This window comes from Oryx dammah, unplaced genomic scaffold (assembly GCF_014754425.2).
Source record: "Oryx dammah isolate SB20612 unplaced genomic scaffold, SCBI_Odam_1.1 HiC_scaffold_3, whole genome shotgun sequence".
Lineage (NCBI taxonomy): Eukaryota > Metazoa > Chordata > Mammalia > Artiodactyla > Bovidae > Oryx > Oryx dammah.
The window spans coordinates 67,650,285-67,938,642 of record NW_024070187.1 but is presented as its reverse complement, the minus strand read 5'-3'; the positions used below and the strand labels follow the sequence as shown (position 1 = coordinate 67,938,642).

Genomic DNA, 288,358 nt, shown 5'->3' with positions numbered 1-288,358 from the left:
GGAGGCAGAAGCCCAAAGCCACTCAGGCCCCTAACTCCACCAGGAGCCCTACAGAAGCTATCTCCACATCCCGGGAGAGGGCGAGTGCTCCACCCAACGAGTGCCCCTCAGACAGCCTCTGTGCTGTAGGGAAATGAGACTTCCATCCCAGATGCTCCAGAGTGGCTCACAGCATTCAGTCTCATTGATGTACGTGTCTGCAGATGGTGGAAGTTAGGGGATACGTCCATGTGTCCAAGATTCTCTGCATCAAACAAATCCTCTGTGAGAGGGAAGTCAAGGCGGCTGGGTTCTGCCCTTAGTACAGTCAGAACCTCATGTGCTAAGATCAGACTGCAACTTGTTAAAGTCACTTTCCTTCCATTGCTTTAGCACGCTTTCCTGTATAAATCAGACTCTCCAGACAAGTTTCTCATCCCCACCTGTCCTGGTTATCAATGGGTGCATCAGAAGCCGTGTTGAAACACTGGCTTTAAATATCACTGATCATTTATTTTGTTCATGAATGTGCTGTCTGGGCAGAGCTCAGCAGAGAAGAATTCGCCTCCAGGGTTATGCTGACCATCAACTGGTAGCTCAGCCTGACCTGTGAGCTGAAGGCCTCAGTTCCTCTCCACACAGGCTTCTCTATGTGGCCTGAGCTTCCTCACAGCAAGGCAGCCGCATTCCAAGGACAAGCATCCTGAGTGAGAGCACCAGGTGGGAACCTCAGAAGCCGCAAAGCATCACTCCGACAGTGGTCTGTCGGTCGAGGCAGTCACAAATGCCTTCCTGGGTTCAAGGGGAAGAACCTGCTCTCTTCCTGTTAAAAACGGAACCAGAGCATGAGGAGCAGAAAATATCATTGAGGCCACTTTGGAAAAATACCATCCGCCCTCCACCTAAGTGTAGGATTGGCTGTCCAGCCCAGCAAGAGCGGTGTTTGAATTCTAGAAGTTTTCCCTTCAATCTAGAGGACAGAAAATTCACTCATGCTTCTGATCTGGTTTCAAAATAAATGAGCCTGGAAAGGCTCTGATAGCAAAAGTCATGCTTGCTATTTGCCTAAAATCATTTTAAATAATATAGTCTTTTTAAAAAATTAACAAAAAATAATAAAAGCCTTCCTGAGGGATGAGACACTGAGCTGTAGAACTTTGCTCTTCCAAGTTCTCCCCATCAGGCCCTGTCAAGGAAAGAGACAGGCCGGGGAGTAGAGCTGGGCACCCTCGAGGTCATTCTGCCTGAGGTTCTGAGAAAGTGTTTGGAGTCAACTCAGTGTACTCCTCCACCGGAGGCTAGACTTGTGGTTAGCCGCACAGAACTGTCAGCTTCAAAGGGCAGTGCCCTGGGTGGAGGGGAGTATCAAAGTCCAGAGAAACCTCTTTGGCAGAACCTGACTTTTTTTAAACAGTCAAGTAAGTCTTCTCTCCCAATGCCTGTGTGTGAAGCACCTTGATCTCTGTAGAAAAAAACTTGATAGCGATCTAATAAATAAGTTGAACCATGCCTTCCCACTCTCACAACAGCATTAATTTAATTTAAAATGAGCATGTCTAATAGGCAGCACTTTGAAAATGCGTTTCTGGAATTTGTGGTTTGGATTTCAGTCTCCTGAAAATAATCTATTTTATATCTACTCCATGTGTTTGGACTCCAACTTGTTTTGACTAAAGGACATGATTTGTCAAGATGTTTTCTCTGCTGGAATTGGCATGAGGAGGGCGGGTTGTATCTGACGAAACTGCACAAGGCCCTTTTACCTCCTTTTACGAGTGTTGTTAAACTGCGTGTTGTTGTTCCCTTTCGTATATGGCCGTGCTTAACTGGAAAAAAAAATAAAAGATTTATGAAAAACACTCACAGAAGACTCAGTGCTTGCCTCTGGGCCCTCAGTAGGAGTTCCTGTGAGAGCTCCATGGCCTGGGCCCACAGGATAGAGGGGGCAGCTGCTCAGGCCCACCCGGAAAAGCTGGAGCTGAGATACGTTGTTGGCAATTAACCAAGTGGCACTAACTTCATCAAGGAAAGCCCTCATCGGGAGGACCAAGTGTCTCCGAGAATGCAAGGGCAGCCATGCAGTGAGCCTCAGGAAAGATTGGGCCCAAGAACTGGAAAGCCATCAGGAAACCAGACAGTTCTTGAAGACGGGCTGCAGCCTGCAGAGATGCCAAGAACCATCCCAGCTCAGTGTCCACGCTCAGTGAACAAGAGTCAAGTGAACGGCTGGGAGCTGTGCCACAGGTGCTGGGGCTTCTTAGGAGCCTTGACTGGGCCCCATCTGTCTTAGGTCGAGTCTCCATTCCCAGGGGAGGGTCTCACATTGGGCCTGGGTCAGGGGCCCATTCCTGCACCATTCAGTCGAGGTCGGAGGAAGGCAGGACCACATTGTAACTACACGGCTGCCAGGAGCCCACCCTGTGGCCGTGCAGATGGAAGGGACTGTTCATGTGTGAGCTGGACAGACATCTGCAGATGCAACTACGATGGGGTGAAGGAGGCTGTAAGGACAAAGGGCAAAAATGATGAGCTTCAGGTGCAATTTGATGTGAGATCCCTGCTGAGGATGGCCATCAAGTCCAGCTCCTCATCGTTTACATAAGAAAAACATAACTCAGAGATGAACTGTTGGCTTAGGCCCATTATACTTAATAGCATTTCTGATGAGAGGAAAACATCTCAGCATTTGGTGTCTGTTGATTAAATCAGCACAAGTCTTGGAATTTGTTTGCAATACTATTTATAACTATTGTTTATATTTTCTCCTTCTCAATTATGCTCCATACTGTGGTTTGATTTTTGTGTAACATTTGCTAAATAAGATCCATAAGTTCTAGTGAGTTAGATCTTGGAAGGAATCATTAAACACAAACTTGGTTTTGGCCGGCTACAAACTTTGCCTGCCTGTGAACAATTACCGAGAGCCTCTTACATGCTAGTCACTGCTGTGGGTAAGGAGGATGCAGACAGGCTAGCTGTCCTACCTGCCACAGCACAGCTCACATTGGAGAGCTTACAGTTGGTTAGGGAGAAGGACAGGAACCTTGAGAGTTGTGGGGACAAGAGAGAAGTGGTGTCTGGGCGGGCTGTGAGAGTACAGAGAAGGAGGAGCTTAATCAGGGAGTCAGAGGAACAGAATGTGTCTGACCAGTGAGAGTGAGATACAAAGTGATGGAAGTTCTGGGCTAAGTCGAAGGAATTCCAGGTAACTCCAAACGGCTGGAGCTCAGAGCAGCCTGTGAGGAGTGGAAGAAGATAAGACAGAGAGAGAAGCAGAAGGCAGGTCACGAAGGGCTGGAGGCTTGACATTTGACCAGAAACGATGAGGTTTTATGCCATGTTTTTTAGGAATATAGAACCAGGGTATTGGAGAAGGGAATGGCAGCCTGCTCCAGTATTCTTGCCTGGGAAATCCCATGGACAGAGGAGCCTGGCAGGCTACAGTCCGTGGGGTCATGAGGGTTGGACACAACTTAGCAAGCAGATCACCAAAACAACCAGTGTATATTTTATAAAGATCACCTGGCAGCAGGGAACGAGGCCAGACTGGCATCAGATTAGGGAGAGAAGGTAAGAAGAGTCGGGGTCAGGTAGGGGCTGAAGGGATGAAGGCAAGGATGCAGCCCTGGTGGGTCCCACTGGACTGGGCATTGATGGGATGTGGGAGTAAATGAGGGCATTGTCCAGGGCCCCTCATCCAGTCGGGGATGATCGGGTGGCAGGTGTTTACATTCCCTCTGACTCAGAAGCAGAAATGGAGAAGAAAATAACTAGTGTTTTAGAGTTTAGGTGCCTGTGAGACAGCTTTGCAGCTCAGCAGAGCCTGGGCCTGCGGTAGCAACCTGGGGACACAAGCCCTCTGAGGCCTGGACCGTGGACAGGGCAGGGCCACCCAAGGAGGGTGTTTGGGAGAAGAGGCCCCAGCAGTCAGGAACACAGTGTGTGATTGGACAGGTCAAGCAAGAGGAGAGCCCAGGAGGCAGGAAAGACACTGAGAGGGCTTTGAAAACAGAGAGGGGTTGGGGTGGGGGTGGGGAGTCTCCAGAATGGGGACGCCATCCACGGCAGCAAATGCAACAGGGAGGTCGAGCTAATGACAGAGTGACTTTGGCAGCAGGGCAGCCTTTGCACTGAGATGAAATAAGTCCCACAAGGAAACTGGTAATTGGCTGACATGGCCAAAGAACTAAAAGTACAGAGTTTTAAGAGATGAAAGCTAGTAAAAATGCTTTCGGTTTGAAGAATCTGTTTATAAATGAGGGCGTGTGGAATGTATCCCACTCTTCTCTGAGGCAGACCTGGGTTTCTGTCTCAGCCCTATAGCTTACGAATTGGAAAACTTGGGACAAGTCACTTCACCTCTGTAAGCCTCACTGTCTCTGTCTGTAAAATGGAGCTTCTACCTACTTCATAGATCCTAAGATTGTGCAAAGTAACCCTTGCCCTGTGCATGCGTGTGCAGTCGCTTCAGTTGTGTCCGACTCCATGCAGCCCTATGGATTATAGCCCACTAGGTTCCTCTGGCCGTGGGTTTCTCCAGGCGAGAATGCTGGAGTGGGTTGCCTGTTCCCTTCTCCAGGGGAATCTTCCCTACTCAGGGATCAAACCCATGCCTCTCACTTCTCCTGTGTTGGCAGGTGGGTTCTTTCCTGCTGGTACCACGTGGGAACCCCAACCCTGCTTTATTTCCTCCGTGGCACTTACTGCTTTCCTCACTTATCAATTTACTTCTGTATTTTGTCATTTTCCCCAACGAAAATATAAATTCTTTGATGGCAGAGATTCTTCTTGGTTCACTCACTGCTGAGTTCCCAGTGCCTACAGCAGTGCCTGGCCCATAGTACTTGCTCACCAGGTGTTTGTGGAATGGATGAATACATGAATGAACAGCGGAGCTGGACGTCAAGTGTTCAGTGGCAACAGCAGTGCTGTTACTGACTCCTTTTGGGACAAGAGCCATTACGAGGCCACCTTCAAAGTCAGCACAGCTGCTCTCAGGGCCCAGGGACCTTTGGGCCAACGCTCCCATTATGCTGTCTGTCTCCTGCGAGGCCTGCCCACTGTTGGAGAATGGAGGACCTGACCGTTGCCTGTGCTGGGGACAAATGAGTCAGTCATGAAGAGAAACAGAGTGGAGGAGAATGAGCAAGCTGGGTTCCCGGAATGCCCAGAGAACTCCAGGGAACCAGGAGCAGAGGAAACACTTCCCATAGAAACCAGTCAGGAGATCAAAGAGTGCTCTTGGGGCCACAGCTGCAGAGAAGGTGTCGGCAGCCTTGGCTTCAAAGGCTGGCTAAATGGTGGGGAGAAATGGTCTTCTCTGACCAGAACTGATGTCTTAAAATCACAGCCAATGAAGGGTTAGAAATGTCTTAAAGTCACAGCCAGTGAAGGTTTAGAAAATGAAAGAAAGGGCAGTGAGCCCGACTTGCTTTATTAATCTGCGTGTTTATGATGGCAGTAATGACGTTTACATCTTGCAACTTCAAAGTGCCCTACACCGTGAACTCACATACAAATGAGACTCAGCCGAGTGTGGCTGATTATAAGGAATGTGTTATTCTGATGGAAAAGACTGGAAAGACTCCACTTCCCAATAGTCTGCCAACTTGATGTGTTCTACAAAGGAAGCTGGTATCAAAACATAAATCTAAACAGAAACCAAAATAGCAAACAGCAACATGCATTAATGGCACCCATTAATTTGTACCAAAATCAACATTCTCTCAACTCCTTGGCCCAGGGGTATTGATCCTTGTTGCTGTTTCTTTTTTCCTTTTCATCTTTCAGTGCATCCTTCCAAGATTCTTGCAGTGTATTTCAGAGTCCGGACTCACTTATGGAAAGCATATGTCTTTGAGAACATGCTGTACCAATGTGAAGTTCTGAAGCCAGTTGTATTTCTGTCCCAGGAATAAGTGAGAAACAATTGTTTGTAGGGTTGGAAGGAACTTCACATTGTTACTCAGCCAGGAAAAGCATGCATAGAACAGAGTGTCTAAAAGATCTTTCTCTTAGAGAGAGAGCTAAGGAAAGAAAGACATCTCCAGTTAACCTGTGGAGCTCATCCATTCATTCATTCTTTTTATTCACTCAACACTTGTTGAAAGTTTACCATGAGCTAGCGCTATGCTCAGAGCCCAAAATACCAAGATAAATACGATCAGTCCCTACCCTCCAGTAGCTTACAGTCTAGGAGAGGAGATAGGCAGGCCTATCAAGGTTGCAGCCAGTGTGATAAGGCCAGGGCAGAGGTGTCTATCAGATTCGGGTCATGGGGCAGGAGTTGAGAGGTGGTTAGAGAGAGATTTTTAGAGGCAAGGATGGCTTTTAAAGAGAGAAGGAAAGAGGTAAAGAAGAGCAGACAAATAGGCAACAAGCAGCAAAGGTTTACTGTATAGCACAGGGAACTACAGTCAATATCTTATAATAACCTATAATGGAAAATAATTTCAAAAATAATGTATGTGTATTTGTATGACTGAATCACCTTGCTATGTATCTGAAATGTAAGTCAACTGTACTTCAGTAAAACGTATATTTTAAGATAAAAAGAAGGAGAGGCAAGGGCACCTTACACAGAGGAAGCTGTCCATGCCACGTAACATAAAACGATGCAGGTGGTGCTCAGAGTGTTTAATAACTGGAATGTGACGGGCGCAGACAGAGGCCACCAGTGTGGCTAGGTCAAACCCACTGGTGTGGTCCCAGCCAATTCCTGTGGGCCCCAGATCTTTCCCACTAATATAGAAAAACCCTCAGGGTATATCATTGAGCAAGAAAAGCAAAGTCCAGTACTGAGCGCTTAGAAGTCAAGATGGCAGTTGCCCCTTGGCGAGGTAGTGACGTGAAGGGGGCATGAAGGGATCCAGAATGCCAGCTTTCTCTGTTTCTGATCTAAGTACTGTTCACAAGGGTTTGTTTGGTTTATGAAAATAAATTGAACACTTGTGATAAATGCTCTTTTCAGGGCAAGTGTCAGTAAAATGTTGCATGTTTAGCAAAATGTGTTTTTTTAATACCATGCATTCATGGATGGTTCAGATCTTTGAGTGACTCCAGGAAACAGTGTATATGGAGGAGATGAAGATGGAGACAAAAAGCAAAGCCATGTGAAAAAACCTTCTATACTGAATTGAGGAGTCTGAACTTGATCCTTCCTGGCTCTGAGCATGCGGTGGAGGTGACGGGTGTTTAAGAGTGCAACCTCTGCAGTTTGGCCCCTGCCTCCACCATTTAGTCACTATGTGTAAACTGCAGTCTCTTCATCTGCATCATATACCAATGATTGTATTTGCCTCCTAAGGATTTTTGAGAATCAGATAAGATAATGCACAAAGATTCAATAATAAATATTTGCACTTTAGAAAGTTCACTTAAGCAGGAATGAGAAGAATGGATGGGGGTGGCCAGATGAGGGACAGGAAGACAAGTTAGAAGACCCTAGCAATAATCTCAGAGAAGGCAATGGCACCCCACTCCAGTACTCTTGCCTGGAAAATCGCATGGACGGAGGAGCCTGGTGGGCTGCAGTCCATGGGGTCGCTGAGTCAGACACGGCTGAGCGACTTCACTTTCACTTTTCACTTTCATGCATTGGAGAAGGCAATGGGAACCCACTCCAGTGTTCTTGCCTGGAGGATCCCAGGGACGGGGGAGCCTGGTAGGCTACCATCTATGGGGTCGCACAGAGTCGGACACGACTGAAGCGACTTAGCAGCAGCAGCAGCAGCAATAATCTAGTAAAGAAGAAATGAGGGACTTCCCTGGTGGTCCAGTGACTAAGACTCCAAGCTCCCATTGCAGGGAGCCAGGGTTCAATCCCTGGTCAGGGAGCTAGATCCCACATGCCACAACAAAGAGTTTGCATGCTGTGACTAAGACCTAGCGCAGCCAAAATAAATAATAAATATAAATATTAAAAAGAAGAAGAAATGAAAGCCGACCAGAACAGGGATAGTGGGAATCAAAAAGAGATCAGTAAATTGGAGGGGGCAGAATTAATAGGACTTACCTGCTGCTAAGTCACTTCAATTGTGTCCAACTCTGTGCCACCCCATAGATGGCAGCCCACCAGGCTCCCCCATCCTTGGGATTCTCCAGACAAGAACACTGGAGTGGGCTGCCATTTCTAGGATATCAAAAAGATAGCAAATCCAAGATGACTTCTAGGTATCTGGCTCAGGGGACTGTGAAGGTGGTGATGCTTATAAAAAGTTAAGAGAAAGAATAGACTTGGCAGGGGGTGGGGAATGGTTAAAATCATGCATCAAATTTGAAATGTCTTGAGTTTAGGATTGCCAGGAGGCATCCAGGTGGAGATGGCCACTGGAAATAAATAGAGACGCTAAAGACATAGATTTGGGAAGAATTAAAAGATTATTGGAGGCATATAAGTAGATGAGGTCCTCAAGTGAGAGTACCACAGTTCAGTTCAGTTCAGTTCAGTTCAGTTCAGTCACTCAGTCATGTCCGACTCTTTGTGACACCATGGACTGCAGCCCACCAGGCTCCTCTGTGCAGCACGCCAGGCCTCCCTGTCCATCACCAACTCCCAGAGTTCACTCAGACTCATGTCCATTGAGTCAGTGATGCCATCCAACCATCCCATCCTCTGTCATCCCCTTCTCCTCCCTCCTTCAGTCTTTCCTAGCATCAGGGTCTTTTCCAATGAGTCATTTTTTTGCATCAGGTGGCGAAAGTATTGGAGCTTCAGCTTCAGCATCAGTCCTTCCAATGAATAGTCAGAACTGATTTCCTTTAGAATGGACTGTTTGGATCTCCTTGCAGTCCAAGGGACGCTCAAGAGTATTCTCCAACACCCCAGTTCAAAAGCATCAATTCTTCAATGCTCAGCTTTCTTACATCCATACATGACTACTGGAAAAACCATAGCTTTGACTACATGGACCTTTGTTGGCAAAGTAATGTCTCTGCTTTTTAATATGCTGTCTAGGTTGGTCATAACTTTTCTTCCAAGGAGTAAGTGTCTTTTAATTTTATGGCTGCAGTCACTATCTGCAGTGACATTGGAGCTCAAAAAAAAGTCTGACACTGTTTCCACTATTTCCCCATCTATTTGCCATGAAGTGATGGGACCAGATGCCATGATCTTAGTTTTCTGAATGTTGTGTTTTAAGCCAACTTTTTCACTCTCCTCTTTTACTTTTAGGCTCTTTAGTTCTTCACTTTCTGCTGTAAGGGTGATGTCATCTGCATATCTGAGGTTATTGATTTTTCTTCCGGCAATCTTGATTCCAGCTTGTGCTTCTACCAGCCCAATGTTTCTCCTGATGTACTCTGCATATAAGTTAAATAAGTAGGGTGACAATATACAGCCTTGACATAGTCCTTTCCCAATTTGGAACCAGTCTGTTGTTCCATGTCCAGTTCTAACTGTTGCTTCCTGACCTGCATACAGATTTCTCAAGAGGCAAGTCAGGTGAACTGGTATTCCCATCTCTTGAAGAATTTTCCATAGTTTGTTGTGATCCACCCAGTCAAAGGCTTTAGCATAGTCAATACAGCAGAAATAGACATTTTTCTGGAACTCTCTTGCTTTTTTGATGATCTAACAGATGTTGGCAATTTGATCTCTGGTTCTTCTGCCTTTTCTAAATCCAGCTTGAATATCTGGAAGTTCACGGTTCACATATTGCTGAAGCCTAGCTTGGAGAATTTTGAGCATTACTTTACTAGCGTGTGAGATGAGTGCAATTGTGCGGTAGTTTGAGCATTCTTTGGCATTGCCTTTCTTTGGGATTAGAATGAAAACTGACCTTTTCCAGTCCTGTGGCCACTGCTGAGTTTTCCAAATTTGCTGGCATATTGAATGCAGCACTTTTACAACATCATCTTTCAGGATTTGAAATAGCTCAACTGGAATTCCATCACCTCCACTAGCTTTGTTTGTAATGATGCTTCCTAAGGCCCACTTGACTTCACATTCCAGGATGTCCGGCTGTAGGTGAGTGATCACACCATCGTGATTATCTGGGTCGTGAAGATCTTTTTTGTACAGTTCTTCTGTGTATTCATGCCACCTCTTCTTAATATCTTCTGCTTCTGTTAGGTCCATACCATTTCTGTCCTCTATCGAGCCCATCTTTGCATGAAATGTTCCCTTGGTATCTCTAATTTTCTTGAAGAGATCTCTAGTCTTTCCCATTCTATTGTTTTCCTCTATTTCTTTGCACCGATCACTGAGGAAGGCTTTCCTTGCTAGTCTCTGAAACTCTGCATTCAGATGCTTATATCTTTCCTTTTCTCCTCTGCTTTTCACTTCTCTTCTTTTCACAACTATTTGTAAGGCCTCCTCAGATGGTCATTTTGCTTTTTTGCATTTCTTTTTCTTAGCGATGGTCTTGATCCCCGTCTCCTGTACAATGTCACAAACCTCCATCCATAGTTCTTCAGGCACTCTGTCTATCAGATCTAGTCCCTTAAATCTATTTCTCACTTCCACTGTATAATAATTAGGGATATCATTTAGGTCATACCTGAATGGTCTAGTGGTTTTCCCTACTTTCTTCAATTTAAGTCTGAATTTGGCAATAAGGAGCTCATGATCTGAGCCACAGTCAGCTCCCGGTCTTGTTTTTGTTGACTGTATAGAGCTTCTCCATCTTTGGCTGCAAAGAATATAATCAGTCTGATGTCGGTGTTGGCCATCTGGTGATGTTCATGTGTAGAGTCTTCTCTTGTGTTGTTGAAAAAGGGTATTTGCTATGACCAGTGTGTTCCCTTGGCAAAACTCTATTTGCCTTTGCCCTGCTTCATTCTGTACTTCAAGGCCAAATTTGCCTGTTACTCCAGGTGTTTCTTGACTTCCTACTTTTGCATTCCAGTCCGCTATGATGAAAAGGGTATCTTTTTAGGGTGTTAGTCATAGAAGGTTTTCATAGAACTGTTCCACTTCAGCTTCTTCAGCATTACTGCTCGGGGCATAGACTTGGATTACTGTGATTTTAAATGGTTTGCCTTGGAAACGAACAGAGAACATTCTGTCATTTTTGAGATTGCATCCAAGTACTGCATTTCAGACTCTTTTGTTGACTATGATGGCTACTCCATTTCTTCTAAGGGATTCTTGCCCACAGTAGTAGGTATAATAGTCATCTGAGTTAAGTTCACCCATCCAGTCCATTTTAGTTCACTGATTCCTAGCACAGGGTCAAAGATAAAGCCCAAGGAGTATCGACAATTGAGCAGACCAAGAAAAGGAACCTATGAAGAAATGTGAGAAGAAGCCATGGGAAAGGTAGCAGGAAGACCCCAGAGAGAGTGCTATTGTGGTAGCCAAGAAGGATGTCATCAGCTGGGACACATGCCACAGAAATGTCCAGATAAATGAAGACAGATGTCTGTCGACCCCTATCTATGACAGCCGTTGGTGACTATAGAGAGAGCTATTACAGGGGGACAGCTGGACAGAGGCAGCACCGCTGTGGGTGTGTGGTACCTGGACTGGAAGACAGCCATCAGCAAATGCAGTGAAGGGAAGGAACCACAGGGCAGAAAGTTGAGGAGTGGGGCAGGGAGTCTAGTCTTTTTCTAAAAATCCAAGAGTTCTGTAACTTTGTCCAGTATTCCACACTGCCCATTTGGAAGAAGTTTAGACCCACTTTTCTTTCTTTCTTCCTGCCTTTTGTTTTTCCCCTCCCTCCCCTGATTTCTCCCCATCCTTCCCTCCCTCCCTGTTCACTCTGAGTTTCCTCTCCAGAAGCCAAGGAATAACTTATGTAACTGGAAGCACTTAATGTATTACCTTCCTAAGTGTTTTAAAATAAGATACTGAAAAGTTATATTTAGGCAAGGGAATCAGAAGAACCAAGTTGAAAAAAGAGTGAGAGCCAGGCTAAGAGAAGGGCTGGGTCTCTTCCTCTCAACCTGCTGCCCACCCTGCCACTCATGGGGACCATCCTTTGGCCCAAAGATGGCTTGTGTGTTAGTGAGTGTGGTGAGCACAGACACTTACCTGCTTTGCCTACACTCTTCTGGCTGGAGCCCAGCCTGCTTCTCCCGCCTCTGGCTGCACTGGCATGCAGGCAGCTGGCAGCATCCTTCCCATAATGACTCCATGTGGCTGTCCAGCTCACTGCCCCCAGCTGGTGACCTCTTGCCTGCAGAACTTGGCTCATACCACTAGCACCCACTCCTCACCGAACCATCCTGAACTTGCAGGTAGGACTCAAACACACTGTCTTCAGGAACCCCCTCTTGTCCCCTTCAGTTAGTCACCAGGTCTACATGCTGGCATTGTGCATTTCCTGAGAGGGTACTGGGAGATGCTCTCATTTTAGTTGTTTATACTGTGCCTCATTGGTGAGACCTTAAGGCCCCGGCAGGGATTCTTTGTGATGTTCAGTGCAGCATTGCATGCAGGTGCAATCCTCAGCTGAGGTTGGTTTGCAGAAGGTAAGGGCATGAAGTGCCCTCAAGGGTGGGCATGGGGCTCTTGCATCTTTGTCCACCCTTCACCTCCTCCTCCCTAGGGATGTGACCATCTTTCAATGCCACAGGCATTTATTGAGCACCTATTCTGAAATGGCACTAAGCACTCTGGGACTTCAGCAGTGAACGAGGCAGATAAGATCACTGCCTCCTCAGTTTATGTTCCATTAAAGAAGACAGCCATCAAAGAAACGTGTGTAAGCAGAGACGATGACTCCAGGCTGTGGCTGTCACTTGGAAGGAACTGCACAGACTCTGTAAGGCAGGAGCACGTTTGTGTTGAGACCTGTAGACTGAAAAGGAAGGGAAAGTTGCCCTCAGTCTTCCCTGTTATTTAATATTTCCTGCTCCTTTAACTGGAGAAGGCAATGGCAATCCACTCCAGTACTCTTGCCTGGAAAATCCCAGGGACAGAGGAGTGTGGTAGGCTGTGGTCCATGGGGTCGCGAAGAGTCTGACACGACTGAGCAACTTCGCTTTCACTTTTCACTTTCACGCATTGGAGAAGGAAAAGGCAACCCACTCCAATGTTCTTGCCTGGAGAATCCCAGGGACGGGGGAGCCTGGTGGGCTGCCGTCTATGGGGTCGCACAAAGTTGGACATGACTGAAGCGACTTAGCAGCAGCAGCAGCTCCTTTAACTTCTCTTTCAATAAAATATTTATGTAAAGGGCTGTAGGAAGGCGACATGCTGGGCATGTTCCTGGTCAATGGGCTAACACCCCCTAACACATTGTACCCCTAACGAATTATAATCTCTTGAATGGCTGCTCACCGCCCCTGAAGACGCCTCTAACGCTAGGTTTTGTTTTGCAGGTGAGCCGACCTCATCCCAGCGACCACCCTCTCCTCCTCCTCTTCGTGGTGGGCGGAGTCACAGTCTCTGAAGCCAAAATGATCAAAGACCTAGTGCCGTCGCTGAAGCCGGGAACCCAGGTACTGAGTCCTCGGTGACGCTTGGTGACATGATCTGAATGGGAAGCCTGGACAGGGGGAAGGGTGGGCCTCCGTTAGGCTTCCCAGCCGTCTGCGTCACCATCCCCCAGCGTCCTCGCCCCTGCTCCTTCTGCCTGCCCCAGGCCTGAGACCTCTCCTACCCCTGGGCTACAGTGCTTATCCCCCGATTCCTGAAAGGCATGTCTTCTCTGATGTCCAAGCAGTGCTTACTTACTCAAGCAGTTTCACCTCTTACCAGGCTCTAGATAACTGAGGGCGGCTCCCAGGGACCCTCTCCACCCCATGGAGAGGACAGAAAGGCACCTCGTCTGGACAGTGACAAGTGCAGCGTCTTTCTTCTCTGCCTCCTGCCAGGCTCCGTCTCCCTCCCCAGAAAATGCCCCCGGTGGTTAAGGCACAGCCCTCCTCTATCTGCCCTTTACTAGCCAGGTGAGAAAAGCCTTCGGTTTTCTCACTGAAGCGACAGGGTGGGGTGACTATGAATCTTAACCCAGAGATGGGAGAGAATATGCTTCTTAGTGCAGTGCGCAGCACACAGCCCTCGATACAGGTGGCCAAGGTCATTATCAAAAACCACTTCTGAGCAGTTGCCACCCTACCCTGCAGCAGGAGCTCAGGGAGAGGGACTTGAGGAACAAACAAGGACTTCCCTGTCTCTGGAGGCTCTCAGCTGGCTGGGGCAGCAGAGCCTGTAACTCAGCAGGACTGACAACTCTTTGCCTTAGTAGGTTCCCAAAGCAGCCTGAAACAGGAGGCCACAAGCAGTCTTTACATGGGAGGGGATCCCAAGAAGCAGAAGGGAGGGGACTGGAAGAGAGAGAGTGGAGGGAGAAAAGCCAGTATAGAGAGCGTGGCCAGGCTGCTTGCTGCTGTGGGCACCCCAGGCTCTGTCCTCCCAGGGCCAAGGACTGTCCTCGGAACTGGAGCACCTGGGACTTCACCCTGAGGGGGAGGCTTGTCTCCTGGGGCCTGTCGTCAGCTTTGTGCTGGGTCTGTACGCTGCCAGCAGCCTTCTGTGGTTTGGAGACAGCAGAACAGAGATACCAGTGCAGTGCTTCGGGTAGGATACCGGCTCAGAAGAGAACTGTCCACCACAACCACACAGAATCCTGGTGGTATTCCAGCCATGCCTGGTTCCCCCCGCCCCTGCTTCCCAGGGGAGAGGTACAGATGCCCATGTCTCCCACTTCCACCCACTCAGCCAGCCAAGGCGCCCCTATCCCCGCTGGCATCCCAGGCAGCTCGCTGATGGCTCTGCATTGCTGACCTAGCCTCCTGAAGCAAGCGTGCATTCCTTGAGGACAAAGACTGGGCCCTCCCAGGCCTGTGCACAGGACAGGAGCTCTGTCACCTTGAAGTCTGGTGGTGTGATGTTGTTGAGGTGGCCAGCCCACCTGGTGGTGTAGAAAAGGCCAGATCTCTGTGGGTCTCCAAACACCCAACTTAGGAAAGGGACCCAGGTGTCCCGGGAGCCATGATATGTTTTTGGGCAAAGGAGTGACCTGTCATTGGCTATGGCCACTTCTGCTGTTACTAACACCTGTCTTGGTCATAGCTGGTGGGATTTCTGATAAAGTGGTAAAGTCAGCCTCATCTCACACCCACTCTGTCAGCAGTGTTCAGGGTCTGTTTAGTGAGCAATTGCTTTTTTGAGCAAGACCTTTTTTTTATCAGCAAGCATGCTTCTCACTGCCCCTAACATGGTGAAGCGAATTCTTAGCTGCTGCATTGTTAACTGGCTGACAGACGTGTTAATCTCCCCTCTAAAAGGATGAAATGCACAGTTTTTCAAAGCCGTGTGACCTGAGTTTGACAACAGAGACCCGGAATCTGCAGTGGCTCAGTGGCTGGGCTGCAACTGACCGACCTTGTGCTCAATCATCTGCAGAGAGAGTGGCTCAAAGAATTGGGGGCTTAAGGGGCAGGCGTGCCTGCTGCTTGTCCTTTGTGCAGAAAGCTCCCCCTGAAGAGTTAACAGGGCCTAGGAAGATTCCAGAGAGGAGTTATTTACCATCATGGCCTTCATTCCAAGTCCTGAAAGGAGGTGGATTACCTGCCTGTTTGCTGGAGCGACACCTGCGGAGGCAGGTCTCCCGGTATTAGACCTCCACAGACTGGCAGCTAAGTCAGCCCAGATCTGAGATGTAACCAGCTCCGGCTTCGGAGGTGCATTCAGAGGGATGAGGGCTGGATGCCCTGGCTGTACACGGAAAGGCCTGCTGATCTGTCGCCTGCTTAGACCTCTGTCGGGTCGCACGTGGGAAAAACTGAAGTGGGGCAGGTCTGGCAACCAAGAGAGTGACTCTAACCTGACCGATGATTTAAACATACGTATCTAATACTGCTGTCTGATACATATCTAATCCGGCCTACATGTAAAGGTCCCTGGGGATGAGGATTTGCCCCTTGCCCATAACCTACCCGAGTCCTGGAGGCCTTGGCCCTTAGGACCATGTGCTCTGCCGAGTCCACCCCCATGCCTTCTGAAGTCTCACTCTGCAGTTGCTGCCCGTACCTCCCGGGCCCCACAGAATCTCCAAACAGATCAGGCTCACCCCTCCTCCACAGGTCCCCTTCCAGGCTGCTCGTCTCCAAACTGGATGTCTTCAGTCCCTCCAGCCACCTCACCACAGCCCGTGCCGTGAACCTGGGCATCCCAGTTCCCAGGCAGCTCTGCTCGGACCCTGGTCTCTCTTTTCAGGCTTACTTACACCTGAGTGCCTCCCTTGCCAGGGGCTGAGCAGTGCAGAGGCGCTGGGGCCACCTCCTCCTCCCACCACAGCCCCTACCTGCCTCTGGGCCTTCTTTTCCTACCCCTTTCTGCTGGCCTCTCTCCCTAGCCTCAGGACTTTGCACTTATTTAAATTCCAGCACCTCAGAAAGGATCTGGCACTGGGTGTCATGATTACTCATTGAATACTGAACACTAGAGGGCTTCCCAGGTGGCTCAGTCGGTGAAGAACCCCCTGGAGAATGAAATGGTATCCAGTAGTCTTGCTTGGGAAATCCCATGGACAGAGGAGCCTGGGGGACTACAGCTCATGGGTTTGCTAGAATTGGACATGACTTAGTGACTAAACCAACACCACTGACCACTAGAAACTCTACTTGCATTATTGAAGAACTGTAAGATAAAAGCAGTTTTTTCTGGAGACTACACCAGCCTGTTATTGATTCTGAGATTATGGACAACTAAGACCACCATCTTTTGCATCAGTTGCTGTAATTCATATCTATTCCGTACCACATAGATGCTTTTTGGACCCAGGAATAGGAACTTAACAGCCTCTTAAATTGGATTAGTTGATTATTCACTAAACATTTACTGAGCATCTCCTCTGTGCCAAGCACTATTCTTTGTGCTGAGGACAGAGCAGTGACCAAGCCAGGCTTCTACCTGCTTTCACAGAACTTACACTCTAATAGTGAGTGAGTGACTGACATCAAACACAGAAGCTCCAGGCAGACATGAGTGTTCTGGAACATAGGCAGGTGCTCTGATGGGAATACCTGCAGGAAAGGGGTGGAGGCGGGAGGGTCCTTCAGATGGCATCAGCTTCTCCTGAAGGAAACGGTTGATGAGCTGAGATGTACAAGGCATTCAGGGACCCACTCATCAAAGGAAACTGCCGATAGAAGCCACGTAAGGCCCACATTTCTTGGAGAGAGAAAAGCTTCGTCTAAATTATTTCATCTGATTGATGACTGTCATTTATAACTTTATTGCTACTTCTGTCTTAGGTATTCCTTTGGAAAAGGTGTATGGATTCATTACATATTCTAATGTGTTGTCTATAGATTATAAGATAAAGTCAAGCATGTATCTGTGATACTTTTTAAGTTGACCTGTCTTTATACTTAGAGTGTGTTGTGTGTTAGTCACTCAGTCGTGCCCGACTCTGCAACCCCATCGACTGCAGCCCACCAGGCTCCTCTGTCCATGAGATTTTCCAGGCAAGGTTACTGGAGTGGGTTGCCATTTCCTTTTCTGGGGGATCTTCCCAGCCCAGGGATCGAACCCATGTCTCCTGCACTGCAGGCAGGTTCTTTACCGACTGGGCTAGAAATGTCTCTTAATTGTAGGCTTCCCTGGTGGCTCAGACAGTAAAGGCTTGCCTGCAATGCAGCATCCCTGGGTTGGGAAGATCCCCTGGAGAAGGGAATGGCAACCCACTCCAGTATCCTTGCCTGGAGAATTCCATGGACAGAGGAGCCTGGCCGGCTACAGTCCATGGGGTTGCAAAGAGTCAGGCATGACTGAGCAACTATCACTCACTCAAGGCACATCCAGAAATAAATTCCCTTTTACAGAAGGTGATAAGGATCTCATGAAACAGTGGCATTCAGAAACCACGTTAGCACCTGCTAGTCCCAGAGGATGTCTGTCCTACGCTACAGTGGGCGTGTTTTCTCTGCTCTCCTCCCCTGGTTGTTGCTAAACATGCTGATGAGAGAAAGTGGGCAGCTAGAGAAAGCCCCTCTTCCCTGACTACAAAAAAAGGGATCAAACAGGCAGCCTCTCAACCCCACCCCAAACAGCCGCAGCCACAAGCAGCTGACTTTGCAGGCTTGCCCTGGCTCTGGAACGCGTGTGCCCAGCACTGGCCTCTTCTTACTGCAGACAGCTCTGCAGGCTGAACCCTGGAGCTGGGAGGTGGCCAAGATGCCAGCCAAAGTCTGGGATTGTGGGAGGAAAATAACAGGGAGGGACCGTCCCAGAAAGTACAGGGAAAGGCCAGCTCAGGAAACAGAGAGAGACAAAGTGGGCCTGACCTACCACCATAGCTCTTCATGGTACACGTTGCCCAACCACGCTTTCATGTGCATCTGCGTTTCTGGAACCAAACATTCAGTGAGACTGTAATAGAAAAAAAAAAAAAGTAGACCCAGAAATATGCTCATACACTTACAATTTTGTGCCACTGTATACGTTCGAGGATAACTAAATCCTGACTCTAAACCCTGGCTCCAGGTTATTCTAAAATTTAATGCAAGCCCTCAAGGAGAGAAGTCAGGCGACTTCTTTTTTTTTCTTCTGGTCTGCATTTAATTTGTTATGAAGTTTCCTATTCCAAGGAAAATGTCAGTGAGATTTACAATTTTTCTTCTTTACCTTATAATTTGAAATGCTAGACAGCATCATATATGTTCATATTATTCATATTAATATTGCCCTTTATTCCTATATACTTTGTGTATCTTTGATATTTGATGCAATCCTCTTAGCAATGTTGAAGTCATTTGCAACAGAAGTTTCTTATTGTTTTCCCTCAAGTAATTTGTTTTTAAACAACCATCGGAAGGGACAAAAATGGAGACATCTGAAATCTCAGGGGATTCTTTAGAAGAGCCTAAGCACAACATACTCACCCCACCAGCAACACAAAGGTAATGAGTTTTCCAGAAAGCTTGATCATGTCTGTTTTAATCCACTATCCCAGTGGTTTAACAAGACACACCTTTTATGTTTAACACATGTGACACCTGTACAAATGAGGGCAAATAGTGCCCTGAATATGATATGTGCTCAAGAGCCAGTTCATCAGCTGGATGACTATGCATGCTGGTGCCTGTACATGTGAGTTGCTTGTACTGGAAAGCATCTCCCAAGTTTAAGAGAAAAATGGAGAAAAAACATTTTTGTCCCCTGCTCCTTTCAATTCACAGTGTTGGAAATCAAGGGATATGAGTCTAAATCCTGGGCTGCCCTGCTTCCTCTCTTTCAGCAGAAATAGAACAGGAAGATGCTGGCACCTCCAAATTATAGCAATGGCCCAAAAAAGCAAAAAGTGGAGAGAAAGCAGGTGGACTGGGCCACTCCTGCAAGAACTAGGGCAGCCTGAGCACAGAGACAAGCAGTTCTTCTTTCAGCTGGAGGAGAACCTGCACGGAGCCCCAAAGGCTGCTTTTTAGGGGCTTGGTTCCGAGGTGCCCTTGGGCCCTCTGGCCCTGCCTCACAGATGGAGATTTTCATCCTTGCCCTCGGTTGCTTGAGAAAAAGCCAGTCCTCTGAAAGGAAGTCTCTAGTGCTTAATTTGCCTCATATCACATGTTTGATGACTATGTTTATAAAATTTAAATTTCATATCCAGCAGGCTGATTTAGGATTGCTTTAAGCATTTTCTTTTTCATTTTAGAGTGCCTTTCTGCTCCCCCTCCCGCCATTTAGCTAAGATTTTTATAATTTTAAGGACTATTTTAGTCAAATAATGCAGAAATACCTTCACTTGAATAGGCTAGAAAACTGAAAATGAACAAAAGACACCTGAGATGTGAAAATACTTAAAGACCATCAGCTATTATACTGTAAAGGAAATGTTAGCCACGTGATCCTGCTTGTTCTTCAAAATAGGAATTTTAGACAAATGGGTTTTCAGTTAAACCAATTTGAAACAAATTTACACAAAGCCATTATATTTGAGCTACCAGGGCCTCTAGGTGTGAAAAACTCACTGCTGAACGTGGCTAAACCCACTCCCTCCTTCCTAGTCTTGTTTTTGTTTATTCAATTAATCAATCATTGGCTAACTTATTGTATCAGGGATCTGCTAGGTATCAGGCACTGTGCTAGCAAACAACAAAGAAACTCAAGGAAACAAGGAATACAGTGTAAGAGCAACAGCCATGGGAACATCCTCAGTCTTCAGGGAGAGGTGGTCTGGGAAGGCTTCCTGGAGGTGGTGATACCTGAGCAGATCGTTGAAGGATGACTAAAAGGTCTTCAGGCAAAAAGTTGGTAACTCTCATTCTAGATGAAGAAACACCCCCAAAGTTCCATTTGTGAAACTGCAAATACTTTAGAGTGTCTAGAATGTGGAACTGGTGATAAGGGGGATGCTGTGGCCAGGGGCTGGGGTGTGGAGTACTGAGCAGCCATCAGACTCCAAAGTCTTGCGATGCTCTCTTAAGAGGGTCAGGCTTATAGATTTTTGGTTTGTGGTTACCATAAGTTTTTGATATAGCAGTTTGTCTACATACAAGACTGGTCTCTTAATTTCAAATGCATGTCCAATAGCCTGCATTTGTACTCTCTTCTCACGGTTGCTGGTTTTGAATTCGTATTTGTGTGGGGGTGATTTCCTACCTTTACTGTACATTTGCCTTTACCAGTGAGCTTTCCCATTCATAATTTTCTTATTTCTAGTTGTGGCCTCTTCTTTTCCATCTAGAAAAGTTCCTTTAATATTTGTTGTACAGCTAGTTTGGTGGTGCTGAGTGCTCTTAGCTTGTGCTTATCTAGAAAGCTTTTGATTTCCCTATTGGGTCTGAACAAGCCTTTGGGTAAAGTATTCTTGATTGTAGGTTTTTCCCTTTCATCACTTTAAATATATTGTGCCTCTCCTTCCAGCCTGCAGTTTCTGCTGAAAAATCAGCTGATAACCTTATGGGGATTCTCTTGTATGTTATTTGATGCTGTTCCCTTGTTGCTTTTAATATTTTTCTCTTTGTCTTTAAGTTTTGCCAGTTTGATTAATATGTGTCTTGGTATGTTCTTCCTTCAGTTTATCCTATATGGGACTCTCTGTGGTTCTTGGACTTGAGTGACTATTTCCTTTCCCATATTAGGGCAGTTTTTGGCTATGATCTTTTCAGATATTTTCTCAGGCCCTCTCTCTCTCTCTCTTCTCCTTCTGGGACCCCTATAATGTGAATGTTGATGCCTTTAATGTTGTCCCAGAGGTCCATTAGACTGTCCTAAGTTCTTTCATTCTTCTCTGTTTATTCTGTTCTGCATCAGTGGGTCAAGCTTGGAAAGGGTGGAGGAAGGCAGTCAGGATTTGCAGCCTGTGAGTAAATGCTATCAGACTTACACGTGAGGAAGACGTCTCTGGCACATCCGCCTCCCGTGGATCAGCCCAGTGACTGCTCTGTGCTGAATAGAGGGAATGCAGCAGAGGATGAGACTAGAGAAGGTGGTGCTGCTAATGAGGATAATAGCAGGCACCATTTTAAGCCCCTCCAGAGCCTGTCATTGTGCTGAATATTTTATATCTATGTTCACATTTGATCCTTATGATAGTCATGTAAGGTGGATGTCATTATTTCCACTTCACAGACGAAGAACTTGAGGCTCAAAGTGATCCAGCAAATTCTCTAGGGTCCGTCGTCTGGCAGGTGGCCTATTGGACACTCCTAAGGCCACTGTACCATCTGGCGGGGTCCTTGGTCCCAACACCCTTCCCTCCTAATGACACTGACGCCTCTCAGTTACGTCACAGACCGCCTTTGTTTTCCATTTGTTTCTTCCCAGCCCTCCAGAATACACACCCAAGACGTCCTCTGGTTCAACCCTCATGCCAAATACCCACTTGTCTAGCTGTGTCAGGGTCCTGGTCCTCAGTGCCGGCTCAGTGCAGGTGACTGGGCAACAGTCCATCAGCCACGGCTGAAAGCCCAGCCTCCACCCTGAGAGTGATGCATCTTTGGGCTTAGTTGTCACTGCCCTGGAAGTCTGCACATCACCCGAGTCTACAGCCTTTCCCTCCCAGCTCCTCCACCATGTTCATGAGACATACGCATCCTCAGAGACTCACTCTAGCCCTTATACTTGCCCTCACCTGAGCCAGAGAGGAATCTGCAGTCTTGGCTTTGGAACTAAGGACCCCAGGGGTTAGCATGGTCTAACCATGGTGGTTAGCCCCATCTAACCCAGGTGGTGGGGTCTGGCAAGCACAGGGCAAGGGAGGGGCCTGTGGCCTAGCTACCTGTCCTCCTGTACTTCACGAGAGTCTGCTCTCGTGCAAAGGATTCTTGTCTTTATGTGTGCTCTTTTTAAAATATCTTAATAAGAGTCTTTTAACTTGTTATCTGGGCTTCCCTGGTGGCTCAGATGGCAAAGAATCCGCCTGCAATGTGGGATACCTGGGTTCAGTCCCTGGGTTGGGAAGATCCCCTGGAGGATGGCGTGGCTCCCCATTCCAGTATTCTTGCCTGAAGAATCCCCATGGACAGAGGAGCCTGGCGGGCTCTAGTCCATGGGGTCACAAAGATTCAGACATGGCTGAGCGTCTAAGCACAGCACAACCTGTGGTCCACGAATCCTAGTTAGCCACAAACCTCACCTGAAACTGTATTCAAAATCTTGTATAGATGAACATACATGTATTTTTCTAGAGAGTTCTTAGCTTTCATAATATTTGAAAGGAGGCTTGGGCTTCCCTGGTGGCTCAATAGGTAAAGAATCTGCCTGCAATGCAGGAGACCCAGGTTCAATCCTTGGGTCAAGATGATTCCCTGGAGAAGGCAATGGCTCCCCACTCCAGTATTCTTGCCTAAAGAATCGCATGGACAGAGGAGCCTGATGGGCTACAGTCCATGGCGTCTCAAGAGCTGGAGACGACTTAGTGACTAAACCACCATGACCCAGTCGCAAAATCACAATCAAACAGCAGCTCAGAATTGCTGAGCAGCTTGTGTGCTTTAGAGTGTTCACCTTGGGTAATCCTTGCCATAATTCTACAAGCTTTTATTTTTCTCCTGGGATGGATAAAGTGAGGCCACAAGCGGAATGACCTTCCCCAGGGTACGTAGCCAATCAGCCACGGTGCCAGGCTCTGCTAAGCATCTGATGAGCCTGCTGGTCTGGGTACCACCATTCTCAACTATCTGTTGGACTTGGTCTCGAAGACCCTGAGGGGTGAGTAGAGGCCCTCTCCAGAGCCGCATATTCCAATGGTGTCTACGCCATGTGATAAGAGGATGCCAGCGTTCACTCTCTGCCCTCAAACTCTCATCACATGGCTTTCAAGGAAAAACGTGAGCACAGACTGCTGTGTACTTCTGCCAAAAATATGACTTGACCGATATTAACCATATATTTTCAAGGATAATTCTCTTTCAAAATAAAAAGTAATCACTGCTTTCAAAGGTTAATTTTTGTTTTAAACAGAAAACTTTTTAATTCTGAGAACAAGAGAATTCTAAAATGCTTTCTTCTGTCCTCCCTTCCCTCTACTTGTCCTCCACGTAAGAGAGTAGGCTCTGTTTTTGGCCAGTGAATTGCTGACTTATTGGTTTCGTTCTACCTAGCACAATATGGGGTGCAGAGGGGAAGAGAATGAGTAAGTCTCTTGCTCCCCACCAAGAGACCCAGCCAGGTGGTGTGACCCCTTAAAGACCAGGCTTTCTGGCCACCTGGGACCCCTGCACTCAGGGGCTGAGCTCCAGAATCTGACTCCAGTGCCTCCTTCCTCACTTCCCTCCATCATCTGGGTGTAAAACCCCTACCTGGGAAAAGCTCACCAGATTGACAGAGCACCTCACTGCCCCAGCCCAGCACTGGAAATGAGCTGTCCCAGTGCTGCAGAGGAACTCTGCCCCCTAGGAATAGCTGAGTCTTAGGGAAGCAGAAGGGGATATGATGACAACAGGCCAGAGAGGTCCAAGTGTCCATGTGAACTCAGGGAGTAAGCAGTCTTCCCAGAGCCCTTGATAATGGAGAAGTAACCTGACAGGCACTTGGACACTGGAGCCAGCCTGCCTGGGTTGGAATCCTGATTCAGCTTCTTCCTGTGTGTCCTTGGTCAAGTTACTTAATCTCTGTTTTTCATTTTCCGTATCTGCAGATAGAGTTCTTACAAAGATTAAATGGATATTAAATGAGAGCATCCTCTGTGCCTGGCACATCCTAAGAACTAATAAATATTAGCGAATATCATTATGATCATCATTGTCATGGGTGGAAATGCGTCCCCTCCCAAAAGATGTTAAAGTCCGAACCCCTTGTACCTGTGAATGTGGCCTTATTTGGAAATAGGTTTTTGCAGATGATCAGTTTAGATGAAGGCTTCCCAGGTGGTGCTAGTGGTAAAGAACCCACCTGCCAGTGCAGGACATGTGGGAGGCGCAGGCTTCAATCCCTGGGTCAGGAAGATTCCCCTGGAGTAGGAAACTTGCTCCAGTATTCTTGCCTGGAAAATTCTATGGACAGAGGAGCCTGGCCAACTGAGCAACTGAGCACAATGAAGATGAGGTCATTAACCAGTCCAAGTTCAATGCATGAAACGGGGCACTCAAAGCCGGTCACTGGGACCCAGAGAGATGGGATGGGGGAGAGGTGGGAGGGGCGTTCAGGCCAGGGGGACACATGTACACCCATGGCTGATTTAATGTATGGCAAAAACCACCACAATATTGTAAACTAATTAGCCTCCAATTAAAATAATTAATTTTAAAAAAAGATGAGGTCATTAGGGTAAGCTCTCAACCTATACAACTGTGTCCTTATCAAAGGGGAAAGAGAGACCCAGAGACAGACACGCAGAGGGAGGACAGGGTGAAGACATGAGGAAGCTTGAGAGGGAAGGTTCTCCCTCGCAACCCGTAGATGGAACCAACCTGCCAACACCTTCATCTTGGACTTCTGACCTCCTGAGCTGTGAGATGATGACTTTCTGTCATGGAAACTGGGTACTAGGAGATAGATACAGTCATCATCGTCATCATCACCCACAGCGACCTGCTGCTCTTGAGTATGCCTTCTCTCTTTCCCCGAAGGAGCAAAGCCTCCCTGGAGGACAGAGGGACCTCTGTGTGGAGTTCAGATTACCAGATCACAAAGCAAAGGTCTGATTTAGTACAACTGAGCAGCGAGGTGGTGGCTAGGCTTGGCCCTGCCCAGTGCTCACCGGTTAAAGGCTCAGCAGACGCAGCCCCACTGTCCCTGCAAGCCACCCTTCCCAGCCTGCATTCTCCTTCTTCCACCTGGGACTCGAGAACTCACTGGCATTCTAGCAGCTGCCTTCTGCCCTCTCCCTGACAGCATCCACTCGATGCCTTCCCCTCAAAGAAGTGTGTTGCATTTTATTTCTTGTTATCGAATAAGCTGGGCTTGGCTCTCCTAATAGTCTGCAATGTGTTTGCCCCTCCCATTGTTAGGTAATCGTGCTGTCCACGCGACTCCTGAAGCCACTTAACATCCCTGAGCTGTTGTTTGCGACTGACCGGCTGCATCCAGACCTTGGCTTCTAAGCATCTCCTAAGAAGATGATCCCTACCTGAGCTGGAAATCCCAATACTGTTATCTGTTAAAATCCAATGCCTCCCAAATCAGTGTCCCTGTTGCTAATCATGGTTATGACTGAATGTTGTCCAAAGAATCTTCATAACCACACAGTGTGAAGTATTGCTGAGATTTTTTAAAAATCATTTTTCTAAAGGCATCAAACTGCCTTTCAGCTGGCCTAATTCATGATAATGCCCATTTATCCTTACCCCTCTCTCTGTGATCTTTCTGACTCCACCTGCAAGTTCATTCATTCCAAACAAGTGCCTGTCGGTGAGTGTTGGTAGATTACAAGCCGTTTGATCTGCAGTTGCTCCAGGAGAAGTTAGACATGCTTTAGAATCATGGGTGTCAAGAAAGTTTGGTTTTCAAGATAATGTAGCTGAGGAGGGAACATTGCGAATGGGATCTGAGGCTTTGTTGCTCTCTTGATCTGAGACATTTCTGAACAGGGGAGGAAAAGAGGGGGCCGGCTAGGGCAGTGCCGATCATCTGCCTCTGTAAATCTCCTGCCTTTACAAAGAGCTGCGTTGTTCCTGTCTGCTCGCTGGGCAGGGCTGCCAGCCTGCCTGGAACAGGAGTGGGAGAGAGGTTGATTGGAGCACTGCGACAGCCCATGAAAGGTTTCCTCTCCTCCCAAAGGAAGGCCCCAGTAAAGATATCTGGTCCAGGAGGGCTAGGTTGGAACCCTACCCCTTATGACTTATGATTACACATTTCGACTTCTTTCTTTTCTGTGAATCTTAGTCTTCCTTCTAGCCATAAGAGAAAAACCTAGACCCACAGAGTGGAATTATATAAGAGCTCCAGCAGAAAGGGACCTCTTGGAACCCATGCATTTGTAGGTGTACAGTTGATGGAAATTTCTAGCATCTCTAAAAGATGTTTATAATAAAGAAGGAAAGCTGAAAAACAATGACTGGTGTGAATTAAACAGGTAGAAGAAATGTAAACCAAAATGTGTCTCTACTTTTAGTTCTGTGCAAAACACTACCATTTTATGAGAAAACTGTGAAGTTGGAAATCATTTTGAGATGTCATCAAGGCAGGTTTTCTTGACCCCAACATTCTTTATTTTGTCCAAGTATGTTTTCCACCTAACACTGGTTCTTTCATGGTGCTGAAATAGTGGAGACCCCAGATGCTTTCATTCATTCTACTCAGAAGTTTGAATTTGAGTAAGGGAGAAAATGGCAGATAGCCCCGAAGAAATGATCATTAAAGCAAAGATCACTCTTTTTAAAAATGAATAAATAACCTCTTGAGTCCCCTGGCGGTCCAGTGGTTACAACTTAACATTTTCCCTGCAGTTCCCTTAGTTTCCTGACCAGGGAACTAGGCATGACCAATAAATTAATTAATTCATTAATAAAGTAAATAAGTAACCTGTTGTGGGTCTCCAATCTGTATTCGTTTGATCACTCATCCATTCCCAACTCCCCAGTGGCACGTGCCAGGCAGTCCCCAACTTTCCAGGACACAGTGGGGAATGAGGCTCATCCTGGACTCCATGTCTCTCACAGAATGAACATCTGGTGCTTTTCCTGATGCTTGGGCCCTGTGAGAGGATCTGCTCAAGGTTAAGTTTCAAACCACATGTCTATATGCAAAGGAAACTTTCAGAAAATACAAAACTCAAACTGCTAACAAGGGGTTCCCTCTGGGAAGGAGTCTATTATAGGAGGACTAAGAAAATGTGACGCCTCACTCTCAGTATATTTGTGTCATTTGAATATTTTCACAGTAGATGTATTGATATATTACTCTTGGGCCTTTAATGTATTTTTACAAGTTTATTTCCTCTTGTATAAAAAGAATATTCCAAAGCTTCTAATCTGAAGTGGTAAACAAAGGAAGTTTCTGATTGTAAATGTTACGTATCATCAGTTACTGTGTTCCCCAAATGCTCACAATACTAGATTAAATATAGCCAAAGGCAGTCTCTGAGTGGTGGGGGAAACATCAAAAGTTTAGTTTATAATCATCTTTTTCCATCTCTGTGGTCACAGATTGTAGAAACTGACCTAGGCAGACAATCAGATAGCAGAAAGCTTTGGAGGAGAGGTGAGCTGAAAGAAGATCATGGTGACCAGAGTTTGCTTTGAATAAAAAGGTCGGAGGCACAGGACAGGGTGCTGCTCCTTGAATGAAAAGCAGGAGCAAAATGAAGACTTGGTGTAAATCCTGCAAAGGGCCTTCAGCAGATAAGGAAAAAGCAAGGACTCCAGAAGTAGCACATCTGCCCCTGGGTGGAGGATGGGGTGGGGGGGCTCAGGGAACAGTTGTGCTCTTGGCATCTTGTGACGCAGCAGTGGTTAGAACAGAGGTCCACAGTCTTGTCTGGGTTTGAGTCTCAGCTCGCCACTGCCAGCAGTGTGGAGGTCTCCAGGCCTCAGCGCCTCCATCTATAAACCAGGGAATAATAATGAGCGGTCCCCACCTTGTGAGAGGGCTGCTGTAGAAGGATCCCATCCCTAACACAGCTAGCCTGTGGCACTGAGCAAGGTGGGTTTTCACTCCTGGTTTATTATAACAGATAAAGCTCTGTAATTCCTAGTGGCCTTTTCCAAGCACCATCTCGACTTACCAACAGAGACTCAGCGGGGCAGCCCCACACCACCACCCTACACCAGAGTTACCCAAGGGCTCATTCCTAAGGGATTTCACCACAAGCTTGAGCAACAGCTTTATCTTCCACAGGGTATAAAGTGAATGTTGAAATCTCATTTTTCACCAGCACGAGGGGCTCACCACAAGCAGGCCCACAGCTTTGGAACCTGGGATTCGGGCAGGGTGGTGGCCGGGTGCTGACAGGGAGCCCCAGGCCAGGAGCATTCAGCCACCTCAGCCCACGACTCAGTGCCAGGCCGGCTGTAGAGTGTTTGGATGGTTTTGATTTGCAGCAGGGAGGAAACTTGAAAGCCAGACATCTCTACAGATGAGGATCTGGGGCTGAGGCAGACAGGCTGTGGGCCGTGCTGGCCCCTGCTCCAGCTTGGACGTCTTTATTACTGAACTGGGACTGGAGGCCAGTGAGCAGCTGGCTGATGGCAAGAGCAGATGCGGCCTTGGCAGCCAAGCAGGCCTGGGCCAGGGAGGAGCCACGAGCCCGGGGTAGCAACAAGGAGGCTAAGGGAAGCCTGATGAAGAACACAGGGCCAAGACAGGGAGGACCCGCATCTGCAAGCCAGAGGAACAGAGAAGCGATGGTGGCTTGCTTAGAGGAGCCTGGGCTGCAAAGTCGTGAGCTGGCTGCCTGGCGTCTGGGCATCAGGCAGACCTGGGTGGAGTCTTGAATCTGAATCTGCCACTTAGGAGCTCATTTTTCTGAGCCTCCCTTCTCTGCGTCTGTAGAAGGGACTAAAAATGGATTGTGGGGTTGGTGTGGAGAATGAAAGTTATTTCAAATCCCCCCTCCAGTGCTGGGGACATAGGTTTTCAGTCAATAGAAACAATGACTGCCTGTGTGATCCCAGCTTTCATCTCTCCGACTCTCAGTTTTCTCATCTTTAAACTAGAAGTGCTATCATTACCTTCCTTGCAGGATTCTTCAAAAGATTAAAGGAGATGGATTATAGTCTGGCATTCTGTAAATGCTCAGTAATTCTGATTCCTTTCTTCACTCCCCTGAACACACACACACCTCTCCCTTCTTCTACCCAGGTGGCAAGGAGGCCATCCCCATCTACCTAGGTAGGAGGGGACCGTCCTTGATGCCATGTGATTGCAGATACTAAAAACAAACGAGGGAGTCAGAGATATAATGAAAGAGAAGAACAAAGGTAATGAAATAGGATGATAAATTCATGAGAAGAAAACATGATGTACTCTAGAACTGTAAATAGTCAAGTCAGCCTGAGACAGTGGACAGGAATGCAACTCAGGTGGTTTCCAGCCAGGGGTCAGTCTCTCTCTTCCAGAGTGGCCTCCAGCGAAGCATTATCCCCAGGATGGATGAGAACCCTGAGACTCTTTCAGCCCGAATTTCTGAAAGGAAGTTTAAGAGACCGAGTCCAGTGTGGTGGGGAAGTGAGAGGCAATGGACAAGTGCCAGGAGGTCAGGAAGGACTGCTCACGAGGGAGGAGGAGAGGTCTGCCTGAGCTCTGCAGATTCCTGGAGCAGGTGGAATGGAGAGGGAGACAGCCAGGCACCACTCATAAACAGAGGATGTCCAGCACTGCTCAGCACCACTGCAAGATAAAGCCCCGGGGAACACTCATCTTCTTTATTTCCAGAACATGGGTAGAAGACCATTGTTAAGTATATAAAGATGAACCACTCACTCACTGGACATTACTAATATAGCCATGTAGGATGAATAAAACCAAACGTGAGCAGAATCTAATCAGAGATCCTTGTCACTGCCTTTGAAAAAAGATATTTTTAGAATCTCCTGTGAGCACCATTCCCTCCCTGCACCCAATACCTTCTCAGAGGTTAGGTTAGGTTAGGCTTGAAGTGTAGAAAATTGCCCTCCACCTAAGGAAGGTGTAGGGCATAACCAGAAGCCCTGTCAAGAGCAGGCAGGACATTTACCCTGTGGGGAAACAGATTTGAAAGTCTGGCATTGTGCCATAGTAGACCCTCAACTCTTCACTATGGCTGCTTCCCTCAGTCCCAAGGCCCCATACATGCAGCAGTGGCCCGTATATGAAATGCTGTGAAGGAGGAAGAACATTGAATATAGTCCGAAGACACTGATTCATGCCCTGTGAACTCAAGGACATCACACTCCAAACTCAGAGCCTGTTTCTCTCACCCGTAGAAACAGTAGTATTTCCTCCTCTGCCCTCCCCACAGGGTTATCCTGAGGGTTACATGAGATCAGATATGTGAAAGCACTCTCAAGACAAATACAAGGTGTAATTATTTCCCCGTAAAGGTGGTGACTCACCTGGCTTGTATGGACGTTCTCCCTGGCCCAGACGGAAGCAGATGAGAGCTTTAGCACATCACCTGGGGCAGGGGCCACGTGGGAGGGGTTCCTGAACCACCCCGCATCAATGGCTATGAGCTTCTACAACATGAGAAAAACGTGCACTTTTGGAAAGTGGCATACCCAATGAAGGCTCGCCAAATAGGGCAAATAATAACCAGTGATCTTGTATAGGGGCATGCTCTTCCAGGGCTTAGCCAGGACATCTCTTATCAGCTTAAAATATAGACCCAGACATCTGTCTTAGGTTTCCCTGGAGGATCAGGAAGGAAATGAATAGATGTGTTACTCTTGACTAAAGAGCAGCAAACCAGAATTTACAAACTCAAAGACCGAGGCCTTTGACAAGTTATCTAACTTGTTTTCAAGTTTGTTTCCTCATCTGTAAAACAGGGATTAGAATAGAATGCACCTTGGTGGTTTGTTGGGAAACTCCAGGGCTCACCCCAGGAAGGCAGAATGCCCGCTCTCCAGGGCTCACCCCAGGAAGGCAGAATGCCCGCTCGACGTGCCTGAGAAACACTAGGTGCTGAGACATACAGTCTGAAGGACAAAAGGTGAACATTTCAATCAAGACCAAGTCAGATGTCTGCCCTTTTAAAATGAGCTTTATTGTACATAAAATAAATTACAGTTTAAGCCAAAGCATGAGTGGCTTTTTAAAGTGCATCTGTGTAGGGGATTCGGCAGTGGTCCCTGCATCTGTTCACTTGCTGTAAGATAGTGTTTCCACAGTTAAGCCACAACTCAGCCAGGTCTGGAAACAACCCAGCGTTATTGCTGTGTTTACACAAATCACACCAAAATCAGTTGGACACATTTTGTTTTTCTGTACCTGATGCAATGATCTGGGAAAAAAAAAAAAAAACAAAAACAACTTATACAGCCTCACAATTATTCAAAAGTCTGGGGGTGAAGAGTCTGTGCTCTCAACCAGCCAACATGTTCCCAACTCAGCATCCTCATACTGTGTCTGAGCCCAGAAGCTTACACAAGTCTGCATATATAACATTCGGCCCATAAACTCCACTCTTTCTAGTAGGGTGGAGGTAGCATTTTCTTCTTTTTCTTCAAAAAAAAAAAAAAAAAGGAAAGAAATCTGAGTATCCTTCAGGTTTGAAAGTCATTCTATAAGGAAGAGTATTCCAGAGACACATACTTGTATAAGAAAATCAATTCTTTCTCTTGGGGGGAGAAAAAGAAAGAAGGGAAAAAAAAAGAAAAGTCTGTGAATGCTTAATCTGTTCTTTCATTCCCACTGTAAATCACATCAATATATTGGATGAATCTACAACTGACTGTCATTTACAAGGTAGTTAACAAAATCCCAAGCCATCACCCAACCCCTCCCCACTCCAGAGGGAAAGTCGTAGAGGCTGTTTGGCATCATCAGAGGTGGCTCGTTCATACCACATCAGTTCTGTCCCCCTGCTCAGAACAACACTTCTTCTCCTGAAGCGGTTCAACAGGCCCTCCTGGCCTCTCTGCTCCAGCCCTTCCTGGAACCACAAGTAACCGCCAGCATCCAACGTTCCTGCATCACCCCGGACCCCTTCCCAGGAAGACCAAACCCCCTCAAGTACCCCTGCTTCAGACGGAGGTGACAGTCCTGACTTTGGCCGAGAGGGCTTGCTTGAACCTCCTCTTCAGGTCCTGCATGTTGGGGGATTTGGGCCGAGGGATGAGGGAGGTCCGTCGCTTCTCTGGCGTGCCACTGGGCTGCTGTTTGTGACTCACTTCTTTGCACAGCACGTGGAAAGCGTTGTAGACATCATTGTCATTCTCGCTGACGGACACCTCGTAGAAGGAGCAGCCCAGCATGCTGGCCAGCTGCAGTCCGAGCTGTGGGTCCACCTGCTTGATGTGTAGCAGGTCGGCCTTGTTGGCCACGACCACCACGGGCAGCCGCGTGCCCAGGTGCAGCTGCTGCACGTGCTGGTAAAGCTGGCTGGTGAGCTCATAGCTCTTGTAGTCAGTGATGGAGAAGACGATCACCACGGCGTCTGCCCAGCGGATGCACCTGTTCAGCTGCTCGGTGCAGCTCAGGCCATTCTCGTGGACCTGAAAGAGAAGGGGTGACAGAAAGGTGAAGGGCAAGGGCCGGAGAGAGCCCTGGCTCAGCTACAGAGAGAATTCAAAAGAGCCCTGAGCAAGAACACCAGGTTGCAGGCCATCAACAAGTTCTATCCCCCTACACTTTAGCTTTCTCGACAATATGTTGATCCAGCTGCATGGAGCTGGAATAAATAACAGAGCAGCTCACCACACTCAAGTGGAAAATTGACCTGCAGAGAAGTCCATGCAGAGAGACTTTGTAGTTGCACAAAATGGGAAATTAACTGGCTAGACAGTAAGTCTGGGGAAGTAAAGATAGGAGCTGGAAGCATTTAAACCTGGATAACTGCCCAGTTCAAGAGGGAAAACACACACACACACATGCTAGCATGGCTCTTTGTCTATAGAGTAACTTTCCACAGTGTAAGAGTCATTCTGAGGATTTGGAGACGATACTTAGATGTTTGATTTTTAATGCCAAAAACACAAATGTAAAAACTGACCTTTTAAACCCTCATATGGGCATTCTGCCAAATCCAAGTGTGTTTGGTTTGGTCTTTCCTGCTGAGTAAAATCGTCCTAAAAGATTTCTGCCCCTTTAGCCAAGTCTTCCCTCTAGGCTAAGACTGATCAACAGCCAGATACAACTGAAGTGTCAAACAATATATAAAAGCCTAGACTTGACTCCCCAGGTTTCTTTCCTTCTTCGGCACAAGGTACTTTGAAAACATGAGAACAACTCTGTGGCCAAGCAGACTCCCTTTAGACTTAGTCACATATCTCAGACACTCACCTGAATACCTGGAGTGTCTTGAACCTGAATAGCCAGGGTTTCACCTTCTATTTGGACTTGTCTGGTATAGAGATTACCTATAAAGAGGGGAAAAAAAAGATTATGTCCTTCCTTCTTGTACAACTTTTAAAACATTGTAGGGAGAAAAAAAACATCGTAGGATAATTCTTACTTAGAAATTATAACCTGAACCAATGCACAAAATAAGCTATAGTCTATTCTATTTAATGGACTTATTTCAGATGTTTTTTTTAAAACAACTGCAGTTTCAACCCTGCATAGGCAGGTTTATTAAAACTAGGACAAATTTTGTTACATTTTTGGAAACTTAATTGTCTAATTTTAAACAAAACTTACATGTTTAGAGAATTTCCTTGAAAAAAAATGTTCTTGTTCTATTTTCATACTTATCGCTCTTTGGCACCAATTTATTTTTTAGCCATTAGATATAATGGCTTAGTGGGCAGATATTGTTAGTAAATTCACAGCCAACATCATCAATTGGAATAAAATTGTAACATAGCTGACTCTACATCAAAGCAGAAGGCTGCCATGCCTTATCAGGGGATGGTTTATATAATACATTTGAAGTAATCCCCTGTAGATACTTCATATGGTCTAAGGAATTAAGCAATTTGCTAACAGTGCATAGGTAGAAAGCCCTTAAGCCTCCCCAGTGGATATCCTTAATCACAGGAATTGAAAGGGTGTCCAATCATTTATTCAGGAACTCTCCTCCTAAAATTTTACCATGTAGTTATTTTTCTTTGTTAAAAAAAGGAGAACTTTAGGTTTACAACTGCGCTCCTTTGGCCTCTGCTTTAAAAGGTCACCTCTGAAAGGCAGCCAACAGAGAAGGCGAGGGGAGGGGGTAGGCGCTGGCCATCTTTTTTTTTTTTTTATGACTTTTGCAGGAGTGTTTTGAAGGGAGAGGCTCTTGAGTACAAAGAGTGCTTCCAACTGAGGTCCCTATAGTTAAAACATACCAAGGAGAATACTTTCAGGCACTTGATAAAATGATGAATGGGCTTGGAATGGAATGAGGCCAGATGGCAGTTATGGGAAGGGGGGGCACACAGGAGGAGGCTAGGAAAGTTGGAAGTGGCAGGATCCCGGTGCTCTAGCTGTCACTCTGAAGGAACCTGCCTGGTAGACACTTATAAAATGGGAACAGCAGTACTAGTGCAGGCTGACAGCACTTTCTTCAAATACATTTCCTCACCTGCATTTCTTTCATAGTCGCCGATGAATCGTTTGGTGAGGAACCGGACCACGAGAGCTGCAGGTCAGAAAAGAGAAAGGAAAGGGGGTTAGCCTTGGCACAAGAAGTTAGACTGGTCTCCTCCCTTCAACCCTCACCTTAAAAAACAACTCTCAGGAAAAGCCAGCCACCAAATGAAATTCCTACCCTGCAGCTCCCTGACCCTACTTCCAGACACAACGGCGAGGGGCCTAGGAGGCATTGTGAATTATGGCTCTGTCCAGCTGGAAGGGTCATTTGGCCCACCCCCATTCTCCGAGCCCGGCCGAGCCACACCTAAGCCTGCCCGCAGACAAACGTCTTTCCTAACTTTAAAGAGCTCTAGGAAGGGTTACGTTCACTGACTCCCCTTTCTGTGCCAGATACTGCCAGGGGCTTAAGAACCCAAAACTTCGAATCCCAGTTGTATCGGTTGTGCAGAGGGCCGTCAAGCCATTTAGGATCAGTTTGTTCCCCTCATCTGATGAAGGAAGGGAGAATGGAAACGAAGCTGTCTAAGGTCCTTCCCCAGGGACCGCGGATCAATAGGAGAGGGTAGGCGGTCCGGTTGCAGCTCCAACCTCTACTCCAAGCCGGGTTTAGTTGAAACTGCCAGCGGGGGCCGCCGAACTCCAGAGCGAGAGTTAAACAGGTTCTCGCCGGAGCGCGAGGACTCACCAGTCTTGCCCACGCCACTGGCGCCCACTACCGCGATCTTGACCAGGCGGCGGCCTGCGGCCCCCAGGCAACAATCCGCTGCGGCTGCGCTGCCCGGGGCGGGGTACTCGGCTATGGTGCACATGTTCTGAATGAGGCGCATCGCCGCTTCGGCCGAGGCTTCACCGCGGGGGACGGGACCTGCTGAGCAGGAAGAGGATCGCGCTGCGCGACAGCGGCGGGAGGACCAAGCAGAGGACTCCGCGGTTGAAAAGAAGAAAAGAAAAAGAAAGGGGAAAAAAAAAAAAGCACCGAAGAGGACACGGAGGCTAACTAGGGCAGGCTCAGGCTCCGGGCTGAGACTGCAGCCGGGTTGCGCGCGCGCTGTTTTCTCCGCGACCGGCCCCACCCCTTGCTTCCCGCGGCCAATCCCGGGGCGTCCTGCGCGAGGCCCCGCCCACGGCGCCGCTCCGAGCGCGCCGCGCCCCTGGGGTCTCTCGGAGCCAGTGCGGGGCCCCGTGAGGCGTGGGGGAAATGGGACAGGCAGCCTGGAAGGGGGCAACGGGGGGGCCGGAGGCGACCGCGCAGCCAATGGCGGGCGCCGGGGACAACAGCGCCGGGCGCGGGCCTAGGTCCTGCTGCGCTGGCACGGGGCAGATGCTGTGGCTGTGGGGTTGGGGAAGCGGGGCTGGGTCTGGGGTCGGCGGTGGGAGATGTCTGCACCCTGGCTGCCTGCCAGCCCACAAGAGCGCCGCCCCGGTCCCTCATGAGCTTTCCTAGGCATCTTCACCGTCCCGGATGACCAGCCCGCCCGCCTACTCCCTGCAGCCTGCGGACCTCTGGGCCCAGCCCCGCCCCGCCCCAACTCAGGGAACCTGCGCCCAGGAGGCCGGGACCTCTAGGGTGTGAGCCCTCGGGATCTCTCGTCTGGCTGTCCAGCTGCGTGCTTGTCTCCTAAATTTGGGAGACATTGACTCGGGTGCATCCGTGGTGGCATATCCCGGATCACAGATTTGACTACAATGGCAATCTGTTAAAAGACCCGGTACCCACTCCCACTTTGACGTTGACTTTGGCGGGTTGAGGGTGGGGGTATTGGGAAATAAAGTCACCCTTCTTGTTCTACCTCTTGTTGGCCGAGTGACAAGCTCACGTGAACACACATATGGTCGGGTGCGTGTACAGCACACTCAGAGGCAAATCTAGAAGTAATTATAGAACAAGCTTTCTAGCGCCTCATACACATCACACCTCCTCCAGGAGCTGTGAAAAGGAAAGAAACGGTTGCCCCAGCTGTCTCGGGGACCAGATTGGGAGGCAAAAAGCATCTGAACTTAGTCTCTGGTTATGAGGAATGGCGAGGTCAGTTAAGTGACTTGATGCCAGTTTGAGTTCATAAAATCCCAAGCTCCAACCCCTCACATCCTCACCAAGGAAAAGCATCTGAATTCCCCATGCAAGCAACGTTCTGTAGCTGGAACTGCTGCACAATGTCACCAGACACTCAGGCTGACCGCTTACCCATCCCCCCATCTCACCCCTCTCCTCACCACCTCCCTAACCTTGCCAGCCCCCAAATCTTCCAGAGGCTTTTATCCTAGAGATATATGAGAGCAAACACTGTGGCACTGTGTCCACACCCACATTAAAGGATAAAATGTAAAAGTAAAGTAAACCAATTCCCTTACCTACACATCAGGCATCTAGTTCAGCTCCCCCTTCCAACCTTGACTTCACTGACCAGGTATGTGACAGAATTTATGATGCTGACCTAGTTCAGATGCTGAGATGAACTTTCTAGCCTGTCACGGTTTAGTGTTTGCAGGAACTCAAGGACAAAATAGGAGAGTAATCTCAAGTTGCTTGGCAGCAAGTCTGCTAGAAACGGCAACATAATTAGCAAGACACACAACCATAGCCATAAACACAAGGAAAGACTGGCTTCTAGGGAGGTCTCAAGAATGACAGAAATTCAGCCATTTGAGTCCAAAGGGAAAAGATATATCCAAATGCACTATGTTTTTCTGTATAGTTTAACTCAAACTTGAATTTTGCTGTTCATAAACACTCCAAAGAAATGTGCTGTGGTTTTTTTGCCATAAAATCAAACTTAGGAAGACTATAATTACAGGTAACCATGTACTTTTCAACCCACCCACCCCCCTCCAAAAAAGGCGGTGATTCTATGATGCTTACATGGTAAAATAATTGTGTACTCTATAAAGTTTTTGTTTAGCTGTTTTTTATACACACACACACAGAGACATACAAAAGTTGTCAAGGGGAAATTTGCTTTGAATCATTTTAGCTTCTGGAGCTTGATTTTTCAGTACCATGAGCCTGTACCAAGCCTATGATTTTTCTGTCTGAAACACAAAGGCTGAATTTGGTATTCTTATTTTAGGTCTAAACCATCTAACTGTGCTTTAAAGAACACAGGAAGGAAAGAAAGAAGAAAAAGATGGGAGAAAGCTCTTCAGATTCCAAATATCAAGCAAAGAACCTACCTACCTCCACCCCACCCTGCCTCAGACCATGACACTGAGAGTTACCCCTTCTCAGAAATACATAGAATTAATATAAAGGAAGAGGAAGGAGCAGGAGAATTGATGTACATTGAAAGCTTATTTTATTCCAGGCTGCAGATTAGGGATTTAACAAGCAAAACTCTCCTTTTTCCTTTGTGACAGTCCTAAAAGGTAGATGCCATCATTACTTCCCATTGCACCTTTCTGCTGCTGCTCAGTAAACCACCCCCAGCCTTTGCCTCTCACAGCTCTGTGGGTTGACTGTGCTCAGCTGGGTGGTTCTCCCTTGGGGTCTCCCGTGTTGTTCCAGTCAGACACCAGCTGGGTTGGAGTTATCTGAAGCCTCATCTGGGCTCGATATCTGAGATGGCTTCTTCACTGACATCTCTGCATCTCAGCTGGAATGGCTGAAACAGCTGGGGACTGGCCAGTATCTCTCTCTCTCTCTCTCTCTTGCCTCTCAATGTGGTTAGCTCAGGCTCCCTCCCAGCATGCCGAGGGGCTTCCTTTAGAAGGAGTATTCTAAGAAAGGAAACAGAAGCCGTCAATCTCTTAAGGCCTGTGCACAGCAGCTGGCACAGCATCACTTCAGCTATGTTGGTCAGTCCCAGAACCCACCCAGATTAAGGGACAAGGGGAATAGATCTTCCTTCCTGAAAAGCAGACATTGGCATCCTCACCAGCTTTCCAAACACCTGATCCATTGCTCCTAAGCCTTCCATGGTATTTGGAAAGGACTAAAGGACTGAATAAAAGAAAAGGAAAGGTACTTGCCTAAAGGAACAAGAAAAACCACCAGAGGCGAGTCTCCTGCATCTTCACTGAGGATGACTTGTAATAGCGTTTCAATCCTTCTATTTTAACAATTAAGAAGAACCATGGCTCAGAAGCAGCATCTGGATGAAAGAGGGGAAAGAATTCATTTTGAGCTTTTCATTTTCTACGTGCTTTCTGAGTGTGGAAATAGCACCAGATGGAAGTAAGTGTAACAGAGGGTTTGCACCCAATGGTTCTGTGCACTGTGTGTTGAATGTCTTGCAGTTCTGTGCATTCCACTGCAGGGAGTCACGCCTGGTACACAGTGGGGGCACAATGATTTTTTTAAATTGTCAGCCTTCTCTTTTGCAGAGGCTGGACTGAAAGAATAACTAAGCTCAAGAGACAAAGGAGGGAAGGCAGATTGGAAATCAAATAAAAAGGATACATGCACACACATACACATACCTCTTGCCATTAGAAAGATTACCTATTGACCAGAACAATTTAACTCTGAAAAAAGTTAAGATCTTTAAGTTCCTCAAATGGGCCTTCCCTCCCCTCTACATACCTTGGTTGGTTTCTATGGTAGCGAATGACCCACACTCCCCACCCCCCCCTTTCCACACTCAGGGAGAAAGAAGAACTAGTGTTCTACAATTATAATCCCTTGTTGCTCTACCAGATTTTATCTTTCTTATTCTGGAAGGTTTCCTCCACTCTCTTTCTCTACTTCAATGTAGTACATAAAGTGAAGGTAAAAGAGAAAATGGAGATAATCCTCCTTGTCCTTTAGGGCAAAACTGGAGATTTTCTTCTCCTCTCAATGATTTATATCTTAAAGCCTAAGTTGTTTTTCTCTGGCAACATAGAAGACCTATTTGATAAGTAATCTGATGACTGTGAGGCTTCCCAGGTGGCACTAGGGGTAAGGAACCCGCCTGCCAATGCAGGAGACATAAGAGATGTGGGTTCAATCCCTGGATCAGGAAGATCCCCTGGAGAAGGGACTGGCAACCCACTTCAATATTCTTGCCTGGAGAATCCCATGAACAGAGGAGCCTTGCCGGCTACAGTCCATAGGGTTGCAAAGAGCCAAACATGACTGAAGCAACTTAGCACACACACACTGATGACAATACTCAGAATATATTCAAGTTTTAAACATTACTTGGAGCAGCTAGTGAATTTCCACTGTGTTTTCATGGAAAGTAAGAAAACTCACAGAGTGCATTTTCCCAAAGCCTTTTAAAACATTGAGTATTAGGAACTGAATTCATTAGTTCCTAATTATTATTAGGACTGCATATTATTAGTTCCAGGACTGCATTATTAATAAAGCCATGATTCGGGTTCCCTTAGTTAAATAAAAAATCTTACAGTATTAGCACTGCTGCTGCTGCTGCTGCTAAGTCACTTCAGTTGTGTCCGACTCTGTGCGACCCCATAGACGGCAGCCCACCAGGCTCCCCCGTCCCTGGGATTCTCCAGGCAAGAACACTGGAGTGGGTTGCCATTTCCTTCTCCAATGCATGAAAGTGAAAAGTGAAAGGGAAGTGGCTCAGTCATGTCCGACTCTTCATGACCCCATGGACCGCAGACTACCAGGCTCCTCTGTCCATGGGATTTTCCAGGCAAGAGTACTGGAGTGGGGTGCCATCGCCTTCTCTGAATATTAGCACTAGACAGTGTTAATTTTCTCTGAGATCATTTTGATCTTCTTTTCTCCAGTGCAAAGAATCCTGCAAGCATACAAGGATCCTGCCCCTTCTCTCTCCAACCCATCATTTGCCCAGAAGACTAAGGAGCCAAGAGGAATCAGAACTGGTCCTGCAAGAGTGATGCTCTTGGGATATTGACAGGATTCTGGGATCAGGTGATAAACATAAGAAGAAACAGTTCAGAAAGAATCAGAGAATTGAGCCAATTGTTTAGTAGAATCATTGGTTCCAAGTTCTTAAGCAGATTGGACACACCTATTATTTGCCCTCTAACTTTTCTTAGGGTGCTTAAAAGGTCACCTCAGAACACTTCAGTCATCTTTATTTGTCTTTGCAGAGAAAGCAAAGCCTCTCCCTACAGCCTCAGCTTCTAAGCATAAGGTGAGAAGCTAAAAGGAAATTAAAACTTCATAAATATCCAGCCATGTTATGAGAGAACAAACTTCTACTACTTCCCTTCATTCCAAGATCACCTAGATGGCGGAATTAACAGGACTGAAGTCTTGTTTGGGGCCAAAGCTACTGATTCTTATTGCTTTAATTAGCTCTCAAAATCACAGGAACCATCAAATACTTTCTAAGCCCTAATTAGCATCTCTGGCTCAGGCCATTCAGGAGTGTCTAAAATATCACAGGTCATACAGTGAATTATAGAAATGGAGCCCCAGGTTAGCCGAGATAGGCAAGTTACTTGGTTCATGAAATATAAATCGTGATGTGATCATTTCTTAAACAAGCATGAAATTCAGTCACTGGCAAAAAATAAGAAAACATTTTCATTCCAACAGAACTCTATGAGAGTTTAGGATTTGCACCAAGATATTTGCATTGTAATGCATCTCCCTTCTGATTAAAAAAGAAAATGGATAGCAGATGAGAAAAGTGATGCCATCGCTTTTAGGAAATGCACAAATGACTCATGTACTCCCTTGATTTGACAAGGGTGCTGGTTTCTATATAAAGAAACAACCTAGTCCCAAAATAGAGCTTCACACAGCAGAATGTAGCTCATAGAGGAATTACACATTCCAAGCCTGAGGAACATGAAGCTTGGTATGCTGGGCCATCTCTGCCGGGAATGTTGTGTGAAGTCCATTATTAATTCATGTGGAATGTAAAGCTAGCCGCTCCATGACCTTAGCATTTGTCAAGCTAGGAAAACTCCAGTGTAGCTTGAGATAGTTCTTACCTTGCTCTAAAAGCAAACAACAATGACTTAATTTTTTTTTCTTTTGCAGAGAATACGTGGTGGTGGTTCAGTCACTAAGTTGTGTTTGACACTTTGCAACCCTATGAACCATAGCCCACAAGGCTCCTCTGTCCACAGGACTCTCCAGACAAGGATACTGGAGTGAGTGGGTGCCATGCCCTCCTCCAGGGGTTCTTTCAGGGCCAGGAATTGAACCTGGATCTCTTGCAATACAGGCAGATGCTTTACCAACTGAGCCACCAGGGAAGCACCTAAAGAATGTGTACTCCCATATGAACTAAAAAATATGTTTAGCTCAATAGCAAATACATTATAACAGTTTCTGTGCCATATATATGTTGAATATCCATTAAGATTAGGCATATGAAAGTGCTCTGTAAATTATCAAGGTTTAATACTTTTATATCTTCATTATGAGACTGAAGCAGAGTAATTTTCCAGCCTGGATCATCCCATAATCAGTTGTTGGGAAATATTCCATTGACAACAGGCATTCCAGGTAGTGCTAGTGGTAAAGAATCCACCTGCAAATAAAGGAGACATAAGAGATGCAGTCTCGATCCCTGGGTCAGGAAGACATCTGGGAGGAGGGCATGGCAACCCACTCCAGTATTCTTGGCTGGAGAATCCCATGGACAGAGGAACCTGGCGGGCTATAGTCCATAGGGTCACAGAAAGTCAGACAGGACTGAAGTGACTTAGCACACACAAGTCTATTTACATTTCAGTCAAATCCTCCCTCAAATCCCTCTTTCCCTGGGCCTAAATGTGGAGATAGGCTGCAAAGAGCAAGGCTGAATAAAGCCTTTCTTGTGTTTATTTGTCAAAACATCCAACCAAGGCATTCCTCTCTCCCTATCTGCAGGCAAGAGGTGGAATCATGTCTTTTGGACCAGCCAGTGTACCGCTTATCAAGCAGATCCACTCTGATTCGAGGGCAGAATGTAGCCGGCTCCCTGAGGTCATGGCACGCACCCAGCCCAAGAACATGTGGAGAACAATTTCCAGGCAGTTGTGCTGTACAGCAGCCGGCTCAGGGAATTCCTCAGATTGGCCAAGCAGCATCTTAAAGGAGCCCTAAGCAGCTTCTCCCTCATTATAATGAACAGCCTTGACCTACAGGAGGCCCTTCTGTGGCATGACCTGTCTTGTTCCTCCATCCTTCCTTCCCAGTTCACCCGCCAGGCCCAGGGCCACTGGAATATGCTGCAGCATGTTATATCCTTTACCCTTCTTGCCACACTATTTGCTTGTTTATTGTCTAACTCTCCACACTGGAGTGTAAGCTCCACGCAGTAGAGATGCACTGTTCTTCGTTGCTGCGTCTCCAGAACTCAGAAGCATACACATAGCACATACTCCCATCTGCTCATGTGCGTGCTCAGCTGCTCAGTCGTGTCTGCCTCTTTCCAACCCCATGGACTGTGGCCCGCCAGGCTCCTCTGTCCAGGGGGTTCTCCAGGCAAGAACACTGGAGTGAGTTGCTATGCCCTCCTCCAGGGGATCTTACCAGCCCAGGGATTGAACCTGGGTCTCCTGCATTGCAGGTGGATTCTTTACCATCTGAAGCACCCAGGGAAGCCCACTAATACTTATAGGTATTGTGAAAAGTGAACAGATGAAAGAATCTGTGCATTTTCTAGGGATTGAGAGAGAAGGTGGTGAAGACAGCCTAGGAAGCTAGAACTGTGGATGGGAATGTAGGGGAGTCAAGACCAGAGTGGGCACAGGGAGGAAAGTAGGGAGGAGAACACAGACGGAGAAGGGCTTCAGAGGTGAGGCAGGCTCCCAGGCGGCTCCAGGCTCTGACTCAGCCTTGGCTCACTGTTTCCACTGATGCCAGGACAGGGACTAAGAGGGTGGCTTTGGACTAAGAGGATGGCTTTGCGGTCAAAGGTTACTGTCAGGTGGAGAAGATGGAGAGGGTGCTACGGCTGGCTGACTGGGGGCCTGGGAAGCAGAATTGAGGCCAATGGCCCAGACTCGGGGAGAGGACGAGGAAATGACAGGGTGGTGGTGAGGATAGCTCAAGAAGAACCTAACAGGCAAGTCAAATCCACTGAAACGCTTCAGAAACCAAAGGACCGGCGGAAAAGAGAACAGGAATATGGGGGCTGTGGCTCAAGCAACAACATTCCACGTGGGTAAGGAGAAGCAGAGAAAGGGGTATGGCATCTCAGGGAACTGAGGGGGTGGTTTATCTGGGATTTGGATGGGCAAGTGACTCTTGAATCTACATGGGCAGGTTGTCTGTGAGGAGGGAGAGAGTAATGGTGAGTGACTCTCGGGCCTTCCCAGCAGCCAGTCCCTGTGCTCCACAGCCAGCCTCCAGTCTGTGCAGAGACAGGCAGGCTGGACCATGAGCTCACAGGGGGCCAGGACTGTATTCTCTGTGCCCGGCAAGTGTCAGGCACATACTGGTGGTGGTTTAGTCGCTAAGTCGTGTCTGACTCTTTTGTGACCCCTGGACTGTAAACCACCAGTCTCCTCTCTCCAAAAATACTGGAGTGGGTTGCCATTTCTTTCTCCAGGGGGTCTTCCCAACCCAGCAATCAAACCTGGGTCTCTTGCATTGCAGGCGAGTTTTTATCAACTGAGCCTCTGGGGAAGCAGGTCTTGGTAGATAGCTGTTGATTAAAATTAATGGCTAGAGGAGGTTTTGTGCAGGAACAGGTCCAGTGTGGCTTTCTATCATTTATTGTCTCGTGTGGGTCTTAGCTGGGTCCTGAGGGGAATCATGTGCCCTCCCTGACAATGATAATTAATACTGATTAGGCATAGGCACATCACAGGCACTGTTCCAAGTGTTCCATATATATTGAGTCAGTTAATTGTCGCCACAAACCCATAAGACAAGGCTAATACTGTTGTCTCCTTGTTTAACGACAGGTCCAGAAAAGCTCAGCACTTTGCTCAAGATGATATAGGTAAAAAGCGGGAAAGGCAACGTCTGAACCCAGACAGTCTGGCTCCAGAGCTCCGCCACCCACAACCTATTGCCCACCTCTCAGTACGGTCCCACCTCCCGGGAGCCAAGTCCCCTCCATCCTCAGCCATCATCTTGCTTGTTGATCTTCTGTGCAACTTGCAGGTGGAGAGGCTTTGTATTTGGAAAGGAATATGTGAAATGCAAGGATGAAGAGGGCAGCTGACTGGGGAAAGACTGGAGTCCCAAGTTCTGTGCGTGTGTGTTTGGTGTGTGGTATAGCAGGAGCTGCAGCTGTTAAAAATGACTTCTCATATGTATTTGAAAGTGGCTTCTCACATAACCCACCAGGGTAAGAGCATTTCCCAGCCACAACTACAGGGCTGGGATGTGACCAGGGTGTTACTGTGTCAATTTAGGATCAGAGCTCAGAAAGTGGAAGATTGTTTCATCAGAAAAGCAGTGACAACACAAAGACTTTCAGCTTATTCCCAGGGTGGGAAGAGGAAAGATTACCACTTCTTGAATTTAACTTAAGCATTCAGTTCAACTACCTCTTCATTTTGCCCAGAAGTCTCGAGGTCTGAAAAAGAGACTCTAGTCAGCCCTCCACAGCTATGGGTTCAAAACCCACAGAAACGGAGGGAAGACTGAGCATCTGTGGATCTGGGCCACCGAGGGGCCTGCTGGAACAATGCCGCACCAGTACTGGGGGACTGGGTACTTAGAAATGGGTCTATGGAGTGAAATTCCATTTAACTCCAACTGCAAGCCTGGTACTCTGCAAGGTACTTTTAAAAAGGAAAAGTGGCATTCGTCTATTTCTTTTTCCACCTCCTGTCCTTCTATTATATAACATCAGCCCTATTCAGAGCAGAGATAATGCCTCACAATAGGCCCGGTGCTCAGTGACCAGAAGCACATTTGCTGAACACTGGTGGCTGTTGACAAATGCCGCAGCCCCACTTGAGCGTTTAGTCATTCATAGACCCTCTGATTGCTTCGTATGTTCTTCCCATGTGACCATTATGTACAGGTAACAGGCTTCAGCAGGGGTTCAGAGGAAAGTATTCTAGTTTGTTCTGCATCCCTGGCAAACATATGTTCAATTGTCCTCATCAACGTGATGCTGAAAGTTTGAAAAAACTGGTGCTTTTTCAAATGTTAACAGAAGAAGATACATCAGACATACTAGTATTTAAATATGAAGTAGAATCTGTTTACTTGTTTAAACTGTCATGTGTGGGGGGCCATGTGAAGGTCACTGAAATAATTTGGCATGATGCCTGCTCCCAGAGAATGTGTAGTCTGGTTAGGAAGGCAAGATTTACAGAGGAAAGAATGGGTGATATATGGTGATACATACAAAGAGTGTCAAGTTGTACTTAAGGAGAAAGAGGAAGATCAACAGGGCTGGAGTGACCAAGGGAGGCTTCTTAAAAGAACCGAAAGTGGAGCTGGACGTTGAGGGTTGAGTGAGCTTTGGATAAGAGAGTGCATTTAAAGGAAGAATGAATGTGGCTTCGTAGAGAGGGGCAGAAGAGGCTGCCCTGATGAAGGATTTGTGCCAGGATGGAGTGCGAACTTACTTGGCTTGGGTGAGTAAGATGTAGCTAGAAGATGGAAGCATTTGGAAGTTGGCAGGCAGGGCATTTACACTGGTTCTGGTGCCCAAACCCAACAGGGAACCCCAAGGTCCCAAAAGGCACAAGGTGCTAGCACAGCAGGGTTTAAGAAAGCAAAGGAAATGGGAGAAGAAACATCGAGACCATAGTTAATGTCAAAAATGGACCACAGCAATGAAAACCTACTGTATAGCACAGGGTCTCCACTCAGCGCTCTGTGGTGACCTAAATGGGAAGGAAATACAAAAAAAGAGGAGCTGTATGTACACATACAACAGATTCACTTTGCTGTACACCTGAAACTAACACAGCACTGCAAAAAACTATACTCCAATAAACATTAATAAAACAAAAATGAGTATCACCTTACAAAAAATAAAGGACATTAGCAGAAAAAAACTGACCAAGGTTTAGTGGCTAACTTGAATTATGGTCCATTTCTGACATTCATTTTTCCATAAGAAATAAAGAAGCTAAAACCACTGATACTGGTGTCTTGACAGTCCAGGAGCAAAAATCCACATGCAGGATCAAGCGGGAATAAAAGAGAGATGGGAAGAGGGGTACAGGCCACGAACCCTGAAGAGTTCGCTGCTAGAGTGGAACTTGTCCAGAAGTTAAAACAAGCAATCACATTTCTTAAATGGAAAGCAGCTAGGCGCAGGAACAGGATTAATCTAGAGGCTGATGCCATCCAGTCAATATTTAAAGGAGAACCGTGGGTATTAAAGGAGAGAAGCCAAAGCACAACCAACCAAGATTTCTTTCAATCATTCATTTGTCTAGTCATCAGCAAAATATATTGAATGCTGTCGCTGAGTTGCCTGATTCCAGGTAGCCCATACACATTGTTTTCCATATAAATGGCACCACTGGAGCACCATGTAGAATAAATATAAATTGGGCCTTTGGAGCTGTGCATCAAGGTAGCCTGGATTGCATGGCTACTATGTGTCAGGCACTGACGTAGGTGCAGAAGAGTTAGGTTCTGGGTCAAATCTAAGGATATCTTGTTTTGTTTATTTTTTTCTTTTTGGCTCCATCACACAGCATGTGGGATCTTAGTTCCCCAACCAGGGATCAAACCCATGTCTCTTGCATTGGAAGCTCAGAGTCTTTACCGCTGGACTGTTAGGAAAGTCTCCTGTGGTCAAATATAAGAATAGAAACAGCCAAGGCTGAGGGTTGAAAGGGCATAGAAAAGAGAATAAGACATACATGTGTGTGTTGCGCTTAGTCGCTAGTCATGTCTGACTTTTTTGCGACTGTAGCCCGCCAGGCTCCTGTGTCCGTGGGATTCTCCAGGCAAGAATACTGAAGTGGGTTGCCATTCCCTTCTCCAGGGGATCTTCCTGACCCAGGGATCAAACCCAGGTCTCCTGCACTGCAGGCAGCTTCTTTACTGTCTGAGCCACCAGGGAAGCCCTGTGGATAAGCATGTTCACACCCCCAAAGCAAATCCTGCCAGACCCCAGGGGTCAGGTCTTGTTTGCGCTCAGTCATTCCTGTCTGCCCATTAGAACAGATGTGAGGGAAACTGCAGGCAGAGAGGTGCTGAAGAGGGAGAGGTGAGGATTAAAGCACATTTATAGACAAATGCTAGATTAAAAAGTTGCCTCCGCTACGCCCCCAGGGGGTTGCCTTCCTTCGGTGACGAAAGGTCAGTATGAGCACAAACAGATCCAGCCCCTCTGGAGACAGACCAGACACCTGAAATGACTTGATTCTCTAGTCTGTGCTGTGGAACAAATGGCTTTACTCCCTCTGGAAAGCCTCTGACAAAGAATAACAACAAACCTGTTATGATACCTTTCTCTCTACCTCATTAAACACTTACTTGAGTGAGAAAATTGAAGTCAGTAAAAATTTGTGGACTTCTCTGCCCTCATTTCTGCAAAACTTCAACTTTTCTTTCTCATCAGCTACATGAGTTCTTGAACATGAGCTAGCAGTCACAAGCCGGGTACCAGGGGAGGGCACAGGATGCTTTGAGGAAGTGGATAGTAGTGCCCCACTGATGGTTTATATAGTAGAAAACTGGCTTAATGTCACAGCGGATGTCTGATTGCTTACAATGACGAAGAGTGATTTCCATAGAAAGCTTGAGTCAGCAAAGCAATGGAAAAGCTGAATCTTTTCCATGGAAAGCCTCTGCTCACAGCTGTCTCCCACTCAAACCGAAATCCCTTAGTCCTGAGGTCATTGTTGGAGATGGGGTCATCACGGTGTCAGTCTGTGATGCTGAAGAATAATCCATGATGTTTAGCTGAGAGAGCAGGGCTGGTCTCAGCTACAGAGCAAAGGAGCAAGGCTAGTGGAACGGTTTTCATCTTATCTAGAGACTATAGGAGGAGAAGTTTTCTTTTCAAAGTAGTCAGGATACTTTCTACAGGAAAAAAAAAATGACAGAAAACTCCATTTAAACTGGCTTAAGGATCAATATCTTGCCTGGAAAATCCCATGGATGGAGGAGCCTGGTAGGCTGCAGTCCATGGGGTCACTAAGAGTCAGACATGACTAAGCGACTTCCCTTTCGCTTTTCACTTTCATGCATTGGAGAAGGAAATGGCAACCCACTCCAGTGTTCTTGCCTGGAGAATCCCAGGGACGGGGGAGCCTGGTAGGCTGCCGTCTCTGGGGTCGCACAGAGTTGGACACGACTGAAGTGACTTAGCAGCAGCAGCAAGGATCAATATGAAATTTCTAAGCTTGTGTAACTGCTCAGAAAATCCAAAGGTAGACTTGGGAGGAGTTCAAGTATGGCTGAACATATGGGTTCATAGGCTCCAACGGTGTTCATAAGTCCACAGGTCCCAGGCGGGCTTCTCCTCTCTTGCCTGATTTCTTTCCCAGGCAGGCTCTAGCCGGGTGACTTTCCTTGGCAGCTCCAGGCAGGTTGAGCTCAGCCACACAGCGTGCAACTCTCAGCTCAAAGAGACAACCTCTCTCCCAGTATCTCCAGCAAAAGTTCCAAGATTGAGTCTCATTGGCTTAGCTTGGGTCATATTCTCAACCCAAAGGCGATCACCTCCACCAAGAGGATAGAAAATGATGATTGATCAGGTGTAGATCACATGCCCAGCCCTGGAGCAGAGCAGGTGAGGTCTGGATTCCCCACTGGATCGCTGGGACCAGGAGTGAAAACAGGTTGCTTATAATTAGGAAATGAATGCCAGGCAGGTCAAAGAGCAGATCTCCAGCTCATGCTCCCCCTATATGTAAATGAACAATCTCTTCTGGAGTCTTATTTGACTCATATGGGTCCTGGATTGTGACACTGAAATAGAACAGGTACACTGCCTTAGACTCTTTGAGAGCTTTGTACTTCTCTTGTTTCCTTTTAGTGTGTCTCTCTGGAAGACAGAAAAATGGGATTTAGATGGCATTTCTGAAAGAGCCTTTATCTCCAGTGACTGGCCCATGTGCACTGGACAATCAGAACATCATGGGGAGGGTTGAGGGGAGGGCAGAGATGTTTGTATCTCCAGGTCTAAGTTCCAGCTGTACCACCTGCTTCCCATGTGCTCTTGGACAGGTTAATCAAAGGAATTACTCCCTACCTCAAAGACTGGTGAGGATGTGAATACTTGAAATTATGAGAAAGTACTTGATAGTAGTTACAGTAATAGCTCTGTGTCCGTACATACATTATCTTTCTTGCTTTTAAAATTTTCATGTATTTATTTATTTGGTCATGCTTTTAATACATAAATTATAAATATATAATAATGTTATTTATTTATATAATGAATATATAAATATGTGTTTATTGGGGTCTTTGTTGCTGCATGGGCTTTTCGCTAGTTAAGGCAAGCAGGGGCTACTCTCTGCAGTGCATGGGCTTCTCATCGTGATGGCTTCTCTGGTTGCAGAGCGCAGCCTCAATAGTTGCGGCACTGGGCTCAGTTGCTTCAGGGCCTGTGGATCTTCCCAGGCCAGGGATTGAACCCATGTCTCCTGCATGGCAGGCAGATTCTTTACCACTGAGCCACCAGGCAACGCCTATTTCTTGCATTTTAAAGTAAAGAGAAATGAGTCCTAGAGAGGCTAAGGAACTTAGTCACAGTTACCCAGTTGGTAAACAGTAGAGCTAAGGTTTGAATCCCAGCCTTTTTAACCCCAAAGCCTACATTTCCTCCACCATGCAGATAATGGCAGACACCCCAGGTTGCCTCTAGAAACTATCTCTTTCCCTCATCATTCTTTCTTCCTCACCAACAAGACCCTATTTTGCTGTGGGTAGAAACGGGCCTAGCTCTTCATCATGCCTCATGATTAGTCTAAGCTAACCCTAACTCTCCCACGTCCCTCTACGGGATATTTACTTCCCCAGGCTCCTTTGCCACAAGAAGTGACCAGTGAGATATAAAGGGGAGTCTTCTGAGGGAGGTTTTGGGAATCACCTTCCACCTAGTTAAAAAGAAACATAGTTTCTTCCTTCCCCATTCTCTTCTGCTTAGATCACTTGTCTGAAGACATATGCCTGGAGCTGTTGCAACCATCTTGTGATCATGAGGTAGCAAGCACAAGGGTAAAAAGCCAACCTGATGGCAATGCAGAAGCCTAGCTCTTTGTGGATACCTTTGAGTCAGTGAAAAAAATGAAATCACCTCCCTCCAAACTTTCTATAAGTAAATAGTAATAAACGTTCTTTCATTGTAAGTGATCACTGCCAAATGAGATTTAAACTGGTACAGTCTCTAGTTTTAGTTTGAACAGAAGAGTAAGGTAATTCTCTCTGCACTTCATTTTTCCCTTCTGTAAAATAAGGTTGTTGGAGTAGAACACATCTAAGGTCTCTTCTTTACTTTAGTGGAGAAGGAAATGGCAACCCACTCCAGTAATCTTGCCTGGATTTTATCCATGGACAGAGGAGCCTGGCAGGCTACAGTCCATGTCGGACACAACTGAGCACACAAGTACTCATGACTCTAAGATTCCCTCATTCTGTGACTACCTCTGAACCAGGGCTGTTAGGGGACCCTATAAGCCATTCAGTCCAACTAAAGAAAAGGACCCCAGAGGAGCAGCATGTTGGGGTATTTTGGAGGCCTGGGCCTGAAAGGACATATTGTACAACTTGGCTTAGAGGGCCTAGTACTGCTTTGGCTGAATTCATAGACCTGCTTTATTGAGGAGCGACACTGGAAATACTTATCAATCTTATAGCACAAAATCTGACCTCAAAGGGACCCAGGCTGCCCCACAGTGCACGTGGGATGGCCATCAGCCCAGACTGAAGTGCACCTGCCCTTTCGCTTTCCTGCTTTTCACCCCTGCCAGGGCTTATCTCCCCACAGTGATTACTATCTGTGCCCCCTGGAGCTCCTACCACCGTCTGGAGCCTCCAGAGACACCTTGGTCTTGTGGTTTGCCAGAAGAGTGACTTCTGCCACCATTAGAGCCAGGGTTTCTGCCTCTGACATCTTGGTCCTTTCCTGAAACAAAATTTGAAGATTAATTGTAATTGACCGAGGAAGGGCATTGTGGGTTCTGCCAGCTCCCTCATTCCCACATTATTTGCCTTCTCCACCAGGACTGTCACCAAGACCACCATAACCACTGAAGTTTTTGCCCATCAATAAAGTGGATTCTATCACAATATCACTCAACCTTACTATTTACTTCCATACTATTCAACTAACCTCTTGAGAGGAGTTCTTCAGTGTCTAACTTACCCAGGTTGGCAGGCTTTCAAGAGCCTTCTCTTGAGAAAAGCTTGTTTGGCTTGCCTTGAAGTTTTCTCGTCCATCCACCTTCAGAGGCCTTGCATGCATGGCTGCTTCGACTTCTTCCACGAGGGTCTGCTGACAAATACAGTTTCTCTGGAATGATTGGTGCCTGCCTCTTCCAACACCTCGCAGCTGGTGAACATTCCCCATTGTTCACAAAGCTCCTCAGGCTCCCATAGTTCATCTCCAAGTTCAAGTCCCCAGTGAGGAGCCTCTGTAGCCATGGGACTTCAACATGGTAGTTGTTACAGCAGACACTGCCACCACCTTCCTCGGGGACATTCACAACAGAAAGAAGCTGATCCAGACCAGACCCTCTTGTTTTCTGAACTGAGTCAGGCTGGTGAGACACACTTTCACTCTTTCTCTTCAAAAGCAGAGATATAACTTTGCCAACAAAGATCCATCTAGTCAAAGCTATGGTTTTTCCAGTAGTCATGTATGGATGTGAGAGTTGGACCATAAAGAAAGCTGAGCACTGAAGAACTGATGCTTTTGAACTATGGTGTTGGAGAAGTCTCTTGAGAGTCCCTTGGACTGCAAGGAGATCCAACCAGTCCATCCTAAAGGAGATCAATCCTGAGTGTTCACTGGAAGGACTGATGCTGAAGCTGAAGCTCCAATACTTTGGCTACCTGATGTGAAGAACTGACTCATTGGGAAAGACCCTCATGCTGGGAAAGATTGAAGGCAGGAGGAGAAGGGGATGACAGAGGAGGAGATGGTTGGATGGCATCTCCGACTCGATGGACATGAGTTTGAGCAAGCTCCAGGAAATGGTGATGGAAAGGGAAGCCTGGCATGCTGCAGTCCATGAGGTCGCAAAGAGTAGGACATGACTGAGCGACTGAACTGAATTAACATACAGCACTGTATAATTTTAAGGTATACAGCATAATGACTTGACTTACATACGTCATGAAATGACCACAATAAGTTGAGTGACCATCCATCATTTCATACAGATACAATACTAAAAGGAAATTTTTTAAAGTTTTTCCTTGTGATGGGAACTCTTAGGATTTACCCTCTTAACAACTTTTCACACAGAACATACAGCAATTAAATATGTATCATGTTGTACACTATATTCTTAGTACCTAATTTACCTTATAGCTGGGAGTTTGTACATTTTGACTCTCTTCATCCACTTTTTTCTCCCCACCCCTGACACCCTTTTGCTCTTTAGTGGCTACCATACACTATTACATTGCCCAGGAAGCTCAGACCTGAGGTTTACCCTTAACTGGATGCATTTTCCTTATCCTGAACACCCTGGTATAACTATTCTGCACCTTCATCGATAAGCCTTCATTGTTTTAATTGGTTTAGAATTTCGTTGTATCTTTGCCCTTTTTTATAAAGCAGTCTCAATCCCCAACATAAATACATGGTTGAGAGAATACGAAAAAATACCTACCAATCACCAAGAAAGAAACATAAGCAGAACAGAACCTCCAGCTCGGTTTAAGTTGTAGGGACTGTGTCCCATAGATTGAATAAGGTAGTAGTTAGCATGTTGATTAAGGTCTAGAGGGAGATAGGAAGTCAAAAAGCCCAGAAGAGCTGTTCTCTTCCTTTTAGCTTGGCTGAGAAGCCTCCTCCTAGAACAGTGTTCATGAGCTCCCCTCCCACACCCACTTTGAAGAGGGAAGGACCCTCCAGAAGAACATCACATAACCCAGGAAACCTATTTGCTGCTGTGAGTGAGTCTCAGGGAGTGAGACTGTATTTGTGGCAGACGCTCCAATGCCAGTCACAACCCCCTGGCCCTTGCTGCTTTTGCTACAGAAGCAGAAGAGACAGCCTTTCCTTTCTCAGTCTCCTTTACAGCAAGGAGGATGAAGCATGGTTCCGGCCAATGAAACAGAGGAGGTGGAGGTTTGTTGAGTTGCAAGAAAACCTTTGGCTTTGATGCAGCTGGCCCTGGCCTCTCTCCTAACGGGCAGAGAGAGGTCAGTGTATAGGAGCAAGCAGGCTAGCTGGGGTGGAGGGGGCGAGGGGAGCGGGGCAGAGGGCACATGGGAGTCTCTTCCCATCATTCCCTTCTCACAGTGAAGCAGACAGCAAGACCGTCAACTTCAAGTGAGGACGAGTAAGGAGACGTGGAGACACATACTAGGATCAGTGGACAGGCCCAGGACTGACCTGAGGTTAGTGGTCGAGGATGTAGAGTAAGACCAGACAGCATGGGTGAATGTTTCCCTCCAATCTTGTTCATCGGCCTATGTGCAGCTGGGGACCAGGATTTAAGTAGAGTTCTTGTTTTATCAAAAAAAAAAAGTTCAGCGAAAAGAGAGAGGGAAAGGAGTTGAAGGTTCTTGCAAGGAAGTGACTATAGATGTGGACCATGGGCTCTAAACTGGGGCTGGAGGCAACTAAGGAAGGGAAGTGGGGGAGGTACACTGCCTGTAGGCTGTAGGGAGCCTTCTGCCCAATGAGGCTGAGAATGGTGCAAGACGAGCTGCAGGGAAAAGAAGCTGAAAACGTGGGAAGTGGTGTCAGAGAGATGCTTGAAACTGAGCTGAAGAAGATGGTGGAGTTGTTGGTCACAACCAACTGATGATAAAGATGCAGTGTCCAGAGTGGAAGACAAGGGCAGAAGAGATTATGCTCCGTCTTTCCTTGAAGTTAGATACCCAGACCCGAGGCCTGAAACCTCAGAAGTACCAGCCTTGCATTTCCATCAGACTGACCTGATAGAGCCAGTGACTGGAAGCTTTTCTCCAGTCGCAGAGCTTCATAAGCTCACTCCTTCCCTCCCTATACCTATTAGCAAACTCTCAGCTAGCGCCCAGTTCAGGGGACCCCCAACACCAAACAAGCAGCAGGATGGGTCAGGAGGATCCTAGGGGGCCAGGGTGGTCGTGGTGGAAATGGCAACTTCGTCTCAGAACAAGGCAGGGACTCAGGAATTAGAAGAGATTGTAAGAGCGGGTGGAGCCAGGCGCCCCTGAACTGAAGGGCTGTTCTCCAGGGCTGGGAAGACCTCTCTTTCCTTATCCAAGGGAAGCCTGAGGTAGAGGAGAAAGCAGAGGAGTGGGTAAAGCTCTACATGGGTTTTAAAGGTTAGAAAGTGAAGGGCTGCAAGGCAAGCTGGACATTGTGTTTGTAGTCAGGACTCCAGAATGGGAAGAGATCTTGGAGAGCATTAAAGTTAGATAAGCTGCATGTAACAGAAGTCTTAGGGTGGACCTTGGGGTCATCCACGGTGGATGGACATGATCACTGCACAACTGTCAGGGTCTTGGCTTCATTTTTTGGCCCACCACCCAACCAGCAGCTTCCATTTTAGTGATAATATTTGGGGAAAGTTGCCCTATTTTTCTAAGCCTCAGTTTCTTCAGCTGAAGAATGGGGCTAACTTTACTTTCTACCTCACGAGGTTAAGGAGCATGCTAGTTAAGATGGCATATGAAAAGCAATTTGCACCCATGCCGACACAATTGACCTATGTTCAGCACTAGTCCAGCACCGGGTATATAGGTGGGGCTCAATAAATATGGAGCTCGGGCTTCCCTCATGGTCCAGTGGTTAAGAATTCGCCTGCCAATTCAAAGGACACAGGTTCTATCCCTGATCTGGGAAGATTTCACATGACCCACGCAGAGCAACTAAGCACATGCTGCCAGACTTGGGAAGCCTACATGCTGCAACTACTGAAACCATTGTGCCTAGAGCTGTGCTCCCTAAACCCTGTGCTCCCTGGAGCCTGTGCTCCACAAGGGAAGCCACTGCAATGAGAAGCCTGTGCACAGCAACTAGAGAGCAACCCCAGCTCACGGCAGCTACAGAAAGCCTTGCACACAGCAATAGAGAACCAGCAAAGCCACGGGTAAATAAATAAATAAAAGTAAATAAATATGGAGCTCAGCATATATGGCTTGAATTGATGATAATTAGTAATATTACCATTAGTATTGCTGTGGCTTCACACAGCACTCGCAAGCTATATCCAGACCCGCTCCACCACCCTGCACAGGAAGGGCCTGATTTCCTTGGTCCATTTTTATTTCTGGATGACCAGTTGCTGGTACTGGAACTGACCAGAGGACCAACTGCCGAAGAGCAGCTGAGGGAGGGTGCAGCCCACGGATAGCCCGGCAGAGCCCAAGGCCCGCCTCCGCCAGACCAGACGCTGCTCACGGCTTTTGTTCGCTGCCAAATTCCCCAGGCCATTCTCCTCTGGGAAGAAAGAGCAGACGTGACTGAGTCGTTGCAAGGCCGACACAGGCTAGAGGCTGGGAGCCTGGGAAGGAGAGGGGCGGGTGGGAAGAGTCACTGCAGGGGGCCCTTCTGGGGGCTTCTGCACAGGCCTGAGAGGTGTTTTCCTTCCCTGTACCCTCAGCGAGTCTGTGTGCACAGACCTCACTTCGGATGGCCTCACTTCCTCTCTCCCAGAGTCGTGAAGGGATTGTGGCGAGAAAGCTCAAGAAAGTCAAAATAAGCCTGCTGATGTGAAAACCATATGGGGACCTGGTGGGCCCCCAGGTCAGCCTAATGGCCCTCCCAGCCATCCCCGCCACAGACACTGGCCTTGTGTGAGGTGGGGGCCCTGGCCCCCTCACTCAAATTCAACAGAAACGAAATTTAAAAGGAAAGGAAGATGAGAAGGCTGCTAGTCTCGTCATCTCTGTGCTTCCAAGGGCTGAGCAGTACAGTGACACCAGGCCCATAAAGTGAGGCACAGTTCCTGAGCACTCGCTCCCTGCTAGACTCATCCACAGGACCTCATTTCTCCTCTCACCCCCTCACTGATCTCATGGGTTATCTGATTCCTGTGTCAAAGCTCAGGTTTCCGAGGTTTATGGAGGGCAAGTCACCAAGGTGACTGGCTAATATGTGGTGGACAGCCCGGGGCTGGGGAGGAGGTTCAAATGCAGACCCATCTGGCTGGAAACCTTGATATCTGATCATCACAGAGCTGTCTCCCTGATGACCTTTGATTATTTAAAACAAATTTACCAACTTTCAAAATTGTACGAAGGCGTAGCTTTCAGATGTTCCCTGTCCTAGAAAGAAGTGGAGACATATTTTTTCTTCCAGTCATATTAGCTAATCTTCAGACAATACTCTAACATGCCAATTGTTATTTATGCCTGAAGTTATTGTGTTGGAAAGCCTGTCAGGATGGAAGGGAGACTACTTTCCAGAGTTATCATTATTGTGATGCTGAAATTAAATATTCTCTTAGAGCAATTGAAAAAAAAAAAGATTCAGAAAGTGAGATAAATGGCTGTGCACATATAATGGCTTGTTCCTAGGGTTCCCAAGGACCAGAAAAACAAGTTTGATGAACCAATATATAAATACATATGCAGACTTTCACTTGTCTGTGATCTGCAATTATGTATACATCCAACATCTATCTTCTTGGAACGGTTTCTTGAAAATCATTCAAATCCATTTTAAAACTGAACAAACTTTTGCAAGTCTGACCAGACCCAGGTGTTCTGAATTTTTTTAAATTGAAGTAGACTTGATTTAAGTGTCATGTCAGTTTTAGGTATACTGCATAGTGAGTCAGTTATATGTATATGTATGTATGTATGTATGTGTATATGTGTATATATTCTTTTTCAGATTCTTTTCCATAGGTTATTACTAGCTATTGAATATAGTTCTCTGTGCTATATATTAATAGTAGGTCCTTGTTGTTTATCTACTTTTATAGCAGCATGCATACGTTAACCCCAAACTCCTAACTTATCCCTCCCACCTCTTTTTCCCTTTGGTAACCATGTTTGTTTTCAAGGTCTGTGAATTTCTTTCTCATGGACTGTGGTCAACCACCTGGACATGGAGCTGCTTCCAGAGCTGCCTGGCTCACATCTGGAGTCATTATGAGGCCTGATTATTTCAGGAGAAGTGAGGGCCTGCTTCAGATTCCTCACGAAAAGACTCAGGTAGTGTTCTCCCACTTAACTGATGTGAGGGAAGGCAAAGAGCAGTGTATAGGAGCGAAAGCAATGCAGGCAAGTTCAGCTCAGTTCAGTTCACTCGCTCAGTTGTGTCCAACTCTTTGCGACCCCATGAATCGCAGCACGCTAGGCCTCCCTGTCCATCATCAACTCCCAGAGTTCACTCAGATTCATGTCCATTGAGTCCGTGATGCCATCCAGCCATCTCATCCTCGGTTGTCCCCTTCTCCTCCTGCCCCCAACCCCTCCCAGCATCAGAGTCTTTTCCAATGAGTCAACTCTTCGCATGAGGTGGCCTAAGTACTGGAGTTTCAGCTTTAGCATCATTCCTTCCAAAGAAATCCCAGGGTTGATCTCCTTCAGAATGAACTGGTTGGTTCTCCTTGCAGTCCAAGGGACTCTCAAGAGTCTTCTCCAACACCACACTTCAAAAGCATCAATTCTTCGGCGTTCAGCCTTCTTCACAGTCCAACTCTCACATCCATACATGACCACAGGAAAAACCATAGCCTTGACTAGATGTACCTTAGTCGGCAAAGTAATGTCTCTGCTTTTTAATATGCTATCTAGGTTGGTAATAACTTTTCTTCCAAGGAGTAAGCGTCTTTTAATTTCATGGCTTCAATCACCATCTGCAGTGATTTCGGAGCCCCCAAAAATAAAGTCTGACACTGTTTCCACTGTTTCCCCATCTATTTCCCATGAAGTGATAGGACCGGATGCCATGATCTTCGTTTTCTGAATGTTGAGCTTTAAGCCAACTTTTTCACTCTCCTCTTTCACTTTCATCAAGAGACTTTTTAGTTCCTCTTCGCTTTCTGCCATAAGGGTGATGTCATCTGCATATCTGAGGTTATTGATCTTTCTCCCAGCAATCTTGATTCCAGCTTATGTTTCTTCCAGTCCAGCGTTTCTCATGATGTACTCTGCATAGAAGTTAAATAAGCAGGGTGACAATATACAGCCTTGACGTACTCCTTTTCCTATTTGGAACCAGTCTGTTGTTCCATGTCCAGTTCTAACTGTTGCTTAAAACCCAAATGCCCAAAGGCTGGTTAAAGGGTCCCTGCACATCCAGACAGGGGTTCATGCAGCTGCTGAGGATGAGCTGGATCTGTAGGGATTAATAAGGAAAAATTTGTTTGCTTTCTGATTTACAACAAATATTTTTTTGCACTTAAAATTTAAAAGTACAGATCATTGTATAACTGTTTTATTTTATTTAAGTTGGGAGCTATCTGTATCTATAGCTTTCTCTCCATTATGTGTAGCGTAGTAGCGTGAGTGCTCAGCCGTGTCCCACTCTTTGCAACGCCATGGACTGTAACCCGCCATAGTCCTACGTCCATGGGATTTTCCAGGGAAGAATACTGAAGTAGGTTGCCACTTCCTACTCCAGGGGATCTTCCTGACCCAAGGATAGAACCCAAGTCTCTTTCATCTAGGCAAATTCTTTACCACTGTGCGATCTGAGAAGCCTCTCTGTTATGTGTATATCTGTATAAATAACTATATTTGTACACAAATATGCTTTAAATAGCTCTTGGCTGACAGCTGGTTAACTTGTAACAGTGGTTGTTTCTGGAGAGGAAAACTAAGAGCTTTCAGATCAAGCTCAAAGGAACATTTACTTTTCATTCCATACCTACCTATAATATTTGAATTTTAGAACTCTTTTAAAAGTATTGTTACCATCACGAACACTGATTCAGCACTTTGCTGTTGTTCATTGTTCCTCAGTCGCACCCGACTCTTTGTGACTCCGTGAATTGCTACACGCCAGGCTTCCCTGTTTTTCACTGTCTCCTGGAGTTTGCTCAGACTCATGTCCATTGAGTCAATGATGCCATCCAACTATCTCATCCTCTGTCGCCCCCTTCTCCTCTTGCCCTCAGTCTTTCCCAGCATCAGGGTTTTTTCCACTATTTGGCACTATCACATACCAAGTACTGTTCTTAAGCACTTAACATATTTAAATTCACTTAAAATTGTCACCATGCCCTAAGATGTAGGAACTCTTATTATGACCATTTTACAGATGAGAAAACTGCGGTACAGAGTGTGTATACCTCTAGTAAGTGGCAGAGCAGCCATTTGATTGCAGATAGAGAGGCTCCAAATACCGCATGCATGTACTGTTTTCAAAGAAAAACAAAGACACTGTTTTTTTCATGTCAAGGGGGTTTGTTGCAGCTGTCTCTGATCTTGAGAGTTACGCCATCCCTGTGCCCAGCTCTCAGAGTAAGGGGTGGGTTGAGTGGTGTCTAGAGGGAGGTGAGGGTGATAAGGACCATGAGCCCAGGGCCCAGGTTCTCCAGCTTCTCGAGTAAGAAGCTGAGGTTTACTTTCTAGCCAGCCTTCTGCTACTATTCTATTGCTAATTTTAGAATATATAAATAGATCCTGCTTTCAGCCTTCATTATGTTAGCATACCAAGGGAGAGGAATTAACTGAGAGCCTCTCCTGGTCTCCAGTAGATGGATGGAAATTGAAACCCCTCTCCCCACCGTTTTCCTCACCGCCTTAAAGGAACTCATTGTGTTGTCTGAACCGGTCAGGGCCGCGGTGAGAACGGTACCCTGTCCAGAGTCACCGTAACCCTGAACCAAGTTCAACCTGTGGGCCCTCTGGCCTTGAACCCTGCAATCCTCTAACTTACACTGAGAGTGCTAATTGCCTTGCTAACAGACCTGTCTCAAGAGAATGAAGCTTAAGCAGAGGAGTATCAGAGCATGACGTCCAGGGAAATGAGCAGATCCAGAAACTAACAGTCTTTCCAGCAGCCCAGTCGCAGAAGGCCCGCAGAGCAAATAAAAGAGCACTTTAATGGTATTGTCAGGGGGGATATGACTTGTCAAGGCAGATTTGCAAACCGGAAAGGGGGCAGGGGCCGTTCTTGTCTAGACATCTGATTAGGGGAAACCATAGGATTATGAGGAGTGTGGGTTTTTCTGGCTGCCTCTTCTGAGGAGGTCAGGCTTTTGCACACAGGGCTGGATGAGAGAAACATTTGTCCCCAGTGGAAATCACTGGCTGGTTCTCATCCTCCTTTGGGCTCCAGCAGCCAGTTCAGGACCAAGAAACTATACTGTGTGTGTATTCATGCACATTCAGTCATGTCCCACTCTTTGCGACCCCATGGACTGTAGCCCGCCAGGCTCCTCTGTCCGGGGGATTTCCCATGCAAGAATACTGGAGTGGGTTGCCATTTCCTCCTCAAGGGGATCTTCCTGACCCAGGGTGTTCCTTATGTCTCCTGTTTTGGCTGGTGGGTTCTTTACCACTAGCGCCACCTGGGCAGCCCAAGAGACTATATTAGTGGGTTTTAACCTGCTACTTCTCCAATCGATGGGCACTCACCTGGGAAAGTCTGGGCCTTGAAGACAATTGAATCACCGCCTAGCTTGTCACCTCTTCCTGCCCTTCCATCAGCAATCCTGGCTTCCTCCCTGATCACGCTGCGGGCTGATCCCCTGGACTTGAGACCTCTGTCCTGCTTAAAATGACAGCCCAGCTTTTGCCCCTTCACCTCAGGACATTATGGAAACAATAGCACTTTCAAGTGGGGATTGTGGGTTCTGGGCTCAGACAAAGTCTCGCTTGGATAGTAATGAAGTCAGGTGAACCTGAGGTGCATGTAGGAAGGATTGCAGGGTCATGAGTGGGACCCTAGAGGTGACAGGTGGGCTCCTCAAGGAAATGGGCTGGGAATCAGGAAATGTGAGATTCTAGAACAAGTTCCTCACCCCCCAAGTGAGGACATTATTTCTTAATATTGATTGATTGATTGATTTGGCTGCACTGGTCTTAGCTGTAATATTAATTAATATTGATTGATTGGTTGATTTGGCTGCACTGGTCTTAGCTGTAGTGCACAGGCTGTCCACTGCAGTGCTTGGGCTTCTCTCCAGCTGCGGTGCGTGAGCTCAGTAGTTGCTGTGTGTGGGCTTAGTTTCCCCCATGGCATGTGGTATCTTAATTCCCCAACCAGGGATCGAACCTGCATCCCCTGCATTGGAAGTAGATTCTTAACCACCAGGGAAGTCCCCCAAGGGTGGAAATTGTATCACAATCCCTGTCTCTGTCCCCCTGAGTGCTTGCTGCTCACTGCTGTCGGCCATCCCTGGGGCCGAAAAAGTCACAGCCCAGCTCCTCGTGGGCAGCAAGCACTAGAGCACATGTCATAGTCCGGGCTGAAGCTACAAAGAGTCATCCCATCAGTCTGAGTCCAACGAGGCTAAGAAAAATCACTGTGGATTTCAAACAAGGAATGCCTTCCAAGGACTTTGTTACAGGGGTGATGGGAGAGCTGAGAAGCCCAGTGAGGGATGGTGAGACAGTCCTGAAATTGACAACATCAGGAAGTAGCTACCTCCCAAAGGCTGGGGAGGTTGAGAGGAGATGGGAGAACCAGAGCTGAGGCAGAGCCATAACCAAAGCAGGCCTGTCTGGTGTGAGTTAGGATCTCCCAGGCAGGGAGGGAAAGGGGACAAAAATATCTTCGATTTTCTCCCTTCGCCCTGCCCTCCAGCCTCCTCCTGGCATGCAGCCTTCACGGGTCCGGCGCTTGTGGGAAAAGCAGAACAAGGCAGTGCAATCTGAAGCAGATGCACTGGGCCAGACAGTCTGTGCAGCAGTCTCCTCATCTCCTGTGCTCTTTCCTCTGCAACAACCGGAGTCAAATCACAGAATTAAATATTTGCACAATTATTGGTTTAATTTTTTTTTGCCTCCACCACATCCCAAGCACTGCAAACCCTGAGCTCCATGAAGGCAGGGTTGGAGTCAGCTCTATTTGCTGTTGTAACCAAGCACCCAGCACGGTCAGTAATTCCTAGCTGATTCTTTAGTGCATTTGTTAAGAATAATTGAATGAATTGATGTGTGCTGCACCAAGTCGGACACCACTGAAGCGACTTAGCAGCAGCAGCCCATCGTGTAAGAAACTAGCATTTTAAGTCAAAAAACAGTAGCACTTACGCTCACCAAGTGCTTGTGCGTGCTAAGTCGCTTCAGTCGTGTCCGACTCTTTACGACCCTATGGACCATCGCTTGCCTGTCTCCTCTGTCCATGGGATTCTCCAGGCAAGAATACTGGAATGGGTTGCCATTTCCTACTCCAGGGGATCTTCCCGACCAAGGAATCAAACCCACATCTCTCATGTCTCCTTCATTGGTAGGCAGGTTTTTTTGTTTTTTTTTTTTTACCACTAGTGCCTCCTAGGAAGCCCACACACTCCATAAAGTCTAGGAGATCACCCAGCCCCTAGGGTTGGTCTTCTGAGAACTCAACTTCACATGGTGGGATTTTAGAATTTAAACAGATTTTAGTGTGTTTCTAGGACAGGATTTTGCCCCACGATAAATATGAATTTATTTTGTGAACCACCAAATGATGCACTTCTCTCAGAGAGCATAGTAACGTGTACGGCATTTTGCACAAGTAAGCCCTGCTTCTGCATCTCCTGAGAGTGGCAGGGGAGGGGTTTAGGGTTCCTCCTTTCTATGACCTGTAAATATCTGGCACCGACAGAAATTCCAAGAGACAATTCAAAAGTTAGTCATAGGAAGAAAGGATAAAGGGGAAGATGTCACTGAGACTGACCCTGCCTCTTCCCTCCTGCACCCTCCCCACCTTGCCCACAACCAGCTCCCTCACCTCCTTCAGGTACTTTCTCAGTGAGCTCTCCCTGACCAGCCTATCTAGGGTTTACCTTCCACTGGTATTTTATTCCCCCTCCCTCAAGGTAGACGCTGTTGTCACCACACCCAGATTCTTTTCTGGGCCAGTGCACCCAACCCCGGCCACTGTGAGTGGGGTCGCCAATAGCTCTGAGACGCCCTGCTTTCCAGAGAACTGCCCACAGCCAACAGGCTCTGCCTTGGCTGGGACGTCATAGCCCCTTTCTCCCCTACCTCCGGGCTTGTGCAGCTCACAGCAAAGAAGTGCCCCCATGGAAAGCAGTGTTGAGCATTTGCTATTGTTGAAACCAAATAGCAGTGTGCCCAGAAGCCAAGCCCAGGGAGGAAACAGGTCACTAACAAGTCAACAGTGCAGAACCCTCAAGATCTGAGCCCCACCTGACTGTCTGATTCCATGTGTCCAGTCCCTTAGTCACTCCTGGCTGGCAGCCGTGCAGCCTTGCTGGAATGCAGCCTTAAATATGTGTGTGCCAAGTTGCCTCAGTCATGTGTGACTCTGTGCAACCCCATGGACTGTAGCCCACCAGGCTCCTCTCTGTCCATGGGATTCTCCAGGAGAGAATACTGGGGTGGGTTACCATGACCTCCTCCAAGGGATCCTTCCAACCAGGGGTCAAACCTGCATCTCTTAGGTCTCTTGCATTGGCAGTTAGGTTCTTTACTACTAGCGCCACCTGGGAAGCCTAGACAGGCCCATGAAATGTGTGGGAATTAACCTCTAGAATGAGTTAGGCAGTGGTCCTCAGCTGGCTTTGGCAGAGCGCCAACCCAGGAAAATAGAAGTCTTTCCCCTGCCCCTGGCCATTCCTGCCTGGGTCGCGTATTCTGATCGCTCGACCCGAGGAGGAATCACAGCCTTACCTGGATGCCTTCTACTGCGCATCTTTCCTTATCCACCTAGTTTTCAGATCACACTGGGGCAGATGAACAGATTTCTCTTGTTTACTTATCATCTGACTGAGACCTGAGTGAACCAGCCTGTGGGAGGCAGGGAGTCCCAAGAGAAGCTGACAGATGCTTTTGGACACACAAGCAAGTGAGCCGGGTTACTGGCAGATCATCCAAGACGGAGAGGAAAAGGCCCCTGGGGTCAGAAGCCAGCTTCCGTAGGCTGGAGGAAATAGATGAGAATGTGGCCTGAGGTTGTGGGCAACAGTGTTAAGAGTTTAAGACTCCTGGCTTGTTGACCAAGGTCAGGATTTGTGCAAGTCCTGGGGTGCATAGAGGTGTGGGGACTTAGTCATTCCTTCAACACCCATTTGCTGAGCACCTACTATATGCCAGGTGCTGTTTTAGCTACTGAGGATGCAGCAGGGGACAAAGGAGATAATGACTGCCTTAGGTGGCAATTTACTGAAAGATGGACAAAGTTAAATATGTCAATATGTTATGTTAAGTAACTGAACTGAAGAAAGAAAAAACAAAGGAAATGTCTTAGGTTGGATTCCCTAGAAGCAGAGTCTGAGACGGGGATTTTATGCAGGTGGGTTTGTTTTTATTAGTTTGTTTGGTTTTTGGTTTTGTTTTTGGAAAGAGTTCTTAGATGAAAGGGAGTGAAATAAGCAGGTAATGAATGGGAAAAAGTCATGTAAGAATGTGGGCTTAGGTCCGATCCATGAGAGACTCTAGAGTTTTCATATAACTCTTATAGAACTGTCTCCACCTTGAAGAATGGCAGCCAGCGTCTTGTGTCCCTTTACCCTTCAGTCACTGGCTGTGAGCTGCCCTTAGGTGGGTGAGGAAGGGCTGCAACATCCCAGCCAAGGCAGAGCCTCTTAACTGAGGGCAGTTCTCCAGAAAACAGGGCATCTCAGCGCCACTGGCAGCCACACTCATACGGCTAGGGGGTGGGTGCACTGGCCCAGAAAAGAATCTGGGTAGGATGACAGAAGTGTCTACCTTGGAGAGAAGGGGGAATAAAGTGCCAATGGAAGGTAAAATCTTCGATAGGCTGGGATGGGGAGTTCCAGAAGGAGGCAGGGTCAGCACCAGTGATCTGATGTGGTTGTGGTCCCAGCACTGAAGACAGAGGAATGAGGCTGGAGCAGAGCAGTGTCAGGGGTAGGAGCAGAAGAGGAGGTCTGCGATGGAATGGAGAGGGAGGGGGGCAAATCAAAGGGCAGGCGGGGGGTCTAGCAAGGACTGTGACTTCCTCCTGGGAGTTAAGAAGCCATTGGAAGTTTCCGAACGGAGGGTTGATGTGGTCTTTCATTTTTATCAGTTTGTCCTGGCTGCCGCGGGAGAGTAGATGGAAGAGGCCAAGAGTGGAAGCTGGAGAACTGATCAGGAGGCCACTGCAATAATCCAAGTGAGAGAATCGAGAGTGGCTTGGACCAGGAGGTAAGAGGGAGGGTGGTGAGAGTGGTCAGATTCTGGAAATATTTTGAAAGTAATATCAATGGAGTTTTCTGAGAATCTGAATGTCAGGTATGAAAGAGAAAGAAGGTCAAGGTTGGCTCCAAGGCTTTTGGCCTGAAATCTTGACAGATGGTTTCCATTAACTGACATGGGGGAGCTGTGGGTGAGGCATACTCCTTTTTGTGCTCAGAGGGAGCTCTGTTTGGACATATTGGTGTGTGATGTCTACTGGACATCCATGTGGAGATGTATATGAGTAGGTTGTTGGATATAATTGTGGGAATTGTGGGAATTTTGGGTGAAAAGATGTTCCTTAAGCTATGAGATCATACAGGGAGTGAGTCACGATGCAAAAGAGAAGGGGTCCAGGAAAGTTTGTCAAACAAAGCGTGCTGACCATGAGCCACCCCACTGGAAGTATGGGTGTCTCCCGAATAGCCTAGGCCAAACCCACATTTACATCTCCTGTCACAGGGAACGTCACTAATCCCCAGGAACCACCCCCTCTTGGAGACTGTGTTTCAGAATCATACATATAGAGATACTGAGATTTCAACAATCCTTATATCAAAAGCCTACATTTTTAAGAGAAATAAAATGGAGGGTGGGCAATAACTGGTAACAGGCCATGTGAATGGGTCCCCACAGACCTGCTGTCAGCCAAGTTTCACACACACAGCCTTTTTGGGCATTTCAAACAGAATTGTCTGTGAAAATAAGGCATCAGCTTTTTTATTGGCTCATCTGTTGTTCAAAGGGTCACTGGTCCCCAGGTGGAGATGCTCAAAGGTCATCAGCATATTCCGCCCTGTGGGAACATTACCTGCCAAGCTGCCCATCCAGGTCCTCTGTGCCCGAAGAGGACAGGGCAGAGCAGGCACAGAGGAGACAAAGCTTGCTGTCCCCCAGCACCTGCTATGAGTCCAGCCTGTAGGTGAAGTCCGTCGCTCCAGGTCACACGCAGATGGAGGCAGCCATCACAGAAAGACCCTAAAAGATTTTGCCTTTTCAAAAATGACTCTAGCTTAGAGGCCTTTTTTTAAGTGCTAGTGCTAGGGTGAAGATCCCCTGGAGTAGGAAATGACAATCCACTCCAGTATTCTTGCCTGGAAAATTGCGCGGCAGAGGATCCTAGCAGGCTACAGTCCATAGGGTCGCAAAATGTTGGCCACGACTAAGTGAGCACACACACTCACACGTGCTGGGGTAGAAGGAACTCTGGAGTGAGGGGCCCTCTGTCTGGGTTCTGCCATGAACCAGCGGGTTGGCTTTGGGAGCATGTTTTACCTATTTGTGCCTCAGTGTCCTCATCTGTGAAATGGGAATCTTAGTGCCCCATGAGGTCATTCTGAGGATTAAAGAAATTGAAATGGGTCAAGTGCACAGAAGAATGTCTGTCACCAATTAAGGTATTGTCATATTTTATGTTGCGTTAATAATAATATAGCTCTTGGTTGCTTTTATTATTGTTGTTGTTGTTGAATTGACTCTTCAAATGGTCTTGGTGATCGTGGGCAAGTAGGTTCACGTCTCAAGGCCCGCAGAGGTGCTCTCACAGGAATCCGTGAACAGCCCTCCCTCCCAGGCTGAGACTGAGGAAAACTCTACAATCGCATTCTAAAGGCCCGGGAACTGCCGAGGCCTTTACAGGAAGCAAAGCGGCACTGTCAGGAGGAGACGCTGACCATCTGGGAGGCGAGGGGGCCAGGAACTGGCCAGGCTGCCTTCGTTCCCTTCACTGTCTCCCTTTCCCACTGGAAAAAGGCTGTCTTCCCCAGTCCCCTGAGTTCTCCCTGGCACCCTGGTCCCGAGAGGAACACTACCGAGTGTTCTGAACAGCTTACCGTAGTGGTGTTCTTCGTCTACAATTTCAGGAGAAAAAAATCACGTCATCTGTTTATTCCAGGCAACAGGTTGCATAGTAAATGAAAAGCGCCAAACTTCTGAGAAAGCCTCTCTGTTTACAGTATTTGTAGAGTCTTGCTTATGTTTTTGTTTCCCCTGCTAATCACTGTTTTGGCCCTCCACCTGCTGCGCGCACGTGCACTACCTCAGCCTGGGTGCACCTTGCCAAGTTGGGGGGCGGCGGGGACTGCTTATAGGCGGCCTGCAAGAATCACTGGGTTCCTGGGCCTGTGAGGGAAGTGAAGAAGGAAAAAGGAAGAGGGCTCTGGGCTAAGAACCAGGAGCAGACCCGATGGAGGCATATAGCACCCCAGGCAACTTGACTCCTGACTCACTTAGAAATAGTGTTAATTGTGTTAGCGATCTAATTGTGGTACCTTCAAGAAGAGGTTTATTCCTCTCTTAAAGAAGTCTAGAGGACTTCTGTAGTAGCTCCTCAAACTCTTTAGCTTTCTGCTCCAATCCTGGATCATTGCTTTCCTCCTTCAAGCTTGCTTCATGATCCAGCGTGGCTGCCAGGAGCTCTAGCCATTACATCCATATTCCAGACAACAGGAAGGAGGAACCAAGGAAGGGTAAAAGGAGTATTCACACCCTTTGCCTTTTACAGAGCCTTCCCGGAAATCCCATATAGCAACTCTGCCTACATCTCAGTGGCCAGAGCTCAGCCACACACCTGTTCCTGACTGCAGAAGAGGCTATGTTACATATGAGACACTGAGAGTGGCTTGAGGGAAAGGGGAGAATGAAGCCTGTTAGCAGAAGCACAGCCTCCAGTTTTCTGTCCTGAGCAATTCTGCTCTGGCTCCAAATTTGCACACCCGCCTAGCAATAAAGTGGTTCCTAAAGCATCGTATTTACTTGTTACTCAAGTGTCCCCCTGGAGAATGTTAAGATTTCTCCCATCTGTCTATGCTATACCATACTCTCTTACAGAAGAATTCTAGTAAATAGAGTTTGTTCCACGTCAGAACATGACTAAGGATGGTTTAATTTAACAACAATATTTTAAACTCCCCTCAACTCTTGGTCTAAAAAGTTACCTGGCTCTGACAAGAGATCCTAGTCTTAGCAAAGGCACCATGAGTCTGGATTCTTTATTCATTCAACAAATATTTGACATCTGACCTGCCTAAGATATTGTGCTAAGTACTGTGGACCCAGGAACCCACACACGCAATGTCATTGGTTCTCATGTACTCACCTATAGGAAATTCATAGGCACTGGTAATGCATGGTGGGGAGGTGCTGGGGGCCAGGAGTGAGGCTCCCTGATGGTTCCTTGGCAGGTTTCATTTGATCCTGTCTGGGAAATCCCATGGACAGAGGAGCCTGGTGGGCTATAGTCCATGGGGTGGCAAAGAGTCAGACGTGACTTATTGACTAAACAACAACAGGACAGGTGGAAGGTCACAAGGGTGACCTCCAAGTTGAGAGCTGAAGGTCAAGCAGAGGTTTTTCAGATTGTAAATAACAAAGAAATCACAAGATCAAAGGATGAAAGATCCTGGTGGCCACAGTACAGAGGATGAATTGGAGAGGGGCTCGTGTGGAGGTGAGGAACCCAGCGATGAGGCTGTTGCTCTGTCCAGAGGAGCCGGAGGGTCAGAGGCAGCTTGGATGGTGAGAAGGGAAAGCATACGGAGTCACGCTGGTGGTGACATCAGAGAATGTGGTGAGGAGTATCTGATTTGGGACGGGAGAAGGAATTCAAACATGATGGCGGGTTTCCAGCTCAGGGTATCTAGCTTCAGACACTAGCTGGTGATGTGTCCTAGGACTGGATAAAGCAGGGGAACAGGCCAGGACTTGTGGCTGAGGCCTGCCCTGTACCTGCCTCCTGAGAAGTCAGGCAAGTGGACACACTGGCCATATAGCCCAGCTCCCCTGACACCCTTTCCCACAGAAATGGCCCCTCCTGAGGCAGAAAGCGTCATCTGGGGGGCTGACCTGGCCCAGAGGCCAGCACAGACTCTGGGAGAAGCTCGTTACTGTTTGGTTGGGGAATGCTGAGGCATGGGAACCTGAGATTGTTGAGGGGTTGGCATGGGCTCTGGGTGGCCATGTCCCTGTGGGAAGAGGCAGAGGCAAAAGTCAGCGGAAGGCAGGGGCCTCCAAGTGCCCTGAGGCAGAGGTCCCAGGACCCAGGTGTAAGGGCAGTGCTGCCAGGAGAAAGCGGGGTGCGAGGAGATGCTGACTTTAGTTCTGGGCAGCTTGTGTTTGAAGGGACTATGGAGATAACTGGGCTTCCCGGGTGGTGCCAGTGGTAAAGAACCTGCTTACCGATGCAGGAGATATAATAAGGGACCCGGGTTCAATCCCTGGGGCCACGAAGATCCCCTGAAGAAGGGCATGGCAACCCACTCCAGGACTCTTGCCTGGAGAAGCCCGTGGAGAGAGGAGCCCGGCAGGCTATAGTCCATAGCAATGTGTCCGACACAACTGAAGTGATTTAGCACACATGCATGTGGAGATAACCAGGAGGTAGTCAGAGCTGTCTTTCTGGGACACAGAAAGAAGATTTTGAAGTCGCACTTCTCACACTGGCTCCCCTCAGCATCATTTATAAGACAGGGCTCTGCAGGGCTGTGTGACTGGGTCCTCGAGGCTCCTTTCTCCTCTAGCATTCTCTGGACTGTAAACCAGCCTCCTCACCCCACTGCCCCGCCCCAGGGCTGCCTGGCCTCCGTGGAGGCAGAGACTGAGGAAGCCTTTCTGAGGGGCCCAACCTCACCCGATTCACCAAATTCTTGTAATCAGTTTAGTTACACGACAGAGTTCGGATCAGAGTGAGGATTAGCAGAGGAAGTTTGTGAACGGTGCTTTGAACTTCACAGATGAAAGCCCCCTCCCCTATTCTCACACAGAAAGTCCGGGGAATGAACGCATGGCCCCCACCCCCTCCAGCCTCACCACCTCCTGTTGCAACTGGCTGGTGAGCCCTTGGCATCCCAAATGGCCTTCCCCCACCATGGCATTCCACCCAGGTCTCCCAGAGCGGGGAAATGGATTCTGTCCTCAGCCCGCTGCTCCTGGAATTGCAGGCATTCGGTGAGCCAGTCCCCAGCCCTGCCTTCTCCAGGACTCCCGCGTGTAGCTGGGACATTTATGTCCCCACCAGCTCCCCCACCCCAATCGGAGCCCACATCCCACAGCGACACAGGGAGGGAGAGAAGAGGACAGTGCTGGGGAAAGAGCAGCCCTCCCCAAGGCTCAGCCTGCCGCTGGTGGGTTATTGTTCCCAGATGGAGACTGTCAAACCCTGTCAGCCTCAGATACACATTGGGCGCTACATCCGCATTCCTGGGATGTGTAACTGCCCGGCTTCACCTTTTGTGGCCCTCGATTCAATAACATGTCAAGTTCCTTCAGTCTCACCCGGGGCTAAAACCCTCTCACCCACTCCCAGCCTCTGCATTTGGAACACATATTTGCTGTGGCTGTCTAAATATTTAAGCTGGGCCAAGGGGAGGCCCATGAAGTTGGATTGATTACACTGAGTTGTCCAAGCTGCGGGGCGGGCGGGGGGGGGGGTCTCACCTGTTAGTGCTGGTTTCATAATGAGCTTTGGAAGCCAAGAGTCATGGGCTGTGCTCACTGGACTCTGGGGCTGATGATCCTGGATGCTGTCCCCAGTTAGCTGTCCTGGGTACCTGAGGGAGTGCTGGTGGTTTAGTCCCTCAGTCGTGTCCGACTCTTTGAGACCCTCATGGAGTGTAGCCCACCAGGCTTCTCTCTCCATAGGAATTCCCAGGCAAGAATACTGGAGTGGGTAACCATTTCCTTCTCCAGGGAATCTTCCCCCACCCAGGGACTGAACCTAGGTCTCCTGCATTGTAGGCAGATTCTTTATCCACAGAGATACCAGGGAAGCCTGGGGGAGGAGCATGGCAATTACGCTCATGACTTAAGTTGAGGGCCTGGCTGCAGGAAGGATCCTGTGTCCTTGATCCCCACTCGAGGTACCCAACCTGCCATGTTAGGAAGCGCATTTCACAGCCCCTCCATCCCTTCCTCTGAGGGTCTGCCTCTCAGAGTCATGATGCTGCTCCCACCCTGGCAGACTCTTTCCACAGTGAGTCCATTTTAAAAAACTAATTTGCAATAAATTAGGCTCTCGTTTGGATTTCCTGGGTGGCACTAGTGGTAAAGAACCCTCCTGCTGATACAGGAGATGTGAGAGACGCAGGTTCAGTCCCCGGGTCGGGAAGGTCCCCTGGAGGAGGGCATGGCAATCCCACTCCAGTATTCTTGCCTGGAGAATCTCATGGACAGAGGAACCTGGTGGACTACAGTCCACAGGTTCGTAGAGTTGGGCACAACTGAAGTGACTTAGTACACACGCAGGCTCTCACTCAAACTGCACTGTATCTGAGGGCCACAAGGGTAACTGTGCGGACGGATGAGGGCACCTGGGATTCAGAGATGGTAAATGACTTGCTCAGGATCACAGAGCAATTGGTAATGAAGCTGGATCTACTATCCTAGAACTTTGACTTTCTGTCATGGGTTGAATTGTATCCCCCATAAGATATGCTGTGGTCATAACTTCTGGTGCCTGTGAATGTGACCTTGTTTGGAAACAGAATCTTGGCAGATGGAATCAAGTCGAGGTGAGGTCACTGGGGGGACCCTGATCCAATATGGTGATTTCCTTTTCTTTTCTCTCTGCACCCAGACTTTATTTTATTTTTTATATAAATTTATTTATTTTAATTGGAAGCTAATTACTCTACAATATTGTAGTGGCTTTGCCATACATTGACATGAATCCACCATGGGTGTACATGTGTTCCCCATCCTGAAGCCCCCTTCCACCTCCCTCCTCATCCCCTCTCTCTGGGTCATTCCAGTGCACCAGCCCCAAGCACCCTATCTCATGCATCAAACCCAGACTGGTGATCCGTTTCACATGTGATAATTTACATGTTTCAATGCGATTCTCCCAAATCATCCCACCCTCGCCCACTCCCACAGAATTCAAAAGACTGTTCTATACATCTGTGTCTCTTTTGCTGTCTCGCATGTAGGGTTATCGTTGCCATCTTTCTACAATATGGTGGTTTCCTATCAGGAGAGGGGAGTGTAAGACAGAGGCCCCCTCATAGAGGAAAGTCAGTCTCATGAAGAGGAGGCAGGGATGAAAGTTATACAGCCACAGTCCAAGGAACAGTGGGATGAAACCACCAAAGCTGAAAGAGCACAGAAGTGTCCTCCTCTAGGGCTTGGAGGGAGCATGGCCCTGCCCTACACCTGGATTCCAAACTTTGGACTTCCAGAACAGTGATAGTACACTTCGGTTGTTCTAAGTAGTCCAGTCTGTGCACTTTGTACCGCAGCCCTGAGAAATTAATACATCATCCAAAAGTGTTTCTGATACAAGATGTAAGTGAATTCTGGATGAAAATGCAGCTCCTTAGAAGCGATGAGAGGTTATGGATCTGGAACCCTGGCTACCGACCAGATCACATTTACTGTGCAAGTCACCTCTGTGCTGCCTTCTATCCTGAGATGTGCCCTCCAGTGAGGCCCGTTGATATGGGCTCCTTCTCAGTTTATCAGCTTTAATTTATGAGTTGATGTCAAACCAGGAGACTTTTCCCCTGAATCCGTCTCAGGCTGCCCAACATAATTCTGATCATTTGCTCTTGAGTGGCCTTCCCCTCTAAGGGATTTCAAAGCACTTAAACCCAATTCTGTGACCCATGGGAGTGGCTGCAGGGGTTTAGGAATTCCTGGTTTACATCTACCCTCTGACCTCTCCCTGTCCCTATGACTTCATTAAACTGAGTCCTTTTGTTGAGCAGCCTTTAGGAAAGAGGTTAAGATCTGGTGTAGAAAATACCATGGCTCAGGCTTGGCCTGACAGTGGGCCAGGGGTTTGGGCAAATGGATGCTTTGCAATTAATCTTAATGTTTATCTTCAATCTCAAGATCTGACAGTTTTCCAGATTCCACTGGCCTGCTCCTGAGTCTGTGGGATTTCTTACAAGGCACTCAGTTGGTGGTTTACATCCAGGGGTGGCTGTGTTCATACCCTAAAACCCAGCAATTCTGGCCCACGAGAGCCCTAAGCCCACTGCCTTCTGTCAACCTCACACATTGGCCAAGGTTGGTTGACCAGATCCTAGATCTGGTTGCATAACTTTGGGAGTAACGGTTCTAAAAGATGTGTTCTATTTTCTTGCCTCACTGCTCTTCCCTGAAGCTTCTTGTTTACTGTGGAATTGCTAAGAATCTAAACACATCCAGGGACAATGCTCCCAGTCCCACAGGCATGAGTTGAACTAAATGGAACCATACCTTTGCTTTCCTCCCAAACCAACGGGTAGAACCAATGTAACACCTCAGGGTCATTCACTGTGTGTGCAGAGACTCCCCTGTGTGTTTTTATGTTCCTCCCGAAAAGGACGTGTGTTCTTGCCTGTGTTTTATCTACCAAAAACAGGCATTGCATTCCAAAGGCGACAGGTCTAAACAACTGGTCACTGCTAACACCAACTGTGGTACAGCCATACAATGCACCCCTGTGTAGCCACAGAATGTCATGCTTTGGAAGCAAATTTAATGACATGGGAAAATGTTTGTGGTCTGCTATTAAGTGAAAAAAGCTGCTTACAAAACAGAATGTACAGTATGAAAATAATTATGCAAAAATTAGGTAGATAGCCATTGAAAATCTGGAAGGCTATAATCCAAAATATAAACATTGATGAAATACTCTAGGTCACAAACACACAATGGAGAGTCTGTGTATTCCTCAAGGGCATCTATTTGAGAGAACAGAAGTGGCTGACACCTTGGCACAGGACAGACCCTGTTGGAAAGGGCCATCTTTTTCTGAACATACTTGGCACCATGGAGACTGGCGTTAGCTCTGGGATTGTGCTTGCTACTGCTATGCTGTGCTCAGTCATGTCTGACTCTTGATACCCCATGGACTGAAGCCTGCCAGGCTCCTCTGTCCATGGGATTCTCCAGGCAAGAATACTCGAGTGGGCTACCATTTCCTCCTCCAGGGGATCTTCCTGACCCAGGAGTCGAACCCACGTCTCCTGCATCTCCTGCATTGCAGGCATATTCTTTACCCCGGAAGCATCAGCAAAGCCCTCTAGGATTGTGGGTGGGCCAGACTTGTCCTCTGTGAGCTTTCCCATACTTCCCCAGAGTTGTTCTGTGATTACGTGCTACTTTTGTGTCAGCTAAAGATCATGATGTATAATATAATCAGTCTTAAAAATGAAAACAGGTGGAAATTTGAACACTGATAGAATATTCGATGATATTAAGGAAGTGTCTTTAAGTATACTAATGATATTGCGGTTATATTTTTTAATGACTCATTAGCTTTTAGAGATGAATACTGACATGTTTGTAGATGAAATGATATGTCTTCTGGAATTTGCTTCAAAAGAATATGGGAAGGGAATTCTCTGGCTGTCCAGTGGTTAGAATTTGGCCCTCTTACTGTCAGGGGCCCCAGGTTCAATCTATGGTCAGGGAACTAAGATCCTACAAGCCAAGCAGTGCAGCAAAAAAAAAAAAAAAAAAATTGAATGGAAATATAAAGTGTTGCCTGCAAAAAAAGAAAAAAATGCAAAGATGGATAACCATCAATTCCTTCACTCTATTGAGGCAAAATAAAAAGAAAAGGATTAATTTACAAGATTGAGAAATTCGACTTAGCCAGATGTAAAAAATAAATTAATTCAAGTATTGGAATGTTAAATACCACAGTATTATTGTATCAGCTAGGACTGCTTTCAGCTGCAAGTACCTAAAAAAAAATCGTGGACTTCCCTTGTGGTCCAGTGGTTAGACATCTGTTTGCCAATGCAGGGGACACAGGTTTGATCCCTGGTCTGGGAAGATTCCACATGCCATGGGGCAACTAGATCTGTGTGCCACAACTACTGAGCCTGAGCTCTAGAGCCTGCAAGCTGCAGCTACTAAAGCCACGTGCCCTGGAGCCTGTGCTCCTCAACAAGAGAAGCCACCACAATAACAAGCCCACGCACCACAACTAGAGAGTAGCTGCCTGCTGCAGCTAGAGAAAGCCTGCATGCACCAGTGAAGACCGAGTGCAAAAAAAGAAAAAGAACATCTTACAGTGATTTAAGCCCTAAGTATATCTGTCAGTTAGTTAATGTGGAGAAAACAGGTAAAAAATCCCAGGGTTATTCAGCAACGAAAGGTGACGTCAAGATACTGAGAAGTCAGGTGTTTTCCATCCTTCTGTTGTTGTTGTTTTAACTGTAGACTTACTGCTGCATAGTTATAAGATGGGTGCATGAGCTCCAGACTACCCAGTCTTAAGTAACCATATCCAAAGGCAGGAAGCAGAGGGAGAAGAGTGAGAGAAAATTCTCACGTGTAGCTCTTTTTCTCCTTCTCTTTTCCCAGGAAGGAAAACTCTTGCCCCAAACCCCTTTGGCAATCTTGCCTTTGTATCTTACTGGATGATACTTAGTTGCCTGGTCCAACTGCAAGGGAGACTAGGAAGATGAATGTCTAGCTGTTTAAGGCCCTACAAGAAGGAAGAAAAGGATTAGGAGTGGCTGCCGTAATTATAGAAGAGAGCTATGGCATATCCATCCTCATTTTTGAAGTAATTTTTGCTAATTCTAGGAAGATTGAAAAATGCAGGTAATTAGCTATTTCTTCATCCAAAGAAATCCATTAATAACATTTTGGTGTCAGAGGAGTAGATTTTAACAAAGTTAGATCTTCTTTATTGGGTACATGAAGACAAGGGGAGACAGAGCGGGTCAACCCAGGCCTTCCAGGTTTTTTTGCAGATTTGTGAGTCAGAGTAAAAGGCTCTATCTTGATTTCTAACACTCTTCAGGAATAGAAAAAGAGTATTTGGGTAGAGTTTATCAGTTGTGCACTGCTGTATAACAAACCACCAAAATTTAATGGTTTACAACAAAAAGTATTCATTATTTTTTAATAATTATTTATTATATCTTTTTTATTTACTTGCTTGGCCACGCTGGGTCTTAGTTGTGGCAAGTGGGAACTCTTGATCTTGGTTAATAGCATGTAGAATCTAGTTCCCTGAACAGGGGACGAACTCAGGTCCCCTGCATTGGGAGTACAGAGTCTTAGCCACTGGACCATGAGGAAAGTCCTCAACCATGTATTACTGTGCATGTCACTCTGGGTCAGGAATTTGGGCTGGGCTCAGTGTGAAGACTCTTTCATGTGGCACTGGCGCCTTCACTCCAGCAACAGCATTCAGCTGACCGATCAGCTGGGCTGGAAGATCCAAGATGGCTTCCCCCATCTGTCTGCAGCCTCTCTGGATTCATTCTGCCTGGTCCTCCAGTGCCTTTCTCTCCAGGTGTCCTCTCCCTTTAGCAGGATAGCCTCAAGTTCTCCCTATAGTGGCTGCTTTTGCCAAGTGAAGTGTGTTTGTCACTCAGTCGTGTCTGACTCTTTGCAGTCCCATAGACTGTAGCCCACCAGACATCTCTGTCCATAGAATTCTCCAGGCAAGAGTACTGGAGCAGGGTGCCATTTCCTTCTCCGAGGGATCTTCCTGACCCAGGGATCAGACCTGGGTCTCCTGCATTACAGGCAGGTGTTTTTTTTTTTTTTTTTTTTCCTTACCATCTGAGCCAAATGCAGAAGCTAAATTTTAAGGCATGCTTGAAGTTCCATAATATCATTTCCACCATCTTCTAACTAGTTGGAGCAAAAGGCACAAAGGGCAATCCAGATCCAAGGGAAGGAAAATAGATTCTCTTTCTTTTCCTTTGTAGTTCAGTTCAGTTCAGTCGCTCAGTCATGTCTGACTCTTTGCGACCCCATGAATCACAGCACGCCAGGCCTCCCTGTCCATCATCAACTCCCAGAGTTCACTCAAACTCATGTCCATTGAGTCCGTGATGCCATCTAGCCATCTCATCCTCGATCGTCCCCTTCTCCTCCTGCCCCCAATCCCTCCCAGCATCAGAGTCTTTTCCAATGAGTCAACTCTTTGCATGAGGTGGCCAAAGTACTGGAGTTTCAGCTTTAGCATCATTCCTTCCAAAGAACACCCAGCACTGATCTCCTTCAGAATGGACTGGTTGGATCTCCTTGCAGTCCAAGAGACTCTCAAGACTCTTCTCCAACACCACACTTCAAAAGCATCAATTCTTCGGCACTCAGCTTTCTTCACAGTCCAACTCTCATATCCATACATGACCACTGGAAAAACCATAGCCTTGACTAGATGGACCTTTGTTGGCAAAGTAATGTCTCTGCTTTTGAATATGCTATCTAGGTTGGTCATAACTTTTCTTCCAAGGAGCAAGCGTCTTTTAATTTCATGGCTGCAATCACCATCTGTAGTGATTTTGGAGCCCAGAAAAATAAAGTCAGCCACTGTTTGCACTGTTTCCCCATCTATTTGCCATGAAGTGATGGGACCAGATGCCATGATCTTAGTTTTCTTAATGTTGAACTTTAAGCCAACTTTTTCACTCTTTTTTAATGAAATATAATTGATTTACAGTGTTGTATTAGTTTCTGTTGTACAGCAAAGTGATTCAATTGTACATACAGATGTGTGTATATATATATGTATTACATATGTGCATAAATACATGTACATATATATATTTGTTTTCATATTCTGTTCCTTGAAGGAGAGGCAAAGGGTGTGCTGGATAGGAGGTATTGTTGTAATCATCTTGGAAACATTCTGCTCCATACGGCAACAGATCTGCTCAGGGTTAGAGAAGTTAAAACACACACACACATGCAAATGCTCTAAAATTCAAAACCCAAAACCCTTTTGCCTCTGGCATCTGTATGCCATGTGCGTATGTATGTATGGATACAGGTGTGTATACATCAACTGTGATATTCTATAATTCTTTTCAAATAAGATCTTTCAGGTTTGTTGAGGAATCTCTGTCAACTCTTGGTGAGGATGCAGTACTTAATAGCACTAACCTCAGAGCCAGAATGCCCGGATTCAAATCCAGGAGCACATCTTCAGAAGAGGTTAGCATTTGAATCAGCAAAATGAGTAAAGCAGATGACCCTTCCCAACAGGAGCCCGCATCACCCACTGAGCTGTCAAGAGCCCAAACGGAACAAAAAAGTGAAGGAAGGGCACCTTTGCTTTCTCTCTCCTGGAGCTAAGACATCCACCGTCTCCTGCCCTAGGACGCTGACGCTCCTGGTTTGGATCAGGTCTTAAGAACATCAGCTCCCTGATTCTTGGGCCTTCAGACTCAGACTGAATTATATCATCATCTTTCCTGGTTCTCCAGCTTGCAGACAGCAGATCATGGAACTTCTTAGCCTCCATAACTGTGTAAGCCTTTGATAACTGTGTAATTCCTGTAATAAATCTCTTCTAATCTACATCTATCTATCTCCATCTATATATCTATATCTATACTGTTGGTTCTATATCTCCCTAGAGAACCTAATACAAGACCCTTAGTTGAATTACATTGGCAAAAACCCTTTTCCCAAGTATGGTCACTTTCACAGGTTCCAGGGGTTAGCATCTTTTTGGGGGGGCCATTATTCAACCCCCTACACCACTCTATATAATAACTGCAAAATATAAACGTGTGCATGCATGCACACACACTTACACATGGATACACACACCAGGTCTTCCTGACCTTGTTACTTACCCTGCTACTATTTTCTTAGTTTTCCATAGTACTTGCCACCTTCTACTGTACTATGTCAATTGTATAAGGTTATTAAATCCTTTGTATAAGGTTTATAGTTATTCTCCCCTCCCACTGGAATGTCAACTCCCCAGATTTATATCTGTTTTGTTCATTGATGTAACACAAGAATCTAGACATACAGCAATGCTTGACACGGAACAGATGCTAACTTCTTACAGAATGGATGAATGAATAAATGCCACGTGTTACAGGGAACCAGTCACCCAAACAACTCCAGGCGTACAAGCCGGAGTCAATAAATGCCTGTTGAATAAGATGAGATGAAACAGTCTAGAGCCTGCCCTTAGGAGAATCCTGGGAGACCCTATTTCAAAGGCAAAGATACTCCTTTCCAAGCTAGTTTTTCTAGTTTTTTTTTTTTTTTTTTTCTCTCATCAGATTTGCAAATACTGAGCTGCCCACTTCAGGAGCAGTGATTCTCCATTGGTGATTCAGTGTTACCTGGTCCTGAAGCTGCCTGAGCTGAAAATTACTTCCCCTAAATTAGAAAAGGTTACATTTCCAGAGAATATATCTTGGTCTCTAAATAAGGCATAATTAATCACACCAGCAAGCATAATGACCAAAATAGTTTCCAAAGAGCAACTTAGAGCTGGATAATTGCAAATCAGAGAGTGTGATGAGTCCAGGATGCCACTGCACGAGGCCCTGATGGCCCAAGCTAAGCAAACCGAAAATGCCATGGAAAAATACAGACCAGGGCATGCTCTGTACCTGTTTCCCAGACCGCCCTCCCCCTTCACACCCCACTCTGATGTTCACTCTTGTTTGTCCTTCATAAGCTACACTCAGTTCAGTTCAGTCACCCAGTCATGTCCGACTCTTTGTGACCCCATGGACTGTAGCACACCAGGCTTCCCTGTCCATCACCAACTCCCATAGCTTACTCAAACTCATGTCCATCGAGTCGGTGATGCCATACAACCATCTCATCCTCTTTCGTCCCCTTCTCCTCCCACCTTCAGTCTTTCCCAGCATCAAGGTCTTTTCCAGTGAATCAGTTGTTTGCATCAGCTAGCCAAAGTAATGGAGTTTCAGCTTCAGCATCAGTTCTTCCAATGAATAGTCAGGACTGATTTCCTTTAGAATTAACAGGTTTCATCTCCTTGCAGTCCAAGAGACTCTCAAGAGTCTTTTCCAACACTACAGTTCAAAAACGTCAATTCTTCAGTGCTCAACTTTCTTTATAGTCCAACTCTCACATCCATACGTGACTAGTGGAAAAACCATAGCTTTGACTAGACATCTTTGCTGGCAAAGTAATGTCTCTGCTTTTTAATATGCTGCCTAGGTTGGTCATAGCTTTTCTTCCAAGGAGAAAGTATCTTTTAATTTCATGGCTACAGTCACCATCTGCAGTGATTTTGAAGCCCCCCAAAATTAAAGTCTGCCACTGTTTCCATTATTTCCCCATCTATTTGCCATGAAGTAATGGGACCAGATGCCATCATCTTCATTTTCTGAATGTTGAGTTTTAAGCCAACTTTTTCATTCTCCTCTTTCACTTTCATCAAGAGGCTCTTTAGTTTCTCTTCATTTTCTGCCATAAGGGTGGTGTCATCTGCATATCAGAGGCTATTGATACCTCTCCCAGAAATCTTGACTCCAGCTTATACTTCATCTGGCCTGGCCTTTCACATGTTGTACTCTGTATAGAAGTTAAACAAGCAGAGTGACAATATACAGCCTTGATGTACTCCTTTCCTGATTTGGAACCAGTCTGTTGTTCCATGTCCAGTTTTAACTGTTGCTTCTTGACCTGCATACAGCTTTCTCAGGAGGCAGGTCAGGTGGTCCAGTATTCCCATCTCTTTAAGAATTTTCCAGTTTGTTGTGATCTACACAGTCAAAGGCTTTGACGTAGTCAATAATGCAGAAATAGATGTTTTTCTGGAACTCTCTTGCTTTTTCTATGATCCAATGGATGTTGGCAACTTAATCTCTGGTTCCTCTGCCTTTTCTAATTCCAGCTTGAACATCTGGAAGTTCATGGTTCATGTATTGTTGAAGCCTGGCTTGGAGGATTTTGAGCATTACTTTGCTAGCATGTGAGATGAGTGCAACTGTGTGGTAGTTTGAACATTCTTTGACATTGGCTTTCTTTGGGATTGGAATGAAAACTGACCTTTTCCAGTCCTGTGGCCACTGCTGAGTTTTCCAAATTTGCTGGCATACTGAGTACAGTGCTTTCACAGCATCATCTTTTAGGATTTGAAATAGCTCAACTGGAATTCCGTCACCTCCACTAGCTTTGTTCATAGTGATGCTTCTTAAGGCCCACTTGACTTCACATTCCAGGATGTCTGGTTCTAGGTGAGTGATGACACTCTCATGGTTATCTGGGTCATAGGATATGTCTATTTCTTTATTTCCTCAAATAGTGGCCTTTAAAACTAAAAACAAAAATTGATTGGCTGCTGAGAATGAAGTTTTGGAGCCTGAGATTTGGTTGGTTGTTTTCTCCTTCTGCCAAGTTCAGGGCACAAAGTCTTTAAATACAAATGTATTTCTTATTTTTAGTAAAACAGTACGGCGTGTTTTGAAGGGTATTTAGGAGATGCAGATGAGCAAAAGGAAGAAAGTATTTGAAATGGCCTGTAAGCCCCCCTACCCAGAGACAGTTGTGGCCATTGTTCATGTTGACTCTCACTTTCACCTTTTTGCATCTCATGAACTTCCTCACTTCCCGCCCATCTCACTCCTTGCTTAGATGTTTTAGGGGTGTTTCTGGTGGTTTAAAGATGGCATTTGCTGCAGTAAGCAAGGGAGCCAGTGCCAGCCAGCAGAAACCCCAAGTCCTTTCTTCCACGTGTGTCCTCAACTCCTGGACCCACTCCTGCAGGGGAAGTCCATCTTCTCCTGGCATTAATCTTGCAAGGATTAAATCACAGGCCTACAGTAAGGTTCTGTGGCCCAGGGCCAGAGGTCCACCCTGGAGGACACACCAGTTCTAGGTCTGTCTCACATTACTGTGGCCCTATAGCTTCCAGCTATCAAAGAACAAAAAGACGAAATCTATCCATCATTCATTTGACCAGGGGCCTACTGTCTGTCCGGGGCTCACGTTATCTATTGCTGACTAACAAACCATCCAGAAATAAAATGGCTTTACACAACTATTTACTATTACTTCTTATGAATTTGTCCTTTGGCTGCGCTCAGCTCAGGGGTCCTAGCTTTAGGTCTCATGTGGTTGTCACCAGGTTGCAGCTGGGCCTGGAGTTACCCAAAGGGTCCTCTGGGCAGGATGACCAGGGTGGCTCCCTCACACAGCAGGTGTCCCATGGACTCTCCCTTCTCTCACATAGTGTTTCAGTCTCCAGGCCTTCTCCACTTGGTGTGAGCTTCACATAGCATGGTAGCTGCAAGGTACCTGCACGTCTTACATGGCAACTGGCTTCCAAGGGTGGAAAGCAGACTCTGCCGGCCCAATTAAGGGCCCCCCAGAACAGGTAGGGCCACTTTGGCCATAGTCTGTGAGTCAAAGCTGTCACAGGGTCTATCCAAATCGAAGGAGGTGGAAAAATAGATTCTACTGCTTGACGGGAGAGTGCAGTAGATACGTGGGGTAGGAAATATTGTTGTCAGGTCCAGCTGCAAGTGACAGAAACTCCAAATAACAATCTATTAAACAATTAAACTCTTCCCCACATGAAGTAAGCTTTGCATAATCCATCAGAGGCTACAGGAACTAGCACCTTCAGCCTTTCATCCACCATCCTCAGAACACAGTTTACCCCTACCTCATGGTTCAGAATGGCTGCCTGAGTGCCAGCTATCACATCCACATGGCAATCAGCAAGAAGGAGGATATGCTTTCTCCCTTTCGTGGTACACATCATTTCCACATCTGCCTGTGAGGGAGGCTGGGGAATAGAGTCTTTCTCCGATTACCCATGTGCCTAGTTAAGAATTGAATGTTGTACCACTAAGGAAGCAGGAGAGAAAATGGATAAACAGCAGTCTCTCCTGTAGTACTGGAAGACTTTAAGGAAGGGAATATTTCCAACATTGCCAAAACATCTTATAAAACAGGAAATTGGTTTCTTTGTCAAGAGTCCTGAACTCTACAGTGCCCTTCCCCCACCCCACTACTGTTCTCAAGGTGACCTTGTGAATTCCCATAACTTCTCTGGGACTTTGATTTCTCGTTCACAAAAGGGAGGCTAGCCTGCCCACAGCATAAGCATGTTTTGTGAGCTGGTAAGATCATAATAATTAAAAGGTTTAGCAGGGGGTGGGAGTGAGTAATCATGTTTAGGGAGGATGTTAATTTGGAGAAATTCCCAATCTGTGAAGTATTTAGAGATTTGGAGGCACTCAGGAAGCAAACAACACTCTGTCTTTCTGATGTTCCTCCTGTAACCCAGCAACCAGTAAGAAGTACTTATGTGTACTGAAGTGGGATAATGTCCACTGTCCTTAAGTGGACAGAATGAGGCTGATATCATCAGCTTCTTTGGAAATGCCAAAGTTAAACTTACTTGCTGCCTGAGCAGTCATGAGCCTTGGTCACAGAGCCCAGACTGTTGAGATAGGGACTAGCGTGTTGCTTCCAGGAAAGCTGAAGCTGTTCACACACCACACAGAGATAGATTTTGGATAAGCTGGTCTCTAAAACCTGTATTAAAGGCCAAGTAGGGACAGAACTAGGGTTCACTTGTTCTCATTCTGAAAGTTTCACTCACCTAACAATACAGCAAGATTAGCTGTTGTTTATGGACTGCCTCCTAAGCCAGAAAACTAAGATCATGGCATCTGATCCCATCACTTCATGGGAAATAGATGGGGAAACAGTGTAAACAGTGGCTGACTTTATTTTGGGGGGCTCCAAAATCACTGCAGATGGTGATTGCAGTCATGAAATTAAAAGACTCTTACTCCTTGGAAGGAAAACATTTTAAAAGCAGAGACATTACTTTGCCAACAAAGGTCTGTCTAGTCAAGGCTATGGTTTTTCCAGTGGTCATGTATGGATGTGAGAGTTGGACAATAAAGAAAGCTGAGTGCCAAAGAATTGATGCTTTTGAACTGTGGTGTTGGAGAAGACTCTTGAGAGTCCCTTGGACCACAAGAAGATCCAACCAGTCTATCCTAAAGGAGATCAGTCCTGGGTGTTCATTGGAAGAACTGATGTTAAAGCTGAAACTCCAATACTTTGGCCACCTCATGCGAAGAGTTGACTCACTGGAAAAGACCCTAATGCTGGGAAGGATTGGGGGCAGGAGGAGAAGGGGATGACAGAGGATGAGATGGTTGGGTGGCATCACCGACTCGATGGACATGGGTTTGGGTGAACTCCGGGAGTTGGTGATGGACAGGGAGGCCTGGAGTGCTGCAGTCTATGGGGTCACAAAGAGTCGGACACGACTGAGAGACTGAACTGAACTAAGCCAAGTGGCAGAGTCTGGGCTAAGCTCTTGAAATAATTACCTCATTCAATGCTCAATAGTCCAAAGAGGCAGGTGCCAATCATACCCCCAGGTGAAAAGGTGAGGAAATTGGGCTCCAAGAATCCACAGTTACTACAGGCTAATAGCATGGCTTGTTCCTAGAAGTCTGGCTCCAGAGCCATTCAGTGTGAACCACTGTGTCCAGCCCCTTAAAGTCCAAAGATGCCTCACTTCCAAGCACACAGGTCTTGAAGGCCTACTATATGCCAGGTCCTGGACTAGGTGTTAGTATCATAAAAACAAAAGCCAGGTCTGGGCCACAAGAAGTTCGCAGCTGGTGGAAAAGTACACTAGATAAATGTGCTGCTGGGTATTCTGAGTGGTTGCTTTGTACATGGGAGGAAGGCGTAACCCACCCTATAGATTGGGCTGGGAACAGTCTGGGAAGTCTTTCTGGAGGAGGCAATGCAAGAGTCAAATCTGACATTTCTGATTCAAACACACTTGAATGTGTCTGAAAGGCTTCACACACACAAGCACACAAATATTACTACTTTATACTATGCTTTTTTGACCCATCAGGCTGATCCTCCTAATTTACTTATAAACAGAGCTCTAGGAACCATTGATAAAGACAGCAGGGTAGGCTCTCCTGAAACTCAGCTCCCCCTGTTTTATTGGTCAGCCCATTTATTTTATCATGTCTCATCTTAGGTTCCAGCAGGTTTGGAGAAAAAGGTAGCCTTGCATACGCATCCAGAGGAGGACAGAGGTGGGCAGCAGTGGCCTCACCTCTAGAGAGCCTGGGCCCTGGGTGTGAACCAGGTCATTCTTTCTTCCACTCACACTTCTTCACCACAGGCTTGTTATGACCTTCATCCTTATCTTGTATTCCAATAATTGTTTCAGTGGAGAACATCTTCTCTCGGAAAACAGAAGGCTTGAAACCGAAAAAAATGAAAACGTGTGGACAATTTTCAGTTGCTTCCAGGTGGTCCTCACATGGAAGGGTTCATGTCCTGCACCCACGTATCTGAGCATTCTTTCTCTTTTTGTTCCACAGGGGTAAGAAAAATGAGAAACCTGGGATTTCAGCCCATTGCAAGAAAGATCCAGAAAGTGCACAGCAGGAATAGTGGGGTAGCCTGGATGATTGGCCTTGCTTCCTGAGAGTCACGTGTGTGTGTGTGCACAGTCATGTCTGACTCTTTGTGACATTGTAAACTGTAGCCTGCTGGTCTCTGTCCATGGGATTATCCCAGCAAGAATACTGGAGAGGGTTTGCCATTTCCTCCTCCAGGGGATCTTCCCGACCCAGGGATGAAACTCATACCTCCCGTGTCTCCTGTATTGGCAGGCAGATTTTTCACCTTTTATGCCCCCTGAGAGGCACAGTATCTCAGATACACTGACCGTCTGTCACAGGTGCACAGGAACATGGGCCTGCACAGAACTTCTACAAAGACAGGATTGTGGGGCCAGGCTGATAACGGGGGTTCGGGGAGGGGGCTGGCTCTGAGGCCGTACTACATATATGATGCAAAAAACATCCGTTGTTTCCGTATCAGAGATGGAAGGCTGGATATTGAGAGGTGGGGCTTAAAACTGCTCCTTCAGAACTTCAGATTAGAAAAAAGAAAAGATAAAGGGAGAGAGAAGACTGGATGGGGGAGAGGAGAATAATGAATGGACAGAAGTAAAGTGAAAGTTACTCAGTTGTGTCTGACTCTTTGCGACTACTTGGTATATACAGTCCGTGGAATTCTCCAGGCCAGAATACTGGAGCAGGTAGCCTTTCCCTTCTCCAGGGGATCTACCCAACCCAGGGATCAAATCGGGGTCTCCTGCTTTGTCGGTGGATTCTTTACCAGCTGAGCTACCAGGGAAGCCCCAGACAGAAGCCGAGAAAGGAGAAAATACTTAATCGGAATTTCTAAAACCAGATTCCAACAGAAATTCTTGCCACCATTTGTTAAAGATTTACCATTAGGGCTAGAACTCTGATTGGCATTATGGGGTGATTAAAAACATCTGAATTTTAGAGGAAAGCAGGACTGATTTTAAATCCTGATGCTGCTGCTTCTCAGCTAAGCGAGCAAGGAAAGCCCGCCTTTCCTCATGAGTAAAAAAGGCTGTGATAACACCTAGTGAAGAGTCCCCAGCAATGTCGGCTGCAGGTGGGGGCTCGGAGAGGACAGCGAGGGGACTTCCTCCACTTGTGGGACTAGGAGATCTGACAGCCTGGCCTGATGCTCCCTACTGCTCCCAGGGGAGAGGAGGATCGGAGGGGGCCTGAGGTGAGAAGGACCATCGCGGCCACCAGGCTCCAGCCCTGGCCAGGCATTTGCTGAAAACCACTGGACCACTAGGTTTTCATATATGAATTACTTTTCTTCTCTTGTTTCTGTTTATAGCCCTGCCCTGTGACACTCTGGCAGCTAGTCACCTCTTCATTTACTCACAGTCTCTATTCCAGACGTGGAATTCAGACCTGAAGCCACTGTCTTCTGTTTCAAGGTTGATGGCACGTCTTTTCTTTCATGGTCTCCATCTCCTTCTCTTGGGCTCCTTTGACTGTGCTGAACACACTCTTGGGAACAGGCATTTGGCTCATGTTCAGTTCTTAGAAGTGAGGACAGTTTGTGGTGGGTGCCATGTGAACAATGGGGTGTGTACCTGTGTGCACGTGTGTGTGCCCATCTGTGATGTGTGTTCTTCTCCAGTGTAACCCCTGCTGTCAACTATCAGCTCTTCCACTCTCTTCGCAGCCTCTCTTTAAACAAATTCATTCCAATCCTTTGAAACATTTCATCTTTAAACCCACAAGAATGTTCAGATTCTATCTGGGCTTCAGGAATTAGCTAGTTTCAAAGTCACTTCCAATTGCATGACCATTCATGTAGAAACATTAACCTTTTTGAATCTTTCAAGTTGTTCCATTAGCAGATCTAAATGTGTCCTTTTCCTTCTTCATTTAGTAAGCTAACCAGTCATTCTGTCATTGCCCTCATTTTTGATGTTAAGGAACCCCACAGTACCCCCTCGCACTGTATAGGTTTCTGACTGCTCTTAAAATGGCTCGTGATCAGGAAAAAAGCAAAAACCAAAAAACCCCGCAAGTGACGTTTTCCAAGACAGGCTTTAAACAAGATTATTCTGCAGGAGTAGAGTTAAAAGAGAAAAATTATATAAGTAATTGCTTAAGAATGTGCCTTAATACTATAATTTCTTAATATGATGACACAGTCTAAATGTGCTATCTGAGATGTTCTTGAAACAACTCGAGGTCCTTTGTGCTGTAGAATGAGATACTTTTCTCCAATTAAGAGATGCTAGTGCTCCAAAGAGAAACAGAATGTAGTGCCTGTTAGGAAGTGGGGTCGGGGTGGGGATTTCTTCAAAAGAAAGAGAAAGAAAAACTAAACTTTATTAAAACTTTGAAAATCTAGTGGGCGTAAATGAAATGATTACAGTTCAGCTAGATAAGGATGTTGTCATACAATTAAATTATTTTAATCAGCCAAATAAAACACAGTTGTAACAACCTAACCTCTTAGAATCCTTGGGTATTTCACAAGGATCTAGTCTTACCTTTCAGCTATTCAGGTATGCTGAATTTTTTTCATAACATTTATTAGGGTAGAATATAAATAGGAAAGCATATTTTAATATTGAGGCAGCAGTTCCTCTTAAAAATAATGTTTTATTATTATAAAAACTTACACAGAAATTTACAAAGAAAATAAAAATCACCCATAATCATACCATTAGGGAAAACCATTATTAATGTTTTGGTGTATTTCTTCTAAACATTTTGTGTATGTGTGTGTGTATGAAATAATTTTTCAAAATTGGGGAATCATGATGTGGATACAGTGTAATATTATAATGTATCATCTTTGTTGTTTATACTTAACATATGCTGGGGAGGTTTTTCCATGGCATTTTACATTCTTTTATACCATCATTAGTACTGGCTATATAGCTTTCCATTGTGTGAATGCACTATGATTTTTAAAAAAATCAGCTCCCTGCTATGCATCACTTGGGTTCTGGGGTTTTGTTTGCCATTACAAACAATGGCCTAGATAGGTCTCCATGTGTATCTTGATTAGTTCTCTGAAACAAAGGGTGGGAACATTCATAAAGCCATTCATACAAAGGCTGAATTACCCTCCAGAAGTGCAACACCAATTAATACTCACTCCAGGAATGAAGAAGGATAGTGAGGAAGTCGAACATGCAGGCTAGGCTTGAACCTCTGCCACCCTCCAATCATGCGATCTTGGGCAAATGATAGAAATACTCTGTGCTGCAGACTTTTTATATGAAAAATGTGGGAAATCAGTGCATTTATGTCACGTGGCTATTTTGAGGATTAAATGAGAGAAAGTGCTTGGACCTGAGATGCTGGTCCATCAGGAGAATCTTACAACCAGCTTCTTCCACCTATCGATTCAATTCACTAAACAAATCCTCAGTGAGTGCCCATCCACCATGTGCCAGGCTCTGTTCTTGGCACTTGCAGGGCATCCATGAGCAGAACAGTTGAAGATCCTGGCCTGAATGGGAGCTGCCATCCTAGTGGTCGGGAGGAGGAGACAGACAATAAATAATAGAGCTGAAGAAGCAAGTGTACGGTATCTTAGAAGGTAATGAGTGTGCTATGGAGAAAGACAAGGCAGAGCAGTGTAAGGATTTTCAGGAATTTGGGGTTTCGGTTTGGAATTTTAAGAAGGGTAATCAGAAGAGGCGCCAGTGAAAAAGTGACAGTTGAGCAAAGACTTGGAGAGGGTGGGAAAGCAGACAAGCAGATAACAGGAGAAAGGCTGGGAGCAGGAGTGTGCTGGAGCCTCAGAGGCAGGCAGGCGGCAGTGTGGTGGGAACAAAAGGCATGAGGGGGGTGGTAGGGGAAGGTGATGAGAGAGAGGTGGCGGGGCAGACCACATGGAGCCTTACAAGACCTCTTCCTCCTTGTGGAGGGAGGTGCTACTGCAGACTTCTGAGCAGGGGAGTAACAGGGTGGGGCTTCCATGTTGTAAAATCACTGCCTGCTATGTTGGAATAGACTGTAAGGGTCAAGGGTAGAAACAGGGAGTCTGTTAGGGTGACAATGACAGGTGACAGGTTATGATGACTCTGATCATGTGGAAAGAGTGAAAGTGGCCCAGCATAGGCAGAGTCTGGACCTGTAGTGAAGGTAGCACCAGTAGGATTTCCCATGGGTGGGAATTGGATATGGGGGCTGAGGAATAGGAGTCAAGGATTTACTCCATGACTTTTGACCTGAGCACCTAGAATAATGGAGCTGCCTTTCATTGAGCTAGAAGATGAGCCATGGAGTTTGGAAAATGCTAAGTTTGAGGAGTCAATCAGATATCCAAGTGGAGATATGGAGAAGGCAGTTAGGAAGATGAACATCTGGACAGGGCTCCCTGGTGATTCAGTGGTTAAGACTCTGAGCTACCAGTGCAGGGGGTGCAGGTTTGATCCCTGGTTGGGGAACTAAGATACCACATGCCTTGCAGTGTGACCAAATAATTAAAACTTGGGGCTTCCCTAGTGGGTCAGAAGGTAAAGAATCTACCTGCAATGTGGGAGACCCAGGTTCAACCCCCGAATCGGGAGGATTCCTCTGGAAAAGGGAATGGCTACCCACACTAGTATTTTTGCCTGGAGAATTCCATGGACAGAGGAGTCTAGCAGGCTACAGTCATGAGATCACAAAGAGTCATACACGACTGAGCAACTAACACAAGAGTCATAGGTATATGAGAGATAATTTTTAAACTATAAGATTAAATAAAATCTCCTAGAAAATGTATTTGCACAGAAAAGAGAAAAGGGGCAATGACTGAACTATGATGGTGCCCCAACTTTATAAGATTGGAGAAAGAGGAAAAAGCATTGCAGGGGAGTGAGAAGAGCCAGTATCAAGGTAGGAAGAAGTCTAGAGAGTCCGATGTCCCAGAACCCAGGTGAAGAGAAATGATCAAGGAAGAAGGAATGATCAAATGGTTCAAATGCTACAGAGAGATCAAGTTAATCTGAGGGTGGAGGACTGATGGGTTCTTGTGGATTCTGCAGCCCCACCAGATGAGAGCGGATTTGATGGAATGGGCAGAACAAAAAGCCTGATGAGAGTAGGCTGAGGAAAAACGAGAGAAGGCTTGGAGACAGTGAGTATAGACACATCTTTGAGGAATTTTACTCTAAAATAAAGGCGACAGGGGCTAGCTGAGGAAGTATAATCAAAAGAAGTTACAGTGTGTGCATTTGTGTATATATGCGTGCATGCTAAGTCACTTCAGTCATGTCCAATTTTTTGCAACCCTATAGACTGTAGCCCGCCAGGCTCCTCTGTCCATGGGACTCTCCAGGCAAGAATACTGGAGTGGGTTGCCATGCCTTCCTCCAGGGAATCTTCCCTATCCAGGGATAGAAACCGCATCTCTTATACCTCCAGCATTGACAGGCGGGTTCTTTTACCACTAGCGCCACCTGGGAAGTCCCATTTGCGTGTACGTGTGTTTAAATAATAGCAGGTGTATATGTTTGGGAAGAATCCTGAAGAGAGGACTTTCTGACTGTAGGAGAGATAACTGTTGGAATAATGTTGTGAGTAGGCAAGAGCAAATGGGCTCTAGTGCAAAGTGAAAGAACTGACTTTAGACGGCAGCATAGGAAATTCGTCTGTATTAAGATAAGGCCCCAGAAGCCACCAGTGGGTAGATGTGGTCAAAGGAGGCTGGAAACTTCGCTTCTGATTGCCACATTTTCTCATGTACTTACTGTCTCCTGCATGTCCAGCCCTTGGCTGTCCATCCAGTCTTTTTGCCAGGTTCCCCACATCTTTGACATGCCTTCACCTCTCTGAAATAACTCAGGACTGTTTCAAGGACTTATTAGGTTTCAAGTGACAGCAGTAGTGGTACCCAAAGAAGCCTGGAGGGATGAGCACCTTTCCAAATGCCTCCCTGAGTACCTGGGCTCTTCCTGGGGTCAAGAATTTGAAGCAGTTACTCTATCACCCATTACTAAACGTTGATAGAAACTCGGGCTAAAAATAGTTGTGCTAAAAATAAAAAGTCCCCGCACTTATCTGAATTTCGTCAACGAAACTGCCAACATCTACATATTTGGAAACATCTGTGCAAACACTTGGATGTTTGGAAACATCAGGAACCTTGGCATCACTTGGCATTTTTAAAGTTTTATACTCCTTACCCTGATATTTTGATTTAGTGTAGACATAGCCAGGTGGTGTGAGGATCCATTTAAATTTGAGTCCCTGCCCACAAAGGTCTGTTTTCTTCCTCATTCAGATACCAAAGGAGAGAACACAGTCATCGTGGAACTCTGAGGAACCAATGTCATTGCCATTTTACCTGATCTTGCCCAGGAAAATAAATATTCTCTTATATTTAGAGCTAAACTCTCTCACAATTCTATTCTAAACAGTCAAACTAATTTTGATGTCTTTTGTTACCTCAAGCAATTAGAAGCATTTCCTTCATCTCTTTTTTTTTAATGTTTGATGAAATCTTAAACCTATTAAAATCCTTCCAATGTGCACTCCTCATGGTTCTTATCAAGTCTCATGGGTAAGTCAGCTTTGTTTTTTATTGCCTTTGGATTATGTTACTGCAACCCATTATGAGTTATTGGATAAGATGCTGTAGCACAACTGGAAATTAATCCAAGGTACCCCCCAGCTTTTCAAAAGCTTGTGATTTCTTGCAGTTAATGAGGTATTAAATTCAGCTTCCTTTCTTTAATACAAGGTTTCATGATAAAGGGTAGGCAAATCTTTTTTTTTTTTTTTTTTGGTCACACAGCATGTGGGATCTTATGTTCTCTGACCAGGGATCCAACCCACATCCCCTGCAGTGGAAGCATGGAGTCTTAACAAATGAACCACCAGAGAACTTTCCGAAAATTTTTCATCCGTTCTTCCTTGTAACTGAAGAGCACTTTGCAAGCTGACATCCTTTGCTTATACAAACTTATTTTCCACTCAATGCAAGGAAAAGCAAAATTTACAGTATCTGTTTCCAGTATCTTTGACACTTTTTTGTCCCTTTGGAGTAGTAATAACTTTAGGATTTTTAGATGACTTTTTTTTCAAGATCAGATTCTATATTAAAAGAAAGGGACAGAAAGGATCATACTGCCAGCTTTTTACTCCTTCTTCTATGGATCTCTCCAATATCTTTTAGATGATGTGAAGTTTGATAATTAAAAACCAGTGAGGATGCTCATTGCTATAACTAGAGCTCTGAAACCCACAAATATTATTGTTATGTTTTTAATTACACATTATGAAAAGAAAATAAAGATTATAATTACTGATCAGTCAATATAACTTGTATTAGACAGGGTAGCACCATTACTTGTATTAGGTAGGATGCCATAACAAACTCCAAATTCCCATAACACAGCACAACAGAAGCTTGTTTATTGCTCACATAACTGTAAGTGTTCTTGCCTAGCCTGTGGCTGTTCCTCACCTCAGTTCAGTTCAGTTGCTCAGTCATGTCCGACTCTTTGCAACCCCATGGACTGCAGCACACCAGGCTTCCCTGTCCATCACCAACTCCCATGGCTTGCTCAAACTCATGTCCATTGAGTTGGTGATGCTATCCAACCATCTCATCCTTTGTTATCCCCTTCTCCTTCTGCCTTCAATCTTTCTCAGCATCAGGGTCTTTTCTAATGAGTCAGCCCTTCTCAACAGGTGGCCAAAGCATTGGAGCTTCAGCTTCAGCATCAGTCCTTTCAATGAATAATCAGGACTGATTTCCTTTAGGATTGACAGGTTGGATCTCCTTGCAGTCCAAGGGACTCTCAAGAGTCTTCTCCAACACCACAATTCAAAAGCATCAATTTTTTGGCACTCAGCTTTCTTTATGGTCCAACTCTCACATGCATACATGACTACTGGAAAAACCATAGCTTTGACTAGACAGACATTTGTTAGCAAGGTAATGTCTCTGCTTTTTAATATGCTGTCTAGGTTGGTCATAGCTTTTCTTCCAAGGAGCAAGCATCTTTTAATTTTGTGGCTGCAATCACCATCTGCAGTGATTATGAAGCCCCCCAAAATAAAGTCTCTTACTGTTTCTATTGTTTCCCCATCTATTTGCCATGAAGTAATGGGACCAGATGCCATCATCTTCATTTTTTGAATGTTGAGTTTTAAGCCAACTTTTTCACTCTCCTCTTTCATTTTTATCAAGAGGCTCTTTAGTTCCTCTTCGCTTTCTACCATAAGGGGGTGTCATTTGCATATCTGAGGTTATTGACATTTCTCCCTGCAATCTTGATTCCAGCTTGTGCTTCATCCAGTCTGGCATTTCGCATGATGTACTCTGCACAGAAGTTAAATAAGCAAGGTGAGAATATACAGCCTTGATGTACTCCTTTCCCAGTTTGGAACCAGTCTGTTGTTTCGTGTCTGGTTCTAACTGTTGCTTCTTGACCTGCATACAGATTTCTCAGGAGACAAGTCAGGTGGTCTAGTATTCCCATCTCTTGAAGAATTTTCTACAGTTTGTTGTAATCCACACAGTCAGACTTTAACATAGTCAATGAAGCAGAAGCAGATGCTTTTCTGGAATTCTTCTGCTTTTTCTGTGATCCAGAGGATGTTGGCAATTTGATCTCTGGTTCCTCTGCCTTTTCTAATTCCAGCTTGAACATCTAGACGTTCTTGGTTCATGTACTCTTGAAGCCTAGCTTGGAGAATTTTGAGCATTGCTTTACTAGTGTGTGAGATGTGTGCAATCTGCAGTAGTTAGAACATTCTTTGGCATTGCCTTTCTTTTGGGATTGGAATGAAAACTGACTTGGCAACTGCTCAGTTTTCCAATTTTGCTGGTATATTGAGTGCAAGACAGAGGAGAAAAGGAAAGATATATCCATCTGAATGCAGAGTTCCTGGAGTGGCTGTACCCACACATGGTCATTCAGGGACCTGGGCTCCTTCCACATGGTGGGTCCAATAGCCCCAGTTTCCTTGGAGTCCTCTGCATCTGGCTGACAGGTGGCTGACAGGAAAAAAGGCATTGCCCACTACTTAAAACACAAACCAGAAGTGACACAGCACTTCTGTTCACATCCCATGGGTAAGAATTAGCCATACATCCTGTTCTGGATGCAAAGGAGGCTGAGATTTGTAGTGCCTATTTAGGCAGCTGTGTTTGAGTAATAACTGAGTTAAAGGTTAGCCAGCCATCCCTGACACACTGTGTAATGTAATTACATTTTAAAAATATATTCTGTAATGCCTCCTACTGTTAACATTTGGAATATAGCTAACAAATGGGGTCATGCTACATATATTAATGTTGTTGTTGTTCACTTGCTACTTTGTGTCTGACTCTTTGGGACCCCACGGACTGTAGAATGCCAAACTTCCCAGAACTTCACTATCTCCCTGGAGTTTGCTCAGATTCATGTCCCATGAGTCTGTGATGCTATCTAACTATCTCATCCTCTGCCACCCTCTTCTCCTTTTTCCCTTCTGACAAAATGTGGTCCACTGGAGGAGGGAATAGCAAACCACTGAAGTATTCTTGCCGTGATAACCCCATGAACAGTCTGAAAAGGCAAAAAGATATATATTAATACTTTACTGCTTTATTACAGTAAAGATGACCTTTCTTCATTAGCAATAAATCAAATCAGATATCTGTCACATGTATTGTAGATGTACATCATTGCTGTGAACAGAACATGGTTGCAAGTAGCAGCCAGGCATCTTTCTGGTGTGTCTATTCAGTAGCCAGTATCACAAAGACAGAGAACAACATGAGACTACGCAGCATAATGAAGGGGGCTTTGGGCTCAAGCATATTTGGGCTCTAGTCCCAGTCCTTGCATTCACCAACTTGCAATGATAAGGAAGCCTTTTGTTTAACCCATAAAATGGGAATAGGAGACTTCTTTTTATTAGGTTTTTGTGAGGGTTAGTGAAATAATTTATGCAAAGAACTCAAATACCAGAATGAGTGATAATCTTATTTTTTAAACTTTATAAGTGACTTTAAAATTTATAAGTTTTAAAAGAAAAGCTTTCTATTTTGGCATTTTGTGGCCTAGTGAGATAGAGGAACACGTAAAGCAAGACTGCATACAAGTCACCTGGGGATGTCAATACTGATTTGGTAGGTCATAGTTTGGGCCCATGAAACTGAATTTCTAGCAGATTCCCAAGCTGACTCTGATGGATGTTGTCCTTGGGACCTAAATAGAGAAACACTGATATAAAGGCTCCATATAGGCAGTCAAAAGGGGACCAACAGATGGCAAAAAGTAGGAAAGCAGAAATCAAGAGAAAGGAATAAATGACCCAGAGTCACAAGAGAGGTAAAAAGTAAGAGGAACCCCTAGCAGTATCTCAAGAGGCACTTTGGGGGAAATGGATTTTCTTTATTGGGATCATGCCAAGCATTGTGGATGTTTGGCATGCCTGCCCACTCAGTGAGTGCCAGCCATGTCTCCACACTTACTGTAATAATGAAAAGTGCCCTACATTTCGCCAGATATCTCTTATGGGAGTGGAACCACCCATGATTGAGGACCACTGATCTAGTCCAACAGCCTTGCCGCTTCAGATGAGAAAGGTGAGTTTCAGAGAGGTGAGGTGACTCACTTATGGTCACACAGCCTCTAGATGGCAAGGCTGGGAATAGAACCAAGTGTTCTGCTCCAGCCAAGGGTTTATTTCCACCATGTGGCCATTTTATTTACATGTTACTGCAAGTCACAGAAAACCCAATTTTATCTTCCCTCAATAACAGGGAAGTTGACTCATTTCACTGGAAGGTCGGAGGTAGAACCCACTTCAAGATGATACAGACCCAATGGCTGTGATTCCATAGGTCTGTGGCATAACTGGCTTTGCCGTCTGTGTCAGCTTCATTGTCAAGCTGATAAGATGATTACAGTAACACCAGGCCTTGCATCTGGACAGCAATATCGAGGGAAAGTGAGAGAGGGTAGCTTTCAGAAACTCTCCAAGAAAATGAGAAAGAACTCCCCCAGGAGCTCCTGGATCTGCTTCCTGTATCCCAGTGGCCCAACTTGGGTCATAGAGCCATTCCTGAACCAAATTCTGAGCAGAAATCTGGGATAACACTTAGTTCACCAGGCTGTCCCCAGAGTAGAGGTGAGGTTGTCTTATCCCAGGCTGTGTTGAACAGGAGTGAGTAGGTATCTGAAAAACAATTAAGTTTCTATTAGAATGGACTCTCCTGCTGGTTAGACCACCACAAGCGTTAATGATAATAATGTTGGCTCCTTTGCATCTTATACTTCTAAGTAGTTACCCCATTATTCAGTCTACAACTACGATGTCATGTTCTTTGGGGTTCTCAGAATGTGCATTAAAAAGATAAATAGTAATATTTTCACACATCAAATAATATACAGTTAGATGTCTGGCACAGGTATCATTTCAGACTAGCTTTAGCTGTGTGTGACAAAAGACTGAAATAGTAGTGACTTAAAAGCCTCGGTAGTTCTCTTCTTACACATGTAAATAATCCATAGGGTAGCAGGCCAGGCTAATAGCATGGCTCCACAGTCACCAAGGACCCAGATGTCTATCTTGTTTATCCCTCATCCTAAATCTGAGGCTCTGAGCTTTATGGTCCAGGTTGGCTGCTTGACTCCAATCACTGTGTCCACACTTCAACCAGCAGAAAGACAGGATGGCCTGAAGAAGGGTTTGCACTCCTTTTAAAGACATTTCCTAGAAGGACTAGGAAATATAAACTTCCACTCAGAGTCCTTGGCCACCCCTAGCTGCAAGGAAGGTTGGGCAATGTATGTGGTCCTTATTCTGGAAGCTAAAACATTTGGGATTTTATTATTAAGGGGAAAAAAAAAAAAAGGATATCGAGGGTAATTAGGAATCAATGCTACATATACATACTTTAAAAAGAATGAGGGCTTTTCTGGTAGCTCAGTGGTAAAGAATCTGCCTGCCAATGCAGAATACATGGGTTCGATCCCTGGTCTGGAAGGATCCCACATGCCATGGAACATATAAGCGCAAGCATCACAACTACTAACCTGTGTTCCAGAACCCAGGAACCACAGCTACTGAAGCCCACACACTCTAGAGTCCATGCTCCGCAACAAGGGAAGCCACCACAATGATAAGTCCATGAACAGAAAATAGAGAGAAGCCCCCACTCTCCACAACTAGAGAAAAGTGTGCACAGCAATGAAGACCAAGCACAGCCAAAAATAAAATAGATAAATAAAATTACTTTAAAAAATAAATTCTGAATATTCCCCTGACACCAATAAAATACATTGTGAGAATTATTCAACAATACTCTATAGTATTTAGAATTCTTTTTTTTAAAAATCATTTATTTATTTATTTGGCTGCACTGGGTTTTAATTGCAGTATGTGGGGCCTTTAGTTGCAGCTTGTGGGATCTTTAGTTGCAGCATGTGGGATCTAGTTCCCTGACTAGGGATCAAACCCAGGGCCCCCGCACTGGGAGTGTGCAGTCAGCCACTGAACCACCAGAAAGTTCCTAGTATTTAGAAATCTTCAGCCTCATTGGAAAGTCCAGCCAAGTAAAAATTAAGAAGGGCCAGCCAAGTAAGGAAGAGTCAGTTTACTCTTAGCTCCTCAAAGATGCTTCCCTACCCCTAATACCAGGCATTTCTCCCTGGGTGACAGAGAGAATCAACTTAACCAGCCACAGATAAGAGTCAACAACCCAAGCAAACGAAGGGGCTGGTTATCCAACTGTAACCCAGAGGTAAGGTGGGGCTCATATTGCCAAATTAAACATTAAGCACCTTTGAAGGAAAATATCTGAAAACCAGAAATAGCTAAAAAGTAACTCTAGTTATTCATCATATTTTCCAAGATCAGTAAAGGAACCTGAGTCATATGCCACAGCCACACCTCCTTGTCACCCCAGGGATCTCACTTGCTCACACTCTGACACTTCTTCAGCATCTTGATGCTTCGCTGTTTCTTGAAAGCTATATTCTCTTTCCTCTTTCCTGCCTCCTCTCCTGCCCTATCAAACCATACCCATTCTCTCTGTGTAGAATCCCCAAGACCCAGAAAACAGCAAATCAAGACAGGACTGTTCTCAGTGTAGGGGAGGGAGAAACTGAGCCAGCAAAGCAAGATCAGGGCAGAAGGGAACACAGAGGGAGGGGACATTCCCACTGAACTAATCCTGTGTGACGAGCACTCCTGAACCATATGATCATAAGGTCAGTCTGCTACCTGGACACCCTCGTCTCCTCCCAGAGTGGATCTCAGCAGGCCTCCCTCTGAAATGACCACCTCTGTCTGGAGGGTAATTGTATGGCAGCTGGGGGTTGGTAAAGATGATGCTGTGCTGTGCTCAGCCGCTCAATCGTGTCTGACTCTTTGCAACCCCATGAGCTATAGCTCTCCAGGCTCCTCTGTCCATGGGATTTCCCAGGCAAGAATACTGGAGTGGGTAGCCATTCCCTTCTCCAGGGGATCTTCCTGACCTGGGGATCAAACCTGTTTCTCTTGAATCTCCTGCATTGGCAAGCAGATTTTTTACCACTAGTGCCAACTGGGAAGGCCAAAGATGATCTGAAACACTGCTCTTCAGGACTAAGTCAGAAATAATTTCTTATGAAATTAATTCTTAAAAATGAGAGCATCAGTGAGAATTTGAAGTATTAGCAACATACATACACAAAAGGATGACTTCTAGTTGACGTGACCAACAAAAACAGAATCCTGATGTACTTTAAATACATAGAAATGATGGACTAAATGTCTTTTGAAATATATTTTAAAATATATATTCATCAAGACTTCCCTGATAGCCCAGTGGTTAAGACTCTTGAGCTGCCAATGCAGGGGGCACTGGTTAGACTCTTGGTCAAGGAACTAAGATCCCACATGCTGTGTGGTGTGGCCAAAAAATTAAAAACAAAACAGAACACACATGTTCACACTCAAAAGTAAGAAAAGGGTATCTCCAGGAGCTAAACATGAAGCAGTAACTCACAGCCCCAGAATTATGCAGAGATTAAATCAATATAGCCTGCAGAGAGATAGACTGGATTAGTGGTTTCAGAGCTGAGCTTCTAATGCCCAGGGCTAAGAATTAAAGCAGTGGGCCCTGCACAGGGCAGAGAGCTGGATCTGGGCTCCCTGCGAGAATTTAGAAGCCAGAAATCTGCTAACTCCTTTATCCATCAACAGATACTAGGAAAGGTCTGGGAGCTACTGTATAGTTATAACAGGAAGCAAGGCGAGAAATTCACAGAAGACAAACAGGAGAGATTATAAAACCCAAAATCTGTTTTCTGAAAAGACAAGTAAAGCAGTGGACCTCTGGGGGAGTTTCCCGGTGGCCTAGTGTTAGGATTCCAGGCTTTCACGGCCTTGATCTAGGTTCTGTCCCTGGTCAGGAAACTGAGATCCCAGTAAGGGATGTGTCATGGCCAAAAAAAAACCCAAATGGACCTATGGCTACACTGATCTTTTTTGAAGCATAAACAAGCCAATATTAGGGCAGAAAATAAAATAATAACCATAGGTACACTAGAGAGGGAAATAGAGTACTCTGTGAATGAAGAATATCCTGGGCCAATAAAATTGAAAACTTAAATGGGATAATTTTCTAGAAGAATATGAAATACTAAAATTTATTAAATATGAAAAAGATCTGAAGTAAAGATTTAGTTATGGTTCCTATGGTCAAGCAACAAAATAATTTTGCCTTGTTTTTAAAAAAGTGAAAAAGGATAGTGCAAGAAAAGTACCAGCCAATGTTTCTTATGACTATGCCAGAAAATACCCAAAATAAAATATTAATTCACTGACTGTAGCAACGGATTTTAAAAAAGAGTATCTAAAGGTAAATCATGCCATGATTGGAAAGGATATCATGATACCACTAAGCATTGTTCTTAAACATTTGATGCTGTTTTTCATACCATTGCCACATGCGAGAAAAAAACACCCCAGCTCTCTCGAATGTCCCTGATTCTTTGCTGATTGGCTCCAGACTTAAAATCCTGGGTACTGTGAGCTGAGCCAAAAACATAGTTCCAGGTCCTAGATGCTAGAGCACAGAGGAAAGTATATGTTGATTGTTTCAACTGTTACAATGAATACAGGTCAGGAATTCCCCAACAGGAAGGTATTTCAGATAGTGGATGGCAATAAATAAATAAAAATTTTAAACCCACAAATACTAAAGAAATTTTTAAAACTTTTTTCCTCTTCCCAAAAGACAGCATGTTCATTTTACAGGCAACTTCTGTCAAATCATCAATTATAAAGTTATTCCAAATATTTCTATTTTCCCACATTAAGCTACATATCCACTACAATCCCAATCCAATTTCCATTTAGATACTTCTGGGGAAATTGAAAAACTGATTCTAATGTTTAATTGAAAGAAATAATGTTTGAGAAGAGTCAAGAAACTCTGAGATAGATGAGAGAATCACTCTTCAGAATGTGAAGATGTATTATGAACCTATAATAATGGTAAGTATTAGACAAAATATCCATGGAAAGAGAAGAAAGCTCCCAAAGAGACTCGTGCTTTTGTAGGAACCTGAAGTATGATAGAGAGGGTGTCTTCTTCTAATCACTCTGAGAAGCCTTCCTGAAGGTGATAGAGGAGGCATTTGGTAATTGTGGGGAATTAAAAGTAATGAGGAAACTGGACATGTTTTCTACAATTTCCAGTTCAAAAATCACCATGAGGATTTCCCTAAACCTTTATTCCAAGTTCTTTCTTTAGAATATAGATAGATGGATGACAGAAATGTAGATTTTTTTTAAATAACTATTTTGGACTTCCTTTTAAATAGCTATAGTTTTATGCTGTGCTAGAGACTAGAAAATAATGAATATATTTAAATAGACTCTACCACATTGCACAATGTAAAGTACCTAAGCAAAATGAATAGTGATCAAATAAAATCCTTGGTAGAACTCACAGATATATTGATTTATTATTTCACCAGAAGAACACACTAAGTACTTGGGGGCTTTTTATTCTTATCATTTTAGAGTAAAGAGAATTAACTTCTACAGATGCAACAAGGATACCAAAGGAAATATGAGAGTCAAGTTCTTAAAATCTAGAAAAGAAGCACAGTATGTAGATCAGAGCCATGATATTAGAAGGAACACATCTAGTGACTGTATCAGTTCATTTCTGTTCAGTCGCTGAGTCGTGTCCCACTCTTTGCGACCCCATGAATCGCAGCACACCAGGCCTCCCTGTCCATCACCAACTCCCGGAGTTCACTCAGACTCACGTCCATCGAGTCAGTGATGCCATCCAGCCATCTCATCCTCTGTCGTCCCCTTCTCCTCCTGCCCCTAATCCCTCCCAGCATCAGAGTCTTTTCCAATGAGTCAACTCTTCGCATGAAGTGGCCAAAGTACTGGAGTTTCAGCTTTAGCATCATTCCTTCCAAAGAAATCCCAGGGTTGATCTCCTTCAGAATGGACTGGTTGGATCTCCTTGCAGTCCAAGGGACCCTCAAGAGTCTTCTCCAACACCACAGTTCAGAAGCATCAATTCTTCAGCGCGGAAAAAGCATCCGCGGGAGCTGGAGGGGAGGAGAATGGAGTGACAGAGCAGCGCGCAGGGTGGGGGGTGGGGGGGAAACTGTTGAGGGACGGGGGCAGGGGGGACACAGAGGGAGGAAGAAGCTGCGGCGGCGGCTCTTCTTTGCAGAGGTGGAAACTCCGAGGGATAAGAGCAAAGAATATTGCGGTAGGCTAGGCGGGCTGCTCGCTCCCGGCTCCGGCAAGCAGCGGCGGCAGCAGCAGCGGCAGCACCGTCAGACGCTGACCGCCGACTGTCAATGGAGCTGGAAAACATCGTGGCCAACACGGTCTTGCTGAAAGCCAGGGAAGGAGGTGGAGGAAAGCGCAAAAGGGAAAATCAAGAAGTTGAAGGAAATCCCGAAGTTCCCTCACATTAACCAGTGTGAAGACCTCCGAAGCACCATAGGCAGAATATGAAGTTACTCCAGATGAAAAACTGGGAGAAAAAGGGAAGGAAATTATGACCAAGTACCTCACCCCAAAGTCCCCAATTTTCATCACCCAAGTTGGACGGGATCTGGTCTCTCAGATGGAGGAGAAGCTCCTTCAGAAACCCTGCAAAGAACTCTTCTCGGCCTGCGTGCAGTCTGTCCACGACTACCTGAGGAGAGAACCCTTCCACGAGTACCTGGACAGCATGTATTTTGATCGCTTTCTCCAGTGGAAGTGGTTGGAAAGGCAACCGGTAACCAAAAACACTTTCAGGCAGTACGGAGTACTAGGAAAAGGGGGCTCTGGGGAGGTCTGTGCCTGCCAGGTTCGGGCCACGGGTAAAATGTACACCTGCAAACGCTTGGAGAAGAAGAGGATCAAAAAAGAGGAAAGGGGAGTCCATGGCCCTGAATGAGAAGCAGATTCTGGAGAAAGTCAACAGTCAGTTTGTGGTCAACCTGGCCGACGCCTGCGAGACCAAGGATGCACCGTGTTTGGTCCTGACCATCATGAATGGCGGGGGCCTGAAGTTCCACATTTACAGCATGGGGAACCCCGGCCTCGAGGAGGAGCGCGCCCTGCTCTCCGCGGCAGAGATCCTGTGCGGCCTGGAGGACCTCCACCGTGAGAACATTGTCTACAGAGATTTGAAACCTGAAAATATCCTGTTAGACGATTATGGCCACATTAGGATTTCGGACCTGGGCCTGGCCGTGAAGATCCCCGAGGGAGACCTGATCCGCGGCCGGGTGGGCACCGTTGGCTACATGGCTCCAGAGGTCCTGAACAACCAGAGGTACGGCCTGAGCCCCGACTACTGGGGTCTGGGCCGCCTCATCTACGAGATGATCGAGGACCAGTCGCCCTTCCGCGGCCGCAAGGAGAAGGTGCAGCTGGAGGAGGTGGACCGCCGGGTGCTGGAGATGGAGGAGATGTACTCGCACAAGTTCTCCGAGGAGGCCAAGTCCATCTGCAAAATGCTGCTCACCAAAGATGCAAAGCAGAGGCTGGGCTGCCAGGAGGAAGGGGCCACAGAGGTCAAGAGACACCCCTTCTTCAGGAACATGAATTTCAAGCGCTTAGAGGCTGGGATGCTGGATCCCCCCTTTATTCCAGATCCCCGGGCCGTGTACTGCAAGGCTGTGTTTGGACATCGGACAGTTCTCCACCATGAAGGGCATCAACCTGGACCACACGGACGACGACTTCTTCTCCAAGTTCTCCACGGGCTCTGTGCCCATCCCGTGGCAAAGTGAGATGATAGAAACAGAGTGCTTTAAGGAGCTAAACATGTTTGGACCCCACGGTACCCTCTCACAGGACCTGAACAGAAGCCACCCTCCGGAACCGCCAAAGAAAGGGCTGCTCCAGAGGCTCTTCAAGCGTCAGCATCAGAACAATTCCAAGAGTTCACCCAATTCCAAGACCAGTTTTAACCACCACATCAATTCAAACCACGTGAGTTCAAACTCCACCGGAAGCAGCTAGTTGCAGCTCTGGCCTGAAGTCCACGGTGGGACCAGCCTGGACCCTTCTTCTTAGAAGCAGAATTGCAACCAGAGGAGGTCCCACCCTGGCCAGCAGGTGGGGAAGCCCTCCAGGAGCCGGGGAAGGAGGCCGCCCATCCCTGAGATGGGGAGCCTCCCAGTTCCTCAAAGAGATTTCCACTCAGGTCTGTGTTTGGAGGCGGCCCTCCAGTTGAGATGGATTGGACGTGTCTCTGGCGAACACTGCAATAGAAATCCTGTCAGATACAACTTGCACGTATTTTAATAGCATCCTAATAACTAGAACTGAATTTTGTCTTTATTATTTTTAAAGAAAAGTTTTGTAAATTTCTCTATTGTCTCAGTTTACATTTTGTATATTTGTATTTAAAATAAAGTCAGACTTTGAGGGTGTATATTTTCTGTGCAGCCACTGTTAAACCATGTGTTTTAAGACATTTTAGAGGGGGATTGGTGGGAGGGGGAGATTTACAACAGCAGTGAAAAATGTGACTCAAGACTTCCAGAGCCTCAAAGGAGAAAATGTTTTTATTAAATGTAGAAAATGATCCACACACACACACAAAAAAAATTCTTCAGCACTCAGCTTTCTTCACAGTCCAACTCTCACATCCATACATGACCAGTGGAAAAACCATAGCCTTGACTAGACAGACCTTAGTTGGCAAAGTAATGTCTCTGCTTTTGAACATGCTATCTAGGTTGGTCATAATTTTTGGAAAACCCTATTGAAAGATTGACTTCTGAAGCTGTTGAGTAAATGATAGTCATTGTTTCATGGAGAGAGTGGAACCAAGCTTATCACACCACACAACAAAAGGTATTTCTTAGCTTTGATCAGTCAAAACTAAGTCACTCAGTCAAGTCTGACTCTTTGCGACCCCACAAACCACAGCACGCCAGGCCTCCCTGTCTATCACCAACTCTCAGAGTCCACCCAAACTCATGTCCATTGAGTCGGTGATGCCATCCAGCCATCTCATCCTCTGTCGTCCCCTTCTCCTCCTGCCCTCAATTTTCCCCAGCATCAGGGTCTTTTCAAATGAGTCAGCTCTTCATATCAGGTGGCCAAAGTACTGGAGTTTCAGCTTCAACATCAGTCCTTCCAATGAACACCCAGGACTGATCTCCTTTAGGATGGACTGGTTGGATTTCCTTGCAGTCCAAGGGACTCTCAAGAGTCTTCTCCAGCACCATGGTTCAAAAGCATCAATTCTTCAGCACTCAGCTTTCTTTATAGTCCAACTCTCACATCCATACATGACCACTGGAAAAACCATAGCTTTGCCCAGCCTGATTACAGAGGTCAGTCACCCCTTCTTATACCTTGTCATTTTGATTGTCTAAAATTATATTTTACTAAACCATCCCTTGCTTAAAAAAATAAATAAAAGTTCAACAAAGTCAATAAAGATATGTATCCAAAATTATCAAACAAACATTGATATTCTGAAGATGGTTGGGGATAATAAACCTATGGAATCTTATTCCCAACAGTGCTTAGTTCTTAGCCTCCCCATCCCCCTATTAAACCAACAGTATTCACTGGCTCCTGGAAAAGGCAAAACCCAAGCTAGAACAGAAGAGAAATTCTTAGCTTTTTTCTTCAAATGAGATTTTTTTTTTAAATTTAACAATTGGATAATAATTTTGCAAGGGTTTGACATAATATATCTAAGAGGTACTTCTGATAACATACTATTAATAAAAAATGTATTCAATAATACCCATGTTCCATACACTGTTCCAAGTGCTTCAGACATTTAATCTTTACCAGAAATTTCTCATTTTTTCCCTCCCATTTTAAAAGTGAGGAAACAGAGACCCAGAGGGGTGCAGTAACTTGTCCTGGGTCATGCAGCTAGTATCTAGTGGAGCTAGAGTTAGAGCCCAGACAATCTGACTCCCGAGCTAATGCAGTGGGTACTTTACTCATTCAGTTGTGTCCACGTCTGTGTGACCACATGGACTCTAGCCCACCAGGCTTCTCTGTCCATGGGATTTCCCAGGCAAGAATGCTGGAGTGGGTTGCCATTTCCTTCTCCATGGGATATTCCTGACCCAGGGATGAAACCCAAGTCTCCTGAGTTGCAGGAGGATTCTTTTTCATTGAGTCACTAGGGAAGCCCATGAGCTAACGCAGACCCCACTCCAAATACATAGTGGATAAACATAAAAAGAGCACTTTACTTTAAATGGTCATCCTTGAAGAAAGTTCCAAAAACAGAGACTTTGAGCTTGAACAGTGACCACAGCTTTGCCTGTTATTTCAGCCATGCATTTAATTGACTTGGCACAACCCATCAGGACCCTTTGACTTTAACCCTGCCTCTACACCTAGGTGTGTGATTAGTGGACACATCTCAGTGAACAGGGTCTGGCTCACTCAAGAGTTATCAGATTTCTGTCACCAGGGCGGGGAGTGGGGATAGGGAGTGCGGTGAGTACCAGGCCTGTGCAGTGGGACCATATGACAATATGTGACATTTTAAGGTCAGTACATCAAGGGTAACACAAATGTGTATAAAAAGTCAGAGAAAATGTAAGCCTTTATTTATGCTTATAATCACTTTTATTTTTAATCAACCCTGTTTTTTGATATACGTTATTAACTGAATCAAAGAATTGAAATCTATATTTTTGGAAAACATTAAGCCTTATTGATAAGTTTTTCTGGGCTTTCTTGTCAAGAAATGATACTACTGTTTCAAACCCACTGGTAGTGGGCAACCAAATGATGATGATGGAAATGATTCTGAAGAAATGAACACCGTAATACGTAACCAGTGAGAGAAACTGAGTAAAAGGTATACAAGACTTCTCTGTAGTATCTGTGCAACTTCTGTAAATCTATAATCATTTCAAATTTAAAAAAAAAATTTTTTTTAAAGCTTGAGTCCAGACGAGACTAAGAGACTGTAATTTCTGTCTCTCTCTCTTTCCATATATTAAAGGTAAAATACACTAATCATCACTGAACACCTTGCTCAAATTTTAACATATGTATATATCCTTGTAAACATCACTCAGACCACAATATAGAGCATTTCCATAAGTAGAAAAAAATCTTGATGTCTCTCCCAGTCCATGGCCCTCTTCCAAGGACACAATGTCCCAATTTCTATCACCATAGATCACTTTTCTCTGATTTGAACCTCATATAGGTAGAATCATACAGTATGTTCTCTTTGTTGTTTGGTTTCTTTCACTCAGCATTTGTCTGTTACATTCATCAGTGTTGTTCAGGGTATTGGTAATTCTTTTTGATGCTAAGTAGCATCTCATTCTATGAATAAAATATACAGCATTTGCCCTTCCTACTATTGATGGCTACTTGAACTATTTTTGGTTTGAGGCTATCACAAATAAAGCTGCTAAAAATTTTTCATTTTATAAAGAGAAGAAGAAAAAGGAAATGAACACCAAAGAAATAAGTTTATTTCAGCTTTGAGAGGATATACTTGTCAGGGTAGCAAAGCCGCTGTGGGTGTTATGGAATATGGTAGGGTTTAGATCTGAATGACTGGGCAGAGAGTCTGTCTATAAGGTGAAGTTAATGGATCAGAGAAAATGTCACTGACAGTTTCTCTGTGTACTGGTGTAGGCAGATGTCTATGATTCTTGAGAAGCTAAGCATGGCCGGCTATTGAAATGAGATCATAAAGAAGGAGCTTATGGACTGTTCTGTGGGAGGCTGCTACCTTGAAGTAGTGCATATCCTTTGACAGTCCCTTTGAGAGTCTACCACCCAGCATTTGCAGTGAGTCTGGGGGCTACTGCTGGCTAGCAGGGTTAGCACTTAAGAGCTAAAGACATACAGATGAACTTATTTATGAAAAGAAATAGATTCACAGACAGAAAACAAACTTATGGTTACCAAAGAGGAGAGTGGGGGATAAGTTAGGAGTCTGGGGTTAACAGATATACATATTAGATGTAAAATAGGCAAACAACAAAAACCTACTGTATAGCTCAGAGAACTATATCCAATATCTTGTAATAACCTATAATGGAAAAGAATCTGAAAAAGAAAGGATAGATAGATATCAGAGTATATGTGAATCACTTTGCTCTACACTTGAAACTAACACAGTATTATAAATTAACTATGTTTCAATTAAAAAAAAAACTGAAACAAACTATAAACAGAGCAAAGGAGGTCAAGGGCCAGCTGGAATCTGCGGGCAAACTCTATTTGACTGTAAAGACTAACATGAATGTCCATAGCAGCTTTATTTACAATGGACAAAAAACCGAAAACAACTCAAAGATCCATTGGTGGGCGGGTGGATAAACAAATGATGCTATATACATACAATGAAATGCAACCCAGCAATCGAAAGGAATGAATACTGAGGGGATTCCCTGGTGGTCCAGTGGTTAGGTCTCTATGCTTCCCCTGCAAGATCCCTGGTCAAGGAACTCAGATCCTGGAAGCCACTTAGGATGGCCAAAAAAAAAAAAAAGGAATGATCACGGAGAGGTAAGGGAGGGATACAGGAAGAATTGGCCTGCATGGATATTGATATGCCATAAATTAGGGTAGAAGTAGTGTTGAAGAGAATATAAGGAAGCAGAAGTGAAAATAATTTTTAAATAAAGGGGAATAACCTATGACTCAGTAGATTACTCCAACCACAAAGGGCAGAAGGGCAGTAAAATCTGGGGAAGAAGCAGAGAGTTGCAGTGAGGAGCAAAGACGATATTCAAACACATCAGAGCAAGAGAGTTGGGGGACACTCATATCCAAGATTAAGCAATACCAAGACATCACTTAATACCCATTATGCATGTGTGTGTGCTCAGACGCTTTGGTCATGTCTGACTCTGCGACCCATGGACTGTAGCCTGCCAAGCTCCTCTGTCCACAGGATTCTCCAGGCAAGAATACTGGAGTCGGTTGCCATTTCCCTCTCCAAGGGATATTCCTGACCCAGGGATCAAACCTGGGTCTCCTGCATTGCAGTTGGGTTCTTTACCAACTGAGCCAACAGGGAAGCCCAATACCCATCATATTGGCAAGAATTTTAAAGAGCATTGACATATAATAATCACGGGATTTGGAGGAAGGGACTTGAATAAGGTCAGGATTCAAGTGAATAAAAGAGGCATCACTTTAGCTGTTTGAATTAGAAAGAAACTTAATACCAGAATTTATTGAAAAAGCTAGGACAGTTGGCTCTATGCTAGACCTCCAGTAATGATTCCCAGAAGACTTTGCTGAACATACTACCAGAGGCACTGCTTTCTTTTTTCTTTATGTGGAAGTGAATATAATGAGATAGCATTTCTATAAAATAACAAGATTATGTGTGTGTGCATGTGGGTGTATAAATGTATAATGATTATGTGAGCTTGAGAAAAAACATGGAAGGATGAGTTACCAGCATATGTGAAGGCATGGAAATGGGGTAAAGGATTTGAAATTGTATGCATAAAAAAGAGTAAGAAAGGGAATGAGGAGGTTAGCTGTAAGAAATGAACAAAAAAGAAAAATACCTGAAAAATGTCCATTGTTTTCAGCATGGTTCATTCAAAGTCACCCTCTCAAAACCTATAATTTAAAGTCTGTGTCCAAACATTCACCTGTAGAAGATACTACCATTCAGCCAAATATGGTATCATGATTGATATGCATGACAGCAAACACTGAGCTAAACTATTTTAAAATTTTCTAGATATTCTAGAGTGGAATCTTTTCTATTCTGGAAGGCAATTTGGCAAAAACCATAAAACTTTCATGTGCATTTATCCAGAAATTACACTTCTAGAAATCTAAGGGGAAATCCTGAGGAGATTTGGGTGCAATTTTTGGTTTAAAGATGTTATTTTAGTATTAACTGAAAGCAAAAAAATAAGGGAAATAAGAACAGTCTAAATGTTTAGCAAAAATTAATGGATCTATAGAATGGGACATCAAGCAACTACTATAAGTCATATCTGTAATAATTTAATAGCATAGGAAGTTGCTCATGATATAATGTTAAGCAAATAATAAAACAAGAGACTTAAAATTATGTATTGTATATTTCACTGTTATTACACACATACACAGAAAACTTTTAAGTAAATACACCAAAATGTTAATAGTGATTAGTGTTAGTCGGCCAGCTGTGTCCGACGCTTTGAGGCCCTATGGATTGTTGCCTGCCAGGCTCCTCTGTCCATGGAACTCTCCAGGCAAGAATACTGGAGTAGGTAGCCATTCCCTTCTCCCGGGAATCTTCCCAACCCAGGGATCAAACCTGAGTCTCCCACATTGCAGGCAGATTCTTTGCTGTCTGAACCACCAAGGAGGTCCCTAACAGTGATTAGTTCTAGGAAATATGAAAAATGATCATCATTTTCTTTATTTGTATATTTTCTAAATTTTCTAGATTAAGTAATTGTTTAGGATGGAATGCTCTTATTTTGCTCTGATGGGAAGACAAACTGGCTGGCAGATCAGCCACCCCAGTGATTCATAGATTACAGAGTCTATGAGGGTAGCTGTCTGCTTAACATTACATCCCCACTGCTTAAAACAGTGGTAGATGGACAGACGGATGGATGTGCACGTGCCTGGATGAAAGCATGGATGGATGTTTGGATGAATTTGATTGTCCTGTTGGGCCAGGCAGCAGTTTCCTTCTTTAAGGCACAGTAGGATAATCAGAGAGTAGAGGACCATTCTGCTGAGTAAAGCACTACTTCTACCTACGTGGTGTTGTTACTGTTGTTTAGTCACCAAGTCGTTTCCAGCTCTTTTGCAACCCCATGGACGGTAGCCCACCAGGCTTCTCTGTGCATGGGACTTCCCAGGCAAGAATACTGGAGTGGGCTACCATGTCCTACTCCAGCGGCTCTTCCTGACTCAGAAATCAAACCTGCATCTCCTGCACTGGCAGGTAGATTCTTTACCACGGAGCTACCAGGGAAGCTCCCACCTTTATATATCAGGTCATAAAATAAGGAGAGGATAATATTTGTAAGAGAAAGCCAGAAATCATTGTGGCTTATGTTACTACAGTATATAGGATAATTACAATCATTATGTGTGTGAACAAATTGGTCCTCTACCAGGTTCCCTACCAGGTTTCATCCATATCATTCCATGAGTCCTGTCTGACATTTTCAGCATGGCAATGATGAAACATGTTAGCCAATATCATACCACGAAGTGCTGGCAAGGTAGGGTATATGGGGCATTTAGTGCATTTAAAATTCATACCCATGGCTGATTCATGTCAACGTATGGCAAAAACCACTACGATATTGTATAGTAATTAGACTCCAATTAAAATAAATAAATTTAAGAAAAAAGAATGAAAAATGAAAAAAAAATTCATACCATAACTTTAAATGCATTTAGTGCACTTAAAATTCATATCAAAGGATACCATATCCTTTGAGGCTTCAGTTAAAATTTTGTGAAATGACTAGTTTGCTCAAGATCAATGTATCTACCATTTTGAGCATGTACTTATGTATTAGTCATCTTAACTATGCAAACTATTCATTTGCAGTCAGTTAAATCAGTTTTTCACATAGACTGTTAATGGATGTTAATGTTTCTATTCTAGAACTAGCTTTCCCTTCACCGTGCCCAAGAACATTTCAAAGTCACACTGAGCAGTAACAAATTATATTTTCCTTAACAAACTTCTCACCTAATCATAAAGTGATATGGATGTTGCCACTGAATATTGGTGTTTACATCCTGCCTGTGAGCATTCGTGCAGGAAAACATCAAAGTTTTGTGGGTGACAAAGAATCACCTCTGATCTTCACTTCAAAGACAGCCAAACAAAAAACCCTTCCCATCAACACCTTTGGGATTATCGTCAATTACACTTTTCCCCTCAACTTGTCTATACAAGTATGCAAGTTATAATGAGTGAAGCTTGTCAGGAAACCATAAACCTCCCCTAAAATGGCAGCAAAATTCTACAGCACACACCCAATTTCCCCTGATGTATTATAAGAGAATTTTAGTAAATGGACCCTTTTTATCCCTTATCCCTGATTCTCTAACCCCAGCTTCTCAAAGGGACCAATAAGGCTCCATCAAAAAGAGGGAAGAGTGCTGTTTCTAAGCACCCAAATCTAAACTAACATTTTCTGTAATGTCTACGGAACTTTCCTTTCCTTCTGCAGAGCCCACGTCTAGCTATTCCTCTTTATCTGACCACAGACTCAGCTTCATAAAGCCTTTTGTTGTGGATCTGGGACTTGTTCAAAATTCTCAATTCTCAAGTCAGAATGGCCATCACCAAAAAGTCTACAAACAAAAAATCCTGGAGAGGGCATGAAGAAAAGTGAAGCTGTTGTAGCCACGTGTTCTGGGAAACAAACTCACTCAGAAGGACAATGCAGATAGTGGAGTGCAGTTTATTACACCGGCGGGCCCAAGGCAGAGTCTCCTCTTAGCCAAGGACCCTAACCAGTTTTTTCTGAAAACCTTATATACCCTAAGTGTACCTGCCAAACCCACCTCCCCAAATTCCCTGAAACTAGTCTGAACAAAGGAAAGATACAATCAGAGTTAACCCTTGATTCATATGCCTTAAGCCCAGGTAGTTAATAGGGGACAATTATCGATAGGCCTGTGGTCATACCCCAATAAGCATAATAGAATTTATGATTCTATTCAGTTACACAGATAATTAGGGTATTCTTTTAGGCAACAAAGAGTCTAGATACAAGCCCTGAGGCTCTTCCGTTCAGGGGGCCTGGTTTTCCAGTTGGTATGTCGTTTCCATAGATACTGGGCATATAGCTCAAAGTCCACAGTCTGGCCCAAGATAGAGTCCTGCTTTCAAGACGGAGCCTGTTCTGTCTGTTTCCTCCTTCAAAGCCTCCAACACTATTGGTGGGAATATAAATTGGCACAGCAACTCTGGAGAATAGTATGGAGATTCCTTAAGGAAACTAAAAATAGAGCTACCATATGATCCAACAGTCCTACTCCTGGGCATACATCTGGATAAAAACACGGTTCGAAAGGATACATGCACCCCAGTGTTCCCTGTAGCATTGTCTACAATAGTCAAGACATGGAAGTAAACTCAATGTCCATTGACAGATGAATGGATAAAGAAGATGTGGTGTGTGTGTATATATGTATATACACACTGGAATATTATCCATTAAAAAGAATGAAATAATACCATTTGCAGCAACGTGCATGGGCCTGGAGGTTGTCATACTAAGTGAAATAAGTTACAGAAAGACAAATATTATAAGATACCTCTTATAATAATGCAAATGAAGTAATTACCAAACAGAAACAGGCTCATAGAGAATGAACTTATGGTCACCAGTGGGGAAAGGTTGGGAGGAGGGATAGATTTGGAGTCTGGGACTGACATGTACAAACTGCTCTATTTATTAATAAAATAGATAACCAAGAAACACCTATTACAAAAAAAATAAAAAATTTAAAACAAAATCTCAATTCTACCTCCATCTAAGTCTCTTCTGGGACATGGCAACCTGAGGAAGGCGGTCTTGCACCTGGAACTCTTCTAGGTCTGGCTCAATGTCTCATTTCTGTTTCCATAGTGCCTGGTGCTAACTCGACCACATCACTTACTGTCCAGTCATTACGCATGAGCTCTGGGAGAGTCAGAATTAGGTGTAGATCATCTTTGTATCCCAGGCACATAGCCCAGTGCTCAACACACTTGGTGCTCCATTAGTGCCTGTTACTCAATTAAGTGCATTAATGAAATTGAGACCACTCTACCCATTAGGCTGAAAATGAGAGTCCCCAGGAGTCTGGGAAAGGAGAGCAAGAATCCCTAAAGGTGTGTCATCTGGAACAAGGACAGGCAATTGGAGTTTGTGATGTGGAAAGGTCCAGGGAGTCAGAGGAAGTACACTTGGTAAGTAGACAGGGGCTCATTAGGCACAGGCCAAGGGTGAGGTGAATACTGAATGACAGCTCTTGCTGGGCACAGGCTAAAGCTTCAGGCCCCAGAAAGCTGATATTTTCCTTGTAATTAGTGTCCATGATAGATGCTTCCCATCTAGAAGTGTTTGTCTGGGATTCTGTATTTCTGTATTATATATTTATGTAGATCTCTCTCTGTGTGTGTGCCTGTATGTGTGTGTGCTTAATCACGTCTGACTCTTTGTGACCCCATGGGCTGTAGCACGCCAGGATCCTCTGTCCATGGGATTCTCCAGGCAAGAATACTGAAGTAGGTTGCCATGCCCTCTGCCAGGGGATCTTCCTGACCCAGGGATCGAATTTGCAACTCCTGCATTGCACATGGATTCTTTATGGCTTGAACCAGTGTGCCGGGGCGGGGAGCGGGATGGGGAGTCTGTATGCTAATTGGTAGTTGCCCCTTTGTGTGATAAATGTTTTTAAAACTTCCTCATTTCTGCATACCCATGACCTTTGAGATGGAATGCCCCGAAAGAAGCTTGGTAAGACCCCCAGGTTGGATCCGATAACCTGTAAGTAGTTATGGAATTTGATTAAGAGCATTATGAAATATCTTTAAATGTTTTTTAAACATTTTCATTGAAAATGCTCTGAATTTAATAATTCATTCAGTCAGTAAATAAGATTGAGCTTCAAATATTTGTTAGCTACTATGTTAGACCTAAGGAGATAGCCTTGTACAACCCACAGTCTTTGTTAAAATTAAAGTAGGAAAAGTAAATGTAAAAATGCTGCACTTTTCCCTTCCCTCTGCACTTATGCAGCCACTGCTTATAGAGAATATGAAGAAGGTGAACAGGAGTAAAAGACAGAATATCCATTATTTTCCATTTTATCTGGATTCCAGGATATATAAAAGGGTAATTTCTCCTGAGTTACTTAAATGAGATGAGTCTTGATTGAGGGGAATTTTATGAATATGGATGAATTGTCTTCATTATGCAATATTCATTCCAGAGTCCAAATAACAAACATTAATAATAACATGGACAGAAGTATGAAGTAAATATGTTACATGGACTCAGTGGCAGTAAACAGAAATCACATCAGCTCCTGCGGATCAGCTGCCCTCAGGGCCCCGGAGGTGGGGAGAAGCTGCCCAGCTCCTTCTCCAAACTCATCCAGGAGAGAAGCCCCTCCTTCCCCAGGGGAAGAGGAAGCAAGCAGACAACCAAGCGTGTTATTTTACTTGAAATACTTCCACCTGGAACCTATAGATTAGGGAATTAAGCACTTTCCACTAACCAGCTCCATATTTGGGGAGTAGTTGATTTCATTCCTGTGATTCTGACCTAAATTGTCTCTTTCAAAAACAAGTAAATCATCATGTGTATCTAATTCAATCACCAAAATAAGGACTGCATTCTCCCACAGTGATATAGACCAGTAATCGTTGCCTAGGATGAAAAAAGAATCTCCTGACTAGCTGGAGCTCTGCAAAAGCACCACGTTTGAGAATGTTTTCTTCCTTCGTGAACCATCAGTCCCAGGCCCAAAGCATCAGTATCAGGATTGATGGAAAGATTTCAGTAGTCAACAATCATTCTAAATTAGCACATTATCACGAACTTCTCAACTGTCTTAACGTGTAAACACACGAACACCACTTCCTGACATGCCAACTTACTTTTGGCATGATTTCTTCCAGCAAGCCAGCCTCATTCACCATGGCTTTACTAACATAAATATTTCAGACACTCTTACTAATCTTACTGAAAATCATAGTTTTTGAAAAACAGACTTCAATTTATAAGGAAACCCATATACTTCCTTCCTACTGTTTTGATTATCACTTGAAAGATTTATCTTATTCTCCTTTTGTTTAAATTTGGAAACTGGAATTTTAAAAAACAACTGATAAAGTACATGTTCCAGACTTTAAAGTTTTAGCCTAATATTGACTCATTAAAAAAAAAAATTTAGCAGATTTTCATTTTTCATGAATATTTGGCAATAAAAAGACATTTGCAGTTACAAAACAGGTCAAGGTCATTTGTGGCTCTCATTAATCCTGTGCCTCTGTAAAAAAGGCTAAAAGCACTGCCTACATTTTGCAGGTAGAAAAAAGTAACAGGTTCCTTCTTGCTCTGGGTATACCAGCAAAGCCTGTGGTAGAACCAGAAATAGAAGCTGGAGGGATTTGTGTTTCTTTTCTGATGTAGAGCAAGAGTCATCCGAAGCAGTTTCATTAAAATTGTGCCACCGAAGAAGCGGGGTCTAGCTCTTCACTCCATTATATTTAATGGAATTAAATAGTCCATTTAGACTGTACTTTCAATTGGATACCTTATGCTAATTAGTTTAGCTGACCAACCACATATAATTTATATAGTACTTTTATAGAGTACATTGGATGTTAAGCATAATGGATAGAAACTAAAAATACATAATTCACAACCTAAAAGTTGAGAGTTATGTTTTTAGGGTTTTTAAAAGATTTATTTATTTGTTTTTGGCTGCACTGGCTCTTCATTGCTGCACACGGGGTTTCTCTAGTTGCGGTGAGTAGGGGCTACTTTTTACTGTGGGCTTCTCATTGCAGTAGCTTCTCTTGTTGTGGAACACAGGCCCTAGGGTGCTTGGGCTTTAGTAGTTGCAGCGCTTGGGCCCAGGAGATGGGTGCATGGGCTTAGTTACTCCAATGCCTGTTCAATCTTCCCAGACCAGGGATCGAACCCATGTCCCCTGCATTGGCAGGTGGACTTGAAACCATTGAACCACCAGGAAAGTCCAGGAGTTACATTTTATTCGGTGGAAATTTTTAGGATTTCAAGCCTAGAAGGCAGCACCTCAAGTAACCCTGAGAGAACTGAGTGGGGAGCCAGGATATTATAGGAGTTTTCCAACAAAAGAGCAGGTACTCTGAATGTCAGAGGTTATTGTTATTTAAGGAAAATCAGATTCATCAAGGTATTTAACACTTTTCTATGAATGAGAAAGGGCTTCTCAGGGGTCACTAATGGTAAAGAACCCACCTGCCAATGCAGGAGACATAAGAGAAGGGAGTTTGATCCCTGGGTTGGGAAGGTCCCCTGGAGGAGAGCATGGCAACCCACTTCAGTATTCTTGCCTAGAGAGGCCCGTAGACAGAGGAGCCTGGTGGGCTACAGTCCGTAGGATCACAAAGAGCTGGACACAACTGTAGTGACTTAGCATGCATGCACGCATGTATGGGAACATGCAGGAGTCTGGGCTCCTGGAAGTCATTTCTTTGATATGCACCGCAGCCAGCAGGGCCAGTATCCTGTGTCTTCACACCCTGAATCTCCTCAGGGCTCACTGTAGGGAGCGGCTACCGTCTGAGAACTGCTAGATGGTAGTTATTCTTTTCCTTCCTAAGTTCCCTCAGGGCTCACTAGCTCACTGTCATCAGTAGCTGCAATGTCTGGTGACTGTGACATCCTTTGTTTATTGACATGGCAGGCAATATTCCATTTCTCATGAATAACATGTAATCAAATTAAAGAGTGCTTTTTTTTTTTTTTTTTTTTTTAAAGAAAAAGCAGTCTTTGGGAATACCCTGGTGGTCCAGCAGTCAGGACTCTGTGCTGTCAGTGCCAAGGGCCTGGGTTCAATCCCTATTTGGGGAACTAAGATCCCACAAGCTGTGTTGTATGACCAAAAAAAGAAAGAAAAGGCAATATCTAAAATCCAATATAATCTAATGCTAAATGATGTAGCTCAATTGGTAAAGAATCTGCCTGCAATGCAGGAGACTCCAGTTCAATTCCTGGGTTGGGAAGATCCCCTGGAGAAGGAAATGGCAACCCACTCCAGTATTCTTGCCTGGGAAATCCCATGGACAGAGGACTCTGGCAGGCTACAGTCTATGGGATCTCAAGAGTTGGACATGACATAGCAAATAAACCACCATTACCACCACTACTGTCTAGGTTCAGTTGATCAATGTACAACTTCTAATATGGCCATCAACATATTTCTGGGTATTTTCAGTGTTCTAATTTAAATTCCACAATCATTTTTAGAGAAACGCACCTTCAAAGCTCACAGAAATTGAGAATTCCATGCTGCCATCCTGTGTCTACCAGCTGGCCATTGCAGCTATGATTTCAGTTTTCTTCCCTAAGGTTGTGTTTGTGTATACATTTCACAAAGGAACTTGACCCACTAGATGATACCCTGGATGTGCTTATAATTCCTTGTATGTTTGAAGTAAAGAGAAGTGAAAGTCACTCAGTCATGTCCGACTTTGCGACCTCATGGACTGTAGCCTGCCAGGCTCCAAGCAAAAATACTGGAGCAAGTACCCATTCCCTTCTCCAGGGGATCTTCCTAACCCAGGGATCAAACCCAGGTCTTCCGCGTTACAGGCGGATTCTTTATCAGCTGAGCCACAAGGGAAGGCCCCCAATTTTTTCACGGTCAAAGGGCATGTGAGATCTTAGTGTCCTGACCAGGAATTGAACTTGCATCCCCTGCACTGGAAGCACAGAGTCTTAACCACTGGACTGCCAAGAAGTCCCTTTATATGTTTACCAGCCACCTAAACTGTTAAAGTGACAAGGGAACAGCTCTCACAAAATATTAGCAAGATGTGGATCCTCTGGTACAAAATGAGAAATTTCATACCCAGTAAATAGCTGCCTGGAGAATCCCAGGGACGGGGGAGTCTGGTGGGCTGTTGTCTCTGGGGTCGCACAGAGTCGGACACGATTGAAGTGACTTAGCAGTAGCAGCAAATAGCTGAAAGGAGTAAATAAGATAATATGTGTAGAACACTTAAAGGAATGTTAATAGCGAGTTCATGTGCTCAACACACAAGTGAGGCCAAACAAACTGAAATGTCAGAGTTTGGAAAAGAGAAAAGGTTTACTGCAAGGCCAAGTAAGGAAGTAAGCCAACTGATACCCTGAAAAGCCTCTAGCTCGCCAAAGGGTTTTGGCAAAGTATTTTTAAAGGACAAGTGGAGGGGAGGGGCATCAGAGGTCAGCGGTGTACCTGACCAGTTTTTTGCACAATTCTCTGACTGGCTGATGGTGAGGAAGCAGGGTGATATCACACGGGTAACATTATCTGTCCTTAGGCTCCAGACAGCATGCTTATGCTCATCAAGAGGTTCCTTCACTTGGTGAGGGTGGGGGGTGGTGGCATTTCACATCTACAAAATGACTCAGGAAATGTGCATAAAATACTACTATCTATTAACAGGTACTTCAGAGAGGAGCTGAAGCAGAGAGTTTGGGGTAAGGTGTGTCCCAGGAAGGCCCCATAGGGGCGTGCTCAGTTACAGAAGCATGTAGTAAGTGTGCAGTAAAGGCTAGGACTCATTATCTTTGACATGCTGGCCTGAACACATGCCAGACTTGCAAACAAATTTTTACTAACATGTGTATATACAACACATTATAACCCCCACCCCCAACCTCACCCCAGGCCCTCACCCCCACAGCCCAGTTTACATCATGCCTTATCCTGCAGCTCCATCCTCATCCTTTGGTTTTCAGTGCAGAAGTCACAACAGCCTTCCTCCATCTCCATGAAAGCACTGAGCTCCTTTCTGGAGTTCACACTCTGCACGTACATGCTCTTCCCTCTACATAGAAGCCCCTGTACTTTGCCTCATAAACTCATCTTCAATTTTCTGCTTTAAAATCCCTTCCTCAGCCTCACAGCTGAGTCTCTGACCTCCAATGTGATTCTTGTATTAATGTGTTTTACTCACTAGACTAAAAGTTCCACACGGCAAGGTCCATGTTTTGTTCCATTTTTTTCTTCTGTCTGTTTATCTCCAGGTCTACCACCGGACTTGGCATACGGTAGTTCTCAATACAAATGGGTTCTATAAATGAATAAACACATCCCAACATGAGGCAATTGCTTCCAAAGACTGAACATTTGTCTCTTTCCACTTTATTTCACCATCACTGCTCTCTTCATCCCTGGCTTTACTCAATTATACTGTGAAAACACACATATTTAGAAGGTAGAAATAGCTTGGGGAAAACAAAATGTAATTTAATTTAAAAGGGAGAGAGAGGAAAGGAGACATCAATGAAATAAAGATAGATACAAACGAGGTGGTCCATCAGCATAAGCGAAGGGCAGTTTGAATAGTGGTTACACCCATCTCTGGAGCCAGACTGAAGAGCAAAAAGAGAAGCCACTGAAGAGGCAAGAGACAAAAAATAAATAGCCTGGGGAGGGCTGAAGAGGCTAATGGGACTGGAGCCCAGACTGGAACTGTGGGATTGCTGCTGCTCTGTGGGAAGGGTTCCCCTGAGCTATCAGAACACTGGAAAGGATAGCACTGCAGGCCTATTCAGGGATGGGAGAGGAGGTCCAGGAATATGAAAGGTCTGAAGACCACTATCCCAGCCCCACGACAGTTAGCCTCCTTCCTGAGCATCCTTTAACTAGTGACTGCCCCCAGGGCTGTGTCCCGCGTGTCCCACACCTCAGGGCCATTGTTCTTGTCCATCTCTGTCTCCTCTGTGTGATCAAACACAGATCCATATAGGACCTTACTCGGGTGTGCAGGGCGCCACCCAGCTATCACGCCTGGTAAAAAGCCTTCTATCATATTTAATCATTTCTGCAGTGAAATATGTTTTCCTGCTTTCCTTAAAGCAGCGCAGTAACACCAATCATGATGAGTTTTGCTTCTTTGTTTCTCACTGTCAGAAGAGGCATTTGTTCACAGAAAATACTATTTTCTATCTTTAGTCTTCCAAGTAGTAATAAACACTTAGTTTTTTCTTATTATTATTAAGACATTATATATTTACATCTTGATTTTTTTTTGTTGTTCTCCACTAAAATGTCAAAGGCTTCTGTTTTGTCCTTTGAAGGATTAGAAGGGTGCATGACACATAGGAGACATGCAAAATAAACTGAAACAGGGCAAAGAAGCAAGCAACTCAGGATTCTAGGGCGTTGTGTAACCAGAAGCCCTGGACCAGGTGCGGACCTGAGGAGAGGATAAAGGTGAAGGCCTTGCTAGGAGAGTTCTTGTAGAAGGACCATTGGCGGGGAGAATCAGATCCATGAAGGCCAAGGCCTGGGAAGGCACCAGATAAACCCAGTTCCTATTCACGGGTTCCATAAGCCATAATGAGCCATTCCACCCAGTCACTTTATGACCATCTAGATGGTTTCTAAACCACAAGAAAAACTCTTTAGTGCATCCTTTTGCAAACCATATGTGTTCTTTTCTATGATGGCTCTTGTAATAAAATTTTCAGGGAAGCTGACTATCCCACAGAAAACACTTGCTGCGTGCTGCCTACTGGAAAGGGCTTCCCAAGTGGCTCAGTGTAAAGAATCCACCTGCCCATGTAGGAGACTCAGGAGATGCAGGTTCAATCCCTGAGTCAGGAATATCCCCTGGAGAAGGAAATGGCAACCCACTTCAGTATTCTTGCCTAGGAAATCCCATGGACAGAGGAGCCCGGAGGGCTATAGTCCATGGGGTTGCAAAGAGTCGGACACAACTGAGTGACTAAGTGTGCATGCCCACTACAAACTCTGCCCAAGCTGCAAAACTCCTAACTCTTTCAAGGGCTGATACATTGGCAGAAGGGGAAGCTACAACCCTTTACAGAACCAGATAAGCCTCTGGAGTCCGTCATGCTGTTAGCATACTTTGGTAGCTCCGTAGTTTCTTGACCTCTGCAGGTACTTCCTGCACGTCATATCCCACTGCACCACCTATAATAAATCTTACCAAGTTTTCCGAGGCACCTAGTGTACCCCAGGGAGACCTCCAAGACCCCACACTGTCCTTTATGGCACTCCAGGTGGACTTTATCGATTTACCTTCAGCCTTTGACTCTTTTTCGCTGTTTGATTATTGTCTGTACGTTCAGTGGATGGTCTGTGCTATCCAGTTAGACGAACTGATGCCACAGTGGTTGTAACTAACAACTTCAACTATTCCTTGTTTTGGCACTCCTTTTTGAACTGAATCTGATCAAGGAACTCTCTGTATTTTTATAATATTTAAATTTTTCATACAATTAATAAAGCTTACACTCCATATACAGTTACTGCAAAATAGTAGCTGTATTCCCTGTGTTGTACAGTACATCATTGTAGCCTATTGTATACCCAATAGTCTGTACCTTCCACTCCTCCACCTCTATATTGCCTCTCCCCATCCTTGCGCTGGTAACCACTAGTTTGTCCAAGGAACTCACTTTACAGCAGAAGCAAATCACTTGCTCACAAAGACCTGTGAGAGGATATTCATTAAAATTTCATATTCCCTACCATCCCTGATCCTCAAGGGAAGGAAGACATTAAAGTGTAGACATAAAAAAGAATGATAAGGGGAAAAAGGTTTATCTAGAAATTAGACTTACATGGAAAAGGTCAGTTTTCATTCCAATTCCAAAGAAAGGCAATGCCAAAGAATTTTCAAACTACCACACAATTGCACTCATCTCACATGCTAGCAAAGTAATGCGCAAAATTCTCCAAGCCAGGCTACAGCAGTATGTGAATTGTGAACTTCTAGATGTTCAAGCTGGATTTAGAAAAGGCAGAGGAACCAGAGATCAAATTGCCAACATCCACTGGATCATTGAAAAAGGAAGAGAGTTCCAGAAAAACATCTACTTTTGCTTTATTGACTATACCAAAGTCTTTGACTGTGTGGATCACAACAAACTGTGGAAAATTCTTCAAGAGATCAGAATACCAGACCATCTGACCTGCCTCCTGAGAAATCTGTATGCAGGTCAAGAAGCAACAGTTAGAACCAGACATGAAACAATAGACTGTTTCTAGATTGGGAAAGGAGTCCGTCAAGGCTGTATATTTTCACCTTGCTTATTTAACTTCTGTGCAGAGTACATCATGCGAAATGCCAGACTGGATGAAGCACAAGCTGGAATCAAGATTGCAGGGAGAAATATCAATAACCTCAGATATGCAGATGACACCATCCTTATGGCAAAAAGCTAAGAGGAACTAAAGAGCCTTTTGATCAAAGTGAAAGAGGAGAGTGAAAAAGTTGGCTTAAAACTCAACATTCAGGAAACTAAGATCATGGCACCCAGTCCCATTACTTCATCACAAATGGAGAAACAGTCGAAACAGTGAGAGACTTTATTTTGGGGGGCTCAAAAATCACTGCAGATGGTGACTGCAGCCATGAAATTAAAAGACACTTGCTCCTTGGCAGAAAAGTTATGACCAACCTAGACAGCATATTAAAAAGCAGAGACATTACTTTGCCAACAAAGGTCTGTCTAGTCAAAGCTATGGTTTTTCCAGTAGTCACGTATGGATGTGAGAGTTGGACTATAAAGAAAGCTGGGCACTGAAGAATTGATGCTTTTGAACTGTGGTGTTGAAGGATACTCTTGAGAGTCCCTTGGACTGCAAGAATGTCTAACTGTCAATCCTAAAGGAAATCAGTCCTGACTATTCATTGGAAGGACTGATGCTGAAGCTGAAACTCCAATACTTTGGTTACCTGATGCAAAGAACCAACTCACTGGAAAAGACCCGCATGCTGGGAAAGATTGAAGGTGGGAGGAGAAAGGGACGACAGAGGATGAGATGGTTGGATGGCATCACTGACACGATGGACATGAGTTTGAGCAAGTTCTGGGAGCTGGTGATGGACAGGGAAGCCTGGCATACTGCAGTCCAGGGGGTGGCAAAGAGTAGGACACTACTGAGGGACTGAACTGAACTGAACTGAGACTTACATGGAGAGAAGTATTAGCCCTGGCCCTTATGCAGATCCAGATGACTCAAAATGAACCTCTTTTGAAATAGTTTTTAGTCACTCCAGTGCCTGCTGGCATCTCTAAACCTTCCATTCCTGGATTGGGCTAGCATCTTGGGGATTTGAGTGAACAGTTTCAGTATTCTGACTAGTTCTATACTTGGTGTATATCATCAACAGGTGAAAAAATCATGGTCTTCACTGACAGGCCATGCTTTCCCTTTCTTCCAGGAGGTGAGTATACATCAACATTTTTAGAAGAAAATATACACCATCACCTTGCCAGGATAGGCCTTAGGAAGTACAGCTATCTACACCGTCATCAGAATAAAAGTCCTCCTGGATTTACATGAAATAGCAAGCTGCATCCAGATATCACTCTCCAGAATGATTAGAAGGCCATTCCTATGAGCAACCTCAAACTGAGGATTTCCAGAGCTGTCTAGAGTTCCAGAAGCAGACAACACCACAAAGTAGATGGCTCTACCCAAGATCTCAGATCAAAAATTTCTCCATTTATCTTCCCTAGAAACCTGCAAAATTCTCTGACCTACAAATTTCAAACAAAACCCTTCCTCTTTCAGTTAGTGAAAGATTAACCGGAGGTTGCTTGTCTTAACCTGCTGCTGCTGCTACTGCTGCTGCTAAGTCGCTTCAGTCGTGTCCGACTCTGTGCGACCCCATAGATGGCAGCCCACCAGGCTCCCCCGTCCCTGGGATTCTCCAGGCAAGAATACTGGAGCGGGTTGCCATTAACCTATCCCCCCTCTATTCCTTTACTGTGCATTCCCTTTCAAGCTATGTCTTGCTTCAGCTAACTCTTACTGCTTTTTCAACAATTTTAACATGGCCCCAACACTTACTCACACTAATCTTCCAGACCCTATCCACCTTACGGAGAAGGCAATGGCACCCCACTCCAGTACTCTTGCCTGGAAAATCCCATGGATGGAGGAGCCTGGTAGGCTGCAGTGCATGGGGTTGCTAAGAGTCGGACACAACCAAGCGACTTCACTTTTCACTTTCACGTATTGGAGAAGGAAATGGCAACCCACTCCAGTGTTCTTGCCTGGAGATCTCAGCCTGGTGGGCTGCCATCTATGGGGTGGCAGAGTCAGACACGACTGAAGCGACGTAGCAGCAGCAGCAGCAGCCACCTTAACTAATCAGTGTAATTGCTGGTTATGTCAACATCTAAATACGGCCCAAGAACCTGAATTAGGTTTCGTTCCTGCCAGTGCGAACATCTGGTAGAGCCATTCTGGACAGTGGATGTATGGAAGACACCCTACTTCCTCCTGTGGCAGGGCACTTGGGGATCCCCCATGGAAGCTCAGGGTCTATCCTTCACTCAGATGAGGCTATTGGAGGGAAAATTTTCTCTTTGCATTGAAAATAAAAATGGCACTGGACTCTTCTTAGGTTACATACCAAAGCAGTACTATAATCAAGCACTAAGGTTGTATTCCATGGATGGATGGTACCTCAAACCCCCCATAGCTGTTACAAACGAGTTCAAGACTGATTATAATGATATACATGTTTGCCTAGTCACTGGGCAGTATTCCTGGTCTGCAGACCACACAAACGGGACCTGGAACAGCTCAGCTGTTTTCCTGGTTGATCTGCCCGATGCCCCAGGCTACAAAGGGGCCAACCAGAATTCTGGAATGACCTGGGCAGGTAATGACACCTGTCTCTACAGCTGCCAAAGCTGGACTGAAGATCTTCACCACCAGATGTTTCACAATCCACTCTGCTCTGACAACCTCACAGAGGCACATGGGAAGTGGAGATGTACAGACGCCAACATAACTGACAATATAAATGACGGAGGCCACCATGGACACCAGGCTCCAACCTGGTGGGTCGCAGGTTCCACTCTGACCTTGTCTGCGAGCACCTCTGGTCTCTATTTTATGTGGCAATAAAGTATATAAGGGTTCCCATATAAATGGTCAGGGCGAAGTGGTCTTGGCTACTTGGCACCTTCCTCACTAGGGGCATGTGTGTGTGCCCAGCCGCTTCATTTGTGTCCAACTCCATGACCCTATGAACCCACCAGGCTCCTCTGTCCATGGGTATCTCCAGGCAAGAATACTGGAGTGGGTTGCCACGACCTCCTCCAGGGGATCTTCCAAACTTGGGATCGAACCGACATCTCTTAGGTCTCCAGCATTGGCAGGACGGGTTCTTTACCACTGGCACCACCTGGGAAGCCCCCCTCACTAGGTATCCCACTTTAAATGCTAACCAGATTAGAAGCCTGGGCTCCTTCAGGCATAAAGTTGCACCACATAGACGCATCCAACCAGACGTTGTAGGCAAGTACTCGTGTACCACAATACTGATTCAGTAAGGATGCTTTTTCAAGTTTGAGAATTTCGATCCAGAAGAAGCAATTCTGAACATTTCCAGAACCATGGAACCAGGATTCACTACCTCTACACACACCTTGAAAGTATGTCCACCAGGGGTTGGCAGCTTTGCCTCTGGGCTCCAAAATCACCATCTCTTGGCCCCATGGGCTGCCCAACAAGGGTCACAGTGTACCATCATTGGCAGGCAGTGCTGCTTGTATGGAAGCAGATCAGAAGAAATATAGAAGGATGTGAGCCAGCTACTAAAACAGGCTGACATCCTATATAAGATGAGGGAAGCATGGATTAATTGGACTGACCTGTTCTCGAGGATAAGAGACTGGTTCAGCGAAAGATGGGGCTACATGTTGGGATTTGCTCTTTTAGGCATATTCATCCTTGTATCTGTGCTTTTGTTTGCAGATCTCTTACCTCCCGGCTCTCCACAGCAATCTCCCCAGCTCCTTGCCAGTGAAACTTAATGAAAGCTTTTAACAGGGAAATGAAGGGGCTAACCCCACCAAAAATGGCATGATGGCTATTTTAAACTGAGAACATCTGAACAAACAGCAGCTGAAGGGGGTAAAAAAAACAACTTCCCTTTGATATGTATAGCAAGTCTTTCTAAGAATTCAGCTGCTATAACCCAGGTGGCACTAATGGTATAGAATCTGCCTGCCCATGCAAGAGATACAAGAGATGTGGGTTTGATCCCTGGGTCGGGAAAATCCCCTGGAGAGGAAATGGCAACCCACTCCAGTATTCTAGCCTGGAAAATCCCATTGAGCCTGGTGGGCTACAGTCTATGAGGGTGCAAAGTCGGACACGACTAAGCACACATACATTTAACCCCTCTCCCAGGGAGCTTCCTCTAAGGGAGGAGCCCGACTCCACAGCAGGACCTGCCAAGGAACTGTGTAAACACGTCCTGTGAGAACCTTCCATGCTTCCCACTGAGGCCTTAAAACCTTTCCCCAGCTGACCCCGTCCTATTCAGCTGGATTATAAATCTGTACTCCTTGAAGTGTGCTCCTGCATACATGTATAATAATCTCTGCTTCTATTAATCTGTCTGTTCATCCACAGGCCCCCAACTACTTCGGCCTAAGTTGAAAAAAGAAAAACTTGGTAAAGGAAAAGTTTTCCTCCCAATAATCTTTTCTAGACTTTGCTGGGGACACCAGAGAGTGTTTTCACATACATGAGGGAATTTGGAAACCTGGATGTTGTTTGAAGGTGAAAGAATCCAGTGTACACGTTTACAGGTTCCGTGGAAATCTTTTAAGTTTGTTTCAAATTGTAAATCTTGGGTAATCATCTGGTGTGTTTAATAACTCTCTCTTTATTTCCCTTAGGGAGAAAGCTATGGACCCTTTAATGTGGGATGATCTGCTGTACTGGCCTGATTTCCTGTGGGCACTTAATCTACAGTCTAAAGGGATGTTTGTCTGGTACAGACTGTAGTCTTGTTACCATGATAGGCAGTGGCAGTGAGGGAGCAGAGTGGATATAGCATTCATCATATTGTGTTTGTCACTTTGTCACTTCTGTCCTTACATTTTTTCATTTAATTCACACAGTGCTCTTCCCATTTTACAGATGAATAAATTCAAAGGGTAGATAACTTGCTAAAGATTATACCATTACTGAGAATAAAAGCAAGATGCAGAACTGGTATCTAGGGTGCCACCTTTCAGAAAGCAGAAGAAAGGAAGAGGCATTCCTCAGAGATATTGCTAGGTTTGGTTCCACATACAATACTGGTGGTAAATAAAGTCATGCAGATTGTTTGCTTTTTCTGTGCATATAAAAGTGGTTTATACTGTAGTATATTAAGCGCAGTAGCAATATGTTTAAAAAAACAATCCACATTCCTTAATTTAAAAAATGGTAACCATCACTGAACTTCCAGCAAGTCATAATCTTTTTTGTAGTAGTAACTTCACAGATTTCTATAACAACTATAATAACAATAATGAAAAAGTTGATATATTGGAAGAGTTACCAAAATGCGACACAGACGCAAAGTGAGTACATGCTGTTGGAAAAATGGAGCGGACAGGCTTGCTCCACACAGGCTTACCACAAACCTTCAGTTTGTAAAGTATGCAGTATCTACAAAGTGCAATAAACTGAAGCCATAAAACAAGATATGCCTGTGTGTATATATACATATATTTACCCAATTTTGCAAAGAGACAGGGAAGGATAAGCCAGAAGCTAATGAAAGTGATTACTTATCATGGGGCTGGGCAGATTCCTACTCCCCTTTCAAAAGCTGAATATAAACAAACTCATGAACATTGTAACAAATTGACAACTTAGCCACAGAGAGAAAATTATTCCAATAGTTATTTATTTCAAGCTGTGCCTAAAACAAACCGTATTCTGGGTACATCCTTAGACGTGGGTTTATTGCTCATAGTAATGCTGGTATCAAAAGAAGGTAAGACATGGAAACAGTGCCGGTAGTACAGGGTTTAGTAAGAGGGCTCCTGAGCAGAAGTGCTCTATCTATTCCATTACTGGGTGTGTTAAGCCAAGTTGTTAAGCTTTTGCACTGAAACTAGAGAAACCTTTAAAAGATGAGCTTTCAGCTTTCGGTATTAAGTGATCATGGTACATGTATAGATGAGAGACCTGAGAAGCTGTATTAAAGGGGCAGGAGCTGTTCTAAGCAATTGGGGGAAGTGATAAATTCTTGACACAATCTGCATTTTCTTCTGTAAAATGGAGAAATAAATAGCTTTCCTGGTGACCTTTTAGACAAAAACGGTGATATAAAAAAGTTTATTAACAAATTTCCTTTCAGGAGATTGATGATAGCCACTGACCGTTAGAATTCAGTGTTCAAGGATCACTTAAAAAAAAATTAGTTAATTTATTTTAATTGGAGACAAATTACTCTACAATATTGTGGTGGTTTTTGCCATACATCAACATGAATCAGCCACACATCCCCGACACACCCCTCCCAACCCCCTCCCCACCCCACCCCTCTAGGTTGTCCCAGAGCACCGGCTTTGAGTGCCCTGCTTCACGCCTCAAACTTAAACTGGTCATCTATTTTACATATGGTAATATATATGTTTCAACGCTCTTCTTTCGAATCATCCCACCCTCACCTTCTCTCACAGAGTTCAAAAGTCAGTTCTTTCCATCTCTGTCTCTTTTGCTGGTTTGCATATAGTGTCGTCGTTATTGTCTTCCTAAATTCCAAGTATATGCATTAATATACTGTATTGGTGTATTGGTGTTTCTCTTTCTGACTTCTTCACTCTGTATAATAGGGTCCAGTTTCATCCACCTCATTAGGACCCAAATGCATTCTTTTTTGTAGCTGAGTAATATTCCATTGTGTATATGTACCACAACTTCCTTATCCATTTGTCTGCCAATGGACATCTAGGTTGCTTCCATGTCCTAGCCATTGTAAACAGTGCTGCAATGAACATTGGGGTACATGTGTCTCTTTCAGTTCTGGTTTCCTTGGTGTGTATGCCCAGCAATAGGATTGCTCAGTTGTAAGGCAGTTCTATTTCCAGTTTTTTAAGGAATCTCCACACTGTTCTCCATAGTGGCTGTACTAGTTTGCATTCCCACCAACAGTGTAAGAGGGTTCCCTTTTCTCCACACCTTCTCCAGCATTTATTGTTTGTAGACTTTTAATGGCAACCATTCTGACCAGTGTGAGATGGTACCTCATTGTGGTCAAGGGTCACTTTTAAAGAGGTTTGAGACAGATTCAGTCAGTCAGTTCAGTCACTCAGTCATGTCCAACTCTTTGCAACCACCTGGACTGCAGCACACCAGGCTTTCCTGTCCATCACCAACTCCCAGAGCTTGCTCAGATTCATTTCCATAGAGTCAGTGATGCCATCAGTGATGAGACAGACTAGATTTACTAATTTGTATACCAATTGTCTATTCCCTGGTAGAAGGTAAGCTTCACAAGGACAGGCATATCTTTTGAAACATGATGAAGGGGGTTTTGATGAGCATTAAGTAGTGTATGTAAACTTGACCTTAGGCATTGCTTAGCTAAATGTAAGTGAACTCAGTTGGGCTTTCCTGGTGTCTTGATGGTAAAGAAACTGCCTGCCAATATGGGAGACTCAGGAGACAAGATTTCAACACCTGGGTTGGGAAGATATCTTGGAGAAGGAAATGGCAACCTACTCCGGTATTCTTGTCCAGGAAATCCCATGCACAGAGGAGTCCGGCAGGCTACAGTTCAGGGGATCGCGAAAGAGTCAGACACAACTTAGCAAGTCAACAACAGCAGCCAGTGTTGTTAGCAGGTTTGAACTTCAGCGTTGGCTATTGTCCGATGTCAATTTCTAAAAACTTATGAATAAAGTTAATTATACCATTTTGGAGTTCTGATCATGGCTCACTTTGGTTCCCTTTTCAAATACTCAGGTATGTTAGAAACCTCATACAAATGTGCAGATGTGTTTATTCAGCCCTTATTTCACTATGTGGGCTCTGTGTTCAGTCATGTTGACTCTTCGTGACCCCATGGGCTGTAGCTCACCAGGCTCCTCTATCCAAGGAATTTTCCAGGCAAGGATACTAGAGTGGGTTGCTATTCCTCCTCTAGGGGATCTTCCTGACCTAGGGATTGAACCCACGTCTCATGTCTCCTGAATTGGCATGCAGATTCTTTAAAACTCCACCACAACTATTCAGTCTTTATTTCACACTGTTGAGTTCCAACAAAGTTAGGAACAGTTGTGAAATAAGACTGCAGTGATTGGAATGTTAAAAAATGTCTGTTGGAAGGATAAAGTCTTTTTTTTTTTGAAGGATAAAGTCTTATTCTGTCAACTGGTATGAGTGATTTCAAGGTGTGTTTAGCAACACAATACTGGGTTAAAGAATATGAATCTTTTATGCTTCCTTATGCAAAAATAGTTTCAAAATTATTAATAATGAACACATATTTTTTGACATTTGGATCTTAAATTATTTGTAGGACAGATTCCCTCTTTCCATCATTTTGTAACAGATGGAGCACAAGATACATTGACTGGCGAAATAATTTATCTATTAGCCAACTCAAAAGGCTTCTCAGATGTTTTAGCAATTAATTGAATTATTTATCAACATTTACCAAGACTCAGTGAAAGATGCCAGAAAATAAGGGCCGTTGTAATCAATTCTGTTAGAGTTAAGAGTGATATTTGTTCCAATGATAAAGGATTTGAACACCTAAACTCAGAAATGGAATTAAGACAGCTCTCTAAAAGGGATTGTTTTTAAGTACTTTGTTCACAAATTGATACCATTTTAGAAATTTTAGTTTAATGAATGAAACCACCAAAATTGAAGTGTTGTTATGCAAATATCCTGTTTCTTATTAAAGTGTAACTCACAAAATTTTGCTATTCTACGGTGGATCTTGCCTATTTCAGTTATTACTGTGGTGATTTACTACTTCTCTATTTATTAATGGGAATTCTACTGTAAGAAAGATTTGTCATCTCAGTCATTTTTATCAGTATGGACTTATGGATATATACATTATTCTTTGGTTGTAATCCAAGTCTACTCTTTATACTATTGTTCAAACTGTCCGAGCTTTGGCCTCTGAGAACTCTGAAGGTGGCTCCTACATCCTTTTGACACACTCCTATCCTTTTGTTTTGAACACTTCCTTACTTTTTTTTTGTATTGCTTCAGCCTCATCTTGTAGTTCTGTCCAGTCCTAGGACCTGTCATTTTTCTAAGTAACCATGACTCCTTTTACTGATAATGTTATTTAGAAACCAAGATCTAGGCACAAACTGTGCTCATTGTTATTGCTACTAGGGTGTCAATGCCTAGGTCCCCTTGGTGGACAAAGCTAGGAAATACATCTGTATATTAATCCATGTAGACACAGGTTCCTACAGTTCTGTATCCAGACATAATAAATAAAAGAGTTTATACTGATGTCTGCCACCCTCAGCACCACAGGGCGCATTCTAACCCAACCTCCTCCCTTACTTACTCGTGACTTCTGTCTCTAATAATGAGAAGTCTGTTGTCATTTGTTAAACTCTCTCCTGTGTGTAAATTTGTTGCATAAAATTACAGAATTGCTGACCTGTACCCCTACCAGTCTCAGGCTTCCCAGTTAGAATACAGCCTTGGTCTGTCTTGAGCTTTACAAGTATTTTACAAGTACTGTTGTAATCCAATCAAAGTACTGTTTTCAAAAGTTAAGTCTGCACCCAGATATTTTTTTTTTTTTTTGTCAGAAAGATACCTGTAAGAATTGGCATTTAAAAAATTTTAATTCATATTTCAGTGATCTTTTCAGGAAAAAATATATATGTGTTTTTCTGAAACAATGAAATATTATCATGTGTGTATACAATATAAAACTATTTAAAAATTGATCCATCATTGGACTCTAGATTATCTATGTAAAAATGGAATTGAGCAAGAAAACCACTTAAAGGAAATGGCATATATCCCTCACTCAATTCTAATGTTGCATAGATGATCTACTGGAAAAAACACATTGTATTCTAAAACACATTGTATTCTAAACACATTGTATTCTAAAACACATTGTATTATAAAACACATTGTTATATTGTGACTTTACAGAAGATAAAGTATTTAAAGGTAGCTATCAATAAATATTACGACTGCAAAGGAATATTTTAGGGGGTACATCTGTACCTGAGCGTTGCTGTGATTTAATGTGCCTGTAATGAAAACTTGAGAAATGGAGACCTGATTGAAATAAAAAAGATGTTTACTGGGGGTTTGTTAGGACTGAAGCCCAGAAGACAGCCTCAAGAAGCACTTGAATTGCGTTCCTCCAGACTACAGAATGGGAGAGGTTTATCAAGGTAAAAACTGCAAGGTTACAGTTGTTACATAACTTGTTTATCAAGAATTATAATTGGAGCTGGCAGGAAGTAGGGGTACTTATTAAATAAGGATTGATTGGGGTCTGAAATGGTTGCATAGTTACAAGGGGGAACAGCCTTGCAATAAGCTTGCAGCTAGCAGATGTTTTAAAAATGGTTGGTGTCCTTGGTTAGGTATAGTTTATAGAAAGCTCAGGTTCTCAGGGGGAGAGGGATGTGTCTGAGACGAGGTCCTCAGTGAACTCTGGGCTCCATTTTGGTATGCCTGTACAATGATTACTCTGTTATTGTTTTGATTTGTCATGATACTGAGAGTCATTTCCTAGGCAGGTCGATAAGAAGTCTAGGGGTCCCCAAGGAGACAGGGGTCTGGAATTCTCAAGGAGGAAGAAAGGACAAACTTTTTTCTTCTTTACATTCCTTAGGATTATATAACAACAATGTATTCTGCCTAAGGACAGTCTCTGGATTAAACCTTCTGGCTAATTCTGTAAATTATGGGAGTAGACCTGCTCTTTACTAGGATTATATAACAACAATGTATTCTGCCTGAGGACAGTCTCTGGATTAAACCTTCTGGCTAATTCTGTTATCTTAAAATGTAAATTATGGGAGTGGGTCTGGTGAGGTCTTTACAACCTCCAGACATTCTTTGGATTCACTGGAGAGTATATAACTCCATTGCTAACACTAGCAAGCAGGTACTCTTTCTACCCTCTTCTGATGCCTATGTCAGAAGCTTTCTCTATCTCCTTTATACTTTAATAAAACTTTATTACACAAAAGCTCTGAGCGATCAAGCCTTGTCTCTGGCTCCGGATTGAATTCTTCTCCTCCGGGGGCCAAGAATCCCGGCGTCGTGACTCAACAACAACCTTTCAGTACCTAAATGTGCTGCCAGGTCTCACTTTGAGTTCACAATCACAGAACCAGAACTGGCACTTAGCACGGCCTGACAATTCTATAATCTCTACTCTCTTAAATGACTGCCATACTTTGTCATCTTTTCCCTCAGAATAGTCTCATACTCCCCGACTTCACCCACCAGGCACATTTTCATCCGATGACCTTGCCTCATACTTCATTGAGAAGTAGAAGCAATTAGACGAGCAGTCTATCATTTACCTTCTCACCAGCCAGCCTCTACTGGTACCTGCACTCTGCCTTCCCTTTGTTCCAATGAAGTGCCCTGGAACCTACCAATGTCTGCATCTCACATTCTTGCACTGAAGCTTGTATCCACCAACCTGGTTGTTCTCACTGAGGACTTCAAGTATGTCCATCTTGCCAAATCAGTGGTTCTAACTAGGTTCTTAACAAATCTCTCAATACCATTCTTTTTCATAGTTTAAAATTTTTTTATTTTTTTTACAATTTTGTATGGTTACTTTTGTACATTTACAGTTATTACAAAATACTGATTTCTTTGTTTTTTTAACTTTATTGAAATACAGTTGATTTACAATGTTGTGTTAATTTCTGCTATACAGCAAAGTGATTCAGTTATAGATTCTTTTTCATATTCTTTTCCATTATGGTTTATCACAGGATATTGAATAAGTTTCTGTGCTATACTGTAGAATCTTATTTTTTATCCATCCTATCTATAATAGTTTGTACTTGTTAACCCTGCTAATCCCCAAACTCCCAATTTGTCCCTCTCCCTTGGCAACCACCAGTGTGTTCTGTATGCCTGTGAGTCTGCTTCTTTCGCCAGTGAACCAGTGGAGTCGCTCAGTCGTATCCAACTCTTTGCAAGCCCATGGACTGTGTAGCCTACCAGGCTCCTCCATCTACGGAATTTTACAGGCAAGAGTACTGGAGTGGGCTGCCGTGTCCTTCTCCAAGGGATCTTCCCAATCCAGGGATCGAACCCAGGTCTCCTGCGCTGCAGGCAGACGCTTTGTGGTCTGAGCTACCAATGTGTTCATTTGTGTCGTGTTTTGAATTCCACATATAAGTGATATCATATGGTATTAATATTTGTCTTTCTCTGTCTGACTTACTTCCCTTATGATACTCTCTAGTTGCATCCATGTTGCTGCAAATGACATTATTTCATTCTTTCTGTGGTTAAGTATTCTATTATATACGCTCGTAGTACCATTCTTAATAATTGACTACTTCCTCTTTCCAAATACCTTCTTCCTTCAACCATCACTTTGATGGTTAATTTTACATGTCAGCTTGACATGGCCATAGGGTACCCAGATAGTTGGTCAAATGTTCTAGGTGTTTCTGTGAGGGTGTTTTGGATAAGATTAACATTTAAACCGGTAGTCTCAGAGCAGATTTCTCTCTCTAATGTAGATGGACTTTATCTCATCAGTTGAAGGGCTAAACAGACCAAAAAGAATGCCTCTGCCATGAGTAAGAGAATTCCTCCTTCCCGACTGCCTTCAAACTGGGACATCAGCTTTTTTCTTGCCTTTGAACTTGAACTAAAACACCAGCTCTTCCTGGGTCTTGAGCCTGCTGGCCCTCAATAGGAGCTGCACTCGGTCCTCCTGGTTCTCAGGCCTGTCGGCTCAGACTGGAACTAAGGCATCAGCTCTCCTGCACCGCCAGTTTGCTGACTTACCCTGCAGATCTTGGGGCTTGCCAGGCTTGTAATCATATGAGCCAATTTCTTTTAATAAGTCTCTGTGTGCACTCCCCTGGCTTTTCTCCTACTGTACGAGGTGCTCTCCCCGGCCAGCCCCTCTGTTCCATCTCTAAATGTTGGAGTGTTCTGGGGCTGGGGCTGGACTCCCTGCTACTTGTGCAATGGCAGTGCGCATGCTCAGTCGCTCAGTCGTGTCTGACTCCCTATGATCCCACGGACTGCGGCCACCAGGCTCCTCTGTCCATGGAATTTTCCAGGCAAGAATACTGGAGTGGGTTGCCACTTCCTACTCCAGGGGATCTTCCTGACTCAGGGATTGAACCCACGCCTCCTGCAGCTCCAGCACTGGTGGGTAGATTCTTTACCACTGAGCCACCTGGGAAACGCCCACTACTCTCTATCTGCATAATATTCCATACCAGTGTCCTAGCCCAGGACTGGCCTCTATAAACAGTATCTTTGTGTCAATGATTCCCAAATCTATCTCCAAAGCTGATTCCTCCCCTCACCTCTAAACTAATATATTTCTTACATATTTGTTGTCACCACTTGAACGTTTCACGTCCACTTCTACTAAATCATGGTCAAAACTTCACTCTCGATTCCCTCCCTAAACCTGCTCCCTCTTCAGTTTTCCTGGGCTCACTGAATGATGACACTGTGCACTCAAGTTGCTCATTCCTGAATCAGATGGTTTCCACTATTCCTCTGTCCTTTCCCCATCTGCCCACACATGCAATTTGCCAGCCTATCAGCAAATTCTTTCCACTCATTTCTATCCACATCACCCTATTCAAATAACTGCTAGCTAGACTGATCCTGTGCTGTGCTGCGCTTAGTTGCTCAGTCATGTCCGACTCTTTGCAACCCCAGCGACTGTAGCCCACCAGGTTCCTCTGTCCATGGGGATTCTCCAGGCATGAATACTGGAGTGGGTTGCCATGCTCTCCTCCAGCAGATCTTCACCCACTACTAACTCTTCTAACAGTATCCAATCTTGTCCTCCTGAAATTTATTCTTTATTTATTTACAAGAAATAAAAATTTATTCTTTATTCTTTTAAAAGGAGACTTTTAAAAGCAAACAATGTCACAGAATTTCTGACATGTCAAGGGCTTCCCATGATAACTAGAATAAGATCCAAAGCCCTACATGGCTTGTAAGGCCTTAGTGATCAGAGCCTTCTCTCCCCCATGTTTGCTCTTGAGACGGTTGTGCTAGCTCTGCCCACAGTGCTCCCCCTGGCCCCATCTTCAATAACTGGAGCTCTTGCCACTCAGGTCTCAGTTTAAATACTACCTTTCAGAGGCTTCATTTACCTGAGCACCACATCTCAAGAAGCACCTGCATCCCTCACTTTGTGACACATTTACTCCCCAGTAAGTTTTTTTCCCTTCTAGAATAAATGAGGGATAGTGTGGGCTATATCCACCAGAATGTAGGAGGTTTTGAATGAGAATAAAAGTGAACTTTTGGGGACTTCCCTGGTGGTCCAATGGTTAAAACTCTGAGCTTCCAAAGCAGGGGGCAGGGGCGCGGTGGGCAAGTTAGATCTCTGGCTGAGGAACTAAGATCTCACAAACCACGTAGCCAAAAAAATTAAAAATTAAAATTAGGTCTTTAAATAAAAATAATACAACCAAAAAAAATGAAATAATTTTTTTAAAGTGAACCTTAGATTCTCTTGGTCTTTTTTTTTTTTAATCTAGTTTATTTTATAATTATTTACTTATTTACTCATCCATTCATTCAGCATTCAAGAAACATTAGTTGAGAAAAAAATAAACAAATATTACTTGATTATTTCCCATGTGCCTGCCCTTGATTTAGGTACTGGACATTAGTCAGTGAGCAAGACAGACAGGTTTACATTCTACTAAGAGGAGAAAACAATACACAAGCAAAATCACACTTTGAAAAGTATGATTGTGACGTGATTGTGAGTAGCTGGCAGGCTATCTTATAAGCAGCGGAGCACTTAACCAAAGTCTCTGGTAAGCTACTTTCTTGCAGTATATTGAGATTTTTACATATCTTTGCTGGGAGTCAGTTCCCTTACTATAAAATGGAAATGATAATAATAGAATGTGTCTCATTGGGTGCTTGTGAGAGTCTTGGATTATTGAAAATAAAGTGTCAGAAAGTGCCTTGACACTTCATAAATGTTGGTTTTGATTATTACTTTAAACTGGGGACTCACGTAAAGTTTCCAGGAGGAAGAAACATTTAAGCTGAGACCTAAAGGACATAAGAGACCAGCCTTGTGAAGATGGGCTAGGGAGAACGTTGCAGTCAGAGGAAACAGGTGATACAAGACTCAGGCAGGGCCCCTTAAAGCGAGAGACTGAGGGGGAGGTGAGTGACCAAACGGGGCTACACGAGCCTGACCAAGGGTTTAAATTTTAGGAGCCATGGAAAAGCAAGGGAGAGTGTTGAGTGTGAGAGTTGACCCAGTCTTAACTAAAATCTTTAAAAAGGATCACTCAGCTCATCATGCAGAGAATGGATTTTTAGGAAAGCAAGGGTGGAAGTAGACGGACAAGTTGGAGAATCCATTTTGGAGGTTAAGGTACGGAAGGCTGTGGGCAGGATGGTAGCTGTGGAGACTGGGAGAAGTGATGAGTCAACTGTGTCGTACTTGATTTTTAAACTTCCAATTCTGATATTATGCTTTTGTTTTCCATTTTACAAATATTTAAAGTTATAATATATATTCCAATGTCTTTTTCTATTGAGTTCTTCCAAACAGAGAGAAATTGACTTTTCTTTCACAGATGTGTTTCAAAAATCATTCCCTGATAAGTCTCCATGAAGTTAAACTTTTACGTTTAAATTTTTATCTATGAGTTTTTCTTTTAGATTTCTATTCAGTTATCAAAATATATTCATTAGTTTCCTGTATCTCTTTGATTTTGAATGCTCTTAACACAGCCAGATTTTCTGTTTTCTGTTTCTTTCTTCTTTAAACTTGGGGTTTCTTCTTTAAACTTGTGTCTGTTTCTGGATTCTTTTACATTGAAGTAGAATTCCACTATATCACTGCTGGTCTGTAATTCCTGCAAAAGAGGATGTAAAAACTGATAACAGCCTTTCCCTTTCAGATATTCCCCTGTAGTTGAATCCACGTACTTTTCCATTTTAAAAATTATTTTTTCTTTATATTTAGTATTCTCTATGTTTAATTGGAATTGCATTAAAATAAAATGTTATAATTTACATATTTATGCAATTATAAATAAGGAAAACAAAATATGAAAACTTAGTTTCAAGTTTCAGAATTTCTTATGCACCCAATGTTTCATTGTTTATTTTCTCTCTCCCTCCATCCTTTATGCCTATAAATTCACACTATTTGAGAATATGCTATAGTTCTCCACTTGTCTTTATTCCTTTTTCAAAAAACTCCCATTTTACAGATGGATAAACTAAGACTCAGAGAGGTTAAATAATTTCCCAATTTCCCACAGCTGCTAAGGGTGAAAGCCAAGATGGGCACCAAACAGCCCTCTCTACAAGCTGCCCTCCAAAGCACTATCCTGTATGGTTGATAACTAAACCAATAAAACAAAAGAAAATAAAGTATATATCTAGTATTGTATATTTTTAAGTTTGATCTCTTATTTTCAGTTGGTTATATGAGGATCCTGTCGATTTTCATCTTTTTCTCACCATTAATCTATTTTTATATCTCTAGAATTTTTCTTTAAAACCTAATTACTCTGGATTTTCTAAAATTATCAATTGCATTACCAGCAAATAATGGTGCTTTTCTCTTTTCATGTATAATTACATTACCATACAATTTCCAAAGAACTCTTAAATAGTTATGTAAATGGGAGCTGATTTTTAGACCTGAAATTAAAGAAAATATTCTAGTTTAATTATTAGATCTAATTGCATGAAAGTTTATTTTTTTAATTCTTAAATGTATTCACTTTGTCGCTGATAGGAACAAAGATTTCTGTAATAATGGAAGGTAGAGTTGAGACTTCCTCTCAACCACCCCCCTTCCAAACTTAGATTATAGGTTTAAGTGCTCTGACTGTGTGCATGCTAAGTCATTTCAGTTGTGTCTGACTCTGTGCGACTCCATGGACTGTAGCCCACCAGGCTCCACTGTCCGTGGGATTCTCCAGGCAAGTATACTGGAATGGGTTGCCATGCCCTCCCCCAAGGGATCTTCCCGACCCAGGGATCAAACCACGTCTCCTGCATTGTAGGCAGATTCTTTACTACTGAGCCACCAGGGAAGCCCCAAATGCTCTGACTAGAAGATCTTAAAATTATAAAGATGAATTCAGTTAAACTGGATTTGAAAGTGTGGGAAATTTAAGTGTGATTTAGATACTGTGGGGAAAGAAACAAGATGGGATGGTGTTCCTAGTCCACTGTTTAGAGCACTAGTTCTCAAACCAGGCTGCACATTGGGATTAAGATTTACAAAAGATATTGATGCCTGTGCTCCACTCCCAGATAATGTGATATAATTGGTCTGGGGTGCAACATGAGCACTGGAAGGTTTTAAAAACACCCCAGAAAGTTCTAATGTATGGCCAAGTTTTACAATCACTCGTTTAGGGAAGACTCTAAACCTGTTTCTCACCCTGCACAAATTCTGGTTAAAAAGGTTTGTATAACCTAGTAGTAAAATATGCCACTGTGTACACCAACATTCATAGTAGGCAAAAAAATGGAAACAATCCAATATCCATTGATGGATGCTACTGCTGCTAAGTCACTTCAGTCGTGTCTGACTCTGTGTGACCCCACAGACGGCAGCTCACGAGGCTCCACCATCCCTGGGATTCTCCAGGCAAGAACACTGGAGTGGGTTGCTATTTCCTTCTCCAATGCATGAAAGTGAAAAGTGAAAGTGAAGTCGCTCAGTCGTTTCCGACTATTCGCGACCCCATGGACTGCAGCCCACCAGGCCCCTCCATCCCTGGGATTCTCCAGGCAAGAACACTGGAGTGGGTGCCATTGCCTTCTCCACATTGATAGATGTGAATAAACAAAATGTATATCCATACAATGGAGTATTATTTAGCCTTAAGAGGGAATGAAATTCTGTTAGATGTTGCAACATGCATGGACGCTGAAAACATCATGCTGAGTGAAATAAGCCAGATCTTGCATGATTCCTAGTAAATTCCCCTGGGAGATTTACTGTTTAAGAGGTATAGTTTCAGTTTAGGGATGATAAAAGTTTTCTGGAAATGGATAGAGGTGTTGATTGCACAACATTGTGAATATTCTTAATACCACTTAATTGTATATTAAAAAATGGTTAAAATGGTAAATTTTATGTTATGTATATTTTAGGACAATAAAAAAATGTTAAGCATAAAGGTTGCCAGTGGTGGGCTACAAGCCACCTTTCCCAGCTAGTTTTAGAGTGTAGATGGTAAGGAATATGATACAGAGTAATTTAGTAATAGAGTTTGGTGGTGCTTTTCTCTCCACATCATTTTCAAAGAAGACAGCTCTTTTTATTTTAATTTTATTTTTTAATTTTTGGCTGTGCTGGGTCTTCCTTTTGGCTGTGCTGGGTCTTCCTCTCAGTGCATGGGCTTTCTGTAGCTGTGGCACGAGGACCTCTCATTGAGGAGCCATGGTCTTCTCATGTTGCAGAGCATGGGCTCAAGAGCTCACTGGCTTCTCTAGCTGTGGTGTGTGGGCTCAGTTGCCCCAAGGCATTTGGGAATCTTAGTTCCCCAACCAGGGATAGAACCCACGTCCCCACATTGGAAGGTGGATTCTTAACCACTGGACCAGACAACAGTTAACTGTTATAAAACCTTTGCATGTGTGCAGACAGGTAGAGACCGTAAAGCTGAAATCTGCAATGCAATGCCGTAAAAACTAATGTGTGAGGATCCTTTTGAAGCAAAGTTCAGACGTGAGTCTCTTTGACCCTCACATCTTTGATGCACTCCCTCCTGGACTGTACATGTACACAGCAAACAAAACCGAGACATCTATATCTCTATTTCTGTGAGACATTTAGCAAGAGAAGTATAATTTGTATCTGTCGTGACGCTATTTCTGGTGTTCCAAAGAGAAAGATAAAGTGAAATAAGTCTCTTTGGTATCAAATTTTCATGACAGAAATGAGGCTATTTATAAGCTGTCTTAACTGAAGTAAATGGATCACAATGTCAAAGGCCTTGATTTACCAGTCCGGATGATCTGCTTGAGCAGAAGACAGATGAGCTCTCGGAGCTTGGTTTTCCTATGCAAAATAATTGTGTCATAAATTCATACTGGCTGCAAGGAACATATTAACATTCAGAGTTTCTAAATTCTGAAAGATGTCCAGGAGATATTCTTCCTCCTTAAGCAGAAGATTCTAGAACTGTACTGTCTAGAAGTGTGCTCTTGAAATGAGGCTAGTGCTACAGAGTATATGAATTCACTATGGCTGCTGTAACAAATGTCGCAAACTTGTTGGCTTAAAGCACACGTTTATGATCTTACAGTTCTGGGGGTCAGAGCTGGAAGTCAGTTTCCCTGGGCCAACATCAGGGTGTCTGCAGGGCCATGCTCCTCTTGAAGGTTCCAGGGAACAGTCTGCTTCTTTGCCTCTTCCAGCTTGTAGAGCTCCACTCTGAGCATTCATTGGCTCAAGGCCCCTCCTCCACCTTCAAAGTCTCCAGTGTAGCATCTTGCCTCAGCTGTCACACTGTCTTTTTCTTCTATTCTGCAGTCAGATCTCTCTGTCCCCTTCTTATCAGACACCTGTAATTACATTTAGGGCCCATTCGACTAATCCAGGATAATTTCTCCACCTCAAGGTATATAATCTAGAGGGGAGGAGAGGATGAGATGTATGGAAAAAGTAACATGGAAACTTACATTACCATATATAAAATAGATATTCAACAGGAATTTGCTGTATGACTCAGGAAACTCAAACAGAGGCTCTGTGTCAACCTAGAGGGGTGGGATGGGGAGGGAGATGGGAGAGAGGTTCAAAAGGGAGGGATTATATGTATGCCTATGGGGGCTTCTCTGGTGGCTCAGATGGTAAAGAGCCTGCCTGCAGTGTGGGAGACCCAGTTTCTATCCCTGGGTCAGGAAGATCCCCTGGAGAAGGAAATGGCAACCTACTCCAGTATTGTTGCCTGGAAAATCCCACGGATGGAGGAGCCTGGCATTCCATGGGGTCACAAAGATTCGGACACAACTGAGCAACTTCAATTTTCTTTCTTATGGCTGATTCATGTTGAGGTTTGACAGAAAACAACAAAATTCTGTAAAGCAATTATTCGTCAATAAAAAATAGATTTAAAAAAAGATCTTTAATCATATCCATAAAATCTCTTTTGTTATGTAAGGTACAACTAATAGGTGCTGGATATTAGGAGGTGGATCTGTTTGGAGGCCACTATTCAACCTACCATACTGAGGACAGAATTTTCTTATTTAATTAAATTTAAATATCCATGTGGCTAGTGGCCACCCTAGTGGACAGTACAAACATGGGCCATTTCATCCTCACAGGAAGTTCCATAGAAACAGCGCTGCTTTAGGAGACATCTAGCAGCCAGTGTAGGTTTCCCTGATGGCTCAGTTGGTAAAGAATCCACCTGCAATGCAGGAGACCCCAGTTCAATTCAGGGGTTAGGAAAATCCGCTGGAGAAGGGATAAACTACCCACTCCAGTATTCTTGGGCTTCCCTGGTGGCTCAGCTGGCAAAGAACCCGCCTACAATGTGGGAGACCTGGGTTCAGTCCCTGGGTGGGGAAGATCCCCTGGAGAAGGGAAAGGTTACTCACTCCAGTTTTCTGACCTGGAGAATTCTAAGGACTGTACAGTCCATGGGGTCACAAAGAGTCGGACACGACTGAGTGATTTTCACTTTCAGTAGCCAATTCTAGAGTTCATTTCATAGTTACAGGCCATCTTAAGTTATTATTGGGCTGCTCTTCAAAAAAAAAAACTATATAATTTTTTTTAAAGAAATTCAGAACACCTCTTCCCATAGATGGCCAAAGAAACCCCCAGTGACCCTTCATCACTGAGCAATGAGGTAATGAGTAGTTATGATGGGGCAGGCACTGAACTCTAAAGTTCATAATCTACAGCATAATTAATAAACCTCATGATAGCAGGAGGCACTGGGAGCATGAGATCAGAAACCAGGCCTGGTGAGGTCAGGAAAGGAATTCTGGAGAATGAAAAAGTCTAAGGGGTTGCCAGGCCAAGAAGGGTGAGAAAGAACACTGGCAGAGGGTAAGAAAGATGTTACTGGCACAGAGGAAAGAGATTAAGAGAGGATTTGGGAGTAAAGTAGTGCCATGTGACTGAATATGCAGGCTCCAAAGGGAGAAGGCAGAAAATCAGGCAGGGAACACATCTTAACTGGGTCTAGTATGTTATCATAAGGAGTTTGAGCTTTTCCCTTACTATCAGGATTGGTTTTCATGCAAATAACAGAGGCCCGGTGATAGTGTCCAAGGTTCTGATCACTAATTAAGATGTATGGGAATTTGCCACACACATCAGCTCTATTCTGACACTATCTACCTGGAGATAGCATCAGAGCCCACAGATCAGGGGCTCGGTCCCAACATCCCCTCCCAGCTCAAACATCCAATGCCAATTGTGAGTCTGGATTGTTACCTGTGGTTTTGACCAACTGACTTAAATCGGATGTCCCCACAACTCTAGACTTGGGTTCAACTATAGTAACTAGAATGACTCACAGACCTCAGAGAAACATTTTATTTACTAAATTATCAGTTTATTATAAAAAGACATAACTCAGGAACAGCCAGATGGGAGAGATGTAGAGGGCAACGTGGTAAAAAGGGGAGCAGAGTTTACATGCCCACTTTGAAAGCACTATTCTCCCAGAATCTCCATGGGTTCACCAACCCATAGTTCTCTGAACCCTGTCTTTTTTGGTGTTTTGTAGAGGCTCCTCACTAAGGCGTGATAGATTAAATCAGTGGCCATTAGTGACTGAGTCAGCCTCCAGCCCCTTTCCTTCCCTGGTGTGGGGTAGAGGGGAGAGAGGAGGGACTAAAAGTTCCAATCCTCGAACCACAGGGTTGGGTCCTCTGGCAACCAGCCCATATCCTGCACTTTCCAAAAGTCATGTCATTAACATAACAAAAGACACTTTTTACTGTAGTCATGAAGAGTTTTAGGAGTTCTGTGCCAGAAACAGGGCCACAGTACACAGGACCTTGATCAAGGCAGATGTTTATCAGGACCAAAGCTGATGTAGAAGTCGTCTCCATACAGTTCTCAGGGGCTCAGATTCCTCCTAACTCATTTCTCTGCCATCTTTAGCATGTTAGTTTCCAAGGGCTGTCATAACAAAGGATCACAAGCTGGGTGGCTTAAAGAACAGAAGAGCAGCGTCTCCCAGTTCTGGAGGTTGGACATCTGAGAAGGAGCTTTCTAGAGGCTGGCGGGATGAATCTGGGCCACGTCTACCTCCTGGTTTCTGGTGGTTTCCTGGGAACCTTGGGCATTCCTTGGCTTGTAGAGTCATCTCTTCCTTCATCTTCTTATTCATATAGCATTCTTCCTGAGAGTGTGTTTCTGTGCCCATGTCTCTCCTTTTCAGAAGGACACCAACCACCCTGGATTAGGTGCTGCTCTACTTTAGTACAACCTTCTTATCTAATTACATCTGCAATGATCCTGCAATATCACATTTCAAATAAAGTCATGTCTAAGGTTGGGGGGTAGGACTTGGACACAAGAATTTAGGGGAGACACAATCCAACCCATCACATCTAGGAGATGGTCAAAGATAGCAGCTAGAGATGCAGCCATCACAGTCACATTCAAGGTCTTCTTAAAGCGCCCATCCTTACTCTGGAGGGTTTCTCAAAGCAGCCTAGCACGAACAGATTCTGGTTTTGAGGTGAGAGTCATTGGAGAGTCATCCTTTAAAGAGGATACTGACCACTTGTTAGCAATGCCTCCTCTTCATATGTGAGATCAGAGAAAAGCCTGGCTGAGCATTGAGAAGATGAACAGGGAAACTTGTTACTTCTTGGATCATTCCGGAAGGAGGAGAAAGAATCTGGAGTCATCTACAAGACCAAGCTGCTAAGGACATCTGAGTCATTTCCCACAGGCTAGTTTCAACTGTGGCATGCTACAGACCTGCTGGCAGGACTCATGGCCAATTACCTTTTCTTCTGTGCTTTCACCCCCTTCTCTTTTTGTAGTATCTTTTCTGCTGGGGGTTGTGGTTATTGTGGGTTTGCCTCCACTATGAGACCATATGTTCCCAAAGTACCTTTTAAGTCTGATAACTCTCATAGAGGTGGCGGTGGTAGGATTCACAGCTTTAATCTCAGCTCCAGCACTGATAAGCCATCTGACTCCTAGAACCTTAGTTTTATCATCTGAAAAAAAATGTAGTAACAGTATATATCTTACAATGTTGTTAGGATTAAAAGTAACAAATGCAAGTGCTTGGGGTGTAGTATTTAGTAGATGCTCAATGGTAGAAGGCAATGGCACCCCACTCCAGTACTCTTGCCTGGAAAATCCATGGATGGAGGAACGTGGTAGGCTGCAGTCCATGGGGTCGTGAAGAGTCGGACACAACTGAGCGACTTCACTTTCACTTTCTACTTTCATGCATTGGAGAAGGAAATGGCAACCAACTCCAGTGTTCTTGCCTGGAGAATCCCAGGGATGGGGAAGCCTAGTGGGCTGCCGTCTATGGGGTCACACAGAGTCGGACATGACTGAAGTGACTTAGCAGCAGCAGCAGCAGCAGCAATGATAACTATCATTGGTTATTTGTCAGAGTTTATCCTAGGGGCCAGCACAGGGCATCTCACAGAGTAAGCACTCAATAAATATCTGTTACCCCAATGGAAATTTAGATCATGACCATAGCCCTGTGCTATCCTCATGTGTGGAAACTGATGATAATTAAAACAGCCATCACAGTAAATATAAGACACAAGACACTGGAAAAGAAACAGTCATCAAATGCAATCAAGCATTGGGCAGAAATAAATACATGTAACATAAAAAGTAACACCGGAAGGACATAATAAGTACATATGTATCATTTACAAGTCAAAAGACTCCAATGATACCATGGAATAAAACAGGACAGTATGGTTTAAGGAACCCCTTACACACAGGAGCCAGATTTGACTCAGACCTTTGATTACAAGTCTGAGGGCAAACTCTCAGACACAGCTAGTAACAGCCCAGGAAAGCCCTCTGAAAGAGAATTGTGTGACCTTGGATGAGAGCAGACAATAAACTACAGGTGATGGCACTACAGCAGGAAACTTTCCCTATGATTTGGGGCTACATATTTTATGGTGTCTGATCACAGGAAATGTCTCCTAAAACATTAAACCCTCCCAAACCTGAAATAATATTTTCATTGCTAAAAGTAGAAGGTCAAAACAGCTGGATGTCTTACCTATCTTTGGGAAGATGCATTTTTAATTTCTTTTTTAAAAGATATTACACAGATTTTTTTGAAGAGCAGCCCAGCCATAAACTCAAGATGCCCTGTGGCTGTGAAATGAAGTATCTGGTATTGGCCTCTAGATGTCTTCTAAAGCAGTACCGTCAACAGAATTTCCTATGAGGATTTTCTATATCTGCTCTTACCAATATGGTAGCCACTAGCCCCATAGCTATTTAAATTAAATTTTAAAAATCAGTTCACTGGTATACTATCAAGGCTAATTATAAAGCTATAGTAGTGAAGACTATGTGGTATTGGTGCAAAGATAGACAAAATTAACCTATTAAATGGAACAGAGTGGGAAATAGGTCAATACGTATGTGGTCACCTGATTTGTGACAACCGCAAATGTGGCCAGGTGATCAATTGAATAACCATGCTGGATTCACTGGATAGCCATATAGAAAAAAAGATGTCTGGATCTGCCTTTATATCCGATCACTCACAACAATCCGTTCAAAGTGGATTACTGTTCTAACTGGGCAAATTAACACAGTAAAACTTTTGGAGAAAAATAGAGAAGGAATCTTCATAACCTGGAGTAGGCAGAGATTTCTTAAAACCAGTCGCCATCAAAAATTGATACATTGGAGTATTAAAACTAAGAACGTGGGCTTTGCTGGTGTTTCTGTGGTAAAGAATCTGCCTGCCAACACATGGGACACGGGTTCAGTCCCTGGTCCAGGAAGACCTCACAAACTGGGGAGCCACTAAACCCGTGTGCCACTACTACGGAGCCTGTGCTCTAGAGCCCAGAAGTCACAGCTACGGAAGCCTCGAGCCTAGAGCCTGTGCTATGCAACAAGAGAAGATGCAGCAATGAGAAACCCATGGACCATAACTACAGACAAGACCACCTCACTGCAACTAGACAAAAAGCCCATACAGCCATGAAGACCCCAGGCCAGCCAATAAGCAAATAACAAGAACTTTCCCTCTCAACGGGCATCGCTAGAAGAATGAGAAGGAACTCAGAACTGAAAGAGATATTTGAAACACATACACTTGACAAAGGAGGCATGTTTTAAAAGTCCTCTTACCATGGATAAACTAGGGTATTTACCCAGGGGATTCTCCTCAGCAACAAAAAGAAGATTCTGAGAGAGACGGGAATCCCAGACCACCTGACCTGCCTCTTGAGAAACCTGTATGCAGGTCAGGAAGCAACAGTTAGAAATGGACATGGAACCACAGACTGGTTCCAAATAGGAAAAGGAGTACGTCAAGGCTGTATATTGTCACCCTGCTTATTTAACTTCTATGCAGAGTACATCATGAGAAACGCTGGGCTGGAAGAAACACAAGCTGGAATCAAGATTGCCGGGAGAAATATCAATAACCTCAGATATGCAGATGACACCACCCTTATGGCAGAAAGTGAAGAGGAACTCAAAAGCCTCTTGATGAAAGTGAAAGAGGAGAGTGAAAAAGTTGGCTTAAAGCTCAACATTCAGAAAACGAAGATCATGGCATCTGGTCCCATCACTTCATGGCAAATAGATGGGGAAACAGTGGAAACAGTGTCAGACTTTATTTTTGGGGGCTCCAAAATCACTGCAGATGGTGACTGCAGCCATGAAATTAAAAGACGCTTACTCCTTGGAAGAAAAGTTATGACCAACCTAGATAGTATATTCAAAAGCAGAGACATTACTTTGCTGACTAAGGTCCATCTAGTCAAGGCTATGGTTTTTCCTGTGGTCATGTATGGATGTGAGAGTTGGACTGTGAAGAAGGCTGAACGCCGAAGAATTGATGCTTTTGAATTGTGGTGTTGGAGAAGACTCTTGAGAGTCCCTTGGACTGCAAGGAGATCCAACCAGTCCATTCTGAAGGAGATCAACCCTGGGATTTCTTTGGAAGGAATGATGCTAAAGCAGAAGCTCCAGTACTTTGGCCACCTCATGAGAAGTGTTGACTCATTGGAAAAGACTCTGATGCTGGGAGGGATTGGGGGCAGGAGAAGAAGGGGACGACTGAGGATGAGATGGCTGGATGGCATCACGTACTCGATGGACGTGAGTCTGAGTGAACTCCGGGAGCTGATGATGGACAGGGAGGCCTGTTGTGCTGTGGTTCATGGGGTCACAAAGAGTCAGACACGAACTAGAGTGGACTGGACTGAACTGGAACTGGATTAATGAAGTTGAGCACCTTGTCGTATGGTTATTGGTTATTTAGAAATAACTTTATGAAGTTTCTTTAAATTTTTTGCCCATTTTCCTGAGTTTTTAATTTTTTTCCTAATACTTGATTATAAAAATGTTCAAATAGCAAAGCTTAAGGAATTTTACAGTAAACACAAGTAAACCTGCCACACAGATTCTATTGTTGCTGTTCAATTGCTAAGTCATGTCCAACTCCTTGGGACCCCATGGACTGCAGCATGCCAGGCTTCCCTGTCCTTCGCTATCTTCTGGAGTTTTTCAAACTCATGTCTGTTGAGTCGGTGATACCATCCAACCATCTCATCCTCTGTCCTCCACTTTTCCTCCTGCCTTCAATCTTTTCCCACATCAGGGTCTTTCCAATGAGTTGGCTCTTTGCCTCAAGTGACCAAGGGCTTCCCTGGTGGCTCAGATGGTAAAGAATCTGGCTGTAATGCAAGATACCTGGTTTTGATCCCTGGGTTGAGAAGATTCCCTCGAGGAGGGCATGGCAACCCACTCCAATATTCTTTCCTGGAGAATCCCCTTGGACAGAGGAGCCTGGAGGGCACCAGTCCATAGGGTCACAAAGAGTTGGACACAACTGAGTGACTAAGTACAGCACAGCACACGTCAAGTGACCAAAGTATTGGAGCTTCAGCTTCAGCATCAGTCCTTCCAGTGAATATTCAGGGTTGATTTCCTTTAGGATGGACTGCTTTGATCTCCCATTTTTTATAGAACCAGTTTTGTTATATTTCTATCCTTCCCTTTATCTATCTTCATGTTGTTGCATTTCAAATTGATTGCAGATAGCAATACATGTCTTCTAAATACTTCAGCATATATATAATTCAGTATTTAAGGTTTCTTCTTTTGATATAAACTTAAATGCACAAATCTTCAGTGTAGATTGGCTGAGCTTTGAGCAAAGCAGTTTCAAGTACAATGCCACCTTCCAGTCATTCTCCATTTCCGCTTTCCTGATGGAAACCACAGTTCTGACCTATTTTTCCCCTGCAGTAGATTAGCTTTACCTGCTTCAGACGTTCATATAACTAGAATCCTACACATCTGCTGCTTTGTGACTTCTTTTACTCAGCCTACTGTACTTTAGATTCCTTCATGTCGTTTCATGTGTCAATAATCCATTTCTTTTTATTCAGTTCAGTTCAGTTCAGTCGCTCAGTCATGTCCAACTCTCTGCGACCCCATGAATCGCAGCACGCCAGGCCTCCCTGTCCATCACCATCTCCCAGGGTTCACTCAGACTCACGTCCATCGAGTCCGTGATGCCATCCAGCCATCTCATCCTCAGTCGTCCCCTTCTCCTCCTGCCCCCAATCCCTCCCAGCATCAGAGTCTTTTCCAATGAGTCAACTCTTCTCATGAGGTGGCCAAAGTACTGGAGCTTCTGCTTTAGCATCATTCCTTCCAAAGAAATCCCAGGGCTGATCTCCTTCAGAATGGACTGGTTGGATCTCCTTGCAGTCCAAGGGACTCTCAAGAGTCTTCTCCAACACCACAGTTCAAAAGCATCAATTCTTCGGCGTTCAGCCTTCTTCAAAGTCCAACTCTCACATCCATACATGACCACAGGAACCATAGCCTTGACTAGACGGACCTTAGTCAGCAAAGTAATGTCTCTGCTTTTGAATATACTATCTAGGTTGGTCATAACTTTTCTTCCAAGGAGTAAGCGTCTTTTAATTTCATGGCTGCAGTCACCATCTGCAGTGATTTTGGAGCCCCCAAAAATAAGGTCTGACACTGTTTTCACTGTTTCCCCATCTATTTGCCATGAAGTGATGGGACCAGATGCCATGATCTTCGTTTTCTGAATGTTGAGCTTTAAGCCAACTTTTTCACTCTCCTCTTTCACTTTCATCAAGAGGCTTTTTAGCTCCTCTTCACTTTCTGCCATAAGGGTGGTGTCATCTGCATATCTGAGGTTATTGATATTTCTCCCGGCAATCTTGATTCCAGCTTGTGTTTCTTTCAGTCCAGCGTTTCTCACGATGTACTCTGCATAGAAGTTAAATAAGCAGGGTGACAATATACGACCTTGAGGTACTCCTTTTCCTATTTGGAACCAGTCTGTTGTTCCATGTCCATTTCTAACTGTTGCTTCCTGACCTGCATACAGATTTCTCAAGAGGCAGGTTAGGTGGTCTGGTATTCCCATCTCTTTCAGAATTTTCCACAGTTTATTGTGATCCACACAGTCAAAGGCTTTGGCATAGTCAATAAAGCAGAAATAGATGTGTTTCTGGAACTCTCTTACTTTTTCCATGATCCAGCGGATGTTGGCAATTTGATCTCTGGTTCCTCTGCCTTTTCTAAAACCAGCTTGAACATCAGGGAGTTCATGGTTCACATATTGCTGAAGCCTGGCTTGGAGAATTTTGAGCATTACTTTACTAGCATGTGAGATGAGTGCAATTGTGCTGTAGCTTGAGCATTCTTTGGCATTGCCTTTCTTTGGAATTGGAATGAAAACTGACCTTTTCCAGTCCTGTGGCCACTGCTGAGTTTTCCAAATTTGCTGGCATATTGAGTGCAGCACTTTCACAGCATCATCTTTCAGGATTTGAAACAGCTCAACTGGAATTCCATCACCTCCACTAGCTTTGTTCGTAGTGATGCTTTCTAAGGCCCACTTGACTTCATTTTCCAAGATGTCTGGCTCTAGATTAGTGATCACATCATCATGATTATCTGGGTCGTGAAGATCTATTTTGTACAGTTCTTCCGTGTATTCTTGCCACCTCTTCTTAATATCTTCTGCTTCTGTTAGGTCCAGACCATTTCTGTCCTTTATCGAGCCCATCTTTGCATGAAATGTTCCCTTGGTATCTCTAATTTTCTTGAAGAGATCTCTAGTCTTTCCCATTCTGTTGTTTTCCTCTATTTCTTTGCATTGATCGCTGAAGAAGGCTTTCTTATCTCTTCTTGCTATTCTTTGGAACTCTGCATTCAGATGCTTATATATTTCCTTTTCTCCTTTGCTTTTCGCCTCTCTTCTTTTCACAGCTATTTGTAAGGCTTCCCCAGACAGCCGTTTTGCATTTTTGCATTTCTTTTCCATTGGGATGGTCTTGATCCCTGTCTCCTGTACAATGTCACGAACCTCATTCCATAGTTCATCAGGCACTCTATCTATCAGATCTAGGCCCTTTAAATCTATTTCTTATTTCCACTGTATAATCATAAGGGATTTGGTTTAGGTCATACCTGAATGGTCTAGCGGTTTTCCCTACTTTCTTCAATTTAAGTCTGAATTTTGTAATAAGGACATACTTAGCACTGACAAATATGTGGAATGACTGGAACTCTCATATGTTGCTGATCAGAGTGTAAATTTGTGCAAACACTCTGGAAAACTGCTTTAAAATGTCTACTAAATTTGAACATAGCACAACTCTGATCCAACAGTTCCGTTTCTGGTTATATAGCCAACATGGCTTGTGTACTTATCTGCAGATGTGAATATTTCAATAAATAGCACTGTGTGCCAGAGAGTGGCAATAAGGAACCACAGAAGGATTTGACATTTCTAAGGCCTGAGAAGGATTTGAGAGAGACGATCAGATTTGGCTTAGGAAGATTAATCCTTGGATTTGTAGAGGATGGCAAGGAGAGGAGTTAAGAAGTTGTTTGTAGAGGTAATCCAGCAATTATGAAGTCCCGGATTAAAATAAGAGAGACAGGGATGAAAAGGAGAGTATAGTTCATATTTGCAGAGCAAACACAGAACTTGGGCAGGTCACTAAAGTTCTCTGTGCTTCTGGTTTCTTCACTTGAAAAACGATTGACAGTACCTACTTCAGTGATTATTATTTTGCTGATTTAATGAATTAAGGCACGCGGGGCGGCGGGTGGTGGTTAACGATTGTTAAAAAAATTTTTTTTAATTCTCACTGCATGCTATGCAGAGCAAGATGTAGGTTTGGAGACCATAAAGCTTGAAATACCTTAATTTGGCAAGGTCTATGGAAGCCTGTTTTCTCCCAAGCACAGGTAAAAACAGCTCCCTGGCCAGGACAAGGTCAATTTGGGGACACAGGTTAGAAAACTGAGGTTAGGAACAAGACAAGACATGCTAGAATCTGGGCAAGAAATGATTCTAAAATGCCACGGGTGAAGAGGTGGGATTCTACTCGGGCAGCCCAAGCTCTCGCACTAGGAACTGGGGGCAAGCGTAGGCGTTTCCTCGCCTGCTCCCCACCTTCTCAACTGAGAAGCGGAGCCGGAGAGTGGGACGAGCATTCAGACAGAGAAGGCGAAGTTGGCTCCGGAAAACACGCCAATGGGACCCGAACCTTCCCGTGCTTAGCCAATTGGGTGCGCGCGGAACCGCCTCCATGTGGTGATTGGCAGGCTGCGTCCCCCAGGTTCTCGCGGCCTGTAGGGGCGTGTCAGAACTCTCGCGAGGGTGCAGGTCTTCCACCGGATTTGGGACACTTGGTCTCACTGCCGGTGGGTGGAGGGTGCGGTGTCTTTGTCCACCTCGGATGCCTCGGCCCCTGGTGGCCTGTATTCGCTCGCTACCCCGAGCCACGGGGCTTTGAGGGGCAGTGGGCGTGGTCAGGGAGTTTGACGAGCCGCAGGCAGAGAGCTGCCTGTCTCGAACCCTGGACCCATGGTGCCCGAGGCGGAGGTGAGGCTGGGCCCGGGCCGTGGGGTCGCTTAGCCGCCCGGTCTTGGGTTTTCCCTCGCGGTTCCCCGCCTTCCTCTCCGCGGGGCGGAGATTCGCTGTTGGCGCGGCTGTGCTGCCGCTTGGCGGGAGGAACCCAAGGTAGTAAAGCGCGACCTGATTGGGCCCTGCCGGGCACTGACGCTCGCTCCGTCTACTGAACGGTTTGCGGCCTCGGAAGGGATATTTGCATTAAAAATAGTGGATGAGTTTGTGGCTCTCTGATTATCGCGCTTGAGTGCTCGCAGGACAGTGAGATAGAATGCTTAAGATGAATGAACCGCCTCGCTTAAATGGTCGGTTCTTGTTCCAGCCTGTTTCTAGTTCGTGATTATTCGGCTGCTGTACAGATAGTTAAGTGAGGGTAAAGTCATCTACATTTTGAAGGTCGTCTCTAATGGAAACACTTAAAGCAGTAATGCAGATTCCTCCAGTAATGGGGTGTGTCAGTATGTATTGAATTCTTGCACTTGGCAAACAACACAAAGTTATCTTCAAGTATTTTACACTTAATACTAAGTCTTGTGGCTGAGTCTATTTTTCACTGCAGAAAAAGCACGGCCAAGAAAGGGGTAAAAGGTAAATGGGGATCTCGAATACTGAGCCCTGTACATACCTGAATATTCACGTACTGTTGTGCAAAGTGGTAGAAAATAGCAAATGCTGAGGTTCGGCCTCCTGGTATATACCCCAAAAGAACTGAAAGCAGATTGTAGACAACAGCATCCATTCTCTTGTTACGCATGTGGCCTATTGATACAACACGTTTCAGCTGACCACACTGCTTTCTAGGTTGCCAGCTACTTTTGTGAGTAGATGACAATGTTTTTCAACCATAAAAACGAATGATCATTATTTAGAGCAAAACTTTCGTATTCAACTTTGTATAAAGCTAAGTGTAAATCTGCGAGACCCTTGAAATGTTAAATATAACGTATGGTGAAGAACTGTCAAGAGCAAGCCTCTGACTAGCATAAAAGGCTTGAAGGCAGAGATGACACCCAGGACGATGCAAGGATATTGCAGTTACCCATATTACACATGAACAGTTGAGGGTCAGGAATTTTCCTGAAAGTCAATTTAAGAAGAAAAAAAAAAAAAAAAGAGTAAGAAGCTAAATACACTCATCCTGAAAGGAAACGTGCACCTGAGGGAAGTTCCTAGCAGACTCTGTTGTGGGCAATGATCCTGTAGCAGTCTAACCAAAATAGGGCTGCACCAGAATTAGGAATGCCAAGTTGCTTCAGTCGCGTTCAACTCTGTGCTACCCCATGGACTAGTCTGCCTGGCTCCTCTGCCCTTGGGGATTCTCCAGGCAATACTGGAGTGGGTTGCCACGCCCTCCTCCAGATCTTCCCAACCCAGGGATGGAACTGACGTCTCCCACATTGCAGATGGATCCCTTACCTTCTGAGCCTCCAGGGAATCAGGGAATAAGGCCAGAGGTAATGGGAATATCTGAGTGGCCACTTTTAGGCAGAAATATTCAGACTTGTAATAATGAAACTTTTTTGCTGTGGCAAGTTATTAAATATAGGTATTCAAATCTGTCAGCAAGAAAGGAATGGTGGGGAGTTTTTTATACTTTCACTCTATTCAGGTCTACAACTTGCTATGGTGAGTTTTGATCCTAACTTCTTTGAAAGGAATGAGATTCAAAAGGCATTACTGTGAATGACAACACGTAAACAACAATCTTTTCAATGATGTTTTATTTATTGACTGTGACAGCCCCACAAGAATACTGAAATTCAATGTTTTTTATTCAGAAACTTGGGTCTGCCCATCTATTACCAATCTCTAGCATGAAGCTGCCATTATTCAGTATCAATATTTGTTGCAACCTGTGTGCTGTGCTTAGTCACTCAGTCGTGTCTGACTCTGCAACCACATGGACTGTAGCCTGCATGGACTGTAACTCCATGGACTGTAGAATTTTAAAGAACAAATTTCTGGTTATTAAAAAAAATTTTGGAAAACCAATGTATGAACAGGACTGTACGGGTTGCAGTTGCTTCCTGGGAGGGGGAAATCTGTGGCAGACCCAAGGTTTCCACCTGTCTGCCCAGCCCAAGTGACTCCTCAAGGGACAGAGAGCCACCAGCAGGGCTCAGTGGAGTGAAGCTTCTTGTGCAACCAGTGGTTACCCTTGGAAACTTTGCTCGTGCCCTCAGACTTTCATCTAGGCCTTTAGTCTACCAAATACCATTTCCACCAAAATGCTAACTAGTCACAGGCCTTTACACCGGAGGCCTCTGTCAAAGACCAGTTGCAATTACATACTCTGATCTGCTTTGTTCACAATACCCAGAATAGGTCTTGGCCCATAGCAGGTACTCTATCATTTTTTTAAATGAACATTAAAGCCAGCATCTTAGTACCATATAAATATCAAGTATCAGTGTTTTCATTTTGATCTAAATTACAGTGACCATACAGTATTATCAAAATGATCCTATAGCACTACTAAGTACCTACTACTCACCAGGGAGTTAGATGTACTGTGTATAAACTCCAGTACTATCATCAACTTAAGAGTTAGACTCGACTTAGCGACTAATCCACCACCAAAGATAAAGAAATTGAAGAACTGGTCAGAGATCATTTAGGATGGGGATTCGAATCTAGGCTCCACTCCTAAGTAAGCCACTTACTTCAGTGTGATTTATAAGACAATTCAACACAACTAGCATGTTCTTGCCTGGAGAATCCCAGGGACGGTGGAGCCTGGTAGGCTGCCGTCTATGGGGTCGCACAGTCGGACAGGACTGAAGCGGCTTAGCAGCAGCAGCAATAGTATTATAAATGATACTGCTCCTTGTACTATAGTCACCATGGTTTTAGGGCTAAGTATTTGAGAACTTATAATATGCCAGGTATTTAGTCAGACCCCAGGAATATGGTAGAAACCAAGATGGATTTTATTGGCAGGGGCAGGTAGGCAAGCTCACAAGAAACTACAAAATGTGCTTCCAAGTATAGGGGCATTACAAGGTGCTATAGAAATCCAGAATAAGAGCACTGGGGAGGGAAGATAGCACTTAATAGAAACGTGGGAAAGTATATGGATGGCAGGGGGCATTGTAGGTTAAGTGATAGCATTCCGAGGTCTGACAGGCCAGAAAGCAAGCTGCCGTCTTAGAATGGTCTCAAATATCCACCCTAGCCCTGCACACAAACTTAAGGCCACTTCTCTGCTACTTCACTTTGCTTTCCCCACAAACCTTTAAAAACATCCCTCCCCAGGGCCTTTTTACTTCCTTTCCCTCTACTGAAATCCTCTTCATCCAAATATGTACAGTTGACCTTTGAATAATAAAGGAGTGAATCTGAATAATTTATAGATGGCCCTCTGCATCCACAAATTCAACCATGTAGTAATGTATTTACTACTGAAAATACCTGTGAATAAGGGGACCCATGAAGTTCAAATCCATGTTACTCAAAGGTTGACTGTAACAACCATGTTACCCTCTGCAGCCCTTTCAGATCTTCTGTAGTTAGTCTCAGCCAGCTCTATCTGAAATTATGTCCTCCACTCACAGTGCATACACACGCCTTTCCCTCCATCTTTTCCCTCTAGCAATTATGCTTTTACAACATATTTGTTGAATTTCCTATATTAGGAGGCTAGATTTTACAGAATATGGAATAGTAAAGAAATGAAGTTTACACAGAGGCTAAAACAATGTTTTAAGAGTGAGTCCTAGGTGAATACCTTTAAGATTTCTGGAAAATGAGGTATTTGTGAACATTCAGTGCTGATCAAGAGGAAGAATTCCTAGCTCCTACTGGGCTGTTAATTTTGCTACACTGACATTTCTTCCCATATGAAAACTTTCCCATCACCTCCAATACTTTCAGAATTCTAACAATCTAGCATCATTGTGTCCTTTAAATTTCTTCTTACAGCTCACTGTTCTACATTCATCAGCAACATTTAACATGCTGAAGAATGGTCCCTTTGTGCCAAATTTCGACATATATTCTTAATAAGTCTCTAATCCTAACTCCCTCCCCAAATGGCCTAATCTCTATTTGAATACTTCTACTGTTACACAAGGACACTAAATCTCGAGAGAGATACATGACTTTCCATAGTTTACATAGCCAAAAAGGTACATATGAGGCTCCTTGTTTAGGGCTATGCATGTGATGGAATATTAATTCACTACCTGAACTACTGCTTCATCTGTAATTTTACACTGCCCACTTCATAAAGCTGGGAGAATTAAACCACCAGCATTATCCCACTGACCCAACTCCTGTGCCAGTGCAGATCCATAGCTGCTACAAGTTATGTGAGAATAGCTGGCCTCATTAGACGCACTTGTGTGTTGTACACTGCAGAGTGATACAGTTGGTATAGGTCGGTTAGAATACCAGCATCAGAGAGCATTCTGGCTTCAATGGCTTGTACCTGTAGTTTTCAACCTAAAAAAATAAATGTTTTAAAATTACCTTTTTGAATAGAAAATTTGTACACGTGTTCCATCTTCTAGATCTTTTTCCACCATCAGAGGTGACCAAAGTATCCAAACTGCCTTGTATTTTTGAATACACTAGATGGGACCCCCAGAGGAATCTAAAAATCAGGCCTGAAAGTACTGTCAAACTGAAGGTCAAGTTTAAATTTAATGACCTTGGTATTAACTATACACATGCTAGTAAGTGCTAAGACTTAAAATCTTCTGGTTCAGTTGTGACTCCAGACAGGATCCAGAGAGGAGTTCTAAAATCTCTTCTGTGGGTTTTATGGAGACTTGCTTTACCCTCCTGTGTTAGCCTCTTAAGGCACTGCGTCAGCCTTAAAAGGGCACTGGAAAGGGCAATCTGGGTTTCTCACAGGGTTCTCTACAATTTCCTGCACTCCTCTTGATAATATCCGTGAACATCAGCAGTTTCTTTAGCTGAGTCTGAAAACCCACTAGAAGCTGTTCTGGTGGGTGAAGCCAGTGAACGTCCATTTCTTTTAACATTAAGGAAGAGCCTGATCCAAGCCTTTGCATGGAGCTTGGGAACCCTCTCGTCGCCATTAGCCACATGCTCAGGCCTGGGTCATCTTACTTTCACTCAAGGACAGGGTTGTAAGGAATAGGTGGGGCATTTTGGGTAATCTTTACCTGAGATGGCATTTGCAGTTGAGCAGGGGGTGGAAAGTTCCAGGCTGATGCAATCTGCCTGGAGTACTGGAATGGGGCAAAGTTCAGTTTTGTTTTCCCTAAAGTCAGGTGGTCCAGCAAAGGCCCTTGAGGTAGTTATCTTCTTTTTCTAGGCCTGAGGACTCCATTACAGACCCTGAAGTCATAAAAGGATGGGAAAAGGGCGCCGTATCTCTCTGGCTACTTCCTGCTGGATAGGGGCGATGGTTTTGGGGTCTGGAACAGAGGATCTTTCTAGGGCCAAGGGTTTCCTTTTTCCGACATTAAGGTGAGGCTCTCAACAAGAATGGTCTTTGACTTGGTCTTGAGAGATGGCCCGAATCCGGTCTTGGAGAAACCTTTGAAAGAGATTGAAGAAACAGGGGCCAAATAAGGGAGTAAGATAATAAGTACTAATGGTTCCAAGAAAGGGAGCAACCAAGGGAGGGCCAGTTGGAACAGGCTTCGGGGAGTGGAAAGCTTTTGTAACTCTTTTTTTGTGGCCTTTGATTCTGTCTCTAAGTTCTCTGACCCTACCCTGGACTATGCCTGTTTCGTTAACAAAAGAGCAGTAGTCTTCTCCCAGGAAAAGGCAAATTCGTCCCTTTTCTGTGGTGAGAAGGTGCAGGGCTCATCTATTTTGTAGGGCCACAGAAGCCAATGAGTTAATTTGCCTTTGGACTGCAACAAAGGACTCCACCACCTGTTCCATATTCCTAAGTTCCTGGGACAGTTTGTAGTAAAAATGGGCTGAGGTCAAGATGCCCCCAATCCCAGTGGCCAGAGCTGCCGCTATGCCGGTCCCAATCAGGAGGCGGGCCATGACAGCCTGTATTTTCCTGTGGGAATGTCTCACCTGGGGTTCGGCTACTTGTTCTCTTTTAGGTGGTAAGACTTGGGGTCAGAAAGACCAAGGACCAGGGGTTGGGGGGAAGACATGAGTAGGCATAGGTCCCTCAGAGAATGAAGATTCCCAGGCTGATGCAATCACTTGTGCTGTCCCAGAGAACCCAAGTGGAACAGAAGGAGAGTAGAGTTCGTGAGCCCAGTGTAGTTGGGACTACAGCAGTTAACACAGGTTAGGTTTGAAGGGGCTGAAAGGAGGATATTGTCAGAGACCAGCCCAATGAGTTGTGTAGGGTTTTGTTGGGGAGGGGAGGGAACAGTTGCCCTGTGACAACCAAGTGAAGGGTAAAGGGATTGCCATGTGTAGTGATGAAGATAGCAACATGCATATCCAGCACTGGGATGCATAGTGAGTGTTCTAGAAGAACTGGAATGAGTTGATGAGGATAAGGTGTCAGTTGTCAGAAGGATTTACGAGGGGCCGTAATTGGGAAAGGTAGTCTGGGCATCTGTTGGGCTCAGGGGTTGCCCGATTGGGAGATTAGGTTTCTTATAACCTGTTCTTGGTTCTTTTTACGCTGTTGATCTTGTGCCCCTCCCCCGTCTGAGTACCCCCAGTGGGTAGTGGGATAGAAACATATGTCTTTTCCATTTGGCTTATAGCAGGTGCTCACGGCACTCCCTGTCTTCTGTACTTTAACAGTGAGTAGGGATTTGGACTTTCCCGCCCCGATGTTCATGGTGCATGGTTTAGGGGCCGTATTATAACATGAGGAATGGACATAGGAATGAATTTCATTGCAGGGGCAGGGACTAGCCAGAAGGCCGGGGAGCACAGCAAGGATAAGGAACAGGGGAGTCATGGGTCTGGTAGTTAGACAATGTGGAGGAAACAGAATCCTAGGAGTAAAATACAGTAGCTGACAGCGTAGGCAGCACCAACGAAGAGATGGAGGATGGGTGACCAGTCTAGAAGGGAGACAGTTGTTAGGCCTACTGCAAAGGCTAAGAGTACAGTTATGGCTAGAGAGATGGGGAGAGGCCAATCTGGCGAGAGGCGGAAGTCCCCAAATTTGTGGTAGCTTGAATCTGAGGAAGACGACTCAGGATGTAGAATGATGTAGAGGCTGAGAGTAAAGAAATAAATTTCGTCTGGAGTTAGGTTGTAGAAGGTTCCCTTAAGCCACAGTTGAGACACGAGTGTGGTCAGGTCTTTGAAGGAGGTTCCTGCCAGGGCACTGGTCCAGAGGTCTTGTAATAGTCAGGTCAGGAACAGCTGTAGATTATGAGTGTCCAGGTCAGTGTCTTCTTAGATGATCGACAGAGGTTGTCTCCGGGTGATTTTTAAGGAGGTGGGCCCTGTGAGGGAGACCAGCGCAAGACTGGAGTCAACCTGTTTTAGGCTAAGAGAGGCATTTCCAGGAAGCGACCTTTTTGAGCTTAGCTGCAGTCGGGGTAAGGGGGATGATTTTGAATGCTCCCTGCTACTTTGGGGTCACCCTGGGGATCTTCAGACAGATAGCCCATGTCCCCAATTTGTAGAGGGGGTGAGGAGCGGGCAAGCTGTGGTTGACCTATTTCCGGGGGGCACTGTGGAGTTAGTTCTGCTAGCAGAGGGGAGTGTAGGGAGTTTGGTATGGGAGGAGTTTTAGGGGGAACTCCGGAAGGGTTTACGGTCTTCTATACGTAACTTCAAAGGGGCTTAGCCCAAGGGGTTTTCTAGGCAAAGCTCGTACTTTTAGGAGAATGACTGGCAAAAGTTTAGTCCAATCTAGATGCACCTCAAGGGATAATTTGGTAAGAGTTTCTTTACTTATCCTGTTCATCCTTTCTACCTTCCCTGAGAACCAGGGACAATATGGAATGTGAAATTTCCAGGGGATGTGTAAGAATTGGACAAGTTGTTGGGTGACCTTAGACATGAATTCTGGGCCATTATCAGACTATAGAGATGAAAGCAAGGCAAACCTGGGGATGATTTCTGTGAGGAGGACCTGGGCCACAGTGTGGGCTCTTTTGTTTGTGGTGGGAAATGCCTCTACCCATCCCGAAAAGGTGTCTACAGGACCAGCAGATACTGACTCTACGAACTGGGGGCATATGAGTAGAGTCTGTCTGCTCCTCTTGTGCTGGGAGACTGCCACGCATCTGATGGGTTGGAAAGGATGTAGGTTTAAGGTTGGAATTGGGATTAGTTTGTTGACATATCTAACAGGAATGGGTAAGGTCATCTAAATATTTTTGGTCAGCAGTAGATATGGGTAAGTGGTTGTGGATGACCTGTTGGAGTACCTTGGACGAAGGATGTAACAGTGAGTGTAGACAGGAGGGAATTTCTCTGGTGGTGGGAGGCTCCGATGGAGTCAAGGCTAAAATGACGGGACTGGAGGGAGGGATGGGACAGGGCTACCTCCTGCCTTTTGATCTGCGACATTGTTGTAGGTTGATATGAGATTTCCCTTTTGATATCCCCTACAGTGGAGGATGGAAGCTGTTTGGTAAGAGTGTGGCCTCTAGAAGTTTGTAGATCAGGTCAGAATTAATAATAGGGGATCCCTTCTGGGTGTGGAACCCTCTTTCCCTCCGTATCAGGAAGTTTGAGTGAACTGTTACAGGCATATTTGTAGTCTGTGTAGATGCTAACTCTTAGATGTTTAGCTAGGGTCAAAGCTTTGGTGAGGGCTACTAGTTCTGCCTGTTGGGAAGTGGTGTGAGGTGGCATAGGTGAGGTGTCAATTATCTGTGTCTCGTGGTTGTGATGAAGGTTTCCCTGGATGATGGCATATCCTGCCGCAAAGGGTGGAGATTTTTGAGAGCTGCCATCAATGAACCAGTATGGGGTGTTAGGGTCTAACATGGGCTGATCTGTCAACTGTTGGAGGGGATTTTGAGACTACAGTGATGTAGGGGAAGGTCTGCTGTAGAGGCATGGGTAATAAACTGGCAGGGTTAAGGAGAGCACAGGGAGAGAACGAGAGTTGGGGATTGAGAAAAAAGGCACGTAGAACCTGTATCCTGGAAGAGGAAAGGGAGTAAAGCCTGTTGTGACAGTAGGTCTTGGAGGGTGTGTGGAGAGCAGACTGTCAGGGGGCATGTCTAGAGAATTTGTTTGCTTCTGGTACCAGGGCTGCGATGGCAGCCGTGGCTTGTAAGCAGGGAGCCCACCCCTTGGTCACCAGGTCAAGCTGTTTTGATAAACAGGCTACAGGAGTCCAGGTGTCTCCAGCCTGCTGGCATAGAAGCCCCAGGGCCTGTCCTTGACTGGAATGGGCAGAGAAAAAATTGTCTGGTATAATTTGGTAGGTGGAGAGTTGGCACTCGGAGGAGGCTCTCAGTGAGCTGGTGAATGGGAGAGCCAGTGAGGAGGGATCAAAGAGAGGTTCATCTAGGGACTCTTTGGTTGCCTCATAAACTGGCTTTGCAATGAGAGAGAAATTGGGGATCCAGATACAGAAAAAGTTTAGGAGGCTGAGGAAAGACATGAGGTTCTGTTTTGTTTTTGGAGGCAGGCAGTCAATTTAAGGCCTGGATTCTGTCTGGAGGAATGGTTCTCCGTTGGTAGGATAGGGAGGGTCCCAGGTAAGTGATGTTTGTCTGGGCTATCTGGGCCTTGGATCGGGACACCCGATAACCCCAGAACCCCAGGGCCCCAAGGAGTTTGGCAGTATGTTGGAGGCAAAGCTTTCAGGTTGAGCTACAAAGAAGGAGGTCATCTACATACTGAAGGAGGTGACCAGGGGCCAGGTCGAGTGTCTGTAGATCCTTCTGTAAGCATCTGTCCAAAAAAGTGCGGGTTGTCCCTGAACCCTTGGAGAACTGTTCACTTTAGTTGTTGGGAAACATGAGTCTCGGGGTCTTGCCAGGTGAAGGTGAAGAGGGGTTGGGAGAGGGGACGGAGGGGGATGGTCAAGAAGGCATCTTTAACATCTAATACTGAGAAGAAAGTTGTAGTTGGGCGAATGGCAGACAGAAGGGTGTAGGGATTGGGGACTACTGAGTGTTGGTGTGATGGTTTCTGATTTTTCGTAGGTCTTGGACCAGTCTCCAAGAGCTTGGGTGTCCTTTTTACTGCCAGAATGGGGGTATTGTGTGGTGAATGGGTAGGAATTAAGATGGAGGCCTGAAGAAGACAGTCAATGATAGGCTTAAGTCCCCTGTGGGCCTCCAGAGTGAGAGAGTACTGTTGTTGGACGATTACAGCTGAGGGGTCCTTTAAGGTGATGTGGACTGGGGTATGTCTGGCTATGGATGGGTGACCAGTATCCCAGACTCAGGGGTCTACGGCAGGTAGGTCCAGGGAAGGTCAGGAGTAGGGGATTCGGAGGGTCCAGGTGCCATCTGCATGTAGAACAGAGACTGCAATGAGAGGCATATGGTAATAGACACCCCTAATTTGGGTAACAGATCTCTCCCCAGGAGCACCATGGGGCACTGAGGCATTATGAGAAATGAGTGTTCGAGGGTCAAGTTTCCAAATTGACAGAGTAGTGGGAGGCTGATTCTTGGGCTCAGGGCAACTCCAGAGACCCCCTCGATTGTGAGCTCTGAGTTTGGGGTTGGGCCAGAGTAGGAGATCAAGAGAGAGAAGGTAGCTCCAATGTCTACTATGAAGGAGACCTTTCTCCCAGCCACTATCCCGTCCACCCTGAGTTCTGAGCTCGTGTCCAGGACGTGGGCCAGGGTGGGGGGCGGGAACCTGGTTTCCATCATTGGACCAACTCTCACAGGGTTGGGCTGGAGTTTTGGGGAGAGCTGGGGACCTCCCCAGGGGTGCCAGGGCATCCCTGGGGGCAGTCCACCTTCCAGTGTCCCCATTGGCCTCAGTTCAGGCACGCCTTGGTGTGGTTTGGTGGGTCTGGGCATGCCTTTGACCAGTCTCCCAACTGGTTACAGGGTCTGGGCTGGGGGGGTTGGGGAGGGGGATGGTTTAAGTCCCAGTCTGGGATGACTTGCGCTGGGCTGATCTCTTGCCTTAATTGCTGCTGCCAAAAAGGTATATTTAGCCTTTCTCTCAGTCTTTTTCTCTTTTAGCCTCCTCCTATTATTGAAAACCTTGAAGGCTACTTCTAGAAGGTCCCTTTGGGGAGATCTTGGGGCCCTTCTCTAGTTGTCGAAGTTTGCGTTTAATGTCAGGGGCGGACTGATATTGAGGTTGTTATACTTTTGGACTGCCTCTGTGAGGCGCACCAACAAGGCTGAATTTTCGTCTGCCCCTTGGGTGATTTATCAGAATTGACATGGATGAGCATTCTTCTGCATGCCCTCTAGGAGGCAGATGACCATATGATTGAGTCCCCTGACGCCTGGGTCACTGGGCTGGTATGTCCAGTGAGGTTCTAGTTGAGGCACCACCTCATCAGCAGCTGGGCTGGCCCAGCTTGCCAGATATGGTCTTTTTCATCTGGATTTAGAGTGGCATTTAGGATATAATATATGTCACTCCACGTGAAGGTTATAGGCCTGGGTAAGCCTCAGGAACTCTTTTCTGTACCTGGTACAGTTTTCAGAAAATGATCCTAACTTTTCTTCTATCTGGCTCATGTCTGACAATGAAAATGGCACATGGACTCGGGTGGGGCCTTCTGGTCCTGCCACTCTCAGGGGAAGCGTGTTGCGTATGTGATTATGTGGCAGGCGGGTTGGGAAGGGGGTAGGAGGGACTGGGGGAATGGGGTCATGGGGATGAGAAAGGCTCAGGAGAGGTTTCAGAGTCAGTAGGTGAGTTCCGTGAGGGGGAAGGAGGGGGTTGATGGTGTGGCTGGTAGGGAGGGGGCTCGTCGGCAGGGTCGAACTCTAGGGGTGCAGAATGTCATGCGGAGCTGGTTGACGCAGAAGGGTCCTTTTGTTTGGGAGGCAAGGTGCACAGAAGGACCTCATGCAACAGGATTTGCATAGGGAGGGCCTACTCTGAAGGGCCCAAAAGGCTTGGGCATGTGGGACCTCTGACCACTTGCCATTTTACGAAGTTGGTAAGATCTTGAAGAATGTAAAAGTCAAATGCGCCAAATTCAGGCCAGCGGTTTTGATTGTCTAATTAGTACTGAGGCCAGATCTGCATACAGAGCTGCTCTAAGCAGCTAGCCTTGAGTTCAGCAAGAGTCGTGTGGAATTTTTGAGGACGCAGGCCAGAGGGAACTCTTTTGGGATAGATTGGCCAGACCCCATGATTGGGAGGCAAGCAGAGGCTCTTATTTATTGTGAGTTTGGGTCGTCACCCGTAGTCACAATAGGAGTTATGAGAAGAGAGCTCAGTATCAAGGCGGAGCGGCCCCCACCGTCGGTTACAGAGTGGCCTTAGGCCAGAGGACAGTATACTAGGGTACCTCTAGAACACTATCCGGATCTTACCTTAATGTAGGGGCCGGAGTGAGTGGAATGTTGGATGCGGAGCGGTCGAATGGCCAGAGTTCCCTGTTCCGGAGGTCGTCAGAGAGAGAGAGAGAGGAAAGAGAGAGAGAGGAGAGATGAGAAAGAGTAGAGAGAGACACGAGTGCCTCGCCCATTCCGGGGTTTCAGCACCAAAAAAATGAAAGCAATAGTTCAGAAAGAGGCAAAGAATAAAGGAAAATGACCTCCACGAAGACAGGTTACCTTTATTCAGGCAAGGAGAGGGGACAAGCGGCCTAACGACCAGGCTGGGCGCGCGAAGGATCAAGGAAGCTGCGTATCTGGGTGGGGGGTGGGTTGCGGAAGTGACACGGGAAGTTTTAGGCGGGGCGTTTTGGGTAATCTTTAGCTGAGATGCCATCTGCGATTGAGCAGGGGGCGGGGAGGTCTGGACAGCGCGGGGAAGTCCCGGGCTCATGACATTATCTTTTTCTAGGCCCGAGGACTGCTTCAAGGGTCATACCTGCGCTTAGTACTCAGGCCGCTGCAGCCGGCAGTAGCTGGAGATAAACTCCCCAGGCCCACGGTTGGTTCAAGATCCGCTGTAGCCGCCGCAGTCTCGGTGGGGCCGGACCCCGCTACAAAATAGCCGCGGCTGCACCCTGGGGAAGCAAAGCGCAAACTTGTTACCGCGCCCGGGTCGGTCAGCCTGGAAGCCTCCTGGCGACTCGGCGCGGCGCAATGTGCCTCGAGCGGCCCCGGGACGGGCACCGCCGCCCGTCCCTCCCAGGCCGCCGAGAGCTGCTCTACCCCTGCGTTCTGGCCGCCGAGAGCAGTGGAGCTCCGGGCGGGCAAAGCTCGAGGGGACGAGGGGCGAGCCCAGCCCTACCCGGCCCGCAGGGCGGCCGGGTGCCCTCCCCGCCGCACTGACCTACACTCACCGCTCAATTCGGCAACACTGAGGCCGGTGCGCGCGTGCTGCGCGGAGACAATACAAGCGGGGCAGGGCGGGGCGCGAGTAGGGCATCCGGGGCGGGACGGTCGAGGGTAGGGCGGTCCGGCAGCCAATCCCGGGAATCCTCCGGACGTGGGCGGTGCGGGCCTGGCCAGGCGGTCTCTGGCTAGACCGGATGCTGCAGGTCTTTCTGTGGCGGGAGGACTAAGCAAACCTCCGCAGAGCGCGCTACTCAGGTGCCCTAGGAGTCTTGCCGCCTTCCTAGGCCTTGGTGCTCGTGAATCTGGTTCTCTCGGCCAAGTGTTTTCCTCTGGACTGCCCTTAGAAGGCTCTGGCTGACCCAGAGATTCCCCTTCCCGTAGCTACGCTTGTTCTGTTTGTGTCCTGCAAAACTGTAAACTTAGAGGCCAGAGCCTCGTCTTCTTGAACAAGCTCACTTCATGGTCCCTCCTAAACGTGGAGGACCAGCCTTTCTTCATGCTTTCTGTTCACTCATTCTCAGTGCTCAGTAAGTAAATTGGGGTGGGAGGTGTTGGCGGTGAATGGGGGCGAGTGGGCAAAGAGGCACTATAAACCTTTCCTAGGTGACAGGTCTCAAACTTGGCAAACAACTGGAATAAAATTGGAGTATATAAAATGAGAACTTATATTACTGTTATAAGAGTTTATCATCTGTTAAATTTAATTCTCAAAATATTTTTAATCATCCCCATGCTATAGGTGGGGAAACCCAGACAAGTCCAGTAACTTTCCAAAGTCACAGAGCAGCAAACAAGTGGTGGATCTGGGATTTGAATGCATTTTGAAGGCAGAGCCCCTCAAACCACCACACTACATTGCTCTCCCCAGGTGGGTGCAGTGGGTAGGAAGGAAAACAAATGGCCTAGGTTTGAATGGCTGACCAAGGTAGGCATCTCCAGTGGAGTTGGGGGTCTGCGGGCACAGAGAATAGCTTGTAATAGAGCCCTGAGATAGAATGGAAAGCTCTTGACCTGTTAATTGGAAGGACTGATATTGAAGCTGAAACCCCAATATTTGGGCCACCTGATGCGAAGAACTGACTCATTTGAAAAGACCCTGATGTTGGGAAAGATTGAAGGCAGGAGGAGAAGGGGACAACAGAGGATGAGATGGTTGGATGGCATCACCGACTCAATGGACATAAGTTTGGGTAAACTTCAGGAGTTGGTGATGGACAGGGAGGCCTGGCATGCTGCGGTTCATGGGGTCGCAGAGTCGGACACGACTGAGCGACCGAACTGACCTGTTAAGGACCCCAAAGTGCAAATAGAACTTAAGGATGTAGGAGTAGAGTGGCCTGAGAAAAGCACGGGGCCACACCATGCAGGAGCCCCTGGCAGACTTGGTGTTTTATGCTGAGAACAAATGAAAAACTGTTCAAGCATTTCGTTTTTTATTAATTTTTTTATTGGAGTATAGTTGATTCACAGTGTTAGTTTCTGTTGTATACCAAAGTGAATCGGTTGTACATAGATTGACTTTTTTAGAGTCGTTTCCCGCAGAGGTCCATAGAGAATATTGAGGGGAGTTCCCTGTGCTCTACAGTAGGCTGTTGTGCGACTGCCTGTGTGCTGAGTTGGTTCAGTCATGTCCATCCCTTCGACCCTGTGGACTGCAGCCCACCAGCCTCCTCTGTCCTTGGGATCCTCCAAGCAAGAATACTGACTTAAGCAGATGGCTGTGCTCTCCTCCAGGGGATCTTCCTGACCCAGGAATTGAACCTGTGTCTCTTATGTCTCCTGCATTGGCCAATTGCACTTTCTAAAAATGGCCAATTGCCTGCACTTTCTAAGCAGCCCTCAAGTCCTCTGGACAAAAAAAAAAAAAACTGCTGGGAAGTGATCTGGGAACAGTTTAACACTGCTTTCTCCACTCTCCTTGGGATGGAATATATATCACATGCTCTTCTTTTATACTGTCTTGCACAGAAATACATAAATCACAGGATCTTCCTCAGACCTTTTTAAATCTACTTTTCCCCCTTCAATGTTGAAAAGTCATAATCAACCTGAAACCTTCTTAGTCCCTTCATTATATTTGTGTCATAAAGCTCACAGTTGATGTCAGAAAAGAGACATCCATGTATAAAGAAAGATTTGGAACATGTTAAAGTAAGATGGATTTAACGAGCAACTTGAAAATGAGCTGCAATGTATTTCTTTGTAATTTTTTGTGCTTATATTGATATTTATTTGTAATTTAAAAAATAATTTATTGTTGTTCATTCATTTGTTTATTCACTGTTTTACATCTCATTTTAGCCCAAGAAGAATGTAGTTTACAAGAATATATTACAATTCTATTTTTAAAACACAGTGAGAAAATTGGATTGCAGGGAAAATAAGATAAAGTCTGGGGCTGGTACAGAAAATATAACCCATGAAGCTCTGTTGACTTGCTGGAAAAAGGCCAAAAATTTTGCTCTGAGCTGCCTAACAGTCAATTTGAAAACCAGGAAATGGAAACAAATCAGACACTCAAGAGAAGCACAAAGATTCCTGAAGAAAATTTCCTCCATGGATCTTCATAAAGAGGGCACTGCAACCAACTTCCTCAATATCAAAAACCTAAACAAATATAATTCACATGTTCAAGATTTTTGACCCCCGGGCAGACAGTTTCCTAGTCAAGGTGATTCCACATGCTTAAATTTACTTAAAATAATTATTTTCTTCCAAGTCCTAATTATCATGTGATAGGAGGGTTATCAGGCCACATGCATCTGAGAACAAAATTGCACCTGATTTTGAAGCAGATAGGCCACATTCTATAACACTGAAATCAGTGATCGAAAACAGGTAGTATGATCCCAAAGAAAGACATGGTAATTTGGGTTAATTTCCTGATCAAAGATTCATCATTAAGTTGTGTGTGTGTGTGTGTATGTGTACAGTAGTAGATTTTTAAGACAACTAAATCTCTAACAACATTATAGAATTAGGAAGTTCTCAACAATAAAATCTTTTTTTTTTAATTAAAAAAATTATTTATTTATTTTAATTGGAGGCTACTTTACAATACTGTGGTGGTTTTTGCCATACATTGACATGAATCAGCCACCTGTGTACATGTGTCCCCCTTATCCTGAACACCCCTCCCAGCTCCCTCCCCACCCCATCCCTCTAGGTTGTCCCAGAGCACCAGCTTTGAGTGCCCTGCTTCATGCATCAAACTTACACTGGTCATCTATTTTATATGGATAATATACCTGTTTCAATGCTATTCTCTCAAATCATCCCACCCTTGCCTTCTCCCCCAGAGTTTAAAAGTCTGCTCTTTACATCTGTGTCTCTTGCTGTCTTGCATATAGGATCATGCATTAATATATTGAATTGGTGTTTCTCTTTCTGACTGACTTCACTCTGTATAATAGGTTCCAGTTTCATCCACCTCATTAGAACTGACTTAAATGCATTCTTTTTTTTTCCATTAAGAATTTTTTAAAATATAAATTTATTTAATTCAATTGGAGGTTAATTACTTTACAATATTGTATTGGTTTTGCCATACATCAACATGAATCCGCCACAGGTATACACGTGTTCCCCATCCTGAACCCCGCTCCCTCCTTCCTCCCTGTACCATCTCTCTTGGTCGTCCCAGTGCACCAGCCCCAAGCATCCAGTATCATGCATCAAACCTGGACTGGCGATTCGTTTCATATATGATAGTATACGTGTTTCAATGCCATTCTCCCAAATCATCCCACCCTCTCCCTCTCCCCCAGAGTCCAAATCAAATGCATTCTTTATAGCTGAGTGATATTCTATTGTGTATCTGTACCACAGCTTTCTTATCCATTCATCTGCTGATGGACATCTAGGTTGCTTCCATATCCTAGCTATAGTAAACAGTGCTGCGATGAACCTGAGGTACATGTGTCTCTTTCAGTTTTGGTTTCCTCATTGTGTATGCCCAGCAGTGGGATTGCTGGGTCATAAGGCAGTTCTATTTCCAGTTTTTTAAGGAATCTCTACACTGTTTTCCATAGTGGTACTAGTTTACATTCCCACCAATAGTATAAGAGGGTTCCCTTTTCTCCACACCCTCTCCAGCATTTATCAACAATAATATCTTATGTCCAGAACAGCACATCAAAGTACAAATTTATTTCGATGTGAAGTCAATTCATTGTTTTGAGTAAATATCAACTAAATATTTATTTAATAAGAATTTTATCCCCTGAGAATTTAAAGTGACTTTTGAGGAAAGAATTAGAATGGCTTTTCTCTTTTTAAAAAAATAGCCAAAGAACTTTGAGCTCAATTCCTTTCCAGTGTGTCCATTAATTTTTCTGAGTATATGGAATTATTCTGAATTCTCCCTCTAATCTTTTCCTGTTGAAAAGCTAAAAAGTTAAGAATCTGCCTCTTAATATTTGCCCTTCAGTCTCACTCTAACACTGCAGGTACCATTGAAATTTTTGGAATCAAAACAAAATCATCAAGAAGCCCTGAGTTCCTTCATACTTAAATCTTATCATGCTGCTAAGTCGCTTCAGTCGTGTCTGACTCTGTGTGACCCCATAGACTGCAGCCCACCAGGCTCTGCCGTTCCTGGGATTCTCCAGGCAAGAACACTGGAGTGGGTTGCCATTTCCTTCTCCATAAAAATTTCCAAATACAGAAGGGAGAGAATTCAACAAGAATTCAATAAGTCCCTGTATACTTATCTTCCAGGCAACAGCTGTCAACCAAAACTATCATTTATTTTGTATATTTCTTCCATTTATCTCCCTTTTTTCTTGAAGTATTTCAAAGAAAACTCCAGATATTATGTTATTTCAGTCCTCAGTGTTTCAGTATTAATCTCAAAAGACATAATTGTACCTGAAAATGTGAACATGGTTGCTAAGAAAATAATAAATTCATATTCAACATCTCCCCTTGTCTAAAAATGTCTATTTTACTATTTATTTGAATCGAGATTCAAACAGGCTTACTTATATTTAGTATGTCTTCAAAGTTTAATCCTCTTTTAGTCTGGAAAAAAAAATGCCCTCCTTTTGTTGTTGTTGTTGTTCCAATGTCTTTAGCTTTTTAAGTAATAGTCTTGGAGATATTAGGCTTCCCTGGTGGCTCAGACGGTAAAGAATTTGCCCATAGTGCCAGAGACCCAAGTTCGATCCCTGGTTGGCAAAGATCCCCTGGAGAAGGGAATGGTGACCCACTCCGGTATTCTTGCCTGGAGAATTCCATGGACAAAGGAGCCTGGCCGGCTACAGTCCATGGCATCACAGAGAGTTGGACACGACTGAGTCACTAACACTAGCTTTCTAACTTTGGAGATATAATTCAGATGCCATAAAATTCACCTTTTTAAGGTGTGCAATTCAGTAATTTTTAGAGTTGTACAATCATTATCATTATCTAATTCCAGAACATTTTCATCACTCTAAAAAGAAACTCTGATCCACCAACAGTCACTCCCTGCCCCTCCTCCCCAGTTCCTCTGGCAGCCACTAATTTACTTTCTGTCTCTATGAATTTGCCTAGTTCTGGACATTTCCTATAAATGGGGTGATACAAGATGTGGTCTTTTGTTTCTGGCTTCTTTTAGTGTAATGTTTTCAAGGTGGAACAAACAAGAGCCGTGCTATGCACTGGTGGACTTTATTCCTTTATGGCTGAGTCATATTCCACTGATTGGCCTTCCTAAATTTTGTTCACCTGTTTATTAGCTGGTGGACAGGTCAGTTGTGCTGTGGTAATGTTCCACATGTTGGCTGATTGCTTCCTTCTGCTGCTATTTAACTTGGGTGTCTGTATCCTGTTTTTCTTAAAAACCTGAGAGAAACTCACATTCTTGAAAACTTGTTTGCCAGACTTTAATGTGTGAAAGAACTACCTGTCATACTTGCTAAAGGTGCAGAATTCCAGGCCCATCAGCAGAGAGTCTGATGTAGTCTGGTGAGGAGGCCCAGGAAACTGCATTTTTTTTTAACCCACCAGTTGATTCTTATGCAAGTATTCCCAGAATATGCTCTGAGAAGCTCTGCTGCTGCTGCTGCTGCTCCTGCTGCTGCTAAGTCGCTTCAGTCGTGTCCGACTCTGTGCGACCTCATAGACGGCAGCCCACTAGGCTCCCCTGTCCCTGGGATTCTCCAGGCAAGAACACTGGAGTGGGTTGCCATTTCCTTCTCCAATGCATGAAAGTGAAAAGTGAAAGTGAAGTTGCTCAGTTGTGTCCGACTCTTCGAAACCCCATGGACTGCAGCCTACCAGGCTCCTCCGCCCATGGGATTTTCCAGGCAAGAGTACTGGAGTGGGTTGCCATTGCCTTCGCTGGAAGCTCTATTAGGTGTCCCTAAATCTTGATTTTAATAGCACTTGACATTAAAAAAAAAAAAAAGAAGTCCTAACAGCAACTGGGAGATTATTAACTAAGACTTTTAAAAAATAAAGTTGGAAATATTACTATAGAGTTACTGGAAGGGGCTAAGTGAATACCCTGGATGACGTCTTGTGGGTTGGATTTAGACATTTGCAGGAGTGATGGCCAGGAGAATTGAGTTGTGGATGTTAATTAGCCACCCTGGAGTAAGTGAAGTAGCCAAATTTAGTTTTAAACACAGTGGAAGTCAAATAGCCTCTAAGAATTAAATTACTGTATGGATCTTTACATTATTGACCTCAACATTTACAAATGCACTCAGCCTGATTAATTAGAGTACTTCTGATGCAGGAAATTTTAATTCTTAATCTGAAGCCATTTTCTCTTAGGTGACCAAAGCCAAAGTAGGTCGTAAGTATTCTGAGAGCTCCCCTTTTCCTCTAGCAATAGGCTATTACCATATACAACCACATGTGCTTCAACACTTTTTCATGATCTTTTTCACTATGTAAATATTACATTTAAACACCCCAAACTCCTGAGTATGAAGAGTGGTTTTCCCTTAAGTCAATGACAAGGATTTTCTTTCACTTAATAGATGAGTGATGTTAGCAGGGTCTTAATGGTTCTCAAGCAGCTAAAGGAGCAGATGAAGTTCCATTTACTCTGCACATCTCATTATTACAGAAGAGATCAATGTGGGAGAAAAACCACCGTGATTTTCTGGGCTGTGTGAGAGAGAGAGATTAAAAAAAAAAAGAAGAAGGATTTCAGGATATGAAAACTTAGTTTGGGACATTTATAGGGGAGTTACCAGTAAAAGGGAAAGTTTAATTTGTGACGAATGATAATCTCAATGTCTTGACTCATTACCCTGGCTTGTAAGGGATATGTACCTACAGCAAAAGTATATTTTAAAAACTTTTTATTATGGGAAATTTCAAGCATACCCCCATATAAGAAGAAACTTCACTTACTCAGCACCAATCTTCAGGAATTAGTAACATTTTGCCAATCTCATTTCATCTGCCCTTTTTACTCGTTTTCAAGGAAATTCCAGACTTTGTCATTTCACTCATTAAAATTGTAGGAAGCATTTCTAGATTGACAAAAAAAAAAAAACATTTTAAAACATAACTATTTGCCATTATCATACTTAATATTTTTTTTTTATCATCTAATACCAGGTCCATGTTCAGACTTCCCCTATTGTCTCAAATCTCTCTTTTTACAGTTGGTTTTTTCCCATCAGAATCCAAATAAGATCCACACATAGCATTTGGCTATATCTTTAAGTCTTTTTTATTTAATGATCCTCCTTTACCTGATCGCTGATTTATTGTAGAATTGGGTAACTTTTTCTATTAAAATGACCCACATTATGGATTTGTCTGTTTTCCCTTAGCGTGTTTATCGTTGTTTAGCTTGTTTTCTTTATCTAACTTATTTTCTATAAACTAGCTGAATAAGTATCAAGTTGAATTTTGGGGTGAGAAAACCTTCAGCACTTCTGGTGCATCATTCCAGAAGGCCCATAATGGCACAACTGTCCCCTTTTTTTATACTTTGTTAGGGGGTTGAGGTTGGAGAAGCGAATGCCAACCCATTCCAGTGGGTGTCCTCCACTACTGCAGGACAGCACCCTTAGTCATCACCCTATCACTGACTAGTCTCTTGTTAAGCCCAGGTGGCTCAGTGGTAAAGAGTCTACCTGCCGATGCACGAGATGCAGGAGCTGCTGCTGCTGCTGCTGCTGCTGCTGAGTCGCTTCCGTCGTGTCCGACTCTGTGCAACCCCACAGACGGCAGCCCACCAGGCGCCCCGTCCCTGGGACTCTCCAGGCAAGGACACTGGAGTGGGGTGCCATTTCCTTCTCCAATGCATGAAAGTGAAAAGTGAAAGGGAAGTCGCTCAGTTGTGTCCGACTCTTCACGACCGCATGGACTGCAGCCTATCAGGCTCCTCTGTCCCTGGGATTTTCCAGGCAAGAGTACTGGAGTGGGGCGCCATTGCTTTCTCCGGGGATGCAGGAGACGTGGCTTCAATCCCTGGGTTGGAAAGATCCCCTAGAGGAGGAAATGGCAACCCACTCCAGTATTCTTGGTGGGAATCCCATACCCATAGGGTTGCAAAGAATCGACTATGACTGAGCACGCAAGCACCGTTTCACTAAATGGCTTTGGCTTCCACTCGTGCTTATTCCTTAAGCTCTTTATTCATAGCTGTGAAATATCGGAATTATTAGAAATTAACAAAAAAATCATTCCTTCTGCTTTTATTAGCTGGACTTCTGGAAAGAACAAGTTTTCTTCAAATACTACTTGATTACTTCTCCAAACAGGTCACATGGGTAGGGCAGGATAAACCTTTTTCCTTTGCCCCCCCACCTCAAATTTCAGAGTAATATTATACAACCTCAAGAATTACAGGAAGGTTTTATATTTTAATGAATTCAGGATTTTTATATTTTTTACATTCATCAAAAGTATGTTTCTAAAACTGATGTTGGAAATGTAATAAGGAAATACTGGCATCAGTCTTTTGAGCCAGAGTTTCTCAAAGTATGGCCACAGACCATATACATCAGAATCCCCTGGGGCACTGGCTAATTTGTAAATTCCTGGTCCCCACCAAGACCTCCTCTCCAAGGAGGAAAACCCTGGAATCTGCATTTCTAACAAGCTTCTCTAAGGATTTCTAAAGCAGCTATGGAATGGATAGCTTTACGGAACAAACTCATCAGAGCTCGGGGACAAAGCACCAGGTGGGTACACACCTGAGCAATTACTTCAAAATAAGGTCACAAGATCAATGACCACTGATAATTCAAGAAAAGAGAAGGTGGATACACTAACTCCTTCAAAAAGGGCCCAACAGGAACTTCCCTGGTGGTCCGATGCCTAAGACTCTGTGCTCCCAATGCAGGGGGCCCAGGTTTGACCCCAGGGAACTAGATCCCACATACCGCAACTAAGGGTTCACATGCCAAGGCTAAAAGATCCCACATGCTGCAACAAGAGCCCTGCACAACCAAATAAATGAAAGAAATATATATTTTTTATTAAAATGGGCCCAACAGGCAAGAGTAGTACTGTACAGTGACCTTACTCTTTCAAGTTTCTTATCAGATGTCACCTTCTCGATGAGGCCAATCTTCTAACCTCGTAACATGGCAACCTGCCAAATTACTCTGTTCTACTACCTTTTTTTTTTACATAGCAATTATCAACTTATGTATTATGCCCATTGTCTGACTCCACCTGCTAGAATGCAGGTCATATTAGAGCAGTGAACTGCGTTTTCCCAACTATTTCAAGGGCCTAGAAAAGTGGTTCCACATACTAGGTGTTCAATAAATGTTTGCAGAATGTTGAGTAAATAAAAGTGGGGTGCTCGTGTAATGAAAGAAAATAATAGTTCTACCTTATATTTCAATACTTGGTAGATATTTTGTAAACATAATGTTTACGCACATGGATCATTTCATATTAGACAAAGGAAGCATCTAACATTTTGGACTGAAAAGCACTAGATTCCTTGCCTGGTCTTTGATGCAAATGGTCCTGGACCCCTTACAGTGCTCTACCTGGATTGAGACAATCTAGGTTCTGACTACATATTGTTCTTAGAACTCTGGAAAACTTCCACAACAATAAATTCTGTACAACATGGCTCGACATGACATTGAACTAACCTCTGTGGATTTTCTTGGACCAGTGTGTTGTTCACACCCAAAGCCTCAGATCCTGCACAGCTGCTGTCCACCAGGCCCCGGAGACTATCACTGCATGATATGTGTCATTGCATCAGGTAACATGGCTCTGCATCCGTTAAGACATGGAGTGTCACTGGTATTTGGAGGATCATGTAGCGGCCTACTTTCGAATTGCTCATCTCCTCCAGGTGATATACTTTCAACATTCTGTTAAAGTGTCCAGGTGCTTGGCATTTTGAGCGAAACATTTATTTAGTTGGTTTTCCATAGAAGTGATGATCCATTTCCGTAATTTCACTTGCCTTTATTTATTGAATTTTAAATATCATTGTTGAATGCACTGACTCACAGGGGCTAAAATACAGATGCATAGACGAAGAGCCAAACTTGCAGATCTTGCCAGTTGAATTTTCTGCAGATTGGAGAATGCTAAACTACATCACTCAGCATTTTTTCTGCCCATGTACTTGAAGGGGTGAAAAAAATGAGAATTAGGTTGCTAGGGCATAACGGAAGTCCCAGCTCTCCCTGAATGAATGCTGCCCCATTCTATGCCAGTGAAGCTCTGGGTTATGCCAATACCCAGCCCAGAGAAGGGCATGGCAAAGGACAACACTGGGCGATCCAGAAGGCCCTACAGGGGACTGGAATTATACGCAGCTTTTATTGAGATTCTTCAAGTTGCTGCCAATGAATGCCCTGGCATTGAATTCCAGGCAGAAACCTGGCCTTGATATTATTTGATTAGGGCAGAAGTCAGTTCAAGTGCCTGTGAAAGGAAGGCAGCATAAAGGAGTAAACAGGCCTGGATAGGAGGCTGGTAAATTAGGGAGATATGTCCCCACTGAACAAAGCCACCCCAGTCAACAAGATCTCTGAATGGCTTGAGCTTTTGGTATTTCAAGAGAGGCTTATCATCTAAATTTTTATGTGAACTCTCTAGATTTCAAAGGTTGTCATTAATTCAAATAGCTTCTAAACACTGCAGTGGTTAAACTAAACACATCTGTGGGCTACTGTTGGGGGGCTTTTGATTTAAGGGGCTATTGTTGTTCAGTCACTAAGTCATGTCCAGGTCTTTGCAATCACATGGACTGCAGCATGCCAGGCTCCCTTTGTCCTCCACTATCTCCCAGAGTCTGCTCAAATTAATCTCCATTAAGTCAATGATGCCATCCAACCATCTCATCCTCTGCTACCCACTTCTCCTTTTGCCTTCAATCTTTCCCAGCATCAGGGTCTTCTCCAATGAGCTGGCACTTTGCATCAGGTAACCAAACTATTGGAGCTTCAGCTTCAACATCAGTCCTTCCAACAAATACTCAGGGTTGATTTCATTTAGGATTGACTTAAGAGATACAGAGAAGGCAATGGCACCCCACTCCAGAACTCTTGCCTGGAAAATCCCATGGACAGAGGAGCCTGGACAGTACCTTAAATTAATATCATAGTGAAATAGAGGAGAACGTATATTTCCCAGACCAAGATGGTGAAAGTTAGTCTATAGATGGTTTGCTGATGCTATTAGTGAAGTGAAAGTCACTCAGTTGTGTCCGACTCTTTGCAACCCCATGGACTATACAGTCCATGGAATTCTCCAGGCCAGAATACTGGAATGGGTAGCCTTTCCCTTCTCCAGGGGATCTTCCCAACCCAGAGATCAAACACAGGTCTCCCGCCTTGCAGGCAGATTCTTTACCAGCTGAGCCACAAGGGAAGCAGAAACTCAAACCATGAACTTCGTAGGGATAAATAAGCTATATTTTGGTCAGTAGAGAAAGGCTAGACATTTGCAATTGTGTGCCATTTGTCATCTAGAAGTTCTGGATAAATGTACAAAGATCAATGCGGAGCCATAACTTGAGGTTCACAATCTACTGATTGTGGGTCAGTAGTGAAATCTTCCTACAAGAAAGTCACCACATTATGGAGCTAGCCCTTCAAACCCCCTTGAGTCCTCAGAGGAAGACAGCAGAGTATTTGCATGGATTGCTCTATAAAACTCTTAGTCTTGACTTGCTGGTGAAGACAGTAGTGGGAATTTGACAGACTGCTTTTGTCTTTCTGAAGAGTGATAGCCAGATGGCATGTTCTGTTGGGATTGGATTTCAGTGTTGAATTGTCTTCTAATTAGTCAGAGAAAGCATGGCTATATAATTACAACATGTGGACAGAGTGTTCTTTCATGGTTAACTAAATGCACTTACAAAAGTAATCTGAACTCTAGGAAATTGAGTTCAAAGTGAAATTTTAGACTTAAGAAAGTACACTGAATAAAATTTTAGGTACCCTATAAAAGTCCAGGGATGTAGGGACTGGAATTCTAGTTCTGGCTCTGTCCGCAACTGGTATGGGTCTTAATCATTTAATCTCTCCTGGCTCCAAGGCAGTTGAATTAGACTAACATAACTGTAATATTCAATTATTCTACAACTTACACTTTACTTTTTAAAAAGCTGGTTGTTTTGTTACCGCTTATAGGCACTGACTATTCATTTCTCTGTCTTCTTTTATTTTGAGGAGAGAAGGGATGGATCCTTTTCTTGCTAGACGATTCACATGTACTTGTCTCATGTCTATGTTATTGCTTTTATACTAGTTGGGACATGGACCTTACTGAGATGGGCTTACAATGAAACAGGGTGACGTGGACTCAGTACCAAAAATATTTAATAAGCATTGTTAAGTTATATGGAGAAGGAAATGGCAACCCACTCCAGTACTCTTGCCTGGAAAAAACCCAAGGACGGAGGAGCCTGACAGGCTACAGTCCAAGGGGTTGCAAAGAGTTGGACATGGTTGAGTGACTTTACTTTCTTTCACTTTTTAAAGTTATATATGGCATACTTACCAAAAGGCGAAAGTTAAAAAGCTTGATATACTAAGCCACTTCAGTCGTGTTTGGCTCTTTGAGACCCCCATGGGCGTAACCGGCCAGGCTCCTCTGACAATGGAATTCTCCAGGCAAGAATACTGGAGTGGGTTGCCATTGCCTTCTCCATGGGATCTTCTCAACCCAGGAATTGAAACTGGGTCTCCTGTGTCTCCTTCACTGCAAGTGGATTCTTTACCACTGAGCCATGTGAAGCAACGGGTGAGTGTAAGTTAGTATGACCCCTTTAAAAACCAGTTTGGCATTATCACCCCAAGTTGAAAACATGCCTACCCTATGACCCAGCAACTTATACCTAGATGTATATCTAACAAAAATGTGTGTGCATGTTCACCAAAGGACACATATAAGAACATTCATAGAAGCATTTTTTGGTAATACATTTAAGATGAAAGCCAACCAAATATCCATCAGTGTTGAATTTTTATATAAACTGGATATCTTCATACAACAGAATACTGCATAGCAACAAGAGCTAACAAACTGCAGATTTTCTGAGCAACATGGCTGAATCTTGCAATACTGAGCAAAAGAAGCCACACAAAAAAGAGTCACACACTGCATGGTTTTATTTAGATAAACACAAACAGAAAACCCAGGCAAAAATAAGCTGTTGATTTAGAAGTCAGTGTAGGGGTTTGAGAGGGGAGAGGAGTTGGGAGGAGCATGGGCTAAGACTTCAGGAATGCTGGTTATGTTCTATTTCTTCACTTGGGTGATGGTTGTACAGGTGTGCCTGTTTTGTGACAATTCACTTAAGATTTATGCCTGTGCTGCTAGGTCGCTTCAGTTGTGTCCGACTCTGTGCGACCCCATAGACGGCAGCCCACCTGGCTCCCCCGTCCCTGGGATTCTCCAGGCAAGAACACTGGAGTGGGTTGCCATTTCCTTCTCCAATGCATGAAAGTGAAAAGTGAAAGGGAAGTCGCTCAGTCATGTCCGACACTTCTCGACCCCATGGACTGCAGCCTACCAGGCTCCTCTGTCCCTGGGATTTTCCAGGCAAGAGTAGTGGAGTGAGGTGCCATCGCCTTCTCATTTATGCCTGTATATATGTTTTGATTAAAAATTAGAAGTTCTGCATGTGTGCTTTAATTTATTAAAAACATGTAAAAGTCTCATACTCTGTTCTTAGACATAATATCAACAGCTCTTTTAAAAAGTTGTTATAACCTATAGGAATCAATAATAGCTGAAACTTATTATAAGTGACTTCAACTAAATGGCCGAAGAAGTAAGCTATCTTGAATTGTCCTTTTTATTTAAAAATAAAATCTAAACAGCAAGGAATGTCGTGTGCTTAAAATGGAAACATCCACGGTATCATTGTTTCAATTGAACTAGAATTCCATCAAAAACAGCAGAAATCATTTGTAATCATTTGAATCAATTTGTACTCTTGAAACATCTGAATTCACTTACTGAGCTTTCTGAGGGAAGTCAGTGTAGGGGTTTGAGAGGGGAGAGGAGTTGGGAGGAGCATGGGCTAAGACTTCAGGAATGCTGGTTATGTTCTATTTCTTCACTTGGGTGACGGTTGTACAGGTGTATAGCTCAGTCGGTAAAAAAAAACCTATCTGGTCGGTAAAAAAAGAATCTGTCTGCAATTCAGGAGACCTAGGTTCAATCCCTGGGTCAGGAAGATGCCCTGGAGAAGGACATGGCAGCCCATTCCAGTATTCTTGCCTGGGAAATCCCATGGACAGAGGAGCCTGGCAGGCTACAGTCCATGCAGTCACAAGTCAGACATAAATTAGCGACTAAACCACCACCACCACCTAGCTCATGGAGGTCTTGAAAGGCTTGTCGAATGAGTATGTAGAGCATCCCAAGCCGTCAGCTCCTCACAGCCTCTTTTGGACCACTGGCGATGGTAGGTGATGACTGGCATGTGTACAGTACTTTTCAGGGTACACAGCACCACAGCCACCAGTAGGAGGATTTGCTCACGTGGCCTTATCAATATTACCCTTAATTTGGCTGTCTGACCCTATTTTCTTTCTTTTTTTAAATTTATTTTTAAATTGCTGACCCCTTTTTCTGAGAAGAAATGCAAGAGTAGAACCCTAAACATTCACTGGAGACAAAACTATACAGTGAGAGAGTTCACGTCCATCTTGCTTTCAACGAACCACATCGTTGCCAGTTTTCTGGAAGAGCATGACCACAAAGGACACTTAAAAGCGCTGCTGCCGGAGGGAAGTCTCATTCCAGGTGTCACGTGTGAATCCCTGCCCTTCCACCAGGTGGCAGCGGTTGTCAGGAGGTTGTTAAAGCTATGCAAGCGATCAGACATGGGCTGGGAGCACACCTTCGGGTATAAACTGGTGAGGAGGCATACATCTTTCCTCTATTGTAAATAGTGTTTATGGACATGGAAGGAATGCAAGTGCTCCCAAAGAAAGCCTGTTCTAAATCTGATTAGGCTATTGGAACAACGATTCACTTATACTAGAGTTTATACTTGGAGTTCTTCTAATCTTATCCTTTCAATCACCCTTTCAACAAATATTAATTGAGCCTTCTAAGAGCCTTACTGTTCTGAGGGCCATGGCAGTAAAGAAAGCAGTCAAAACCCCTTGGGAGCAATGGAGCTTCTATTCCTGTCTAATGGAGGCCATCTCCTGTTAATTTCTTCAATCTAATGGATGGACGACTTCCTCCTTTCCAAAGCTCTTGGGCGCTCAACCTGACTGAAGTGCTGTGCTCAGGAATGTCTGACTCTTTGCAGTCCTATGGACTGCAGCCTGCCAGGCTCCCCTGTCCATTGGGTTCTCCAGGCAAGAATACTGGAAGGGGTTGCCGTGCCCTCCTCCAAGGGATGTTTCTGACTCAGGGATCAAACCCGCATCTCCTGCATTGGCAGGTGGATTCTTCACCACTGAGCCACCTGGGAAGCCGCTTGACCTGACCGTCATTTGTAGGTTCACTGGCTCCTCACATCTTGATGACAAATGTACTAATAATTATGGTAAAAGAAAAAATAAAATGACTAAACCCTTCCATTGATTCCCTTGCCTTCCTTAGGCTGCTGAAATCTCTCCTTATTTTATGGTCAAATCTCTTTAGAAGTCTCATTTCTAAATGAGGGAAGCTCATTTGTTTTAACTTCCTCATCATGCACTTACCTTCTAAACCCTGCCTTCCCCATATGCATGATGGCTAAATTCTGTATAACTCAGATCAGAACTTGAAGGAAAGAGAAAACCGCCAGGAAAGCAGGATGGTGAGCAAAATATTTCTGATCAAGGGAGCCAAGTGTTGTAGGTAAAGAATTAATTACCTGTTAATTATCTGAGAGCTTCCTGTGTGCACACAGCATTGTGCCAGGCATTTCCGGTTTCTAAAGAAATGTCAAAAGTGACCTCTGATAAAAACCTACCAAGAAAGGTGAGACTGAGAAGACTTCCTCTGGAAGCATGCTTTGAATTGTTTTGAGGAGTGAGTGGACTTGAAATGGAAGGCAGAATAATTAGCTGAGGGTGGGGGGAGGTGTGAGGCTGCAGGCCTGGAGGCACAGAGAGTGAAGTGATTTAAAGGAGGTCCTTGCAAACCAGGCAGAGACCCACTTCAGGAAGGCAGCTCTTTAATTATCTATTTATCGCTTCTTCCCTTGAAAGCCAAACACCTTTAGTCTGTTTTCTCATCTCACTCTTATTAATCTAATATGAATAATCCAATATCCTAACTGTTCCATGCAAACTCCCTTTGATATAATTCAAAGAACTTTTCAGTAGTAGGTTCTGGTGCTTAATTGAATCTGAGCAAGTTACTTAAACCCTTTGTGTCTTGGTTTTCTCTTCTCTAAAATGGGGACTATAACAGTGGTTTCCTCCACAGGATTGTAGAGGATTAAATGCACCTTAAAGTTTTGCTCCAGAATTGAACATTGTTATTAGTCACCTGTGCTATCTAAGCTGCATTTGATGCTTTTGACTACCCCTCCCATCTTGAAGTACTCCGGGATTTGCCACGCTGCATGTTTGTTTCTAGTCTACCACACATTCGTTTCCTTCGGCTCCTCCTTCCTCCACCTGATCCGTTGCATGGTGGAGCTCTTCCCAGCTATTCCTTTGTCTACTTTTAGTCAACACTCCTTGGCAAAACTCTTCCTATGCAATTTCATCCATAAACACATGCCTTCTGTTAATTTTCTCTATGTTAATTAGACTTATCTCCACCCCAGACATCTCTTCTGAGCCCCGGATTGGTACCTGACATAATCTTTCAGGTTGTTTCATGGTTATCTCTAACTCAGCCTCAAGTTCATTTCTTCTCAACCATCTACACCTGCACCTTCTCCTTCAGCATTCTCTATAGTAAAAAAATGACACTCATTTTCATTCTAGTCACAAACCTGGGTTTTATCTTTGACTCATCCTTGTCCCTCATCCCAGACAACCTTGAAAAACGTCTGCAGTCTGTCTGCTTCTCCCCTTTCCATTGCTGTTCCTTACCTAAACCCAGGCTCCCAGGAGCTCTGGGAATCTCTCCCCACAGATTTCTAACTGGCCTCCCCTAGAGCACTTTTGCTCTCTGTCCACCCTCTTTCCCCACACAGTAGCCAGCTATAGTCATCTCTTCTTTCAGTTAATCAAAATGTATTAGCAAATAGAAATCTAATTATGTTCTAGCCCAGTTTAAAAGTCCTTCAGTGGCATTTCAATTGGCACTTCAAAATAAGTCAATTGTTCCACAGACTTAGGGAATCTTAACCACCCATAAACACATTCATGGCTTTAGAGGTAGTTTTCTCATTGCAGGAATTCGCTCCGAAGTTTGCTTATCCTAATTTTATATTAACTGCATGCAAAAAGTAGTGAAGACATCCACAGTGATGCCAATGACCCTCACACTAGAAACACAGAGCACAGCAGAATGCTGTGACTGCCTCCTCTCATTTTAGGACCATTGGTACCTCACACAGCATCTGGTGCAAAGCATGTTTTTAGTATTTGCTGTATACATGATGTAAAAGGGAAAAGACTGTCATAAAGTTCCTCACAGAATTGAAATATAACCCTCAGAAGCCAGTCTGGTTTTAAACTTAAGTCTATAACTAGGAAAATGTTTTCCCCCTGACAGCCAAATGTTTACTAGTCTTTGCATCTCAAATGAGGTGCAATAACCTATTCAGCTATGAGGGGAAAGGAGAGGGATGAATGTGCCAGGCACAGTGCCTGAGACCAGATGCGATATTTTTTAATACAGAAGTCAAGGTACCTTCCCTCTAGGAGCTTCCAGGCCACCTGGAGAGAGGCAATTGCCCGAATATTTAATATCTGATTTCTTGGCTGCTGTTTCAGACAAGGTACTGTGTCTCAGATGTAAAATGGTAAGCAAAAACAGACCTCTCACTTCACATCTAATATGAGATGAGAAACAGATACTAAACACTCACATGCACAAAAATAATAGCAGCGATCACTTATAATGCACATCAGCCATAGTTTTGTACTCTACATAAACTAACACAATCACACTCTATGAAGGGCCTCTTCTTTTTATGGATCCAGGAATTTTGGCACAGAGAAGCTAAGACATTTGCCCAAGTCCAGAGAGTCTGGATCCAGGACTCCTCTTTTTAACCACCCACTCTACTGTCTTCCACGCTGTGTGCTGGATGGCATAAGTAATTCACAAATATAAGGTCCGTGAAGGGAAGAGGGATGGCACTGTGAGAACATATGACAAAGGCATCCCGTCTTGTCTCAGGTCATCTGGAGGCTGCATAACGGTAACTAAGCCAAGAGGGGAAGCAGGAGGGCAATGACACAAAACTGGTGACAGCAGAGGGGGACGAACCATCTGGATATACTTCATTGGTGGTGGTGGGAAGCAGCCTTGGACGGCATCATGCAGAAGAAGATGAAATATCCACGTAGTGGGAAAAGAACAGAAGAAAAGGGAACATCATGAATTCAGAATGAACCTAATGAATTTTGGGAACAGGGAGACAATGATGTTTTAGAATTGTTTCGGTCGTGAGCAGCAGTCACTCAATTTGAACGACCGAAGAAAACAAGGACATTACCACCTTGAGTTGCTGAAGAGGCCAGGATATAGATTTGGCAGCAATAGGACAAAAGATGTTTTACATTTCTCAGCTTTATTTTTCTTCACTCAAGCAGTGGAAAGACAGAAGGTCTAGATACCGTATCAGCTCAGCAAACTAAAGCAGGGGAGCACTTCTTTCCCCAAAGACCCAGGGCCAACTCTCATTGACTCAGCGTATATCACATCCTCCTAGCTGAACCAGTCACTGTGGCTGGGCCATGTGGTGCTTTCACTGGCCTGGCCTGAGTCATGTTCCTTCATCTGTTTAGTGCTAGCCTATGTCCCAACTTTCCACGTGTGTACTTTGCCCAGATTTTACTCTATACCTTATATCAGCTGGCCCCTATATGTGAAACACTTCTCCTAAAAATTCTCATTCAACATTTTCATTACTTTGCATCTATCACCTCCAAACAATGTTTACCGCTAAAAAAGACTGAGGTTACAATTCTTCAACTAATGCCCTTTCTGATTTAGGCCTGTGAATACCAACCTCGTAGTAGTGTAAAAATATAATTATTCATGAGTCTGATGAGATCTGCTGTGTTCAATTGGTTTGTTGTGTTTGTAATTCACTGAGTTTCAATCTGAATGTTTGTCTATATTGAACATTGGGTTTTAGCCTATAGGCTGTTCATGCAAAGGATGCCTTGCTGACATAGCACTCAGTGTTCAATTTTATTGTGATCTTGGTCACCACCGATGTTCAATTTTCACTGTATCAATGGCATTTTCAATCCTGTGGACTTTGCCATCCATTATGCTATACTAATGGCAGAAATTCTGAACTCTATTATGGTATAAAATCTCTATATTATTTAAGGTTTTGTATTAATGCTTTTATAGTGGAATGTCTGTGAAATTTGAGTCCTGAGTTCTAGCCTTGAGGTTGCTCCTGAACTTGTTTTATGACTTTCCTCAAGTATAACATTTTAAACCTTTACAGGTGTCAGTTGTGGGCTTCCCAGGTGGCACGGTGGTAAAGAATCTGCCTGCCAATGCAAGAAATGCAAAAGACGAGGGTTCAGTCCCTGGGTGGGGAAGATCCTCTGGAGGAGGAAATGGCAACCCACTCCAGTATTCTTATCTGGAGAATCCCATGGACAGAGGAGCTTGGAGGGCTACAGTTCATGGGGTCGCAAGAGTGGGATGTGATTGAGCCACTGAGCAGGCACATTCACTCAGGTGTCAGTCACCCTAACTGGCCATAGGTTGGGTGTTTTCTTGTCTTGTCTTCAAGGTGCTCAGCCAGATCAGCACCACAGCTTCAGTTATAACATATGGGTAACATGATGGAAGTAGGATGCTTGGTATCCTAAGCTTTTTTTTAAAAAAACTGACCTACAAAAGGCGATTATAATAGGATCCATCATCTGATGGGTTTGGTGGTGACCAAGATCATGAATGTAAAGAGCATCATGACTGACAATGGTAAAAAGTCAAAGTGAGCTACCATCATTATCAGGATCTGTTTGGAAATAAGATGTAGGCAGAATAACTTAAGCAGGAATTAATGTCTGGAAATCCATTAAATATCTAGAGCCAAGATGACCCCCAACGAAACTTTTAGTCTCCGTTGTCTTACTTCCATCCCAGGTCCTAGGGACATTAACAATCAATGGTCTTCAACTATTAAAGAGCATAACACTAAATAGATAATGGAGGACAGGAAGTGAGCTATTTTCCCAGTATGTTCCTCTTGGTTAGATAAAAGCTATCTTCAATTTTATTAATTTCTCCAATTCGATTTGTCATTAAATATATGGGTTTAAGAACTGTCAGGCGTTTTGCTCGTACAACTTCTCTGTTGAAAGCATAAAACTGCAACTTTGTATGAGAACTGTTTTACACCTTCGGAAATGGGCTCCTCCACTTCGCAGAACAGAACTGCTAAGTGGTGTAGATTCGCGCTTTGAGTCAAAAACCATGACTGTGTATGCAGGAAATGTGTACAAGCCAATACAATGACTCTCCAAACCTAAAAAAGTTGGGTGGCCCCGAGAGAAGGTTTTTCTAGAAGACGCGCAAAAGTTTGTTTTTCATTCTTTCCAGGTTCCATCGCTCCCTGGACCATCCCTAGTCCTTATCCAGAACCGAGACTTCCCCTTTGTACCTGTTACTGTCACCCACTGCCCGAGCGCGCCTCGGCCCACGCTCCCGTCCCCTCCCGGCGCCCTCGACCCGGCAGGCCAAGGGCTCTCGGCACTCCTCGTGTCCTGACCCCATTTACTTCTTGGGTCCCCGCCGGTGCCATCTAGCTGGAAACCGGGGAAAAACGAAAAGTTGGACGTAGTCACCCCTGCACCTTGCCTCCTCCACTCGCCCGAACGTGAAAACGCGGGGCTGCTGCGGGCCGCGTGGCCGGAAAGAACAAGTGAAGAGAGAAAGCGGCCCGGAGTCCCCAGCCCGCGCGCTGCGCCTTCCGCCGGCCGACACCCAGCGCGGGCTCGGTCTCGCTTCCCGGGCGGCGCCGTGGGCCGGAGCTGGGCGGAGGAGGCCGCCGGCGCGGACGGGTCCGCCCGGGGGACCGGCTGCAGCTGCGCGAGCCGGGGCCTGGCCGCGCTTTCCAGCCGGTTCGGAGTGAAGCAGGACGCCGAGAGAAAAAAGAGAAAAGCCGAGCCGGGGCGGCCGGCGGAGGCGGGAGGAGGAGCCGCGGGGACCCGGGCCGGGTCGGGGCCGGAGCGCGGCGGGAGCGCTCGGGGCGTGCGGGCTGCACGCGGCGCTCGGGCCGCCCCTCCTCCCGGCGCCGCCGGCCGCGGCCCAGGCTCCCTCGCTCCGCCACTCCCCGCCCCTCCGCTCTCCCGCCCGCCTCCCGCCTTCCCCGCCCTCCCCGCCTCCTCTCCTCCCTCCCGGCCTCCCTTCTCCCAGCCAAACTGAAAGCCGGACCCCAGGCCGCCTCCCCGCCGCCGCCGCCGCCGCGCCCGGCCTCCCCGCGAGCGCTCCACCATGGCCGGTCCTGTTTTCCCCTTGTAAAGATGGCGGTGCGGGATCGCTGTAACCTTTAGACTAATGACTGTCCGAAACATCGCCTCCATCTGTAATATGGTGAGTGGCCGCCGCCGCCTCGAGGGTCGAGCCCTAGGCGTGGGGAGGCGAAGAATGGGAAACCCGAGCTGCACGCCCGCCGAGCGGCCGGTGGGGGTGGGGGCGGCGGGGGCCGTGCGGCGCCGCCAGAAGTTCCCGGCCCCCGGGCTGGGCGGGCCGGTCGCGGCCCGGAGAGCTGCCGGGGGAGGGGCCCGGAGCCCCCCGCCCCCTTCTCGGCCCCGAGACCCGGGAGCCCGCCCGCCCGCGCGTCCCTGCGCCGCTGCGCCTCCGCCCTCGGGTTGCGGTGAAGCGTCTTGGGGGGAGGAGGTAGGCCGAACCCGGACGTCCCGGGGGACCAGGTTGGAGGAGAAGCTGGGGTGGCGGGGGACGCCCACCATGTTCTTGCCGAAGATAAAGCCCTGCCGGACACCCTGACCGCCCTTATCTCATTTTTGAGTTCACTCTTTTAAACTGTATTTAAGATTCACTTTGCAGAGACAGTCGGTGTGTCTGGAGAAATCTGAAATGTGATAGAGCTGTAAAAAAAAAGTGCAAAATTGTGGTCAGGGAAGTGAACTTCTACCTGGTTTGGGAAAGCACGGTCATTTGTTGTGGATGCCTCAGTTTCCCCGTCTGTGAAAGGGGGACAAGGTCATAAGGCAGTGACATTTAAAGGTCCTGAGGATGCGGGCCGGCTGGGGGCATGGAGGAGGTCTCCAGGGTTATCCTGCCTGATTCACTGTAGACCCAAGTGTGGACCGGTGGGTGTCGACGCAGCAAGAGGACCTTGCTGGGCTCTGGTGAGGACGGGGCCCACGACATCGTGATCACTTTAACTTGTATTTCTCCCATTGCTTTGCCTTCTGCAGGAACAACCTCCAGCCCTTGGGTCCCAAGGGTGCCTCCTGCTGGTACTTCCACTTGTCAGAGCCTTGGGGAGCAAGGCTTGCCCCCTGGAGTGAGGCACTGCCTTCCTGTGCACGATGAGAGGGTGTGTGCTTTGCCTTGGCTATCCAAGGACCAACCCCCCCCCACCCCGCCCCCATCCTGTCTCCTCTTCTCCAGCTGGATGGAACACATGCTCTTTTAATACCAGTTTGGGGAAACCTCTCTCAAGCGAGTAACACAGGCCGCTAAAGGGAATCTGAGGAGGCTTGATTGAAAAGCCTGGGAGTAAGGTGATCTGGCTGCCCTTCCCCCATCACCCAGCTTTTAAAATCTTCTGTCCCACATTCTCCTGCAAGATTAACACATGGGAAAGGAGCATTAAGGAGCTCAGGGATGGAATCAAGACCCACTGGCGCTGGCTTCAGTTTTCAGCGCTGTTGGACGTGGCTACTGCTGTGGTGGGCAGAGCAAAAGCTGGGCCTTCCCGGAGTGACAGCTGCAAAAATCCTGGCGCAGGACCAGTTAGATGTGGTGGGTGGCTGCTGGCAGGTTTCCATTTCCTCTCTTCTCCACGCGGAGACAGGCCCCCTGCTCCCTCCTGTCGAGTGGCATTAATGTTGCTTGGTGCAGTGAAAAGGTGATGCCTCTCTTCCCGGTTTCTCTGTCTGCTAAGACCAGCTCCTGAGGGGAACTGTAAAACCAGAGCAACTCTAACACTCTCTCTCGTGCCTGCTGGGGTGGCTTTGGGCTTACAGGGCAGTGGAGCCGTCGGTGGTGGTGTTCCTGCCCTGCTTGTTTGTGGTGACACCTCTGTATTGGAGCAGGCTGGAAACTTGAGAGGTAGCGTGTGCCAAGATGAAGCCAGCCTCCAGCTTTTTTTCTTTTCTGCCCTCAGTGCAGCTGGGGCTTCTTGGCACACCTGAGCAAAATGTCACAACCTGTTTCCAACAAAACTCAGCTAGAGAGGCAAGCTGCAGGGCAGACATGAGAGGAGTGGGCTGTGGAGAATTGACATCTCATGTGAAGTCCTTAAAAAGGCACCAAACTTAGGATCATCACCCAAGTGAGATGAGGAACCAATAATTCACAACTCGGGAGTTGTACATTCCGATATAGACCCTGTGCCTAGAGTAAGGGACATAAGTTTGGGCTCTGAAGTCAGACTTCCTGGGTTCAGGGTTTTGGTTCGAACATATACTAGCTTTTTGTCCCAGAACCAGTTGCTCTCCTACTTTCCTGATCTACAAGAAGAGGATGATAATGGTTCCTCCTCATGCGACTGTTGTATTGAAGGAGTTACTGAGCCTACTAGGTAGCAAGTACTTACTGAGTATCAGGTGTTGATGATCAGTTTCATCTTTCTCATTATTATGTCACCTTCAGTTGTTTAAAGGACAGTGTCTTCTTGGACCTGATGTAAGCAGCTGCTAAGATATGCTAAGATAAATGTTTGTTTATGCAAACCAAGCCCATACAGGGAGACTGGGGTGGGAGTCCTTAACCCCGCCCCCTTATAAAAGGCTGCTCTGGTGCCCTGGTCCCTCCCAGTCTTGCTTCCCACAGAGGAGGCTAGGTGATGAGGAGACTGCTGTCTTTTCTCTTGTTCAGACATACAGTTTCATTGGACCTCCCTTAAGATTCTTCACTCAGTGATGAATTGTTTCCAGGTAGGTCTTCTGTGGGTCTCTCCTCACCACTTCTTTTCTCTCTGGGGGGCTCTAACTGATCCTTCCCAGTCCCAACTCCATTTGGTCCCAAATGGAGTTGTAGTAAGAAGTGACAGTTGACAGTTGCGTCTTTTTTTTTTAAAGCAAGTCATCTGGCATATTTTAAACAGGCTGATGTGTGTCACAGAAACAGTGATAGAAGATACATCCTTCTAGGTAAGGCTTGTGCAAACCAGGACCTAGTACTGAGTCTGGATTTGTTTCATCCAGCAGACAAGAAAGGACCCAGCAGAGCAGGAAAAACCTTGTTGCAAATCCTTGTGTGATTGAGAAATACACACCTTCTCTTTTCCCCACGCTTCTTGTACCAGTTTTAGATACAGGGGTCATGGAAAATACTCCCATCCCTCTACTTGTCTTCTACCCCCGAAGTTTTATTGTCCATTGGCAGTTTAATGTGAGTTCCTGTTTGTCTTAATTTCATTTCGTGTGAATTCCTGCCATAGTGATTCTTGATCAGCTTGCTGAGGGCTTGTCACCTTAGCTACACAGCGTGTCTGGTTGAGAGATAGTAAAGCTTGTTTGGCTGGTATGTTGTAATTTTTAAAATGTATTAGCTGCTACCAAACATGAGGAAATGTCCCTTGTTGATAGTCTTCTGATTTTGGCCAGGCTAATGGATTTAACTTTTGTAAGTGAAGGTTTTTTGGGGGTAGATTTTCTGTTTGAAAAGCCTGAGAAATTTTCTAAAGAGGAACCATTTGTTAGTAGAAACCAAATGTGCCCTCTAGAAATGTGACTTTTACGGATGCAGATTGGCCTAAATCATCAAATCTTAATTTCATTTGTGAATAGTGCTGTAAAATATTCCGAAAAAGAAATGCCGTGTATCAAATAGATTACGTTTTGTGCCTGGAAATGGCCATCTGTTGAGGATCTCTGTGTTAGTGTTGGCAGATATTATGTGCAGGTGTGTAATTGAGTGAGGTGAGTCGCTGTCCCCAAGGAGCGCAATGGTTTATTATCTTGTGGGCATAACATTGGTAAAGATGAAACTCTCTCAGTACAGTGTGATATCCCCACGGATAAAGATTGAGCAAAATCTCAGAAGCAGTACAGTAAACTGATGATCAGGGCAGGATGTTTCTTTAATATAATTTGCATTTGATTCAAGTTTGATTCTTTTATTTTCTATGATTGTAGTCAGAAGAGCTTAGAACTGAAATCTATGCTATTGGGTGTCTCTCCAGCTAAGCTTGAGTCTAATGGTGCCATTGAACAAATTGTTGTGTTTCTTGGGACCGTAGTTTTTCTCAACTTGTAGAACTGATGTGTATATATATTTGGTTGTCAGAAGCTTCCTTAGTGAGTAGTAGTTCTTAGACTCTTTCCTTGAGTACTTAACTACTTTGTTTGAAACTGTGTTGAATTTACCAGATATTACCATTTCAGCATCCATTGAACAACCCCAGGATGTTATTGGGCACCACTGTGAGTGCCAGATTTGAATTCTTTTAAATAGAAGTCACCTCGATATGAAGGGAAAATAAAATTACTAGAAATTTGTAATAAAGCTGGAGGACATTTATAGAGATCATTTTATATTGGAAAGTCAATTACTTATTTGAGGCAGGCATTTTTAGAATAGTTGAAAACATTAAAAAATTATTTAAAAATGTATAAAACTCAAAATTTGAGAGAAGAGATGACTGTGTTTCTTCCTCTGTTACTCCTTCCCATTGAAAGATAATTGGGGACTTTGAGTTAATGAATCAGCTAGGAGAGGTTAAGGTCATGTGTGAGCATCGACACTGATAATCGTTAGATTTAGAAATTGCAGCCTGAAGTGGGCTGGGTTAATGTTTAAAAAAACATTCTGTTCTTCTGGCCTCTTATGTCTAACATGAAGGAGTTTGTGTTGGTCCGGACCTGACAATTAGGTCTACAGATTCTTCTCTGTTTTTCTTGGAATCACACAGGAAAACAAAGCTGAAAGCCAGTATTTTGTTAGAATTAAATCTTCCCTGGTGGCTCAGACGGTAAAGCATCTGCCTATAATGCTAGAGACCCAGGTTCAATCCCTGGGTCGGGAAGCTCTCCTGGAGAAGGCAATGGCAACCCACTCCAGTATTCTTGCCTGGAAAATCCCATGGATGGAGGAGCCTGGTACGCCATAGTCCGTGGGGTCGCAAAGAGTCGGACATGACTGAGTGACTTCACTTTCACTAAAGATTGTGATACTCGCTTCTGGATATCAGCTTCGTGTGTTCCAGTTCACCCAAACAATAAAACCTAGTTATTTTTCAGTAATGTGGAATTTTGGTGTGTTTGGGTAGTAACTGAAAGTTTTTATTCTCTTGAGCAATTAAGAGAAAACTCCCTAAATTTTTCTAAACAAGAAAATTCACATGTCTTTTTTCACCCTACACTGGGCCTAGTCTATCTAGTTAGTTTTAATGAATTGAAGTTTTATGATGGTATTGAATTCTTTGGTATCATCAGAAAGGTATCTCTCAGTGGTTTTATCTCTGGCCTACCCACGGAGCCAGCCCAAAGCAAACCAACTGGAAGAGTTGTAAAAGTTAACTTTGAGTCTAGTTAACTTTTCTGGCCTAAATATTTTAATGCAGTTTCTTATAATAAACCTTCATTTGTGGTGAAAGCCAATGCTCATTTAAGGGTTTGAAAGGCCTTGCTGATCTTTTCAAAGAAAAGGCCACCCAAAAATGAACCAGGAAAAAAGTGTCTTCAGGCAGATTAATTCTATGTCAGCACTAAAGGCTGTTTGGAATGTTTCTGTTCTGGGATTGCGGCTTAGAATTTTGGGGGTGTCACAAGTCCTCTACATGGAATTTTACCACAATTCTGAGAATGATTTTTTTGCCATGGATAGTTTGAAGAGGGAGAGGGGAACCTTATTGGTTGTTTCAGCTTCCCATTCATAGGTCCAGCTTTCCTTCTCCCCATCTAGTTCTGATTCGGCTCTCAGAACCTTCAGATGCTTTCAGGTAGCTCAGACGTGGGACTTGTCTTTCTACGTGATGATAAATTTCAGGCATGCAGAAAAATATGGAAACGAATAGAGTGACCACTCAGTGTCTACACTCTGTGAAGAAATAAAATAATTACAAATGTGAGTGAGCATTTCCCCATCCCCTTCCTACCAGACAGTGACTGCTGTTCTGAATTTGGTGTTTATGATGTGTTTCTACACCTTTCCTAGATATGTAGGTGTTCATACACTAGATATTGTATTGCTTCCTCATGTTTTAAACATGCTTTTGTAATACTGAACAACTTCAAAGTTGCTTTTAAGTTATGATTTTGAGATTTATCAATGCAAGCATGCAACCTAGGTTGTTTTTAACTACTGTATAATATTCCATTACACAGATGTGTTATATTTATTCATTTTTTGGTTAGTTTTAGAATTTTGTCTGTGTGCCATGACCGTTGGGAACTTGTCTCCCTGTGCATCTGTTCAGTTTTTCTCTGTGTTGTACCTACCTAGAAGGGAAATTGTGGGTCAAAGGAAGTGGGCATCTTTGACTCTAATATGTGACCTGATTTCTCTTCAAAGCAGTTGTACCAATTTACATTCCAGCTGGCAGGTTTGGGAGTTTCAGTTGCTTCATGTGCTTGCAGACACTCAAAATTGTTAGACTTAAAGTTTTGCCAGTCTGATGGGTGTGAAATGATATCATTGTGGTTTAAAATGTGCAATTTCTAATTTTCTAATGAGGCCGAACATCTTTTCATGTGTTTGTTGTGCTGTGTTTTTAAATTTTATTTTCAAAAATTGCTTGTTGAAATATAGTTGATTTACAATGTTGTGTTAGTTTCAGTTATACATATGTGTGTATATACACACACACACACATCATTCTCTTTTATAAGGATTCCCAGATGGCTCAGTGGTCAAGTATCCGCTGCCGGTGCGTGAGAGGCAGGAGATGCAGGTTCAGTCTCTGGGTGGGGAAGAGCTCCTGGAGGAGGAAATGGGAATCCACTCCATATTTTTGCCAGGAAAATTCCATAGACAGAGGAGGCCGGCAGGCTACAGTCCATGGGGTTACAAAGAGTCAGAACTGAGCACGCACTCAGCACGCACTCGGCACGCACGCGCGCACACGCACACACACACACACACACACACTGTTTTCTAGATTATTTTCCCTTATAGGTTATTGACACACACACACACATATTGTTTTCTAGATTATTTTCCCTTATAGGTTATTATAAGATATTGAGTATAGTTCCCTGTGCTGTATGCAGTAGGTTCTTGTTGGTGATCTATTTTGTATACAATAGTGTGTATACGTTAATCCCAACCTCTTAATTTACCCTCCCTGCAACATGCACACACTCTGTGCTGTGGGTTTTTTTTTTTTTTTTGCTGCATATGTGGGATCTTAGTTTCTTCACCAAGGAATGAACCCAGACCTCTGATTGTGGAAGTGCTGAGTCCTAACCCCTGGATCTCCAGGGAAGTCCCTGTACTGGATTGTTTTTAACCCAGGGGCTCCAGAGAGGTTTTCCAGGGCTTGAAAGTCAGGACTGTGGTATTGGTTTTGTTTGCATGTAGGGAAATAGAAAATGAAGGGGAACATGGGGGAGGCCAAAGGAAAAGTCAAGAAAGATAAGGGTGGAAGGGAAGATACTCAGACCAAGGAGATGTTAACAAGATGTGGAAAACTTGTAGCAAAAGGACTATAGAATGAAGAAGATGGTCCTAAGAGAGGAAATTTGGCATCTCTTACTCTGCTAACCATTTCTGTTTAATTGAATCTGGCTCTGGGGTCGGGGCCAGCAGCAAGGCTGGACCTCTGGAGCTTTCCTGTTTACCCAGTTGCTTTTTGAAGTTCTTTTATTTAGAAAGGCAGTGTGAAGTTATGTTCTTCCTGAAATACGTTTCTTTGTCCTTCAGGGTTAGATACACTGTGCGGGAAACCAGTTTTCAGCAGGATCTGCTTGTGCAATTATGATCTCGAGCATTTAGGAAACATTCCCTGCACCTTAATTTTCAGAGTATGAAGCATGTCACCTTATGGTGACATACCAGACACATATGTTTTTAAAAATTTGAGTAATAATAACTTAAAAAAATATACTTGAGTGGTTCTTCAGTGTACAGTTGCACCCATGGGTTCATTCTTTTATTAAAAATTCAGCCTCTGGGTTTCTGCCCTCAGAGATTTTGATTAAGTAAGTCTAAGGCAGGAAACCTGGAATCTGCATTTTAATAAATACTCCCTCTCCTCCTCACTCCCTCTTCCTTGTGTTGCTGGTGAACTGAGGATCACAGTTTGAGAAATGTTGCTTTCCTTGGGTAATACTTACCTTTGCCTCCTTAAAAAATATATATATATATATATTTTAATCTATATAAAATTATTTAAGGAAGTAATTTAACTTCAAGAGCTATAGATCATTGCCATTCTATAGATGTATTTCCTGATATTAAACAGTTAAAGTTGTATTGCTCCATGTTCTTAGAACAGGATTCCCAACCCTGACTATATATTACATCCCCTGTGAAGCATTTGAAAGAATTTTAAAGAAATTAAATCACAAAACATTAGCACCCAAAAATGTGTGGGGGGAAAACGTAATTTAATATAAATCAGATACCCAAATTCTAACCTTCAGATTTAGCAGACTTAAACTTTAGTTGTATTTGGTTAAGATCTTTTTTCAGATCTACTAAGTACCTTAGAAAAAACCACTAACCACCGCTTTTTCTTTCCTCTCCCCTCCTCCTACAACTAGCCATTTTGCTGAAGATGGTGTGTGTTTGCCATGCATGTCTTTGTTTCATATTTATGAGTCCATATATGACTGTGTATTATGTAGCCTTTTGGAACTATCTCTTTCCACTCAACAATTATATTTGAGAATATACCAACACACAGAGGAGACACAGGAGATGTGGGTTTGATCCCTGGGTTGGAAAAATCCACTGTGGTAGGAAATGGCAACCCACTCAAGTATTCTTGCCTGGAAAATTCCACAGACAGAGGAACCTGGAAGGCTGCAGTCCACGGGGCCTCAAAGAGTTGGACACCACTGAGCGATTGAGCACACGGACACATACATCTAGTTTCTATTTGTTTATTCATCCTGAGGGCTCTTTAACAGTATGCTTTATTTAACCATGGTTTACTTGTTCATTCCCTTATTTAGGGACAGTTGAATAGTTCCCCAGATTTCTGTCTGGAAAGCATTGCTGCAGTGAGTGTTCTTGTTCCTGTCTTCTTTACACACATGCTTCCATTTCTCCAGGATATAGTCCTGGAAGTGGAAACGCGGCTCTTAGGATACGCTTGCCTGCAGCTTTCCTAGATACTACTCCAAGGTAGGTGCATGAATTGGAGCTTTTCTGATAAGCGGCATCTAGGGTTTCAGTCTCCACTTCTGACTGTATAGAGAGGTAGGTGGGTCTGGGATGGGATTTAGGCGTCTGCTTTATTTTTTGTTAAGTGCCACCTTTGATTATGGTGTTTGTTATTCACTGCGGATTTCCCAGCCTTCAGCACAGTGTAGTAGATGTACAAAAAATAGGTATTGGATAAATGAATGAAGAGATGCAGCGTGGGAGATGGAAGGATTGCCTTGCAGTAAAGCAGTGCTCCTCAGATTGTCTTGTCCCCAGAAATTACCTGGGAAGCTTAAAATCCAGATTCTGATCCAGTATGTCAGGAGCGGGCTGACATTTTGCCTTTCTGGGGTCCTCTCTCGTGACCAGATGATCTTGTTTTGGGGAGCACACTTAAGACCCTAGGAAGAAAATAAAAACAACTTTTTTTTTTTCCATACAACTCCAAAGTGGAGCAGTTCGGGTTTGAAATCCTGCTTGGTAAATCTCAGAGCCTGTTTCCCCATCTCTTTACAACACAAAAAGACATGATGAAATACCCTCCTCACAGTTTTTTTTTTTTTTTTTTTAGAGAATCAAAGGATATCTCGCTTATGGAAGCATTTTGAACCATGATGCCCTCACACATATTACTTTTCATAAGTGAATTGAACATTTTCTGTAGTTTGAACAAAGCACAGAACTGTTGGCATTGCAGGAACCAGTGGGACCCTTTAACTGTGGCCTGCCATCTACATTCAGTGGGCATTTGGGGAAAAATAGGATTGGACAAAGAGGTTGGGCAAGAGCAGAGGCAACATTCACTAGATGGTGCGGTTCTGACTGTGGCTACTGGGGAAGTGGGGTTCCTTCTCACTGTTTCTGGGGTGACAAGGGCTAGAGAGAAGTCACAGGTCTCTCCCAGTTGGCTCTCCAGTTTGTTCGCCAGGTCAGATACTTAAAGTGAGAGAGGGCACGCTCAAAATAATTATCTGGTATTAATTGGTCTACTCTACGTGTAATCAGAACTATTTAGGGTCAAACCTTGGTAGAAAGTTTCAAGTTGCTTTGGTAACAGGGGTCCTGCCTCGTCCATCTGAGAGAGGCTGGGTGGTGTGGACAGTGAAGGGCAGATGGAGATGAAATAAATACAAATAAAGCGACATTCAGAACCCGTGTGTATTATGTGCTGGAGTATTCCTGAGATTGGATCCACTTCCTTAGACCCATGATTCTCAAATGTCAGTTTGTTTTCCTTCATGGTTTTCATTGTATCTGTGAACCTCCTGAACTTATTTATTTAGCAGTTATCCTTAAATCTGTTCAGCTTCTTTTAATTCAGTCTCATTCTGTGCTAAGACATCTGTGAAGTAATGGGTTTGATGAGCTAGTTATATACTTTTTAAATACATATCAAGTATAATTGCTAAAGTTAAAAAAAATGTTCATATTCGTGCCACCTAAGATTATTTCTCCTTCTTTGGGCATTCATGGTCTGTGGTTTGGGAGACATTGGCTCAGAGAAGTTCTTTATGATGGTTCGTATAACTGGCTCTTGGAATAACACTGTTAAACTGGTTTGCAGGTTGTGGGCTGGTGAGCTTCCTCGGGAGACAGGTCAGTGTGTGGATGCGGTCTGGTTGGTTGGGTGTGAGAGCTCGCCATGCTCCACCCTCTCATCCATGTGCTTCTCATCCACGGCATGTGGGTCATGAGAGCACCTCCCTCCCTGGGGCATTGTGGGGCGTAAGTGGCATCATTTCTGTGTAGTGCTTAGCCCAGAACCTGGCCATTTTATTTTATTGCTGTTTTCTTCTGGTGCCCCCTCCTTCCCACTAGCAAAGGAGTCCACAGGATGTAGTGGAAAGAGCCCTGAATTTGGGATCCAAGGTTCCGAGTTCCAATCCTGATCCTGCCACTTGGTAGCTTTTGTGATGCTGGGCAGGTAAGTTAGGTCTCTGGGTCTGTAAGATGCTAAAAGCCATTCCTCCTGGTGAGTAGCGCTAAAGAAGGAGATGAGCAGACTTGTAAACTCACTGGGGCTTCCAGTCAGAGGCAGGCCTGGGGAGGGGACGTGCATGGAGCGGACAAAAGGAGGAAGAAGCTGTGATTTCCTACTGAGATGTTGGAAGACATGGGGCTGCTGGTGTGTGGCAATGCTTTTATAATCATCAGTCAGGATGCTGTGTTTTCCCTTTCCTAGTAACGAGCGCGCGTGATGCGGTAAACGATTTTCAGTCATCTGATAAGCCAACAAACATACCCTTTTGTGTTATCTGGTATACAGTGAGGCATTCTTAACAAAAACACGTGAAGTGGCTAAGCTCAGTTTCTTTCTTTTTTAAAAGTTTTGAAATAAAGTTTTTGAAAAGGGAGTATGCGTTACTGGAAGAAAAAAATTTCAGATTGTACAAAAGGATATACTGTGTTGCAATTATATCCACCCTCCGATTCTTGTCTGTGGCATTCATCAGTATTTGCCATTTCTTCCTCTTGTATTCAGTGATGTCTTCTTATGCATATACAAGCAAGTATGTTTTTGTTTCTCTCCTCGTTTTTAAAAACACAGATAGTGCTTGTAGCATATACTGAACAGTCTGGACCTGCCCTTTGCTTTTTGTATCTTGGACTTGGGTCTGTGCCACTATGTGAAGAGCATCCGCATTCTCTTTTTATGGCTGCAGAGTATTCAGTTGCCTGAACGTATTGAATTCACTTAACCAGCCCCCACTGATGGGCATGGAGGTAGTTTTCCACGCCTTTTTTTTTCTTTACAAACAAGGCTGCAGGGAACAACTTTGTCCCTACATCATTTTGCGTATACGGGGGTGTATCTGTCAGCTGACTTCCTTGCAATGGGTCTGGATTTGTAACTTTGAGTTTTGCCAAATTGCCCTCCACTATCAATGGGTGCGACTGTTGCACCCAGCCTTGTCAAAGTAGGGTGCAATCCAGAAGCCTTTTGATCTTTGCCAATAGGGGGAAAATGGTGTCTTAGTATATTTTTAGTTTGCATCTCATATTAAGAGTGAGCTTGAGCAGCTATTCACACATTTCAGAAAACAAGCTCAATTTCACTCAGCTGTTTTGCTGTTGGCAATTATTTTCAAAGTCTGTAGGGAAGGACCAATTTTATTTTTATTTTCAATCTGTCACAGACTGATATTTTTGTAAACTACAATAAAAAATTAATTGCAAAATGGAATAAAAGCCCCAAAGATACATAAAACACCAACTCTAGGGTTTTTTTTTTTTTTTGTCGTTGTTGTTACTAAACTCAACAGATAGGAAATTACTCTGTGCGTTCATTATACATGTTTTCAGTTTCTGAACTTTGCTCCTGGCAGAGGGTTAATAACACTTTGAGTAGTACTGCTGGGAAGCCCTCCTTGTTCCCTCTGCTTTCTCCCATTGCAACACTGTCTGGGAATGGGGGAGGAGTCCACAGAATTTTACATTTTATGTTTCATAATGAGTACATTACAGGGTGTTTCCAGTGCACTTGACTAAAATATCTCTGAGAGGGCAATTGATCCAAGGGCAGGGATTCCCTGCTGTCAGGTGGGGGTACTGGGTTTTAAGGACCTTGAGCTTGCGCTAGAGTGAGGGAAGTACTTGAGGTCACTCAGTTAATTAAATTTGCAGAGTTGGCCTCTTTGACCAGGATTCCTGTGCCACCTGATGGTCAAGGAGGCAACTTGGTGCCTTTGCAGAACTTTGGATTTAGAATGAGGTTCTTCCACAATTCTAAAAGACGTGTGTACCCCACTGTTCATTGCAGCAGTATTTACAACAGCCAGAACATGGAAGCAACCTAGATGTCCATCGACAGATGAGTAAGTTGTACATATATACAGTGGAATATTACTTCATAAAAAGGGATGAATTTGAGTTGGTTTTAGTCAGGTGGCCGAATCTAGAGCCTGTTTTACAGAGTGAAGTAAGTCAGAAAGAGAAAAACATAGATCTTATATTAATGCATATATATAGAATCTAGGAAAGCTACTGATGACCCTAATTGCAGGGCAGCGATAGAGATGCAGACAGGGAACAGGCTAGTGGGTACAGCTGGGGAAGGACAGGGTGGATGGTCTGAGGGAGTGGCATGGAAACATACCATTTACTGTATGTAAAACAGTGGGAATTTGCTGTATGTCTTGGAGACCTCGATCCATGCTCTGTGACAACCTAGAGGGCTGGGATGGGGTGGAGGATGGGAAGGACGTCCAAGAAGCAGGGGACATATGTATACCTATGGCTGATTCGTATTGAGGTATGGCAGAAACCAATACAACATTGTAAAGCAGTTATCCTCCAATTAAAAATAAATAAATTTAAAATAATAATACAGTGAAAAAAAGAATGAGGTTCTTGCTTCTAATTTACTGAATTCAGGGACTGGATAGATATTTTCTCTTTCTCATTCTGCTGGAAGACAGACCCAGTCCCAGTTTTCTCCTTTTGAGTTGAAATTTTGCCTTTGCCTGAGGACTTTGTTGTGCTGTCTCTAGCCACGAGGAGAATTGTTTCACAGGCCGGAATCTCCCGCTGCTCTTTACTGTCCTTCCTATGACGACTTGGGAGCATTATGTATCCCAGGGTCGTTGTCTTCAATTACAGGCATTTTTGCCTCTGTGTTACGGTCATTAAGTGAAGTCACGCTGAGGTTTTTTCCAGCATTGTTTCTGCCTCCCCAGAAAGACATGGAAATGATATGCTCTCCTCGTGTAGAATGAAAATGCCCGTCACTGCCCTCTTGTGAATGCCTTTTTCCTTGTGGGAGTCTGGAGGGAGGTACAGGAGTGCTGTTGCACTGGGAGTTGCCATTGTGATGGTAAATAAGATGATGGGTTTGCAGCTGACCTCTGCCTCATACTAACACTTGACCTTGGCAATTTACTGAACCTCCCTTAACTTCATTTCCCTTACGCAGGAAATGGAGGTGGTGAGTCCCAGTGAGAGTCTTGTCTGGGGGAAGAGTGTCGGTATTGCTCTGTGGGACCAGGTGACGTGTCTGTTCTCTGAGGAGGATGGATGGCTCCCGAACTCCTCTGGGTACAGCGCACTGGTGGTTAGGTGAGGTCTGAGGGCCAGCAGCCAACGAGGACACAGTCAGAACCAGTCGTGGCCCTCTGCCCAGACCCTCCACCTGCAGCTAAGGAATTACTCAAAGTCTGAATGGGTAGATCATTTTCCCTGCCTTGTGGTCAGAAGCTCAGGCTCTGGAGCTGAGTGGCCTGGGGTTGAGTCCTGGCTCTGCCCTTACTGGCGGAGTGGAAGGGGACAGTAAGTGGAATGGTTTTGGCCGGTTGACAGTGGAGCTGATGAGTACAGAGATGTGAAATTCTCTGAACCACAGGCGGCACATTCTGCTCATTACCCACCAAGCTGATTCAGTCAGCAACTTAGTAAGTGCCTTTTGCATGTCAAGTGTTCTGTAGGGTCCTGGTAGACCAATCAGACAGTCCTGTCCTCATAGAGTTTATGGTCCAGTGGAGGACTTGGCAGGGCTGTTGGTAAAGGGCTTGTGGGCCCTTTAGGCTCTATGGGCCACGTGTCTCTGTTGCAGCTACTCAACTCTGCTGTCGTATTGTGAAAATAGCTACAGTAAGTAAATGAGTGATCACAGCTGTGTTCTAATAAAACTTTATTTACAAAAACAGTTAGTGGGCCACATCTGGCCCAGGGACTGTCATTTGCCAAATCTGTGGTCCAGTGGGAAGACAGATGTTAAAGACATCAGGCCCAAGTAAATATATTATTACAGATTGTAATTAGTTGCATGAAGAGTGACACAGGATTCTGTGAGAGGAAGGGTCAGAGAAGATAGCTTTGAAGAAGTGATGTTAAAGCCAAATGCTAAGGAGGAGGTGGTGGGAGTTGGGGGAGAGGGGACAGCACCGAGGGGCCAGGGAAGTGGCTGCAGTAGTTCTGAGCCAAGAGGCACAGAATTGCAGGCTGTGTTTCTGTCTCTCTAGAGGCATGACAGAGGCTTTGCCACTTCTTTGGCTAAGAAAAAAAATGACAGTTTTTCCTCTGATACATAATTCACACCATTTCTCCCCACTTACCCATCCCAGATAGTCCCAGTACTGAGAGATGAGCTGTAGTAATATATTAACATATTATTCTGAATACTTCTGGTGGGTCCTTTCTCTCTGGCTTCCTTTTCTTTTTTTAATTGTCAATATCTATCCATGTTAGGGAAGTAAGAATGCACATTATTCCATGATTAGATTTCTACTTTTTGATCTTGTTTTTGCTTTCTCCTATTTTAAACAGTAATATTTTATTTTAGTATTATATTTGGCTGGATAAAAATTCACAGCCTGAAACTATTTTGGGGAAAAAAAATTATCTCTTGATTACATCTCAGGTTTCTCCTGATTTTCAACCTCAGTTTTATATATTCTTTAAACTGGTTGCAGTATTCTGTGGTGATTTTACAGAGAAGGACACCTGTGTTCCTCATTCTAGAATATTTGGAGTGGTGCCTCAGAGGTAGGGATTTAGATCTGTTAACTGGGACCTCTTGTCTTTCCTCCGTTTTTTATTCTTATGGTTCCGGGGCTCTGAGGGGACCCTATGACCTTGAGAGTAAGTGTGGTATAGTGCTTGGGAGCCTACACTCTGGAGCCAGATGGTGTGAATTAAAACCTAATTTCAGTATTTATTATCTGTGTGAAATTGGATGAAGTTATTTACTCCCTCTGTACCTCAATTTTCTTATCTTTAAAATGGAAACAGTAATGATATCCACCTCATAGAGTTATTGTGAAGATTGAAATGAGTAAAATATACCTTAAGTCCTCAGAACAGTGACTGGACACACTGTTATTTTCTGTGTTATCTATTATTATTACTAATTATGTTTGGAAGACAGTGACTGTAATCCCTCCTTAACCATACTTGAATTCTGGCAGTTGGCTCCTGACTCATCCTGAGATCTTGAGTTGCATCACTTTATTTATTTTTATTTCTCATTTGTAATTTTAATCAAAGTATTGCTATTCATTTTTAAGTCCTTCCTTATAAGCACCAAATTTTAATATCTATGTCAGTTTTGATATGTGGAGGGAAGAAGCTCCATCAAAAACTTCCTTCCAGAAGAAAACAAAACATTTCATTTTTGCTTCACTTTCTCCTTAAGGCTCTACGAAAGACCTTTTGTCATCAGAAGTCTGGGAATTTTAGTCCTTTTGAGAATTTGTCCTCAAAATACTTTTGTACTTTGAAACACGCTTGTTAAGTAAGTGAAGTGAAGTCGCTCAGTCGTGTCCGACTCTTTGCGACCCATGGACTGTAGCCCACCAAGCTCCTCCGTCCATGGGATTCTCGAGGCAAGAATACTGGAGTGGGGTGCCATTTCCTTCTCCAGGGGATCTTCCCGACCCAGGGATTGAACCCAGGTCTCCCGCATTGCAGGCAGACGCCTTAACCTCTATGCCACCAGGGACCGCTTGTTAAGTAAAATAGCCCTTTTTTGAATGTCGACTTTAAAAGGTCGTTTTAGCAACAACATTCACCTCTCCTGTCATGTATTTTACTTCATGGTTTATAATCAGCGACTTACTCTCTGTGTACTTAGAATTCTTACGTGTTATTTGGGGCCTTTCTATACTTTGTACAAACTTGAAAGAGATCCTGCATGCCTTAGGATGCAGAAAAGTAGGCTGCCTTGGGGTGATCTTGAGCAAGTAGGTTTATGTTTATGATCTTAGGTGTTGGTTTTTTTGATCTGTATAATGGTCTAGCTGATCTTCAAGGCCCCTTCGTGGTTTCTATTTTCGGTTTAGGTACCTGCATAATATACAATGTTCTTTTTTTGTTGTTGTTTTTAAGTTTTATTTGGCTGCTTCTTGTCTTCGTTGTGGCATGCGGGATCTTAGCTACAGCTTGAGGGATCTAGTTCTCCCGACCAGGGATGGAACCTGGGCCCCCTGCATTGGGAGTGCAGAATCTCAGCCACTGGACCTACAAGGGAAATTCTTCATGGACTTTTCTAAATCTTGCAGTGCCATTGTTCTGATTACATCCTCCTGGGCAAGAATCTGTCTTCATCCCCTCTCCCCTGAGGGAAGGCATTCTAACTTGTTTTCCTATAAGCTGCTTTTAAAATTGCTTTAGAAGAATTGTTTTTCTTTATACATCTTATACGTTTATGATTCATTCTTCCCGAGTTGTTGTTGTTGCTTCTGTGTTTTTGTCGCACTCCTTGGCAGCCACACAACTGCTTTCAGACATGCTGTGAAGAGCTAGCATTACAGTCGTCTTGTTGGAACTTGTCCCAGCCCAGATTCTATTTTTAATAAACTGCAGTGCATTGTTCTCAAAGGTTACCACGTTTCTTACGGATGTAAATGAAAACTCTGTCTTATACCCGCAGACCCTGTGATTTACTGCTGTGGATCAGTTTTTCGTTCAGTATCTGGTCAGTTATTCTCAGTGGCCCGTTTGCCTTTTGTGTCATTACGCTGGATGCCATTGATCAAAGGGCAGGCTTGGGTTTACAATGCATCTTGCCATTTACTTAGTGCTGATAACGTTCCTTGTTTTGCTTGATTTCCTCTGCCACCCTGAGCCACAGGCAGGCTGAATATGAGCAACCCCACTTATAACCTGAAACAAAGGCCAAGAGAGAGGAATTGCCCGAAATCAAAAGGAAGTTCATACTGGGGGGAGCAATGGCCAAACACAGCTGTGAGGTGTGTGCTGTGGGCTTTTGATGACTGGTCTGCAGGATATTAGTTTGCTAACTTTCATTACGTTTTTTTCATGACAAAGATAATATGTGCTCATAGTTAAAAATTGGAACAGTTGAAAAAACAAAAAGCCTCTTGGTGGGCTTGTCATCTGCAAGCCCTTCTCTTTGACACTCTTTCAGTCCAGTCTCTCAATCATGTCCGATTCTTTGCGACCCCATGAATCGCAGCACACCAGGCCTCCCCGTCCATCACCAACTCCCGGAGTTTACCCAAACTCATGTCCATCGAGTCAGTGATGCCATCCGGCCATCTCATCCTCTGTCATCCGCTTCTCCTCCTGCCCCAGTCCCTCCCAGCATCAGGGTCTTTTCCAGTGAGTCAACTCTTCGCATGAGGTGGCCAAAGTACTGGAGTTTCAGCTTCAGCATCAGTCCTTCCAATGAACACCCAGGACTGATCTCCTTTAGGATGGATTGGTTGGATCTCCTTGCAGTCCAAGGGACTCTCAAGAGTCTTCTCCAACACCACAGTTCAAAAGCATCAATTCTTCGGTGCTCAGCTTTCTTCACAGTCCAACTCTCACATCCATACATGACCACTGGAAAAACCATAGCCTCGACTAGATGGACCTTTGTTGGCAAAGTAACGTGTCTGCTTTTTAATATGCTATCTAGTTTGGTCATAACTGTCCTCCCAAGGAGTAAGTGTCTTTTAATTTCATGGCTGCAATTGCCATCTGCAGTGATTTTGGAGCCCCCCAAAATAAAGTCTGACACTATTTCCCACTGTTTCCCCATCAATTTCCCATGAAGTGATGGGACCAGATGCCATGATCTTCGTTTTCTGAATGTTGAGCTTTAAGCCAACTTTTTCACTCTTCTTTCACTTTCATTAAGAGGCTTTTTAGTTCCTCTTCACTTTCTGCCATAAGGGTGGTGTCATCTGCATACCTGAGGTTATTGATATTTCTCTCGGCAATCATTCCAGCTTGTGCTTCTTCCAGCCCAGTGTTTCTCATGATGTACTCTGCATATAAGTTAAATAAGCAGGGTGACAATATACAGCCTTGACGTACTCCTTTTCCTATTTGGAACCAGTCTGTTGTTGAATGTCCATAACTGTTGCTTCCTGACCTGCATACAGGTTTCTCAAGAGGCAGGTCAGGTGGTCTGGTATTCCCATCTCTTGAAGAATTTTCCACAGTTGATTGTGATCCACACAGTCAAAGGCTTTGGCATAGTCAATAAGGCAGAAATAGATGTTTTTCTGGAACTCTGTTGCTTTTTTGATGATCCAGACACTGGTGACAAGTGTTAATAATTTCTCAAGTATTCTTTCTGGAATTTCCATTAAAGCATAGATGTTGAAGGCAGGCTCTGGCCGCTCTGTCCCTTTGTGTCCCTCAGGTATATAGTTGTGCTGTGGACCTAGAGGGCTCAGTGTCTGCTGCTTGGATGGAGGACATTTCCAGTAATTGTTCTGTACACACGTTGGCTCACTCACATGTTTTTACTTATTGTTGTATCTTGGACAAATTTTCACAGCCATACCTATGGAGTAGGTTCTGTCTTATTTATTACTGTAATTATTTAACCAGTTAAATTATTTCTTGAAGAAGGAAATGGCTACCTACTCCAGTATTCTTTCTTGAAGAATTCCCTAGACAGAGGAGCCTGGCAGGCTACAGTCCATGGAGTCACAAATAGTCGGACACGACTGAATGACTAACGCTAAATTATTTCTAACTTTTTTCAGTTAAAACCTTGCCAGGGAGGACCATTGCATGCTGACTGTTATTTCAGTATCCTTTTTCCATTTCTAATTTTGGTGGCTCATTGCTGCTCAGGAGCACGTTTGCCAAGTTCCCCTGGCAGCTAGGTGTGACTGCGTGGCTGGGAGATGTTCTGGCCATCAAGATCGTGAGAAAAAGCGATGTGTGTGACTCTCAGGAACTTTTTTGGAAGGAAGGGAGAAATCTCTCTCCTTCTTGTCTGTTTGCCCCTCGCGCAGGTTTAATGATAGGGGGCTGGAGTGGCCATGTTGGTTCCTAAGATAGACTCTTGAGGATGACAAAGCAACAGGTTAAAAGGAACCTGTGTCCCTGGCCCTGCAGAGCTGCCGTTTCAGACCTGCACTGCTTCCTCCCTGTGAACACTTACGTGAAAGAGGGAAACAAACTTCCATCTTGTTTTAAGCCAGGCTTGGATCATTTGGGGCCTGGATACAGGCTCTGTATCTTTTCTACCTGTGTGAGTATAGATGTGGAACAGATTGCAGGGCTGAAGGACATGCTCATGTAAAGTTTTGATTTACACTGTCTAATTGAGATTTAAGTGTCTGTCATCATCATCTCATGAAACATTCCCCATGATGTCTATGTCCTTTTATTATACAGAGATCTACATTTAACATAGAGAACTCTGAAATCTGTTAAGGTTGCATAAATATTCATGTTACCAATGGAAAATGCTAGCATGTGAAACAAGAGTTTGGTTCCAAGGGTCAATATTAGTAACATTCTGTATCTATAGGAAGGAATTCCTAGGATGTGTATTTATAAAAGGGCAGGGAGAATGGGGAAGTGGTTGAGGGTACCACTTAGGTAACCTCACTGAACAATAGATCTGGAGAGTGCACACACCCATGTATGCACCCATGTCCAAATGATCATGGATATGGAAGCAATTTACACACCCCTGACCATTCCCATCCACACATCCATCCAACCATCCAGCCAGCCACTTATTCATCCATCCATCCATTTACCCGCCCAGCAGGACTGGGCCTGCCCTGTGCTAGTCACTTAGTACTGTACTTGCAGGATTAAATAGGTTAAACATAGTCTCTGCTACCATGGGACATGTAGTTTAGGGGTTGGACAGATATTAATAATCATGCAAATGACAATTGGTGTAAATACTGTAAGGGAGACAGTATGCTGTGAGTGGAGGGTGGAGGTTGTTGGGGAGGGGGCTATGTCAATTTCGTGTTGCTACAGTAAAATGGTACCACAAATTTAGCAGCTTTTTTTATTTGGCCATGCTGTGTGGCATGTGGGATCTGAATTCCCCAACCAGGGATCCAACCAGTGCCCCCTGCAGTAGAAGCACAGAGTCTTAATGACTGGACCACCAGGGAAGTCCCTTAGCAGCTAAAAATGACAGGAGTTTATTCTCTTGGAGCTCTGGAGGTCAGAAGTCCTAAAATCAAGGTGTTGGCAGGGCTGCACAGCTTCCAGAGGTTCTAGGAGAGCTCTTTCCATTGTCTAGGGCCTGTGTGCATTGCTTGGCTCAGGGTGCCTTCCATCTTGAAGGCCAGCAGCGTAGCATCTTCAGGGCTCTCTCAGCTCTGCACGTGTCATCATGCCTTCTCGCTGACTGTGATACTCTTGCCTCCTCCTCATGAGGACCCTTGAGGACACTGGGCCCACTTCGACCATCCAGGATAATCCCCCCATCTCAAGCTTCTTAACTCAGTCATACCTGCAGAGTCCCTTTTGCCACACTGGGTCATCGTTACTGCGAGCGCTTTTCTCTAGCTGCGGTGCACGGGCTTCTCATTGCGGCTTCGCTTGTTGCGGGGCACAGGCTCCAGGGTGCGCGGGCTTCAGCGGTTGTGGCACGTGCATTCCGTAGTTGCGGCTGCCAGGCTCAGGAGCACAGGCTCAGTAGTTGTGGCACATGAGCTTACTGGGTTTTGGGATCTTACCAGACCACGGATTCTTTACCAGTGAGCCATGAGGGATGCCCCAGATTTGTATTTGAAAAGAACAATTTTGCTGCCACGTTGACAGTGGGGTTAAGGCCAGCAAGGTGGATATTGGATGCCATTTAGGAGGCTGTTTAAATTCAGATGAAAAATGGTGTTGGCTTGGTCTCACTGGTGGCTGTAGGTTAAAGAGAAGCGAAAGGACTTGAGAGATTTAAGGAGAGGGAATCAGTCAATACACTGTGATGAATGAGTGTTGAGTGGGGAATGGGATGTTGGGCCTGGCCCTGAGGCTTGTAGAAGGAGCTGGAAGGAAGGTAGCATTGTCATGGAGTAAGTGGAGAAACACCAGGAAAAGATTGGATTTGGGGGGAAGGAGAAGTGAGAGCTAGAGCTTGGGGTAGAATGATTTTGAGGGTCTGTGAGACAACCAAGTGGAAATGTGTATTCGTCCTACCTGAATGAGCTCAGAAGTGAGCTTCCAGGGATGAAGGTGGTGAAGAGTTGGAGGTGTTTGGCACATAGCTGCTGATTAAAGCCTGGTTATTATCTGGACCCTCCACAGAGAGGCATGGAGGGAGGAAGGAAGACCTCAGACAGTGGCTGGGGAAAGCTAGCAGCTGTGTGCACCGTCCAGAGTTGACTGTGTGGAGTGCATCAAGGGTGGCATCCAGAAGGGGCTATTTTGAGGAGAGATGGCAAGGAGAGAAAACAGACAGGTCTCAACACGTATTATGGAAAACTTCAAACACTGTATTTGTTTCCTCTTGCTGCTGTAACAAGTTACCATGACCTTAAGTGGCTTAAACAGTACAAATTTATTATCTTATAGCCTCAAGGTCAGAAGTCTGAGCTGAGTTTCCCTGAGCCAAAATGAAGGCAGTACAGTGCTGTGTTCTTCCTGGAAGTTCTAGTGGAAGCTACTTCCTTGTCTTTTAAGCTTCTAGAGGCTGCTTGGTTCTTTGGCTCCCGGCCCCTTCCTCCACCTACAAAGTCAGCAAAGGCATGACTTACATATCATATCACTCTCATTGGTTGTCCTGCTCTGTCTCCCCCTTTCAAGGATGCTTGTGATTACATTGTGCTCAACTGGATAGTCCAGGACAATCCCCCTATTTTTGGTCAACTGATTAGCAAATCAGTTCTTCTGCAATCTAAGTTTCCCTCTGCCATGTAAGGTGATGTCATCACGAGTTTTGGGAGTCATCACAAGTTTTGGGAGTCATCACAAGTTTTGCCCATGTCATCAAAAGAGGACATGGGCATCTTTGGGAGACCATTACCCTGCCCATAATATCTGTAAAAGTATAAATGAGATGGTATAACAAGCTCAGCTTGTTACGTACCCACGCTCAGCTTCAACAGCAGAGTTTTATCCCCACCTCCCACTTCTCCCCACTGGATTATTTGAAACAACTCTTAGAAATCATCTGATTCATTTGTAAATGTTTCAGAATAGATGGTTGTTTAAAGTAGTTTAGCTGTGAAGAGAAGGTGAGAAAGGATGGGGACTGGGGAGATGTGGGAAGAAGATGTGTGTATATATTTTCACATGAGAGACACGTAGGCATGTTCAGTTCAGCAGGGCAGATCTAATAGTGCAGGAGCGATCGACCTTGGACGAGAGCGAGATCTCCGTTGTTGACAGGGAGGCATGTAGGTTTGAAGGGTTCAGTTCAGTTCAGTTGTGTCCGACTCTTTGTGACCCCATGAACTGCAACATGCCAGGCCTCTCCGTCCATCACCAACTCTCGGAGTCCACCCAAACCCATGGCCATTGAGTTGGTGATGCCATCCAACCATCTCATCCTCTGTCATCCCCTTCTCCTCCTGCCCTCAATCTTTCCCAGTATCAGGGTCTTTTCAAATGAGTCAGCTCTTCGCATCAGGTGGCCAAAGTATTGGAGTTTCAGCTTCAACATCAGTCCTTCCAGTCAACCCCCAGGACTGATCTCCTTTAGGATGGACTGATTGGATCTCCTTGCAGTCCAAGGGACTCTCAAGAGTCTTCTCCAACACCACAAAAGCATCAATTCTTCGGCACTGAGCTTTCTTCACAGTCCAACTCTCACATCCATACATGACCACTGGAAAAACCATAGCCTTGACTAGACAGACCTTTGTTGACAAAGTAATGTCTCTGCTTTTTAATATGCTGTCTAGGTTGGTCATAACTTTCCTCCCAAGGAGGAAGCGTCTTTTAATTTCATGGCTTCAATCGCCACCTGCAGTGATTTTGGAGCCCCCCCAAAATAAAATCAGCCACTATTTCCACTGTTTCCCCATCCATTTCCCATGAGGTGATGGGACTGGGTGCCATGATCTTCGTTTTCTGAATGTTGAGCTTTAAGCCAACTTTTTCACTCTCCTCTTTCACTTTCATCAAGAGGCTTTTCAGTTCTTCTTCACTTTCTGCCATAAGGATGGTGTCATCTGCATATCTGAGGTTATTGATATTTCTCCTGGCAATCTTCATTCCAGCTTGTGCTTCTTCCAGCCCAGTGTTTCTCATGATGTACTCTGCATATAAGTTAAATAAGCAGGGTGACAATATACAGCCTTGACGTACTCCTTTTCCTATTTGGAACCAGTCTGTGGTACCATGTCCAATTCTAACTGTTGCTTCTTGACCTGCATATAGGTTTCTCAAGAGGCAGATCAGGTGGTCTGGTATTCCCTTCTCTTTCAGAATTTTCCACAGTTGATTGTGATCCACACAGTCAAAGGCTTTGGCATAGTCAATAAGGCAGAAATAGATGTTTTTCTGGGAGTGTGTAATTAAAGTTCCTCTCTGCTCATTTTATTTTGTTATTTTTGCTGTTGAGTGGGAGGCCAGTGAGAGGGGGCAAAGGAGTGTAAGAGTTTTGAGGAACTTGGAGAAGGCTGGAAATAGTCACTGTGGAGTGGAGAATGAGCATGTTAGAAAAACGCCATTGGAATGTGGGCATGTTGAGAGCTGCCTGAATTTGTTGAGTTCAATTGAGTGCAGTCAGCTTGGGGTGTGACTTCTCCCCTCTAATGTTGCTCATCTGTCTGGGTTCAGAGAAGGTGGATAGTTTGGTCCCCTCCAGGTTGACTTTTTGCCAAGTAGTATAAGCAAAGGGTGGCGGGGGTGGGGGGGGGTCGTGTTTGTGAGAGCCATTGAAATCATGATCCATGGACTCTAAGCTGGATGAGAAAGGAGAGGATTGAGGGGTTCCAGCCAGTCTCTGTGTGGCTGTAATGGGATGAGCCGGCAGGCAGAGCCCAGCCTGCCTGGGTCTAGGTGGTGACCAGATCCAGGCTGTGTCTTTGGGAGTGGGTAGCTGGAGTGGAGTGGAATAAAAGGCAGCTGCAAAAGAGAACACCAACACTGAGAGAGCAGGTGTGGGAAGCTGCTGCCACGTGGATCCTGAAACCACCCAGCATGATGGCGGGAGACGGGGTGTCAAGGTAGGTCTCCGGGGATGGGGAGTTAGGCAAGATGAGGAGAAAGGAAGGGGTTTGTACAGTGCCGGAGGCATGGGCTGCAGGGGGCAGATTTTTTTAAATTATGTATTTATTTCCACAGGCTTTCTCTCGTTGCAGCGAGCAGGGGCTACTCTCTAGTTGTGGTGCATGGGCTTCTCATTGCGGTGGCTTCTCCTGTTGCAGAGCGTGGGTTCTGGGACATGCGAGCTTCGGTAGTTGCAGCACGTGGGTTCAGAAGTTGTGGCACGTGGGCTCTAGGGTGTACGGACTCAGTCGTTGCAGGCACAGGCTTAGCTGCTCCAAGGCACTTGGGATCTTCGTGGATCAGAGATTGAACTCATGTCCCCTCAATTGGCAGGCAGATTCTTAACCAGTGGGCCACTAGGGAAGTCTGAGGGTAGCTGTTCTGACAAAAGGGTGACATTGCAGTGATCTGGAAGCAGCCCAGGGTATCAGACCTCCCTTTTGAGCCTTCCAGACCTCCTGCGAGAGGTTGAGCAGGCCTGACCTGAGGCGTGGCCCGGAAGTGTGGATCTCAGGTTTCATGAAGACCCTGTTAGCTCCCTTCCCTCTTCCTGAGCTGTGCTGTGGGTGCCTCCTCCCCTGCTGCCTCTTGTCCAGGGTATCCTCTCAAGCACCACCGTCCCCCACCCCCTGCCGCCAGTCACTGTAGTCAGCCTGAGTCACAACCAGCACTGTCCCCTCTACCCCCACCAGCTCCCTCTTTGGTGGGAAAGTATTACGATAGATAGAAAAAATTCCATTTAAGAATTCCCAAATAGCAGAAGTCATGGATTGAATAAATGGCTGCCTCATAAAGAAAGATTTAATGAGATCTGTCTCCATGTGCTCTACTTTTATATCTGACATTCCTCCTGGGCATTAAGCCATATTTCCTAACGTTGCTTTAGAAATGGCCGTGGGTATATTTAATACACATTATTTACATCAATTTATGATTGAGATGTAGCTTTATTGGAAAATATTCGTGATTTTTTTCAATACCATGAAATCCTGCTTTAATGAAGTATTAGTTTATGAATTCAGCCTGTATATGGAGTCACATCATTGTGAAGGAAACGAACCACTCCCTACCCCCCAACCGGACCCCCCACCATTAAAAGATAGTGAAACTGTTGTGCACACAAATGGCCACTGAATGTAAAGTCTCCGGTGACGGGTAAAGGACTTTAGATTGGCGGAACAGTATAATGGACCTAGAAGACAAGTGGAAACAAAGGATAAATAAGGGGATGGAATGTACTATTTCTGCTGAGGTTCTGTTTGCTCAGAATTGAGTTGTTCTGCATTTAATGTTTGCTTGTTGACACGTGACCATCTTGACAGGTTCTTAGCCTGCCTTTTGGCCATTTCTTTCTGTGATAGGAGATTCTAATTATACGAATCCAGAATAAGTAGCAGCAGCAGATTTATTTTTTTATAAAGCCTAACAGTCTCTTTTTAAAGTGCCTGTCTCCCAGATCTTTGAGAGTCTGTGAGCTATAGGTCTTCTGTGATAGCCCGAGGATTTGAGGAGCATAGAATGATGTAGAGCTGTAGGTAACCGTGGGGCCTGGTCCTCCCCAATCCCAGATTACTCACCTGGTTGGACTGAACTTTGGTCACTTTTCTTAATCCCGGTATCCAGGCCTTGGGAGAAAATGATCATCAGTGAGGTATTGCCAATGACCTGTTGGCCCTTAGCAGGGCTCAGGAAATGGTTTTATTCAGTAGGATTGCTCTGCATAGTATTTGGTTAAGACTGTGAAATCCCAAGTTTGACTCCAGGGTTCAAGTCTAAGCTCTGCCACTTATTGACTGTGGTTCTTGGGCAGATTCTCAACCATTTGAAGCCTTAAGTTCCTAACTATTAAATGGGGATTATAATAGTAAATACTTACCTGATGCTGAAGCTCCAGTACGTTGGCCACCTGATGCGAAGAGCTGACTCATTGGATCCTGGGAAGACCTGATGCTGGGAAAGACTGAAGGCAGGAGGAGAAGGGGTGGCAGAGGATGAGATGGTTGGATAGCATCACTGACTCAGTGGACATGAGTGTGAGCCAACTGCAGAAGAGAGTGAAGGAGACTTGTATGCTACAGTCTATGGGGTTGCAAAGAGTTGGACATGACTGGAGCAACTGAACAATAACAATTTACCTACTAGGAATGTTGTGAGAATAAATAGTGCAGTTCCTGGCACACAGTGGGAGTATCCAGTAACTTATTATCCTCATGTTGGAGCGTTGAACTTGAGTATGCATGGCTTATGATTTGATACACTTGGGAACAGTTAGGTTTTAAATGTTTTAAATCTATGTCTCCATTATTTATATGTCCTTGGACATTTTGCTTTCTCAATAAGGCCTTCCCTGACCACTCTATTTAAAGCTGCAACTGTCTACCTTTCACACCTCCCCACTCCATGCCTTCCCTCCTCCCCCTACTCCCTGGAGTCCCTACCCTCATTTCCAGCTTTGTTTTTCTCCACTGCACTTACCACATTCTGATGTACTGTCCAGTATACTTGCTTTTTCTTTCAGACTGCCTTTGTCCACTGTTCCGTTGTCAGAGCCTAGAATAGTGCCTGGCATGTGGTGGGTGCACAGTAGATAAATCTTTATCAGAAAAACACCATGACTTTGAAATTGGTGGTATGATTCTATACACCACTGAGTAGTATAAAAGCTACTCCAGGTATCTGAGCTTAGAACATTTTATTTGGAAGTTCTGAGTGGTAGTTGGCTCATTAGCTGTCCTAAACCTCCTTTCCTAATGGAAGGTCATTGAAGCTGGGTAGAACAGATTTGAGGGACGATGAAGTTGGGTGAGGAGAGGAATAGGCTGATCTCATTACCTCATGTACGGTTTACTTCCGACGCCTGTTTTCAGCATGATCATCTCCAGACTGTGGCCACTGGGGGAAATGTTGGTCTCAATAGCGGGCTCTCTCAAGTATCCTTTTGCTTTCTTGTCTGTTTTACACGCAACAGAACTTTTGCTGTTTTTCTCTTTCAGGGCACCAATGCCTCTGCTCTGGAAAAAGACATTGGTCCAGAGCAGTTTCCAATCAATGAACACTACTTCGGATTGGTCAACGTAAGTCTTTTGAAATGTGCTGTCTTAATCAGGTGTTTTAGCATTCTTGAGGCAATGTCACTGCCGTTTTCATCATTACCAAGTTTTAAATAATCGGTCATACTCCTTGGTTACCACAGGTGGCAAATACCAGAGTAGGGGATATTTAGTCCAATTTTTGGAAGTATGAGTTGCCCCAGAAGAGGAGGTTTAATTAGTGCATTATTAGGTCAGATTCTCATTTTCCCCCCTGTGCTTTAAGGGATTTCCTTTGCACACTAACTTTCAGAGCAATATTATTAGCCTTTGTAGCAAAATCTGCTTTTGTGTGTCCTCCCTTTACCATCTGAATGGGCTCATCAGATGGTATACATCAGCTCAACCAGAGAGTTGAAAGGGTTACCAGCTCATCACCAGTGGTTGCTTCGTGGCATAATTTGGTATCTGAAGCATGGGTTGGAAGTGGGGGGAGACGGGCCAGTTTATCTCTAAATCCCTTGGCCTCATTTCACTTGTGCTCAGCAACGGTTCCCTTGTATATAGCCAGACTTGTTCGGCACTGTGTCCTGGATAAGTTCATGATAGCCGGGTAGTAAGGCAATATTACCCACCACCCTCATGAGCTTTCTTCTCCAGCTGATCCTTTCTCTCTGGGGTGGAGGATTTAAATAACATCAACTGTTACTTCACAAGCACCAGGTTTTCTGGAACAACTGCTCTGAGCATGGTCTGTCAGAACTCAGGTGTCATAGGTCATAATCTCTACTGAGTGTTTTGAGTGAATGCCACTTGTGGACTAATGGAGTGGACATTGTCTCTGAAGTAGTACAGACCTAATCCAAAGTCTGCTTGTGCTGTTCCCTAGCTGTGTGATCTTGGGCAAGTCACTTGCCCTCTCTGAGCTTCCATTTCCCCTTCTGTGAAATGGATCACAGCGGTTTCTACACCTTGGCTTATAGTGAAGGATCCATGAGAGCTCCTGCTGAAGGTCCTGACAGGAGGCTGAGGCACACAGTGACACTCGGTAAATGTTAGTTCCTTTTCTTTCCCAGGAGTTGTTCACTGGTCCAGGGACCAAGTATTACTAAAGGGTGTCTGGCTAAAGGTGAGGTACTGAGTAAAGAAAAGAATGGGAGGAGGTGGCTAAAGTACTGGAATATAGGTCACTGTGTTGATGGAATACTGACTTATAATTTTAATGCAACTTTTCAGGCATTGTGCAAAGGCCTCTTGCTTAAGCTCTGTGAGGATAGTTATTCAAGTTGAGGGAATTCTGCCTTGGCCAGGAAAAAGATGGATGCAGACTATGGAGGAATAAAGAACTAAAGCCATCTCCTAGCCTGTGGAAGCATTGTGAGATCTAAACCTAATAATAATTTTGTACATGTTCACTTCAAATGGTAGTTGATGAAAGTTACAGCTTCTCTTTAAAAACGGGTTTGTCTCATCACGTAATTGTGTCAAAGTAGATTAAAATGTATAAAAATAGGAAGTGTTCTATCTTAGCATACGAAGAAATGTCACGTTAAGGATGGCCGTGCATCTGCCTTGCTCTTGGGCAGATGACACACAAGCCAACAACCAGGCTTGAGAAGATGTTCATGTTCTATTTTAATCTTACACAGCATTTTCTAATCTGCTATTAATCTTCTAATTGTCTTAGATGGTTTTCTTCTTTATTTTAGCACATATGAACAACTCTAAAACGAACGTTTCAGCTTTGTGTTCTTCCATAGAACTGGTTATCCAGTCGGTTGAAAACCAGTGGGACGATGACTTTTTGCCTTGTTAAATCATAACCGTGGCTTTTGAGAAGTGCAACATGTTACTCTGCGGGTCCTGCTGTGGTGGCAGGAGACCAGGACCTATGTGGTATTGTATTGAGACAGTGGCTACTTTGGCAGAAACGAGATTGCTTTGGAGAAAGTGAGGCGATTAGTCTGAAGCCTGTGGCAGGAGTGCCAAACCCTTGAAAGAGAGAAAATTAAAACAAGTCCCCACTCGGTTAAGGCTGTTTCAGCTGAGCAGGTGGTTCTCAGTAGCTGGATTTCTTTCTGATTGGGGTTTTTACTTTCCCTGTCATAGGAGTTTTGATGTGTTGCAATGTGACGTCTTTTGTGTTGCCAGCTGCTTTTCTGTGTCTCCATGTCATGTTGATTTTTTTTCCTTCTTCACCCTCTCTTTTGAGCACCAGAAAGTCTCATTAGATTTTTAAAAACCAAGGCCGAGTGTTCCTTATCATTTTATAGAGACTTTTATAGCCTAGAGAGCTCTCCAGCTTGTGTACACTAGCATTCATTTCCCTGGTGATCAGATAGTCACTGGTGTTCTGCATGGCTTACTGGTCTACCACGGCATGCAGCCCGTGACACAGGGGATCTGGGCCAGCTCACACAAGGGCGGCCCCTCCCTCTCCTCACTGGTCCACAGAACCCTGGTTTAAATCGGCCCTCTTGTCCTTTGGCAGTTCGGAAACACATGCTACTGTAACTCCGTTCTTCAGGCCCTGTACTTCTGCCGGCCGTTCCGGGAGAATGTGCTGGCGTACAAGGCCCAGCAAAAAAAGAAAGAGAACTTGTTGACATGCCTGGCAGACCTTTTCCACAGCATCGCCACGCAGAAGAAGAAGGTCGGCGTGATCCCACCAAAGAAGTTCATTTCGAGGCTGAGAAAAGAAAATGGTGAGTTGCATGGAGATGAATGTGTTTCAGATCTGAGATAAGGAGAATCAACAGGTCTGTGTAACCTCAAAATGAATCCCCCCCCCTTTTTTTTTAATGGGAAAATAGTATGGCCAACTACTCAAATACCAGTTTTTAAATACAAGATATTTCTTTTCCACCCAGTATATAAAGCAAAATTGGATTAAAAAAATATACTTAAAAATTCTGATTGGAACTTCCCTAGTGGTTCAGTGGCTAAGACTCCACACTTGCAGTGCAGGGAGTGTGGGTTCCACCTCTGGTCAGGGAATTAAGATCCCACATGGCCAAGAAAAAAGTAATTCATCATTCCAGAATGGAATGATCTTTTTATTTGCTCCACATTCGGAGGACTTTTTTCCAGGTAGGATCATTATAAGAGGAAAAATTGCCCAAGGCAGGACACTGACTGGAATAAATAGGTTGATGTAATAATTGAATAAAATAGTACTGTCTTATAAACTTGTCATAAGTGATTAAACTAAGTGCACATTATCTAATTAGAGCCTCTGCTGTTTTAAAAATAATACCTCTGATTTTTATATGTCTAAAAGAGTTGAAGGATATCAAATTGATATTTTTCTATAATAAAAATGTCCCGCTGTCACTTGATTTTCTTCCTTTTTTTTCCCCCTCTATCTGGTTTTTTGGGGGAGAGATGGTGGTAGAGACGAGGTTATTCCAGAAGTTTTGCATGGGTAAATTTTATGACTATAGAAATATTTGATACGGCAACTTGTGGTTAGCCTAGGTTTCAGCCATATTGCAACAGACTTGCACAGTTAATCAGATGTTTGTTTTTTAAAGTTTCATTCAATTTGATTGCTGTCTTTTGAAGTTGTTGTAGTTTATACAGAGCAGAGTAAAAATAATCTGAGAAGGAAGCAGAACCCTCCCAAGTCTCCCTTGTGAACATGATTAATAGTGAAGTCTCACAGCTGCATTCATCTCTTGATTGTTTGTCCTTATGGCAGGGAGCAGCGGCAGGCTGCTGGCATCTTCTGTATTTGGTTTCAGAATGCTATCAGATAGATTCATTCTTGTATATGTATCTCTCGTCTCCCTTACGTGTTTCATTTAAGCTGCTTCTAGGCTGGTCCAGAGTTTAATATGATCTTTGGGAAGAGACCCTGTCATTCTGGATAGATTACAAAGTGAATAATTGATCATTGGTGGTCATATCATATTAAATATTGATATTTTATCAGGGAGCTTGTCAAGTATTTCCTGTTCTTTTTCTTTTCTTTTTTTTGTAGAGCAAATACAAATGTTTGTAGCTTTATATATTTATGATGACTTTACAGAGGGAGATTGGGAAAATTTAGTTCTCAGTGGTAAAAAGTAGAAGTGAACAAAAAGTTTTTTAAAAAACTTACCCATTGAAGTTGCAAGATAGAGGTGAATATATCCCATACATGTCCATTCTTTTGATATAAAAATTGAAACATGGTTTGTAAAATTAAGCATTTCCTTTGCTTTTCAAGAGCCAGAGACTGAAATAACAACCCTCTCCTTTCCAGATCTTTTTGATAACTACATGCAGCAGGACGCCCACGAATTTTTAAATTATTTACTAAACACTATTGCGGACATCCTGCAGGAAGAGAAGAAACAGGAGAAACAAAATGGAAAATTAAAAAATGGCAACATGAATGAACCTGCGGAGAATAATAAACCAGAACTCACCTGGGTCCATGAGATTTTTCAGGGAACGCTCACCAATGAAACGCGATGCTTGAACTGTGAAACTGTAAGCATCACGAGGGCCTTCATGTAATTTGCTTGTGCATATCTGTGCATGAGCTGTGTTGTGCGTGAGTGCAGCGTGGCATCGTAGCACCTAGCAGTTGTCTTCCTTGTATACAGACTGTTCTGTTGATATGTATGAGCCTCAGGTGCAAACTCTGGAAGCTTGTCTACATCTAAGATGCCTCAGCCGGTGGAAGTAGAGTGATGAGGGAAAAATCTCAAAAACTTAGATCGCTATGCTGCATGGGGTAGTTTGAGGGTCTAAAGATTGAACTATTGGATTGGACCTCTGCCAGTTATCTTGAAAAGATTTGGGCCATGAGGAAGTTGTTTGTGACTTAGAACAGACCATTTCCCCGCCATAAAGGGAATCAGCTGTGCTAGGGTGAGCTTGAACTCAGAAGACAGACCTAGCTTCTGATTCTCCAGCAGTTAGCTGGGTGTCTGGGATGAATCTCTGACAGTGCTGTTGCAGGGCCTGGGGGAGTCTGGCACATGGTAGGCACTTAGTGTTGAATTTGAAGATGTTTTCCAAAGGGCGATTCAGGAGGTCACGTTGGCTTCATATATTTGATTTAACTCTATGAGTGGCCTCATGATGTGGTATATAAAAGCCCAACTCTAGCTCCAGGCTGCCAAGTTTGTATGTAGGCTGCCAAGTTTGGACCTTATGCAAATAATCCAACCTCTCTGACCTCACTCTCCTCGTCTGTAAAGTGGAGGTGATGAGAATGCTTATCTCCTAGGATTGCTGGTTGTTGGTTTAGTCACTAAGTCGTGTCCAACTCTTGTGACCCCATGAACTGTAGCCCACCAGGCTCCTCTGTCCATAAGATTTTCCAGGTAAGAATACTAGAGTGGGCTGCTATTTCCTTTTCCAGGGGATCGTCCCAACCCTGGAATCGAACCTGGGTCTCCTGTACTGCAGGCAGATTGTTTACCAACTGAACTACCAGGGAAGCCCCAGGATTGCTGGGAGGATTAAACGAGTTAACTCTTGGAAAGCACTTAAAAACTATGCTTGGCACGTACCAAGTATGCAGTAAAAGTCAGCTTTTATTATTTATTATTATAACTACTAACAGTATGGAGCATATGGGCTCATTTGGGGTCTCAAAGTTTAACACTCTGAAAAATTCTGAAGGATTGTGCATTTCTAGGGGAGAGAATGATTTTCATCAGATTCTGCAAGGGGACTAGGACCCAGAAATGGTTAAGAAATGTGAAGTTAAGTGGGAGGCTTTTTGTTTTTTGGCAGTCTTCTATCCTTTTAAACAAGTTTTGAAGCATTCTGATATGTTCATTTTAGAAATAATTAGAAAACATAGCTAAGCAAAAAGAGACTAAGAGTTACCAGTAATCTCCACTAGAAATGATAAATTTGTAACATTTTCTAAAAATTGTGATCATGTTAGCCCACAGATAACCACTTAAACATTTTAACATTTTGAAATATATCCTGCCAAAACATTTTCTACACATACTTATCTATCTAGAGATTTCTCCTCCCTCCCTTTCTCCTTCTGTTCCTTTATATTTTATATTCCATTAAAATTCAGTGGAATATAGAAGTAGAATGTGTAATAAATCCATATGTGTATTGCTTGGGGTCAATGATTGTTAGCACACTGACCCATCTTGATCATCTTTCCTGTCATATCCCTCTTCACTGAACTGGTCTGTTTTTAAGGAAGTCCCAGGGAACATCATTTCTCATTTCTTCATTACTTTGCTATAAATCTCTGAAAGATAATGAAAGGTAAGGAAAAAAAAATTTTTTTTTGAAAACACTAGTACAATACCATTATCACACCTAAAAGTGATTGCTTTAGATCATTATTCACTCAGTGTTCAAGTTTCTCTGAATATGTCTGTTTTTTTTTTTTTAAACAGCTAGTTAATTCAAATCAAGATCCAAACATGATCCATTCATAGTCCATTTTCTTTGGGAGAGTTTGTATACATTTTGAATGTTTGGTAGAACTCAGAACTTATCTTTGCCTCCTTAAAACATATGGTTCAGTTTGCCTTGTTTTTGATCTCTATATGAATGAAATCATACAATTCGTGTTCTTTTGCATCCTGTTTTTTTTTTTTCCTCACTAACCCTTGTGAGATTTGTGTTGTTACATGATGCTTTAGTTCATTCATTCTCATTGTCCTATGTCAGTATTTATATAACTCTATTATTTTTATGATACAAGCTATTTATTTGAGATTTACTTCTTAATATTTGCTCTCTATTTAATTATTGCCTGAAAATATCACAATTCATGAATCCATTTCATTGCTGACGGATATTTAGTTGTTTTCAATTTGGGGCAACTGTGAACAACGAACATTCTAACATATAATCTAGTATACATAAATTTAGTTTCTTTAGGATATATGCACAGAAGTAAATTTGTTAGGTCATTAGGTGTGCTTATCATTAAACTCATTTGAAAATATCAAATTCCCACCTGGTGTATAAGTATTCTCATTTCTCTACCTTCTTGTCTATACCCACTATTCTCAGATATCTTCATTTTGGTAATATAGTGGCTGTATAGACAAGTATTTTTTATTCAATAAACACCTTTTTTTCTTTTTCACATGTACTAAGTAAAGATATAGACACTGAGGATGCAGTGAGACCTTTGCCTTTCTGGAAGTTTGAGCATGAATGATAGACATGACAAAACAAATAATGAGTTTTGTAATTATGATTGCAAAATTCTATGAAGGAGGACAGAGTATTCTGTGAGCTTATGATACAAGAATCAGAACAGTGGGTCATGACATCTCTTCATTTAGCCAGGTAACCCTCCCCAGATTGTCTAATCCTTTTGGTTATCTTTGAAATAAACACAGTTACTGAATCTATCTTGTGATTCTCTGCATGGATTTTCAGATAGGCTCAGTCACATTTGTAATTTCTTTTTTTTTTTGTCTAAGAACAGGTCAGTTGATCCCAACAAATACAAAGGTTGCACCCCCGGACAGCTATATTGCAGAAGCTGTTACTGAGCCTGTTAGATTGTGGAGGGGCTCAGAGGTTAAAGCGTCTGCCCGCAATGCGGGAGACCCCGGTTCGATCCCTGGGTTGGGAAGATCCCCTGGAGAAGGAAATGGCAACCCACTCCAGTATTCTTGCCTGGAGAATCCCATGGAGGAAGGAGCCTGGTAGGCTACAGTCCATGGGGTCACAAAGAGTCGGACACGACTGAGCGACTTCACCTACTTTACCTTTCACTTACTGTGGATCAGAAGCCTGTGCCCAAAGATTCCTCCAAAACTTTTGGATCATACCATAGTGTTTGTTTCAGTGGGATTCCAGCCATTCCAACCATTTATACTTCATTTGCAGAAAACAATGAGACTGTGTCTTTGTGGAGGATGGTGCACTTTGAAAAACCTGGATCTTTTTCCCCCCACCACAATTTTATTTTTTTAATTTATTTTTTAAATGGAAGATAATTGCTTTACAGTGTTGGTTTTTGCCCTACAACAGTGTGAATCAGTCATAATTATACATATCTCCCCTCCTCCTTGAGCCTCCCTTCCCTCTCCCATCCCACCCCTATACATCATAGAGGGAGAGACTGGGCTCCCTGTGTTATATAGCAATGATTAGATTTGTGGCAAGAGGTTTTTTTTTTTTTTACCCCCTCTGGAGTTACTTGGATAATCACCTCCATTTTCTTAGAGATTTTAACTGGTTGGGATCCTAGGAGTCACCTAATCCTTTCTCTCCCTGTGCCCAAGTCGCTCCAGTGACGTCCTAGCCAGTTGGTCACCAGCATCCGCTGGATTCTGTCCAGTGATAGGGAACCCAATCTCCCCAGGCGACGCCTTCCATTTTTAGAAAGCTCTGATTGTTAGAAAGCCGTATACTTTCTAAGAAAATACATAGTCTGCAGGCTTTTTCATTGTTATTATTGTAGAATGTTGAGAATTTAGTGTAAAAGAAGACCTTAAGTTAAAGTTTTCCTTCACAGGATGAGAAATACAGGGCCCCATTTGAGTACTGCCCTCTGCCCAGGGCAAGCAGCCTTTTCAGAGTGCTTCTGGCAGAATTGCGAAGGCCATTAGTGAGTGCTCACAGTGGGATTAAACTACACTGGATCTGGAGCAGCAAATTGACCCCTGGGGGAGCCTCGCTGTTTGGGCAGCCTCAGCTGGTAGTTCCTCCAATTGTGCAAAAACCTTTTGTGCCAGTCTTCATGCTTTCAGACAACAATGTTTTTTGTCTTTTTCTGGGTCTCACCCTTTGTAAATGTTGCCTGGGATTGCAGTGCAAATGTCAAGGGAAAGGTTTATGGAGGACAGCTGGTTTTCATTCTGCAGTAGCATTGGGGAGACAATTTTAAGGGGCTCATCCTGTGCTGAGTTTTCCAGATGAGCTTGAGCAAGCTACTTTAGAATTGAGGCATGGGCTTTTCCAGTCTAGCCTCAGCGCTCCCTTGGTTGTCCTCTGCTTGGATCACAAGATTTGCTGCACCAGTTGGAGCTTAATTTTGTTGTTGTTGTTAATTCCCCCCCCCCCTTTCTGTTTAATCCGAGTTTTTGCTTTGCAAATTTGTGGTTTTCATAGCTTCTCAGTGGCTTTAACGCACTTATATCTGTTGCTAGAGCCAAAAGTTTGTCTGAAGAGCTGCTTTATTAAGTACCAGTTGTAGGCTCCTTCTTGCTTTGTTTGCCAAGGTTAAAATTGATTGAGCAGAGCTTCTGAGCCCTGTACAGAGGAGCAGTGGGGGGTGGGCACTCAGCATGATGAGTAATGGTGCTGAGTTCCTGGGATTCAGGGGCTGTCATTGCCACTTTGCCTGAGCCCACCTTCTTGGCATCGCCCCCAAGCCAGTTTTCAGTTCCTGGCTGAACAGCATGGAGCTGCCACCTGGTCACCTTTACTGCTAAGCCTAGCAAAGGCTGCTGGGAATTTAGAAGCACATTTGAATAGGATTTTAATTACTTAGGAACTTAGCAAAGCTCCTGATTTTTTTATGTATGCCCTGTATATTAATTTGTTCTATTAATTTGTAATTAAAAAGAAGAGCAAGTAGGCTCTCTTTCACGCTTTTAAAATTAGTTTCTGAGGAAGTCCAGGCCCAGAAGCAGGAGGGAAGAAAGGAGAATAAGATGTAGCCTGTACCTGCTGAGAGTATTGGAGTCTTAGCGATATATATGTTTCCTTGGAGACAAGCTGTGTTTTCACTTAGACCAGAATGAGATTCTTCTGTGTGGGAAGAAAATGGTTTTATTTTCTGGCAGTTTCCTGGGAAGAGAGAAAAGGGGGGGGGGAATTGCTTGATCACTCACTGCTTTTGACTGTGTCAGTCTGAGACGGAGAGGGAGAGAGAAAAGTCCCCATGGAAGAGTTAGTACCATGTTTTGATGTCCCTGGCGTGGCTGACCCACCTGAGCAGTGCTTGCTCACTCTTAATTCTGGAAGCAGTTTGCACTGGGAATTGAGAAAGTTACAATAACTTTCTCCAGTCCTTTAATTAGATGCGTACCTTTCTTCCCTCTCCCTAGAATAATTAAGTAGAGGAAAAGATTTGCATCTAAAGGGAGACAGTGTTTCTTCTTTTTATCCCCCTTTAAGTACAAGAACTTTAGTAGAACTATATAAATTATGTGTGAATTTCAGTTGGCTAGAATCCTTTTATTATCTCTCAAAGAAGGGCCATTTGAGTTTTTAAAAAGTTTTACTGATTAAAAAAATATAATACCCAGGAATTATGTTTTTAAAAATCAGGAACAAGCATGTATAAACAGTAAATCATCCATAATTCTGCCACCCAGATGCCACTGTTGGCATTTAGATATCTTTTCATTTGTTCAGTCTTTTGTTCAGTTTTGTATTCATTTATTTAGTGAATATTAATATTAACCTAGTAAATAATGGAAATTGTTTTATGTACTAGAGATATAGCAGTTAAAGCAAACAGAAAAGACAGTCCCTGCTTTTTTATTTACTAACGTACACGTTTAAAGCTATACTTTTTCCTTTTAGCATGCAACCAATGCTGGTTCCGTCTCTCAAATCCTGATATGTTTTCTTTGTCACTAGCTCAAAATATTTTCTAATTTCTCTTGTGTCTTTTTTTCCTTTTACTCATGTATTGCTTAGAAGTATGTTGTTTGATTTTCAAATACTTGGTGTTTTCCCAGGTTTCTTAATGTTTTCCAATTTCATTCTGTTTTGGTTAAGGAATATATTCTGTATGATTTCAGCCTTTTAAAATTTATTGTAACATGTTTTGGATCCTAACACAGTGTCTGTCTTGGTAAATGTACTTGAAAACAGGGTGTCTCAACCTTAGAACTATTAACCGTTCGGATCCGATGTTTCTTTGTTGTGGGGTACTGCTCTGAGCATGGTTAGCTGCATCCCTGGCTTCTACCTACTGGATGCCAGTAGCATCCCCAAAGATGTGACAACAAAGATGTCTGTAGACATGGCCAAATATCCCCCGAAAGGCAAAGTTTCCCTTATTAAGAATCGTTGAGTCAAAAACGATTTGTATTTTGCAGTGGTTGGGTATAGTATTCTATAATTATCAGTAGGCCATGATGATTGGTAGAGTTATTCAGATTGTCTGTGTTTTTCTTAACTCCTCTGCCTGCCCCCCCACCCCCGGGTTTTATGTCATTTGTTGAGAAAGAAATGTTAAAATATCTAACCATAATGTGGGATTGTCTTATTTCTCCCTCTAATCCTGTCAGTTTTTGCTTCATGAATTTTTTTTACTTTTTAAAAACAACTTTGTTGAGGTGTAGTTTATGTACCATAAAATTTATCCATTCAGTGCAATATATATATATATATATATTTTTTTTTTTTTGGTGATTTGCTGGATTATGCGACTATAACCATAATCCAGTTTTAAAACATTTCCACCACACCAATAAGATCCTTTCTTTGTATTGAGCAGCATCAAGAATGGGAATGTGATATCCTCTTGTGGGATTATATCAACTTCTGTCTTTAGATATTTACCTTTTTTGAACATTTCATATAATTAGAATCATACAAATGTGGTCTTGTGTATCTGATTTCTTTTGTATCTGTGTTATAGTATGTGGTTCATTCTTTTTTTTCCATGGTGAAATGTTCCAACTTCATGTATTTCTGAGACTTTGCTACAAGTAACTAGGGCTTCCCTAGTAGCTCAGCTGGTAAAGAACCTGCCTGCAATGCAGGAGACCCCGGTTTGATTCCTGGGTCGGGAAGATCCCCTGGAGAAGGGATAAGCTACTCACTCCAGTATTCTTAGGCTTCCCTGGTGGCTCAGCTGGTAAGGAATCTGCAATGTGGGAGACCTGGGTTCGATCCCTGAGTTGGGGAGATTCCCTGGAGAAGGGAACGGCTACCCACTCCAGTATTCTGGCCTGGAGAATTCCAAGGAGTGTATATAGTTCTTGGGGTTGCAAAGACTTGGACACGACTGAGTGACTTTCACTTTCACACTTCTGTGAAGGACTTCTGTTTTTTTTATTATCTTTTTCTAGTAAATTGACCCTTATTAGGAAATAGCATTTTTACTTATAATTTTGTCTAAAATTTGTTTTCTCATATTAAATAGCCCACTATATATGCATGTTAACTCTTTACATAGTATATCTTTTCCACCCATTTATTTTTAGCTTATCTATTTCTTTATATTTAAAGTATACTTGTGGACAGTATATAACTGGTCTTGCTTTTAAAAAAAAGTCCAACTTAAAACTTTCACTTGAAAAGAGTGTTTAATTATTAACATGGTTGGGTTTGATGCTCCATTTTAGTGTTTTCTATTTTTCCTCCTGAGCTCTATTCCTCTTTCTCTGATTTTTTTTTCTTTCCCCTTTTTGGATTATTTGTGCATGTATATGTATGTATTATATTTAATAATTCCATTTTAATTTTTCTCTCAGTGTATCTTTGGAGAGTATAGTATATTTTTCACAGTCCACTTAAAGTTATTGGGTTGATGCAAATGTAATTGTAGTTTTGGACCATGAATTTTAAATAATTATAACTAGGCTCAAGCATATCTTTATTAATCAAAATAGGAGTCATTACAATCAACACATTTTTGCCAATGAGAAATAAGTTCGTTTATTCCTTTAGCATAAAAATCCCTGCTTTGGGATTTGATGAACTCTTGGAAACATTTTCTGCCTCCTGCTGGTTGTGGAACTGTTTTCCCTGCAAACGTTGTGGAGATGCTTGAAGAAGTGGTAGTTGATTGGCAAGAAGTCAGATGAATGTGGCAGGTGAGGCAGACCTGTGCAGCCCAGTTGGTTCAGCTTTCGGCGTGTTGGTTGTGCGATGCGCAGTCAGGCGTTGTCGTGGAGAAGGACTGGGCCCTTCCTGTTGGCCAGTGCTGGGTGCAAGGTGCTGCAGGCGGCAGTGCATCTCGTCAATTTGCTGAGCACGCTTCTCAGATATAATGGTTTCACTGGGACTCAGAAAGCTGTGGTGGATCAGACAGTCAGCAGACTACCAGCGACCATGACCTTTTTTGGTGCAAGTTTGGCGTTGGGAAGTGTGCTTTGGAGCTCCTTCTCAGTCCAGTCTCTGAGCTGGCCATCGCCAGGTATTGTGTAAAGTCCACTTTTCATCCAGTGTCACAATCCAATCAAGAAATGGTTCGTTGTAGTTGCGTAGAATAAGAAAAGATGACACTTGAAAACGACAATTTTTTTTTTGATTTGCAGTCATCTCATGAGGCATTCAGGGCTTCCCTGGTGGCTGAAATGGTAAAGAATCAGCTGCAGTGCAGGAGACCTAGGTTCAGTTCATGGGTCAGGAAGATCCCCTGGAGGAGGGAATGGCAACCCACTCCACTGTTCTTGCCTGGAGAATCCCATGGACAGAGGAGCCTGGCAGGCTACAGTCCATGGGGTTGCAAAGAGTCAGGTATGTCTGAGTGACTAACACATGAAACATTCACTTAATCAAGCTTATTCACCTTTCCAATTTGCTTCAAATGCCGAACAACCATAGAATTGATCAACGTTGAGTTCTGTGGCAACTTCTGTAATTATAAGAGGATCAGCTTCGATGATGTCTCTCAGTTTGTCCTTATCAACTTCCAATGCCTGGTCGCTGCACTGCTTATCTTCAAGGCTCTCGTCTCCTTTGCAAAACTTCTTGAACCACCACTGCACTGTACGTCCGTTAGCTGTTCTGGAGCAAACATGTTGATGTTGGAAGTTAGTCTCTGCTGCTTTATGACCCATTTTGAGCTCAAATAAGAAAATCGCTTGAATTTGCTTTTTGTCTAATGTCATTTCCATAGTCTAAAATAAATATAAAATGAACAGCAAGTAATTAGCAAAACAAATTAGCAAAAAACAAAGTGAGAAATGTGTGTTTAAATGATGTATAACATAACCACATTTATTTAAAACATATTCTAATATCAGATGGCAAATTTCAACATTGCAAAACCACAATTAGTTTTTGCACCAACCTAATACAAATGTTACATTTCGCATAAAACATAGTTAACTCATAACTGTGTAGGTGCCTATTCCTTCCACCCCAACCTTCCTTGTCTTTTGTGCTGTAATTATATGTATCACATTTACACACATTATAAGCCCCACAAGACAAAATCACAATTCCCATTTTCGATGCTTTTCATTTTTTCTTGAGGATCTGGATTTCCATCTGGTAACTTAATGGCAATCCACTCCAGAACTCTTGCCTGGAAAATCCCATAGACGGAGGAGCCTGATAGGCTACAGTCCATGGGGTCGCAAAGAGTCAGACACGACTGAGTGGATTCACTTCACTTTCAACTTTTCCTTTTGGTTTAAAGAATTTTCTTTAACCTTTCTTGTGGTGCAGTTCTGCTAATAATGAATTCTGTTCATTTTTTGGTCTTTATTCTTGAAGGATATATTTATCAGATACCAGAATTCTGTTCTGATAGTTTTTCCTTTAGCACACTAAAGAAGTTCAGTGTCTTCTGGCCCTTGAATTTTTGATGAGAGACCAGCTTCCAGTGAAATCATTCTCTGGTAATGTGTCATTTTTTGGAAAAAAAAAAATTTGTTTATTGTGGGATCTCCATTCCCCAACCAGAATTTGAACCCGGGTGACAGGCACGAAAGCCCAGAATTCCAATCATTAGATCACCAGCGAACTCCCTGTAATGTGTCATTTCTCTCTACATGTTTTTAAGATTTGCTTTTTCACCTTTGGCTTTCAACAGTTTGACCTTGGCTGGCCTTCTTTGTATTTATCCTGCTTGATTCTTGTTGAGTATGTTCAATCTATATCTTTCACTGAATTTAGGGTATATTCAGCCATTATTTTTCAAATAGTTTTTCTGCCCTATTCTCTCTCCTCCCCTTCTGGGACTCCTGTTAGTTTATGATATTTTCTAACAGGTTTATTGAGTATCTATTAATTTTTATTTCAATCTTTTTTCTTCCTTTATTCTCATTGGATAATTTCTATTGTTCTGTCTTCAAATCCACTGATCTCTCTCCAGATCTCTGTTAAGTCCAACAGTGTATTAATTTTTAGTTCTGGAATTTCCATTTGATTCTTTTTTGTTTGTTTCTATTTCTCTGCTGTCTTATGTATTGGTTCACTGTGAATATATTATATTTCACTTTATTGAAGATAGTTACAATAGCTTCTTTAGAATCATTGTTTGTTACTTCCAACATCTGGGGCATCCCAGGATTGGTTTCAGTTATTTCCTTTTATTTAAGAATATCTTCCATTTTCCTGATTCTTCACGTATTGTAAGTTTGGATCATATCTAGGACACTGAGAATGTTAAGTTTGAGAGTCTCTGGGTTCTGCTGTTTTTCTTCAATGAGTTTCTTTAGTTTTAGCAGGTAGGTGTGTTGGTTGGACTCAAACTGCAGACTCTGTTTCTTAGGCAGCAGTTTGACTCTTGGGTCAGGCCTCTTGTCTCCAGCCGTGTTGCTGTGACTGTACTCTGTGTGAGCGTGGCTCAGGGGTCAGCCAGAGATGTGGGCAGACAGAGTTGGGAATACCTTCTCAGATTTTTCCCTTCTTAGTGGACATGGTTTCCCAGGTTGGTTTTTCTGACTCCTAAACCAGAAAGATTGCATTTTCGCCCCATGAATCCCCAGCTAAAGGCTGTGAAACTATGAATTCATGCTTTGCAACCCTTCCTCCTCCCAAATGTGGACCACCCATCTCCCTGTCTTGTTTCTTCTCTGTTGCTTTATCTGAGTTTATAGTTTTCTGGAGGAGTGCTGGAAGACAGGATCTTAGTCATTACTGAAGCCAGTCTTTCAAACTTTCATTTTAGTAAGGGGGAAACTGACAATAAATAAGTAAAAATAAAAAGTATATACAGACATACCTTGGAGGTATTGTGAGTTTGGTTTCATACCACTGCAGTAAAGTGAGTATTACAAAGAGGCAAGTCACACAAATTTTTTGGTTTCCCAGTGCATGTGAAAGTTATTTTTACACTATATTATAGTCTTTTAAGTGTACAATAGCATTGCATTTAAAAAATGTATATACCTTAATTGGACTTCCCTGGTGGCTCAGACGGTAAAACGTCTGTCTACAATGCAGGAGACCCGGGTTCGAGCCCTGGGTTGGGAAGATCCCTTGGAGAAGGAAATGGCAACCCACTTCAGTACTATTGCCTGGAAAATCCCATGGACAGAGGAGCCTGGTAGGCTACAGTCTATGGGATCGCAAAGAGTCGGACATGACTGAGCGACTTCACTTCACTATATACCTTAATTAAAAAATACTTAAATCTGAAAAATGATAATCATCATTTGAACCTTCAGTAAGCCATAGTAACATCAAAGATCACTGATTATAGATCACCATAAGACATAATAATAATGAAAAAATTTTAAATGTTGCAAAAATTACCAAAATGTGACACAGAGACATGAAGTGAGCAAATGCTGTTACCAATAGACTTGCCTGACACACAGTTGCCACAAATCTTCAAATTATAAAAAACACACTGTCTGCCAGGTGCAATGAAAGGACGGATGCCTGTCACGTTAAGCAGTTCTGTGGGTTATTTGTTGCTTTGTTACAGACTTCCCCAAAACTCTGAGGCTTAAATCAACTCTGATTTTTTTTTTTTTTTCACTATAATTCTGCAGCCTTGGGTTGGTGTGGAGTTGCCTGATCCAGTTGGCCTTGCCCAGACCTGTGGGTCTGCATCTCAGCTGTCTCACACATGTATCCACAGGCTGGTGGGGGTTGAGCTCTAGCCTGGGCTTGACCAGGACACCTTAGTGAGAACCACTCTCCTCTGTGGGCTCTCATCTTCTTCAGGGGAGCAGTCACTGGGCCAGCCTGGGTTACCTTTCTCATGGTGGGGCGGAAGTGCAGGAGAGGAGTCCCGTATTTCATGTAATATTATGCCCACAACATAGTAACCTATTCCCAACTATTTGACCATTTTAGACCATTTAAAATATTTTGCCCCTCCTGGATTTGTTGAGTACTGACTTCTTAAAGCACTTTACATGTATTAGTTTATTTCATTCTCATAACAACCTTATGAAATAGCTACTCTTACTGCTCCCACTTTACAGATGAGGAAACTGAGGTACAGAGTAGCTAAAGTCGTCCACTGTAAGTAGCAGAGACAGGATATGGAGCTGGGCAACTGCCAGTACCCATTCTTCGGTGTGGCAATAAAAGCATGAAGGATTGTGTCCACGTCTCTGAATGTTGGAGTACTGGTTCCTAGGATAGTTGTCACATTTATAGGTGTATTATTTTTGTTTGCTGCCAGGTGACTGGGCATCTTAAAGTTGCTGCTGGGCTAGTTTGTCCCTCCTACTCCAAGATGGTGAAATGCTAGATTAGCTGGTGAGCTTCATTAAGTACAGACTCAGAAGTGGTATGGTGTTAGTTGTGCAGGCTGAGAAACAGTCGGGACTGATGATCGACTCAGCCAGCACAGGAGAAATAAGAGATGTGGGTTCAGTCCCTGGGTCAGGAAGATCCTCTGGAGGAAGGCATGGCAACCCACTCCAGTATTCTTGCCTGGAAAATCCCACGGACAGAGGAGCCTGGCAGGTTATAGTCCATGGGATCACAAAGAGTCGGACATGAGTGAAGTGACTTAGCGAGCAAAGCAGCCCAAGCCCGAACTCCAGGTCTGGGTGGTACCCCAGACAGCAGTGGGCGTTCTGCAGGATGGTACTTGCTGGGCCAGAGGACAGCTCTGTGTGCAGGTAGGGTGAGCCTCCAGCCCATAGCACTTAGCTCCCCAGCCCCACACACAGTTTGAGTGACAAGGCACCAGAGGAAGGGAGTGATTTCAGGGCACTAGCAGGAAGTGCAGACAGCTTAATGGAGGGCAATCATCTGAGCAGTAGGTTTATAAGGCTCTTGTCATTTTTCTATTTCCATTGTTAACCATTCTGCCAGGGTGAGCTGTAAGGATACCTGTCTGATACTTCTTGCTTTGAAACAGTGGGGGAAATGAAAGGACAGGAAGAGAAATCTGGTTGAGTTATGATTGTGAAAAGCCTGAGTCAAAGCTGGGATACAGGTAAGGTTTAGAGTTTCCTAAGAATTTCGAGTTTTCTCTTGTTTGGGATTGTTTTCAAGGTTAACCTGTTGCCAGTGAATATACAAAGTCACACCTGCCTTTAACTGCAGTTACAGGTTTTGGTTCTCTGTAAGTATTCAAAATTATACCTGCTTGTCTATTATGTACTTTATACCTAATACTTCTTCCTTTTTTTGCTTCAGGTTAGCAGCAAAGATGAAGATTTTCTTGACCTTTCTGTTGATGTGGAGCAGAACACATCTATTACCCACTGTCTAAGGTAACCTCATGAATTCTGACTGTGGTCTGAGTTTTTGATGAGGCTAATAAGTCATGGGGGAAAATTTCCTGTATTTCTTCAGGAGATAATCTTCCTTTCTGTTAAACCAGCGTAATCGTATTATTTTCTATATCTTCTTTCCCAAGAGAGATTAGAAATAAGTATATGTTGTCTAGAGAAGAGTTCTGCTGAGGAGTGAGGGGATCAAGTGGAAGTCATTAGTCATTAACTTTAAAAATAAGGTTTTAATCTTTAATACAGATGTGTGCTTTGGGCCCTCATCTGCCTTTCTGCACACACAGACACACCCAATCACAGTCACACAATTAAGTTGAAAAATGCTACTGATGCCTACCATTCCTTTCTTTTTCTAAGCTAATCTAGTCTTTGATTTTAAAAATTATGTACTTTTGAACTGAGAACCAATGAGGGCATTACCTTTTCCTCTATCTTGCAGCATTGTGTAGAGCTCATTCATGGAAGAAGGCTTTCTCCTAATTAGTGTTGAGGAGAGGTAAGGTTCCCTGAATGTAAGAGTAACACAGGCCCAGGGTTCCTGCAGATATTGTTTTGACTTGTGGTTGAAAATGTGCTCAGAGTTGATTTGTTGTTGTTCAGTTGCTAAATTGCATCTGATTCTTTGTGACCCATAGGCTGCAGCTCACCTCGCTTCCCTATCCTTCAGCTATCTCTCATAATTTGTTCAAATTATGTCCTTGAGTCAGTGATGCTGTATAATCATCTCATCCTCTGTTGCCCCCTTCTCCTGCCCTCAATCTTTGCCAGCATCAGGGTCTTTTCCAATGAGTCAACTGTTTGCATCGGGTGGCCAGAGTATTAGAGCTTCAGCATCAGTCCTTCCAGTGAATATCCATGGTTGATTTCCTTTAGGATTGACTGGTTTGATCTCCTTGCAGTCCAAAGGACTCCCAAGCATCTTCCCAACACCACAATTGATGCTGAAAGCATAAATTCTTTGCCACTCAGCCTTCTTTATGGTCCAACTCTTATCATATATGGCTACTGGAAAAACCATAGCTTTGACTATACGGACCTTTGTTGACAAAGTGATGTCTCTGCTTTTTAATACTCTGTGGAGACACAATTCACTGTCCTGTCCTCACTGCTTTCTCCTTTTAATTCACAATTAGCCCCGCTCTTCTGTACACCGGAGGTCAAGGGCTAGCGTCAGGTGTGTATCTCGTGGCGCTTACAGTCTAGTGGGAATCCACAGACAGGAATTGGTGCTTTGCAGGACATTAAACACGTCTAGAGAGTGGCTGGTAGAGGGGGTGCAGACCAGGTGGTCTGGGGGGCCCTTCCCATTGCTTAGAATGCCTCATCAGCTCAGGGCATTGTTGGTTTTTATTCATTTATTTTTAAAAAGTTTATTCTATTTAAGGATAGTTGATTTACAGTGTGGTGTTAATCTCTGCTGTACCTCAGGGTAATTCAGTTATATATGCATTCTTTTTTGGTTTGTCACAGGATATTGAATATAGTTCCCTGTGCTGTATAGTAGGAACTTGTTCATCCATTCTGTATTTAATGGTTTGCATCTGCTAACACCAAACTCCCAATCCTCCACCCCCTGCCCACACCCCCCAGTGACCACAAGTCTGTTATTCTCTGTGTCTGTGAGTCTGTTTCATAGATGAGCTCATTTCTGTCACATTTTAGATTCCACACATAAGTGATACCATATGGTATTTGTCTTTCTCTTTCAAGCCCTGTTGATCTTTATCAGTGGGCATTGTGTGACAGAATTGTTCTATCAGGAGTTCAGGTTACTCAGAACTCTTTAGATTAAAGGGACTTGCTGTGGCCGTCGACTGTTAGAAAGTCATTTTTCATGGTAGAGGCACCAACTCCAACCTGGCAGAACATCCCAGTTCGTCTGGGTGTCATGTATTGTGTGAGCTGGGGGCTGGTTACTCTCTAATTCCCAGGAGGCTGAGCCTTCCCCTGTCCCCACCAAGTTACCTCAGCACCTCCTGCTGGTCTAGCATTTCATCGCTTGTCTCCAGATGCCTTGGGTCCAGGTGTCCAGGAAGCATTTATGGTCTCTGCAAAGCATTTTGCAGGCCAGGATATGTTTCTTCTGATTGGTTCTGTTTTTGGCATGGGCTCTTAATATTCCTGTGAAAAGAAGCCAGTTTTGATTTCTTCAGGGTTTTGTGATCACAAGGAGGCGAAAAAGCTATAAAGTTATGCCAGAGCTGGTCATAGGTGAGGGAGCAGAAGAAAGGGTATTACCTGCCCATTCCCCTTGGAGAAGGGGAGCTAGGAGACTGGCTGCTTCCCCTCCCTTCTAAGAAATTCCTGGGCTGTTCAGGAGGGCAGATGGCAGTGGCTGTAGCTTTGAGACCAGCTAAGAATTTCAACCATTGGGAAGCCTTGTTACAGACAAATGTAAACCAGCACTAAGTCCCCCCACTTTTTTTTTCTGGAGGAAATATATACATTGGCAATGCATATCTGATGAAGGCAGGCTCGAGACATTTGGAGGCCTTAAAGCCGGGATGGGTAGGTACAGAATAGCCTCACAATACATTTTAAACAACATCAGATTCTCATCTGATTGTCCAGGCTGATATTCCTGAAGGGCCTGCCCCTCCCCCTTAGTACATCGTCCTAAAAATAGATGTTGGCTGACTTACCTGGACCTGCCTTCATCGATGCCTAAGAGCTCACCTCCCCAACAGAGAGAAGCCTGCCAGTTGTTGCTGTTCACCACTGAGAGTTCTGGGGCGGGGGTGGCAGCTTTCCTGCCTCTCCCAGAGGAGCAAAGTGCAGGAGAGAGTTCCAGGAAATAAATGATGCCAGCCGATCCGTTAACTTTTTCTGTTTGAGACAAAAGAGAAGGAATGATTATGATCTTTTTTGGCCCCTTTCATGGCTTAATGTGGTTTGCATTCTTGAGGATTTATTTTTCAAACTAGAATTATGAGTTGTCTTCTTTAACATCATGCCTGCATATCTCTTCTGGTGTGATATCCTTATCATTTATTTTGATATTGAAAATAGTTAAAAATCAAGCTAAAATTGTAGGATTTAAATGTTAAGACTTCTGCCACCTTCTTCCAGAAGGGCTTTAGGTGATCAATTACAACGTGTTTTCAATGAACTTTTATCCCAGAGAAATGATGATACAAATAGTGGTTAATTCAGGAAACAGGTTTAGAGAAGCCATTAAAGCCATACTGTAGCTGAGCTATACTTCTAATATTTCACATCTCAGCACTGTGTTTTAGGCAGGCAGAGTGAGCCATCTGCATCTTAGGAGGATACTGAGAAATTTCTTTTTCTTTTGAAAAGTTCAGGGATGGCCTCAGGCAAAAACTTAAAATACATGTTTATCTTACCCCTCTGTCCTTTTGGGTATTTTTTGTCTTTCACTTCAGGGCCTTAGTCCCTCCCTGTGGCTCCTGCACAGAAACATACCTTTCTCCTCAAAGGGCTCTGTGCCCTGACACCACTCTCCTCTTCCTCTGTCCTCCTCTCATTAAAAATGCCCATTCTCCCAGGGCCAGAGAGGTCAGCGTTTTTTTAGTTCTCCCAAAGCTCTATTTTAAAATTACTCTTCCTTTTTTAAAAAATGTCTTTTCATTTGGGAAACTTCTCTGTGCCAAGTTTATATGGAACTCTATCACAAATCTATTGCCATGTGCTTATCTGTCAGTTTCTCTGTTTATCTGGCTTGTGTCTTAGTTTTGGCTATTTCTCATGTATGGTATTTGCTAATATCTGACACATCTTTCTTGTGGATTTCTTTTTTTTAACCTTCTTTAACACTTGAGTCAGTAGTTCTTAAACTTTGGTGCATATCAGAATCATCTGGGGATGTGGGTAAAAATGGAGGCCTAGGTGATATTTAACTTCTGTGAGCCTGGGCATCTACTATTCCTTAATTTTCCAGATGGTTTTGATAACGCCAGAGTTTGAGAACTGCTGACCTAGATTTTTGCTACTCGAATAGGGGTCTGCGGGCTAGTGCCGTTGACATTACCTGGTCATTAGTAGGGCAGAATCTCTGGTCTCCTTCAAGAATGAGTGCACAAGTCAGTGCCTGCACTGGGACAAGATTTCCAGGTGACTCCCATGCACGTTCGTATTTGCAAAGCACTGGGGACAATGGCTCTCAGCCCACAGAGCATATTGGAACCACCTAGGGAGTTTTAAGAACAGTGGTGCTTCTGGTTCTTGGAGATATTCTCAAGTAACTTAGCTTGGGACAGAGGGATGGGGGACTGAGATTGTTTTGAAAGCTCCCCTGGTGATTCTGATGAGCAGCCGAGTGAACCACTGCTGTAGATTCTAGAACAAAACTTCCTAGCTTATATGCCATGGAAGATGGGTTACAGGTGGGTGTAGATGCCCTCAACTACCAGGCAGAGCCTGGAGCTGCCGGCAAAGCAGCTGTGCCAGTGTACCCCAGCTCCTTTCTATGTGGCACTATTTTTTTGTGTGTTTTTTGTTTTTGTTTTTCTTTTGCCACTATTTTTTAAATGTGCATCATAACATGAAATTATCGAGAGACCTCCTTAGCTGGAGGGTTTTTTTTTTTTTTTTATACTTTACAGCATTGTACTGGTTTTGCCATACATTGACATGGATCTGCCATGGGTGTACGTGTATTCCCCATCCTGAACCCCTCTCCCACCTCCCTCCCCATCCCATCCCCCTGGGTCGTCCCAGTGTACCAGCCCCGAGCAGCCTGTATCATGGATCGAACCTGGACTGGCGATTCATTTCACATATGATAATTTACATGTTTCAATGCCATTCTCCCAAGTCATCCCACCCTCGCCCTCTCCCACAGAGTCCAAGAGACTGTTCTACACATCTGTGTCTCTTTTGCTGTCTCGCATACAGGGTTATCATTACCATCTTTCTAAATTCCATGTGTATGCATTAGTATACTATATTGGTGTTTTTCTTTCTGGCTTACTTCACTCTGTATAATAGGCTCCAGTTTCATCCACCTCATTAGAACTGATTCAAACGTATTCTTTTTAATGGCTGAGTAATATTCCATTGTGTATATGTACCACAGCTTTCTTATCTATTCGTCTGCTGATGGACATCTAGGTTGCTTCCATGTCCTGGCTATTATAAAGAGTTGTGATGAACATTGCGGTACACATGTCTCTTTCAATTCTGGCTTCCTCGGTGTGTATGCCCAGCAGTGGGATTGCTGGGTCGTATGGCAGTTCTATTTCCAGTTTTTTAAGGAATTTCCACATTGTTCTCCATAGTGGCTGTACTAGTTTACATTCCCATCAACAGTGTAAGAGGGTTCCCTTTTCTCTACACCCTCTCCAGCATTTATTGCTTGTAGACTTGGATAGCAGCCATTCTGAGTGGCGTGAAATGGTACCTCATTGTGGTTTTGATTTGCATTTCTCTGATAATGAGTGATGTTGAGCATCGTTTCATGTGTTTGTTAGCCATCTGTATGTCGTCTTTGGAGAAATGACTGTTTAGTTCTTTGGCCCATTTTTGATTGGGTCGTTTATTTTTCTGGAATTGAGCTGCAGGAGTTGCTTGAATATTTTTGAGATTAATTCTTTGTCCATTGCTTCATTTGCTATTTTCTCCCATTGTGAAGCCTATCTTTTCACCTTGCTTATAGTTTCCTTGTTGTGCAGAAGATTTTAATTTCAATTAGGTCCCATTTGTTTATTTTTGCTTTTATTTCCAATATTCTGGGAGGTGGGTCATAGAGGATCCTGCTGTGGTTTATGTTGGAGAGTGTTTTGCCTGTTTTCCTCTAGGAGTTTAATAGTTTCTGGTCTTATGTTTAGATCTTTAATCCATTTTGAGTTAATTTTTGTGTATGGTGTTAGAAAGTGTTCTAGTTTCATTCTTCTACAAGTAGTTGACCAGTTTTCCCAGCACCACTTGTTAAAGAGATTGTCTTTTCTCCATTGTATATTCTTGCCTCCTTTGTCAAAGATAAGGTGTCCATAGGTATGTGGATTTATCTCTGGGCTTTCTATTTTGTTCCATTAATCTATATTTCTGTCTTTGTGCCAGTACTATACTGTCTTGATGACTGTGGCTTTGTAGTAGAGCCTGGAATCAGGCAGGTTGATTCCTCCAGTTCCATTCTTCTTTCTCAAGATTGCTTAGGCTATTCAAGGTTTTTTGTATTTCCATACAAATTGTGACATTATTTGTTCTAGTTCTTTGAAAAATACTGTTGGTAGCTTGATAGGAATTGCATTGAATCTGTAGATTGCTTTGGGTAGTATACTCATTTTCACTATATTGAGTCTTCTGATCCATGAACACAGTATATTTCTCCATCTATTTGTGTCCTCTTTGATTTCTTTCACCAGTGTTTTATAGTTTTCTATATATGTCTTTTGTTTCTTTAGGTAGATATATTCCTAAGTATTTTATTCTTTTTGTTGCAGTGGTGAATGGAATTGTTTCCTTAATTTCTCTTTGTTTTCTCACTGTTAGTGTATCGGAATGCAAGGGATTTCTGTGTGTTGATCTTATATCCGGCAACTTTACTATATTCATTGATTAGCTCTAGTAATTTTCTGGTGGAGTCTTTAGGGTTTTCTATGTAGAGGATCATGTCATCTGCAAACAGTGAGAGTTTTAGTTTTTCTTTTCCAATTTGGATTCCTTTTATTTCTTTTTCTGCTCTGATTGCTGTGGCCAAAACTTCCAAAACTATGTTGAATAGTAGCGATGAAAGTGGGCACCCTTGTCTTGTTCCTAACTTTAGGAGAAATGCTTTCAGTTTTTCACCATTGAGGATAATGTTTGCTGTGGGTTTGTCATACATAGCTTTTATTATGTTGAGGTATGTTCCTTCTATTCCTGCTTTCTGGAGGGTTTTTATCATAAATGGATGTTGATGTTTGTCAAAGGCTTTCTCTGCATCTATTGAGATAAAATATGGTTTTTATTTTTCAATTTGTTAATGTGATGTATTACATTGATTGATTTGTGATTATTGAATCCTTGCATCCCTGGGATAAAGCCCACTTGGTCATGATGTATGATCTTTTTAATATGTTGTTGGATTCTGTTTGCTAGAATTTTGTTAAGGATTTTTGCATCTATGTTCGTCAGTGTAGTTTTCTTTTTTTGTGACATCTTTGTCAGGTTTTGGTATTAGGGTGATGGTGGCCTCATAGAATGAGTTTGGAAGTTTACCTTCCTCTGCAATTTTCTGGAAGAGTTTGAATAGGATAGGTGTTAGCTCTTCTCTAAATTTTTGGTAGAATTCAGATGTGAAGCCATCTGGTCCTGGGCTTTTGTTTGTTGGAAGACTTCTGATTACAGTTTCAATTTCCAAGCTGTGATGGGTCTGTGAAGATTTTCTATTTCTTCCTGGTTCAGTTTTGGAAAGTTGTACGTTTCTAAGAATTTGTCCATTTCTTCCAAGTTGTCCATTTTATTTGTATATAGTTGCTAATAATAGTCTTTTATGATCCTTTGTATTTCTGTGTTGTCTGTTGTGATCTCTCCATTTTCACTTCTAATTTTGTTGATTTGATTTTTCTCCTTTTGTTTCTTGATGAGTCCAGCTAATGGTTTGTCAATTTGATTTATCTTGTCAAAGAACCAGCTTTTGGCTTTGTTGATTTTTGCTATGGTCTCTTTTGTTCCTTTTGCATTTATTTCTGCCCTAATTTTTAAGATTTCTTTCCTTCTACTAACCCAGGGGTTCTTCATTTCTTCCTTTTCTAGTTGCTTTAGGTGTAGAGTTAGGTTATTTATTTGACTTTTTTGTTGTTTCTTGAGGTAATCCTGTATTGCTGTGATCCTTCCCCTTAGCACTACTTTTACAGTATCCCATAGGTTTTGGGATGTTGTGTTTTCATTTTCATTCATTTCTATGCATATTTTGATTTCTTTGGTGATTTGTTGGTTATACAGCAGCGTGTTGTTCAGCCTCCATATGTTGGAATTTTTAATATTTTTTCTCCTGTAATTGACATCTAATCTTACTACATTGTGGTCAGAAAAGATGCTTGAAATTATTTCAGTTTTTTTGAATTTACCAAGGCTAGATTTATGGCCCAGGATGTGGTCTTTCCTGGAGAAGTTTCCGTGTGCGCTTGAGAAAAAGGTGAAATTCATTGTTTTGGGGTGAAATGTCCTATAGGTATCGATTAGGTCTAATTGGTCTATTGTATCATGTAAAGTTTGTGTTTCCTTGTTAATTTTCTATTTAGTTGATATATCCATAGGTGTGAGTAGGGTATTAAAGTCTCCCACTATTATTGTGTTATTGTTAATTTCCCCTTTCATACTTACTGGCATTTGTCTTACATATTGTGGTGCTCCTCTGTTGGGTACATATATGTTTATAATTGTTATATCTTCTTCTTGGATTGATCCTTTGATCATTATGTAATGTCCATCTTTATCTCTTTTCACAGCCTTTGGTTTAAAGTCTATTTTATCTAATATGAGTATTGCTACTCCTGCTCTCTTTTAGTCTCTATTTGCATGGAATATCTTTTCCCAGCCCTTCACTTTCAGTCTGTATGTGTCCCTTGTTTCAAGGTGGGTCTCTTGTAGACAACATATATAGGGATCTTGTTTTTGTATCCATTCAGCCAGTCTTTGTCTTTTGGTTGGGGCATTCAACCCATTTACATTTAAGGTAATTATTGATAAGTTTGATCCCGTTGCCATTTACTTTATTGCTTTGGGTTCGAATTTATATTCCCTTTCTGTGTTTCCTGTCTAGAGAATATCCTTTAGCATTTGTTGGAGAGCTGGTTTGGTGGTGCTGAATTCTCTCAGCTTTTCCTTGTCTGTAAAGCTTTTGATTTCTCCTTCATATTTCAGTGAGATCTTGCTGGGTATAGTAATCTGGGCTGTAGGGTATCACTTTAAGTATGTCCTGCCATTCCCTTCTGGCCTGAAGAGTTTCTATTGAAAGATCAGCTGTTATCCTTAGGGGAATCCCCTTGTGTGTTATTTGTTGTTTTTCCCTTGCTGCTTTTAATATTTGTTCTTTGTGTTTGATCTTTGTTAATTTGGTTAATATGTGTCTTGGGGGTGTTTCGCCTTGGGTTTATCCTGTTTGGGACTCTCTGGGTTTCTTGACTTGGGTGGCTATTTCCTTCCCCATTTTAGGTACGTTTTCAACTATTACCTCCTCAAGTATTTTTCATGGTCTTTCTTTTTGTCTTCTTCTGAGACTCCTATGGTTTGAATGTTGGGGTGTTTAACATTGTCCCAGAAGTCTCTGAGGTTGTCCTCATTTCTTTTAATTCTTTTTTCTTTTTTCCTCTCTGTTTCATTTATTTCTACCATTCTATCTTCTACCTCACTTATCCTATCTTCTGCCTCCGTTATTCTACTGTTGGTTCCCTCCAGAGTGTTTTTGATCTCATTTATTGCATTATTCATTATATATTGACTTTTTAATTTCTTCTATGATTATTATCTCTATGATTATTATGGGGCCAATTGTTAGTTTGAAAGTGAAAGTGGCTCAGTCGTGTCCGACTCTTTGAGACCTCGTGGACTGTCCATGGAATTCTCTAGGCCAGAATACTGGAGTGGGTAGCGTTTCCCTTCTCCAGCAGATCTTCCCAACCCAGGAATTGAACTGGGGTCTCCTGTGTTTCAGGCAGATTCTTTACCAACTGAGCTATCAGAGAAGCCCAAAATACTTCTTTGAGCTGCTTTTTGGGGGGTGGGGCAAGAATACTGGAGTGGGTTGCCATTCCCTTCTCCAGGAGACCTTCCCGACCCAGGGATTGAACCCAGGTCTCCCACATTGTAGGCAGACAGACACTTTACTGTCTGAGCCACCAGGGAAGTTCTTTCTTGCATCTTCTCGATCCTTGTCTCCAGGCTATTTATCTGTAACTCCAATTTGTTTTCAAGGTTTTGGATCATTTTCACTATCATTATTTGGAATTCTTTATCAGGTAGATTCCCTATCTCTTCCTCTTTTGTTTGGTTTGGTGGGCATTTATCCTGTTCCTTTACCTGCTGGGTATTTCTCTGCCTTTTCATCTTGTTTATATTGCTGTGTTTGGGGTGGCCTTTCTGTATTCTGGCAGTTTGTGGTTCCTCTTTATTGTGGAGGTTCCTCGCTGTGGGTGAGGTTGGACGGGTGGCTTGTCAAGGTTTCCTGGTTAGGGAAGCTTGTGTGAGTGTTCTGGTGGGTGGAACTGGATTTCTTCTGTCTGGAGTGCAATGAAGTGTCCAGTAATGAGTTTTGAGATGTCAGTGGGTTTGGTGTGACTTTGGGCAGCCTGTATATTGAAGCTTATGGTTGTGTTCCTGTGTTGCTGGAGAATTTGCATGGTATATCTTGCTCTGGAACTTTCTGGCCCTTGGGTGGTTCTTGGTTTCAGTGTAGGTATGGAAGCATTTGATGAGCTCCTATCGATTAATGTTTCCTAGATTTAGGAGTTCTCTGGTGTCCTCAGGATTTGGACTTAAGCCTCCTGCCTCTGGTTTTCAGTCTTATTCTTAGAGTAGCCTGAAGACTTCTCCATCTATATGGCACTGATGATAAAACATCTAGGTTAATGATGAAAAGTTTCTCCACAGTGAGGGACACCTGGAGAGGTACACAGAGTTACATGGAGAAGAGAAGAGGGAGGAGGGAGATAGAGGTGACCAGGAGGAGAAGAAGGGGAATCAAAAGGGGCGGGAGCAAGCTAGCCAGTAATCACTTCCCTATGTGCGCCCCACAGTCTGGACCACTCAGAGATGTTCACGAAGTTACACAGAGAAGAGAAGAGGGAGGAAGGAGACAGAGGTGTCCAGAGGATAAAAGGGGGAATCAAAAGGAGAGAGAGAGATCCAGCCAGTAATCAGTTCCCTAAGTGTTCTCCACAGCCGAGAACACACAAAGAGATTCACAGAGTTGGGTAGAGAAGAAAAGGGGGAGGGAGGAGATAGAGGCGACCTGGTGGAGAAAAAGGAGAGTCCAGAGGGGGAGAGAGCAGTCAAGCCAGTAATCTCGCACCCAAGTTAAAATGGGTACTGAAGATTGGGTTCTTAAAGGTACAAAATTGATAACAAATACCAAAAAGCAAAGATTAAAAATCTAAAGTAGAGGTTAGATTCTCAAAAATAGAGTATTAAAAAAACATATATATATATATGAAGTTTGCTTTAAAAATAGGGTCTCTCTCTCTTTTTTTTGGCAAGGTAATAGTAGGTTATAAAAATGAAAAGTAATAGGGGACTTAAAAATTTAAAAAAATTTTTTTAATTAAAAAATGATTATAGTAAAAATATATCTAGGACTTTCTCTGGAACTGTTGCAGATAGTGTGGGGTCAGTTCATTTTCAGATAGTTCCTTGGTCCAGCTTGTACTTTTCAAGGTCTGTAGGCCCCTTCCTATGGAGTCGGTGCTAACTACAAGGTTTTAACCTATTGCACCTCTTCCAGAGTGGTTCCCTCTGTTTATTTCAGCTTCTTCTGTTTGCGTCTCTTCAGTGTCTAATTTCCGCCCTGACACAAGGAGGGCGGTGGAGGTCACTTTTTTTAGGCTCACTTGTTCATTTGTGCTGTGGGGAGGGAGAAACCCTGCAAACAAATATCACTGGCATGTGCTCACAGTGATTCAGTCACACTGGGTTTGCCCCTGCTCACGGCGTGTGTGCATTCCCAGTCTATACTGCTCAGGCTCTAGCTTGCTCTGCCGGGAACTGTCTGATGCAGGCCCTGGGTTTCATGCAGTCCCCAGGTCTAAGCCGCTCAGGTTCAGGTTCTCAGGTACTCCACAAAGGTGCAGACTTGGTTGGGCCTGCGTTTTGTGCCCTTCCAGGTCCGAGCAGCTCAGGTGACCAGGTGCTTGGTTAGTGCAGTTGCTCCCAGTTGAAGGCTGCGACTTACTGCTTCCCCCCATCCCAGCTACTCGGTTTTCTGGGTGTACAACGGGCATGCCTTCTCAGGTGTGCCGTGTGTCTCTTCTGGGGAGCTGATCTCTGTCTGCAACTCTCCCAGCGGATGTTGACCATCCAGAATCCCAAGAAGTCTTGGTCAGCAATGACGTCAGCTTGACATTTGGAATAGGATGCCTCTCTGCCCCCTTCTGGCTCTGGCTGCCCTCGCCTGCCTGTCTCCAGTGGGGGATGGGCTGGTCCGCAGCCGGCTAGCTCTGCTCAGTCCTTTGTTCTGTGAGCAGGGCTGGTGGTGTCTTGAAAGTGAAAGTGAAAGTGAAGTTGCTCAGTTGTGTCCGACTCTTTGCAACCCCATGGACTGCAGCCTACCAGGCTCCTCTGTCCATGGGATTTTCCAGGCAATAGTCCTGGAGTGGATTGCCATTTCCTTCTGCAGGGGATCTTCCCAACTCAGGGATCGAACTCAGTCTCCCATATTGTAGACAGACGCTTTACCGCCTGAGCCACCGTTAGCTATCCCACAGTCTGGGTTGCTGTCTCAAGCTAGTTCCCTCAGATTGCCCTCAGGGCATTCAGGCGAGGTCCTTACCCTAAGCAATGCAGCCCGCACCTCCCTGTCCAGCCCCTGCTTGCTAGTGGGCAATGTGAGCGTCTGGCCTCCTCCTCCTCCTCCACTTGCTGTCAGGCACATAATCTGTGGGTTTTAATTATTTATTTATTTTTCCTCCTGGTTATTTTGCCCTCTGAGATTCCAAGGCTCGCCATAGACCCGCCAAAGAGAGTGTTTCCTGGTGTTTGGAAACCTCTCTTTTTTAAGCCTCTCTTCTCGGGAGGGATCTCCATCCCTACCTCTTTTGTCTTTTTATCTTTTATATTTTGTCCTACCACCTTTGAAGACAATGGGCTGCCTTTCTGGGTGCCTGATGTCCTCTGCCAGCATTCAGAAGCTGTTTTGTGGAATTTGCTCGGCTTTCAAATGTTCTTTTGATGAATTTGTGGGTGAGAAAGTGTTCTCCCTGTCCTGTTCCTCCGCCATCTTAGGACCGCCCCTGAGAATTTTTTAAAATCAATTTTTGAGCTAATGTGTTGAGTGAAAAGTTAAGATTTAAATCAAAAATGTTTTCTCTCAAACATAGACATTACCTTGGTCATGATAGCTATTCTTACAACCTGTAGCCATCTCAGCTGGAAACATAGTCATTCTCCATTTTTTTCAAGTTTTCTTGTGTACATTTCCATTAGGCTTTATAGTCCTTATGAAGGTATGTGTTTCATATTAGACTTGCTCCCAAAGTATATTTTTTAAAAGTTTCTTTGACTGTTTTTCAAGAAATACAGAGTTTTTTGCTTTCCCGATAACCTCTCCTTTGTGCTTTGATGTAATTTATCCCGAGTGTCTAAAAGACCTTTCTCCTCTCCTCTCTTGGCACCCTACTCCAGTACTCTTGCCTGGAAAATCCCATGGACAGAGGAGCCTGGTGGGCTGCAGTCCATGGGGTCGCTAAGAGTCGGACGCGACTGAGCGACTTCACTTTCACGTTTCACTTTCATGCATTGGAAAAGGAAATGGCAACCCACTCCAGTGTTCTTGCCTGGAGAATCCCAGGGACAGAGGAGCCTGGTGGCTACCATCTGTGGGGTTGCATGGAGTTGGACATGACTGAAGCGACTTAGCAGCCGCAGCCTCTCCTCTTTGATTTCCTCATTGAGGAGTTTCCTCAACATTTGTTGCCCTCTTTTATTCCAGCAACTGTACAGCATCATCTGACAGATCCGCTGTGCCTCAGTTTCCTGCTGGGGCCACTCCGTCTCTCTAACTGAGCCACATTTTCCAGTTCTTGACTCACAGATGCTCTGAAGGCTTTGTCCTGCCTCTCCTGTGGCAACAAGCTTCCAGTCATCTAGGGCTGGGCAGGATGGTGAATCGGGTCTTTAAGTACCAACTTCTGCTATGTTTTTTACCTTTGTGGATCTACAAAAACTTTTTTTTTTTTAATTGAGAAATTTGAGTAGGAAGTGTTTCTTATTTGTTATACTTGCCTGAGATCTTCTTTTTTTTAATTAACTTTTATTGGAGTGTACCTTATTTACAGTGTTGTTGCGTGACTTACTCTGATTCTTTAGTAGGATAGATGAGAGGTTTGTCTGTGGTAGACATTCCAAAACGACGACTCTCCACCCTCACCCAGACTCACTGCCCCTTCTTGGTTGCTCTGTTCTACCCCAGTAAATCTTGTGCAGACCAAGAAGAGATTTTACAACAGTTACTCCATGAAGAGCTGAGCAGTATTCAGCTGAGTTTGAGTCTGTATCAGGTACCAGGCACTTGGAGTCTGAGGGTTGAGTATACTTGCCTTCTAAACTGTGTTTTTGGTTTTTGACCCCCTCCAGTCCTTCCTGCAGAGTGCTGCCAGAAATGGTCCATAAAGCACCATCTGATGCTGTCAAGCCCACAGAGACAAGTTAGAGAGCCACAGGGTCGACACAGCTTCTAAGAAGCGTGCTCTGTACCTTGTGTTCATGCCTCTCGGCCATGGCCTTCACTCTGTCTGGAATCCTGAACTCTTAACCCCTTGGTTCACTTTCCCTTTTTGAGAATCTGACTCAGATATCACCCCTTGGGGAAACATCCTGAATTGCCCCAGTTCAAGTTCATGGCTCCATCCTCTATACTTTGCTGGGGACTTTGTATACATGCGTTTCCCTTTGTTCAGCTAGCACACATCGTTGAGTGCTGTTGTGTGTCAGGCCCATCCTCAGTGCTGGCACTCTGGCAGTGAGTGAGACAGACACGGTCACTGCCCATACACGTCATCCAGCAACTAGGAGGATGTTTCAGATAGTGATAAGTGCTCAGAGGAAAGCAAGACAGCAACAGAGTAGGGGCTGGATGGGTTTGGAGAGAGTGACTGGGGAAGTCCTTTCCAAATAGGTAACGTAGAAGCTGAACTCTGAACAATGAGCAGGGCCAGCGATGGAAACATCTGGAAAAAGAGCTGTTAGTGCAGAGAAAAATGGCACTAGCAAATGCCCCAGAGCAGGGAGAGCATGGCACCCTGGAGCTGCAGAGAAGGCCAGCCAGTGGGACTAGAGCAGCGTGAAGGAGGCGGGAAGGCCGGAGATGGGTCAGAAGAGCAGACAGTCTGTTGGCATAGCAAGAAATGTGGATTTTAGGGACTTCCTTGGTGGTCCAGTGGCTGAGACTCGGCGCCCCCAATGCAGGGGAGCGGGTTCAATCCCTGGCCTGGGAACTAGATCCCACATGCTGCAACTTAAGACCCAGCACAGTCAAATAAATTTTTTATGAAGTTAAAAAAGAAATTTGGATTTTATTCCTGAATTCACCAAGAAACTATCCAAGAGCTTTAGGCAGGGGAGTCCGTGGTATGAAATGACGTATGTTTCACCTGCACGGAACACTGAGTGTTGTAAGTGGCTCATTGCGTGTGTCTCTGGTGACCTGTGTGCCGTGAGGGCAGGCGCTCTCTGTGGATCCCAGCACTCAGTCCAGGGTACGGTTGGTTGGTAGTCACTGGGGAATCTAATGAATGAACAATCTATGTATTCTCTTGATAAGCTCTATTTAAGTGGTTGAGTTAGTAACACCGTGTAAATGACTTTTTCTTTTTGGTAAAAGCTGGTCGATCTAGTGCTAGGATGCTCCTTATGAATAAGGACATGTCACGGCCTTTTTCAAGACTCCAGGGTGTTACAGTATTCTGGATGTTGTATTCAGCCTTTGAGGCAGTACCCCAGGAATGCTGAGTAGAATCTTGATGGCCAGAGAAGAATGAAAAGCCGTGACATTTAAAAAAATGAAAGCTGTCAGTAGTACAGTAAGATCTTACGATGAGGTGAGTACAGATACAGCATCAGTAAACTCTTACGACGAGGTGAATACTGACATAGCGTCCCAGTGGCGTTTGTTCTCAAGAGGAGGTGGTCGGGAGTTCTTATCATCCAGCATGTGGGCAGGAGGGGAGCAGGGGGTTGGTAGTCATCTCCTGATAATTTGAGATTTTCTGAGTTCAATATAAGGGCCATTGAATACGATTTAAATTTGATTATCTTTCATGCTCTTTGAAAATGTAGACCACCTAAGACTGATCGTTTTTCATTAACCGTGTAGTAATGTCTCCTAGCATTTTGTATGATGGTTTTTTGGATTTGACTTTCACTGTAATGGTTGGCTTTTACTATAGTTAGTATTTTTCTATTATAATTTTTATCTCCAGTTTTCAGGTACTGTCTCTTAAAAACCTTGAGTTTCTTTTTTTTGTTTTTTGTGAATCAGTTGGAAACTCTAATTTAGATCTATCTGTGTCCCATTAAATAAAGCTTACTTGAAAATCTTTCATGGTGAAATCATAACCCAGCCTAGTGAACATGCTCTAATCATCATAGCACTTGCTCCCAAGAAGAATCTTTTCTCATTACTTCTTTACCCACATTCACTTAAAAATTACCCTACAGGTAATAGAGAGTTTAGGACATGGTAAGCTGAGTACATTTTGGACTTCTGTTAAGTTGAAAATATTTTTCTCTGCAGAGATTTCAGCAACACAGAAACACTGTGTAGTGAACAGAAGTATTATTGTGAAACATGCTGCAGCAAACAGGAGGCCCAGAAAAGGTACGTAAGGGTTTAGCCCAGGGGGTGACTTCCTATCCGCAGAAGGGTCCAGACTGTGGAGCCTGACAGATCTGATTTTTGAATCCCAGTTCCTAGGGCTCATAACCAAGTAGCTTTGGAGAAGTCAGTTACCTTCTTCACTGGTAGAATACGATAAGAATGCCTACCTGGGGAAGTTGCCCATTCATCTGATCATGTGGTGTTCATCTGTTTGTTTGTTCATTCATTTATTCAGTGTGCCAGATACTCATGCTGGGTAAACAGGTGGTGAGCAAGTGTGATCACTGTCCTCTTGGGATTAAAGGTGAATTATAAAACTGACTTAGCATAGTACATAACACATAGTGGTCACCCAGGAATACTGTTAGTATTGCATAATGTTGGAACTTCTTATTTAGAAGATAGAAGAGGCAAATAATACTAATCATTTAATAAGGAAGCATGAGGAAATCAATAACATCAGTCTATGGGTGGGTAATAAGAAAGTTATCATATTCAGAGTTGATACAAGACCCAAGGTTGCCCATCTTTTTACCAGCACTGGCCAGTTACAGGTCTTGAACAATGTGAAATAATTGTCCTTCCCTATGTTCTGTCCCCAGAAGCCAATAAACTTGACATTTTTACTATCCTGTGAAGCTTTACTATGAGTTAAGTTTACCCTGCCCATGGTTTGTGGCATATTCAGGATAACTCACAGATGCCCATTCCTACCATCTAAAACTGTGACGGGTCTAGAGCTGAAGTTGAACGAGTTTCTCTGACCAGTCTCCCAGCCCTTCATCCCCAGACATGCACATCTTTCTTTGGTGCCTCAGAACTGGAGAAAGGTTAGTCATTGTGGTGGCAGATGGGAGTTAACATTCATTAGTGGTTGGGGAGCTTATCTCTGTCCCCATCCATATAATCTAAACTGAGTCTGCCTAAGGCCATCCTAGGTCTTCCAGGGGAGCATGAAAGCATATTCTATTCAACCCTGGAAGTTTTATACATTAAAATGCTGTGTTCCTAAAAAATAATAGGGATCCCCATAAATCTTACGTTTCTGCTGATGGTGTGGTTTTGCTTACTTTTATGCACAGGATTTTTTTTTTCAATAGATTTCTAAATATTCTATTAAATTTGTCCTTTACAAATAATAATTCATGGAAAATATGCACAAGTCGAACAGCATTTACAATAATTCAGGACCTTCAAAGAGGGTGTCCTCGAAGGTAGCCAGAAAATCCTCTATTCTGTCAGAGTTATCTCCATAAACTATTGTCTTTGCGACTTCTTACTGAAGAATCTTAATGGTCATCTAGTTGCAAAAAGAGCTTTTCATGTTTGTGTAAGTTCCGGAACTGCTGCATCGAACAAAAGAAAATCCTTTTCTGCAGGATTTCTCAAAGCCTTAGGTATGTGGATGTGCAAGGAGGAACTTAGGAACAGAAGGGAGAGCAGCAGCCTGGTTTGACCTCAGAAACCCCGAATCCATTAATATCTCCGGTGCTCTCACGAGCCTATTTTGAGAAATATAGCCCTAAACCAATCAATCTCTGAATTTGTAAGTGAGGAACCTGAGAGCCGGAAAAGGGAAATGACTTGCCCAGGAGTAAGGAGGGAGAATGGGCCCAGCATGCCTGGTTATCTGATGGTAACCAGTTGGCAGGGGATATCTGAGGCATGCCTCTTTGTCGGTTCTCAGAACCTGTATGTACAGATCCACCCTCTGCTTGTCCCTTCCCCAGCCTGCTTTTCTCAAAAACTGTCCCCTCCTCTCCGTTATCTCAGAGTTGAGGGATTATCCAAATACCATTCTTCCTGGGAGGCAGAGGGCAGTGACGTAGAGCAATTGTGCATCATATTTTTATTGGTACATAAGTTCTGGGGTGTCTCCTTTGACCAAACAGATGATCCCACCCCCACATCCTAGCCCCGCTGCACTCTTCTCTGCTTACTAGGCTCCAGTTAGCCGAGTCTGTACAAGCGAGCATCCTTTTACTCTGGCACGTGGATTGGCTGTTTGCTGGTCTGAGGTTTGTTGGACCCCTCCTGCTCTCCATTCGTGCAGGCTGTGGTATAACTGGTCCCACTCACAGGCATTGGGTGCCACTGATTTTCTGTTCCATGTTTTATTTTAGGATGAGAGTCAAAAAGCTGCCCATGATTTTGGCCCTGCACCTCAAGCGGTTCAAGTACATGGAGCAGCTGCATAGGTACACCAAGCTCTCTTACCGAGTGGTCTTCCCTCTGGAGCTCCGGCTCTTCAACACCTCCAGTGATGCAGTCAACCTGGACCGCATGTACGACCTGGTCGCGGTGGTGGTACACTGTGGCAGGTGAGGGCGGGCAAGGAGCACGTGGAGGGAGGCACTGTCCTTGGGCCATGTGGACTCTGCCACATCTTTCAGGGGCGGGGCCGGGGATATGAGACTCCGTGGTGATGGCGCTTCGGGGAGTTTCCTCTAAGCTCCAGTTTAGCACCTCAAAATGAATCTCTAAACTTATGTATATAAAGTAAAATAATAAATTTAAAAATAAAGATAAAATTAACGCATAACAATAATTTAAATGTTCTCTCATAAGGGAATAATAAATCTCCATTGGATATAAAGAATTTGAAATCACATGGAAAAGCAAATGTTTGTGCTATGATTTTAATTTTTGAAAAACCAGGTTACTCATTTAGTATGATCACTAAAGTGTTTTAAGGTACCTAAATAAAGACTGGAAGCAGTGGATGGAATTTAATACTTTTTTGGCATTTGAATAATTAAAATGTATTCTTAAGTGTTCTTTAGGTAGTTTTAAGCCTTTCCCCTGTATTCTATAATAAGTACATAATTAAAAAAAAAGAGAGAGTGGAGAGAAATGCCCTTGATATGGAAAAGCAAAGTGTTTTTGCTGTAACTCTTTTGAGGAAATATTTTTTATTGTATAATTTGGTGTAAGTCTTGAGAACTCTACTGAAAATTCACCTGTTGCTATTATTTGCTCAGCTGAGACGGATCTGTGTCCCCTCCCTGGGATCGACATTGCTGTCGCCCTTGTAGGCTTCAGACTGGGGCCTGTCACAGAGCAGGTGTCTTTTCCTCTCCTTCCACCTGGATGGAGTGGTAGTAAACAGACCATTACCAAGAGGATGCGTGGTTCCACAGGGAGGAACGGAGTGATTTCCTTTCCTCGACTGGGTGGATGGTATCAGAAACTGTAACTACCTGCAGCAACCCTTGTTTTGTCCCATGCAGAGCCAGTCACAGATTATCATCTTACGTTCTCAGAAAGCTGTATTTGTTGGTCAGTTACAAGCCACCTTTCTGTTTCCCCCTGAAGAATACTTCTAAACTGCTAAGTATTTTAAAGAACCTAAGGGTTGGGAAGATCCCCTGGAGGAGGGCGTGGCAACCCACTCCAGTGTTCTTGCCTGGAGAATTCCATGGACAAAGGAGCCTGGCGGGCTACAGTCCATGGGGTCCCAAAGAGGTGGACACGACGGAATGACTGAACATACATACACACACATCTGTTTTCTATTTATTTATTCATAAGGGTTCTTTTAACAGTTTTCTTTGATTTAACCATGCCCTCCTCCAGGGGATCTTCCCAACCCAGGGATCAAACCCAGGTCTCCCTACCGTCTGAGCCACCAGGGAAGCCTAAGAATTCTGGAGTGGGTAGCCTATCCCTTCTCCAGGGTATCTTTCTGACCCCAGAACTGAACCAGGGTCTCTTGCATTGCAGGCGGATTCTTTACCAGCTGAGCTACCAGGGAATCCCATATATTATGTATATGCTATGTATATTCTACGTTCCTGGTGGTTTAGTCAATAAGTCATGTCCGACTCTATGTATATACTAGGAAATGGCAACCCACCACAATATTCTTGCCTGGAGAATCCCCATGGGCAGAGGAGCCTGGCGGGCTGCAGTCTGTGGGGTCACACACAGTCAGACGTGACTGAGCGACTAAGCACACACATGAGTAAGGAACAGGGCGATGACAGAGAGCAGTGGGAGGTGCCCCTTCAGGGAAGGTGGTCAGCAAAGGTTTATCTCCTGAGATGACATTTGAGCTGAAGCCCACCCAAGGAATAAAAAGAGGCAAGAATGCAGACATGAGTGAGGACCCTTTCAGGCAGAGCTGCAGCAGGCACAGAGGCCCCGGCTGAGAACGCTGATGTGTGTGAAAACAGAGGCGGCCCGTGGGCTGGAGCTCAGAGGGAGGGGAGAGAGTGGCTGGAGAAAGGTGAGAACAATCCTCTGGGGTATCTTTTATTTAAAGAAAGCCAACTAAAGGGACTTCCCTGGTGGTCCAGTGGTTAAGACCTTCAGATGCACAGGATGTGGGTTTGATCCTTGACTGGGGAACTAACATCCCGCATGCTGTGCAGTGTAGCAAAGAAAAAGCAAACTAAGGCAGATTCAGCTTTCCAACTTTGATGATGCATTGAGACAACAAAACTTCAGAGTTAGAGTTAAAAACCGCCTCAGTTGTGCAAACCTGACTTCATAGGAGAAGCTGTTTGGTTGTCTGGTCTACTTTTTTCTGTAGTGTGTAATAATGTACCTTTTTGTTTTCCTACTTGTCACTACACATTTTGGTTTAGTATCTTTCGAAAACTTGAATCAGATCACATCACTCCTCAGAGTTCCCAAGTGTCTTCCTGGCTCGCTCACGGTGAAGTCCATAATCTTAACCACGGTGGCCCATTCCTAAGCCTCGCCCACTGCAGCTCACTGGGGTCTGGCTTCCGTGCTGTTCCCTGATCACACTGTTCCCAGCTCCACCCATCCCCTAGGCCTTGCACTTGCTCTTCTCCATTCCTGAAACTTCCATCTCGTGGTCTCATGGCTTGTCTCTCTCTCTCTCACACACACACACACACACAGACACACACACAGACACACTCTCTCTCTCCCTCTCCCCTTCCCTTCAGGGAAATTCCTTCTGCTCACATCTCATATCATCACCAGAGCACCTTCCCTTTATTGCTCACCAACCTGTTGCACTGCTATATTCTTCAGCATGTATCACCACTTGAAATATATTTGTATTTTAGTTTATTACCACTCCAGCCCTCAACCTCAGGAAAGGCAGGACTTTGTTTCATTCACTGCTTTTTTACGTTTGTTTAAGTAGAAGAGAAGAGGCTTTTCTCCCAGTCTTAATATTTATTTATTTATTTGGCTGCACCACGTGGTCTTAGTTGCACCATGCTGGATGTCCTGTGAACTGTGTTTTGGCACATGGGATCTGGTTCCCTGACCAGGAATCAAACCCAGGCCCTCTGCACTGGGAGCACAGGGTCACTGGACCACCAGGGAAGCCCCCATTCACTGCTTTTTTTTTTTTTTTTTTTGCCTAACTGCCTGAGTGGACCTAGATGGGGCATAGTGGGTGTACAATAATTATGTGTTAATATTTGTTGAATTTGAATGTCTGTTTTCCCCAGTGGATCGTGAATCCTTTGAAGACAGAGGCTTTATTAGTCTTCCCTTGTGCCCAGCACAGTGTCAGCACCCAGGTGTCTCTCTGTGGCCAAAGACGTGTGGACGTGGACATGACCTATTCCAAGTTCTCTGTCCTAGTGACAGGTTTTTTTTTCCCCCAAAAAAGTCATTGCATATAAAGAGCTGCACAGAGTTTTATAAAGAAGTAAATGTTAACTTAGTAACATTCTTCTGTTTGTTCTTCTCTAGTGGTCCTAATCGTGGGCATTATATTACTATTGTGAAAAGTCACGGCTTCTGGCTCTTGTTTGACGACGACATTGTAGAGGTTGGTAAACAGATGATTATATCCGAGGGAGCTGGGGTAGAGACAGTGTTTTGGGATGTGTGCGTATGGACATTTTCTAAAATAGCCCTGTATTCCCGTCATCTGACTTGAAAACAGTTTACGTTTCTCTCAGAACTACATTCTGCTGCTCGCCATCCTCTCTGGAAGGGGAGAAGGGGTAAGATCAGGGACTCATCAATACTGTGTTTTTGTTAACTGATTGACCACAGACGTGGGACCTCCTTGCCATCCTAAGTCATGTTTACATGGAAGTCCTCTTTCCTACAGTAACTAAAGCCCACTCTGGGACCAAATAATAAACTTCAAAGTTGTATTAAAATCCTTTTATTATACCCAAATTTTCTGATATTATTATTGAATTTTTTTTTCACTTTGTTCTATCTAGAATTCTTTATATAACACCAGAGTATTCCATATATTGATTTTGTTGTAATGGAACACTAGCCGGAGAGACTTCCATACTCAAAGACATGGTCTATTTGAGCCCACTTAAGGTAGCACTAACGGGAATAAGCTTTGATGACCTGAATGAATTATGCTTATTCCCAAGAGCTCCCACAGTTTACCATTTGAAAGACAGAAGTCCTGTCTTCTTCAAAGAGTGCACACCTATGGTTGCTAAGAGTGGAAAGCGTGGCATTCTCTCCCAGGGATTTGCAGTGCGAGTCGTCATGTTCTCTCGGTCAAGTCTATGGAGTTACCCATTTGCTGTTGAAAGTTCCCAAGTTTATGACGGTGTTTCTTACATTTTCTTATGCATCCCATTAGCCTTTCTTTCCTTCTCCCAGTAATCATGTTAAACCACTATGTTGTTTCACTTCTCTTTTTCTTGCAGAAAATAGATGCCCAAGCTATTGAAGAATTCTATGGCCTGACATCAGATATATCAAAAAATTCAGAATCTGGATATATTTTATTCTATCAGTCAAGAGAATAACTTAAAGGACTGTGGAACTAACTCGAGTGAGGGAAAATGCACTCGGACCTGGTCTCTCTGCAGACGTCCCTCCTCTCCAGTGGACCACCAGTGAACGGCATCACTCCACGTCTCGGTGGTCTGGCTGCGTGACTCTCTTCCCCCTTCATTTTTCTACAAGCAGCACTACTCGTGGTTTTATGTTAGTCTGAGGTAGAGTTAATTGCAATCAGATTGTAGTAAGGATTAGATGAATAACACTTGCTAATTTTAGTTTCAGGTACATACTATGCCACTGTCTGGCTGCATTAGAATGCCGTTTCTTACAAACACCGACAGTCTATTTGGGGTCTTTGCTAATCTTCCTAAATGGCTTCCGGGGTCTCCTTTCAGTGCATTCCTTTACCTTGTCCCTGGAAACATTGCTCCCCATTTTTAGCTTCTCTGCCTCTTTTCTGACAGAAGGACAGAAGAATGGGGTAGAGGCTTACCTTTTAGAGCTGCAACTATAGCTTTAAGTTTGTTCGAGTGAAAATGTTTTAAAATTGAGTAACCTCGAACCTGAATTCATCTTCCGGGTGGAACAGGGTGAAGAGAAGCTGTTCAAGGATGCCCAGGGCTGTACCCACCCGGCCGTTACAAGCCAGGGGCTGAGGCGGCGTGGAGCTCAGGGCAGGCGAAGCCGAGAGGAGGAAGCTTTTGTGCACAGCGGAAAGTTGCTTTTCTTCTCTTTCTACCAAAACCGAGTTTCAGGAAAATAGCTCTGTGCTCTTTGTTTTTAGTGATGCTCTTCTTCTGTCCTGTGAGTTGAATCTCTCCTTTATCCGGCGCTGCTAAGCTTTCCAGGGTATCTTTCCAACCCCGCTGGTGTCCCGTGGTCAGAGGTGGTAGGGCTGAGACACCACGGGGACTGCCACCCGCCCAGCTCTGCGTAGCCGGGCAGCACCAACACCGTCCTTTCCCAGGAAGAACAAAGGCGCTGCACCTGTCCTCCCATCAGCCACATTGTACAACAGTTCATATTTCAGCATTTCAGGTCCTGGCAAGCCCAGGGCTACCATGGAACCTTCTCCGGAGGAGATACTGGAGTTAGCTGGGGATGCAGGTGGGTCAGAGGAAGTGTCAGTGGGCAGGTGGTGGGATGAACAAAGGGGCAGCATTTCTTTGGCTCAGGCTCCCAGGATGTTTGACAAGATGGAGTTTTTTGGAAGAACCTCATCTCACCATAGTTATACTTTTTTTTTCACTTTTGTTGTATGTGTATTTATTAAATCATTTGAGTATCGATGCCTTTTATTAAAAGGTTCGATACGCTGTTTTGCTGTTGAGCAGGTTTTTGGTTTCCTACAAATCTTATGAGTTGTAGATCTCAGCTTCCTGTGGGAAGACCGCTGACTTCCATACACTATAATATACTGTGAACCTGTTATTTTGTTACCTAATACATCAGCGAAGGAACACGCAAACTTTTGGCATAATGTGAACTAAAATTGAAATTGAAAATGTTACTGGCCATTTTGCAACAATTAAGAGCATAGCACTTTATCTAGATGAAAACTGGATTTCTTTATCTTTGAAGTATTTTGAACTGTTTATTGCTCACAACTTCCATAAGCATGCCACCCCTCATCTGTTCACACTTGAAGTGAAATGTTTCATGTTTCACTGGAGAAGACAAAAACAGGGTGATCTTCTCGTTATTGTTTTATACAAGTGATGAAAATATACCTTGCCTTATTTAGAGGCGAATTCATATTTATAAATATTTTGTCTTTTTTCCCTCCACAAGACTTATGCAGTAATCACTTATGTGGAAGGTGAGTTTTCATCCTGTTTTTAAGAAGAGATGCTTTTCAATTGAAGGTGACTGATACAGGGAGCTGTTTATACTATACATAATCCATATATTTGCAGGTTGCAAAGTTTTAAAAAAACGATGGCTGATCCCTAATATAGTTGGAAGTGATACACGAGAAACACTGTTAAAATGATCTTTGAAGTGACTCTTGAAGCTAATTTATTAGGAAAAAAGTTTCAATTGGAAACCTATAGAACTAATTTGTTGTTTAGTCGCGAAGTCATGTCCAACTTTGTGACCCCATGGAGTGTAGCCTTCCAGGCTTCTCTGTCCATGGGACTTTTCCAGCAAGAATACTGAAGTGGGTTTCCTTCCCCAAGGGATCTTCCCAACCCGGTGATCGAACCCGAGTCTCCTGCATTGGCAGGCAGATTCTTTACTGCTGAGCCACCAGGGAAGCCCCTTATAGAAGTATTATCTGAGTGCTAAGTCATAAATTCAGTACTTTTGGGGTTTTTCAGATGAGCAAAAAGTTTTTCTCAGTGATTTAACTGAAATAATTCCTTTTAGTAGAAAAGGTCAGTTAAAATTCAGTATTCATGGATAAATGTTTGCCTAAATATTGAAGATAATACAAAGACATTAACATGGTTGTGTGGTGCAGGAAAAAGAAAATTGAGATAAAAATACACGTATCCACCAACACTCCGTCAGGTTTTTAAACTTTAGCACTATCTGGGATCATCGTCCCCCTTCTTCTTTAATAAATGAAAGAAACACTAGGCAGCTACATCCTCCCAAGTCATTTCCCTTTGTGTGAAGACTAGAGGACATAACACTTCTTGATTTTTCATCCCTCATTTGTTGTGTGAAGCAGGGATGGCGTGGGATGTGTGAGACCATTCTGAGGTGAACGATAGCACAAAAGCACAGCAACAGTCCCTCAAATGGCCAGGGTTTGTGTGTGTCGTTTTTCTGGCAGGAATGGGCAGGCTTGCTGTATTTCTTCTAACTGCTGGGTGTTTTAAAATAAGTTACAGTGTTTGCCACTTTCAGAAGAGAAGGAATGTTTGCTTTATTGTTTACTTCCTTGTTTAACATCTAGATTATGATACAGTATGCTAAAATGTCATTTGTTTAAAAGTAAATATCGGTAGAATGCTGACGCCCAGTCTTGTTATCCTGATGCATTTTCCATTCCGAAGAAACACGAAGTGAGCTGGTTTGAAGAGAGCCAAGGAGCAGAACCACAAGAGAGTGGTGCTTTGTCTAGGAAGCCAGTCATATTGGTTTTATAGCTTGGTATATTTTGGATTTCAGATGAAATGGGGGAAAAAAATGACAGAAATGGTCCCTATGCATTTATTTTCATGGATACCCTTAATTTTCATGGGCATGCCTAACAATGAACTATGTTATAACTGGAGCTTAGGGCTTATTTTAGATATTGAAGTGTAGCTTTATTACAAAGATGGATTTTATCTATAAACATTGCATTTTGATCAACTTTGTATGTTCATGTGTATTAAAATATTGTGCACTAAATGTTTTGCCCTCGTCTGCTATTATATGGTCAAGGCATTTATCAGCACTAGTGTGATTCACTCATGTAAGTGGCACGGGTCAGGGAAAATTATTTCCTACATTTCTGCCTAATTAAATTTGTTTTCCAGTATTATATTAATTTATTTCTGGCTTCCATTTCTGTGTAACCAAAATAGTTATTGCATTTGTGTGGCACATTTGACTTTGTTGCTAAAAAAAAAAATTTTTTTTTTAGTTTTTATTTAAAATAATCTGTACCTTTTTTTTTAAAAATGTAACCAATTCAAGCACTTTAAGCAATAATGTCAATCTTGTGAAACTTCAGTCAGTTTAATACCCTGCCTCTAAAGTTGTTGACAGAAAAATAAAGAGGAATTCTCTTCCTAGAGAATTATATCTGAGTAGTGTTAACACACATGGATTTAAAATCCTTTTTTATAAAATGTGAGTCATTGGCAAGTCTCGTGTCCAGGTAATCAGTCCAAGCCTGATTTTGAGGCATTGTAGAGGATATTCTGGTTATCATAGTAAAGTTGCCACTATTGTCAAAGTTCAGAAAGTTAGGGTTCTGGAGGTTGCTCACCACTTTTTTGCTTGAGAAAAAGCAACACAATCCAGAAACCTGGGTCTGGGGAAGAGCAGATTGAGAATATCAGTGAAAAACAGAATTAGGGTAGGTATATTAGGCGTAACGAATTGCTTAGCTGAGATGTTTCATAGGAAATGCCCTTTATTGGTTATGAAATAAAAGATCCATTCTCAAAATAAGGCAGTGGCTTCCAGCTCATTGATCTCGTGGGCATCTGGTTTCTAGGAAAGAGTCAGTGTGGCTTTCCCCTGCCCCCAATACTGGCAGCAGCCGCAGGCTTCTGGGCAGGGACTAAGCTGCATAGACCCCATTGGGGTGCACACCAGTCCCACCACTGGCCTACCTGGAGGCGGGCAGTGTGGGCCCATTTCTTGTGGTCTCAGCATGTGGCTCCCTGGGGCTGATACTCAAGCTTGCTGTTAAAATGTCTAAGGTTTTTTCCCCCCAACAGTTACTTCAAGGAGTCCCTGTGTGGACAGGGGATTGTCATCTGAATACATTTTCCTGGGCCCAGTGATGGGAATAGAACCGCATAGACCAAGAGCAGAGCAAGGTGCCTTGAAGTCTCCCGGGTTCCGTCCATCCCAGAGCAGCTCAGGTGAACCTGGCTGAGCTGCGACAGGCTCGGTGGTGAAGCGCCTCCCTCCTCCACAAAGGCCGTGCGAATGGAAGACCTCAGGGAAAGCATTTTTCTTTCTTCCTTTTGTCAATCTGCCGAAAACGTTTATGGGATAAGCCTGTTGCCACCAGCATAGTACAGTTTCTGGGGCACGAGAATCGCCCATGGGACAGAACTCTTAGACTTGTCCTAGAGATCCCCCAGGCTTCCCAGGTGGCATCCCTGGCTCAGAAAGATCTCCTGGAGGAGGAAATGGCAGCCCACTCCTTCGTCCTTGCCTAGAGAATCCTATGAATAGAGGAGCCTGGTGAGCTACAGTCCATAGGGTCACACAGAGTCGGACACAACTGAGCAACTAAGCACAGCACAGAGATTGGAGAGATTTTTAATGAAGACATCACTTAGCACCTGTAAGTGCTAGCCATGGGGACAGGAGTTGGGAGGTAAAAAGATGAAGCAGATAGGATCCCCTTTCTAGTGTCCCGCCTCGGAAAAAAGTTCTGTGGAAGAGAAATTTAAATCTTGGAAATAACGTGAGCAGCGGAAGCCATCACAACCTGGTGCATTTTGGTATTCGGCCTGGGTCTTCTGGTGCAAATGGGCACCGCTGCAGCCGGTGCTGTGGGGGAAGCAGCCAGCTCTTTTTTCCTCCTGGGTTGCCTTCCTGGAGTCCCCACTTTCCTCCTCGCCTGTGCTCAGTGTCGCCTTCACCTTCCTTTTAGCTCCTTGTAGTAGGGATGACCCCATTTTTAAAACAACGCATAAATCCATTATGTTATGGATTCAGGCATTTTGCTTGTTAATGCTCATGTTAAAAGAACCAGAATATTGAAAATCTTCACAGGATTTTATGAATAAATTACCTAAAAAACCTCCTCCTGTGACTACCAAATAATTAGAGCCTAGCTTGCTTCACCAAAATCAAACGAGCATGAGTTTTCAAGACATTTTACTGACCTTTCAACCTATGCTCCCTTTTTGGATTCCATTATATCTTAATAGTGTTTTTGAACAAAGCACATTAGGAGCTTACAAACAAATGTTAGATAGCTTCATTCTGGTTCTGAGACACCAAAGTCCAAAGTCAGGAAAGACATTAGACTTTGTAAAAAGGGTCCCTAATTTTGTGCTTATTATCCATGTGATGATTCATAATAAAGTATTTATTAACAACCTTGAGGGTATCATATAAGTTATATCGATGTGTCTCACTTTTTCCCCCCTCCCTCAAGTGAGCATATGGGCTGTATCAAGGAGGTGTGGAATTCCACAGAAACTGCACAGGAAGGTTAAGCATTTGTGTTGTGGGTGGAAATCTTTTCTTACCTCCTCCTAATAGGGAGCTTGGAGAAGAAAACTGAGATGTAGATTTGACTTGGCAGGAAGAATAGTTGAAACCACTATTTCTATATATTTAACCAAGCCCTCCTTCTATGATCCAACTCAACTGTATTTGTATTTCAGAGTGTCTCTTAGTTGACCTTGCCTGAGAGAACATTCTGTGCTGAGATAAATGAAAATAAACACTAGAAAAATTTGAGAGTGAGCTGTCTTGTCTTCCACAGAAAGCTAAGTCTCTTCACTGTAGAGCCCATCTTGAGTTGAGAATTGCCTGTTTCCCATGCTGAGGGGTACAAGAATATATTTTGACTCCTCCTCGCTCCCCACCAACACCATAGAACAATTTGAAAACTCTTTTTGAAGAGAAATTGTTTCTGCATGTTTTCCTACCTTTGTTACTCCAAAGCCCAGAAAACAAAAAATAAGTATAAATTAGCCTAAGCATGTTGCCAGTGCCAACTTGGACTTACGAGGTTTCAGCAGAGGAAGGGGTGAAGATTGTAGAATGGAGAGAAACGTTCCTCCTGGACATTCATTGACTGACCTGATCTTTGTGTCAGACTTGAGGAGTCTGGGAAGATTAAGAAGAAGCTCATGGCAGAATCTGCCCTCAAATGGAATTGGTACAAAATGTAGAATAAGTTAGCGGGGGGTGAATTTCAGGGGGTAAGAGGAGGGGAAAATGTTGAGAACCTCCTAATGATTATATAGAGAGACTGGTCTATTGAAACCTCATGAAACAGCAAACCCTCAAACTACAACTGAAACACAAAAAAGAAAAAGCAACCCAAATAACACTACAGATGGTCATCAAACCACAAGAGAGAACAAAAGAGGAAGGAAAGGATAGAGACCTACAGGGACTTCCAAGGGGTACAGCTTCCATCCTTGGCCAGGGAGCTAAGACCCCACATGCCTTGAGGCCAAAAAAAAACAGGAACAGAAGCAATATTGTAACAAATTCAATAAAGGCTTTGAAAAATGGTCTATGTCAAGAAAAAAAAATCTTAGAAAAGATTGCTAAAAATAAAACCCCAAACAAAAAAATAGGAACATACTGATGATTACCTCCTAACGTGACTGCCTAGCTTCTGACCTCAGGTGTAACCTCAATGTCTGTCTTAGTCTGTGCCTTTGCCCTGCGGGGTCAAGGAAGATCCCAGTGAGCCCCACAAGTGCCCCTAGCTGACAGACAACCTACGGACTCGATGCCCTTTCTGTTCTGACTTTGATCTCTAATAGTAAAACTTCAGACTCAATTCAATAGCAGTGTGAGAAAGCCCAGCTGGACTCACACATCCAGGTTCTAGTGTGGGCTGTCATTCACTGGTGCCATCATTGTAGCAAAAGGCAGAGGGTCAGGAAGCAGGTCTGAGTTCAAGTCCTGACTGTGGCTTCCTGCTTGGATGATGTTAGGACTTTGTCACCTGTTGATGTTGACTTACCAACCTGAGTCAGATGTTGGTCATAATGTTGGGGTTGGGATGCTAATGAGTGGTGTTTGGCAGAGGGACCCTTCTCTGTAGGTCCTCAAGGGAGATAGAGATGCAATTGCCAAAACAATAGAAAGCACGTGAGAGCTAAGTTACTTAAACAGGAAGTTTGTGGGGTAGTGTGCTGTACTATTTCATTCATTCTAATCCCCACAACATCTTCCAGGCAGCAAAGATAAGACTAAAAAGAGCTGAGTGGGAAAAAAAAGCCCCAGTCGCCAGATAGCCAGTGACAATTATGCCTGGGATGTTGTCTGAAGATGGGCTGTGCTGTTTCCTAGACATAAACAGTCTCACGGGACACCAACCTCAGACATGGTCATGGTGTGATCATGATGAAATAAGACCACTTTGTAAGTTTGCCCAAGTGTGGACAAAAACCAGATCACTGAAAACCACAAAATACCAAACCTCCCTCCCGGACCAGATCCCAGTCACTGCTGCTGCTGGACCAGTGATGGCATCAGCACCACTCCCATCTCTCCTGGGTGAGATCTATTAAGATACACAAGTAAAGGACTAGCCCCGCTTCCTGACGGTATCCAGTCCAGAGCTAAACCCTGTTCCTTGAACCCTCCCCCAAATCACCAAACCAAAGCCTTGATCCTGTTTAAGTTCTAACAGCCTCATACTGAAATCTGCCATGCTTCCCCCACGGTATGTGGTCTCTCTGAGCTTTAAACACACTTGTGAACCACAGGTGTAGTCCTGGAGGTCTGACTGGAGAGCATGGAGTCAGGACTTGCTGGACTGAGAGGTCAGCTGCTTCCTGGGGTCAGCTTGTGGCTGCTGACCTCATGGCTGCAAAGGAGAAAGCCAAATCAAGGTTGTCATGAGTGTCCTGAGACCTCGATCTGCTGTGACTCCCACCCAGAGGGAATGCTGGTGTAGGGCTGGTTGCCAAGGAGGCTTCTTACAAGTAGCTTTGGATGAATCTGGACCTCATTTTTCCCTGACCTGTGGAAAATGTTAGAGATAACAGGGCCACGATATGTAGAAACTGCTAGAAAGCAGAAGAGGTATTTAATATGATTATGAGTAGGATATGGTAACACTGACAATTTTGTTTATTGCTTACAGATTCCTGGCACCCCCATACCTACGCTTAGACTCCCTCAGGTTCAGCTGTGTCTGTCTCTAGAACCCTTGAGTTCACTGTCAGAACCCCTGTTTGGGGCAGGGACTAAAACCAGTAAGATGGGGCCTGAGCTCCACCTGTAGGAAGAGTACAAAATCTACTTCAGGAATTCCAATTTTCTATAGCAGACAAGGTCTCAGTTCTTTCCAGATCTTTTGTATGTGCCAAAGAGCTCTGTATTTAGAAGCATACAGTTGGGTTGGGGTAAGAGCAGAGGGGGATGAAGACAAGTAGCAGAAGAGGTGATTGAGGACTTGTTGGGTCTAGGGCCCTCTAGTGGTGACGGTCTAAAATAGCTCCTGATTTTTTCTCAAAAAATTGCTGGACATGTCTTTCTTTTATTTTATATACATTATTTGTCCATGGGTTTTTAATAGAAATAAGCCAACCTAAAATCTGACAACAGTAACCTTGACTCAAAGCCAAGGCTTAAGTTAAACAGGCTGTCACCTTTCAGCAAGACGGGGCAACACAGGATCCCAGGGTCAAAGGAGAGAGGAAAGAAACCTCCTTGAAGACAGAGACTGTCCTGTACACCTCTGAAGTGTCATGGCTAGAGAAGGGTGAAAACAAGAGCCTGAAGTCAAGCAGGAGCTGCAGAGAAGAAGACTGTTGGCTCCTGGTCCAACTTAGATTGTTAATGTCACGAAGTAGAATGGGAAGAAAGAATATGGAAGGAAAGAAAAAGAATGACATCTTTGAGAAAGTGGTGTAAGGGTTTAAATCAAAGATCTAAGAGCTACTGTCTTATTTTGGGAAGTGACAGGAGAGCTGCCCACAGAAAGCCAGCTAAAGTGACAAGACGTAATTTACTCCTTAGAGTCCAACTAGAGTGCAAACATGCTATTTTATTTTTGCTGTTGTTCAGTCGCTCAGTCATGTCTGACTGCCACCCCGTGGACTGCAGCATGCCAGGCTTCCCTGTCCTTCCCCATCTCCCAGAGTTTGCTCAACCTCATGTCCATTGAGTCGGTGATGCCATCCATCCATCTCATCCTCTGTTGTCCCCTTCTCCTCCTGCCTTCAATCCTTCCCAGCATAAGGGTCTTTTCTAATGAGTCAGCTGTTTGCATCATGGGGCCAAGGTATTGGAGCTTCAGTTTCAGCATCAGTTCTTCTAATGGATATTCAGGATTGATTTCCTTTAGGATTGACTGGTTTGATCTCCTTGCAGTCCAAGGAACTCTCAAGAGTCTTCTCCAAATTTTATTTTGCTATGCACATTTTGGCTAAAGTTCCTCACAAGCTATTGATTTTTGTGATAAAGCTTGTGAGGCCTCATAGGGAGCTGATGGTTTGAGATTTTCTGGGAAATTGTTTTGCGTTTTGGAGCAATCTTACATTATTCCTGTAGAGACCTTTATTGTAACCCTATCTGCTGACCCCAAACTTTAGCATATGTAATAGAACTTTAATTACATCAGACGCAGTATTTTTCTCTTCTCTGGATATATAGGAAGTGAAGTATTGGGTGGAAAGTCTCTAGTGACATCTAGGAAGAGGAGTGTGCATAGTTAATGTTAGAAGTGTGAGAACAGTCAGTAAAGAAAAATCGCAAAGCAGAGCGGAAGGGAACAGGGAGAAAGAACGTGTGTTAATCTTCGTAGGCGAGGCTGGTTAGCGTGTGGCTTCCGTCACAGGAAGAGTTAGATGAAGCTGGCTGAAAGCATCTGTTTTAAAATAGGTTTCAAGGAAGGCAGATACATTTTAAAACTTTGTTATGGGAAATTTTAAACATGTACAAAAGTAGGGTACAGAATAGAATAGATTTCTGAACCTCCATGAACCTGGAGCTCAGCTTCACCGGTTAACTATGGCTATTCCTGTTTCAGACAGAATTCTCAGATCATACTGGAAAGTTACCAAACTGACAAACTTTCAGAATCTCTAAACTGGTAGAGGATAACATATGCGGTGTAGTACAGCTCGGATTAACCACCATCTCTAAGAGATCATCTGCCTAGTTTGTTCCTCTGACTTGAAATAATGTGTCATTCCTCTAAGTTGAAATGTCCTTGCATAAATGCAGGTTTTTGTTAGTTTTTTGGTGATACAGAAGCATTATGGTTGAAATAAGCTTACTTTGTATAGTGGCTAAATAATGTGAATTATAGTGGAACTGAAGCTGTAGTGTTTGAAGGTGACCACATTATTTGGAAAATTATAACAAAAATAATGGCACTTTGCTATAGAATATGCATGATCTCACATATATATATGCAAAAGTGAAAAAGCCCATGGCTGTTTCACATGCTTTCTGTTACAGGTTTCTGTCTACCCCCTACTTCTGGAATTTCCCCAAAGAGATGGGGTTAGTCTCAACATTGTTTGTCTCTGGCTTTTCCTGTTGGTAGTTTTCCTCATGACGTGTCATAAGCTGGTTTCACTGATTAATGGATTAAATTGAAGAATGCAAGAGAGAGGAAGGAAGTTCCTGGATAAGAATGCAAGCTTTCCATAGTCATGATAAGAACTGGAAGCCCTGAGACATTAGCAAGACTTGCTTCATTGTTCTCCAAGTCAGAATTACCTAAAATAAGGAGGTAGGGCTGGTAGAAGTTGCCAGGTGTTGAAGCAGGGTCACAATTCCGTGCAGTGGACCCTCGCAGCAGAAAAGGACTACAGGTTCCATTTCATCTTCCTGAATCTCTGTCTTTACCTGCTGCCTGCAGAGCTGCAGGGCATTGGGCAGGAAAGAGAAAAGAGTTAGTCTTGGCAGTCAAGGTAGAGCAGGATCCAGAGGGTTTTATACAAGGGACTCACCTTCCCTGTTCCATTGTTCAAATGATCAAAGGCTGAAATTCTCAAACTTTTCATTTAGTAATAGTACCATAATCTTTTTGAAAAATAAAATGTTACGTAAAACCTTCCTATTGTAAATACGTACATAGTATTTTATATGTTATTTTATTGGTACAGTTCTTTAGTAACTAAGTCATGTCCAACTCCTTTGTGATCCTATGAACTGTAGCCCACTAGGCTCCTCTGTCCATGGGATTTCCCAGGCAGGAATACTGGAGTGGGTGGTCATTCCCTTCTCCAGGGGGTCTTCCCAATGCAGGGATTGAACCCATATCTCTTGCACTGGCAGGCAGATTCTTTATAGATGAGCCTCTGGGCAAGTCTTAGTGTATGGCTCTTTTATAAGTAAATTTTGAAAGTTAATGAGAACAAAATGGCTACTTGAAGAACATGAAATTTTGGAAGTGGTGATCTGCTATTGGTCTCAGCATTCAGTTTGTATCAGAATTTTGTTTTTGCTCACAGAGGATTAAGACAATCCAAGTTCACAGAAATATATAATTGCAAATTTCTCCTTTGTTTCTGTTGTTTTGTAAACAGCTGTCTTGTATTATCCAAGATCCTTTTCAATAAAGCAAGGTAGTAGGAGAACTTTTGAGATCTTCATAAAAATAAGCTAACCTCCCAATTTATCTCAGTTGGGGTCTTCCAATGGGTTTAAATTTGATTTAGAACACCCTTGAGTATATCTGTTGATTATTTAACCAAGTTATATTTTTAAAGTGAAATCTTAATGAAAACATTTGTGGAACCCCCAAAGCAAGGTTCCATGAAACACAGTTTGAAAACCAACAATCTGATGTTAAAAAGGTAAGGCTTCCTTTTATTTCCTTCCCCAAACATCCTTCAGCCTTTAATAGGGCACCATCATGGCTTTTCCCCCTTTTAGAGAGAGCATTGAACTAATTTTTTTCTGCTTTATTGAGATATAATTAACAGATAACTTTGTGTATCTTTAAGATATACAATGTAATGATTAACATATGTATGTACTGCAAATAAATACCACAGTAAGGTTAGTTAACACATCCATCACCTCACATAGTTACAATGCTTTGTTTTGTGGTGAGAGCTGTCTTAACAACTTTCAAATAGTGTTGAACTCACTGTAACTCAATTTCACTAAGATTGGTGGGAGTCTTCACTAAGACTGTTGGTAGGAGGATGGAGAGGAGGGTACAGCAGCCAGCTTGTTCTGCCTAGGTCCCTGCATTCCTATTTCCCTTCTTTCCCCTCTGCTCCCACATTGGTATCAAGAGGGTATGTTCCAGTTCAAAAGAGAATCATCAAGAACATGGACTTAATTCTTGTGGCCTCTTTAGTCCTTCCATCAAGACTTCCGTGTTCAGGATCCCATGGCTCGAACCGTGCTTTCTACGAAGGTGTCTGTTTGCTGGCTGTACTGGTAAGCTAACCTAGCTGATATAATCACTGGCATGCTTTTGCAAGTATTAGTTGTTTTGACTACATATCTATTGAGCAATTGCTATGTGCCAGATACTAAGCTAAGCTCTTTGTATGAGTTTCCTCCTTGGGTTCTCACCACTCTATGAGACAGGGTCTAGTATCACCATTCCCATTTAGAGATGAGAAAACTGAAGCTGGGACTTCCGGAGTACACTGAGAATCTTTCTGGAGCACCTTGTTCTGGTACCACTCGAGCTACCTGTTTCGAATTCCAGGTATAAATAATGAGGTAGTTTAGAACTTTTGTTTATCTGCAGAATAGAAAAATGAAAGTGATTTTCCAGGCAAGAGTACTGGAGTGGGTTACCATTTCCTTCTCCAGAGGATCTTTCCGACCCAGGGATTGAACCTGGGTGTCCTGCATTGTAGGCAAACGCTAGACCTTTCCCTCTAATCACACAGCTGCAGGCTCTAAAATCAAATGAACACAAATCAGGATATGAGCTCTGCTGCTTACCAGCTCTGTATTCTTCTCAGTCTCCGTTTCTGCGTCTGTCAAACAGATAATGAAAATAACACTCACCTCTAATGTCATTGTGAGGATTACACGAGATGAAGTATGTCCGGCATGTAACACATTACCTACCTGTGTGTTCAGGGCATCCAATACATCCAGTGTTGGAATGTGTTTGGAAAGTATTTGCTGTTATTTTTGTCATTATTGAATTCATTAACAGAACTGCCTGAACAAAATGGTACCCATCAAATCTTCCACTTAAGCACATATTTAAAATAAGAATAAATGATGTCTGGATTAATTATATATATATGTATTTATTTATTTATGTTTGACTGTTCTGGGTCTTTGTTGCTGTGTGCAGGTTTCCTTTAGCTTCAGCAAGTGGGATCTGCTCTTTGTTGTGGTGCTTGGCTTTCTCATTGCAGAGTTTATCATTGTAGTGGCTTCTTTTATTTCAGATCACGGGCTCTAGGGCTCCTGGGCTTCAGGAGTCTGGACCTGCAAGCTCTAGAGCTCGGGCTCAGTAGTTGTGCCCCATAGGCTCAGTTGCTCTGTGACACAGGGGATCTTCCCCAGACCAGGGATTGAACTGGTTTCCCCTGCATTGCAAGGGGGCCTCCTAATCACAGGATCACCAGGGAAGCCCTGCCTGGATTAATCTAATGAAAGAAATGAGATGATGCTAAAACCATCTAGCTTAATTCTTTGATCCTTTCAAAGTATCAGTCTCCTCTGGAAAGACACCAGCTCATATTGGGCCTCTGCCATGGCCAGTTCTAAAGTTAACGTTTGATATCTTCTTTTCCCTTTGGGCAGGTGGGAGTCTCAGCATAGGTGGATGTTGTTTGAGGCAAGTCAACAAAAAAGAGAGCAAAGAGACCCAAGATCATCAAGCTGTCATCCTTGCATTTTGTGCAAACTTCTGTAAGTATCTCTGGGAGCAGCTTGGTCCCCGGGAGTGGGAAGATGATGCTGGTGTCTAATGAAGTCAGTGCTGTCCCCACAGGGGCTGTTTCTGCCCCTGCAGAAGGACAGAGGGGCTTGCCGGCTGCAGGCCTTTGTGGCGTGCACACCGTGGGGCTCAGCGAGGGGCAGTCAGCTCGCTGTGTCCCAGACTCCCAGATACTGTTCACTCCTGGGCCCAAAGGGATAGTGAACGGGGGGCCTGGGGTGAGGGCTTCTTCGTCCCTGTCCATCGGCTGAAGGTCAGCCCAGCAAACCAACTGCCATTTTTTATTGTACATTTAAGTTGCATATAAATTATCAGAAAATTATAGAAGTGACATACAAATCATGATTATAGTTAAAAATTCAACAAGACCTGGCTAAATAGAGTAAAAATGAAAGTTTCTCCTTTCTCCCAACTCTATTTCCTTCTCCAGAGATAACTACTAATGAAAGTTTGCAGAAGACTCTTCTAGACCTTTTCTTGCATTAACACACATCTTTGTGCCAGAGATAATATTAATACGTACATATGTGTTTAGTTTTGATTTTTAAATGTAAATGTGGGACTTCCCTGGTGGTCCAGTGGTTAAGACTCCTTGTTTCCACTGTAGGGGGTGAGGGGGGTTTTATCCCTGGTCACCCACTCCAGTGTTCTTGCCTGGAGAATCCCAGGGACGGGGGACCCTGGTGGGCTGCCGTCTATGGAGTCACACAGAGTCGGACATGACTGAAGCGACTCAGCAGCAGCAGCAGCAGCAGGGAACTAAGATCATGCATGCCACAAGGTGAGTTCAAAAAAAGAAAAAGAAAAAAATGTAAATGTTTTAAAATGTTATTCTGCAACTTGCTTCCCTCTCCCCCAACTTAATAGCCTTGAAGATCTTTATGCACCAGAGTTACTTCATTAAAAAAAGGTACTGCATACAGTTCCATAACATGGACACACCATAACGTATTTAAAACCATTTAGGTCCTTTTTTGCTGTGATAAGCAACCTTGCAATAAGTATCTTTGTACATATATCGTTATGCAAACAGCATTTTTCATTTAAACTTAAAACTTTCCCCCTTAGTGCAGGAAGGATTTATACCTGTAGGCTTGGAAGATTTAGCTCTCTATGTGCAAACGTTGCATTAGTCCAGGGAAGCACTTGGGGAAATTAGAGGGACTCTAAAATCTTGGACAGGAATGAACACGGAACTTCAGAACTAGTCTGGTTTATGAATACTTAGAGATGTCTTAGTTTCCTATTGGTTTAATGTATGCAGACCCTAGAGCCAATGATGATCTAAGGGGTCATCATTATAGTGTAATAGGCTTGATGTCTATCCTCATCTGGTGTCTGAAATTCTTTCAAGTGTCTGAGAGCCAAGAGAGAGGCTTGAAAATTGATAGTGTCTGTTTTTCTGTTGTTTCCCTTCCGCCAGCATATAGAATTTCCATCTGGTCCACTTGTGAAACTCACCTGCTTGCTGAAATGTTTTTCCTTGATTTGGGGTTGTTTTGTTACTGTTGCTAAAGTCACATGACTTAAATTTTCAATGCCACAAAATGTATTCTTATTATACTATTCTTGAGATAAAATGTATAAATTGAAAAGTTGAAGGGTAGGACTTGGAGAGAGAATTTAAGAAGCTACAGTTGAGCTAAAGTCCTTAATGAGAGTGAGAGTATCTCCTCCTGCTTTGACGTCAGGGTCTCTTGAATCATCTTGTCTGTCTGTCAGATAATCCCTTCCACAGTGGTTAATAAATCCACTTAGCCTGACGGTGGCTTCTTGTGAAACACTGAGAGGCAACAGGGTGAAAGGCTAGAATCCAAACCCAGACTAGAATGAATTTGGATTTACGGAGCCATGGTTCCGCAACCTGACTACATCAGAATCATCTAGAAGCTTTCAATATAATTTCCTGGGTCTCACCCCACACCTACTGGATCATAGACTCTGGCCTGTGGTGACAGTTCACCCATAAGCATTTGTTACCTAAGTAGAAACAAGTTATTCATATGTAGTTTGTAATAATTGCAATCATGATAGCACATATACATTTATGCATATGGTGATTTTAGTGATTATTATAACATGTTGAAAGGTAATATTTTGCTAATACAGCAGCTTGAAAGGAGCTGACATTTACCTTGTCACAGTCACAAGTGTAAATATCATTCCTTCACCTACAAGACATATCAATCACACAGGCATCTCTTCATGTCTATTGCCAAAAGCTTAGTCCAGGCTACCTTTATGTCTTGTCTGGACCAACCTTCTTTACTGCGTCCTCCAATCCATTCACTCATGGGCTTCCCAGGTGGCGCAGTGGTAAAGAATTAATTCACCTGCCAGTGCAGGAGACACAAGAGATGCGGGTTCTATTTCTGGGTTGGGAAGATTCCCCTGGAGTAGGAAATGGCAAACCACTCCAGCATTCTTGCCTGGAAAATTCCATGGAGAGAGAGAAGCCTGGCGGGCTACAGTCCATGGGGTTGCAAAGAGTCAGGTATGACTGAGCATGCACACGCACAATCCATTCATGGTGTCTGCCTGCTAGGTTGCTTCAGTTGTGTCTAGCTCTTTGCGACGCTGTGGACTGGAGTTTGCCAGGCTCCTCTGTTCATAGAATTCTCCAGGCAAGAATACTGGATTGGGTACCCATTCCTTTCTCCAGGGGATCTTCCCAACTGAGGGATAGAATGCACGTCACTTGCACCTCTTGCGTTGGCAGGAGAGTTCTTTACCAATAATGCCACCCCGAAAGCCCATTCATGGTACAGCAGCCTGACGAATCACTTTTACCTTTTTATTTTGAAAAATTGCAAACCTACAGAAAAGTTGCAAGAATAGAGTAATAAGCATCCAAATTATCCCCTGGATTTACTGATTGCAATATTTTGCCATATTTGCTTTCTCTCTTTAAATATGTATGTCTTATTACTATTATTATTTGCATTATTATTTTTGCAGATACACTTGAGAATACACTGGAGACATCATGGCCCTTCACTTCTAAATATTTCAGCCTGTATCCTCCAAGAACAAGGGCAACCTCTTAACACAGTAACTACAGTACAATTATCAAATTGGGAAATTTGACATTGATTCAATACTATTATTTAATTTACAGTCCATAGTCAAAATTCACAAGTTGTCCTCAAAATGTGTTTTATAGCATTCTTTTTTCTTCCAGGATCTGGCCCCCAGCAGATATTTAGTTCGTCTTTTGTGACATTAGACTCTTTTGAAGGGTCCAGACCTGTCATTTACACAACACTCCTCCATCTGGGTTCGTCTGAGGTTTTCTCATGAGTAAATAAATGTGAGTGATTCATTTTGGATAGGTTCTGTCTCTGAGCATTGCATTAAGGATTGGAGGGGCTGTGGTAAGTCATCAGCCTGTGGTTCTTCTGGGTTATCACCCTCCAGAGGCATCTCATTGACCTAGCCTTTTCACATCATCTCTCCAGCCACCCTGGGCTTGCTCTAGTTCCTTGAGCCCATTAAACCCTCACCGTGGAAAGCTCTTCCTCACCCTTCTCACAGTTGATCATTTCAAACATTCCAGAAGCTTGCCCAAGGAAAAGAGAGTGAGGAGTTGCCACTGCCTTGAAAAGGAAGTCCCTGTAAGGTGATCTGTGTTTGAAACAGTTTTCCCTCTTTAAGGCTACTTGTCTTTTGCTTTCTTTGCTTCATTCCTTTAATGCTGTATTACTCAAAAAGCAGGACGTCCCACAGTGCCCTTGGCACACTCTGAAGTACACCCCCTCTCCCATGTGGTACATTACCTGTTACTTTTGCCATTTAGAGTTTAATATTGTTTTTTTATTCAACTATTTCTGGAGGCAGAAAGGCTATGTTCTGAAATGTTTTAATTGAACCATACTTCAATACCTCCCCCACACTAATTACAAAGGCCTTAGTATGATGTAGCATTTCGAGCTGACTCAGAGCTAGAACTAGCAAAGATTTACTAGGCATCTTCTATTGAAAAGATTCTGAATTACATAGAGACTCCTATATTCACTTATTTGTTTAAAAAGTAGATATTTACTGAGTGCATACCATGTGCCAGAGGACACATGTGCTGGGGATCCATGGATACATTTCTCCATCCCATGGTTTGGTGGGGGAGAAGGAATAGAATTCCCGCCACTTACTGAGTGCCTCCTGAGTGCTGGGCACTGGGCCCAGTGCTCTGTTCAGTTCAGTTCAGTTCAGTCACTCAGTCGTGTCCAACTCTGCAACCCCATGGACTGCAGCATGCCAGGCTTCCCTGTCTATCGCCAGCTCCTGAAGCTTACTCGAACTCATGTCCATCAAGTCAGTGATGCCATCCAACCATCTCATCCTGTGTCGTCCCCTTCTCCTCTCACCTTCAATCTTTCCCAGCATCAGGGTCTTTTCCAATGAGTCAGTTCTTCGCGTCGGGTAGCCAAAGTATTGGACTTTCAGCTTCAGCATCAGTCCTTCCGCTGAATATTCAGGACTGATTTCCTTTAGGGTGGACTGGTTGGATCTCCTTGCAGTCCAAGGGACTCTCAAGAGTCTTCACCAACACCACAGTTCAAAAGCATCAATTATTCGGTGCTCAGCTTTCTTTATAGTCCAACTCTCACATTCATACATGGCTACTGGAAAAACCATAGCTTTGACTAGATGGACCTTTGTTGGCAAAGGAATGTCTCTGCTTTTTAATATGCTGTCTAAATTGGTCATAACTTTTCTTCCAAGGAGCAAGCATCTTTTAATTTCATGACTGCAGTCACCATCTGCAGTGATTTTGGAGCCCCCCCCCCCAAATAAAGTCTGTCACTGTTTCCATTGTTTCCTCATATTATTTTAAAAATTGATTTATTTTTATTTTTAAAAAATATTTATTTCTTTAGGGATGTGGAATCTTTTAGTTATGGCACACGAGAACTAACGTTTTTTGTTGTGGCTTGTGGATCTACTTCCCTGACCAGGGATTGAACCCGGGCCCCTGCATTGGGAGCTTGGAGTCCCACTGGACCACCAGGGAAGTCCCAAAATTGGTTTATTGTTTAATAAAAAGACTCAGCATCAAAAGGTTTACAGCGAAATATAAGTGTTCATCACCCTTAAGCCAGACAACCCCCAGAAGGAAGTAGCCTCACTTGCTCTAGCCATCTCTCCTGGTCACCTCCGTATTTGTAAATAACATGCTTAAATTAAAAAAAAAAAAAATCTGTTTAAGGTAAAATAAAACGCAGGGAACACCACATAAAGCCAATGAATGGTTTAGCGGGATATGGTGAGCATATTGAACTCCTTGTGACCACCACCCAGGTTGAGACAGAACTCGAGGAGTCACCCAGAAGCCCCTCTGTGTGTCTCATTCTTGTCACCACCACCCCTTCTCCAGAAGTAATAGTTCTGCTGACTTAACTGTTATCATATTCTTGTGTTTTTAAAAATATCGTTATTATCTGGTGTGCATTCTCGGACACTATGTCTTGTTTAGATTAGACTAGTTGACAGGTTCCAGCTCATCTTTTTTTTTTTTTTAAATAAAATCTCCAATCTGCATCTTCTTGTTTTTAATCTTGGAGTGTGTCCTTTATGTGACCTTGCCCAGTGGAGTCCTTTATATACTGGTTAGATAGGCAAATAGAGGCTGCTTGCCCTAAGAAACAATTTTACACTTAACATTCTCTGTAGAAAGACATTTGGTACAATCAAATTATCATTTTGGAAAGTAGCAAGATGGAGGATAATTAGAAGTTCGGGAGTTTGTAGAGCCTGGCAGGATGTGTTACCCAGCATTTTTGCCTTATGCAGAAAAATAAATATATATGTAGTAGTAGTAGTAGTTATTATATAGCTTTGAAATAAAGAAGACTTTAAAAATTGTGTACTGATTTGAAGTAGGTGCTTTGATGTCTGCCTGAGTTCAAATCCTGGTCTCTCTACTTCTTATTGGCTTCGTGACCTTGAGCAAGTACTTAGCTTCTTATTGCCTCAATGTTCTCTTCTGCAAAATAAGGGCAGTAATTGTCATGGCGTTGTTGTGAGGATCACATTAGATCATTTGTGCAGAGTGCTTTGAGCAGTAGTTGGCGAGCATAAAGTAAATGTTCAGTTGTAAGCTGTTATTATTATTATTCTGTGCAGTGGCGAATAGACTGGAAATGATCAGCTTAAGTCTGATGCACATGGCTCACATTTTCAATTTATTTGTTTGCTTTTCCTCATGGTACATTTCCAGCTCTCAGTCATGTGATTTGGGATACAATTAATTCATCCACAGCTGTTCTTTAATTTCTGGTTATTTTCTGACTCTTTGGCACATAAATTATCAACCTTTAAACTACACAATTAGTCTTAGCTTGAAAGAATTTGTATAAATCTCCAAGGCCATGCACAATGAAACAAATCCTTTGTTCTGTCTGTTTATATATAAACTGTGAGATGGAACTATGGAAGCCTCCTCTTTCCTCTAAAGGCATTTCAGAAAGAAAAAAAAAAGACTATGGTAATTAATGTTTAGCAACATAGAGAAAGCTGGTGCATTTCTATGCACATCCTTGAAACTCAGAAATATCTCTCTTCAAATCTATTTCCTGCAGTCATATGTCCTAATATATGAGGTTATCTTCGTGTAATTGAAATAGGAGGGAAAGGGGCAGGGTAAAAACCTTAAAAGAATGACATAACCTGAGGACACCACATAAACTGATTAGAACCAAACTGGTCCAAGATGATGGACAAGTCAACTTCCACTTGAGACCCTGAGGCTCAGTATATGCTCATCTTAATATATCAGCAAGCTAAATGACAAGCCTGAAGCTCCAATACTTTGGCCACCTGATGCAAAGAGCTGACTCATTGGAAAACATCCAAATACTGGGAAAGATTGATAACAGAAGGAGAAGGGAGCGACAGAGGATGAGATGGCTGGATGGTATCATCAACACAATGGACATGAGTTTGAGCAAACTCTGGGAGATGGTGATGGACAGGGAAGCCTGGCATGCTGCAGTCCATAGGGTCACAAATAATTGGACATGACTTAGCTACTGAATGACAACAACAACAAAGCTAAGTGACACGCCGACCAGCGCCATGACAGTTCTGAGGTCAACCATCAAAGATCAAAGTCTCTGGGCAGTCCCAGAAGTCCTCACCTCTTCCCTGAAACAGCTCCCACTCATTAGCCTATGAAATTACCCAGCCCATAAAAACTAACCATGCAATATTTCAAGGCCACTCTCACCATCTTTGAAAGGCCCACATTTTGTCTGTGGAGTGTCTTTCTCTCTAAATAAGTCCATTTCGTACCAAGCACTTTTTCTCTCACTGAATTCTTTCTGTGATGAGACATTAAGAACCTGAGCTTCATTAAGTTCCGAAACCAGGTGTGTGATCTCAGTTAGGAAAAATGTGGGGTTTGGCCAGGTTCCTGTCCTGTCTGCATGAGTTCAAGTCCCAATCTGGGTTTAGGCTGGGTTCAAGTTCCAGCCGCCTGGGTTTAAGTCCCAATTTGAGGTGCATGGTTTCATAATGGCTTGAAGGGTATCTCCTCAAACTTGTGTTCAAGCCCTAACACTCTGAATGAAACTAATTTGGAAATAGCATCTTAACAGATATACTTAAGTTAGGGATCATGAGATGGGATCATCCTGGAAGTGGGATGGATCCTAAATCCAATGGCTGGTCCTTATGAAAGAAGAAAGTGTTAGTCACGTCCAACTCTTTGCGACCCCATGGATGAGGCTCCTCTGTCCATGGGATTCTCCAGGCAAAAACACTGGAGTGGGTTGCCATTCCCTTCTCCAGGGGATCTTCCCCACCCAGAGATCGAACCTGGATCTCCCGCATTATGACCAAATTCTTTATTATCTAAGCCACCAAGGAATAAGACACCTTACAAAGGGGAAAGCCAGTGATGACCGAGGCTGAGGCTGAAGTGGTCTGTCTGCAAGTCAGGGAAGGTGAAGGATTGCCGCTAATGACTGGGAACTGGGCAGGTGGGGTGGATGCCCGCTCAGAGCCTCCAGAAAGGACCCGCCAACCCTGCTAACAGCTTACTTTCATACTTCTGGCTTCTGTAACTGTTAGCAAACACGTGTCTGTTGTTTTATGCCACCATGTTTGCGGTCATTTGCTGTGGCAGCCCTAGAAATTTAATAATATCCTCATGATGATTAAGGACATTCTGAACAATTTTTTTTTTTAATCTCAGTAACTGACAACATTAGAGGGTGGACCTAGACAATCTACTTCTGCCAGTAAAAATAACAGCCCCTCCTCACACTCACCTTTTATTTATCCCAGATTAAACATGGTAGAGTAAAGGGCAAGTTCTGGTTAACTACGGGGTCCCACAGCAGGGTCCTTGGTTTTAAGAATCCAAATATTTACACTGCATTCAACACTAACTCTTCATTCTTAGGTGGTTCTGAAGGCACTGCTTATCTTCAGGGACCTGGAAGTTAACTGTGATCACCTTCACCCTGACTTTGAATGAGTCACCAAGTGCTGTAACCATTTCCTTCTAAATGTCTCTGTAATGTGTGCACTCTTTCTAGGTCCTCTGCCACTCTCTGGGCCCAGCCACCATTGGTTCTCACCCTGACCACCAAGCTGCCTCCTAAATGGCCTCTGTGCAAGTAGTCCAGTCTCTCAATAATACGAGTCTGATTGTGTTATCTCCAGCCTAAAATCCTTGCACAGGGCTTCCAGTGTTCTGGACAAAGATCAGACTCTTTGAGAGAAGAGATTCTTCTCTATGTCAGTGCCTAAAACAGAGCATGATACACAGTAGGTGCTCAGTAAATGTCCTCATTCATGAAATGAATGACTTAAAGCTACAATTTTCTGCATAATCCAGCTCAGGATCCATCTGGTCCCCAAATGTCCTGGATGTTTGACCGTGGGACAAGTCATTGAAATTGTCAGGCTTCACTGGAGTCCTGTCCTTCCAGCTTCCTGTGCCTTAGTCACACAGGCTTCTCAGGTCTTTGCAGATGTTGAGTTTCTTCCTCTTTGAGAGTTTCATAAGGCAGTCCCATCTCCTCCTTATACCTCTTGTCTTAGCATCTGCACACCAATTGCCACTTCTGCAGCAAACCTGCCCAGGTGGGGTGCCATCTCCCTCCTACAGGCTCTTGTGCATGTCCTTCACCTTGCATATGACTGTTGGAAATCTCCGCTGGCTCAGTGGTAAAGGATTCACCTGCAATGCAAGAGAGGCAGTTTCAATCTCTGGGTTGGGTCGATCCCCTGGAGAAGGAAATGGCAACCCGCTCCAGTATTCTTGTCTGGAGAATCCCATGGGCAGAGGAGACTGGTGGGCTACATACAGTCCATGGGGTTGCAAAACAATTGGACACAACTTGGTGACTAAACCACTAACCACCGTGACTCTAAACTTTATTGTGATTACTGTTTACTGCCTCCCTCACCAGACTTCGAGTTCCCTAAGAGGAGGGAGAGGCAAGCTCCACCGTATCTGCCACTGTCTCCCCAGGGCTGGGCACGTGGCCTGCTACATGGCAGTGCTCAGTAAAGGTTTGTGGGAGGAGTGAAGCACCCTGGGGTGTCTCAGCATGGTCTCTAGGACTGTCAGTGCCCAGCAGGTTTCTGCCTTTGGGGGATATGGGAGTGTTCATAGCAACACTCCCTGGGACCCAAGATGAGTAGGAGATTCTATATGATGGGAGATTTCCTATGGGTACTGCCGGGGAACACTGATGAGGTTCACTGCAGGGGTCCACTACTGAGGTACATAGCTGGGATCCTCTGCTAGGGTACATTGCTGGGTACACGCCTGTGGTACTCTGTTGGGGTTTACTGCAGGAATCCACTGCTGGGGGATGGTGGGAGGTGGGTAGAGGTGTGCATGGAGCAGAGAGTCCCAAGGCTCTGCTGGAAGTTGGTGGCCCCACTAGACCGCTTGCCTTAGAGCCAGTTGAACTTTGCATAAGTAAGAAAGAAAATTGACGAATGTTAAATTACTAAGTTTTTTTATTGCAATAGCGAGTGGATTCTAATAGAGAAGATGAGAACCTCTGTCTAGTTTACTTCTGTTTTATTTTACTTTTGGGCTGGGACCAGATGGAAATCACACTCTGCAATTTAAGGGTATACCACCGGGTAGAGAATGCTTTGTTCAAGCTGACGGAAGATGGAATTCTTGCTTCACATTGTTTTAATTAACAGACAAGCCAATGAGTAATTTGCTGTCCCTTTAACTTCATCTTCTAACAAAATGAAAAACAGGGTTTGAAGAATAGTAATTCTTTGAAACTTTGGGGATACATACTCTGGTATTCATCCTAGTCCTAAATCTCATTATCCCATGGAGAATCCCTGACAGAATTTAGAGGAGCTTGAGCTCTACTTTAAAGACAAAAAGTGCAATCATCTTCTTAGAATGGAGAGTTCTCCTGGGGTGTTGTGATTTGTGGAATGTGGTTTAAGTTAAGCTTTCTCAGTAGGGGTCTTTCTTATGAACAAGGCTTATTCTTTTGGCTAAGCCCCTTTAGAAGGTCACCATGATCGGCAGCCAAGGGCAGCATATCCGTTTTAGAAAACAGGCCCCAACTTGGAATGGAAAGAAAATGCAGAGGAAACCTGCCCACTTCATGATAATAGATGCACGTTGGTTTGGGGATACCAGATGGAAACTGAGAGTCAGGAATCTCAACTATCAAAATCACCACAGCAACCTCTGAAAAGCCAGAAGGCGTTTGTAATAGCGTGACATTTAAATGGCTGCACCAGCCAGGAGTCCTCTGAATATCTTCAGCATCTTGGTGATGGTTATAGACTGAACATTTGTGCCCCTCCCCCCATTAATATGTGAAGCCCTAACCTCCAGTGTGATGGTATTAGGAGGTGGAGCCTTTGGAAGGTAATGAGGTTTGAATGAGATGTGAGGGTGCAGCCCTCATGATGGGATTAGTGCCCTTATAAGTAGAGAAAGAGAGACTGGAGCTTCCCCTCTCCCTGCCATGAGGGGATACAGAAAGTAGGCAGCCGTCTGCAAGTCAGGAGGGTTCTCACCAGAATCTCGCCAGACTGGCACCCAGACCTCAGACTTCCCAGCCTCCAGAACTGTGAGAAATAAATGTTGTTTATACCACCAGTCTATCTTGTTTTGTTATAGTACCCTGAGCTAAGACAGTGGTTGACTTTGTACTTCATATTAGAAAGAGCTTCTGGGGTTTAGAGTGTGGAAACAGTTCTTTCCCTTGATCTGGGGATCTTTTTGATGAATGTGTTAAAACTCTATGAGAATCATTTCCTTTCTGGAATCTGAGAGACTTAGGAAATCTCCCTCTGAAGCAGTTTGTTATTTCCTAATTGCAGTCTATCAAATCACATGTACTTCCAAATGTATAGCCATATAGCCTCAGCGTTACTTGACACAAACAATGTATCCTCTTTCCAAGATCTCAGCAATCCCAGGTTCTGAAGGAGAATCAGGAGGGTCTTCCATGAATACAATCTCTCCCATTACATCTGCTACTCCTGGACCTGGTGTCCTTCAAGTCACATCAGTGAGGCATCCTGTCCTCCTTGCTCTGTGTTGGTAGCGCACCAGCCTATCAACTAGGCTTTTTTCTCTGCACACGATTGTAAAGGTAATGCAAATTGGTTTAAGTAGAAATAGATGATTGCTTGACATAACTGAAAAATCTATGCATCTACCTCCAGCCTCCAGCACAGTTTGATCCAGGGCTCACAGAATGTCAATAGGATCCAATCTCTGTTCCTACTTTCATTTTATATTCTTTATTTTTAACTTAAAAAATCCTTATTGTTATTTTATTTTTTGGCTGTGTTGCATGGAATGCAGGATCATAGTTCCCCATCCAGGGATTGAACTGACACCCCCTGCATTGGAATTGCAGAGTCTTAACCTCTGTACCACTAGGGAAGTTCCTCCTTTCATATCCTTTGTCTCTTCTATTTTATCTCACGCTTTTGGTTCTATTTCCTCAATTTTAGCTTTATTCTCAGTGCCTTCCTCATTCAAGATGGTTGTGGCCCTTGATTTTCCAATGTCAAGGTTCAAGTTTGTCAAGTAAGAACACTGATTTCTATTCCAGTAATTAATCGAAGGTCTCATTGCATTTCCCTGGCTCTGATTAGAACATATGTGGGTACCTAAGACCAATCACTGCTGGAGGGAGTTTGCATGAATTGCATAGCTGAGCTCATGTTTCATACCCTGTACTTTGAGGGCCATGGGGATGGGGGAAGGTGAGGGGTGCTGTACATCTGATCTACATGTTATAAGAATAAGGAAGCATGGGTTTCCCAAAGAAAATGAGAGCAGGGCCTGTTGGTGGAAGTAGGGTGAATGGATACTGGATGACCCCAAATCAACAAATGTCCATTACCAGACCTGCCTAAACCTCTTTTCTGCTTTAAAACAGCAAAAGAAGCCAACATCCTAAACAGGCAAAGTAGACCTCAGCTTTCCAAATGCTTTTGCTCTGGGTTAAATGAGAAATTTTATCTGGAGCATAAATCCAAGTGCTTTAGAGGAACAGTGTTTCAGATAAGCAAAGTGTGTCTGGGAGCGTATGGGTACAGAGTCATCCTCGGACAAGGGGTAGAAAGCAGAACAGTTCACTAAAGTGACTGTAATATCAAAATTTATCCTTTGAGCATTGTATTCAGCACTTTACCTGTGTTTCTGTATCCAATAAAGTGCAGACATGAAAAATTAGGATGTTAGGTCCCCAGCGCAGCAATGGATGGAGAGGACATCCAGTCCAGACCACGCAGGGACTCAGGGAACATTGCTGACCCACTGCTGACCTGCTAACCTGCCATTCTGCTCCTCTGTGCCCACCATCTTCACTCTTTGAGCTCATAAAGATCTTTTGTTTCCTAAGATTTAGAAGCCTACATGCACCACTTATATTTACCAAATTAGAATGAGTGGGTGTTTTCTAAAATTGGTCTTAATCCCTTTAAATGTAAACTCTCTTTCATCCCCATGAGAATATAAGCTCCACCAGGAAAGGGTTCTTTCCCTTTGGTATCCCCGGTATGTAGAATAGTGCCTAGTACAACATGGGCAGCCTCCCCATATTGCCCAAACTTCCCAATGTTTCCTGGGCTTGAGTTTGCATGGGGACACTTGAGTTTGTTTGAGGCCATTAGGACTCTCTAGAGTTGACAATCACAGAGAAGGAGACCAGGCACCCCTGGCAGGACCCTGGCTTGAAATCTAGTCTGGAGCATCCCTTTGGAGGAAGTGGACAAGGATGGTCCTAGTGTGTACCTGAACCTCTCTTAACAGTGGTTCCAAAGACTGTGGAGTCCCTAGTGAGAGGGGGTAGCTTAGAACCTACATGGCAGATAGCGTCTGGACCTTTTCTGGGACTCTCACTGTCGGATCTTAAATCCCCTAGGGACAAACTAGGTTAATACGATCTGAGAAAAGGTAGACAACCTGAAGAATAGCACCTCTGTTTCCAACAGAGAAAGTTCAACTGAATGTTCTCCAGGTCATACGTGATACTAGATACAGCTCATACCTGATGTTCCTTCTCATGCAATCATAGGGGACCCAACCCCACCCTGACATCACTGGAAGGACCATCACAATGAATCATAGTAGGCTGAAAACACATACTTACCTCCGTCTACAACCGTTCCCCCGTCACCAATATTTAGTAAGAAAGAAAGAAAGTGAAAGAAAGTGAAGTAGCTCAGTCGTATCCAACTCTTTGCGACCCCGTGGACTGTAGCCCACCAGGCTCCTCTGTCCATGGGATTCTCCAGGCAAGAATACTGGAGTGGGTTGCCATTTCTTTCTCCAGGGGATCTTTCCCACCCAGGGATCGAACCCAGGTCTCCCGCATTGCGGGCAGACATTTTAACCTCTGAGCCACCAGGGAAAGGGACAACCAAAGGGGAAATCACGAGAGAACATCAGCTGAACAGTGACCACCTTCTTCCCTAGTCCTCCTTCACCACTGGGTTCTGAGAGCCCATGCAGACTGGAAAGGAGGCTTTATGTCCCTCTCTGTCCTAGGCAGGAAATCAGAGGATGCCTCTCTGGTAAAACCAGTCGGCCCAAGAAGAGAGAATTAGTGGTGTTTAGCCTGAGCATGTAAAGAATTAGGCATCTATAGCCTGCTGTCCAACCAGAGAAGCCCCCCAGGCGACAAGCCCCATGCACAAAGTCTCTGCTATTTCTCACATTGTTCCCAAACTAATTTATGAGGACTGATACAAATAACATAGAGATATGAGATGGTTCAGCAAAGAGGCTGTGTACAAAATGTAAACTCACGCTTGCTAAGGGTGGGCTGGCTCACTCTTTCAAAGACAGCTGCGAAAGGGAAATGGACAGTTACCTGCTTTGTAATAGTCATAAAATAAAAGCTTATCAGTTGCTCCCAACTCTTTTCTCTCTTACTATATCCCTATCTCCTAGCAATGGTTGCCATGGAATCTTTGTCTGGACTACACTTTTGTAGATCTAGTGTCTGTCTTTGGGGACATCTCAGTGAAATTCCAGAAACCTTTGCTTTTATTTGAACTGAAGACTGCCTGACCTGTCACCCATGCTACACACACGTTTCCAAGTTCGTTAGCACTATGAAAAGTTGTCATGGCTATTGATTCCCATCAATTCATTAGATCCTTAAAGAAGATTAAAATGATGATAGAAATTAATTTTTAAAAACAAAAGAAATTTCGTTGTAAGGGTTGACTCCCAGGGTGGGTTTTGGCTTGGATTGCTGGTTTCCCATGCAGGTTGCCTTAAAGGGACTAGGGCATCACCTGCAGTCTCCAGGCATAGTGTTTGAGAAAGTCAGAGTGCCCTCAATAAAGTGTCATGTCATTAAATTCAGGGTATAGTCTGTGCTCTGCAAATTTACTACATAGAAGTATAAAAAAATGCATATCTTTTCTTCTAAAAGCCTGTTAAGGACTCTGTTCTGATAGTCTCCAAATATCTAAACAGTACAATATAGATACAGTCATCTTTTCTTGCCCCTAAATGGTCAGCAAAGCAGAACTTTATCTCTTTATTCAAAATGGATGAGACAAAGAATCCTGTGTACCAATAAGGTATTTTTAGCTTAGATACCCTATGGTATTTACTTGTAAAATATTGAATATCTATGATGTGCCAGGCACTGTGCTAGGTCTTGTAATACAGCAACAAATAAGAACCTGCCCTCCTCAAGGGGCTGCTGGTCTAGTGGGGAAAGAGACACGTACATGAAATTTCACTATGGCACACTGTGATCGGACTCTTACGTATGTGTATACAAAGGGCTGTGGAAATACCTAAAGGATCAATGAATTCCTTCCCACACGGCTGGATGTGGGCATGAGTTCAGTTCAGTTCAATTCAGTCACTCAGTCGTGTCCGACTCTTTTTGACCCCATGAATCGCAGCACGCCAGGCCTCCCTGTCCATCATCAACTCCCAGAGTTCACTCAGACTCGCGTCCATCGAGTCAGTGATGCCATCCAGCCATCTCATCCTCGGTCGTCCCCTTCTCCTCTTGCCTCCAATCCCTCCCAGCATCAAAGTCTGTTCCAATGAGTCAACTCTTCGCATGAGGTGGCTTAAGTACTGGAGTTTCAGCTTTAGCATCATTCCTTCCAAAGAAATCCCAGGGTTGATCTCCTTCAGACTGGACTGGTTGGATCTCCTTGCAGTCCACGAGACTCTCAAG

The 288,358-nt window shown here is 44.1% G+C and overlaps 3 protein-coding genes, 1 long non-coding RNA gene, 1 other non-coding gene and 1 pseudogene across 7 annotated transcripts in view; 3 read left to right on the top strand and 3 right to left on the bottom strand.

The window, feature by feature from the left end:
- The window catches only part of SCFD2 (sec1 family domain containing 2), a 392,528-nt gene extending 365,746 nt beyond the window's left edge, over positions 1-26,782 (top strand). Inside the window, exons 8-9 of the mRNA XM_040238200.1 lie at positions 13,249-13,368; positions 25,267-26,782. Coding sequence (XP_040094134.1) covers positions 13,249-13,368; positions 25,267-25,359 — 213 coding nt within the window. The 3' untranslated portion in view covers positions 25,360-26,782. The remainder of the gene's footprint in view (positions 1-13,248; positions 13,369-25,266) is intronic.
- A 4,138-nt stretch (positions 26,783-30,920) lies between these two features.
- On the bottom strand, positions 30,921-35,434 carry RASL11B (RAS like family 11 member B). The gene is made up of 4 exons (XM_040238223.1): positions 35,097-35,434; positions 34,401-34,457; positions 33,179-33,255; positions 30,921-32,391 (listed from the first exon to the last, which is right to left on the bottom strand). The coding sequence occupies exons 1-4, from the start codon at positions 35,236-35,238 to the stop codon at positions 31,921-31,923; spliced, it is 747 nt and encodes a 248-aa protein (XP_040094157.1). The 5' UTR covers positions 35,239-35,434; the 3' UTR covers positions 30,921-31,920.
- Positions 35,435-102,413: 66,979 nt separating this feature from the next.
- On the top strand, positions 102,414-104,652 carry LOC120862119 (annotated as a pseudogene).
- A 52,134-nt stretch (positions 104,653-156,786) lies between these two features.
- Positions 156,787-167,222, bottom strand: LOC120862126. 2 transcript variants are annotated; one of them, XR_005720698.1, is made up of 5 exons: positions 167,144-167,213; positions 166,726-166,864; positions 166,224-166,286; positions 159,012-159,388; positions 156,787-158,322 (listed from the first exon to the last, which is right to left on the bottom strand). It is a non-coding gene; the product is annotated as an uncharacterized LOC120862126 (long non-coding RNA). The 2 variants fall into 2 exon arrangements; XR_005720699.1 differs by lacking the exon at positions 166,224-166,286 and having other exon boundaries at positions 167,144-167,222.
- Positions 158,587-158,708, bottom strand: LOC120862299. Its single transcript, XR_005720729.1, has one exon. It is a non-coding gene; the product is annotated as a small nucleolar RNA SNORA26 (small nucleolar RNA).
- A 21,798-nt stretch (positions 167,223-189,020) lies between the features above and the next one.
- Positions 189,021-266,061, top strand: USP46 (ubiquitin specific peptidase 46). Of its 2 annotated transcripts, none has more exons than XM_040238219.1 (9): positions 189,021-189,221; positions 216,995-217,075; positions 219,522-219,735; positions 221,277-221,506; positions 235,217-235,293; positions 251,699-251,782; positions 253,906-254,103; positions 257,465-257,543; positions 258,400-266,061. In XM_040238219.1, exons 1-9 carry the CDS (start codon positions 189,186-189,188, stop codon positions 258,499-258,501), a joined length of 1,101 nt encoding a protein of 366 aa, XP_040094153.1. In that variant the 5' UTR covers positions 189,021-189,185; the 3' UTR covers positions 258,502-266,061. The 2 variants fall into 2 exon arrangements, with proteins under 2 accessions (XP_040094153.1, XP_040094154.1); XM_040238220.1 differs by lacking the exon at positions 189,021-189,221 and adding an exon at positions 191,640-191,755.
- The last annotated feature ends 22,297 nt before the right edge of the window (positions 266,062-288,358 follow it).

What these genes read in the sequence shown, in the direction of transcription:
- USP46 (XM_040238219.1), top strand. Translation starts at nt 189,186, where the DNA reads ATGACTGTCCGAAACATCGCCTCCATCTGTAATATG. An exon ending in TCGCCTCCATCTGTAATATG is followed by an intron (nt 189,222 to 216,994) that starts GTGAGTGGCCGC and finishes TTTCTCTTTCAG; the next exon opens with GGCACCAATGCCTCTGCTCT. An exon ending in GTGGTGGTACACTGTGGCAG is followed by an intron (nt 254,104 to 257,464) that starts GTGAGGGCGGGC and finishes GTTCTTCTCTAG; the next exon opens with TGGTCCTAATCGTGGGCATT.
- RASL11B (XM_040238223.1), bottom strand. Translation starts at nt 35,238, where the DNA reads ATGCGCCTCATTCAGAACATGTGCACCATAGCCGAGTACCCCGCCCCG. An exon ending in CGACTATGAAAGAAATGCAG is followed by an intron (nt 33,256 to 34,400) that starts GTGAGGAAATGT and finishes CCCTCTTTATAG; the next exon opens with GTAATCTCTATACCAGACAA. An exon ending in AAGACACTCCAGGTATTCAG is followed by an intron (nt 32,392 to 33,178) that starts GTGAGTGTCTGA and finishes CTTCTCTTTCAG; the next exon opens with GTCCACGAGAATGGCCTGAG.